The sequence below is a fragment of the Nicotiana tabacum genome, chromosome 17 (genome assembly GCF_000715075.1).
Source record: "Nicotiana tabacum cultivar K326 chromosome 17, ASM71507v2, whole genome shotgun sequence".
NCBI lineage: Eukaryota > Viridiplantae > Streptophyta > Magnoliopsida > Solanales > Solanaceae > Nicotiana > Nicotiana tabacum.
This window is the reverse complement of record NC_134096.1, coordinates 4,239,424-4,527,781: the sequence shown is the minus strand read 5'-3', so window position 1 is coordinate 4,527,781 and position 288,358 is coordinate 4,239,424. Positions and strand designations below refer to the sequence as shown.

General features: G+C 38.1%; 9 protein-coding genes, 3 long non-coding RNA genes, 1 other non-coding gene and 2 pseudogenes across 17 annotated transcripts; 12 read left to right on the top strand and 3 right to left on the bottom strand.

The window, feature by feature from the left end:
• The first annotated feature begins 62,082 nt into the window (after positions 1-62,082).
• Positions 62,083-62,691, top strand: LOC142171663 (putative late blight resistance protein homolog R1A-3). Its single transcript, XM_075235351.1, has one exon. It carries the CDS (start codon positions 62,113-62,115, stop codon positions 62,689-62,691), a length of 579 nt encoding a protein of 192 aa, XP_075091452.1. The 5' UTR covers positions 62,083-62,112.
• Positions 62,692-63,638: 947 nt separating this feature from the next.
• LOC142171494 (sodium/hydrogen exchanger 3-like) lies at positions 63,639-67,652 on the top strand. 3 transcript variants are annotated; one of them, XR_012701031.1, is made up of 5 exons: positions 63,639-63,787; positions 65,722-65,819; positions 66,432-66,491; positions 66,892-66,938; positions 67,037-67,652. XR_012701031.1 is itself a non-coding variant. In XM_075233889.1 (4 exons), the coding sequence occupies exons 1-4, from the start codon at positions 65,678-65,680 to the stop codon at positions 67,097-67,099; spliced, it is 312 nt and encodes a 103-aa protein (XP_075089990.1). In that variant the 5' UTR covers positions 63,794-65,677; the 3' UTR covers positions 67,100-67,652. The 3 variants fall into 3 exon arrangements, 1 of the variants encoding a protein (XP_075089990.1); XR_012701030.1 differs by lacking the exon at positions 63,639-63,787 and having other exon boundaries at positions 63,794-65,819; positions 67,037-67,208; positions 67,358-67,652; XM_075233889.1 differs by lacking the exon at positions 63,639-63,787 and having other exon boundaries at positions 63,794-65,819.
• An 8,609-nt stretch (positions 67,653-76,261) lies between these two features.
• On the bottom strand, positions 76,262-79,605 carry LOC142171492 (uncharacterized). Its single transcript, XR_012701028.1, has 2 exons — positions 77,458-79,605; positions 76,262-76,741 (listed from the first exon to the last, which is right to left on the bottom strand). It is a non-coding gene; the product is annotated as an uncharacterized LOC142171492 (long non-coding RNA).
• Positions 79,606-85,418: 5,813 nt separating this feature from the next.
• On the top strand, positions 85,419-86,027 carry LOC142171662 (putative late blight resistance protein homolog R1A-3). Its single transcript, XM_075235350.1, has one exon. The coding sequence runs from the start codon at positions 85,449-85,451 to the stop codon at positions 86,025-86,027; it is 579 nt and encodes a 192-aa protein (XP_075091451.1). The 5' UTR covers positions 85,419-85,448.
• A 949-nt stretch (positions 86,028-86,976) lies between these two features.
• On the top strand, positions 86,977-261,976 carry LOC107779045 (sodium/hydrogen exchanger 1). 3 transcript variants are annotated; one of them, XM_016599388.2, is made up of 16 exons: positions 249,479-249,501; positions 249,615-249,682; positions 250,967-251,139; positions 251,724-251,842; positions 252,195-252,292; positions 253,073-253,132; positions 253,531-253,577; positions 253,675-253,869; positions 254,559-254,605; positions 258,475-258,541; positions 258,639-258,739; positions 258,869-258,970; positions 259,153-259,291; positions 259,377-259,439; positions 259,595-259,678; positions 261,349-261,976. In XM_016599388.2, exons 2-16 carry the CDS (start codon positions 249,664-249,666, stop codon positions 261,658-261,660), a joined length of 1,626 nt encoding a protein of 541 aa, XP_016454874.2. In that variant the 5' UTR covers positions 249,479-249,501; positions 249,615-249,663; the 3' UTR covers positions 261,661-261,976. The 3 variants fall into 3 exon arrangements, with proteins under 3 accessions (XP_075089989.1, XP_016454874.2, XP_016454876.2); XM_075233888.1 differs by lacking the exons at positions 249,479-249,501; positions 249,615-249,682 and adding an exon at positions 86,977-87,118; XM_016599390.2 differs by lacking the exons at positions 249,479-249,501; positions 249,615-249,682 and adding an exon at positions 249,694-249,825.
• LOC142171457 (sodium/hydrogen exchanger 1-like) lies at positions 87,948-129,737 on the top strand (annotated as a pseudogene).
• LOC142171493 (uncharacterized) lies at positions 99,592-106,369 on the bottom strand. Its single transcript, XR_012701029.1, has 2 exons — positions 100,788-106,369; positions 99,592-100,071 (listed from the first exon to the last, which is right to left on the bottom strand). It is a non-coding gene; the product is annotated as an uncharacterized LOC142171493 (long non-coding RNA).
• On the top strand, positions 160,825-184,055 carry LOC142171491 (putative late blight resistance protein homolog R1A-3; annotated as a pseudogene).
• LOC107767749 (putative late blight resistance protein homolog R1B-17) lies at positions 203,876-207,380 on the top strand. The gene is given in 4 exon segments (XM_016586835.2): positions 203,876-204,382; positions 204,761-204,996; positions 204,998-205,833; positions 205,836-207,380. Coding segments are annotated over 4 exon segments (2,199 nt in total). The 5' UTR covers positions 203,876-204,319; the 3' UTR covers positions 206,900-207,380.
• Positions 212,787-213,756, top strand: LOC142171361 (putative disease resistance protein RXW24L; the record flags this gene model as incomplete). The annotated part of the gene is given in 1 exon segment (XM_075233720.1): positions 212,787-213,756. A coding segment is annotated over 1 exon segment (681 nt), but the record flags the coding sequence as incomplete, so codon positions are not given.
• Positions 220,654-221,508, top strand: LOC142171370 (uncharacterized). Its single transcript, XR_012700933.1, has 2 exons — positions 220,654-221,351; positions 221,414-221,508. It is a non-coding gene; the product is annotated as an uncharacterized LOC142171370 (long non-coding RNA).
• A 2,190-nt stretch (positions 261,977-264,166) lies between the features above and the next one.
• Positions 264,167-264,238, top strand: TRNAP-UGG (transfer RNA proline (anticodon UGG)). Its single transcript has one exon. It is a non-coding gene; the product is annotated as a tRNA-Pro (tRNA).
• Positions 264,239-266,536: 2,298 nt separating this feature from the next.
• Positions 266,537-266,911, top strand: LOC142171661 (uncharacterized). The gene has a single exon (XM_075235349.1). It carries the CDS (start codon positions 266,537-266,539, stop codon positions 266,909-266,911), a length of 375 nt encoding a protein of 124 aa, XP_075091450.1.
• A 7,268-nt stretch (positions 266,912-274,179) lies between these two features.
• Positions 274,180-280,638, top strand: LOC107779042 (U1 small nuclear ribonucleoprotein C). The gene is made up of 5 exons (XM_016599384.2): positions 274,180-274,323; positions 274,425-274,467; positions 277,045-277,086; positions 277,161-277,410; positions 280,183-280,638. The coding sequence occupies exons 1-5, from the start codon at positions 274,316-274,318 to the stop codon at positions 280,428-280,430; spliced, it is 591 nt and encodes a 196-aa protein (XP_016454870.1). The 5' UTR covers positions 274,180-274,315; the 3' UTR covers positions 280,431-280,638.
• A 406-nt stretch (positions 280,639-281,044) lies between these two features.
• On the bottom strand, positions 281,045-286,068 carry LOC107779043 (uncharacterized). The gene is made up of 4 exons (XM_016599385.2): positions 285,931-286,068; positions 282,955-283,976; positions 282,753-282,872; positions 281,045-282,665 (listed from the first exon to the last, which is right to left on the bottom strand). Exons 2-4 carry the CDS (start codon positions 283,966-283,968, stop codon positions 281,718-281,720), a joined length of 2,082 nt encoding a protein of 693 aa, XP_016454871.2. The 5' UTR covers positions 283,969-283,976; positions 285,931-286,068; the 3' UTR covers positions 281,045-281,717.
• Between the last annotated feature and the right edge of the window lie 2,290 nt (positions 286,069-288,358).

The window sequence follows — 288,358 nt, the reverse complement described above, 5'->3', positions numbered from 1 at the left end:
TCTGGCTACTTAATTGGCCTGGATTGTTGATATGACTTACCTATCTTACCTAATTTTATTATTATTATTATTGCATTCATATTAATGTAAGCGACCTTCCTTAACATCGTCACTATTTCGTCGAGGTTAGGCTCGACACTTATAGAGTATATGAGGTAGGTTGTACTCATACTACACTCTGCACTTATTATAAAGATACCGGAGTTGGTCCCAACAATGTACTATAGTTTTTCTCGGATTCAGCTATCAGAGGAGACTTGAGGTATAGCTGCATGGTGTTCACAACCCTGAAGTCCCCTTCTACTTTATCTTATCTGTGCGCTTTATTTCACATAGCTTTATTTTTATTCAGACCCTTGTTTGTATTATTCTAGAACCTCGTGCACTTGTGAAACCAGTTCTGGGATGGTATTTTGACATCGTTATTATTTTGGTTTGTTCACATTAATTCAGACTTTATTCCATTTATTTGATTTTTTTATTATTAATTAAAATAAATTGTTAAAAATGCCTAAAATTATTCTAATTTTGGTTTGTCTAGCAAGTGAAATGTTAGGCGCCGGCACGATCCCGAAAGTGAAAATTTTGAATCATGACACATTTAGTTTTAAATTTCTCGTTTATCCTTTATAATATGCATGAATGCTTAATGCTAGAAGTTCCAAAGATATTTCTTTTCTTTCTCAAACTGAGTGCCTGATCAAATTCTACCACATAAAATAAAACAGAGGAGGTAATAAATCTATGTATCTATCTATCTATCTATTCTCACATATATTTCCATGTAAGAACCCTCTAGAATCAAGCCAAATAAGGACTTACAGTTTGTCATTTTCTAGGAAAATACTAGAAACTAAAACGTCAATGACTGCATCAGACACTAGAATAACAACAACAACAACAACAACAATATACCCAGTATAATTCCATGGGTAGGGTATAGAGAAGGTAGTGAGTATGCAAATCTTATCCCTACCTAGAGAGGTAAAAAGGCTATTTTCGATAGAGCCTCGGCTCAAGAAAAGGTGGAAATGAAGAGTAGGGAAGAAGAAAAGGAGGGAAGAGGGGGGAGAAAGACGATAAGCAAAGAGGAGAAAAAGTAGCATCAAATAGTAGCTATCAGTGAGCAACAATATCCAATAAAAGGGAAAAAAAGTAGCATCAAATAGTAATAATCAAAGAGCAACAATCCCACTAGCAATTTACAAAAATAAAGGACGTGGTTGCAAAGTACCATATACAATAACAAACTAGAAGGAAGTAACTTTCAACCCACAACAAGAATATTACTAGTACTACTGGTGAAAAACTCGCAACTACTTGTCAACCCACCACCTTAATCCTCGACCTTCATACCTTCTTATCGCTAGTCATGTCCCCGGTTAGGTGAAGCACTGGCATGTCCTGCCTAATCACCTCTCCCCAATACTTCTTAGGCGTACCTCTGCCCTTCCTCAAGCCCGCCATGGTCAACCTCTCACACCTCCTGACCGGGACATCTATATCTCTCCTCTTCACATGCCCAAACCATTGAAGCCTCGATTCTCGTAACTTGGCTTCTACGGGTGCCACTCCCACCTTGTCCCTAATAACTTCATTCCTGATCTTGTCTTTCCTGGTATGATCACACATCTATTTCAACATCTTCATTTCTTCTACGCTCATCTTTTGGAGATAAGACTTCTTGACGGGCCAACACTCAGCTCCATACAACATAGCTGGTCTAACCACCATCCTGTAGAATTTTCTCTTAAGTCTAGGTGGTACATTCTTATCACATAAAAACCCCTAAGGTAGCCTCCATCTTATCCAACCTGCTCCAATGCGGTGAGTAACATCCTCATCAATTTTCCCGTTGCCTTGGATTACAGACCCAAGATACTTGAAACTATCTCTTGCATCAGACATTAGAAATAGGGCAAAAATATCATATATACTCCCTACAAGAAATAGACAAAAAATTATAGAAATTGTCGAAACATTACTTTCAAATATGAGTTTCCTTTAAATATTTTTTAATTCATAATTCCCGTTAAATCTAACGATCAAAATTTATCAAATATATAAAAACAATGCTCACTTTTAATAGCTTCTTTGGATGATTGTTACCTATTGTATTGTATCGTATTATTGCTTTAAATACAATCTTATTTTGATTGTTACTTAAATTTTATTGTATCGTATCTTTAAATTAATCATTACTTAACACAAAAAGTGCCACTTTATGTAACAACCGATTTGGTGTGGCCGCATCATTACCATGTATTTTTCTCTCATGTCGCCTGCCATTATTATTAAATAATTTTATATTATCCTTTGCCCTGCCTTTTCATATAATAATTCTACCTTGTATCATAATTGTTCTTTATAATATTATAAGTTTATTCTTTATATTGTTGGTATATATGTGTCACGATCCCAATTTTCTCCCGTCGGATGTCGTGATGCCACCTAGTCTCTAAGACTGGGTAAGCCTAACAAACATGCAGAAATAACTGCAATAATAATTAAAATCTCAAAACTCAACAACTAATATAACAAAAATCTCCACAACTAAGTATATATGCAATAGTCCAAAACCTAGTGAAATACAAGTCACAAGCTCTATGAAGCGAAACTAAATATCTCTATACATCAGTGTCTAAATTCGGATAAGAAAATAAAATAATTCAGGTGGAGGGGGACTCCGAGGCCTGCGGACGCCGACAGTTATACCTTGAAGTCTCCACATCTGAACCCTAGCTAATGCCTGGGTTGATAGGAAGTACCTGGATCTGCACAAAAAGATGTGCAAAACAGTAGCATGAGTACACCACAATGGTACACAGTAAGTGCCAAGCCTAACCTCGGTAGAGTAGTGACGAGGTCAGGTCAGGACCCTACTGAAAATAAATAAGAAAACATATTCCAATAATTTAAAGGTGCAATAATATTAATAACGGAAATGAAACAAGTAAGGGACATGCCAAAATTAACTACATAGAATCAAGGAAACTAATGCATCACGGAAGAAAGCAAGGGAATGTTAAGGCAAGGAAAAAAACATCCAAACACGAATGAAGTAACAGAGAAATAACAAGGGTTACTACCGAGGTGCCGCTTCTCAATCACAAGAATAACTCACAATCTTTTCTTATATCACCGCGGGATCCTTGCATTCGGTTTTGAAAATTATTTTTTTCCAAAATATCATCTCGTGTTAGATTGTCCACCTTATCACACCGCATGGCTTATAATAGTTCTCTTACTACCCACACGTATCAATCCCACATTATATCACCGCATGCATTTCAACCCTAAAAACCTTATACCATCGCATGCATTTTAATATCACAACGTATCACAAATCGCACCTCAAGTGCCCAATACTACAACTTGTCAAGGAAATCAACAATAATAGTATTTTCACAGTAAAGAGCCCGTGGCTCAACCACAATATACACAAGAGTATCAACAGTAACAACCGAAAATGAATAACTCAACAGAATAGTATTTCACAACTTAACACTTTGCCTCAATGTGAACCACGATCTTTATAACTTAATACCAATTTCAATAACAAGATATACCAAGAATGACAACCTCAAGTAAAGAGTTAAATAGTTAAATAGTGAATACGGAATAAGGAAATAAGAATTTTAACTAAACATGTAGAGAAATTAGCAAGTAAGAGATAAGACAAGTAAAGCATGTGAAAATGGACTAGAATTGATGGTTATAACATGTTAAGATAACTCAGTTAAGGCATTAAAGGAAATCTATATAGCTAAAACCGATAATTTCCACATTTATTCCCTGCACACACTCGTCACCTTGCGTACACGATATTCACACATTACAGTTATCACAAACAACACAAATCCTAGGGGTAATGTTTTCACACAAGGTTAGAAAAGTCACTAACCTCAAATCGTGCTAACTCAATTCACTAGTTGGTTTTTCTCTCGATTATCCTACTCCGAACGGCTCGAATCTAGCCAAAAGAACTTCATACTATAAATATAAACTATAGGAAACTAATTCGAACAATAAAATTACTATCTTTGAAAAGAAATAAAAAGTCAACTCAAAAGGTCAACAGGGGCCTACGTGTCGGAACCCGACCAAAATTATAAAATTCGAATACTCATTCGATAATGAGTCCAACCATACAAGAATTACTCAAATTCGACCTCAAATCACCTTTCAGATCTATAACGTTTAGCCTAAGAAGCTTCTACCATTTTTCCCCAATTTTCCAACTCAAACAAATAATTAAATGATGAAATTACCAAAAGATTCGTATAATTTGACCAAAATCGAGTTAGGAATTCTTACCCCAATGTTTTCTTTGAAAATCTCCCAAAACAGCACCTCATACTGAGTTCTCTAAGTCCAAAAGTGGATTATGAAACAAACCCTCGAAATTTCCCATTTTCTACCCAGGGAACTCGCACCTGCGGCTCCACACCTGCGGAATTTCCATCATAGGTGCGGTCATGACTTATCCCAGCACCCTCCGCTTCTGCGAGAACCAGGCCACATCTGCGCATGCGCACCTGCGACGAATAAGTCTCACCTACGATATAGCCTGCACTTGCGCTTCCTCTCATCGCAGAAGTGAAGCCATTTCTGCAAAGACCATCTCGCTTCTGTGACTCTAGCTGGGCAAGGCCATCTTCGCTTCTGTGATCCACAACTCACTTTTGCGAGTCAGCACCTGCGACCAGTCCCTTCGCAGGTACAATGACACTAGAAGCTAGAAACTTCAACAATCTAACAAGTCAATTTTGATCTGGTTTCAATCCGAATCACACCCGGGGTCACCGAGACCCCGTACGAATATACCAACAAGTTCCAAAACACATAACAGACCTACTTGAGGCCAAAAATCACGTAAAACAACATCGATTCTATAAATAGCAATCCCAATTCAAGCCTATGAAACTATGAACTTTCGAATTCTGAAACTAATGCCGATTCATACCAAATCAACTCCGATTGACTTCAAATTTTTTACACAGGTCATAAATAACATTACAGACCTATTCCAACTTCAGGAATCAGGATCCGACCCTGATATAAATAAATTAATCTCTACGTTAAACTTCCCAAATCTTCCAACCCTTTAACTTTCCAACTTTCACCAATTCACGTTGAAACGACCCACAGACCTCCAACTAAACATCTAGACATGCTTCTAAGTTTAAAATCACCATACAAATCTATTGGAACCATCAAAACTCCATTCCTGAGTCGTCTACATAAAATTCAAACTACGGTCAACTCTTACAACTTAAACCTCCGACTTAGGGGCTATGTGTCCCATTTCATTAAGAAACTTCCCCGAAACAAAAACCAAACACCTCGGCAAGTCAAAAAACCACAATATAACACAGAGGTGGTAATAAATAGGGGATTGAGGCTAAAATACTCAAAACGACCGGCCGAGTCATTACATCCTTTCCCTTTTAAAATAAACGTTTGTCCTCGAACGAGTATAGAGACATACCTGAAGTAGTGAAAAGATGAGGACAACGGCTATGTGTATCATGATCGGTCTCCCATGTCGCCTCCTCGAGTGGTTGTCCCTTCCACTAAAGCAATGTTCTTCGACCTCAACTTTCAAACCTACCTGTCCAAATTAGCCACCGGCTCCTCAACATAAGACAAATCTTTGTCCAACTGGACTGAGCTAAAATCCAACACATGAGACAGATCATCGTGATACTTTCGGAGCATAGAAACATGAAATACTGGATGAACTGCAGTTAGACTAGGTGGTAGTGCAAGAGTGTAGGCCACCTTTCCAATCCTCTCGATAATCTCAAAAGGTCTGATATACTTAGGGCTCAACTTGCCCTTCTTTCCGAACCTCATAACACCCTTCATGGGAGAACCCCAGAGCAAGACTCACTCCCCACCCATGAATGAAATGTCGCGAACCTTCAAATCCGCATAACTCTTCTATCTAGATTGGGCTGCGTGAAGCCGATCTTGAATTAATTTAATTTTTTCCAAAATATCCTGAACCAAGTCTCTACCCAATAGCCTAGCCTCTCCCCGCTCAAACCAACCCATCGGAGACTGTCACCGCCTCCCATACAAGGCCTCATATGGAGCCATCTGAATGCTTGACTGGTAGTTATTGTTGGCAAACTTCACAAGTGGCAAGAAAAGATCCCAAGAACCCCCCAAACTCCATCACACATGCACGAAGCATATCCTTCAATATATGAATAGTGCATTTGGACTGTCCGCCTGTATGAGGGTGAAATGATGTACTCAACTCAACCCGCGTGCCTAAATCACAATGTACGACCCTTTAGAACTATAATGTAAACTGCGTACCCCTGTCAGAGATGATGGATATCAGCATGCCATGAAGTCTGACAATCTCTTAGGCAATCACCCTGCCGTCTTGCATCAACACCGCGTCGAGGCTAATGTGCTACGCATCACAGTACACAATGTAAGACCTCTAACCCGTAAGCAACACCAACACTAGGACTGTAGTCCAAGCAGTCTTGAGCTTTTGGAAGCTCTCCTCACACTCCTCGGTACACCTGAACAGAGCACCCTTCTAGGTCAATCTGGTCTTAGTGGCAACAATATATGAGAAACCCTATATGAATCGACGATAATACCATGTCAAACCAAGAAAACTCCGTATCTCAGAAGCTGAAGACGGTCTGGGCCAGCTCTGCACGACTTTGATAATCTTTGGATCTACCTTGATCCCCTAACTCGACATTACATGACCCAAAAACGACACCGAATCAATCCACAATTCACACTTTGAAAGTTTTGCATATAACTGCTTTTTCTCTCAAGGTCTGAATCACGGTCCTCAAGTGCCGCTCATGATCCTCCCGACTTTGTGAGTACACCAAGATGTCGTCAATAAACAAAATGATGAATGAGTCAAGATAGGGCTTAGAATACAATGTTCATCAAGTGCATGAATGTTGTTGGGGTGTTGGTCTGTCCAAATAACATCAGAAGGAACTCGTAATGACCATACTGATTCCTGAAGGCAGTCTTCGGAATATCCGACTCCCAAATTTTCAAGTGATGATAACCTGACAGTAAATCAATCTTTGAGAACACTCTGACATCCTGTAACTGATCAAATAGGTCATCAATATATGGAAATGGATACATATGCTTCACTATAACCTTGTTCAACTTTCGATAATCAATACACATATGCAGAGAACCATCTTTCTTCTTTACAAACAAGACCGGAGCATCCGAATGTGACATACTGGGACGAATGAAGCACTTATCAAGCAACTCTTGCAACTGCTCCTTTAACTCCTTCAACTCTGCTGGGGCCATACGATATGGTGGAATAAAACTGGGCTGAGTATCCAGTAACAAATCGATACCAAAATTGACATCCATGTGGGACGGCATGCTTGGAAGATCCGCTGGAAATACATTTGGATAATCCCTCACTACCGGAACTGACTCCACAGTAGGAGTATCAACACTGACATCCCGCACGAAGTCTATATAAGCATTACACCCCTTCTCATCCATCCGCTGAGCCTTTAGAAATAAGATAACCCTGCTAGGAATATAATCTAATGCACCCCTCCACTCTAACCGTGGTAAACCTGGCATAGCCAGCGTCACGGTCTTGGTGTGATAGTCAAGAATAGCATGATAGGGCGACAACCAGTCAATGCCCAAAATGACATCAAATTCTACCATACTGAGAAATAATAGATCGGCTCTGGTTTTAAAACCACCAAGAATAACTAAACACGACCAATACACACGGTCAACAACAATGGAATCTCCCACAAGTGTGGACACATAGACAAGAGAACTCATGAAATCACGGGATATACCCAAATATGGATCAAAGTAAGATGATATATAGGAATAAGTGGAGCCTAGATCAATTAAAATCGATGCATCTCTATGAAAAACGAAACAATATCTATGATAACGGAGTCAGATACAACTGCCTCCGTCCTAGCAGCGAGATCATAATATCTAGCTTGTCCTTACCCTATAGGGAGGCCTCTACCTGCCCGACCTCCACCTCTAGCTGGTTGTGCAGGTAGAGTGGCAACTGGTGCGGTAACCACGGTCGGAGAAGCCTGAAAACCCTGTGGAATATGTGGGGCCTGAGTAGACTATGGATGTGCACCCCTCCTGAGTTTAGGGCAGTCTCTCACCATATGATGAGTGTCACCACATTCTAAACAAGCTCTTAGAGGATGTGGCTGTTAGAACTGGATCAGGCCTGATCGGTGGGACTGACCACTAAAAATACTCCGTGAAGGAGGTGCACTAGACAGTGGCGGTGTGTAATGGGCAACTTGTGGCCTGGGAGTAGCTGGAATACCGCTGGAAGCTAGAAATTCTTAATGAACATGGGGGATCACATAGGCCATACGATGATGCGCTATAACAGGGGAACGTGCACCACTATATGTGCCAGAATCTCGAGACATCTTGGCCTCCCTCTTCACTCTGTCCCAGGCCCACATACCCTCCAATCTGCTAGCGATATCCACTACTTGCTGGTATGCGATGTCCATCTCCAACTCTTGAGCCATGCTGAATCTGATACCGGGGTTGAGACCCTCGATAAATCGACAGACTCATTCTTTGACAGTGGAGACTAAAGCTGGTACATGCTTGAACAAATCATTGAATGGACTGTGTACTCTGATACGGTCATAGCACCCTAGCACAATTGCTCAAATTCTGTGCACCATGCATCCCGAAGACTCTATTGAACAAACTTTCTCATGAACATCTTTGATAATTGAGCCCGGGTGAGTGAAGTTGCCTCTGCCGGACTAGACAACTCATACACTCTCCATGACTGATAAGACGCTCCCTTAAGCTGGAACATAGTGAAAGCAACCCCACTCGACTCCACAACACCCATAGTACTGAGGATACAGTGGCACTTCTCAAGAAAACCTTGGGCATCCTCTGAAGACAAACCACTAAAAGTAGGAGGGTGGAACTTCTTGTACCTCTCAATCCTATGTCGCTCCCCCTCAAAAGCTGATGTCCTAATCTTGGGCTGAACTGGGATGACCGACTACACTAGTATGACCTCTGGGACCTAATCAATGTGGAACCGCTTCTCTGGGGTATGGGTAGAGGGATTATGTGCTCCTCCCCCAACTTAAGATGTGGCAATAGCAAGTGGTATCAAAAATGCCTCATCTAGACTGCCAAACATGCTTAGAAACTGGGCGAGGGTCTATTGAAGTGCTGGGGCAGTAACAGGCGAATCAGATGCATGTCCCCCAACTAGAGCTACTGGTGGCTTCTCGATAGTATCTCGGGCTAGTGCTCTGGCTGCACCACATGCCCGTCCTCGGCCTCTACCTTGGCCCCGGCCTCTACCTCGGCCCCGGCCTCTCGTGGCTCTAGCAGGGGCTGCGGGTGTCTGGTCATCCGATCTGGCTGTGTGTGTCCTCACCATTTGTGAGAGAATAGAAATACCGAGATTTAGAATTTCGAAGTCAACAATTTTGCACGTTAAGGAATCAAAGAAGTGAAGCTTTTCCTAACAGTTCAATAGCCTCACGAAGATAAGTACAGACGTCTCCGTACCAATCCGCGACACTCTACTAAATTTTCTTGTGACTCGTAACACCTATGAACCTAGATTTCTGATACCAACTTATCACAACCCCAATTTCTCTCTGTAGGATGTCGAGATGATACCTAGTCTCTAAGACTAGGTAAACATGAAGAAATAACTAAAATAATAGTTAAAGTCTCAAAACTCAACAACTAATATAAAGAAAAATCTCCACAACTCAGTATATATATAATAGCCTAAAATCCGGCGAAATACAAGTCACAAGCTATATGATGCGATATTGAATATCTCTATACATCCGTGTCTATATATGGATAACGAATTAAAATAATTCAGGCAGAGGGGGAATCTGATGCCTATGGATGCCGACAGTTATACCTTGAAGTCTCCGCCGCTGAACCCTAGCTAAGGCCTGGGCTGATAGAAAGTCCCTGGATCTGCACAAAACGATGTGCAGAAGAGTAGCATGAGTACACTACAACGGTACACAGTAAGTGCCAAGCCTAACCTCGATAGAGTAGTGACGAGGTCAGGTCAGGACCCTACTGAAAATAAATAAGAAAACCTATTCCAATAATTTAAAGGTGCAATAATATTAATAACGGAAATGAAACAAGTAAGGGACATGCCAAAATTAACTACATAGAATCAAGGAAACTAATGCATCACGGAAGAAAGCAAGGGAATGTTAAGGCAAGGAAACAAACATCCAAACACGAATGAAGTAACAGAGAAATAACAAGAGTCACTACCGTGGTACCGCCTCGTAGTCTCAAATCACAAGAATAAATCACAATATTTCCTTATATCACCGCGGGACCGTTGCATCTAGTTTTAAAAATTATTTTCCCGAAATAGCATCTCGTGTTTTAGCCCACCATATCACATCGCATGACTTCTAGTAGTTCCCTTACTAGTCACGCGTATCAAGCCCACCTTATCTCACTGCATGCGTTTCAACCCCAAAATCTTATACCATCGCATGCATATCAATATTACAACGTATCACAAATCACACCTCAAGTGCCAAATAGCATAACTTGCCAAAGAAATCAACAATAACAGTATTTTCATAGTAAAGAGCCTATGGCTCAACCACAATGTACACAAGAGTCTCAACAGTAACAACCGATAATGAATAACTCAATAGAATGGTATTTCACAACTTAACACTTTGCCTCAATGTGAACAATAATCTTTATAACTCAATACCAATTTCAACAACAAGATATACCAAGAATGACGAACCTCATGTAAAGAGTTCAATAGTTAAATAGTGAATACGGAATAAGGAAACAAGACTTTCAACTAAACATGTAAAGTAATTAGCAAGTAAGAAATAAGACAAGTAAAGCATGTGAAAATAGACTAGAAATTATGTTTATAACATGTTAAGGTAATTCACTTAAGGCATGAAAGGAAATATACATAGCTAAAACCGATAATTTCCATTTTTAGCCCGTGCAATCACTCATCACCTTGCATACACGACTTTCACACATCACAATTATCACAAACAATACCAATCCTAGAGGGTAATTCCCTCACACAAGGTTAAGCAAGTCACTTACCTCAAATCACGCTAACTCAATCCACTAGTAGGCCTTTCTCTCGATTATCCAACTCCAAATAGCTCGAATCTAGCCAAAATAACTTCATACTATAAATATAAACAATAGAAAACTAATTCGAATAATAAAATTACGATCTTTGAAAATAAATAAAAAGTCAACTCAAGCCCGCATCTCGAAACGCGACCAAAATTACAAAATTCAAACACTCATTCGATAACTAGTCCAGCCATACTAGAATTACTCAAATCCGACCTCAATTTGCCTTTTAAATCCCAAAATATTAGCCTAAGAAGCTTCTATCATTTCCCCCCAATTTTCTAACTCAAACCACTAATTAATTGATTAAATTAATAATAGATTCATATAATTTAACCAAAACCAAGTTAGGAATTCTTACCCCAATGTTCTCTCTAAAACATCTCCTGAAACATTGCCTCACACCGATCTCTCTAAGTCCAAAAGTGGATTATGAAACAAACCCTCGAAACTTTCACAGTTTTTTCACAGGGAACTAGCACCTACGAGCCAACTGCCGTATTTGCGGCTCCGTGCCTACAGAATTTTCATTGCAGGTGCGGTCATGACTTAACTCAGCACTCTCTGCTTCTGTGAGAACTAGGCCGCATCTGCGCATGCGCACCTGCGGCAAATAAGTCGCACCTGCGATCGAGCCCGCGCCTGTGCTTCCTCCCATTGCAGAAGCGACTTCACTTATGCGGATACCATCCTGCTTATGTGACCCTAGCTGGGCAAGGCCAGCTTTGCTTCTGCGATCCACAGCTTGCTTTTGCTGGCCCACACCTGTTGCCAGTCCCTCAGCAAGAGTGATGACACCAGAAGCTTGAAATTTCAACAATCCAACAAGTCCAATTTTGATCCGGTTTCAATCTGAATCTCACCCGCCTCGGGACCCCGTACGAATATACCAACAAGTTCCAAAATACATAACGGACCTACTCGTGGCCAAAAATCACGTACATAATATTTATTCTACAAATCGTAACCCTAATTCAAGCCTATGAAACTATGAACTTCTAAATTCCGAAACTAATGCCGATTCACACCAAATCAACTCCGATTGACTTCAAATTTTGCACAAAAGTCATGAATGACATTACAAAACTATTTCAACTTCTGAAATTGGAATCCGACTCTGATATCAATAAAGTCAACTCCCGGTCAAACTTTTCAAATCTTCCAACCTTTTAACTTTCCAACTTTCGCCAATTCACGCCGAAATGACCCACGGAGCTCCAACTCAACATCCGGACACGCTCTTAAGTCTAAAATTACCATATGGATTTATTCGAACCATTAAAACTCCATTCCGAAGTCGTATACATAAAAGTCAAACTACGGTCAACTCTTACAACTTAAACCTCCAACTTAGGGGCTATGTATCCCATTTCACTCTGAAACTCCCCCGAAACCAAAACCAAACACCCTGGCAAGTCACGTAACCACAATATAACACGGAGGAGACAATAAATAGGGGATTGAGGCTAAAATACTCAAAACATTCGTCTGGGTCATTACAATATGTGATATTATGAAACGACGACAAACAGTATAATTTATTTTAATATTTATTTATTAAATAATACAGTATAATATAATACAATACGATACGGTACATTATTAAACGATATGTAATACCTTATGTGTTTAATTTTGGTACTCAAATGGGAAAAATATTCTTCAAAAACACCTTATGCGTGGCTATATCTGCAAAAAAGTTTTCTACTATGACACGTTTTATGCTTCTTTCTTCAGTTTCTTGTATTCTTACATCTTCCTATTATTTCTCCTAATAACGTTTTATGTACATTTTATGCATCAGATCCTGGTTACTACAATCTTTGAAAAGAGGAAAAGAAATTGAAGGAGAAAGAGAGAAAGGGGAATTAGCAAACAACTTTGAGGTAAGTTGTTCAATATATTTTCAGACGTATTAAAACTAATGCTGACTACAATAATGTTATACAAATGTTCTAAAGATCTTCTTACATTATTAGTGAATTTTAATTATTCACGTGCAGGTAGTTGAGTGAATTTATATAATTAAATTAATGGATTAATTAAAAGATTTGTTGAATTAAATAACTAAAGAATTGAATATAGTTCCTATGGTTGAAATGTAACCTAGGGCCTAAACTTCTCCTTTTATGTCACTAACCCTAGAATATCGTGATGGTACCTAATCTTTAAAATTATTACATGCATGTGCTGATTATTAATGTAATTTAACTAACTTAACTGCAACATATTAAATAATATATGGAACAACATAGCCGAACCAACATCAGTTACATAACCCCAAAACCGATAGTGCAAGTCATAAGCTTTTCTAAGAGATAACTAGAAATAATAAGTACATCATTGTCCCGAAATAATAGGGAACAATGAAAATAATGTCACGACCCAAAATTACATATGTCGTGATGGCGCCTATCACAATACTAGGCAAACCGACAATTCACAAACAACCACACATCTTTAATTTAAAACATACTGAAATAAGCTTAAATAATAAAAGTCTCATAATTTACTGATAAGAAAATACCGCGACTCTATACAAATCCCCCAAAATTCAGGTGTCACTGAGTACATGAGCATCTAAATGACAACATAGTTTGACTGCTAAAATCACTATCTAGTAAACTAGAACAATATAAATAGCTGAAAAAGGAGAGTCAAGGTCTGCGGACGCCAAGGCAGCTACCTCGATAGTGTCCAACAGATAAAACTCTAACGCTAGTAGCCACCGTAACCGGAAGTACCTGGATCTTCCCATGAAGTGTAGAGTATATTATGAGTATAACCGACCCAATGTACTCAATAAGTAACAAGCCTAACCGTGGGCTAAAAGTAGTGACGAGCTCAATAGGTACAGTCCAAATACATAATCTAATAGTACAAAAGTGTGGACATGCTTTCAAGTTTAACAATATAAGTTCAATACGGATAAAATATGCGAAGTGTGACTGAAATGAGGAATGATACATCACTATATCTACATGTCAATTATGCATGCCAACAATAATGCAACACAATGATAAAGACATATGCACACTCTCTGAGTATCAATTCACTTAGTCCTCCCAGTCACTTAGTCCTCCCAATCACTCAGTCCTCCTAGTCGCTCTAGGGGTGGGCATAATACCGATCGAACCGTAAAAACTGGCTGAACCGTAAATTTTGGTTGTTCGGTTTCAGTTTAATCGTTTATTCGGTTGATGTGCGGTCTACAAATTATTAAATTTCGGTGTTCGGCGCTGGTTCGGTGTTCAGCGCGGTTTATGTTTTTGGTACCTCAGTTGTTCAGTTAACCGAAAAAATGAATTATGCTATATATTCCGAAAACTATGCTTTATGAGTGGAACTTATGGACTCCTGAAAGCCCAATTTGGACACCTGGTCAACTGGAAACAGTGATAACTAAGAGGACAAAACTTCAATTTTTTGTTGAGTGTCAAAATGTTAATTGTCTCTGCTATTCTTTAAAATAGCGTGTAAAAGCAAAGCTTGAAAAGCTGAAATGTTTCTGCCCAGATGTTCACTGAAGAATCAAGCAAACAAATTAGAAAAATATTTCTCCATCTAAGCTTTCCTATTCTTGTTAGTCAACTTGCAAACTCACCACAATTGGAAATTTCTTGTGCTTTCCCATTCCCAACAATCATAAGCACACTCCACTTGAAATCATATAGGGCTTTTGCGGGAATGTAATAAAGGCTTTTTGATCAAGGTAGGACTTATCGGCATATGATGGTTTCATCTTTCCTTAAGCACTCCATTTCCTCTTTTTGGCTCAAGGTAGGACTGGTAGTGGCATGTTAGGTTTTCCTCTACCCCGACCTCGGGAGAATTCTGCCCTCCCTTTGGAAGTATCACCTCGACCACGAGAACGCACCATTGTCTGCAACACATAAGTAGTGAAAGTCAGTTAGAATTGGGGTTCAACATGTATTATTGAATTACAGTTGAAAAGAAAGGCACTGCTTCTCAGAATAGGGCAGCGCGGACCGCACAAAAGTGAGTGCGTCCGCGTATTGCTGATCGCGGACCGCACAAAATTGAGTGCGGTCGCGGAGATCCCATGTTCAGACTACTGGTTCTCTGAAGTTACCTCAGTGCAAACCGCATACTTTTGAGTACGTCCGCGAAAACCCATCGCGGACCGCACAAAATTGAGTGCGACCGCATAATCGATTTGTTGGGTCTCTAAAGGTTAATTTTGCGGACCTCACAAAATTGAGTGCGGCCGCAAAATCCAATCGCGGACCGCACAAAATTGAGTGCGGCCGCACAAAATTGAGTGCGTCCGCACAAACTTAGGAATGACAAGTGCCTTCAACCTAGGGTACCGCAGACCACACAATTTTGTATATGGCCGCATACCCTAGCACGGACCGCACAAATATGTGTGCGGCCGCAAAATTAAAATCAGAGCGGCACTGAAGTACGATTGATACTAGGGTTTTCACTAATTATACATGATTTGTAAAAATTAAACAATAAAAGCTACTAACCCCAGCTCCCATTATGCATCCAAACACTACCCACATGCTTCTAAGCAAGAATTAAGCATCAATTTGACATTTTTGGCATGAATCTAACCCTAGATAAAAAGAAAACTAAAACAAAGAGAAAAGAAAATAAAAAGATGAAATTAATTCATTGAAATCAACATACCAGTAATGAAATGTTGTAGAAAATCAACACTTCATGAATATGGGATGAGATTGAAAACAAAAAAGAGTGTATTGTGCTTTAGTCTAGCTTACCTGAGTGCGGACGCACAATGTGTAAAGTGTGAATAGTCTCAAAAGGTCCTATTTATACTCTGACCATGTTGGCCCGCCAACTTACCTAAGTGCGGACGCACAATTTTGGTGCGGTCTACACTCTAAAAAATCTTTGCGGTCCGCAAAAGTTTGATCTTGGCCACGAATCCTTAAGGGATTTTTTTAGGCCAAACTTCATAGAGATGGCATTTTCCATCTTTCAGTTGTGCGACCGCACACAGAATTATGCGGTCGCGAAGGGCTTGTGCAGTCCGCACAATTTCACCACTTGGCCAATTTTTGTCTTTTCTATTTTCTGCACTGCACACCCAATTTATGCGTACACTTCACAACCAGTTAGTACAAAACAATGCCTAATCTAACAAGAAAATCAAAAGAAAGAAAAACACATGGGTTGCCTCTCAAGAAGCGCCTGATTTAACGCCGCGGCACGACGCATGTTACCATCATTCATTTGAAATGGATCAATGCCACAACATGGCCATCATCAACCTTACCAAGGTAGTGCTTCACCCGGTGCCCATTGACTCAAGATCACCAAAAGGAGTCACATGTACCACTTCAAAAGGACCACTCCACTTTGATTTAAGCTTTTTCGGAAACATCCGTAACCGAGAGTTGAATAAAAGAACAAGGTTGATCTTTGAATTCAATTGTTCCAAATATACTTATCATGTAGGTACTTCATATTATCCTTATACAAGGACGAACTGGAGTAAGCATTGAACCGGAACTTATTAAGTGCATTCAATTGCTCCACCCGAAGATTGGTAGCTACATCTCACTCAAGGTTCAATTTCTTCAACGCCCACATGGCCTTGTGCTCTAATTCCACCGGAAGGTGACATGCTTTCCCAAATACCAACTGATACGGAGACATACCAACTGGAATCTTGTAAGTTATTCTATAGGCCTAAAGAGCATCGTCAAGGTTCCTTGACCAATCAGTCCGATTTGCATCGACAGTCTTACATAGAATACTCTTGATCTCCCTGTTGAAAACTTCAACATGTCCACTTCCCTGGGGTTGATAGGGGGTTGACACCTTGTGAGTGACACCATACTTGGAGAGTAAAGTGTCAAAGGCTTTGTTGCAAAAATGTGAACCCCCATCACTAATGATGGCCCTTGGGGTGCTGAACCTTGTGAATATGTTTTTCTTCAAGAAAGCCACCACACTTTTTGCTTCATTGTTTGGCAAAGCCACAACTTCAACCCATTTAAAAATGTAATCCAAAACAACAAGAATATAGGTGTTCCCAGACGAGCTCACAAATGGAACCATAAAGTCGATGTCCCCACACATCGAAAATATCAATCTCGAGTATGGTGGTAAGAGGCATCTTATTTTTCTTGGAGATCCCACCGGCCCATTCTCAATCATCACAATGCTTAACGAGCTTTCTAGCATCTTTGTACAAGGTAGGCCAATAAAATCCACAGCTTAGGACCTTTGTAGCAGTTCTCACCCCACCATGGTGATCACCATAGGGCGAAGAATGGAAAGCTTCAAGAATACGCAATTGCTCTTCTTCTGGAACTCATCTCCAGATAACACCATCAGTGCAAATTTTGAAGAGATATGGCTCATCCCAATCATAGTCCAGGCAGTCCCATTTGAGCTTCTTCCTTTGGTTTGAGGAGAACTTATTCGGAATAATGTCACTCACAAGATAGTTGGCCACATCGGCAAACCATGGCATCCCAGTCATAGAAATGGAAAGGAGTTGTTCTTCAGGAAATGAATTATTGATCTCAAGGCCTACCCACCTGGATATCCATACATTGCCACTGCCTTTTGTCCCACAACACTATAATTCCCCCCTTTGTGCCACAAGACTTTAGTTCAGCCCAACCAATCCACCTGTTTCCCCATATCTAGTGCAAGAGACTAGCTGACCATTCTTCTATTTTGGTTTCCTGTAGACATACTAAGTCTGCCTGGCCATATGTGTAAAAGAGATTTGAGTGTACTCCTTTTATTGTTGTCATTCAGACCCCCGACATTCCAACTCAAAATTTTTACTTTCATCTGGAAAAGGATTTGTAGTACCTGCCCCTACTTCCACTTGCCTGTTTTCCTTTTCCGTCATAATTGATCCCACATATTAATCTTTTTCGTTCTACCTCCCCTTTGCTTTTGATATCTTTTCCTGACTTATGGCATGGCTTCTGCTGCTGCAGTTGTTGTTGCCTTCTCTGCTCCATTCGCAAAATTATGTCTAGCAATTCATGCTCAAACCCAGCCACATTAACCCCAAAAACCTTGCATGCTTTGACCATAGTGAACTTTGACCACTTGGATTGTTCACGATTGATGTCCATCTTGCCTCTATCGAGAGTCCTGGCGGGATATATAGACTTCGAAGGTGCCCTGAGTTGATCATATTTGTCACGACCCGGAATTCCCACCGTCTGGACCATGATGGCACCTAACATTTCACTTGCTAGGCAAGCCAACGTTAGAAAATCATTAAAACAATCCTTATTTCATTCGGTAATTAACAGCAAATTTAGCTAAGATGAAATATAGTGAATGCGGAATAACATCAAGATCGTATTAACTACTACCACCCGGATCTGGAGTCATAATTCACGAGCATTCTAGAATTCACTACAAGTAATAGTCTGAAAGAAATACAAATGTCTGACTGAAAGAAATAGTAGAACATAAAAGATAGACGGGGACTTCAAGGTCTGTGAACGTCGATAGATCTACCTTGAGTCTCCGAATAGAGGTCCAATAGCAAATTCTCGATCAAACCGAGCCAGTACCAAAATCTGCACAGAGTGCAGCATCAGTTCAACCGACCCCATGTACTGGTAAGTGTCGAGCCTAACCTCGACGAAGTAGTGACGAGGCTAAGGCAAGGCACCTACAAATCAACCTATATAATTTAACAATGTATATACAAATAACAGTATTGAAGAGTTAGACAGGAAATATCGGGAGGGGAAAACATTATGGGGGAAATAGGAGATAAGGAATTACAGCAGAATGATAACTGGAACAACCAATATACTATGAATCGACAGAAAAAATGAATACAGTAAAGGAAAAATGCACGGCATCACCCTTCGTACTTTTACTCTAATCTCACCATAAAAACAATAGAAATGACACGGCATCACCCTTCGTGCATTAACTCTCATATCATGGCATGGTATCACCCTTCATGCATTAACACTCACAATATGGCACAGCATCACCCTTTGTGCTTTAACTCTCATATCATGGCGCGACATCACCCTTCGTGCATTAAATCTTATATCATGGCACGACATCACCCTTCGTGCATTAACACTCACAATGTGGCACAGTATCACCCTTCGTGCTTTTACACTCACAATATGACACAACATCACCCTTCGTACATTAACTCTCATATCATGGTACAGCATCACCCTTCGTGCATTAACATTCTCCCTTACCATAATGCAATGAATAAATAACAATAGGGAGATAGAATAAGAAGTACAAGCTTCACTTCAACATTTGATGCCATAATATCAACAACTTCGAAATAAATACGCAATTATCACCAGAATATCCGTAAATATGATAAGAACGATTAATTTAACAACATTAGACTAAACCTGTAGCAATTTGGCATGAGAAAGAGACAATATAAGAAAAATGGGAGAAACATGGGAAACAGGTAAATTGGCCGCGCATAAGTACTCGTCGCCTCACGTATACGCCTCTTATATGAATTTCACATAACAAATAGTCTGAGGTTCCTAATTCCCTCAAGTCAAAGTTGGACACAACACTTACCTTGCTCCGAAGGCCACTTAATTCTCAATCACAACTTTTTCTCTAGAATTCACCTCCAAACCACTCGTATCTATTCAGAAATGACTCAATAATATCAAATATTGCTAAAGAAATCAATTATATTGCATAAATTAAATTTCCCAAATTTTCCTCCAAAAGGTCGAAAATTGACCCCAAGCCCGCTTGGTCAAAACTCGAGGTTCGGACCAAAATCCATTTACCCCCGAGCCCGGATATATAATTGGTTTTGAAATCTGACCTCAAATTGAGGTCTAAATCCCCAAATTTTCGAAATCCCTAGTTTCTATCCAAACTCCTAATTCTACCATGAAAACCTTAGATTTTAGGTTGAAATCATGTAAAATGTAGTGAAAGATTGAAAGAAATCAGTTTAGAATTACTTACCTATGATTTCGGGAAGAAATGGTCTTTGGAAAATAGCCTATTGTGTTTTAGGTCTTGAAATTTTGGGAAATGAATGAAAATTCCCGTCCAAAAGTCATTTGGCGAGCTGCAGATGTCGCATTTGCGACCTGAGCTTCGCAGATGCGAAGTTCGCAAATGTGAAAGAGTCATCGCAAATGCGAAGACCTTCACACTTCTCCTGCCTTCACAAATATGAAGATAAGTTCGCAAATGCGACCTTGAACCTTCGCAAATGCGACTAAATGATCGCGTTTGCGATCACTGCCCTTCCCTGACTCCCTTCGCAAATGCGAAAACTATTGGCCCAGCTTCTCTTCACATTTGCGATGAGAAGCTAGCAAATGCAAATCTCTCATAGGTCACAATTACGATGCCTGATCTCGCAAATGCGAGATCAGAGCCCTGCAATAATATCATATGCACTAGTAGTGTTTTCCACTCCAAATATCACTCTGTAGCCTATTCGAAACTCACCCGAGCCCTCAGGGCTCTAAACCAAAGGTGTGCACAAGTCTAAAAATATCATACGAACTCGCTTGCGTGATCAAATCGCCATAATAACACCTAGAATGGCGAATTTAGCACCAAACCAAATGAAATTCTCAAGAACACTTTAAAATATTTATTTTCTCAACTGGACGTCTGAATAACGTCAAACCAACTCCGTTTCTCACCAAATTTCACAAAAAAGTTTTAAATATTATAATAAACTTGTACCGGGCTCCGGAACCAAAATACGGACCCGGTACTAACAATGCTAAATATCAATCAATTCTTAAAAATATTAGATTTCATACTTTTAATTTTCATCAAAAATTCATAATTCGAGCTAGGGACCTCCGAATTCAATTCCGGACATACGCCCAAGTCCAATAACTCGATACGAACCCATCGGGACCGTGAAAATACGGATCCGGGCCCGTTTACCAAATATGTTGACCGAAGTCAACAAAAATCAACTTTTAAGGCAAACATTCTTATTTTCATCAATTTTCAACATAAAAGTTTTCCGAAAATACGCCCGGCCTATGCACGTAAATCGAGGAGGGTAAAAATGAGATTTTTAAGGCTTAAGAGCATAGATTCGAGTTCTAAAACATAAGATGACCTTTTGGGTCATCATAATCTTCGACTCTGATTTTCGATTGATACCAATTGTGTACATTGTTCACATCCAATTTTGTCGACCTTTCTTCTAATTAATTTTCTGGCGGTTACTATTAATACCATAATTATTATTAGTACTAATATTGTCATTAGTATTAAAAATATTATATTTTATTTATCTAAACTAACTACTTATTTTGAATAATAGTAGCAGTAGCAGTAGCAGTAGTAGTAGTAGTAGTAGTAGTAGTCAACTCAACTGAAGTTTTTAGGCAAATATTCTTATTTTCTTCAATTTTCAACATAAAACCTTTCCGAAAACACACCCGGAATGCGCACGCAAATCAAGGAGGGAGAAAATGAGATTTTTAAGGCTAAAGAGCGCAAAATCGAGTTCTAAAACATAAGATGACCTTTTGGTTCATCACATTCTCCACCTCTAAAATAACTGTTTGTCCTCAAGCGGACATAGAAAAGTACCTGAGCTGGTGAAAAGGAGGGGATATCTACTCCGCATATCGAACTCGGACTCCCAAGTAGCTGCATCAACAGGCTGACTTCTCCACTGCACTCGAACTGAAGGGTAACTCTTTGATTTCAACTGGCGAACGTGCCGGGCTAGAATAGCCATCGACTCCTCCTCATAAGTCAAATCCTTGTCCAACTAGACAGATCTGAAATCTAACACATGGGACGGATCGCCATGATACTTTTGAAGCATGGACACATAGAACATTGGATGATCTGATGATAACCCCGGTGGCAATTCAAGCTTGTAAGCCACCTCTCCTACCCTTTCTATAATCTCAAAAGGTCCGATATACCTAGGGCTCAACTTGCCCTTCTTTCCGAATCTCATTACACCCTTCATGGGTGATACCCGAAGCAATACTCAGTCTCCGACCATGAATACAACATCACGAACTCTGCGGTCGGCATAACTCTTCTTCCTGGACTGAGCTGTGCGAAGTCGATCCTGAATAATCTTGACCTTATCCAAGGCATCCTGTACTAAGTCTGTGCCCAACAACCTAGCCTCTCTCGGCTCGAACCACCCAACTGGTGATCGGCACCGCCTACCATATAATGCCTCATAGGGAGCCATCTGAATGCTCGACTGGTAGATTTTGTTGTAGGCGAACTCCGCAAGGGGCAAAAACTAATCCCACGATCCTCCTAAGTCTATAACACATGCGCAAAGCATATCCTCCAAGATCTGAATAGTGCGCTCGGACTGCCCGTCCGTCTGAGGATATAATGTTGTGCTCAACTCAACCCGCATACCCAACTCACGATGTACTGCCCTCCAGAAGTGCGAGGTAAACTATGTACCTCGATCAGAAATGATAGACATGGGCACACCGTGAAGACGGACGATCTCACAAATGTAAATCTCTGCCAACCGCTCTGAATAATAGGTAATTGCCACAGGAATGAAGTGCGCTGACTTGGTCAGCCTGTCCACAATGACCCAAACTGCATCGAACATCCTCTGAGTCCATGGGAGTCCAACAACAAAATTCATTGTGATACACTCCCACTTCCACTCAAGAATCTCTATCTTCTGAAGTAAACCACCAGGCCTATGATGCTCACACTTTACCTGCTGGCAATTTAGACACCGATCTACATATGAAATTATGTCTTTCGTCATTCGCCTTCACCAATAATGTTTCCGCAAGTCCTGATACATCTTGGCGGCGCCCAGATGAATAGAGTACAGGAAACTATGGGCCTCCTCAAGAATCAACTCACGAAGTCCATCCATATTAGGTGCGCAAATACGACCCTGCATCCTCAAAACTCCGTCATCTCCAATAGTGACCTGCTTGGCATCACCGTGCCGCACTGTGTCTCTAAGGAAAAGCAAATGAGGATCGTCATACTACCGATCTCTGATACGCTCAAACAAAGAAGACCGAACAATTGTATAAGCTAGAACACGACTGGGCTCAGAAACATCTAACCTCACGAACTGATTGGACAATGCTTGAACATCCAATGCAAGCGGTCTCTCACCAGCTGGAATATATGCAAGGCTACCCATACTAGAGGACTTTCTATTCAAAGCATCGGCCATCACATTGGCCTTCCCGGGATGATACAATATAGTGATATCATAGTCTTTCAATAGATCCAACCACCTCCTTTGCCTCAAATTGAGCTCCTTTTACTTGAACAAATACTGCTAGCTCCGATGTTCCATGAATACCTCACATGGCACGCCATAAAGATAGTGCCTCCAAATCTTTAGCGTGTGAACAATAGCTGCCAACTCTAGATCATGAACATGGTAATTCTTATCGTGAACCTTCAGTTGCCGCGGAGCATATGCAATAACATTTCCACCCTGCATTAATACCGCACCCAGACCAATACGAGATGCGTCATAATATACTGTATAAGATCATAAACCTGTGAGAAACACCAATACCGGTGTCGTAGTCAAAGCTGTCTTGAGCTTCTGAAAGCTCGCCTTACACTCGTCTGACCACCTGAACGGGGCACCCTTCTGGGCCAACCTAGTCAACGGGGCTGCTATGGATGAAAACCCCTCCGTAAATTGACAGTAATAACTTGCCAATCCCAAGAAACTACATATCTCTGTAGCTGATGTGGGTCTAGACCAGTTCTGAACTGTCTCAATCTTCCTAGGATCCACCTGAATACCCTCTGCTGATACAACGAGACCCAAGAAAGCAACTGAACTCAACCAAAACTCGCATTTTGAGAACTTAGCATATAACTGGGTGTCTCTCAAAGTCTGAAGAGCGATCTGAAGGTGGTGCTCATGCTCCTTTCGGCTGTGGGAGTAGATGAAGATATCATCAATAAACACAATCACAAAGGAATCCAAGTAGGTCTTGAACAACCGGTTCATCAAATCCATGAATGTTGTTGGGGAATTTGTCAGCCCAAATGACATCACTAGAAACTCATAATGTCCACACCGAGTCCGAAAAGTTGTCTTAGGGACATCGAATGCCCTAATCCTCAACTAATGGTATCCAGAACTCAAATCAATCTTCGAAAACACCTGGGCACCATGAAGCTGATCAAATAAATCATCAATCCTCGGAAATGGATACTTGTTCTTGATGGTAACTTTGTTCAACTGCTGGTAATCTATACACATCCTCATCGATCCATTTTTCTTCTTCACAAACAACACAGGTACACCCCAGGGTGAGACACTAGGCCTAATGAAGCCCTTATCAAGCAAATCTTGCAATTGTTCCTTCAATTCTTTCAACTTTGGCGGGGTCATGTGGTATGGTGGAATGGAAATGGGTTGAGTGCCCGGAGCCAAATCAATGCAGAAATCAATATCCCTGTCGGGTGGCATCCCGAGCAGATCTGCAGGAAATACCTCTGGAAAATCACAAACAACTAGCACTGACTCCATGGAAGGAACCTGCACACTAGAATCGCGGACATAAGCCATGTAAGCTAGACTACCCTTCTCGACCATATGTCGAGCCTTCACATAAGCGATAACCTTGCTGGTAAAATGGCCAAGAGTCCCTCTCCACTCTAATCAAGGAAACCCCTACAAGGATAAGGTCACCGTCTTGGCGTGATAATCTAATAGAGCATGATAAGGTGACAGCCAATCCATACCCAATATGACATCAAAATCAACCATATCGAGAAGTAGAAGGTCCATACAAATCTCAAGACTCCCAATAGTAACCGCACACGAATGATAAACACGATCTACAACAATAGCATCTCCCTCTGGTGTGGACACATACACAGGAGCACTCAAAGAATCACGGGGCACAACCAAATATGAAGCAAAATAGGATGACACATAGGAGTAAGTAGACCCCAGATCAAATAGAACTGAAGCATCACTACTGCAAAATGAAACAGTACATGTGATAACAGCGTTAGATGACTCATCCTCAGGCCTGGCTGGAAAAGCATAACATCGGGGCTGGGGCCCACCACCCTGAACTACGTCCCTGGGATTCTCTCTAACTGGCTGATCTCCACCTCTAATGGCCTGACTTTAACCTCTAACAGTCTGACCTCTACCTCTACCTGTCTGACCCCTGCCTCTGGCTGGTTGAGCAGGTGGTGCAACAACTAGTGTCGAAACCATGGCACGAGAACTCTGATACTGTGAGTTGCCCGTTGCCCGAGGGAAAAATCTAGCAATGTGCCTCGGATCACCACAACTATATCATGACATCGACTGTTGTGACTGCTGACCCTGTCGACCTGAGTAACCACCCTGATAACCCTGGAGCAGAGGTGCACTAATAGGAGCTGGTGGTACACTGTAAGCTAGCTGGTCAGAAGAAGGCATATGAGGACCACGACCACCTAAGGCACCGTGAGATGCCTGGAGTGCTGAATGAAATGGCCTGAGAGGATGGCCTCTACCAAATGTACCCTTACCTCTAAATGAGGCACCGCTGAACTCACCGGAATGACGAGGTCTATTGTCAGACCCTTGACCTCCCTGAGGAAGAACCAGTTCGACTCGTCTAGCGACATTAGCAGCCGCCTGAAAAGAAATCTCACTCCCAGTCTCCTTAGCCATCTGCAATCTGATAAGCTGAGCAAGTCCATCAATAAACCTCATCACCCTCTCTCTCTCGGTGGGAAGCAGAAGAATAGCATGACGGGCCAAATCCACAAAACGGGTCTCATACTAAGTAACAGTCATACCACCCTGTTGGAGATGCTCAAACTGACGGCGACGCTCCCCTCTCAATGTGATAGGCAGAAACCTCTCTAGGAAGAGCTGAGAGAACTAGTCCCAAGTAAGAGCAGGCGACCCAGCTGGTTTGGTCAACAAATAATCTCTCCACCATTTTTTGGCGGAACCAGTCATCTGAAATTCAGCAAAATCGACCCCATTGGTCTCCGCTACACCCATGTTCCGTAGAACCTCGTGACAGCTATCGAGATACTCCTGGGGATCCTCTGAAGGAGCACCACTGAAGTGAACTGGGAAGAGCTTGGTAAACCTGTCCAATTTTCACAAAGCCTCAGAAGACATAGATGACCCGTCACCGGTCTGTGGCGTAACAACCGGATGAACTACTCTGACTGGATGAGCTGCTGGAACCTGATACTGGGGAGCTATTTGCTCCAGAGCGGGAGTAGTGGAAGTCTGGTCTCCTCCTCCATCTTAAGAGACGGCCGGTGCCATGGGAAATGAGCCAGTCTGGGCCACACTCTCCATAGGACCCACCAAACGGACCAAAGTTTCCTGAAGTAATGGGGTGGCAATGAATCCCTATGGAACCTGGGCTGGTCCGGTAGGAACAGTCTGGGCTGGAACCTCCTCGTCAAGATCTATCTGAGGCTTCACTGTTGGGGCTACTGCTCGGGCTCTAGGCTGAGCCCTGCCCCTTCCTCGACCTCTGCCCCTTGTAGGAGCTGCCACTGGAGGCTCTGGCTGCTGCTCAGCTGAGGAAGTGGTACGTTTTCTCGCCATCTGCTAGAGAATAAGAGTAGAAGGGTTCAATCAGTATTGAGAAAACAACATCGCACGACAAAGAAGAATAGAAGTAAAATTTGTTCCTAAACTTCATAGCTTCTAGAAGATAAGCACAGACGTCTCCGTACTGATCCTCCAGACTTTACTAATCTTGCTCGTGAATCGTGTGGCCTAGGCAACCTAGTGCTCTGATACCAACTTGTCACGACCCAGAATTCCCACTGTGGGGAGCGTGATGGTGACAAATATTTCACTTGCTAGGCAAGCCAATGTTAGAGAATCACTAAATCAATCCTTATTTCATTCAGTAATTAACAACAAATTTAGCTCAGATGAAATATAGTGAGTGCGGAATAACATCAAGATTGTATTAACTACTACCACCCGGATCTGGAGTCATAATTCACGAGCATTCTAGAATTCACTACAAGTAATAGTCTGAAATAAATATAAATGTCTGACTAAAAGAAATAGTAGAACAGAAAATATAGACGGGGACTTCAAGGTCTGTGAACGTCGATAGATCTACCTTGAGTCTCCGGATAGTGGTCCAATAGCAAAATCTTGATTAGCCCGAGCCGGTACCAAAATTTGCACAGAATGTGCAGAATACAGTATCAGTACAACCGACCCCATATACTGGTAAGTGTCGAGCCTAACCTTCGTGCATTAACACTCACATTATGGCACGACATCACCCTTCGTGCTTTAACTCACATATCATGGCACGACGTCACCCTTCGTGAATTTACTCTCATATCATGGCGCGGCATCACCCTTCGTGCATTAACACTCACATTATGGCACGACATCACCCTTCGTACATAAAATTAATAGAAACGGCACGGCATCACCCTTCGTGCATTAACTCTCATATCATGGCACGGCATCACCCTTCGTGCATTAACACTCACAATATGGCACGGCATCACCCTTCGTGCATTAACACTCATAATATGGCACGACATCACCCTTCGTGCATTAACACTCTCCCTTACCATAATGCAATGAATAAATAACAATAGGGAGAAAGTATAACAAGTACAAGCTTCACTTCAACATTTGATTCCACAATATCAATCTCAATTTCGAAAGAAATACTCAATTATCACCAGAAGATCCGTAAACATGATAAGAATAATTAATTTAACAACATTAGAATAAACTTGTAGCAATTTGGCGTGGCAAAGAGACAATATAAGAAAAACGGGAGAAACAGGGAAAACAGGTAAATTGGCGGCGCATAAGTACTCTTTACCTCACATATACACAACTCACATGAATTTCACATAACAAATAATCTGAGGTTCCTAATTCCCTCAAGCCAAAGTTAGACACAATTCTTGCCTTACTCCGAAGGCCACTTAATTTTTAATCACAGTTTTTCCTCAGAATTCACCTCCAAACCACTCGTATCTATTAAAAATGACTCAATAATATGAAATATTTCTAAAGGAATCAATTATATTGCATAAATTAAATTTTCCAAATTTTCCTCCAACAGGTCGAAAATCGACCCCGAGCCCGCTTGGTCAAAACCCGAGGTTCGAATCAAAATTTATTTACCCATTCACCCTCGAGCCCGGATATATAATTTATTTTGAAATCAGACCTCAAATTGAGGTCTAAATCCCCAAATTTCCGAAATCTCTAGTTTCTACCCAAACCCCTAATTCTACCATGAAAACCTTAGATTTTAGGTTTAAATCTTGTAAAATATAGTGAAAGATTGAAAGAAACTAGTTTAGAATCACTTACCTATGATTTGGAAAAGAAATGGTCTTTGAAAAATCGCCTCTTGTGTTTTAGGTCTTGAAAATTTAGGAAATGAATGAAAATTCCCGTCCAAAAGTCATTTTGATCAGCTGGAGATGTCGCATTTGTAACCTGAGCTTCGCAAATGCGAAGCCCTTCACACTTTTGCTGCCTTCGAAAATGCGACCTTGAACCTTCGCAAATGCGACTAAATGATCGCATTTGCGATCACTACCCTTCCCTGACTCCCTTCGCAAATGCGAAAGAAAACTCGCAAATGCGAAAACTGTTGGCCCAACTTCTCTTTGCATTTGCGATTAGAAGCTCGCAAATGCAAACCTCTCAGAGGTCGCAATCGTGATGCCTGATCTCGCAAATGCGAGATCAGAGGCCTGCAATAATATCAGATGCACCAGCAGTGTTTTCCAAGCTAAATCTCACTCCGTAGCCTATCTGAAACTCACCCGAGCCCTTGGGGCTCTAAACCAAAGGTGCACACAAGTCTAAAAATATCATACGAACTAGCTCGCGCGATCAAATCGCCACAATAACACCTAGAACGACGAATGTAGCAACCAAACCAAATGCAATTCTCAAAAATACTTTAACATTTCTATTTTCTCAGCTGGACGTCTGAATCACGTCAAACCAACTCCGTTTCTCACTAAATTTCACAGACAAGTCTTAAATATTATAATGAACATGTACCGGGCTCCGAAATTAAAATACGGACCCGGTACAAATAATGCCAAACATCAATCAATTCTTAAAAATATTAGATTTTCAGACTTTTAATTTTCATCAAAAATTTATAACTCGAGCTAGGGACCTCCGAATTTGATTCCGGGCATAGGTCTAAGTCCCATAATTTGATACGGACCCACTAGGACCGTCAAAATACGGATCCGGGTCCATTTATCAAAAATGTTGACCGAAGTCAACAAAAATCAACTTTTAAGGCAAAAACTCTTATTTTCATCAATTTTCAACATAAATCGAGGAGGGTAAAAATGAGATTTTTAAGATTTAAGAGCGCAAATTCGAGTTCTAAAATATAAGTTGACCTTTTGGGTCATCACAGTGTTCGACTATGATTTTCGATTGATACCGATTGTGTACATTGTTGACATCCAATTTTGTCTACTTTTCTTCTAATTAATTTTCTTGTAGTTATTATTAATACCATAATAATAATTATTATTATTAATATTGTCATCAGTATTAAAAATATTAGATTTTATTTATATAAACTAACTACTTATTTTGAATAATAGTAGTAGTAGTAGTAGTAGTAGTAGTAGTAGTAGTAGTAGTAGTAGTAGTAGTAGTAGTAACTATAAATACCATAATTATTATTATTAATATTGTCATTAGTAGTAAAAATATTATATTTTATTTATATAGTAGTAGTAGTAGTAGTAGTAGTAGTAGTAGTAGTAGTAGTAACTATAAATACCATAATTATTATTATTAATATTGTCATTAGTATTAAAAATATTATATTTTATTTATATAAACTAACTACTTATTTTGAATAATCTATATGTCTTAGTAGTAGTAGTAGTAGTAGTTACTATTAATACCATAATTATTATTATTAATATTGTCATTAGTATTAAAAATATTATATTTTATTTATATAAACTAACTACTTATTTTGAATAATCTATATGTCTATCATATTATTATATTGTGTCCAAATTATCAAGACAAAGGAAGCTTCAAAGAAATTAATAAGAAGAAAGAAAATGCCATCAAATTAGGCTCAAAGGATAACCCATTTTCATAGACCAGCCCAAGTCTGCCAAAATGATTAGCCCATGACTGTATTAATTATTATTATTAATATTGTCATTAGTATTAAAAATATTATATTTTATTTATATAAACTAACTACTTATTTTGAATAATCTATATGTCTATCATATTATTATATTTTGTCCAAATTAGCAAGACAAAGGAAGCTTCAAAGAAATTAATAAGAAGAAAGAAAATGCCATCAAATTAGGCTCAAAGGATAACCCATTTTCATAGACCAGCCCAAGTCTGCCAAAATGATTAGCCCATGCAGTCAAAATCCGTTTGAAAACTAATGAGCCCAAATATAACTTATCAAATTTTCTTTTAAGCCCAACCAACGCCCAACCCACCTCCCCTTAATTTAATTTGAACCCTTATCTTAGAATCTCTTATGTTTAGTAGACCTTACAGAGTTAACAATAGATAATTTAGATGCCCTATCTCACCTTTTAATATAGTTAGCTGGTGACTCTTTAGTTAATAATTAATTTAGGAATCACCAATATATTGTACTCTATTTGACCTGGTTGAAATGGGGTATAACATACATCGATCTAGGTAACGGCAGGATATTATATCAGGCTTTGCTTTAATTGCTGCGAAGCCACTGAGCTTCAAATATTGAGTCGCTGAGTGAAAGCCCGAACTATCCAATCATCAGCGACCGGTGGTAGATCTATTCGTTCCATTTAAAAATGGGACACGAACTCCCTGAGCATCTTGTTCTCCTTCTGTTTGACTTTGAAAAGGTCTGATTTCCTGGTTTCGACCTTGATGGCACCGGCATATGCTTTTACGAAAGACTCTGCAAGCATAGAAAATGAGTCAATAGAATTAGGAGGTAAGTTGTGATACCATATCATGGCTTCTTTTGACAGCGTCTCCCCACATTTTTTCAGCAAAACAGACTATATTTCGTCATCTTCTAAATCGTTCCCTTTGATGGCACATGTATAAGAGGTTATATGCTCGTTCGGATCGGCTGTTCCGTTGTACTTAGGTATTTCGGGCATACGAAATTTCATGGGAATCGGTTTTGGGGTCGCACTTGGAGGAAAAGGTTTTTGCACAAACTTCTTGGAATCCAATCCCTTCAATATCGAGGGTGCTTCTGGGATTTGATCTACCCTGGAATTATAGGTTTCAACCTTTTTATCGTTTTCTTCGATCTTCTTTTCCCCCGACTCCATCCGCTTTGTCAGCTACTCGATAATATTTATAATTTCGGGGTTAGTTCCCAACTCTTGTTCATTCGACCTTACCACAGTCGGTTTTGTTCTGCGGGTGACTTCTTGGGGTGGATCGGGTTCAACCCTGCTCGTTGTCTGGGTTTGGCTCTGCAACTGCGCTATCGCCACCTGTTAAGCTTGCAGCATTTCGAAAATCATGCGTAGGCTAATCCCGTCTTCTTCAATGTTTTGTGTGTTTCGAGCTACGGATTAGGCTCCACCACGGACGTTGTTTTCAGGGCCGGTACACAAGTTTTCGTCGACGGCCACATGTGAATTTACATCAATTGGATCCGCAGTTTGAATTCCAACGATGTCAGCGGGTGGCCCCGTATTAGGGGGAGCCATGTTGTTATTCTCTCCTTGATGATTGGATTCGTTGTTGATATGTAGAGGCGCTAATAGAGAATTTGTCATTGTTGCCTGAAATCAAAGATACTTCCAAGAGCAAGTGTAAAGTAGTGTATGTTATGAAGATTTGTATCAAATAACAACTATTATCCTTAGCCCCACGGTGGGTGCCAAACTGGTTACCCTCAAAATCGGATAACAATTGAATTTGTTAGGGGTTTAAAGGATATGCGGATTAACTCGATACAAATTGATAAATTAGATTGAGATTGAAATAAATAGCAATAAAATAACTGCAAACCATACTAGTTGGATGGTTTCAGTTAAGGAAAGTGAACCACCCTTGAATTGAATGCACTTTTATTGACACAAAGATACTCATGAATAAGAACTTAGGGAATGTATTTCTTATCAGTATATCTTACCGTCCTTCTCATGGATTGTCAAGTCCCCTTTATATATTGAGCGAGGCCTACCCTTTAGGGTATTATTTAATTATAATATAAAAAACATAGGTCCTTGATTTTGAAGGCCGTTGGTTTCCTTTTTGACTAATTTTGTGATTTCCGCCACAATGATCGGTTACTGGCAAGAATTACGGACCCTTTTTGTGAGAGTGGGTAAATCTTTGTTCGATACTATTAGAAGCGGGGTCGGTCGTGCCTCCGATAAACTCGAGGGCAAATCTAATGGTCTTATTCGAACATCACCCTTCGATATCGAGCTCGGCTACATCTGTAACTTCGATTTCATATGTAGGTGCCGAGCCTTATCCTATTGTTCCAGATGACTCGATGAAGCATAGAGCTCGGTTCTACCCGTATACACATACCACAAAGTTTATCTACAATAGCTGTTTATTTATTCCTGGCAATTATCAGAATCAGCATAACAAATAAGTTAGGATTATTGTTCTTTCAGAAATATTTGCTTTCATAACTAGACAACATGCTCAGAAGGTATTAGGATGATAACCATGATTTATTTATCTACAATTTTACACCGTCAGAAAGCATAAAGACATACACCTTCAGTTCTCATCTTCGGATGTTTAACGCCATTCTACTGCTATACAACATTTACACCTTTCAATAATTCAAATTCATTAAACTACTTATAATGTTAAACTTTGATTGGACTAATTTTTCAACCATTAGTTTATACTTCGCTTTCACTATCACCAATATAATACACAGGTTAATTATAATTTTGGTTAATTGCAGTTTCTGCTTTAATTTCTAAAGTCGGGCTGGAATTTGTGCCCTCTGAAATGGCTAAGCAATCATGAGAAGATGAACCAAAGGAAAATACGTGCATCTCATCAACTGTTGAAAATGTCGATTAGAATTTTGCGTTTTAATTTTGTAAGAGATTTTTGCCAGTTGGTGTCAATGTTACGTTGTTATCTTAGTTTGTTAGTTACTTTGACTATTTGCTTTCTTAGTTTGTATCTACAGTTTTTTTTTCCTAGAATGGGGTTAAAGATTTTTGCCAATTGGTGTGAATATTGTTACGTTGTTATCAATATGTCATTCATTTTCTTTATTTTTTTTCCTACTGTTTTCTTTGTATTCACGCTGATAATTATTTTCAGCATTCTCACCACCGACAATTTCGTTTTCCTCTTTAATATGAGGCCAACGCTCTTTCTTGCTAAGCGTTACACTCGAATAGGCAGTGCCCTTAATGTTGCTCAATAGAGACAGAGACGGGATTTCAACCATATGAATTTTAGAATTTTAAAACGATGACTTCAAACGCTAATGACTGGAATTCTACATTTAAAATATGTACATATCCCATAGCTCGGCTTGTGCCTCCATCCCTATTGCTTAACCACCCGACTCAATTGTTGCACTAAATCAAAATGAGGTGAGACTAGTTTTGATATCACTTCATCACGAATTTGTCTGACGTTGATCACAAAAACTAACACAGGAGGTGAAGAGTTGTGAACTTGGTATAAGTTTATATTCCATAATAGTTTCGCAACTTTAGGTATGCCAAAATTGAGCATGTTTGGTCTCTGTCAAGATATTTAACAAACTCTGTTAAATTTAGCCAACATTGGGAAAAGAAAATTTAGGTAGAAACACTAGGAAAGTCCGGTCAAATTCCAGAAATTGCACCACTAAAAGCTACACCACACATCAGAAGTAGGGCAAAATAGTAGAAAATGCACCGCAAAATACAACACTAGCCACAAGAAATAGACTAAAATAACAGAAACTGTAAATATTGCACCTCCAACTATTATTCCCTTTAGTTCTTTTTTATTTATTTATTGTTCCCATTAAATTTTACGACCAGAGTTTGTTAGATATATCAAAAGTACTTACTTTTAACAAACTTAAGGAAACTACACGGAAGTATATTTAAAAGACTATTTCAAATTTGGTGTCCAACCATATTTTTGTCATTCTCTCACTAACATAAATGATCTGGTGCCCTTGTCCCCTTATCTCTTCTCCTTCTCTTCACCCCAACACGAATTTTCATACATTATACATACACAACAACTGAAAGAAGCAACCTTTCCATACTCTCTGTTGCCTCATTCTAAAGCCATCAAGTAAAAAGGTTAGTCAATCATGATCTTAGTCTCTGTTAACTAAACAAAGTTTATTTGATTGAATATTTATGTATGGCTATATCTGCCAAAATGTTTTCTGCAATGACTTTTCATGCTTCTTTCTTCAGTTTCATTGTATTCTTACTTCTTTCTCCTGATAAAGTTTTGTGTATTTTTTATACATCAGATCGTGAGAACTTGAAAGGAAGAGAAGGAAAAGTTACTTAGGCACTGATCAGTGAATTACAATCATGAAAAGTGGAAAACAAATTGAAGGAGAAAGAGAGAAAGGGAAAGTGTCACGACCCAAAAATTTCACCCGTCGTGATGGCACCTATCTCGATACTAGGCAAGCCGACAACATCAATAACCCACAATTTCTTTTAAATACGGAAAACATCATAATTAAATTTAAGTGAAAATCCCACAAATACTGGATATAAATACACTCCCAAAATCCGATGTCACTGAGTACATGAGCATTTATACATTATAAATCTGGAAAATACGGTCTATAATAGTCTAAGACCAATTACGATAAACAAAGAGATAGGGAAGGAGAGACAAGGTCTGCGAAACATGGCAGCTACCTCTGAATCTTCAGAAAATCAACTGTGTGAAAGAATCAACACTCACTATGTCCGGGATCACCTGGATCTACACACGAAGTGCAAGGTATAGTCTGAGTACAACCAACTCAGTAAGTAACAATAATAAATAAAGAACTGAAAGGAGTGACGAGCTGCTAAGCTAAGTCCAAATATAGTACTTTCCAACATAAAATGGTAGGCATGCTCTCAAGTTCAACATTTTAAATTTCACAGAAATTTCATATCAAATTTGACTGATATAGAAAATAATGTTTTTCCGAAATTTCCAAAATAATGATATATGACAGCTGAAATGTAGGAAATAATACAATCAATGCATTCTCTCAGAGTAACAGTCACTTAGTCCTCCCATTCACTCCAACCTCACAGTCACTCTTTCCTCACAGTCACTCGGCACTCGCACTCAGTAGGTACCTGCGCTCACTGGGGATGTGTACAGACTCTGGAGGGGCTCCTTCAGCCCAAGCGCTATATCAAGCCAATCATGGCATAAATTAATAAAACATGCTGTGGCATGCAGCCCGATCCATAAATATCCTCATAATTAGGCCAACGGCCTCACTCAGTCATCAACCTCTCCAGTCACTTGGGCTCTCAAAAATCATGATAATCAGCCCAAAATTGATAATATGATATTTTAATAAATAGTAACAGAGACTGAGATATGATATGAAATGAATAAACATGACTGAGTATGATATGACAATTTGAACATATAATTCAACCACAGAAATGACCCCAGTGGGTACCAATAATAACAGCATATGTCTAAGCATGATTATTTTTAATACGAGTCTCAGCTTAATTTTTCTCTAACACATAGAGAATATACTGGTATCAACAGATTATTCAACTACACAGTTCCATGGAATTTGACCAAGTCACAATTCCTACAGTGCACGCCCACACGCCCATCACCTAGCATGTGCGTCACCTCAAAACCAATCACATAACACATAATCCGAGGTTTTATACCCTCAGGACCAAATTTAGAACTGTTATTTACCTCAAACCATGTAATTTTTTATTCCGCTATGCCTTTGCCACGAGAATTGGTCTCCGAAAGACTCGTATCTAGCCACAATTAATTTGATTCCGTCAATACCAATTATTGTAATTAATTTCATAAGAAAATACTAATTTTGCTATAAAAATCCGAAATTAACTCAAAAGTATTGAACGCCCATCCAACCATGAGTCCAACCATACATATTTTACCAAATTTCGATATCAACTCGACCCTCAAATCTTCAATTAAAATCTTTGAAGATTTTTATCATTTTCAACCCAATCTTTACCCATTTGAACTCAACAATCTTTCCATAAACCTTATTAATACATATAAATAATACTCTTACGCCCAAGAATCATACTCTTAATCACCCATCTTTACCCAAACTCGAAATTGAAGACTAGGGGTTAGAACCTTACCTCTTAGGTGAGGATCTTGTGATATTTCCTTGTTAGATTTCAACACTTGAATAAGATCTTGATGAACAAAGCACTTGAGTTTCTTCCTCTCTCTAGAACACTCTCCCTTGTCTCTAAAAATATCAGATATTTACTCCAAAATGAGTTTCAACGGCTATAAATTGAAGTTGGGTTGGGTCAAAAATTAGAAAGAATGGATGCCCCGACATAGTTATGCGATCGCATAACACGTATGCGGTCCGCAAACTAACCGCATAATTGAAGCTCCAAAACAAGGGTCGCTTGGATAGGTCTGCGGTGATTATGCGGCCCACATACCTTCTCTGCGGGCGTATAATGCACCGCAGATTTTCCTCAAATCTTGCCTCACATTTGCTTCACTCTGCGGCCATTATGCAGTCCGCAGAGTGATTCTGCGATCGCATAGTAGGCCGCAGAAATGTCCTCTTCTGCCGAAAATTTTCCTTTACTCCTCAGTGCATTATTCAACCCAAAAAGTCCGAGCCGTGGCGAGAAATTTACTTTTGTACTAATTGATCTACCTTGGCACCACAGCACCTTAATTTCCTTAGCAACAATTCTCCGGAGTCGATACACATAAGATAATATCCGGTCAATCTTTTCAACTTATGTTTTAAACCTTGGAACTAAGTGTTCCAAATCATTCCAAAACCTCATCGGACCCGAACCAATTACCCCCGGCAAGTCACATAACCAATGTAAAGAATAAATTGAGCAGTCAAATGGGGGAACAGGGTTATAATATTCAAAATGACTGATCGGGTCGTTACAGAAAGTAATCAAATTATCGATATGTCATACAATATGTTACAACTAATATTAACTTGAAGGATCATCCAATTAATCCTCAAAATACAAAATGTATGTATTAAGTGAGTAAGCAGAATTTCATACTCGATCTCATAGATACATATAGAATTATGCGGAAAGCGGTATTTGATAAAAGTCGTATGTACAACTTGGAGGGAGATCTTTCATATCTTTCGAGATCCACCCTACAATATGGGGTAAAAAAGCCAAAATAAGTGATTTTAGCCCTTATAAAAGAAATCTGATTCTTGAACCCCTTTATTATTTTAATATATATAAAAGGGAAGGGACATAATTCTTATGACTCTTCCATAAGAGTTGTTTCTGTTCGAAATTACAAATAGGTTTCTGCCAGAAGAAACCAAAGGGTGTTTTTTCTCCACTCGTTTGGAAATGAGAAACTCTCTTCAATTAGTGTAGCAGAATCCTAAGAAGAAGTAAAGCCTTGAAACTTAACAGTTACACTGTTGACAACAAGTGTAACAAATAAATGGATCTTTTGTTGTATATATTTTGCTAACAGTAATTTCAGTTAAAAGCTACAATTTATGTACAATTTGAATATAATTTTTTGTTGCACATAAATGCGGTAATAAACTATATTTACATACAGCTTATATACAACTTATATACAATTAGTCGTATATATTGTATGTCGTTTGTACATCCGGCACACAAAATACACATAATTTATTTATGTCTTCTTCTTCGAGTTTCACCCTAAAATTCCAACCAAAATCAATTCGAATCTTCACCAAACTCCCTCAAAATCCAGATATAAACTCCAAAAGATATTCCCAATCGTTTGCAACAACAACAAATCTAAACAAATAACAAAACTATAAAATTTAGTTTTCAAATTTAAAGCTTCAATGCTTTTTAATGATTGTTGCCAAAATATGTACCGAGTTTCTGTCAGAGAGAAAGAGAAAAGCCTTATCTTCTTCTATTGAATAACAAGAATATATATACAAATAATAAATCCTAGTCCTAACAAAGATGAAAAAATTTAGTCCCAAACATATATGGAGAACAACTAGGTACACTATGGACCATCAGTGCTTCACCACTAGTTACACTGTGGACCACCATGCTTCGCCTTCATGAAATGTATACAATATATACATGCCCAAGATGGTACATGCGGATTACAAATGTCCAACTTGCATAAAAGAGAAACATTATTGAGATTTTTCCAATGCCTTCGTAAAGAATCTGCCAATTTCTCATGTGAAGACACAAAGCTGGCACAAATATTTTCATTTACTATGTCGTCACGAATAAAATAACAATCCACTTCAATACGTTTGGTTCTTTCATGAAAGACTGGATTCTTGGTTGAGTGCAATGCTCCTTGACTTTCACAAATAAGACGAATAGGAGAATTACAAGTCACTCCTTGACTAGACAAAGTTTCATTTAGCCATTTCAGCTCACAAATTGGCATTGCCATAGAAATATATTCGACTTCTACCGATGATCGACACACATTATGTTGCTTCTTATTCTTCCAAGACATCGGTGAGTCACCTAAAGAGACAAATCAAACTGTGAGTGAGCATTGAGTCAAAGGACAACCTGTCTAATTAGAGTCGCACCATCCATAGAGACACAAATCACATTTACTTCTCAACAAAATACCTTGTCCTGGATTCCCCTTCAAGTAGAGTACAACCGGAAATGCTGCTTGGCGATGCTTTTCTTTCGGTTGTTGTATGAACTGGGATAAAACATAAATGCAATAGGATAACTCTAGTTGTGTGAAGCGAAGATAGATGAGTCATCCTACCAAACGACGATAATGTTCTAAATCATCAAAAACTCGTCCTTCTGCCGATGATTCTGCTCTAAAGGCACTCCCACATACTTAGAACCCAATAATCCAACTTCTGAGATAATATCCAAGGCATATTTATGTTAGCTCAAGAAAATTCCATTGGAGTTTCTGGAAAACCCGAAAAATATTTAAATCTACCTAAATACTTTATGTGAAAACATTCACCAAGATATATCTTAAAATCGTGGACAATTGTAGGTTCATTGCTAGAAATAATAAAATCGTCGACATACACAAGGATATTTATTCGCATTTCACTCCTTTGCAGAGTAAAAAGGGAGTAATCAGAATATGAGTGTTCTAATCCATAATCTCTCAAAGTGGTTGATAACTTAACAAACTAACACATTGGCGCTTGTTTCAACCCATAAAGAGATTTCTTAAGTTTGCATATCTTTCCTAGACTCGCAACCTGAAACCCAGGAGGTAGTTTCATGTATACTTCCTCGTGAAAATCCCCGTGCAAGATGGCATTATGCACGTGCAACTTCCAGTTTTTCACTGCTGCAACTACCAAGAATGCTCGGACAGTCACCATCTTTGCCACCGGAGTAAATGTTTTCGTATGGTCAATCCTTTCTACTTGATGATTCCAAACAATAACTATACGAGCTTTGTGTCATTCAACCGTTCCATCTGAGTTGTACTTTATTCGGTAAACCTACCTACAACCAAAAGATTTTTATTAAGAGGTAGATCTTCTATCACCCATGTCCCATTATTCACGAACGCTTGTATTTCTTGGTTCATTGCCTCTCTCCATTTTTCATACTTTATACTTTCTTGGTTTATACGTCGTAGTAATCGCTACAAGAAATTTTTTGTCACGACCCGGAATCACACCATCGGGACCGTAATGTCACCTAATGTCCACTTGCTAGGAAAACCAACATTATTTAACTAATGTAATAATTAAACAGTTCAAAACAGAGTAATAACAATTATTAACGATGATTAAAGGCGAAATACATGAAATAAACTCATAACATAACACGGTCTAACTCAATCCCAGAAGTCCGGTGTCACTAGTATATGAGAAACTAGAAGTCTACAAGTATAGTTTGAAATAAATACAATTGTTCGAAGGAGATAAACAACAATGATAGAAAATGGAAGGGGGTCTTCAAGGTCAGCAAACGCCATCAGCTCTACCTCAAGTCTCCAAAGCAAATATGATTTGAGCAGACACACCTCTAAATAATAATGGGACCAATACTAGTGTCTACAAAAGAAGTGCAGAAGTGTAGTACGTGTACAACTAATATTATAAAGAGCGTGATGTGAGGAAAAGTGACAAGCCCCTTTTCGCTTAAAGCGAGAAGCGAAGCGCTCGCTTGTTTGAAGTGAAGTGAAAATTTTAAAAAAAATATTAAAATAAATACTGCATTGACAACACATGTAAATGTAAGCAAATGTTCAATACTTCAATGTAAAAACTAAAGAGTAGCGTCAATTAAAGCACAAAATGAGCATCTTATTCTTCTACAAAATTTTCAAATTCTTGTATTCCACTATCATCGTTATATTTCTCGTCCTCATCTTCTTCTTCTTCATCAACTAGGGACAAAATAGCTACTTCTTTTCCCTTCCTCTGTGATCTTGAAGTTGAAGTACTCCCCCTCAAACCATAAATCCTCTGCCCAATTCCACGTGCCTCCGCAACATCACTCCAAGTGAAATTAGAAGTTTCCTCAAATACTTCTTCATATACATGATCTTTCGGGACTCCAATTTGCCATTCATTAGCATCATCAATGTTTTCCAAACTAATTGGATCAATTATATTGCGAGCATTGTAACGACGCCTCAATGTTCTATTATACTTAATGAAGACTAGATCATTGAGACGCTTCAAGGTTAGTTTGTTCCTCTTTTTGGTATGAATCTGCAAATAATAAGTAATTAGTAAGATTAGGACAATTGAGATTTAATTTAATCATCTCAATATATAAATCACTCTTCTTAGTTCTTACATGTTAAAACACACTCCAATTCCTTTCACACCCGGATGAGCTACACGTTAGACTTAGAACTTTGATGGCTAACTTTTGTAATTCTGGAGTGGAATGGCCATATTGCTTCCACCATTCAACTTTAGAAGTAGAGCAAATACTAAAAATATAATATTTATAAATAAATAACTTTTTAACTATAAAGCAACATATAAGCACTCGCTCACCTGGTGACTTTGTCTTTCTTTGTCTAATAGCCATGTTTGTTTTCCAAAACATTGCTCAGCATTCCATAAGTACTAAATTGCTCTGTTATTTTATCTTGCTCGAATTATTCAGGTATCAACTTCTCAATATATTCAATGTATCCATTCCACAATTCTGCATATCCTATAATCCTCTCTTCATTGTCATAAAATAGTTCCGGGTTCAAAACAAGTCTAGCTGCTTGCAAAGGGTCTCAAAGACTCTTTATATTTTTTATCACTAAAAGAGTCTCGAATATCCTCCTTTGACATATCCATTGCTTTGTAAAGGTAGCTCATTGGTGGTCTTTGCTCCCCATCCACCAAACGAAGCACTTTAACTAAATGACCACCAATCTTCAATGCATGAACCATACTATTCCAGAATGCATTAGAAAGCATAATATCTGCAGATTCTCTGCCTCGAGCTTCCCTTTCATAGGCACTGTTAGTGTACTCATCTGAAACAAACAACTTCTTCAAATTGCTTTTTGGTCATACATACTATTCAAAGTCAAGAAAGCGATAGCAAATCTTTTCTTTGCATATTTCACCAAGCTTCTTTGTTTAGTAAATCTCTTCATCATATTCAATAACAAAGGCCTTTGAACAATTGTAACGACACGGTTGGTCGTTTTGAGTATTTCATCTCAATTTCCCCATTTACGGCTCAATTCATGCTTTACAATTGTTATGTGACTTGTCGGGGTGATTGGTTCGGGTCCGGTGAGGTTTTATTTTGAATGAATTGGAACACTTAATTCCATGGTTTAAAGTTTAAGTTTAAATAGTGACCAGATGTCTACTTATGTGTAAACTATCCCAAAATATAGTTTTGATAATTCCAATAGCTCCATATAGTTATTTTGGACTTAGGAGCGTGTCCGAAAAATTATTTTGAGGTCCGTAGCTAAATTAGGCTTGAAATGGTTAAAATTATAAATCTAAGTTTGGAAGTTTGATCGGGGAGTTGAATTTTTGATATAGGTATCAAAATCCGGTTCTGGAAATTTGAATATCTCTATTATGTTATTTATGACTTGTGTGCAAGTTTTGATGTCGATCGGACTTGATTTGCTAGGTGTCGGCATCGAATGTAGAATGTCCCGACATCATTTCTTCAAGAATAAGTGGTATACTATTATACAAATAACCTCCAAATTCAGTTTTTATTGAATCATTATATGCGTATTGAAATTTCGGAGTCATAGCAAAAAGAATCGTCGAATTCGGACATCATATGAGAGAGTTATGCCCATTTCTGTGCCGGGAAAGATTTCTTGTCGCCGCCAGCGTCCAGGGTAGCGTGGGGCACTAACCCTGGCGCTGAGAATTGTTCGGATTCTGGAAACTGCACCACAGGCAGCGCCCCACGCTACCTGTGGCACTCGAAAACAGCAGAGGCTCTATAATCTGGGAGTTTTCCCATTTTTGACGAAAATAGAGTTGGGGAGCTCGGTTTGAGCGATTTTCAAACGCAAACTTCACAAATTGGACCGGGGTAAGTAATATTAACTTAATTTTTTCTGTTATTCATGAATCTAACACTATTTCCAGCACCTATTTTGTGATTTGGAGGATTAGAATAGAAATTTTTTAAAAATTGATTTGAGGGTTTGAAGGCCGAATCGGAGTCAGAATTTAGTAATTTTTGTATGATTGGACTCGTGGTTGAATGGGCGTTCATATTCTATAAATTTTCTCGAATTGTGATACGTGGGCCCCACTGTTGACTTTTGAGTTAATTTCGGATTTTTATTGTGAAATTTAGCATTTTCATATGGAATTGACTCCTATAACTCGTGTTGATTATATATAATTATTTTGACTAAGATTCGAGGCGTTCAGAGGCCGAATAGGAAAAGGTTTATTGGAATAAATAATTTCTCGGATTGAGGTAAGTAACACTTCTAAACTTGGTTCTGAGGGTATGAATTCCTGAATTACGTGTTGTATGAATTGTTTGGAGATGGCGCACATGCTAGGTGACGGACGTGTGGGCGTGAATCATAGGAATTATGATTTAATTGATTTTGTGGAGGTGCATAATTAAATAAATGTCATTATCCGCATAACCTCCACGTGTAAGAGAAATTGAGCTGAGACTCGTGTTAAAGATCATGTTTAGGCTACACGCCGATATATTTTGGGACCCACATGGGTCGTATTGCTGTTGAACTATTTGTTAAAAATAAAATTTTGTACTCAGTCACATCTGTCACTTTCATATCATATCTCAATCTCTGTTGTCATTTATTGATACATCATATCATTATGTCGGGTTGATTTTCGTGTCATTGAGAGCCCGGGAGATTAGAAATTCTGAGTGATATTTATGTTTATTTATTTATGCCTGGATTTGGCTATTATAGCACTTGGGCTGAAGGAGCTCTTCTAGAGTCTGCACCCCCCACAGTGAGCGCAATTAATATATATCTGGGGTGAATCTTCCCTGGGCATGGATCTTGCCATAGATATATATATTGACCGATGGATCTTGCCCGAACAATTTAAATTGAGGGATGAATTTTCCCTGGGCATGGATCTTGCCCGAAGCATTTATAATAAGGGATGGATTTTTTCTGGATATGAATCTTGTCCGAATCATTGATATTTGGGGATGGATCTTCCCCTGGGATCGATTGGCCTTATATAGTACTGGGCGATTGATTATCAGTTGATGTGTACATATATATAAGGGATGGATCTTTCCTGGACTGGATTGGCCATATACGTGATTGAGTATTTTTATATTGTGAGTACACGAAGTTTTCACTAAGGTGTATCACATACAGTATGTACATTGGCATGAGAGATGGATCTTCCCTGGGCTGGATTGGCCATATACAGTACTGAGTGATTGAGTATTTTTAGATTGTTAGTACACAAATTTTTCACTAAGGTGCATCACATACAGTATGTACATTGGCATGTAGATACAGAGATGTAATATTCCGCATATTGTTCAGAATTGATATATTTTTACCTGTGCTGAGTTTAACTGTTGAACTTGAACGCATGCCTACATTTCTGTACCGTTATTTCTATACTGGACTGTACCTGCTAAGCTCGTCACCACTTTTAGCCTAGAGGTTAGTCTAGTTACTTATTGAGTTGGTTCTACTCATACTACACTCTGCACCTGGTGTGCAAATCCAGGTGCTCCCGGATACGGCGGTTGCTACGACCTCAATAAAAGTAGATAAAGTGTCCGTATAATTAATACAATTAAAAGGAATACCTGCATCATATATCCACCGCGCCAACATTGCAACTGCTCGATCCCTCAAAATTGCTTTGGCATCAATTTGACTACCATTTTTGCCTCCCATATTTCCTGGTTTTTGCGGGAAATAACAATCCATAGGACCTTTAGTCTTACCAGTAGATCCACAACTTAAATATATTGTTTGTATCCTTCGACGAACCATCGTCACCTTCTTCTATTTCATCATTGTCGTCATCAAGATTATGCACTTGTTCTTGTTCAGGATGCATTTGAGGCTTTAACTCTATTTGTTTTTGACAGCATGCTTTCATTTCTTCCTTCACATGCGGCGAAACTTTAGAACAAGATGCGACGTTTGGATCACCATTGATTAGATGAATTTATTGATGATAGATTCCCTCATTCGAAATCTTCTCATAAAAAAGACATCTAATTACCATCTTGTTGGTCTTGCTAACTCTTACAGAATAAGCCTAAGCCGGGTCTTTCCTTTTTTCTTTTGGTGCCATTCAAAAAATAACTTAATAACACATAAAAATGAAGTAAGAACTAAGAATAAATGAAATGAAAAAAATGGCAGTAAGTATACGAAAAGAATAGCAGTAACTTAAACGAAAAATATTTGGCAGTATTTCATTGCAATTTAAGACTAAAACACTCAAATAAGGAGAAAAATAAGAACTTAAGGGAGGAAAAAATTTGCCAGCATTTTGCTCTATTTTGAGACTGAAACAGGGAAAGAAAAAGAGGAGGAGGAGGAGGAAGAAGAAATCACATAATGGGCTTGAACTTGAAGTTGAAAAGTGCAGAAAATGGGAACCCTATTCACCTATTGTTCTCTGTTGCTCGATGGTCTTTTAAAAAAAGAGAGTTTTTTTTAAACTTTGGCAGCCTTAATACGTAGAAGCGCTCGCTTATGTCGCTTCTAACGCTTCTTGCTTAACAGATGAAGTGCTTGATTTACTGAACCTGCTACGCTTCACATCATAAAAGCGCCCAAGGCCCCTCTTCGCGCTTTAAGAACTGAAGCGAGGGCTTTTCATAACACTGAGTACAACTAACCCAATGTACTCCTTAAGTGTCGAGCCTAACCTCGACGAGGTAGTGATGAGGCTATGACAAGACACCTATGTAAAATCTTATATATATATATAATAACAAGTAAAATGATAAAATATTAACTGGGAGGGGACATGCGAAAGGGAAAATATCATAAAAACGGCAAGTACGAAATCACCAAATAAAATCTTCCTAAATAAGCAACAACGTAACCAAGTAAATCACCAATCCGGAAATCAAAAAAGGCAATGAAATAAAGATGGAACAGCATCACCCATCGTGCATTTACTCTCGTCCTCACCATGTGATATCATAAATAAAATGGCACGACATCACCCTTCGTGCTTTTACTCTCTGGCACGGCATCACCCTTCGTGCTTTAAATCCTCACAACCTTTTAATATGTGATAATGAATGCAAATAAGGTACGGAAACACCCTTCGTGGTTTTCACTCTTCCTCACCAAGCAACAACACAAATCTGAATGACAAATGAAAGGCGAAAAGCAATTTCACTTCAATTATTGTGCCAATTTAACAAACTCAACTTTCAAAAATTCCAACATATTCAAAATAGACAATAGATATGAGGCAAATAATTAAAGAGTAATATTCTAACCTAAGCATGGAGAACATAGTCAATGAAACAATTTTCACCCGCATGCTTTAACCCAATGATAACGCATATATACTCGTCACCTCACATATATGTCGTCCCCGCACATAATACACGCACCAAATAGATCAATAAGTCATAATCCCATAAGTCAAGGTTAATCAAAACACTTACCTCGCTCTGCAACCAAATCAAGGCACAATCGCGGCTTTTCCTCTAGAATTAGCCTCCAAACCAATCAAATCTAGCAAAATATAGTTCAAATAATTTAAAATAGGCTTTAGTGAAAAAAATGCAATCTTTAATGATTTTGAAAAAAGTCGAAAAAACCTAACCCCGAGCCTGCTTGGTCAAAACACAAAATTCAGACCAAAACTCAATTACCCATTCACCCCCGAGCCAGTTATGTAATTAGTTTCGAAATCTGACCTCAATTTGAGGTCTTAATTTCAATTTATCAAAATCCCCAATTTCTACCTAAATCCCTAATTTCTACCATGAAAAAGCTTAGATTAAAGGTTAAAATCAATGGGTGTTTATGAAAATATAATGAAACGGGTTAAAATTTACTAATCAATAAAGTTGGGATGAAAAAGCTCTTCAAAATCGCCTCTAGGCCGAGCTCAAACTTGAAAATGGTGAATAATGACTCAAAGATCTTCATTGGGCGTCTGGTGCTCTTTGTGTTCGCGAAGCACCTGACGTGATCGCGATGCACAACGGCCAAAACAGCCGATGCGTTCGCGATGTACCTTCCGCGTTCACGAAGGCTACACCCCCTGGACTTCTTGTTCGCGTAGAGTACTAGACTGCCTCCCCCTAGAGTCCCATAACTCATCGCATTCGCAAGAAGAGGGCCGCGTTCGCGGAGGGTAAGCCCTCCACTGCTACATGTTTGTGACCAATTCCTCATGTTAGCGAAGAGGAAATCTGCCCCAGCCCCAGGTTCTGTCACAACCCAAAATCTCACCCATCATTATGGCACCTATCTTAATACTAGGCAAGCCGACAATCTCAATAAACCACCATATCTTTAAAGTTTGAAAACATAATATCTAAATTTAGCGGAAGAAAAATTCACAAATACATATATAAACACTCCCAAAACTCGGTGTCATTGAGTACATGAGCATCTAATATGAATACAAGTCTGGAAAATACGATCTATAATAATCTAAGACCAAATACAGTAAATAAGAAGATAGGGAAGGAGAGGCAAGGTTTGCGGAATACGGCAGCTACCTCTGAATCTCCGAAAAGTCAACTGTGCGAGAGAATTAACACCCGCTATGTCCGAAAATACCTGGATCTGCACACGAAGTGCAGGGTGTAGTATGAGTACAACCAACTCAGCAAGTAACAATAATAACTAAGGAGCTGAAGATAATGACGAGCTACACAGTTATAGTTCATTTTCAGTAATTCCAGCAGAGAGTAGACATACTATCAATTCCAGCAGTTTATGTCAAATCAGGTTTTGTACAGTTCAAGTTCATGTAATCCAGATATAAAATCTTTCAGAGAATTTCACAACAATGACAGATAGCAACTAAGTGCAACAACAAATGAAAAGAAAGTACAACCTCTTAGGGCAATAGTCACTAAACTCGTCACAACAACTTAAGCACTCGGCTCTCATCCCTCAGCACTCACACTCAATGGGTACCCGCGCTCACTAGGGGTGTACAGACTCCGGAGGGGCTCCTACAGCCCAAACGCCATAATCCGCACGAACAACTCACGTGCTATAATATACTGCACGGACAACTCGCGTGCCATAATATCCTTACCTCACCGACAGGCCCTCGACCTTACTCAGTCCTCAACCTCTCTAGTCTCTCGGGCTCTCGAAAATCACAAAGATCAGCCCAAACGAAGATAACATAGTAAATTAACAAATATCAAGAATGAGTGAGGTATGATGCACAAGTAAAATCATAACTGAGTACAATACAACAATTAGCAAATAATTTAACAAGTACGCGACCTTTGTGGGTCCCAACAGTACTATCACATAGTCTAAGCATGATTTTTAACATGATTTACAGTCAAATTTCTTCAACACAAAGAGAGCATATAGCTAACAACAAGTTATTCAACTTTACAGTTTCACGGGACGGACCAAGTCACAATCCCTTCGGTGCACGCCCACACACCCATCACCTAGCATATGCGTCTCCTCCACTCTTTGTCTCCGGGGATTCATACCCTTAAGACTAGATTTATAACTGTTACTTACCTCAAAACGTGAAATTCTTTACTCTGCTATGCCTTTGCCTCGCAAATCGGACTCCAAATGCCTTGAATCTAGTCACAAATAATTTGTGTCAGTCAATAAAATTTATTGGAATTAATTCCATATAAAAATATAATTTTTCCATAAAAATCTGAAATTTAGCTCAAACATCTTCCGTGGGGCCCACGTCTCGGGTCTCGACAAAAGTTACACAATCCGAAAGCCCATTCAACCACGAGTCTACCCATACCAAAATTACTAAATTCCGATAACAATTCCGCCCTCAAATCCTCAAATTTATCCAAGAGGGTTTTCAAACTTTTCCAATTTAATTCACCAAGTAAATGATAAAAACAACCATGGATTCGGGTAATTTAACCAATAATGAGTTAAGAACACTTACCCCGATGTTTTTCTTGAAAATCTCCCAAACATCGCCTCTTCCCGAAATCCAATTCGTCAAAAATAGAAAATGAGACGAAGTCCCATTTTCAGAACTTAAACTTTCTGTCCACACCTCTCTTCTTCGTGAGCGCGGCAGATCCCTCGTGTTCGCGAAGAACAAAATCGTGCTGCCCAACATTTGCTCTTCGCGAACGCAAGACACTACTCGCGAACGCGATGTTTTACGGAGCTCTTCTTCGCGAACGAGAAGGCAAAAATCCATGCCAACTATTTTTGCCTTCGCGAACGCGAGGGCCCACTCGCGAATGCGAAGGGAAAATATTTCCTGCCTCAAATTCCCCTTCGCGAACGTGAGGGCCCACTCGCGAACGCGAAGAAGGAAAATAAAAAAACACACCAGCAGTATTCAACCAACATGCCAAGTCCAAAAATGATCCGTTAACCTCTCGGAACTCACCCGAGCCCCTCGGGACCTCAACTAAACATACCATCAAGTTCTAAAACATCATACGATCTTAGTTGAACCCTCAAATCAACTCAAATAACGCTAAAACCATGAATTACACCCCAATTCAAGCCTAATGAACTTTGAAATTTCCAATTTCTATAAACGACTCTGGAACCTATCAAATCACGTCCGTTTGACCTCAAATTTTCCACACAAGTCATAATTGACATAATGGAGGTATTCAATTTTTTAAATTGGATTTCTACCCCGATATCAAAAATTCAATCCCCCGGTCAAACTTTCCAAAAATTCGACTTTCGGCATTTCAAGCCTAATTCCACCATGGACCTCCAAACAAAAATTTCGAACACGCTCCTAAGTCCAAAATTACCATACTGAGATATTGGAATTATCAAAATTCACATCTGACAACTTTTCTAATTTGACAAATCCACATCTGACAACTCCACATCTGACAACTTTTCTAACTTAAAATTTTTAATTATGAGATTAAGTGTCTCATTTCATTCTGAATTCCTTCCGGACCCGAACCAACTAACTCGATAAGTCATAAATCAATTTTAAGGCATAAATTGAGCAGTACATGGGGGAACAGGGTTATAATTTTAAAAATGACTGGTCGGGCCATTACATTCTCCCCCTCTTAAATAAACGTTCGTCCTCGAACAGATTTAGAATAATATCTGGAGTCTCAAATAAGTGTGGATATTGGCTCCGCATATCCTGCTCAATCACCCAAGTAGCTTCTCCAACTGGCTGGTCTCCCCACTACACCTCCACTGCTGCTATGCTCTTTGATCTCAGCTTTCGAACCTGCCGGTCTAAAATAGCCACCGACTCTACATCATAAGTCAAATTACCATCCAGTTGTAATGTACTTAAATCTAGAATATGAGAAGGATCCTCGATATACTTTCGGAGCATGGATACATGGAACACTGGATGAACACCTGATATATTAGGTAGAAAATAAAGTTCATAAGCCACTTCTCCAATCTTCTTAAGTATCTCAAAAGGCCCAATATACCGAGGGCTCAACTTGCCCTTCTTCCCGAACCTCAACAAACCTTTCATGGGTGAGATCTTGAGAAAAACCTTCTCCCCAACCATGTAAACAACATCACGAACCTTCCTGTCGGCATAACTCTTCTGTCTAGACTGTGCCTTGCGAAGCCATTCCTGAATCACTTTGACCTTTTCTAAAGCATCCTGAACCAATTCAGTACCCAATAGTCTAGCCTCACCCAACTCAAACCAACCCACCGGAGACCGGCACTGTTTCCCATACAAAGCCTCATACGGAGCCATCTGAATACTCGACTGGTAGCTGTTATTGTAAGCAAACTCCGCGAGTGGCAGAAATTGATCCCAAGAACCCCCAAAATCAATGACACAAGCACAACATATCCTCCAATATCTGAATAGTGGGCTCGGACTGTCCGTCCGTATGAGGGTGAAATGTTATACTCAACTGAACCTGTGTGCCCAATTCTCGCTGCACTACCTTTCAAAAATGTGATGTAAACTACGTGCCCCGATATGATATGATGGACACCGGTACACCGTGTAGGCGAACAATCTCACGAATATAAATCCTAGCCAACCGCTCTGAAGAATAATTTGTACCAGCTGGAATGAAATGCGCAGATTTGGTCAACCGATATACTATCACCCAAATAACATCAAACTTTCTCAAAGTCCATGGGAGCCCAACTACGAAGTATATGGTAATACGCTCCCACTTCCGCTCCAAAATTTCAAGTATCTATAGTAATCGGCCCGGTCTCTGATGCTCGTACTTTACCTGTTGACAATTTAAACACCGAGCTACAAACCCAAGTATATCTTTATTCATTCGCCTTCACCAATAGTGCTGCCTCAAATCCTGATACATCTTCGCGGCACCTGGATGAATGGAGTACCGCGAACTGTGAGCTTCATGGAGAATAAACTCATGCAAACCATCTACATTAGGCACACATAGCATGCCCTGCATCCATAATACACTATCAGCTCCAATAGTGACTTCCTTGGCATCACCGTGCTGAACCGTGTCCTTAAGGACAAGCAGATGTGGATCATCACATTAGTGCTCTCTGATGTGATCATACAAAGAAGACCGAGAAACTACACAAGCAAAAACTCGATTCGGCTCGGAAACATCCAATCTAACAAATTGGTTGGCCATGGCCTGAACATCCAATGCTAAAGACCTCTCTGCTTCCGGTAAGTATGCTAAGCTGCCCAAACTCTCCGCCTTACGACTCAAGGCATTGGCCACTACATTGGCATTTCCGGGATGATAGAGAATGGTGATATCATAATCCTTAAGCAACTCTAACCACCTACGCTATCGCAAATTAAGATCTTTCTGTTTGAACAGATGTTGTAGACTCTAGTGATCGGTATAAACCTCACAATGGACCATGCAAATAATGTTGCCAAATCTTCAAGGCATGAATAATAGCTTCTAACTCAAGATCGTGGACCGGGTAATTCTTCTCATGTACCTTTAACTATCTGGACGCATAGGCAATCATCTTACTATCTTCCATAAGCATTGCGCCGAGACCAATACGTGACACATCACACTACACAGTATAAGACTCTGAACCTGTAGGCAATACCAATATTAGAGTTGTAGTCAAAGCTGTTTTGAGCTTCAGAAAGCTCTCTTCGCATTCATCCGACCACCTGAACGGAGCACCTTTCTGAGTCAATTTAGTCATAGGCGATCCAATAAACGAGAAACCCTCCACAAAGTGACGATAATAACCTGCCAAGCCGAAAAACTCCGAATCTCAGTAACTGAAGATGGTCTGGGCCAACTCTGAACTGCCTCTATTTTCTTCGGATCCACCTTAATCTCTTCACTAGATACTATATGTCCCAAGAATGCCACCGAACTAAGCCAAAACTCACACTTAGAAAATTTGGCATAATGTCTCTCCTCTTTCAGCCTTTGTAATACAATACCTAAGTGTTTTGCATGCTCCTCCTGGCTACGTGAGTACACCAGAATATCATCATTAAATACTATGACAAAAGAATCAAGATATAGCTGGAATACACTATTTATCAAATATATAAATGTTGTTGGGGCATTGGTTAGCCCAAAAGACATCACAAAAAATTCGTAGTGGTCATAACAAGTTCTGAATATCGTCTTTAGAATATCCGAATCGAGAATTTTTAACTAGTGATACCCAGATCTCAAATCAATTTTGGAGAACACCCTCGCTCCCTGAAGCTGGTCAAATAAGTCATCAATATGTGACAAAGGATATTTATTCTTGATTGTAACTTTGTTCAACTGCCTATAATCAATGCACATCCTCATAGTACCATCTTTCTTTTTCACAAATAGAACCGGTGCACCACAAGGTGACACAGTAGGCCTAATAAACCCCTTTTCAAGGAGTTCTTGAAGTTGCTCTTTTAATTCTTTTAACTCAGCTGGTGCCATACGATACAGAGGAATAAAAATGGGTTGAGTGCCCTGCACCAAGTCAATACCGAAATCAATATCCCTGTCGGGTGGCATACCCGGCAGGTCTGCAGGAAATACATCCGGAAAGTCTCACACGACCGGCACTGAATCAATAATATGAGTATATGCATCAACATATCTCACAAAGGCCAAATATGACAAACATCCCTTTCCAACCATACGTTAGGCCTTCATATAAGAAACTACACTACTAGGAACAAAATCTAGAGAACCTCTCCATTCAACCTTTGGCAACCCCTGCATTGTCAACGTCACGGTTTTTGCGTGATAGTCCAGAATGGCATGACATGGAGACAACCAATCCATACCCAGGATTACATCGAAATCAACCATACTGAGTAATAATAGATCAATCCTAGTCTTTAGTTCTCCAATGGTTACCACACATAATCGATACACATGGTCCACAGTAATAATATCGCCCACCGGTGTAGATACACAAACAGGTGAAACTAAGGACTAGCAGGGCATATCTAGATAATGAGAAAAATACAATGATACATATGAGTAAGTGGAACCAGGGTCAAATATTATAGAAGCCTCCCTGTGGCTCACTGAAACGATACCTGTGATCACTGCATCTGAGGCAACAACATCTGGCCTGGCAGGAAAAGCATAGAATCGGTCCTGACCACCACCATACCGGCCTCACCCTCTGGGGCAACCCCTAGCTGACTGATCCCTACCCCGAGCTGGCTAGGCGGGTGGTGTAACTGCTGGTGCTGGAGCCATCGGTCGAGAACTCTACTATAGAGCCCCACTCAACAGCCTAGGACAATCTCTCTTGAACCCCTTCTATGATGGAACCACTGCTCCTGATAACCCGAGGAATTACCTGTAGAAGCCTGAGCGGATGAGGCATGATGAGAACTCTACGCTGGTAGTGCACTGAATGAAGACCGGCCTGAATGAGCATTGTAAGAACCGTGGCTAGCTGATGCACCATGATGAGAGGGACGACCCGTCTAAGCATGTCTGTAAAAACGACCCTTACCGAGGTAAAACTGACCACCTGAAGGAACATCACTGAAATCACCTGAACCACGAGGCCTCTTAGCCTCCTTATCAACCCATTCCTGACTGTGAACCATCTCAATCTGACGAGTAATGTCGACCTCCTCATCGAAAGTATCACCAGACACTCTCTCCCTAGACATGAGTAATCGCAGCTAAAAAATGAGGCCATTTATGAACCTCCTGATCCTTTCCCTGTCTGTGGGAATCAACCAGATAGCATGACGGGCCAACTTTGAAAATCTCATCTCATACTGAGTTACGGATATATCACCCTGACAAAGCTTCTCGAATTGCCTGCGCAGCTCCTCTTTGCATGACTGAGGCACGAACTTCTCCAGGAATAGACCGGAGAACTGCTGCCAGGTAAGGGGTGCTGCGCCGACCGGCCTACACCTCTCTTATGCCTCCCACCATCTGAAGGCAACCCCATAAAACTGAAAAGTAGTGAACGAGACCCCACTGGTCTCCAGAATACCCATTTTCCGAAGCATCCATATACACTTATCCAGAAAACCCTGAGCATCCTCTAACTCAGCATCGCTAAATGGTGAAGGTCGAAACCTCTCAAATCTCTCAAGTCTCCTCTGCTCATCATCTGTCTTAACATGGTGCATGAAGAAAATGTACTACCTGGTCTGGAGTACGGGCAACAGGGGTATAAGTACCTCCCTCGGCCTGAGAAGTGGCAGGCGCGGCCTGAGCCGAAACAACCTGAGCAAGACCAGTGCAAGCTGTCAATATCTGGGCCAAAGTCTCTTGAAGGCCTGGAATCTCAAAAGGAATAGCTGATGCTTGAGCTGGTCTTGTCGGCTCAGCTATATCTGGAATCTTCTCCTGAGTTCGAGCAACTTGTAGTACTACAGGTGCTGGTCCAACTGTGGTACGAGCTATACCTCGACCTCTACCACGGCCCCAGCCTCTACCACGGACTCTCGCGGCCCTCACTGGTGGAACTGGTGGCTGACCGTCCGATCCGGTAGTACCTGTTCTCACCATCTATGAGAGAATAGAATAACAGAAATTTAGTTTTTTGGAATCAACAAATTCGCACGACAGAATACAAGAACGTAAAATTTTGCTAAAGGTTTTACAGCCTCTCGAAGATAAATACAGATGTCTCTGTACTGATCCACAAGACTCTACTAAACCTGCTCATGACTCGTGAGACCTATGTAACCTAGGGCTATGATACCAACTTCTTAGGACCCAAAATCTCACCCGTCGTGATGACACCTATCTCAATACTATGCAAGCCGGCAATCTCAATAAACAACCATATCTTTAAAGTTTGAAAACATAATATCTAAATTAAGCGGAAGAAAAACTCACCATACATATATAAACACTCCCAAAATCCGGTGTCACTGAGTACATGAGCATCTAATATGAATACAAGTCTGGAAAATACGGTCTATAATAATCTAAGACCAAATACAATAAACAAGGAGATAGGGAAGGAGAGGCAAGGTCTGAGGAACACGTCATCTACCTCTAAATCTCTGGAAAATTGCGAGGGAATTAGCACCTGATATGTCCGAAAATACCTGGATCTGCATACGAAGTGCATGGTGTAGTATGAGTATAACCAACTCAGCAAGTAACAATAATAACTAAGGAACTGAAGATAATGACGAGCTACACAGTTATAGTTCATTTTAAGTAATTCCAGCATAGAGTAGACATACTATCAATTCCAACAGTTTATGACAAATCAGTTTTTGTAGAATTCAAGTTAATGTAATCCGGATATAAAATCTTTCAGAGAATTTCACAACAATGATATATAGCAACTAAGTGCAACAACAAATGAAAAGCAAGTACAGCCTCTCAGGTCAACAGTCACTCAACTCGTCACAACAGCTCAACCACTTGGCTCTTAGCCCTCAGCACTCACACTCAATGGGTACTCGTGCTCACTAGGGGTGTACAGACTCCGGAGGGGCTCCTACAGCCCAAGCGCCATAATCCGCACGGACAACTCACGTGCTGCACAAACAACTCACGTGCTATAATATCCTTCACGAACAACTCACGTGCCATAATATCCCTACCTCACCGACAGGGCCCCGGCCTTACTCAGTCCTCAACCTCGCTAGTCTCTCGGGCTCTCAGAAATCACAACGATCAACCCAAACAAAGATAACATAGTGAATTAACAAAAATCAATAAAGACTGAGGTATGATGCACAAGTAAAATCATGACTGAGTACAATACAGCAATTAACAAATAATTCAACAAGTACGCGACCTCTGTGGGTCCCAACAGTACTATCACATAGCATAAGCATGATTTTTAACATGACTTACAGTCAAATTTCTTCAACACAAAGAGAGCATATAGCTAACAACAAGTTATTCAACTTTACAGTTTCACGGGATGGACCAAGTCACATTCCCTTCGATGCACGCCCATATGCTTGTCACCTAGCATGTGCGTCACTTCAAAAATAATCACAAGACAAAAATATCCGGGGTTTCATACCCTCAGGACCAGATTTAAAACTGTTACTTACCTCAAAACGTAAAATTATTTACACTGCTATGCCTTTGCCTCGCAAATCGGCCTCCGAATGCCTCGTCTAGTCACAAATAATTCGATTGAGTCAATAAAATTTAAAGGAATTAATTCCATATGAAAATAGAATTTTTCCATAAAAATCCGAATTTTAGCTCAAACATCGCTCGTGTAGCCCACATCTCAGAACCCGACAAAAGTTACAAAATCCGAAAGCCCATTCAACCACGAGTCTACCCATACCAAAATTACTAAATTCCGATAACAATTCGGCCCTGAAATCCTCAAATTTATCCAAGAGGGATTTCAAACTTTTCCAACTTAATTCAAAAATTAAATGATAAAAACAACCATGGATTCGGGTAATTTAACCAATAATGAGTTAAGAACACTTACCTCGTTGTTTTCCTTGAAAATCTTTCAAAAATCGCCTCTTACCCGAGCTCCAATCCGTCAAAACTGAAAAATGGAACGAAGTCCCATTTTCATAACTTAAACTTTCTGTCCAGACCTCTCTTCTTCGCGAACGCGACAGGTCCCTCGCGTTCGCGAAGAACAAAATTGTGCTGCCCAACATTTGCTCTTCGCGAACGCGAGACACTGCTCGCGAACGCAATGCTTTACGGAGCTCTTCTTCGCGAACGTGAGTTCCCTTTCGCGAACGTGAAGGCAAAAATTCATGCCAACTATTTTTTCCTTCGCGAACGCGATGAACAACTCAGTTCCTCTTAACGAACACGAGAGCCCACTCGCGGACGCGAAGAAGGAAACCAGAAAAACACACCAGAAGTCTTCAGCCAACATGCCAAGTCCAAAAATGATCCGGTAACCTCTCGGAACTCACCCGAGCCCCCTGGGACCTCAACCAAACATACCATCAAGTCCTAAAACATCATACAAACTTAGTTTAACACTTAAATCACCTCAAACAATGCTAAAACTATGAATTACACCCCAATTCAAGCCTAATGAACTTTGAAATTTCTAATTTCTACAAACGACTCTGGAACCTATCAAATCACGTCCGTTTGACCTCAAATTTTGCACACAAGTCATAATTGACATAACAGAGGTATTCAAATTTTCAGAATTAGATTTTGACCTCGATATCAAAAAGTCCCCCCCCCGGTAAAACTTTTCAAAAATTCGACTTTCGGCATGTCAAGCCTAATTCCACCATGGACCTCCAAAACTAAATTTCGAACACGCTCCTAAGTCCAAAATAAGTATCTCATTTCACTCTGATTTCCTTCTCGACGCGAACCAACTAACCTGATAAGTCATAAATCAATTGTAAGGCATAAATTGAACAGTAAATAGGGGAACAAGGTTAGAATATTCAAAACGACTGGCCGGGTCGTTACACGTTTTCCCTCGCGATAGCGAGAGTAGCTTCGCGATCGTGAAGCACAAAGCATCAGACACCAGCAATACTTGAAAATCAGCAATTTTCAAAGTTCAAAATGGTCCGTAGCCTATCCGAAACTCACCTGAGCCTCTCGGCTCCAGACCAAACATGCACACAAGTGTAATAACATCATACAAACTCACTCGCGTGATCAAAATACTAAAATAACACCTAGAACTATGAATCAGACATCAAAATGCATGAAATTTTCAAAGAAACTCAAGAATTTCAAAAATCACAATCGAGCATCTGAATCCTATCAAACCAACTCCGATTTGCACCAAATTTTGCAGACAAGTTTCAAATAACAAAATGAACCTATACCAAGTCCCGGAATAAAATTTTGAACTCGATAACCAAAAATTCAACTTACGGTCAAACCTAGGAATTTTCTAAACCTTCAAATTACTAGCTTTCGACAAAACAAGTCAAATCAAGTTAGGGACTTCCGAATTCAATTTCGGGCTTACGTCAAAGTCCAAAATTATGATTCAGACCCACCGGGATCTTCAAAATACCGATCCGGAGTCATTTACATAAAATGTTGACCGTAGTCTACTCAAGTTATTTTTAAAGCCAAAAATTATATTTTCTTCGAATTCTCACATAAAATCTTTTCTGAAAAAGACACGAATTGAGCACGTAAATCAAGAAATACTATATAAAGCTAATAGAGGTCTCGGAATACGTAAATAAAATCTAGTATTAAAATAACCTATCGGGTCGCCACAATTTCTTTGTTGTGCAGAAAATTTATCGTAATTTACATAGTGTTCTAAGGGATAGGGCGTACCTGATATGATATCGTGAAGTGGATGAAGGCCAAAATAGAGTCATTTTTGGATCATATTAGTGACATAATCATACAAACGGGTTGGTGTGTGTTTCTAGCGATGTCTGCATCCCAATTGCTCCCCCTTCATTGTTTCAACTTGCCGAGCTTCCCTACTTCCTCGTTCCTCCTTTGCTTAATCACCCCTACTTCCTTTACTTCACCTCATACATACACACAAGCACAGATATCTTTCTTAAAACTAATAACTTATGTTACTCTTCTAAAACCTTATATAGAATGAATAACTTTAAATAGAATGATCATAAGAAATATTAAGAGAAAAGGATTGAAACAAAATCAAAGAAAATCGCCAACAATGGTACTTTGCCTTCTCTTCTTTTACATGACTATGCCTATATTTATTTTGTTTTTCTTTTCACTTCAAAATAATACAAACAATATAGGGATAAAAGTTGATAATGGAGCCATTGATTTGTTATCTATGTGAAGGGAAATAAAGTGAGTTACAATCAAGCGGACTCAATATTAGTGGAGCCATGTGGATACACTGGTGGATCAGAATGAAATTACACGTTTAAAAGTCCCATTAAAGAAATATTGATTGCTCATGGAGATGTTATAAGCTCCATTATGTTCAAAACCATTACTGAACAAGGTACTACCATCGACTCACCAAAGTTTGGTGGAAATAGAGGTCGAAGAGACAAGGTAAGTCCAAAAATATTGTGGTCGAACAAACAACATTCTTCTCAAGTTAAATTTGCTTCATGTCATAACAAAGATCTTAAATTATGTAAAAAAAATTAATATTAAGACAATTAAACCAGTTATAGCAGGTTATTTATTTATCTTACAGCCTTCATGTTACCTTATCAGGCTATTGATATGAAAAATCACGTTATAGGTCAATGTAATATGATAGTGTTGCCTTTTGCATTTTTAGTGTACACAACGTAAAACCTATAGTTATATAAGCATATTTCAAGCCAAAGATGTGAATGAGCGTGTTGCTTCATGTTTAAGGTTGTCGCTTCCTTTTCATTGAGAGGATTCAACTATGTGTCCAAATTTGCTTTAGGTCACAGATTTTGAATCCTAATATGACATTCTTGCACTTTTCTGAATACTTCTTAAAATTCCCAACCCTGCTGCTTATTTATGTGATTTGGAATAATCTCAGGTTGTTATTGAGGCACCTCCATTGGAATATTTAACAGGCATCAAGGGGACATTTGGATGTTATTATAGCCATATTGTTATAAATTAAAATCTCTATGTTTTATAACTAATGCAAAGAATTATGGACTATTTGTGTCTGAGACTGGTGGAACCCCATTTTCACTTGTAATGAGAGAAGGTGTAGCTATTGTGGAATTTCACGAGCTTTCTCGGTCGTACATTAATGCTATTGGTATTAATTTGCAGAAACTTGCTCCTCCCACTTCAGCAAAGGAACCTATGGTTGAAGACATTGAAATCAGAGGCGTATGTTGTGATAATTCCCTCATTCGCTTAATCACCTCTGCTTCCGTTTCTTCACCTCATACTTCAGGAAATGAACCTATGGTTGAAGAAATTGAAATCCATGACATGCTTACTATTATTTCTCTTAATATCATATATTGGATAAATTTTGTTTCTTGTGTGTCTTATTTTATTTCTTTTCAATTAATTGTGACTTTATTTACTAAACCAACAGATGCATGCCATGTGTCTGCACATAAATTTCTTTCACTTAATATATATTCTTACATTATTAAATCGCTTAACCATTATAAGTTACTATAATTTTGTATAAATACCGAGTACGAGCAAGTTTTTGCTATCAGAGACATGTGCATTCACTATTTTATGACAAAGAATAGGAACTTATTGATAGAATTATAAACTTCTTGTTGTAAGAATAAATAAAAAAAAACTAAACATTATGAAGCTTATTAATCCTGGCTAGTTATGATTTTTAAGAGGTTGTGTTCATATGTTTAACAGTTACCTCTATTCATCTCTTCGTCAGAATGGTTAGAAAAAATCTACACTAAGTCGTCCATGCATCCCCTTTTTAGTGCATAATATAGTAAGTTGAACATATGCATAATAAACCATTTTTTTGACATGCTTATTTTGGACATAACCAGTTGCTCAAACTCTAAGAACATAATATATAGAGAATTAACTCTCTTTCTTTGTAATAATTTGATATAATGTTTGGTCTTTTAGCAGGTGTCATTTTCTACTCTTCGTGAGGACACTCTCAATGTTCTGGATTTCATAGAGAGCTTAAAGAATGAAGAAATTCAAAAAGTTGTTGACGTGGATCTAATTGAAAAGCTGATATTGGAGCTCGACTTCCTCCTTCTGAATCTCCATCATCGTTCCAAGTATCATGTTGAACAACTTTCTCCATTCATGATCGAATATGAGATTCTTCAGAATGTATGTGGCAACATAAGAGATTTCCACGAGTTGATAGTGAATGGTTGCTTTGGGCATGAGATTGTTGAATATGTCTTACCTCAGTTTCAACTAATGGCTGAGAGAGTAGGACGCTTCCTATGGCCTAATCAAATTGGTGGGCACTCTCGACTCTTCAAGCTAGAACATCTATTCTTTGAGATTATTCCAACTCAGTTGGAGGTTATGCACATATGTTTTACAAATTTGAAAGCTTCAGCATCAGCAGAAGTTGGACACTTTATTAAGAAGCTCCTAGAAACCTTTTTGGACATTCTTAGAGAATACCTGATTCATCTACAAGAGCACATGATAAATGTTATTACCGCTAGCACTCCAGGGGCTTATCATGATAGAGTTCCTATTAATCATTCTCACTGATGTGCCTAAGGACTTTATTAATAATGGCAAGTTGATTGATTTCCTAGCACGTGTTGGAGCACTTACCAAGGACGTATCAGTTATTGCTCGCGACTTAGAAGAGAAATCAAAGAATGGAGAGAGTACCAATGAAACAAATAGTGCAACTCTAGGCTTGCTCGATAATATTGAACTCATGAAGAGATATCTCAATGATGTTTGCTTCAAAGCCCCGAACTCATCTCAACTCAGTTTCCCCATGAGTGATGGACCCCTCTTCATGCATCTTCTACTCAGACACTTAAATGATTTGCTCAATTTCAATGCTTATTCAGTTGCATTGATAAATGAAGAAATTAAGCTGGTGAAAGAAGATCTAGAATTCATAAGATTTTTTTTGATAAATGTTGAGCAATAATTGTATATAAAGATCTCTGGGCACGTGTTCTAGATTTGGCATATGAGGCAAAAGATGTCATTGATTCAATTATTGTAAGAGATAATGGTCTCTTACATCTTATTTTCTCACTTCCCTTTGTCATAAAAAAAATCAAGCTTACCAAAGAAGAGGTCCCTAATTTACTTGAGAAGATTCCAAAGAACAAGCGACTCATTGTTGTGAAGTCCCCCACCAAGTATGTTGAAAAGGAGTCTTTAGGTTTTAAATAGGAGACTGATTTGATTATTAGTAAGCTCACCGGTGGACCGAAAATGCTAGATGTCATTTCGATCAATTCGGGTAAAACTACTTTGGCATACAAAGTGTATAATGATAAGTCAGTTTCTAGTCATTTCGACATTCGTTCATGGTGTACAGTTGATCAAAAATATGACAAGAAGAAGTTGTTGGAGGACATTTTTAATCAAGTTACTGGCTCAGCTTCGAAATACAGAGATAATATTGATGTTGCTACTGAGCTACGGAAGCATCTGTTTGGAAAAAGGTTCCTTATCGTCTTAGATGACTTGTGGGATACTGCAGCATGGGATGAGTTAACAAGATCTTTTCCTGAAGCTAAGAAAGGAAATAGAATTATTTTGACAACTCAAGATAAGAAAGTGGCTTTGCATGCACAATGCCAAAGTGATCCTCTTGACCTTCGATTGCTAAGACCAGAAGAAAGTTGGGAGTTAATAGAGAAAAGGGTCTTTGAAAATGGAATTTGCCTTGATGAACTACTGGATGCTGGAAAAGAAATAGTCCAAAATTGTAAAGGGCTTCCTTTGGTGGTTAATCTGATGGCTGTAGTCATTGCTGAGAAGGATAAGAAAAAGACAGTTTGGCTTTAAGTTCTAAATAATTTGCATTCGTTCATTTTCCAGAATGAAGTGGTCGTGATGAAGGTTATAGCATTAAGTTATGACCTTTTACCAGATCACCTAAAGCCGTGCTTGATTCACCTTGCAAGTTTTACGAAGGACCATGTAATTTCGCCAATTCAAGTCTAATTCCACTAGGGACCTCCAAATCATATTTCGGGCGCGCTCCTAAGTCCAAAATCACCTAACGGAGCTAATGGAATCATCAAAATCAAAATCCGAGATCGTTTAGATATAAGTCTAACATCCGATTGACTTTTCCAACTTAAGCTTATCTCAAAGAGACTAAGTGTCTCAATTCACTCCGAAACCATTCCAGACCCGAACCAACTAACCCGGTATAACACAATATAGCTGAATTATACAAAAAGAAGCAGAAATGGGGAAAACGGGGCTATAACTCTTGAAACGACCGCCTGGGTCGTTACATTCACGCTCCAAACACGACGTAGAATTATTAACTTTGTGTTTAATCGATACACTTCTATTGAAGTTGAAGTGTTCAATAGGTATTGAGCTTAGTTGAGGTGTCAAAATAGAAACTGGAGCCAACTTTAAGGGTCCGCCTAAGTATTTGGCCTAAAATCTATTAAGTGCATGTAATATCCATCTTACTATAGGAACTATCAAATTGAGAAAGTAAAAACTGATATTTATGATGGGTTATGATAATTGTTTGGATGGTGGAGTTGGGCGTAGCAAAGAGACATAATGAAAAAGATAAGGTGGGTTAGCGAATGTTTTGTTGTAGCCAATGCAATAAATTTTTGACTATAACTTGCAATCAAATATAATAGGCTAGCGGTTGTCTTAAGTTTGTACCAAACGGCCAATTATGTCAGAACCTCTAAAGTTGACACATTTTTTCAGTTACTTGCTTCCGAGGTAAGTATTGCAAAAACATCCTTTTCCAAATTTGCTTCTTAATTCTATCAGATTACGACATTACTTCTTCGTACCTTCCTCGTTAAGCAAAACATTTTTTCGACAAGTTTCAGGTTCAGTTCTCATGTCTTTCACACAGTTGAACTATTCTCTGCACTGCATATGCTCAGCAACTTAAAAGGTAAAGTATGATCACTTCAATTTGGTTATAGAAAAGAAAAACATTTATCGTTCTGTTCTCATTTCATTCATACAGTTTAAATCTTGCTAGCAGTTGCTCAGGGGAATTGAATGTAAAATATGAGTATTTGAGTTCAATTATAGGTTTAAAAAAAAAAGGATTTTTTACTGCGAATCATCATCGTTAATTTCATATGTATGGTCACCATAAACTGAGTTTTTGTGGTGATATCAGGAATGTACACTTATTCGTATTAATTATGTGATTAGTCCGCTAGATTTAACTTATATATACGCACCCAAAAGTATGGCCTAGCGGTCAATGAAGTGGATCGAGAACCATGAGCTCTCAAGTTCAAATTTCAACCAATGCAAAAACACTAGGTTATTTCTTCTCATCTATCCCAGTATTGATGGACAGAGTTATCCATTATCTGTGTTGGTGCCCGGATACCAAGGTTATCAAAGAAAGAAAAAAAGATATTTATGTATTTTAGCCTGTTGTAGCAGGTAACTTGCCATATTTTTCAAGTTGCTAATAATTAGCTCTTAGGTAATGTAAAAGTTTTGTTACAATGTTAGTGTTTAGAAGTTAAACTCTTTATTTTAGCACACTTGGAACTTCTTTGGCACGGAGTAATGTTGTAACCACTGAACTGCAATTTTAGCCCATGCGGATATACTTGCATAATATTACCTCTTGTACGAGCTACAAAAGGGAATGCCCTTAGTAAGATTTGAACTCTGCACCTAAGCGGTGCAGAGTTAAAGTTATAACCACTAGGCTGCATCTTTTGTCTGTGCACACACATCACACTTATACATGCATAATGTTGCCTCATCTTCGACCTAGAAGAGGGAATGCCCTTGTAAGATTTGAACTCTACACCTATGTGGTGCAGAGTAAAGTTGTAACAATTAGACTGCAACTTTAGTCTGTGCAGATACATATGCGTGCATGAATCATGATATTTATTGGGAATTTTCTTCACAACATTTTTGTTGTGAATTATGCTTTTGGTTTTTGCTGCAATGGATGACATTTGGTTACGTTTTGGTGGCAGTGATTATGTACTGGAGGCATCATTTTGTTAACTACTAATGGAAAGAGCTCTCATCTCTTAGAATTTGATGAGCAGCTCTTCTTAATTTATGTTCTACCACCCATCATATTTAGGGTCAATTGGTTTTTTTGGCTCTTTACAGACTTGTTTTTAGTTTTATGACCCTACCTCTTTTTTACCCATGAGAGATTTATTTTTACACGTAAGAGATCTGTCTTTTATACAAAAGAGATCTAAAAAGATCATTTTCTTAAATTCAAAATTGTAAAGGGGCATGATGTACAAATATCACTCATATTTAATGCTGGGTAAGTTGTTTTTGTCATGCCCATGGATGGTTTTTGCATACTACAAGTTCTGTTCGCCCCGGTCTGAACATGTCAGAGAAAGACAACAACAACATCAATAACCCAGTATAATCCCACTAGTGGGGTCTGAGGAGTATAATTTGTAATGAGACCTTACCCCTACCCTAGTATAATCCCACTAGTGGGGTCTGGGGTGACTCGAACTCACAAACTCTTGGTTGGAAGTGGAGCGTGCTCACCACTAGAGTAACCCACTCTTGTCTAATTGTGGAGAGCGCTCAGAGAAAGAAAACTTGTTTATTCTTTCCCTGCTTTGATTGTGTGATATGTGGTCTAATTTCAGAATTAATCTCGCATGTTCTTTTGGCATCTTTCCTTTTAAAGTGTCGATGCATTAGACTCGGGGTGTTCACCTCTTATTGCCTGCTGCTGTTATTGGATTACTGACAAATAGACAGAAGAGAAAAAAGAAAAGAAAAAAGAAGTGTGCCATTTGTATATTCTACCAAGTTACATCTAATGTGCTTGATGAGACTGACACATAAGTATTTTCACTTTATCAGTTTCAAGGTGAAAAAGAAGCAGTTTTTCAGGAATTTTATGACCATTATGTTGTTTGGTGCTGTTGGCACGTTGATAGCTTTCAGCATCATATCATTTGGTATGCCCTGCTTTCTCAGTCTTGCTCTTCAATCAACTTAAGAAAGATAATGTTTTGCATGAAGTGAGCTGAATTTGAATTCTCATATTAAATTTTTATGGCCTTTTTTGTTATGGCGGTAGCAATCAGGGACGAGGAGTTGGTCTTAGGTTAGAGTTAGTTGAGATGAGTTAGCATTGGAATGACAGGTCAATGTGTTAGCACGTGGTCGAGCAACCTAAAACAGTAGTTAAGGATTTCGAAGTTTACTTTAATCAGATTACTTCACCAAGATATTGTTCTTTCCCTACAATAATTTCATGTTCTTTGATCTAAAGGTGCATTCAAGTCGGGTGCTTACTTGTAGCTGTTGTGATTAACGTTATTGTATTTGTATATTCCAAATGTCTCGTCCTTTTTGCCACTGTGTAAAGCAAATCGGTTTCCCACAGCTTCTTAACATAGTTGAATTTTCACTGTGTAGAAGCCAAAAAGACTTTACTAGGTAGTAGTTACAGGTTCTACCCATGCTTCATTTAGTCACTCCTTTTAAGTTGTTCACCGTTTGTTATGCTTATTTGTTATATCGTATCACTCTCGCAATCGGGCTAACTAATTTTTTTTTTGATTAAGGCGCAAAGGAGTTATTTGGGAAGCTTGATATTGGTTTTCTGGAGCTACCAGATTATCTCCGTACTAGTCTTTCCTCTTCTTCATATTGTAGTTGATGTTTCAGGTTACCAATTGTAGATGTTGTAACTTTGGTTGTTAAGACCTTATATGTTTAAGAGTAAGCAAAGGAGAAAAATCACTAATAGGAGGATAAGCCTCAAAAATATGGAAAGAGTGCAATTTCCTTTCTGTGCTTTCTATCTGATTGACCTGAATTTCAAAATAAATTCCATCGTCGTGCCATAACCTTGTAAAAATTATTTTCTTGATCCGAATTTGAGGGTCAAAGAACCAATCCTTATATAATCATTTCATTTTATGAAATGCATAAAGTGTTGACCTCTATCTTTTTCATGGTTGGCATTTTTCTTTAAATTGATTGACTCTCATCTTCTGATGATTTCAAATTCTTATTCTGTAGCGATTGGAGCTATTTTTTCAGCAACAGACTCTGTTTGCACATTGCAGGTACGGATTTCCGCCAAAAGTTGCAGATGGATTATGCGAGTAAAAGAGATATGAGGTAGCAACTTGTGTGAACTGAATGTTGTGAGTTTAATTCTCAGGTGCTTAATCAGGATGAGAAACCTCTACTCTACAGTCTAGTCTTTGGGGAAGGATCTTTTTAATGCAATCCAGAAATTGGATCTCTCCAACATCGTCAACTAAAGGATTGCCTTATTGTTCAGATGAAGTTTTCTATATCTGTTTCTTGCAAGCACTTTGCTGGGAGTTTTGGTAAGTAGCTTTCTTGGTATATGTTTTACACGCATTAGCCACTCCTTCCTACGTTTGTCCCTTAAGAGTTTGGGCCGTGTCGTAGTGTGGTTGACCAGCTATTGATTATCACCAACTATTTTTTCACTTTTTGGCTCATCAAACACAAGACCCTCCTTTGGGAAGATTTCTCCTTTTGCTCCTCACACTATGGGGTGTTAATAGTCAGTTTCCTGCTGCTCTTCCCCTCCAAGACCATGTATTTACACGTTACTGTGTGCGCCACTGGAAACACCACTTACCTGCAGATATGCATGTGTTAAGCACACCTCCAGCATTTATCCTGAGCCAAGATCAAACTGTTATAAGATTTATACATAGTTGCAGTACTTATAGCTGCCTTGTTCTTGGACAAAGCGGATTTGGATTTGTCTTCCATTGCAAGTATATATAAAAAATTTCAATCTCCTTAAGTAATGTTGTTTGAACTTGGTCATTTTTTTCTAGTTTTTCATACTTCCTCATTTGATCAGATTATGCTAACTATCTTCAAGTACCACTCAGTTAAAATGAATCATTTTCTTCATTTAGTAGGAGAAAATTAAACGAAAAGGCACCTAGTAAGTTCTAATCTACACGGTGAATCAATAATTGAAACGTTTTCTTCATTTAGTAGGAGAAAATGAAAGCCACGTAATAAGTTTTAGACAATGAACAGTTATTGATCTAAAAACTGAAGCTAAACATTTTTAGATTCTTAAAAGTAAGTTAAAACATGAAAATTTGGAGGAAAAAAGCAAAAATCCAGAACAAATATAAATATGAATATAGATATCCTGTACCTTCCGCCTAGTCAAAATGGAGAGAAAAATAGTGGAATTAAAAGTTCTATTCTTTAGGAGAAATTTTAATATTACATCTAATGACATTTATTAAGCAAAACATTCACAGCTGCAGCATGCAATAACTGATGGTAGATGAAACAAATTCTCCCAAATTGCTCCATCGATGCATTTTGTAGAAGGTTTTGTTTTCATCTTTATTTTTTGGAAGGGTAAGATGGTCATTCAGTTTTTAATGGAAATTTGCGTAATTCAACTTTAGACTTAGGGCCTCTTACTTATAATATAATAAGTAGTTGCGTTGTACATGTATCCTAAATTATTTAGTTCAGAATTTTTTATAACTATACAAGATTATTAAAAAGAAAATTGAGTAACAAAAATAAAAATTAAAGAATAAAATTTAAAGAATTAAAAAAAATATTCGGTAATCTTATATGGTCCACATTTTATTAGTATTTTTATCTCTTTTTTCCTTCATTGAAAAAGCAACTTCAGCTACCAATAAAAATGATCATATTAAATAATATTTAAAAATAATCTAACTTCAAATGTGCAGAAGTTCTACCAATTTCATGAAACATTAGCCTAGGTAAACTGTTAGAAGAATTGTAACTCAAACTGAAACTTAATAGCAAATGATCAGGTTGACACTTAAATCGAACAGAATAAAATCCAAATCATTTTGAAATATAACTTGTACATCAATATCCATTAATTTGAATTTACTGGACGAAGAAAATCAAATCATATACTAATATCGTAATTTTTTACATTTAATGGACCTTAATCTTCTAATTTTCAAGTTATGTTGTCAATGCATAAATAAGAGTTGTGTTGACCATTAAACTCATCAATGATTGATATTGACTTTATCATATAACATTTCAATAATGCGCTGATCTAGATTTCAAATTTGTACTTAAAGTAATACTCTAGAAGAAATATGACATAAAAAAGTAACAATTTTCAGGGAGGAAAAATATTTACACACATAATTAAAATAAAATACAAGTGAAATCCTCTCATTTGAAGGTCAATTGGTACAACTTCATATGTACATTCATGTGACAAGATTCAGTAGTTGTCTATTCAAAATGTTGAGGGTGTGATCCTCCATATACTTTCTTAGATCTATCATTAATTCCCTTAAATTTATTTGCTATACATGATAGAGTTCATCATGAGGCAAATATGCTTTTCCTCTTATTTATTTTCATACAAGGTTGTAATAGTTTGAAAAATGCACATATTCAACATTTAAAAGTAATTTAACACATAAGTAGTACGAAAAATCAATACTAAAGAAGGAACACCTTAGTTTTTCTATTCTTCGATATTGACTCATCAATAGTCAAAGCAGTTAAGCAAAGTTAAGATCGTACAATTTAAGGTACTTTTACAAGAATAAAAAACTGATCCTAAGTGTCACAACTAAAGAACTCACTATTCTCAAGGCATAACAAAATTAAGAGATATTGCTTCAATTCAATTCATAGTACACGTTTTCCTATTTCAAAAAAAAAACTAACTATACCCGGTTCAAATAAAACCCTTAGAAAAGAACCGCGGCACAAAGAAAAATCAAGGGGTAATTATCACACTACCTACAAAAGAAGATCTTTTTGTCCTTTTTATTTCTACTTAAATCCCTCAAGAAAACTGTCTAGGAGATCCATCGTCGGGAAAAGTCTAATTTACTCTTCTTTTTTTTTAAGTTAGCACAGAAAATCACCCGGACAATCTCCTCACCCCATACTTAAAATTATGCAATGTCCTCAATGCACACTACAAATAATAAGAGGGTAAAAGAGACTCCCTAGCAGGCCAAAGGCCGAAGAATTAGCAGCTCACGGGATACTCAGACTTCTCTCGATTGTTATCCTTTGTGCGGGCACCCCATACTTAGTTCTCACCATTTATCTTGCTTTTGCGCTCTTTCAATGGCCTTGCTTCCTATGCTTATAATCCTACAAAAGAAAAACAAACACTACACAAATATTATAATACAAATAAAAATAAAAATAAATAGTAAAGCAGGGTTGCCTCCCAACAAGCGCCTGATTTAACGTCGCGGCACGACGCAGGGCCCCGCTTACTCATCATCGAGTACAAATTTGGTCTTCTCACGATCAATTATTCTTCCCCAATAGTGCTTGACTATGTGTCTATTCACTAAAAATTCCCTTTCACCATTTAAAGTACGCAGCTCAATTGCACCATAAGGAGTGACTCTTACCACCTCAAACGGGCCTAACCATCTCGATTTTAACTTTCTAGGAAACAGCTTGAGCCTAGAATTGAACAATAATACATGTTGTCCTGGCTCAAAGTGATGTGGCTTAATACGTTTGTCATGCCATTTTTTCGTTTTCTCTTTGTACAACTTAGCATTTTCATAAGAGTGCAGCCTAAACTCATCTAACTCATTCAACTGCAAGAGTCTCTTCTCACCTGCGATTTCAAGGTCCATATTCAACTTTTTAATGGCCCAGTATGCTTTGTGTTCAAGTTCAACAGGCAAGTGACATGCCTTCCCATAAACAAGCTTATACGGCGACGTCCTAATTGGCGTTTTGTATGCAGTTCTATATTCCCACAAGGCATCATCTAACTTTCCAACCCAATCTTTCCTATTCACACTCACCGTTTTCTCTAAGATTTGCTTTATTTCTCTATTAGACACCTCAACTTGTCCACTTGTTTGCGGATGATATGTCGTAGCAACGCTATGGTGGACTCCATATTTAGCTAGAAGGTTATTCAACAACCGATTGTAAAAATGTGTTCCTCCATCACTAATTAAGGCACGAGGAGTTCCAAACCTCGAGAATATGTTCTTTTTCACAAACACATCTACCACCATGGCATCATTCAGAGGCATCTCATGCCTCCTTATGATTGTTCCTATTCTCGACCTCTAGGATGTTATTCAGAGGTATCTCATGCCTCTTTGTGATTGTTCCTATTCTCCGACACTGGTCACACTTCTTAACAAATGCACGGGCATCCTTGAATAATGTTGGCCAAAAAAAACCAGATTGTAATACTTTTGGAGTTGTTATATCACCTCCATGATGGCCCCATAAGGTGATGCATGACAACCATATAACACTAATTCCACCTCCTTTTTTGGAATACATCTCCTCATCAACTGATCAGCACGCTGCTTGTACAAGTATGGCTCATCCCAGTAGTAGAAGTTCACATCATGTATAAACCTTTTTCTAGCTTCAGATTTAATTTCAGTAGGAAATACATCAGTTACAAGATAATTCAGATAGTCTGCGTACCATGGAGGCTAGTCTTGGGTGATAGCCAAAAGTTTCTGATCAGGAAAGGCCTCTTTATTTTGCCCACCCTCCTCTACGTGGTCATGATTTTCCAGCCTTGATAGATGGTCAGGTACTTGGTTCTTTGTGCCCTTTCGATCTCGTATTTCTACATCAAATTACTGCAACAAGAAAACCCAGAGCATCAATCTAGCCTTAGATTCTTTTTTTTGTAAATAGATACCTGATTGCTGCATGATCGATATGGACTATGACTTTTGTTCCCACCAAATATGCCCGAAATTTCTCAATGGCCCACACAACAGCTAACAACTCTTTTTCAGTGGTGGTGTAAGTCAGTTGTGCATCATCAAGAGTTTTACTCGCATAGTAAATGAAATAAAACACTTTGTCTTTACCCTGGCCTAACACTGCCCCAATAGCATGGTCACTTGCATCACACATAAGTTCAAATGGTAAGGACCAATCTGGTGCCGCAATAATGGGGGCATCCACCAATTTCTTTTTTAGCTCTTCAAATGCCTTCAGGAAGGCGTCATCAAAATTTAAAGTTACATCCTTTTCAAGAAACCTGCACAAAGGAGTAGCAATTTTTGAAAAATCCTTTATAAAGTGCCGATAGGACCCCGCGTTTCCCAAGAAACTCCGGACACCCTTCACAGAAATGCATGGAGGTAATTTTTCAACCACCTCCACCTTCGTGTTATCAAATTCAATGCCTTTTCTAGACACTCTGTGACCTAACACGATGCCTTCCTGCACCATAAAATGACACTTTTTCCAATTCCACACTAGATTTTTTTCTTCACAACGGGCTAACACCTTGCTCAAATTCTTCAAACAGCCATCATAAGAAGAACCAATGACTGAAAAATCATCCATAAAGACTTCCACAAATTTTTCCACCATATCGGTGAAAATAGTCATCATACATCTCTGGAAAGTGGTTGGTGCATTACAAAGACCAAACGTCATACGCTTGAAGGCGAAAGTGCCATAAGGAAAAGTAAAAGTGGTCTTCTCCTGATCCTCTACGCATATGACAATCTGGTTGTACCCCGAATAACCATCAAGAAAGCAATAATACTCATGCCCCGCCAATCTGTCCAACATTTGGTCGATGAATGGGAGTGGGAAGTGGTCCTTGAGGGTTGCTTTGTTGAGCCTTCTGTAATCAATGCAAACTCTCCACCCCATCACAGTGCGAGTAGGAATTAGCTCATTTTTCTCGTTCTCTACCAGAGTCATCCCCCCTTTTTGGGAACACATTGCACTGAGCTTACCCAGTTGCTGTCAGAGATAGGAAAGATGATACTCGCATCGAGCTACTTAATTACTTCCTTCTTTTCGACCTCTTTCATAATGGGATTTAATCTCCTTTGCTTCTCAACACTAGGGCGGTGCCCATCTTCTAGAAAGATTTTATGCATGCAAAATGATGGACTGATTCCCTTGATGTAAGCAATTATCCATCCAATAGCCTTTTTATGCTCACGAAGTACTCTGAGCAATTTTTTTTATTATACATTAGTCAAGCTGGATGAGATAATCACTGACAATGTCTCAGACTTTCCTAAATAAGTATAGCGCAGATGCACTGGAAGAGGCTTAAGTACTAGCTTTGGAGCTTCTTAAATAGATGGCTTAGGAGGGGTCAGAGTGACATGCCTGTCCAATTCCTCAAATCTCCCAAGCCCATGGATATAGCTGCAAGACATGTTAAGTACTTGCTCAATTTCTCCCATCATTTCATCTTCACTGTCTTCTTCATCCCCAATTAAAGCTCGTTCAAGAAGATATATGGGGCTCATATAAGGCACAAATGACGTAGCATCGCTTTCCACCACATGAATCATGAATAGCTCTTCATAATGGGCTAGCAATCTGAGTGCTTTATACAGACTGAATACTTTCACTCGATCACCGACTATCATCATCACCTTTCCTCCGCATACATCATTAATAGCTCGCCCCGTGGCTAAAAATGGACGCCCCAAAATAAATAGGACTTCCTGATCAGGCTCGTAGTCCAAGATAATGAAATCAGTAGGGAATATGAAAGAACCCACTTGAACTAACACATATTCAATCACTCCTTCAGGATGAGCAAGGGAGCGATCAGCCAACTGTAAGATTATCGTGGTTGGGCGCGGCTTGCCCAAACCCAACTGGCTGAACACAGATAGTGACATAAAATTGATGCTCGCTCTAAGATCACATAAAGCTCGCCCAACTGCATGCTTACCAATCGTAATTTTGCTAGTGAAACAACCCGGATCCTTCAATTTCCGATGTAGATTCCTTTGGATTCTAGAGTTACATTCCTCAGTGAGTGCCACAGCTTCGAACTCGGTCAACCTTCTTTTATTTGACACTATATCCTTGATGTATTTAGCATACTTGGGCACTTCTTGCAAGATGTCTACCAGTGGAATATTGATTTGCACATGCTTAAAAATATTAAGAAATTTTTTATGCGCGACATTATCCTTCACTTTCTGTAATCCTTTAGGGAACAGATGTGGTGGCCTCGCAACTAATGGTGGGGGCTGCTTAGCCACCGCCTCTTCAGTTGGCTTCTCTGACTCCTTTGATTTTTCTAATCCTGCCTCTATAGTGGTCGACTTATTCTAGTTGTTTCCCATTCCTCGATGACACAATATTAATATATGCCTTGGTATTAGCCTCAGTGTCGCTTGGAAGGGATCCAACTGGTCGAGTATTTTGGGCACTGGCAAGTTGTCCCATTTGTCGCTCCAAATTTCTCATTGTTGTGCTTGGGCCTGCTGATCAGCCATTACTTTCTTCATTATCTCTGCTATTTGGTCCTGCTGGTCAACCATAAATTTCTTCATCATTTTCTCAAGGTGACTCGTTGAGTTTGCATGTTGTTCAGCCTAAGGTGGTTTATATTGTTGTTGAGGTGCTTGTTGCATGTATTGATTATAAGCACCTTGGTTTCCACCCCAAGAGATGTTTGGGTGGTTTCTCTAGTTTGGATTGTAAGGGTTCCCATACTGGTTTGTCTGGGCCCTATTTGCATTACCAACAAAATAGATAGACTCAGGATTAACTGGGCATAAGTTGCTTGTATGACCCTCTCCACATACTTCACAAAACAATTGAACATGTTGCACTTACTGAGCTTGTTGCTTGTTAATAACCAATGTCATCCGATTGACTTGGTTAGTCAATGTGGAAATTTGCGCTGATAATGCAGAGACGTCATCTAACTCGAGAACCCTTGCAGATTTTTGCACTATGTGTCTGCCATTTCTCCTTGCCAATCAGGATTGCTTTTGGAGAATTTGTTCAATAACACATATATCTCATTAAAGATTTTCTCCAATACTTGACCTCCAGCTACAACATCTACCACAATCTTTGTCTCAGGATGTAGCCATTCTATGAAAGTGTGAGCTAACACTTTGTTCGCCTGATTGTGATTAGGACAGTCTCTAAGTATCCCTTTGAACCTCTCCCAAGTTGAGTATAAAGACTCCCCCGCTTTCTGTTTGAAGGCGACTATTTCACTTTTGATCTTTGCAGTCTTACCTGAAGGGAAAAACCTTACCAAATATTTCCTTGCCAGATCATTCCATGATGTAATAGAATTAGTTGGTCCTGCCTTTAGTCAACGCTTTGCTTCGCCCAATAGAGATAACGGGAAAAGTGTGAGCCTCACATAGTCTGGAGTGACTCTGTTAGCGATATAAGTATCACTAATCTCCAAGAAATTCAGGATATATTATTTTGGATCCTCATGTGGAAGACCCATAAACTGCCCATTCGCATGTAGTAGCTAGATCATGCTCTGTTTCAGCTCAAAATGCCTAGTGATTCTGAGCTTCACAATGATGGAGGTGACATTAGAAATGCTGGGCATTTCCACCTCCTGAACAACCATATGTTTCTCCTCTGCCATGTTCACAGGAAATTGAACAAGTGCCTGAAGATTATTTGTATCCCTTGCTTCCCTCAACCTCCTGTGAAATGTTCTCTCAGGTTTGGGGTCAAAGCCTTGAAGTCTGTCCTGGCTTCTGACCCTGCGCATTCAGTCAAAGTTCCCGAGATCAGAGAAATAATCAAGTAACGTTAGACTTGACGAAATAAACAATGAAAGCAAAAACTAGAAAGTAGTCAATATTCAAGTCCCCGACAACGGCGCCAAAAACCTGTTGCTCCCAAACACGAACGCAAGTATACGTTGTCGTACAAGAAATAAAATAATAAGTCGAGTGTCGAACTCACAAAGACTTGTATTAACTACCCACTAAACTCACCAATATCGTTATTCAGTCGAGCGTATTAGAGTTCAAATATGTGATTATACTAAACAATAATTCTAACTAGTCACTAAATTATCAAGTAGTAAAATAATTATTGTGTATTCAGTAGAGACAAATATTTCAGGGTTGTGATCGATACACCAATCCTATTGTCTTCTAGTTAACTCTCCCTTTCATACAATTCATTCATGGTTGCTAATTAATCGAACAATTATTCTCGCAACCTTCTCCCGAAGTACTACTCGCCTATTCAAAATAGATTAGCGCCTATATTCCTATGAAATCAATCAATTAAGAACGCATTAAGATTACGATATTTAATTAAGCACAATGACTAGGTATATTCGTATCCTAACCACAACCCCCCCCCCCCCCCCCAAGAGTTAAGATCATGCTCTGTTCAATTTTTCTCTAATCTAAACATGATTTTCCCAAGCATAACATAGATAGTAAATAGAACATAATTGCTGGCCAGATAATTAAGCAATTAATCACATAATTTAAGAAACAACCATATATTAGTGAATTATAATCTAGGTTAAGTCAATATTAAACAACAATATTCATGGCTAAATCATAACCCCAAAACTATGGGTTTTAGCCACTCATGGTAGTATCAAACAAATTCATAAGTGTTAGATAATTGAAAATACTAAGAAAAGATGAAAAAATCTGAGATATCCTTGCTCACGACATCTTATCCTCTCCAAAATAGTCTCATTAGGTCTAAGGTGTGTCAATAAGTTCTCCTAATAACGTTTTTACATGTATTTATATCAAGTAGGGTCGGCCCAGACAAAAATAACTTTTCCTATGCGAAATAGGATTCCGACTCTGTAAATATTGCACAGGCACACCGCATGGGGCGATGCGCCATGCGGTGTGGTAGTGGAGTTTATCAGGGAGCATGCAAAATTGAGGCAACAACATTTTTGGGCAGCCGCGGTGCGTCACGCGCCGTAGCTACGGGTTTTTCTTAAAGCCATCTTTTTCCTTGCTTTTTGATATCCAAACGTGGTTCTCGACCCCCGAACGCGATTCCGGCTTAATTCTTTGGGCTTTTACTCAGACTTAGAAGCTCCAAATAGCTCGAATTCATTCTGTAATATTTACATAGCTCGAAATCACTCCTACAAGGCATAAAACACGCAATTAGTGCAAAACACTAGCGATTAAAGCTCAAGCACAATTAAATTACAATAAATTAGAGTACAATAAGCGACTAAAATACGTAATTATAGCCTACCATCAGCTGTCATACGAGTCTTACTATGACCATAATTCTATATACACAAGTTGGTGCGTAATTACACAAATTTGGTAATTTCCTTTAAAATTCCTAAGATTCCTATTCAGAGAATGCGCATCTACATCTACGTCGCTAATTTGCAATAACAATCTTAATAGACACTTAAGAAATTGGCAACAATTTGCACATATATAGAGGTTTTTTCAAATATTTGACCGTTGCACCAAAATATGCAAAGTTCAGTGCTACAACGATTAAAAATCAAACAAAAAGCAAGAATAGTGTATACGGAGATAATTGAATACCAACCAAACATGAACAAACTACAATTTCCAAAACCAGAAAGAGGAGAAAGAAGAGGAAGTCGACCTTAAAGACTAAAGTCAAGTAATAATTAGTAATTCAATACAAAGATACAGTACGAAAACAAAATATGAGAGATAAAAAAATTAATAAAATCAGAAAGAGGGTTACCTCTGGCGAGTAGGAGAAAGAAACGAAGCAGGAATCAAATTAAAAAATACTGAAGAGGAAAAGAAGAATTTTACCTTTGTGATGGGAAGGGAGAAGAGGAAAAGCAAGGCGTTGGAAACTTACCTCGAAAGGAAAAAGTGGAAGAGAAGAAGCCCTAAATCGTACTCCAATTATTAGGATTAATGAAGTTTCACGTTAAAATCTGTCACGAGCTGAGCTATAAACAAGCTCAGTCGTGAAGAAGCAGAATAGGGAAGGAGAGGGAAAGAAGAATAAGATAGAGAGAAAATTGGATAATATTTCTGATATATGTAAAATGTGTACATATGCCAGCTAAATAGGAATCCAACATTGAATTCTAATGTAACAACCTATTACACCATTGACTACCACGTGTCCCTACTGGGAGGAATTTAATGGAACTTAATTGTAAAAACAAGAAAATAAAGATAGGGACTAAACTGAACATAGTAAGACTTATGGACCTCTACTACTAAGCTTAATTCAAAACAATCCATCTTCCTTTAAGGAACCTTGTCCTCAAGGTTCATTAAAATTTAGAAATTGCGACTGAATGAAACTATAATCTTCCCAAGTGGCCTCTTCAGGAAGTAAATTTGCCTATTGTATCAAGACATGCACAACTGTATCATTTCCTTTTTTTATCATTCTTCTATCCAAGATTGCTATTGGCTCTACTAAAGGCTGGCCATCTGCAGCAGAGACTGGAGGATCAATGGATGGAATAACATGAGACCCTATTTTCTTCTTCAGCTGAGATGTGAGAAATATGGTGAATTTTAGCAGAAGCACGCAATTGAAGCTCATATGCAACAGGACTGATTTTCTTAATCACTTGATAAGTGCCATAATACTTGGATGTTAGATTCACGAAATACCTTATAGCCACAATAGTCTGTCTATAAGGTTGAAGCTTGAGGAAAAACCAATCTCCAACTTCTAGCTCCCTTTCAGTCCTTTTCTTGTTAGCATAAAACTTCATTCTTTGTTGTGCCTTCTCTATATTTACCTTCAGAATCTTGGTCATTATATTCCTTTCCTACAACCATTGATCAGCTTCAGCTACTTTCGACTGTGTCACCAGCTCAAAAGAGAGTTGAGGAGGGTCATATCCATATAAAATCTTGAAAAGGGTTGATTGAGTAGCTGCATGGTAATTGGAATTATACCAATACTCAGTTAGAGACAACCATTTGTGCCAATATTTGGGTTTGTGCCCACTCATGCATCTCAGATAGTTCTCCACACATTGATTCACCCTCTCAGATTGCCCATCTGATTGAGGGTGATAGGCAAGACTGAATTTCAACTTTGTCTTCAACCCCTTAAACAACTCCTTCCAAAACAAGCTCAAGAATATTTTGTCCCTGTCACTCACAATACTAGTAGGCAACCCATACAACTTATAGATATTGTCCATGAATAATCTAGCAACTTTTACAATAGTAAAAGGATGAGAAAGAGATAAGAAATGTGCATATTTGCTGAACCTGTCCACAATAACGAAGATTGTATTCTTCCCTTCAGACTTAGGGAGACCTTCAATGAAATTCATGATTATATGCTCCCATGGTCTAGAAGTAAGTGGCGATGGTTGTAGTAGCCTCGGATAAGCTACATGCTCTCACTTACACCTTTGACAAACATCACATTCTAGAACCACCCTTTTTACGTCAGCTAGCAGAGAAGGCCAATAGAAAATGACCTTAATCCTTTGCATAGTAGCAGTGACTCCAAAATGACCTCTTGGACCTGTGGAGTGAATGTGTTGCACCAATTATTATCTCAGTTGAGTACCATTTCCTACCCATACCTTGCCTTTATACTTCAACAATCCATTTTTTAGGATCACATTGGCTACTGCAGCAGGATCCACAAGCACCTGAGTCATGATTTGGGTTACTTTCTGGTCTCCATAATAACTATTGATGAACTCTTCCACCCATTTTGGCTGAATTTGAGAGATGACACAACACTCAGCACCAACATTATGCATCCTAGAGAGTGCATCGGCCATAGTGTTCTCAGTACCCTTCTTGTAATGTATCTCATAGCTAAGGCCCATCAGATTTGTCAGTCCTTTGTGCTGAAGAGAGGTCGTGATCTTTTGGTCTTTAAGGAACTTGAGACTGAAGTGATCAGTTCTAATGATGAAGTGGTTTGGATGTAGGTAGTGTCTCCATTTATCGACTGCCATTAATAAGGCTATCAACTCTTTTTCATAAGTTGATAGGCCTTGATGCTTCTTGCTCAAAAACCTGACTTAAGTAAGCCACTGGTTGCTTATTTTGCAAAAGTACAACACCCACTCCAGTACCACATGCATCTACTTCAACTATGAAAGGTTTGCTGAAGTCCGGTAGTGCTAGTAGAGGAGTAGAAGTCACTACTTTCTTCAATTTTTGGAATGCCTCAGTTGCTTCTTCACTCCATTCAAATGCTCCTTTCTTATGTAGGGAAGTAAGAGGTTTACTGAGCTGAGCATAATTTCTTATAAACTTTATGTAGTAACCTTTAAGACCAAGGAATCCTCTCAATTCCTTAATAGTTTTTGGCTGAGGCCACTCTAACATTACAGCTACCTTGCCAGAATCAGTAACAACCCCATTACCAGTAATCACATGTCCTAAATACTCGATTCTATCCTGAACAAAGGTACATTTTGATCTTTTTGCAAAGAGCTAGTTTTTCCTTAATAGCTGCAGCACAACTTGCAAGTGTTTCAGATGATCCTCCACAGACAAACTATATATTAGAATGTCATCGAAGAATACCAGTATGAACTTTCTGAGATAAGGTAAAGACTCGATGCATAAGGGATTGAAATATTGCAGGGGCATTAGTGAGGCCAAAAGTCATCACCCTAAATTGCCAGAGACCATGGTGAGTCCGGAATGTAGTTTTATGCTCATCATCAAATCTCATTATGACTTGATGATATCCAGATTTAAGATCCACCTTTGAGAATATCTTTGATCCATTGAGCTCATACAAGAGGTATTCTACCATGGGGATAGGGTATTTTTTCTGCACATTTAGAGAATTTAATCTTCTATACTCCATACAAAGCCTCCAAGTATTATCTTTCTTCCTCACAAGTAATGCTAGAGAAGCAAAACAGGAGTGGTTGGGAACCACTGTTTAAGATTTCACTATCTCTCCAACTATGTTTTCAATGGCATTCTTTTGATCAAATGAATACATATAGGGCCTTAAATTAAAGGGTTGAGTCCCAGGTACCAATAGTATAGAATGATCACAAGGCCTAGAAGGTGGCAATCACCTCAAACAATGCTAAAACTATGAATTACACCCCAATTCAAGCCTAATGAACTTTGAAATTTCTAATTTCTACAAACGACTCTGGAACCTATCAAATCACGTCCGTTTGACCTCAAATTTTGCACACAAGTCATAATTGACATAACAGAGGTATTCAAATTTTCAGAATTAGATTTTGACCTCGATATCAAAAAGTCACCCCCCCCCCCCCCGGTAAAACTTTTCAAAAATTCGACTTTCGGCATGTCAAGCCTAATTCCACCATGGACCTCCAAAACTAAATTTCGAACACGCTCCTAAGTCCAAAATAAGTATCTCATTTCACTCTGATTTCCTTCTCGACGCGAACCAACTAACCTGATAAGTCATAAATCAATTGTAAGGCATAAATTGAACAGTAAATAGGGGAACAAGGTTAGAATATTCAAAATGACTGGCCGGGTCGTTACACGTTTTCCCTCGCGATAGCGAGAGTAGCTTCGCGATCGTGAAGCACAAAGCATCAGACACCAGCAATACTTGAAAATCAGCAATTTTCAAAGTTCAAAATGGTCCGTAGCCTATCCGAAACTCACCTGAGCCTCTCGGCTCCAGACCAAACATGCACACAAGTGTAATAACATCATACAAACTCACTCGCGTGATCAAAATACTAAAATAACACCTAGAACTATGAATCAGACATCAAAATGCATGAAATTTTCAAAGAAACTCAAGAATTTCAAAAATCACAATCGAGCATCTGAATCCTATCAAACCAACTCCGATTTGCACCAAATTTTGCAGACAAGTTTCAAATAACAAAATGAACCTATACCAAGTCCCGGAATAAAATTTTGAACTCGATAACCAAAAATTCAACTTACGGTCAAACCTAGGAATTTTCTAAACCTTCAAATTACTAGCTTTCGACAAAACAAGTCAAATCAAGTTAGGGACTTCCGAATTCAATTTCGGGCTTACGTCAAAGTCCAAAATTATGATTCAGACCCACCGGGATCTTCAAAATACCGATCCGGAGTCATTTACATAAAATGTTGACCGTAGTCTACTCAAGTTATTTTTAAAGCCAAAAATTATATTTTCTTCGAATTCTCACATAAAATCTTTTCTGAAAAAGACACGAATTGAGCACGTAAATCAAGAAATACTATATAAAGCTAATAGAGGTCTCGGAATACGTAAATAAAATCTAGTATTAAAATAACCTATCGGGTCGCCACAATTTCTTTGTTGTGCAGAAAATTTATCGTAATTTACATAGTGTTCTAAGGGATAGGGCGTACCTGATATGATATCGTGAAGTGGATGAAGGCCAAAATAGAGTCATTTTTGGATCATATTAGTGACATAATCATACAAACGGGTTGGTGTGTGTTTCTAGCGATGTCTGCATCCCAATTGCTCCCCCTTCATTGTTTCAACTTGCCGAGCTTCCCTACTTCCTCGTTCCTCCTTTGCTTAATCACCCCTACTTCCTTTACTTCACCTCATACATACACACAAGCACAGATATCTTTCTTAAAACTAATAACTTATGTTACTCTTCTAAAACCTTATATAGAATGAATAACTTTAAATAGAATGATCATAAGAAATATTAAGAGAAAAGGATTGAAACAAAATCAAAGAAAATCGCCAACAATGGTACTTTGCCTTCTCTTCTTTTACATGACTATGCCTATATTTATTTTGTTTTTCTTTTCACTTCAAAATAATACAAACAATATAGGGATAAAAGTTGATAATGGAGCCATTGATTTGTTATCTATGTGAAGGGAAATAAAGTGAGTTACAATCAAGCGGACTCAATATTAGTGGAGCCATGTGGATACACTGGTGGATCAGAATGAAATTACACGTTTAAAAGTCCCATTAAAGAAATATTGATTGCTCATGGAGATGTTATAAGCTCCATTATGTTCAAAACCATTACTGAACAAGGTACTACCATCGACTCACCAAAGTTTGGTGGAAATAGAGGTCGAAGAGACAAGGTAAGTCCAAAAATATTGTGGTCGAACAAACAACATTCTTCTCAAGTTAAATTTGCTTCATGTCATAACAAAGATCTTAAATTATGTAAAAAAAATTAATATTAAGACAATTAAACCAGTTATAGCAGGTTATTTATTTATCTTACAGCCTTCATGTTACCTTATCAGGCTATTGATATGAAAAATCACGTTATAGGTCAATGTAATATGATAGTGTTGCCTTTTGCATTTTTAGTGTACACAACGTAAAACCTATAGTTATATAAGCATATTTCAAGCCAAAGATGTGAATGAGCGTGTTGCTTCATGTTTAAGGTTGTCGCTTCCTTTTCATTGAGAGGATTCAACTATGTGTCCAAATTTGCTTTAGGTCACAGATTTTGAATCCTAATATGACATTCTTGCACTTTTCTGAATACTTCTTAAAATTCCCAACCCTGCTGCTTATTTATGTGATTTGGAATAATCTCAGGTTGTTATTGAGGCACCTCCATTGGAATATTTAACAGGCATCAAGGGGACATTTGGATGTTATTATAGCCATATTGTTATAAATTAAAATCTCTATGTTTTATAACTAATGCAAAGAATTATGGACTATTTGTGTCTGAGACTGGTGGAACCCCATTTTCACTTGTAATGAGAGAAGGTGTAGCTATTGTGGAATTTCACGAGCTTTCTCGGTCGTACATTAATGCTATTGGTATTAATTTGCAGAAACTTGCTCCTCCCACTTCAGCAAAGGAACCTATGGTTGAAGACATTGAAATCAGAGGCGTATGTTGTGATAATTCCCTCATTCGCTTAATCACCTCTGCTTCCGTTTCTTCACCTCATACTTCAGGAAATGAACCTATGGTTGAAGAAATTGAAATCCATGACATGCTTACTATTATTTCTCTTAATATCATATATTGGATAAATTTTGTTTCTTGTGTGTCTTATTTTATTTCTTTTCAATTAATTGTGACTTTATTTACTAAACCAACAGATGCATGCCATGTGTCTGCACATAAATTTCTTTCACTTAATATATATTCTTACATTATTAAATCGCTTAACCATTATAAGTTACTATAATTTTGTATAAATACCGAGTACGAGCAAGTTTTTGCTATCAGAGACATGTGCATTCACTATTTTATGACAAAGAATAGGAACTTATTGATAGAATTATAAACTTCTTGTTGTAAGAATAAATAAAAAAAAACTAAACATTATGAAGCTTATTAATCCTGGCTAGTTATGATTTTTAAGAGGTTGTGTTCATATGTTTAACAGTTACCTCTATTCATCTCTTCGTCAGAATGGTTAGAAAAAATCTACACTAAGTCGTCCATGCATCCCCTTTTTAGTGCATAATATAGTAAGTTGAACATATGCATAATAAACCATTTTTTTGACATGCTTATTTTGGACATAACCAGTTGCTCAAACTCTAAGAACATAATATATAGAGAATTAACTCTCTTTCTTTGTAATAATTTGATATAATGTTTGGTCTTTTAGCAGGTGTCATTTTCTACTCTTCGTGAGGACACTCTCAATGTTCTGGATTTCATAGAGAGCTTAAAGAATGAAGAAATTCAAAAAGTTGTTGACGTGGATCTAATTGAAAAGCTGATATTGGAGCTCGACTTCCTCCTTCTGAATCTCCATCATCGTTCCAAGTATCATGTTGAACAACTTTCTCCATTCATGATCGAATATGAGATTCTTCAGAATGTATGTGGCAACATAAGAGATTTCCACGAGTTGATAGTGAATGGTTGCTTTGGGCATGAGATTGTTGAATATGTCTTACCTCAGTTTCAACTAATGGCTGAGAGAGTAGGACGCTTCCTATGGCCTAATCAAATTGGTGGGCACTCTCGACTCTTCAAGCTAGAACATCTATTCTTTGAGATTATTCCAACTCAGTTGGAGGTTATGCACATATGTTTTACAAATTTGAAAGCTTCAGCATCAGCAGAAGTTGGACACTTTATTAAGAAGCTCCTAGAAACCTTTTTGGACATTCTTAGAGAATACCTGATTCATCTACAAGAGCACATGATAAATGTTATTACCGCTAGCACTCCAGGGGCTTATCATGATAGAGTTCCTATTAATCATTCTCACTGATGTGCCTAAGGACTTTATTAATAATGGCAAGTTGATTGATTTCCTAGCACGTGTTGGAGCACTTACCAAGGACGTATCAGTTATTGCTCGCGACTTAGAAGAGAAATCAAAGAATGGAGAGAGTACCAATGAAACAAATAGTGCAACTCTAGGCTTGCTCGATAATATTGAACTCATGAAGAGATATCTCAATGATGTTTGCTTCAAAGCCCCGAACTCATCTCAACTCAGTTTCCCCATGAGTGATGGACCCCTCTTCATGCATCTTCTACTCAGACACTTAAATGATTTGCTCAATTTCAATGCTTATTCAGTTGCATTGATAAATGAAGAAATTAAGCTGGTGAAAGAAGATCTAGAATTCATAAGATTTTTTTTGATAAATGTTGAGCAATAATTGTATATAAAGATCTCTGGGCACGTGTTCTAGATTTGGCATATGAGGCAAAAGATGTCATTGATTCAATTATTGTAAGAGATAATGGTCTCTTACATCTTATTTTCTCACTTCCCTTTGTCATAAAAAAAATCAAGCTTACCAAAGAAGAGGTCCCTAATTTACTTGAGAAGATTCCAAAGAACAAGCGACTCATTGTTGTGAAGTCCCCCACCAAGTATGTTGAAAAGGAGTCTTTAGGTTTTAAATAGGAGACTGATTTGATTATTAGTAAGCTCACCGGTGGACCGAAAATGCTAGATGTCATTTCGATCAATTCGGGTAAAACTACTTTGGCATACAAAGTGTATAATGATAAGTCAGTTTCTAGTCATTTCGACATTCGTTCATGGTGTACAGTTGATCAAAAATATGACAAGAAGAAGTTGTTGGAGGACATTTTTAATCAAGTTACTGGCTCAGCTTCGAAATACAGAGATAATATTGATGTTGCTACTGAGCTACGGAAGCATCTGTTTGGAAAAAGGTTCCTTATCGTCTTAGATGACTTGTGGGATACTGCAGCATGGGATGAGTTAACAAGATCTTTTCCTGAAGCTAAGAAAGGAAATAGAATTATTTTGACAACTCAAGATAAGAAAGTGGCTTTGCATGCACAATGCCAAAGTGATCCTCTTGACCTTCGATTGCTAAGACCAGAAGAAAGTTGGGAGTTAATAGAGAAAAGGGTCTTTGAAAATGGAATTTGCCTTGATGAACTACTGGATGCTGGAAAAGAAATAGTCCAAAATTGTAAAGGGCTTCCTTTGGTGGTTAATCTGATGGCTGTAGTCATTGCTGAGAAGGATAAGAAAAAGACAGTTTGGCTTTAAGTTCTAAATAATTTGCATTCGTTCATTTTCCAGAATGAAGTGGTCGTGATGAAGGTTATAGCATTAAGTTATGACCTTTTACCAGATCACCTAAAGCCGTGCTTGATTCACCTTGCAAGTTTTACGAAGGACCATGTAATTTCGCCAATTCAAGTCTAATTCCACTAGGGACCTCCAAATCATATTTCGGGCGCGCTCCTAAGTCCAAAATCACCTAACGGAGCTAATGGAATCATCAAAATCAAAATCCGAGATCGTTTAGATATAAGTCTAACATCCGATTGACTTTTCCAACTTAAGCTTATCTCAAAGAGACTAAGTGTCTCAATTCACTCCGAAACCATTCCAGACCCGAACCAACTAACCCGGTATAACACAATATAGCTGAATTATACAAAAAGAAGCAGAAATGGGGAAAACGGGGCTATAACTCTTGAAACGACCGCCTGGGTCGTTACATTCACGCTCCAAACACGACGTAGAATTATTAACTTTGTGTTTAATCGATACACTTCTATTGAAGTTGAAGTGTTCAATAGGTATTGAGCTTAGTTGAGGTGTCAAAATAGAAACTGGAGCCAACTTTAAGGGTCCGCCTAAGTATTTGGCCTAAAATCTATTAAGTGCATGTAATATCCATCTTACTATAGGAACTATCAAATTGAGAAAGTAAAAACTGATATTTATGATGGGTTATGATAATTGTTTGGATGGTGGAGTTGGGCGTAGCAAAGAGACATAATGAAAAAGATAAGGTGGGTTAGCGAATGTTTTGTTGTAGCCAATGCAATAAATTTTTGACTATAACTTGCAATCAAATATAATAGGCTAGCGGTTGTCTTAAGTTTGTACCAAACGGCCAATTATGTCAGAACCTCTAAAGTTGACACATTTTTTCAGTTACTTGCTTCCGAGGTAAGTATTGCAAAAACATCCTTTTCCAAATTTGCTTCTTAATTCTATCAGATTACGACATTACTTCTTCGTACCTTCCTCGTTAAGCAAAACATTTTTTCGACAAGTTTCAGGTTCAGTTCTCATGTCTTTCACACAATTGAACTATTCTCTGCATATGCTCAGCAACTTAAAAGGTAAAGTATGATCACTTCAATTTGGTTATAGAAAAGAAAAACATTTATCGTTCTGTTCTCATTTCATTCATACAGTTTAAATCTTGCTAGCAGTTGCTCAGGGGAATTGAATGTAAAATATGAGTATTTGAGTTCAATTATAGGTTTAAAAAAAAAAGGATTTTTTACTGCGAATCATCATCGTTAATTTCATATGTATGGTCACCATAAACTGAGTTTTTGTGGTGATATCAGGAATGTACACTTATTCGTATTAATTATGTGATTAGTCCGCTAGATTTAACTTATATATACGCACCCAAAAGTATGGCCTAGCGGTCAATGAAGTGGATCGAGAACCATGAGCTCTCAAGTTCAAATTTCAACCAATGCAAAAACACTAGGTTATTTCTTCTCATCTATCCCAGTATTGATGGACAGAGTTATCCATTATCTGTGTTGGTGCCCGGATACCAAGGTTATCAAAGAAAGAAAAAAAGATATTTATGTATTTTAGCCTGTTGTAGCAGGTAACTTGCCATATTTTTCAAGTTGCTAATAATTAGCTCTTAGGTAATGTAAAAGTTTTGTTACAATGTTAGTGTTTAGAAGTTAAACTCTTTATTTTAGCACACTTGGAACTTCTTTGGCACGGAGTAATGTTGTAACCACTGAACTGCAATTTTAGCCCATGCGGATATACTTGCATAATATTACCTCTTGTACGAGCTACAAAAGGGAATGCCCTTAGTAAGATTTGAACTCTGCACCTAAGCGGTGCAGAGTTAAAGTTATAACCACTAGGCTGCATCTTTTGTCTGTGCACACACATCACACTTATACATGCATAATGTTGCCTCATCTTCGACCTAGAAGAGGGAATGCCCTTGTAAGATTTGAACTCTACACCTATGTGGTGCAGAGTAAAGTTGTAACAATTAGACTGCAACTTTAGTCTGTGCAGATACATATGCGTGCATGAATCATGATATTTATTGGGAATTTTCTTCACAACATTTTTGTTGTGAATTATGCTTTTGGTTTTTGCTGCAATGGATGACATTTGGTTACGTTTTGGTGGCAGTGATTATGTACTGGAGGCATCATTTTGTTAACTACTAATGGAAAGAGCTCTCATCTCTTAGAATTTGATGAGCAGCTCTTCTTAATTTATGTTCTACCACCCATCATATTTAGGGTCAATTGGTTTTTTTGGCTCTTTACAGACTTGTTTTTAGTTTTATGACCCTACCTCTTTTTTACCCATGAGAGATTTATTTTTACACGTAAGAGATCTGTCTTTTATACAAAAGAGATCTAAAAAGATCATTTTCTTAAATTCAAAATTGTAAAGGGGCATGATGTACAAATATCACTCATATTTAATGCTGGGTAAGTTGTTTTTGTCATGCCCATGGATGGTTTTTGCATACTACAAGTTCTGTTCGCCCCGGTCTGAACATGTCAGAGAAAGACAACAACAACATCAATAACCCAGTATAATCCCACTAGTGGGGTCTGAGGAGTATAATTTGTAATGAGACCTTACCCCTACCCTAGTATAATCCCACTAGTGGGGTCTGGGGTGACTCGAACTCACAAACTCTTGGTTGGAAGTGGAGCGTGCTCACCACTAGAGTAACCCACTCTTGTCTAATTGTGGAGAGCGCTCAGAGAAAGAAAACTTGTTTATTCTTTCCCTGCTTTGATTGTGTGATATGTGGTCTAATTTCAGAATTAATCTCGCATGTTCTTTTGGCATCTTTCCTTTTAAAGTGTCGATGCATTAGACTCGGGGTGTTCACCTCTTATTGCCTGCTGCTGTTATTGGATTACTGACAAATAGACAGAAGAGAAAAAAGAAAAGAAAAAAGAAGTGTGCCATTTGTATATTCTACCAAGTTACATCTAATGTGCTTGATGAGACTGACACATAAGTATTTTCACTTTATCAGTTTCAAGGTGAAAAAGAAGCAGTTTTTCAGGAATTTTATGACCATTATGTTGTTTGGTGCTGTTGGCACGTTGATAGCTTTCAGCATCATATCATTTGGTATGCCCTGCTTTCTCAGTCTTGCTCTTCAATCAACTTAAGAAAGATAATGTTTTGCATGAAGTGAGCTGAATTTGAATTCTCATATTAAATTTTTATGGCCTTTTTTGTTATGGCGGTAGCAATCAGGGACGAGGAGTTGGTCTTAGGTTAGAGTTAGTTGAGATGAGTTAGCATTGGAATGACAGGTCAATGTGTTAGCACGTGGTCGAGCAACCTAAAACAGTAGTTAAGGATTTCGAAGTTTACTTTAATCAGATTACTTCACCAAGATATTGTTCTTTCCCTACAATAATTTCATGTTCTTTGATCTAAAGGTGCATTCAAGTCGGGTGCTTACTTGTAGCTGTTGTGATTAACGTTATTGTATTTGTATATTCCAAATGTCTCGTCCTTTTTGCCACTGTGTAAAGCAAATCGGTTTCCCACAGCTTCTTAACATAGTTGAATTTTCACTGTGTAGAAGCCAAAAAGACTTTACTAGGTAGTAGTTACAGGTTCTACCCATGCTTCATTTAGTCACTCCTTTTAAGTTGTTCACCGTTTGTTATGCTTATTTGTTATATCGTATCACTCTCGCAATCGGGCTAACTAATTTTTTTTTTGATTAAGGCGCAAAGGAGTTATTTGGGAAGCTTGATATTGGTTTTCTGGAGCTACCAGATTATCTCCGTACTAGTCTTTCCTCTTCTTCATATTGTAGTTGATGTTTCAGGTTACCAATTGTAGATGTTGTAACTTTGGTTGTTAAGACCTTATATGTTTAAGAGTAAGCAAAGGAGAAAAATCACTAATAGGAGGATAAGCCTCAAAAATATGGAAAGAGTGCAATTTCCTTTCTGTGCTTTCTATCTGATTGACCTGAATTTCAAAATAAATTCCATCGTCGTGCCATAACCTTGTAAAAATTATTTTCTTGATCCGAATTTGAGGGTCAAAGAACCAATCCTTATATAATCATTTCATTTTATGAAATGCATAAAGTGTTGACCTCTATCTTTTTCATGGTTGGCATTTTTCTTTAAATTGATTGACTCTCATCTTCTGATGATTTCAAATTCTTATTCTGTAGCGATTGGAGCTATTTTTTCAGCAACAGACTCTGTTTGCACATTGCAGGTACGGATTTCCGCCAAAAGTTGCAGATGGATTATGCGAGTAAAAGAGATATGAGGTAGCAACTTGTGTGAACTGAATGTTGTGAGTTTAATTCTCAGGTGCTTAATCAGGATGAGAAACCTCTACTCTACAGTCTAGTCTTTGGGGAAGGATCTTTTTAATGCAATCCAGAAATTGGATCTCTCCAACATCGTCAACTAAAGGATTGCCTTATTGTTCAGATGAAGTTTTCTATATCTGTTTCTTGCAAGCACTTTGCTGGGAGTTTTGGTAAGTAGCTTTCTTGGTATATGTTTTACACGCATTAGCCACTCCTTCCTACGTTTGTCCCTTAAGAGTTTGGGCCGTGTCGTAGTGTGGTTGACCAGCTATTGATTATCACCAACTATTTTTTCACTTTTTGGCTCATCAAACACAAGACCCTCCTTTGGGAAGATTTCTCCTTTTGCTCCTCACACTATGGGGTGTTAATAGTCAGTTTCCTGCTGCTCTTCCCCTCCAAGACCATGTATTTACACGTTACTGTGTGCGCCACTGGAAACACCACTTACCTGCAGATATGCATGTGTTAAGCACACCTCCAGCATTTATCCTGAGCCAAGATCAAACTGTTATAAGATTTATACATAGTTGCAGTACTTATAGCTGCCTTGTTCTTGGACAAAGCGGATTTGGATTTGTCTTCCATTGCAAGTATATATAAAAAATTTCAATCTCCTTAAGTAATGTTGTTTGAACTTGGTCATTTTTTTCTAGTTTTTCATACTTCCTCATTTGATCAGATTATGCTAACTATCTTCAAGTACCACTCAGTTAAAATGAATCATTTTCTTCATTTAGTAGGAGAAAATTAAACGAAAAGGCACCTAGTAAGTTCTAATCTACACGGTGAATCAATAATTGAAACGTTTTCTTCATTTAGTAGGAGAAAATGAAAGCCACGTAATAAGTTTTAGACAATGAACAGTTATTGATCTAAAAACTGAAGCTAAACATTTTTAGATTCTTAAAAGTAAGTTAAAACATGAAAATTTGGAGGAAAAAAGCAAAAATCCAGAACAAATATAAATATGAATATAGATATCCTGTACCTTCCGCCTAGTCAAAATGGAGAGAAAAATAGTGGAATTAAAAGTTCTATTCTTTAGGAGAAATTTTAATATTACATCTAATGACATTTATTAAGCAAAACATTCACAGCTGCAGCATGCAATAACTGATGGTAGATGAAACAAATTCTCCCAAATTGCTCCATCGATGCATTTTGTAGAAGGTTTTGTTTTCATCTTTATTTTTTGGAAGGGTAAGATGGTCATTCAGTTTTTAATGGAAATTTGCGTAATTCAACTTTAGACTTAGGGCCTCTTACTTATAATATAATAAGTAGTTGCGTTGTACATGTATCCTAAATTATTTAGTTCAGAATTTTTTATAACTATACAAGATTATTAAAAAGAAAATTGAGTAACAAAAATAAAAATTAAAGAATAAAATTTAAAGAATTAAAAAAAATATTCGGTAATCTTATATGGTCCACATTTTATTAGTATTTTTATCTCTTTTTTCCTTCATTGAAAAAGCAACTTCAGCTACCAATAAAAATGATCATATTAAATAATATTTAAAAATAATCTAACTTCAAATGTGCAGAAGTTCTACCAATTTCATGAAACATTAGCCTAGGTAAACTGTTAGAAGAATTGTAACTCAAACTGAAACTTAATAGCAAATGATCAGGTTGACACTTAAATCGAACAGAATAAAATCCAAATCATTTTGAAATATAACTTGTACATCAATATCCATTAATTTGAATTTACTGGACGAAGAAAATCAAATCATATACTAATATCGTAATTTTTTACATTTAATGGACCTTAATCTTCTAATTTTCAAGTTATGTTGTCAATGCATAAATAAGAGTTGTGTTGACCATTAAACTCATCAATGATTGATATTGACTTTATCATATAACATTTCAATAATGCGCTGATCTAGATTTCAAATTTGTACTTAAAGTAATACTCTAGAAGAAATATGACATAAAAAAGTAACAATTTTCAGAGAGGAAAAATATTTACACACATAATTAAAATAAAATACAAGTGAAATCCTCTCATTTGAAGGTCAATTGGTACAACTTCATATGTACATTCATGTGACAAGATTCAGTAGTTGTCTATTCAAAATGTTGAGGGTGTGATCCTCCATATACTTTCTTAGATCTATCATTAATTCCCTTAAATTTATTTGCTATACATGATAGAGTTCATCATGAGGCAAATATGCTTTTCCTCTTATTTATTTTCATACAAGGTTGTAATAGTTTGAAAAATGCACATATTCAACATTTAAAAGTAATTTAACACATAAGTAGTACGAAAAATCAATACTAAAGAAGGAACACCTTAGTTTTTCTATTCTTCGATATTGACTCATCAATAGTCAAAGCAGTTAAGCAAAGTTAAGATCGTACAATTTAAGGTACTTTTACAAGAATAAAAAACTGATCCTAAGTGTCACAACTAAAGAACTCACTATTCTCAAGGCATAACAAAATTAAGAGATATTGCTTCAATTCAATTCATAGTACACGTTTTCCTATTTCAAAAAAAAAACTAACTATACCCGGTTCAAATAAAACCCTTAGAAAAGAACCGCGGCACAAAGAAAAATCAAGGGGTAATTATCACACTACCTACAAAAGAAGATCTTTTTGTCCTTTTTATTTCTACTTAAATCCCTCAAGAAAACTGTCTAGGAGATCCATCGTCGGGAAAAGTCTAATTTACTCTTCTTTTTTTTTAAGTTAGCACAGAAAATCACCCAGACAATCTCCTCACCCCATACTTAAAATTATGCAATGTCCTCAATGCACACTACAAATAATAAGAGGGTAAAAGAGACTCCCTAGCAGGCCAAAGGCCGAAGAATTAGCAGCTCACGGGATACTCAGACTTCTCTCGATTGTTATCCTTTGTGCGGGCACCCCATACTTAGTTCTCACCATTTATCTTGCTTTTGCGCTCTTTCAATGGCCTTGCTTCCTATGCTTATAATCCTACAAAAGAAAAACAAACACTACACAAATATTATAATACAAATAAAAATAAAAATAAATAGTAAAGCAGGGTTGCCTCCCAACAAGCGCCTGATTTAACGTCGCGGCACGACGCAGGGCCCCGCTTACTCATCATCGAGTACAAATTTGGTCTTCTCACGATCAATTATTCTTCCCCAATAGTGCTTGACTATGTGTCTATTCACTAAAAATTCCCTTTCACCATTTAAAGTACGCAGCTCAATTGCACCATAAGGAGTGACTCTTACCACCTCAAACGGGCCTAACCATCTCGATTTTAACTTTCTAGGAAACAGCTTGAGCCTAGAATTGAACAATAATACATGTTGTCCTGGCTCAAAGTGATGTGGCTTAATACGTTTGTCATGCCATTTTTTCGTTTTCTCTTTGTACAACTTAGCATTTTCATAAGAGTGCAGCCTAAACTCATCTAACTCATTCAACTGCAAGAGTCTCTTCTCACCTGCGATTTCAAGGTCCATATTCAACTTTTTAATGGCCCAGTATGCTTTGTGTTCAAGTTCAACAGGCAAGTGACATGCCTTCCCATAAACAAGCTTATACGGCGACGTCCTAATTGGCGTTTTGTATGCAGTTCTATATTCCCACAAGGCATCATCTAACTTTCCAACCCAATCTTTCCTATTCACACTCACCGTTTTCTCTAAGATTTGCTTTATTTCTCTATTAGACACCTCAACTTGTCCACTTGTTTGCGGATGATATGTCGTAGCAACGCTATGGTGGACTCCATATTTAGCTAGAAGGTTATTCAACAACCGATTGTAAAAATGTGTTCCTCCATCACTAATTAAGGCACGAGGAGTTCCAAACCTCGAGAATATGTTCTTTTTCACAAACACATCTACCACCATGGCATCATTCAGAGGCATCTCATGCCTCCTTATGATTGTTCCTATTCTCGACCTCTAGGATGTTATTCAGAGGTATCTCATGCCTCTTTGTGATTGTTCCTATTCTCCGACACTGGTCACACTTCTTAACAAATGCACGGGCATCCTTGAATAATGTTGGCCAAAAAAAACCAGATTGTAATACTTTTGGAGTTGTTATATCACCTCCATGATGGCCCCATAAGGTGATGCATGACAACCATATAACACTAATTCCACCTCCTTTTTTGGAATACATCTCCTCATCAACTGATCAGCACGCTGCTTGTACAAGTATGGCTCATCCCAGTAGTAGAAGTTCACATCATGTATAAACCTTTTTCTAGCTTCAGATTTAATTTCAGTAGGAAATACATCAGTTACAAGATAATTCAGATAGTCTGCGTACCATGGAGGCTAGTCTTGGGTGATAGCCAAAAGTTTCTGATCAGGAAAGGCCTCTTTATTTTGCCCACCCTCCTCTACGTGGTCATGATTTTCCAGCCTTGATAGATGGTCAGGTACTTGGTTCTTTGTGCCCTTTCGATCTCGTATTTCTACATCAAATTACTGCAACAAGAAAACCCAGAGCATCAATCTAGCCTTAGATTCTTTTTTTTGTAAATAGATACCTGATTGCTGCATGATCGATATGGACTATGACTTTTGTTCCCACCAAATATGCCCGAAATTTCTCAATGGCCCACACAACAGCTAACAACTCTTTTTCAGTGGTGGTGTAAGTCAGTTGTGCATCATCAAGAGTTTTACTCGCATAGTAAATGAAATAAAACACTTTGTCTTTACCCTGGCCTAACACTGCCCCAATAGCATGGTCACTTGCATCACACATAAGTTCAAATGGTAAGGACCAATCTGGTGCCGCAATAATGGGGGCATCCACCAATTTCTTTTTTAGCTCTTCAAATGCCTTCAGGAAGGCGTCATCAAAATTTAAAGTTACATCCTTTTCAAGAAACCTGCACAAAGGAGTAGCAATTTTTGAAAAATCCTTTATAAAGTGCCGATAGGACCCCGCGTTTCCCAAGAAACTCCGGACACCCTTCACAGAAATGCATGGAGGTAATTTTTCAACCACCTCCACCTTCGTGTTATCAAATTCAATGCCTTTTCTAGACACTCTGTGACCTAACACGATGCCTTCCTGCACCATAAAATGACACTTTTTCCAATTCCACACTAGATTTTTTTCTTCACAACGGGCTAACACCTTGCTCAAATTCTTCAAACAGCCATCATAAGAAGAACCAATGACTGAAAAATCATCCATAAAGACTTCCACAAATTTTTCCACCATATCGGTGAAAATAGTCATCATACATCTCTGGAAAGTGGTTGGTGCATTACAAAGACCAAACGTCATACGCTTGAAGGCGAAAGTGCCATAAGGAAAAGTAAAAGTGGTCTTCTCCTGATCCTCTACGCATATGACAATCTGGTTGTACCCCGAATAACCATCAAGAAAGCAATAATACTCATGCCCCGCCAATCTGTCCAACATTTGGTCGATGAATGGGAGTGGGAAGTGGTCCTTGAGGGTTGCTTTGTTGAGCCTTCTGTAATCAATGCAAACTCTCCACCCCATCACAGTGCGAGTAGGAATTAGCTCATTTTTCTCGTTCTCTACCAGAGTCATCCCCCCTTTTTGGGAACACATTGCACTGAGCTTACCCAGTTGCTGTCAGAGATAGGAAAGATGATACTCGCATCGAGCTACTTAATTACTTCCTTCTTTTCGACCTCTTTCATAATGGGATTTAATCTCCTTTGCTTCTCAACACTAGGGCGGTGCCCATCTTCTAGAAAGATTTTATGCATGCAAAATGATGGACTGATTCCCTTGATGTAAGCAATTATCCATCCAATAGCCTTTTTATGCTCACGAAGTACTCTGAGCAATTTTTTTTATTATACATTAGTCAAGCTGGATGAGATAATCACTGACAATGTCTCAGACTTTCCTAAATAAGTATAGCGCAGATGCACTGGAAGAGGCTTAAGTACTAGCTTTGGAGCTTCTTAAATAGATGGCTTAGGAGGGGTCAGAGTGACATGCCTGTCCAATTCCTCAAATCTCCCAAGCCCATGGATATAGCTGCAAGACATGTTAAGTACTTGCTCAATTTCTCCCATCATTTCATCTTCACTGTCTTCTTCATCCCCAATTAAAGCTCGTTCAAGAAGATATATGGGGCTCATATAAGGCACAAATGACGTAGCATCGCTTTCCACCACATGAATCATGAATAGCTCTTCATAATGGGCTAGCAATCTGAGTGCTTTATACAGACTGAATACTTTCACTCGATCACCGACTATCATCATCACCTTTCCTCCGCATACATCATTAATAGCTCGCCCCGTGGCTAAAAATGGACGCCCCAAAATAAATAGGACTTCCTGATCAGGCTCGTAGTCCAAGATAATGAAATCAGTAGGGAATATGAAAGAACCCACTTGAACTAACACATATTCAATCACTCCTTCAGGATGAGCAAGGGAGCGATCAGCCAACTGTAAGATTATCGTGGTTGGGCGCGGCTTGCCCAAACCCAACTGGCTGAACACAGATAGTGACATAAAATTGATGCTCGCTCTAAGATCACATAAAGCTCGCCCAACTGCATGCTTACCAATCGTAATTTTGCTAGTGAAACAACCCGGATCCTTCAATTTCCGATGTAGATTCCTTTGGATTCTAGAGTTACATTCCTCAGTGAGTGCCACAGCTTCGAACTCGGTCAACCTTCTTTTATTTGACACTATATCCTTGATGTATTTAGCATACTTGGGCACTTCTTGCAAGATGTCTACCAGTGGAATATTGATTTGCACATGCTTAAAAATATTAAGAAATTTTTTATGCGCGACATTATCCTTCACTTTCTGTAATCCTTTAGGGAACAGATGTGGTGGCCTCGCAACTAATGGTGGGGGCTGCTTAGCCACCGCCTCTTCAGTTGGCTTCTCTGACTCCTTTGATTTTTCTAATCCTGCCTCTATAGTGGTCGACTTATTCTAGTTGTTTCCCATTCCTCGATGACACAATATTAATATATGCCTTGGTATTAGCCTCAGTGTCGCTTGGAAGGGATCCAACTGGTCGAGTATTTTGGGCACTGGCAAGTTGTCCCATTTGTCGCTCCAAATTTCTCATTGTTGTGCTTGGGCCTGCTGATCAGCCATTACTTTCTTCATTATCTCTGCTATTTGGTCCTGCTGGTCAACCATAAATTTCTTCATCATTTTCTCAAGGTGACTCGTTGAGTTTGCATGTTGTTCAGCCTAAGGTGGTTTATATTGTTGTTGAGGTGCTTGTTGCATGTATTGATTATAAGCACCTTGGTTTCCACCCCAAGAGATGTTTGGGTGGTTTCTCTAGTTTGGATTGTAAGGGTTCCCATACTGGTTTGTCTGGGCCCTATTTGCATTACCAACAAAATAGATAGACTCAGGATTAACTGGGCATAAGTTGCTTGTATGACCCTCTCCACATACTTCACAAAACAATTGAACATGTTGCACTTACTGAGCTTGTTGCTTGTTAATAACCAATGTCATCCGATTGACTTGGTTAGTCAATGTGGAAATTTGCGCTGATAATGCAGAGACGTCATCTAACTCGAGAACCCTTGCAGATTTTTGCACTATGTGTCTGCCCATTTCTCCTTGCCAATCAGGATTGCTTTTGGAGAATTTGTTCAATAACACATATATCTCATTAAAGATTTTCTCCAATACTTGACCTCCAGCTACAACATCTACCACAATCTTTGTCTCAGGATGTAGCCATTCTATGAAAGTGTGAGCTAACACTTTGTTCGCCTGATTGTGATTAGGACAGTCTCTAAGTATCCCTTTGAACCTCTCCCAAGTTGAGTATAAAGACTCCCCCGCTTTCTGTTTGAAGGCGACTATTTCACTTTTGATCTTTGCAGTCTTACCTGAAGGGAAAAACCTTACCAAATATTTCCTTGCCAGATCATTCCATGATGTAATAGAATTAGTTGGTCCTGCCTTTAGTCAACGCTTTGCTTCGCCCAATAGAGATAACGGGAAAAGTGTGAGCCTCACATAGTCTGGAGTGACTCTGTTAGCGATATAAGTATCACTAATCTCCAAGAAATTCAGGATATATTATTTTGGATCCTCATGTGGAAGACCCATAAACTGCCCATTCGCATGTAGTAGCTAGATCATGCTCTGTTTCAGCTCAAAATGCCTAGTGATTCTGAGCTTCACAATGATGGAGGTGACATTAGAAATGCTGGGCATTTCCACCTCCTGAACAACCATATGTTTCTCCTCTGCCATGTTCACAGGAAATTGAACAAGTGCCTGAAGATTATTTGTATCCCTTGCTTCCCTCAACCTCCTGTGAAATGTTCTCTCAGGTTTGGGGTCAAAGCCTTGAAGTCTGTCCTGGCTTCTGACCCTGCGCATTCAGTCAAAGTTCCCGAGATCAGAGAAATAATCAAGTAACGTTAGACTTGACGAAATAAACAATGAAAGCAAAAACTAGAAAGTAGTCAATATTCAAGTCCCCGACAACGGCGCCAAAAACCTGTTGCTCCCAAACACGAACGCAAGTATACGTTGTCGTACAAGAAATAAAATAATAAGTCGAGTGTCGAACTCACAAAGACTTGTATTAACTACCCACTAAACTCACCAATATCGTTATTCAGTCGAGCGTATTAGAGTTCAAATATGTGATTATACTAAACAATAATTCTAACTAGTCACTAAATTATCAAGTAGTAAAATAATTATTGTGTATTCAGTAGAGACAAATATTTCAGGGTTGTGATCGATACACCAATCCTATTGTCTTCTAGTTAACTCTCCCTTTCATACAATTCATTCATGGTTGCTAATTAATCGAACAATTATTCTCGCAACCTTCTCCCGAAGTACTACTCGCCTATTCAAAATAGATTAGCGCCTATATTCCTATGAAATCAATCAATTAAGAACGCATTAAGATTACGATATTTAATTAAGCACAATGACTAGGTATATTCGTATCCTAACCACAACCCCCCCCCCCCCCCAAGAGTTAAGATCATGCTCTGTTCAATTTTTCTCTAATCTAAACATGATTTTCCCAAGCATAACATAGATAGTAAATAGAACATAATTGCTGGCCAGATAATTAAGCAATTAATCACATAATTTAAGAAACAACCATATATTAGTGAATTATAATCTAGGTTAAGTCAATATTAAACAACAATATTCATGGCTAAATCATAACCCCAAAACTATGGGTTTTAGCCACTCATGGTAGTATCAAACAAATTCATAAGTGTTAGATAATTGAAAATACTAAGAAAAGATGAAAAAATCTGAGATATCCTTGCTCACGACATCTTATCCTCTCCAAAATAGTCTCATTAGGTCTAAGGTGTGTCAATAAGTTCTCCTAATAACGTTTTTACATGTATTTATATCAAGTAGGGTCGGCCCAGACAAAAATAACTTTTCCTATGCGAAATAGGATTCCGACTCTGTAAATATTGCACAGGCACACCGCATGGGGCGATGCGCCATGCGGTGTGGTAGTGGAGTTTATCAGGGAGCATGCAAAATTGAGGCAACAACATTTTTGGGCAGCCGCGGTGCGTCACGCGCCGTAGCTACGGGTTTTTCTTAAAGCCATCTTTTTCCTTGCTTTTTGATATCCAAACGTGGTTCTCGACCCCCGAACGCGATTCCGGCTTAATTCTTTGGGCTTTTACTCAGACTTAGAAGCTCCAAATAGCTCGAATTCATTCTGTAATATTTACATAGCTCGAAATCACTCCTACAAGGCATAAAACACGCAATTAGTGCAAAACACTAGCGATTAAAGCTCAAGCACAATTAAATTACAATAAATTAGAGTACAATAAGCGACTAAAATACGTAATTATAGCCTACCATCAGCTGTCATACGAGTCTTACTATGACCATAATTCTATATACACAAGTTGGTGCGTAATTACACAAATTTGGTAATTTCCTTTAAAATTCCTAAGATTCCTATTCAGAGAATGCGCATCTACATCTACGTCGCTAATTTGCAATAACAATCTTAATAGACACTTAAGAAATTGGCAACAATTTGCACATATATAGAGGTTTTTTCAAATATTTGACCGTTGCACCAAAATATGCAAAGTTCAGTGCTACAACGATTAAAAATCAAACAAAAAGCAAGAATAGTGTATACGGAGATAATTGAATACCAACCAAACATGAACAAACTACAATTTCCAAAACCAGAAAGAGGAGAAAGAAGAGGAAGTCGACCTTAAAGACTAAAGTCAAGTAATAATTAGTAATTCAATACAAAGATACAGTACGAAAACAAAATATGAGAGATAAAAAAATTAATAAAATCAGAAAGAGGGTTACCTCTGGCGAGTAGGAGAAAGAAACGAAGCAGGAATCAAATTAAAAAATACTGAAGAGGAAAAGAAGAATTTTACCTTTGTGATGGGAAGGGAGAAGAGGAAAAGCAAGGCGTTGGAAACTTACCTCGAAAGGAAAAAGTGGAAGAGAAGAAGCCCTAAATCGTACTCCAATTATTAGGATTAATGAAGTTTCACGTTAAAATCTGTCACGAGCTGAGCTATAAACAAGCTCAGTCGTGAAGAAGCAGAATAGGGAAGGAGAGGGAAAGAAGAATAAGATAGAGAGAAAATTGGATAATATTTCTGATATATGTAAAATGTGTACATATGCCAGCTAAATAGGAATCCAACATTGAATTCTAATGTAACAACCTATTACACCATTGACTACCACGTGTCCCTACTGGGAGGAATTTAATGGAACTTAATTGTAAAAACAAGAAAATAAAGATAGGGACTAAACTGAACATAGTAAGACTTATGGACCTCTACTACTAAGCTTAATTCAAAACAATCCATCTTCCTTTAAGGAACCTTGTCCTCAAGGTTCATTAAAATTTAGAAATTGCGACTGAATGAAACTATAATCTTCCCAAGTGGCCTCTTCAGGAAGTAAATTTGCCTATTGTATCAAGACATGCACAACTGTATCATTTCCTTTTTTTATCATTCTTCTATCCAAGATTGCTATTGGCTCTACTAAAGGCTGGCCATCTGCAGCAGAGACTGGAGGATCAATGGATGGAATAACATGAGACCCTATTTTCTTCTTCAGCTGAGATGTGAGAAATATGGTGAATTTTAGCAGAAGCACGCAATTGAAGCTCATATGCAACAGGACTGATTTTCTTAATCACTTGATAAGTGCCATAATACTTGGATGTTAGATTCACGAAATACCTTATAGCCACAATAGTCTGTCTATAAGGTTGAAGCTTGAGGAAAAACCAATCTCCAACTTCTAGCTCCCTTTCAGTCCTTTTCTTGTTAGCATAAAACTTCATTCTTTGTTGTGCCTTCTCTATATTTACCTTCAGAATCTTGGTCATTATATTCCTTTCCTACAACCATTGATCAGCTTCAGCTACTTTCGACTGTGTCACCAGCTCAAAAGAGAGTTGAGGAGGGTCATATCCATATAAAATCTTGAAAAGGGTTGATTGAGTAGCTGCATGGTAATTGGAATTATACCAATACTCAGTTAGAGACAACCATTTGTGCCAATATTTGGGTTTGTGCCCACTCATGCATCTCAGATAGTTCTCCACACATTGATTCACCCTCTCAGATTGCCCATCTGATTGAGGGTGATAGGCAAGACTGAATTTCAACTTTGTCTTCAACCCCTTAAACAACTCCTTCCAAAACAAGCTCAAGAATATTTTGTCCCTGTCACTCACAATACTAGTAGGCAACCCATACAACTTATAGATATTGTCCATGAATAATCTAGCAACTTTTACAATAGTAAAAGGATGAGAAAGAGATAAGAAATGTGCATATTTGCTGAACCTGTCCACAATAACGAAGATTGTATTCTTCCCTTCAGACTTAGGGAGACCTTCAATGAAATTCATGATTATATGCTCCCATGGTCTAGAAGTAAGTGGCGATGGTTGTAGTAGCCTCGGATAAGCTACATGCTCTCACTTACACCTTTGACAAACATCACATTCTAGAACCACCCTTTTTACGTCAGCTAGCAGAGAAGGCCAATAGAAAATGACCTTAATCCTTTGCATAGTAGCAGTGACTCCAAAATGACCTCTTGGACCTGTGGAGTGAATGTGTTGCACCAATTATTATCTCAGTTGAGTACCATTTCCTACCCATACCTTGCCTTTATACTTCAACAATCCATTTTTTAGGATCACATTGGCTACTGCAGCAGGATCCACAAGCACCTGAGTCATGATTTGGGTTACTTTCTGGTCTCCATAATAACTATTGATGAACTCTTCCACCCATTTTGGCTGAATTTGAGAGATGACACAACACTCAGCACCAACATTATGCATCCTAGAGAGTGCATCGGCCATAGTGTTCTCAGTACCCTTCTTGTAATGTATCTCATAGCTAAGGCCCATCAGATTTGTCAGTCCTTTGTGCTGAAGAGAGGTCGTGATCTTTTGGTCTTTAAGGAACTTGAGACTGAAGTGATCAGTTCTAATGATGAAGTGGTTTGGATGTAGGTAGTGTCTCCATTTATCGACTGCCATTAATAAGGCTATCAACTCTTTTTCATAAGTTGATAGGCCTTGATGCTTCTTGCTCAAAACCTGACTTAAGTAAGCCACTGGTTGCTTATTTTGCAAAAGTACAACACCCACTCCAGTACCACATGCATCTACTTCAACTATGAAAGGTTTGCTGAAGTCCGGTAGTGCTAGTAGAGGAGTAGAAGTCACTACTTTCTTCAATTTTTGGAATGCCTCAGTTGCTTCTTCACTCCATTCAAATGCTCCTTTCTTATGTAGGGAAGTAAGAGGTTTACTGAGCTGAGCATAATTTCTTATAAACTTTATGTAGTAACCTTTAAGACCAAGGAATCCTCTCAATTCCTTAATAGTTTTTGGCTGAGGCCACTCTAACATTACAGCTACCTTGCCAGAATCAGTAACAACCCCATTACCAGTAATCACATGTCCTAAATACTCGATTCTATCCTGAACAAAGGTACATTTTGATCTTTTTGCAAAGAGCTAGTTTTTCCTTAATAGCTGCAGCACAACTTGCAAGTGTTTCAGATGATCCTCCACAGACAAACTATATATTAGAATGTCATCGAAGAATACCAGTATGAACTTTCTGAGATAAGGTAAAGACTCGATGCATAAGGGATTGAAATATTGCAGGGGCATTAGTGAGGCCAAAAGTCATCACCCTAAATTGCCAGAGACCATGGTGAGTCCGGAATGTAGTTTTATGCTCATCATCAAATCTCATTATGACTTGATGATATCCAGATTTAAGATCCACCTTTGAGAATATCTTTGATCCATTGAGCTCATACAAGAGGTATTCTACCATGGGGATAGGGTATTTTTTCTGCACATTTAGAGAATTTAATCTTCTATACTCCATACAAAGCCTCCAAGTATTATCTTTCTTCCTCACAAGTAATGCTAGAGAAGCAAAACAGGAGTGGTTGGGAACCACTGTTTAAGATTTCACTATCTCTCCAACTATGTTTTCAATGGCATTCTTTTGATCAAATGAATACATATAGGGCCTTAAATTAAAGGGTTGAGTCCCAGGTACCAATAGTATAGAATGATCACAAGGCCTAGAAGGTGGCAATCCTTTAGGCTCTTCGAAGATGTCCTGATATAGCTGCAACAACTTAGTGACTTCTTTAGAAAGTCCTGCTTCATTAGTGGACACATGGGCAGTATTGAGGATGCAGATAACAACCACAGTGCCCCCAGAATTCTTGAGAAACACTTTCTCCAATTCGTCCCCTTCTGTTGTGACCAGTTTAGGATCTTCTTGATGACTCAGCGGTGTAACCCAATTGTCACCTCTAAAAAACGATATACTGAGGGGTCTAGTATGCAGCAACACAGGGGAAACCAAGTCTAACCAATCCATGACCAAAACTAGGTCACACCCTCCTACTTGTAGTAGCCGTACATCAAAACAGAAGGGTTCCTCTTGCATCTTCCAACAAAAGTTACGGCAGATGGCCCTACTGTACATATATTCTACATTAGCTAATTTCACTTTCATTGAAGCATAACTAGGTATTGCTTCTAATCTAAGGACCTTGACTATTTTTGGATTCACAAAACTGTGAGTAGAACCAATGTCAATCAAAATTATAGTTTTAGAGGAAGAACTTGTCACTCCCATAGAAACACATAATTATATCTCACCCTGCTCCTCTTCAGGAATCTCCTCTGTTTCCACCTCATTTTTACTTCCACTGCCTTCCCCTTCTTCCTGAATAGCTTGCACCTGTCTATCTGGTTCTACCCCTTCCCAAGCAATAACATTCAATGTTTTAGGTTTACACTGGTAGTCAGGGTGGTATTTCACTAGACATCTATAACAAAGGCCTTTACCTCTTGCTATATCAGAAAGTTGGTTTGGTTTGAAGGGAACTCTGGGTTTGGGAACTAAGTCTCTATTATTTGGGTTCTGGGTAGTGGTTCCTTGATAGGGTATAATGGCTTTGGAAGTAGGTTGGGGATTTTTTGGAATATAGGTTATTCTGGGAGTGGTGGATCTAAGGAGGGCTTTAAAAGAGGCTTCATTAGACTTAGCTAAGTCAAATGCATCCATTAGGCAAATGGGATTTGCTAGTCCTACTAGAGGTTTTAATTCGGGTTTAAGGCCACTGATATAGCTAGAAATAAAATGAATATCATTCAAGAGGGGATTTACCAACAACGTGTATAATTTCTTCTCTTCGAACTTCTCCCGATATCTTTCCACACTACCTCTTTGATTAAGATTGTTAAATTCGTCCACAATATCAATGGACCTCACACTCCCAAACCTCATACAAAATTCTGCGCAAAACAAGGGCCAGTTAGTCCCCTTCTTCTCTAGGATATAGCTATCAAATCATATATCTGCCTTGTCTTTCACGTGCACAACCACATATCTCATTTTACTCTGTTCAGGGATATGATAAATTTAAAAAAAATGCTCATATTTACGAATCCATCCCCTGGGGTTAACACCATTGAACTCCGAAAAGTTTATCTTGGCTTTAAAGGGTTGTGACTGAGGGTCTGTGTTTATGGCTGGTGCAGTGTTTGGTAAAGGAAGTAAAGGAGGGATAGTTGTTGGTACATTTGTAGTTGTCAATTGAATGGTGTTTGTAGTTGTGTTGGGACTGGAAATGATAAGGATGTGAAAATAGTAGTAGGTATTTGAGGTGTGTTTGGGGTGGCCCTTAATGAAGGAAAAGTGAAACCCCTGCCTACAGGATAGCTAGTTGGAGTTGAAATCGGTGTTACCTAAGCTTGAGTATTCTAAGTTTGCCCAGATTCTCGCATTATCAGTGGTCCTTGAGTTGAAGACGCCATGGATTTGGGAGAAGCAACAATTTTTGTTCTCTTCAAGGCATCGAGCTGAGAAATAATTAGTTCTAGCCTCCGATTCGTCTCTTGTGTTTCCCTTAGCTTAGAGGAAAACTGATTTTGACTAGATTCCAGTGATTCAAAATGCCTCGCATTCTCCGTAGCCATGGATTCCAGCTGGGTTTCGAGTTTTTTCATACCTTCTTCGAGGCCCTTGAATTTTTCAGTGTCAGCCATCGTTATCTGTGATAATCGAATGGCTCTGATACCAATGTCACGAGCTGGGCTATAAACAAGCTCAGTCGTGAAGAAGTAGAATATGGAAGGAGAGGGAAAGAAGAAGAAGAAGATAGAGAGAAAATTGGATAATATTTCTGATATATATAAAATGCGTACATATGCCAGGTAAATAGGAATCCAGCATTGAATTCTAATGTAACAACCTATTACACCATTGACTACCACGTATCCCTACTGGGAGGAATTTAATGGAACTTAATTGTAAAAATAAAAAAATAAAGATAGGGACTAAACTGAACATAGTAGGACATATGTACCTCTACTACTAAGCTTAATTCAAGACATAATCGTGGCAAGCGAAAGAAAGGAAGAAGAAAGGGGCAGTTATGGTTAGGAGACTAAAGAGCCGACTGTTGGTGAGGAAACATTAAAGAAGCGTCTGTTGAGTTTTATTTTTAATGAAGAGAAATAGGAAGAAAAATAGGAAAATATGTCAGGAAAAAAAGGAGAGAAGAGATAAATACAAATGCTGGGCATAGGAAGGTGTCACATCACCTTTCCTATTCCCAGCTTTATATATATATATATATATATATATAGATAGATAGTAAAAAGTATCCTACTAAAAGAGGCAGTCTGATGCACTAAGCTTCTACTATGCGTGGGAGTTCGGGAAAGGGCGGGACCAAAAAGGTCTATTGTACACAGTCTTACCCTGTATTTTTTACAAAAGATTTTCACGACTTGAATGATATATATATATTTCATAACATTTTTGTTTTTATGAGGACAATTATATAACCATTGGATAATTAGTGATCTAACCTTATACACTTTACAAAATGATAGAAAGGATATACAAAGGATATGGTGGAAGATAAAAGGAGAAAAAGTTAAAGCTAAGATGTAAAGAACTTTTCAATTAACGTGTAGTTGTAATTTATCATTTAATAGAGTTTTCAATTAATCACATTCACGTACCTATTAAGTATTTAGTATTTAATAAATTTACTTTTAATGGTGAAGGTCAAAGGGCTTCCATGTTTGAGTTTATTTCTATTAAATAAATATTTTCTGTTTTATTAATTTTGGTAGAATGTATATTGACATTTTTATACAAAATTGCATTTGAAGTAATATTATATTGAAGGGTATTATATTCACTCAGCTTTATAGGGTTATTTTACTCTTTCAGTTTTTAGTTTGAGTATTTATACCTATAATATAGCATGATATAGTATGATTAAGTATTTAGTTTATTAGAAGAGGAGCTTTTGGAAGTCACGGGTTCGAGCCATGCAAATAACCTCTTGTAAAAATGTAGGGTAAGACTGTGTATAATAAACTCTTGTGATCCGACCCTTCTCCGGACCTCGCACATAGCGGAAGATTAGTGCACCGGGCTGCCCTTAATTATTTAGTTTATTACTGTATGTCTTTTGGCGAGTTATTAATTAATCTGATTTTGTTCAACCCATATCACCGTTCAAGTCTTTTGCTTACGTGTCAAAACAGAAAAAAAATGAAGTGATTGGAAAGCTTGGACAATTTTTCCTTCGTAATAAAGTCAAATATCTTTATAACATCCTCGTTTGTTCTAAATATTTTTGAATGTTATAGCGAAGTGTTGTCATATAGGGATATTGTTATAGAGATATTTGACTGTAAATTTATTTCAAGGACGGACTTCTTGAATGTCATAAGCTAATATAAGAGTTTTCTCTTTGACTTATTGGCTCTTAACAGCAATCCTTTTTCTTATTTATGGTTTATTCCTACTATGATAAACTCAGTGTAATCAGTGCTATCCTTGAAGTTTACCTGCCTTAGTAATCTGTAGTCCCTGTGAAATATTTGGTTCCCCCAGTTATTGCCGTCCTTTATCTCATGAGGGTTAAGTGTCCCACGTAGTCCCTGTGAAATATTTGGCTTCTTAAAATGTTTTCGTCAGATATCAATATGGGTATTTATAAGTGTTCTGTATTTGTGACTCTAGAAGCCGCCCTTTCCACTTGCAGGCACTCAACGGATCGTGAAGTTGCTCTCATGATTCTCATGGCTTACCTTTCATATGTGATGGCAGAAGTAAGTTTCTGTACGATGGGAACACCTTAATACTTATTATCTCCACTCTTCGTAGTTTGTGTGATTATTGATCATGCAATTATTCTTACTTTTCAGCTGTTTGACTTGAATGGTATCCTTACAGTATTTTTCTGTGGTATTGTCATGTCACACTATACCTGGCATAATGTGATCGACAATTCTAAAGTGACAACAAGGTAAGTTTACTCGGGTTAATCACTTATTCAGAGTCTCTCTATAACTTGGATTCAAATGTTATCCTTCTTTAGGAACTTGTCAAAGCAGCTATATATGTGTTTCTTACTTAATGTTTTTAACATCAATATTACACAGAAGGGGTGATTTGTGTGGTACCTAATTTTTGCCTAAACTGATTATAGAAGGATCGGGTTCTTCTATGTGTTCCTTAACCTACTATTACTGAAACAGTAAATACAGAAAGTAAAAAATATAAGTATTTTACGTAAAAAAAAACCTAGCGCAAAAGGTGAAAAAATCACGACCTACTTTCTAGTAGGATTTTTCCAAACTTTTTCACTAAATCACTGAGCGAAAAACTGCATTTACAAAACACTTTTGTAAACCTAGGATTAACTTTAATCCCGTTGTGGCAAACAACCTTTAACTGTTGCGGCAACTTCAAGTTAACTCTAACTTGAATACTCTAAGTACTTATTACAATTGCCTCTAGATAAAGCTGAAAGGTACAATATGAAAACACCTACTACAATTGAATTAGAATAAAAGGTAGACACTTGGAGCTGGTTCTTCTATCTGGTTCATGTAGCTTCAGGTTTACACACTTGAATCACACACGAATTGCTTGCAAAATGCCTTGCTATTTTGCTTTCAATTCACGTTTAACTTCTGCTTTTGTGCATGCCTGTAGAATGAGAACATCTTGCGATTTATAGAGTTAGTAGAGTAGAAAATAACTAGAGTTCTAATGCTACTCTTCCTTGGTGGAAGAGTTCTAGTCGATCTCAACTTCTAACTCCTCCATTATCTTGGATAGTGTTCTCTTTGATTAAGGAGTCCTTCTCCTTATCAATTATTCAACCTTTTCGATCAGGAGATATCAATTATACCAAGTTAAGCTTATCTCCTTCACGTGCATCCCACATGCTCAAATATGCCCGTGTCTATGTATACAAGGGATGAACCCGGTACATGCCTGAGCTTCCTTTGTCAATCTTCAAAACTAACCTTCACTTGGGCCAACAAATTTGCCCTTTTTGATGATGACAAACTCAGTTCTTTTTCATAAGCTTAGTTCCTGTTTCAACTTAGCTCAACATCGACACAATGTTAGAAATATTTTCCCTTTTTATCACTTATCATCAAGGACCAGGTACATTAGGTTATAAACATCACTGTTCAAAGTGTAAAGCACGACCTTTTTCCCCCTTTTAGCACCATCAAAAATTTGCATAAATATGTAAGATAACTAGATATTAAACTTACTCATGGACACTAGGCTACTTCAAATGCGATCGTGGATTAATCAGCATAGGTCAAGCTAAGGATATTAACCATCAAAGAAATATAAACAAACAGTTAGAGCAAAAGACAGTGAATTTCTTTGATGATTGATAAGATTCTAACCACAAAGCATAAAAAGAAATAAAAACACTGGAAACATGCTTTGAATCATCTTCTTCCTCTCCACTCCATTCCTTTTCTTCAACATTTTTCACTTGTTTTGACTTCACAGCAGACCTTATTCTTTTTGCCATGGTGGATGGTTCAGCAGACTTTGACTCTGAAACAGACTTCTTAGTGGAAGTCTTGGCTTTCTTGGCTTTGGGATTCAGAACCTCCACTTCTTCAGTGTCTTCTTCACCTCGAAGGACCAGGTCCATCTCATCAATATCAACAGCCTCAACAGGCTCATCCATCTTCTTCTTTCCCTTAGCAACTGCTTTTCTTCTACTTTCTTCTAAGGCTTTCTGCAGTTTTGCCTCATTCTGCTTTAGCTAACTTCTTATGGCTCTTCCTCTTATGGGAGGAATTTCAAGAGTAACAGAAGGGGCAACCTTTCTTTTCTTGTTTGCCCTAGCAGTGCCAGGGGTTTTAGACTTTTGAACTTCCTTTCTTCTTTGGATTATATCTCTCACTCACTTTCTTCAGTAGGTCTGCGAGGGTTTTCTCTACAGATGAACCAGGTTCATCTCTATTTTTTCCAAGTTGAACAAGCCCTTTAGCAGCTTCGCCAGACCCACTTTCCCCTATTTTCTGTACACTCTCGTCTACTCCACCAGATTTTTCTTCCCAAACAAATATTGCACATGTGTCTTTGGTTAAACTTACAGGAGTGGGTGAAGGATCAACCACTCTTTTACCCTTTCCACTCACAACACTCCTAACTCCCTTGATCTCTTTTGTTTTTCTTTTTATTTTTACCACCAACTTCTGCAGACTCAGTAGTTTTAACACCTGGTATAGACCTTACCAGCACAAACCTATTCTTCAAATTTGTATCAACTTCAGAAATTGTCTCAGGAGTAACTTTAGGGCCAGAAGATACCTGTTCAGTTTAAGAAGAAACCGTTTCTTCCCCCTCAGTAGCAGATTTAAATAAGTCTTCAGATTTCTGAGGTTCCTGGACCTGGCTATCCTTCAATTATTTATCTAATTTCTTGGATAATGCGCTCTTTGCCACAGTTTTGCGAGCAAACATCTTATTTCCTCCTTTCTTAGACAGAGGTATGGCTGAAGGTGTGATAGATGGTGTGGGTGTCATTTCCTTGGGTGAGAATGAAGGGTTTTCAAGAGTGTTGGCCATTTTTGTGCTTCGTTCTGGAAGAAAAGAGAAGTAGATTGTGTTTGGAAGATTAGAAAAGCTGAAGAGAGTTTGACGGCTTGAAAAAGTAATTACGTGAAGAAAGCAATAATGTTGATCAATATAAAGAGAGGTAATTAATGGGTAAAAGTAGTTTTTCAGACTTTTAGAAGTCTAATCAAACTGAATTTCAGGTTTGAACAGACATTGGAGTCTATCCCTAGAATCTAGGTAATTCAATTCAGTTAGGAGTCTTTTAAACGGAACTGGTTCACTTGTAACGGATAAGTCCAAAAGAGTTTGGAATTAAGTAGGACTCTGCTCATGATCCAAATATTCTCATTTTAAATTATGGAGAGTGTAGAAAATATACCGAGTGATCTTGATGAACTAGGTTCTTCACTGAGAATTCTCTTGTGTAAGTCTAAATTTGCCAAAATAGAGAAAATATCATTAGAGATTAATGAGTCATTTTAGCATATGTTACAAGAGTATACCATTGAAAGTATGCGAATGAGCAAAATTTAATCTAATTATATACATAATTTACAGATTTTCTAACCAATTGTTTTTCCATTTGTTTTTAAATTGTGAATTTTGAGCTGGTCATTTTAGGTGATCTTAATCATCCCTAATTCTAACCTGTTTCATTCAAAGTGATCTCTACTTAGGGATTTTGTGAAGATGCCAGTTATTTGCTTGTCAGTAGCACAAAACTCTACAATTATCAAACCCTTTTCATAGTTATCCCTCAAAAAGTGATGCCTAACATCTATGTGCTTAGTTCTCTTATGAAGAACTGGGCTCCTGGTCATACTAATTGCACTAGTGTTATCACAAAAAATGGGGATACAACTAATATTAATTCCAAAGTCCATTAATTGCTGTTTGATCCACAATAATTGGGCACAACATGAAGCAGCAGCAACATACACAACTTCAACAGTAGATAAGGCCACTGAATTTTACTTTTTGGTAGCCCAAGACACAAGACATGAGCCAAGAAAGTGTTCCATACCTGAGGTGCTCTTTCTATCCACTAGAAAACGTGCATAATCAACATCAACATAGCCTACTAGATTGAAATTACTACCTTTTGAATACCATAGACAGAGATCAGTGGTGCCTTTTAGATATCTCAATATTCTCTTGACATCAGTCAAGTGAGACTCCTTTGGATTTGCCTGAAATCTTGCACAAAGGCCTACACTGAAAATAATGTCAGGTCTACTAGCAGTGAGATACAGCAATAAGCCTATCATTCCCCTATACAACTTCTGATCAACAGATGAACCAGGTTCATCTATATCCAACTTTGTAGCTGTCGCAATAGAGTGTCAATTTCTTTGGACTCTTCCATTTTAAACCTTTTAAGCAACTCTTTTACATACTTCTGTTAATGGATCATAGTTCCATTTGAATTTTGTTTAATTTGTAAGCCTAAAAAGAAATTAAGCTCAACCATCATGCTCATTTCAAATTCACTCCCCATTAGTTTAGTAAATTCTTTACTTAACTTATGAGTAGTTGCTCCAAAGATTATATCATCAACATATATCTGAACTACCAAGAGATCTTTACCTTTTTTCTTTCAAGAACAAATTATTGTCAATTTTACCTCTCTTGTAGTCATGCTCAAGCAAAAACTTTGATAATCTTTCATACTATGCTCTTGGAGCCTGCTTGAGCCCATAAAGTGCTTTGTCAAGTTTGTACACATGATCAGGGCTTTCCTTGCTTTCAAACCCCAGAGGTTGCTTGACAAACACTTCTTCCTTTAGATAGCCATTGAGGAAGGCACTCTTGACATCCATCTGGTAAAGGGTTAATTTCATGTAAGTAGCAAAGGCTATGAGGAGTCTTATTACTTCCAAACTTGCAACTAGAGTAAATGTTTCATCATAGTCTATGCCCTCCTCTTGGCTATATCCTTGAACCTTGTAACTGTTCCTTGTAACTGTTCCATCTTCATCAAGTTTGTTTTAGAAGACCCATTTTATGCCAATTACTGATCTGTCCTTGGGTCTTGGTACCAAATGCCAAACTTGACTCCTTTCAAATTGGTTGAGTTCATCTTGCATTGCATTTACCCAGTCTGCATCCTGCAAAGCCTCAGCAACATGTTTAGGTTCAATAAGAGATAAGAAGGCATCAAAAGCACAAAGATTTTTTAGTGAAGATCTGGTTTTGATTCCAAAGGTTAGATCATTGATTATGTTCTCAATGGAATGAGAACTTTGATACTTGTAAGATTTTACAACCAACTGGTTTCCCCTTGATGTTCCTTCAATGCTTTGTTGTTGTGGAATATGTAATGACCCAACCGGACATTTTAACTTTTAGAACCCCGTTCCCTAAAATAAAACTTCCCGTATGTGCTTTTAATGATTTATGACTTGCGAGGATGGTTGGTTCGGGATTTGGAAGTGTTTGGGTTAAAATCGGAACACTTGGTTCCTTAAGTTGGCTTCAAAAGATCAAGTTTGACTTCGGTTAATATTTTGAGAAAACTACCCCGAAATAGAATTTTGACGATTCCAACAGCTCCATATGGTGATTTTGGACTTAGGAGCATGTTTGAAATTTTATTTGAAATTTTATTTTGGTGGTTCAAGGATATAGCCAAGAGGAGGGCATAGACTATGATGAAACATTTACTCTAGTTGCAAGTTTGGAAGTAATAAGACTCCTCATAGCCTTTGCTACTTACATGAAATTAACCCTTTACCAGATGGATGTCAAGAGTGCCTTCCTCAATGGCTATCTAAAGGAAGAAGTGTTTGTCAAGCAACCTCTGGGGTTTGAAAGCAAGGAAAGCCCTGATCATGTGTATACTTCCCTTGGCTATACTTCCCGGAGCATGTTTGATCGGGAAGTTGACTTTTTGATATCGGAGTCAGAATCCAGTTCCGAAAATTTTCATAGCTCTGTTATGTCATTTATGACTTGTGTGCAAAATTTGAGGTCTATCGGACTTGATTTGATAGGTTTTGATATCGAATGTAGAAGTTAGAAATTCTAAGTTTCATTAAGCTTGAATTGGAGGAAGATTCATGGTTTTAGCGTTGTTTGGTGTGATTTGAGGGTTTGACTAAGTTCGTATGATATTTTTGTACTTATTGGTATAATTGGTTGAGGTCCCGAGGGGCTCGGGTGAGTGTTGGACGGCTAACAGATCACTTTTGGCCTTTGGGAGACAGCTGATAACTGCTTGTATTTTTCTTTTGATTTCCTTATACGTGATCGCGTAAGTTGGTCTGCGATCGCGTAGGGCAATTTTGGCAGAGGTGAATTGTTCTACGCGATCGCGTGAATAGGGTTGCGATCGCATAGGCTTAACTTGGGCAGTTGGAAATATTGTTCTATGCGATCGCGTGGGAACGTCCGCGATCGCGTAGGTTGGGCCAGCCTGTGCATCGCGATTGCGTGGAATTGTTTGCGATCGCGTAGGGGAAACTGGAGAGGAAGTTGTTCACACGTTTGCTCTATGCGATCGCATGAAGATGGATGAGATCGCGTAGAGTTGGAACCTTGTGCACCGTGATCGCGTGAGACTTTATGCGATCGCGTAGAGTTATTTTCTAGGCAGAAGAATTTGTGCTACGCGATCGCGTGAGAAAGTTCACAATCGAGTAGAAGAAATTACTGGGCAGAGAGTTTAAGTTATGAAATGGGACATTTTTAACGATTTGGAGCTCGAATTTGGACGATTTTTGGGAGATTTTCAGAGAAAACAATGGGGTAAGTGTTCTTAACTCAATATTGGTTAAATTACCCGAATCCATCACTATTTTTGTCATTTAATTGGTGAATTGAGTTGGAAAAGTTTGAAAACCCTCTTGGATAGATTTGAGGATTTGAGGGCCGAATTGTTATCGGAATTTAGTGATTTTGGTATGGGTAGACCCGTGATTGAGTGGGCGTTCATATTTCGTAATTTTTGCCAGATTCCGAGATGTGGGCCCCACGGGCTATTTTTGAGTTAATTTCGGATTTTTATTGAAAAATGTAGTATTTTCTTATGAAATTGATTCCAATAATTTTTAGTGATTGTATCGAATTATTCTTGGCTAGATTCGAGCTAGACGGAGTTAGAAAATCGTGGAAAAGGCCTTGTATTGGATTAAATTGGAGCAAATTGAGCTAAGTCTCTTGTCGAATCTTGTGAGGGGGAATTTACCTCATAGGTGATTAAATTAATAATTGTTGTTAATTGTGAGGGCTACGTATGTACGAGGTTACGAGAGTCCGTGCGTAGCTACTATTAATGCTAAAGTCCGGGTAGTTTAGGACTCAAAGCATGCATTACTTGTGTAAATTATATACTTTGGTTAATTAGTATTATATATATTTATATATATTGTGAATTTCTAGATAAAAATATTAAAAGATGAAAATCTCATATGCTTAATTTTCTGTTTAAATTAATTAACTGTTAAAAAAAATTATTCATCCTCCCGAATTTATCTTATAATGAATAAACTCTCTTTCAGGAAGTACATGAGAAAAATGTCCACCTTTCTTGTAGAGCGGGCTGAATGTATCGGCAGGATAGATGCATCTATGGATCGTGTCGAACGTCCCTCGGCAATGTACACGACACTCTGGATAGGGCCGTATGACCTCGACAGAAATCGTGCCTAATAATAATAATTGCACGATACTTTGATGGTTTGTTGCAACTTGTGAAGCTAATTGATAAATTGGAAATCTTTGGAATTTAAAGAATTATTATCCCAGCTTGTTAAGGAATTATTGTTATTCCTGTAAATGAGACTAATTGATAAATTGGAAATTTATTGAAATTGAAGGAATTTAACTAATATATTGGGAATTGTTGCATTTGAAGAAATTTATTTATGCCTGCTGGTTAAATAAATTATTATTAATTCTGTGAATCATGTTGATCTAGATATTCTAGTTTTATTTCAAATATTATTATTGACCGATAGAGAGTGTCAAAGTCGGTCATCTCATATCTACCACTTCGAGATTAGGCTTGATACTTACTGGGAACACGTTGTTTACGTACTCATACTACACTTGCTGCACTTTTGGTGCAGGACCTGAGGCAAGTACTAGTGGAGGACCTATCGTCTCACACCCATATTATCCAGGGGCGTAGTGGTGAGCCGCTTTTCTGAGCCGTTCTGCGGCTGCCAGTGTCTCTTCTTATATTTACATTCTATCTATTATATTTCAGACAGTATTTGGAGTTTTGTATAATCTAATAGATTCTCATACAGTTGTGACACCAGGTCTTGGCACACACATTGGTAGTATTGGGAGTTGATTATTTATCTTGGATTTAATTAATCGGTATCTTTTCTATTTTCATTAATATTGCTAGGAAAATGACAGAATTACTTGGAAATGTTTTTAAAGAATGATTGATATACGTTTAATTTATTAGTTGGCTTGCCTAGCTGTAATGTTAGGCGCCATCACGACCTATAGGTAAAATTGGGTCTTGACAACATGGTATCAGAGCACTAGGTTCACGTAGGTCTCACAAGTTATGAGCAGACCTAATAGAGTCTTGTGGATCAGTACGGAGACGTCTGTACTTATATTCGAAAGGCTATAGGGTGTTATGAAACTACCTTTCTTCATATTCTATCGTGCAATTAATGTAGTACTAAATATCCTTCTCTTATTCTCTCACATATGGTGAGAATGCGCTCTAATGAGGTTCCAGACCAGGGAAGAGCTACTCTCCCTGTTGCTAAAGGCCGAGGGAGGGCTCCAGCCCGTGGTAGGGGGCGAGGACGTCCCAGGACTGCTCCAGTTAGGCCGTCAGTGGGTCCAGCAGAGAATCCCATTATTGTGGAACAGGGTGAGGTGCCTGTGGCAGAGACAACTCCGATGGATTTCGCATCTGCACCGGGATTCCAGGATGTTATGGGTCGTATGTTGCGGTTCATGGACAATATGACTCAGGCCGATTTATTTCCGGCACACCCAGCCACATCTCAGGCGGGCGGGGGAGCATAGACACCTACCGCACAGGCTCATGGATAGGCAGTTGTTGTATATCAGACCCAGGGTGCACTACCCGTGGGTAGAACCCAGCCAGTGGCAGCAGCTATACCTGAGCCTAGGCCAGCTGCCGCCGCTAATCCTCAGAAACTATTGGACAAATGGACTAGACAACATCCTCTTGTCTTTGGGGGTGAGCGACATGAGGATCCCCAGGATTTCATTGATCGGTGCAAGGATAGACTGTACAACATGTCTCATGGGGTAGACTTTGCTACTTTTCAGCTAGAGGGCAGAGCCCGTAGATGGTGACAGTCTTATGTTCTTGGCAAACCACAAGATTCTCCTCCCATGACTTGAGATAGGTTCACCCATATCTTCCTGGACATGTATATTCCACCCTCCTAGAGGGAAGAGTTGTGGTTTCAGTTTGAGTAGCTCCAGCAGGGTCAGATGTCAGTGACCAATTATGAGGCGATGTTCTCTGAGTTATCTCGCCAAGCACTTATGATACTCCCTACTGAGGTGGAGAGAGTGCGGAGGTTTGTTGCGGGTTTACATACTGGCATTCAGGCCACTATGGCTAGAGAGGTTGAGATGGGTACTTCTTATGAGCTAGTCGTGGAGATAGCCCGTAGGATTGAGGGTGTACGTCAGCGGAGCCGAGAGCAGGTTATGAGAGATAAGCGGTTCAGGTGTTCTGGAGAGTTCAGAGGTGCTCCATCTGGGGGCAGAGGTCAGTTCGTGAGAGGGCAGTCCAGCAGACACCCATATCCAACACCAACGCCTACTCGAGGTGCTCTAGTGCGACCCTATCTCAGTGCTATACCAGAGAGTTCTTATCGCTCACAGCTATTCAGGGTCCTCCCAGTGGGTATTCAGTTCCCTAGGGCCAGACTCTTAGTCAGCAGCCCATTGCACCAAGGAGTTGTTACGAGTATGGGGATCCCAGTCACATATGGAGATTTTGCCCCAGGCTTCAGATTAAACTAGTGAAACAAGGTCAGCAGCCTATGATTACTGGACCAGTTGCAACACCAGTTGTCCGACAACCAAGAGGTGGAGGACAGGTGGGTAGAGGCCATCCTAAAGGTGGAGGTCAGCCAGGCGGAGGCTAGCCAGTTGGCGGCCTAGCTTGGTTCTATGCTTTTTCGGCCCGACCAGATGCAAAGGCCTTAGATGTTGTAATTACAGGTATTATTTATGTTTGCGGCAAAGATGCCTCAGTATTATTGATCCAGGATCTACGTATTCATATGTGTCATATCTATTTGCTCTATTCCTAGGTGTTTCTCGTGAGTCCTTGAGTACTCCTGTTTATGTGTCCACTCCTGTGGGCGATTTTGTTATTGTGCACTCGATCTACCGTCCTGTATTATTACATTTTGTGGTTATAAAACTAGAGGAGATCTCCTATTGCTTGAGATGACCAATTTTGAAATTATTCTGGGCATGGACTGGTTATCTCTATATCATGTTATTCTAAATTATCATGCCATGACTGTTACCTTGGCTATTCCAGCATTTCCTAAGCTGGAGTGGATGGGTTTGTCTGTTAGTTCATTTAATCGAGTTATTCTTTTATAAAGGCTCAACACATGGTTGAGAAGGGTTGTTTAGCCTATCTAGATTATGTTCGGGATACTACTGTAGAGACTCATGTTATTGATTCAGTGCCTGTAGTTTGGGAGTTCTCCGATGTATTTCCTTCAAATTTCCAGGTATGCCACCTGATCGTGATATTGATTTCTATATTGACTTGGCTCCAGATAGTCAGCCTATATCTATCCCACCGTATCGCATGGCTCCGAAAGAATTGAAAGAATAGCTTGGAGAGTTACTAGCCAAAGGGTTCATTAGACCGAGTGTATCGCCTTGGGGTGCACCGGTATTATTTGTGAAAAATAAGGATGGAACAATGCGGATATGTATTGATTATCGCTAATTGAACAAAGTCACTATTAAGAACAAGTACTCGTTGCTGCGTATTGATGATCTATTTGACCAGTTGTAGGGTGCTAGGGTATTTCTAAGATCGACTTGAGGTCGGGGTACCATTAGTTGAAGATTCGGGATTCGGATGTTCCGAAGACTGCTTTTCGGACTAGATGTGGTCATTATGAGTTTCTAGTGATGTCATTCAGTTTAACTAATGCCCCGACAACGTTTATGGATCTAATGAACCGGGTATTCAGGCCATATATTGATATGCTTGTCATTGTCTTCATTGATGACATTTTGATCTACTCGTACAGTATGGAGGAGCATGAGCAGCATATGAGAGTAGTGCTTCAGACGCTACGGGAACAAAAACTATATGTTAAGTTCTCTAAATGTGATCTCTGGCTTGAGTCTGTAGCATTTTTGGGGAATATTTTATCGAGTGAGGGCATTAAGGTTGATCCCAAAAAGATTGAGGCAGTTCAGAATTGGCATCGTCCCACTTCGGCGGCTGAGATCAGGAGTTTTCTAGGATTAGCAGGTTATTATCGTCGATTCGTGGAAGGTTTTTCATCTATTGCAGCACTTTTGACCAAATTAACACATAAGGGTGCTCCATTCCGATGATTATGAGGTGAGCTTTCAGAAGCTCAAGATAGCATTGACTATAGCACCAGTGTTAGTGTTGCCTTCCAGTTCAAGAATGTATACAATGTATTGTGACGCTCCACACATTGGCTTGGGTTGTGTATTGATGCAGGAAGGGTGAGTTATTGCATATGCTTAACGCCAGTTGAAGTCCCACGAGAAGAATTATCCAGTACATGATTTGGAGTTAGCTGCGATTGTTCACGCTCTTACGATTTGGAGGCATTATCTTTGTGGGGTGTCTTGTGAAGTTTACACGGATCATCACAGTTTGCAGCATTTGTTCAAGCAGAGGGACCTAAATTTGAGGCAGCGTAGATGACTGGAGTTACTGAAATATTATGATATTACTATCCTATATCATCCGGGCAAAGCAAATGTGGTTACAGACGCCTTGAGTAGAAAGACAGAGACTATGGGTAGTTTGGCTTTCATTTCAGCAGAAGAGAGGCCATTAGCTTTGGATATTCAGTCCTTGGCCAATAGACTCGTGCGACTGGATATTTCAAAGCCCAGCCGAGTTATTGCATGTGTTGTAGCTCAGTCTTCATTATTTGAACATATCAAGGCTTGACAGTATGATGATCCACACTTAATGGTTCTTCGAGAAATGATACTACGGGGTGGTGCCAAGGAAGTTACTATTGGCGCGGATGGTGTTCTGTGATTCCAGGATCGTCTATGTGTTCCTAATATGGATGGATTGAGGAAAAAGATCCTAGAGGAAGCACACAGTTCTCGGTATTCTATTCATCCAGGTGCTACGAAGATGTATCATGATTTGAGGCACATTATTGGTGGAGAAGAATGAAAAATGACATAGTTGAGTATGTACCTAGGTGTCTAAATTGTCAGCAAGTTAAATATGAGCACTAGAGGCCAGGTGGCCTACTTTAACAGATGACTATACCCGAGTGAAAATGGGAACGCATCACTATAGACTTTATAGTTGGGTTGCCGCGGACCTTGCGGAAGTTCGATGCAGTTTGGGTCATTGTTGACAGGTTGACCAAGTCGGCACATTTCATTCCGGTTGTGACTACGTATACTTCAGAGAAGTTGGCCCAGATTTATATTCAGGAGATAGTTCGGTTGCACGGTGTGCCAATTTCTATCATATCAGATAGAGGCCCTCATTATACTCCACAATTTTTTGGAGAGCAGTACAGAGTGAGTTGGGGACCCGTGTAGAGCTCAGCACAACCTTTTATCCGTAGACTGACGGACAGTCAGAGCGGACAATTCAGATTTTGGAGGATATGCTCAGGGCATGTGTGATTTATTTTGGAGGTCAGTGGGATCGTTTCTTGCCTTTGGCCAAGTTTGCTTATAGTAACAGTTACCAATCCAGCTTCGAGATGGCTCCATTTGAGGCTTTATATGGCCGGCGATGTCGTTCGCCCATCGGATGGTTTGAGCCTGGTGAGGCTAAGTTATATGAAACTGATTTGGTGAAGGATTCCTTGGAAAAGGTAAAGTTGATTCAGGAGCGACTTCGTACAGTGCAGTCCAGATAGAAGAGTTACGCAGATCAGAAAGCGCGTGATTTATCCTTTATGATGGGCGAAAAAGTTCTCTTAAAAGTTTTGCCGATGAAGGGAATCGTGAGATTCGGGAAGAAGGGCAAGTTGAGCCCAAGGTTGATGGGCCCATTTGAGGTGTTGAGACGAGTTGGGGAGGTTGATTATGAGCTTGAATTGCCTCCCAGTCTATCGGGAGTTCATTCGGTTTTCCGTGTATCTATGCTCTGGAAGTATCATGCCGACCTATCACATGTGTTAGACTTCAGCATAGTTCAGCTAGATAATAGCTTGGGTTATGAAGAGGAGCCAGTTGCCATTGTTGATAGACAGGTTCGCTAGTTGAGGTCCAAGAGGATTTCTGCAGTAAAAGTCTAGTGGAGGGCCAACCAGTCGAGGAAGCAACTTGGGAGGCCGAGGAAGACATGCAGAGCAGATATCCACACTTATTCAACACTCCAGGTACAATTCTAAACCCGTTCGAGGACGAACGTTTGTTTAAGAGGTGGAGAATGTAATGACCCAACCGGTCATTTTGACTTTTAGAACCCCGTTCCCTAAAATAAAACTTTCCGTATGTGCTTTTAATGATTTATGACTTGCGGGGATGGCTGGTTCGGGATTTGGAAGTGTTTGGGTTGAAATCGGAACACTTGATTACTTAAGTTGGCTTTAAAAGGCCAAATTTGACTTCGGTCAACATTTTGAGAAAACGATCCCGAAATAAAATTTTGACGATTCCTACAGCTCCATATGGTGATTTTGGATTTAGGAGCGTGTTCGGAATTTTATTTGGAAGTCCGTAGTTAAATTAGGCTTGAAATGACTAAAATAGGAATTTAAGTTTGGAAGTTTGACCGGGGAGTTGACCTTTTGATATCGGAGTCGGAATCCAGTTCCGAAATTTTTCATAGCTCTGTTATGTCATTTATGACTTGTGTGCAAGATTTGAGGTCAATCGGACTTGATTTGATAGGTTTCGACATCGAATGTAGAAGTTGGAAATTCTAAGTTTCATTAAGCTTGAATTCGAGGATGATTCATGGTTTTAGAATTTGTTTGGTGTGATTTGAGGGTTCGACTAAGTTTGTATGATATTTTGGGACTTGTTGGTATAATTGGTTGAGGTCCCGAGGGGCTCGGGTAAGTTTCGGATGACTAACATATCACTTTTGGCCTTTGAAACACTGCTGATAACTGTTGGTATTTTCTTCTGGTATCCTTTTACGCGATCGCGTAAGTTGGTCTGCGATCGCGTAGAGTAATTTAGGCAGAGGTGGATTTGTTTTACGCGATCGCATGAATGGGGTTGCGATCGCGTAGGGTTAATTTGGGCAGCTGGGAATTTGTTTATGCGATCGCGTGGGAACGTCCGCGATCGAGTAGGTTGGACAAACCTGTGCATCGTGATCGCGTGGCATTGTTTGTGATCGTGTAGGGGAAACTGGAGTGGAAGTTGGCCACGCGTTTGCTCTACGCGATCGCGTGAAGAGGGATGCGATCGCGTAGAGTTGGAACCTTGTGCACCGCGATCGCGTAGAGTTATTTTCTGGGCAGAAGAATTTGTGCTACGCGATCGCATGAGAAAGTTCGCGATCGCATAGAAGAAATTACTGGACAGAGAGTTTAAGTTATGAAAATGGGACATTTTTAACGATTTGGAGCTCGGATTTGGACGATATTTGGGAGATTTTCAGAGAAAATAATGGGGTAAGTGTTCTTAAATCAATATTGGTTAAATTACCCGAATCTATCATTGTTTTTATCATTTAATTGGTGAATTGAGTTGAAAATGTTTGAAAACCGTCTTTGATAGATTTGAGTTAATTTCGGATTTTTATTGAAAAATGTAGTATTTTCTTATGGAATTGATTCCTATAAATTTTAGTGATTGTATCGAATTATTCTTGGCTAGATTCGAGCTAGACGGAGTTGGATAATCGTGAAAAAGGCCTTCTATTGGATTAAATTGGAGCAAATTGAGGTAAGTCTCGTGGAGCGGGACGAACGCCTCTGGATCAAATTGAGCAAATTGGATTAAAAAGGCCTTCTCCTTTCTTGTGGAGCGGGACGAACGCCTCGGCAGGATAGATGCATCTATGGATCGTGCCGCACGTCCCTCGGCAGTGTACACGACACTCTGGATCGGATTGTAGGACCTCAGCAGAAATCGTACCTAATAATAATAATTACACGATACTTTGATGATTTATTGCAGCTTGTGAAGCTAATTGATAAATTTGAAATCTTTGGAATTTAAAGAATTATTATCCCTACTTGTTAAGGAAATATTATTATTCCTTTAAAATAAGACTAATTGATAAATTGAAAATTTATTGAAATTGAAGGAATTTAACTGATATATTGGGAATTGCTGCATTTGAAGGAATTTAATTATGTTTGTTGGTTAAATAGATTATTGTTAATTCTGTGAATCATGCTGATTTAGATATTCTAATTTTATTTCAAATATTATTATTGACCTATAGTGAGCGTCAAAGTCGGCCATCTCGTCTCTACCGCTTCAAAATTAAGCTTGATACTTACTGGGAACACATTGTTTACGTACTCATACTACACTTGCTGTACTTTTTATGCAGGACCTGAGGCAAGTACTAGTGGAGGACCTATCGTCTCACACCCACATTATCCAGGGGCGTAGCGGTGAGCTTGAGCTGTTCTGCGGCTGCAGTGTATCTTCTTGTATTTACATTCTGTCTATTATATTTCAGACAGTATTTGGAGTTTTGTATAATCTAATAGATGCTCATACACTTGTAACACCAGGTCTTGGCATACACATTAGTAGTATTGGGAGTTGATTATTTATCTTGGATTTAATTAATCGGTATCTTTTCTATTTTTATTAATATTGCTAGGAAAATGAACAGAATTACTTAGAAATGTTTTTAAAGAATGATTGATATACGTTTAATTTATTAGTTGGCTTGCCTAGCTATAATGTTGGGATCCATCACGACCTATAGGTGAAATTAGGTCTTGACAGAACAGGTTCATGGACAGGTTCCCTTGAGGTTTGAGAATCATTTCCTCTTTGTTCTATTCCCCCTGTCATGTTGCCCTGGGTGGAAGAACTTGTTCCATCACTTGTTCCTTCCTCTAGTGCAGCTTAAGTCTGGGCTGTCATTTCATTTGAGTTTCTTACCAGCCCAATTGCTTCATCAACATGTTCCTGCCTCTCAGAAAGAATGTTAGCTTCATCAAAAACCACATAAACACTTTCTTATACACACATAGTTCTTTTGTTATACACCTTATAAGCTTTCCTATGTGAAGAATATTCCAAGAATACTCCCTCATCACTTATGGGATCAAACTTACCTAGGGAGTCTTTACCATTATTGTGCACAAATCACTTGTATCCAAATGCCCTAAGATAGAATATGTTTGGTTTTCTCCCTTTAAGTAACTCATAGGGAGTCTTCTCTACAATAGGTCTAGTCATGCACATATTTATGATGTAGCATGCAGTATTTATAGCTTCTTCCCAGAAGCTATGAGGCAGTTTACTAGAAAGAAGCATAGTCCTAGCCATATCTTCAAGTGTCCTATTCTTTCTTTCAACTACTTCATTTTCTTGTGGAGTCCTAGTAGAAGAAAAATTATGATCTATGCCATGCTCATCACAAAATTCAGCAAATTTAGCATTTTCAAATTCAGTGCCATGATCAGACCTAATTGATGCAAGTTGATTACCTAGTTGTTTCTGAGTTTTTCTAACAAAAGAAGTGAACATGTCAAATGCTTCATCTTTAGATGTTAAAAACAATGTCCAAGTAAACCTAGAGTAATCATCAACAAGCACCATTACATATCTTTTACCACCTCTGCTTAATGTTCTCATTGGACCACAGAGATCCATATGGACCAGTTCCATCATCTTGGTGTTGCTTACCACTTTCTTGCATTTAAAAGAGGATCTTACCTGCTTCCCCCTTGCACAAGCCTCAAAATATTTGTCTTCCTTGAACTTGATGTTGGGCAACCCTATCACCAGGTCCTTGGAAACTAATTTGTTGAGTTGACTCAGACTTGCATGTCCATGTCTCTTGTGCCAAAGGATGGGATCATTGTACAACACACTTAAGCAAGTGAGTTCATTTTCTGAAAGTGTGGACAGATCTACAATATATATATATATATATTAATATTGTTAACTCTTTTTCCCTGTAAAACAATCTTGTCAGTGGTAAGATTAATCACAAAATATTTGGTAGAGATGAATGCTACCAAGTTACCTCTATCACACAATTGTGATTGTCTTATTAGACTGTATTTTAAGCCGTCTATCAAGTAGACATTCTCAATAGAGTGAGAATCAATCTTACCTACTTTTCCAACCCCAATGATCTCATATTTCTTCCCATTTCCAAATGAGACACTACCTCATTTGAGGTCCTCAAGTGAAAAGAATTGGTTCTTGCTTCCTGTCATGTGCTTTGAGAAGCCACTATCCATGTACCATATTTGGCTGCTCCTCTTCACTTGGGCCTGCAAAGGAAATCAGGGGTTAGTCTTAGGAACCCAAACTAGTTTGGGTCCCTTTCTATAGGCAAAAGGATGAATCAAATTCTTTTTATCCCAACTTGGTACCCTATTCTTCCCTTGAACAAATTCTTTGTTCTTTTGACTTGCCTTTTCTTTTGCAGTGCATCACTTTTATAGTGACATGTTTTACCACAGTGTGTGCAAATCTTGTTCTCAAGAAGTGTGAGGTACTTGCTTTTGGGGTCCCATTTAGGTGGCAGATTCCCAAAGCCAAGTCCTCTTATGTTGCTACTATGATGTTCCTGTAGCCATGAAAGTACATCGGAGGACCTGTTCCATTTATAAGTTCTGTCTAGTTCATGCTTGACTTTGCCTAGATCCTCTCTCAAAATTCTAACTTGCTCATCCTTCTTATACAACTCATCTTTTAGTTTACCTACATTTTCTTCTAGAGTGAGTTGTGTGCAATCAGTTGTCTTCTTACTTGTTCCTAATTTCAGTTTTAGGTTTTCAGATCTAAGTTCTAGGACATTTGATTCAAATGCATGAACCTGGTTCTTTAATCCAGTATTTTCACTTATAGTCTCATTAACCCTAAGTTCCAGGTTCTTACACTTTACATTCAAAATCATCCATTCCTTAGACAACTGTTCGTTTTCATTGTTTACATCCTTAGATTCATTAATGAAATCTAGAAGTATTTCAGATAGCCTTTCTTTAGACAAAAATTTATTCTTGTATTTGAGATGAATTACACTTACCTCAGATTCCACATCAGATTCTCCAATGGCCATAAGTGCTTGTTCATCTCCATCTTCATCATCTAAGCTTTCATTTGAGCTTTCTCCCCAAGCAGCAACCATAGCCTTTGTTGATCCTTTGTTCTTCATGGCCTGAACCTGTTCCTTCTTCCTGTTTCTTCGTTCAGCTCTTTCCTCCTTCCAATCAATTTCCAATTTAGGGCAGTTCTTGATGTGGTGATCAGTCTTACCATACTTGTAGCATCCCTCATTAGTTTGCCTTTCAGGAGCCTTTGGTTTGTTGTACCTTCCACTTCTTGAAGGACCATTTCCTCTCTTTAGGTACTTCTTGAAGTCCTTTGTGTTCATAGCCATTTCGCCATCTTATAGATCAGAACCTTCAGTGATTCTGAGTGCCAGGATCCTTTCCTTTTGGGGTACATCCATCTTCATGGTTTGCCTTCTAAGTCTATAAGCAATGAGATTTACAATTAGCTCATCCAACTTAAGAGTGGCAATGTTCTTTGATTCCTGAATTGTAGTGATTTTGCTCTCCCAAGTAACTGGCAGAACCCTTGTCAAAATCTTCTCAACTCTGTCTTCTTCAAAAATAATCCTTCCAAGAGACTTAAGTTCATTTGTTAGTGTGGTGAACCGTGTATACATCTCTTGGATGGTTTCCCCTTCCTTCATGGTGAAATTCTCATATTGAGAATATAGTAGTGTTCCTCTGGACCTCTTCATTTGAGGTGTTACTTCATGGGCCACTTACAAAGTGTCCTAGATTTCCTTAGCAGTGGTACAACTTTGGATTCTACTGTACTCATTTGGACCGAATGCACAAACAAGCCATTTCTTGGCTTTAGCATTCTTCTCCCATTTCCTCAAGTCGTCATCAGTACAGTCAACTCTTGTCTTTGCCACCTCTGATCTTTCGGCATTTATCTTTATGGTAGATAGTGGGCCATCTGTGACAATATCCCATAGCTCATAGTCTTCTCCTATGATGTGATCTCTCGTCCTGTTTTTCCACCAAGAGTAATGATGGCTGTTGAAAAGTGGTGGTCTAGCAGTGGATTGCGCTTCCCAGTTTTCAAGTGGTGCACTCATCTTGATCTTCTCCTAAGGTGTTAGCCTCTTCAAGGATAACCTGCTTTCATACCAATTGATGTTTTTAACTTCAATACCACACGAGAGGGGGTGATTTGTATGGTACCCAATTTTTGCCTAAACTGATTATAGAAGAATCTATGTGTTCCTTAACCTACTATTATTGAAACAGTAAATGTGGAAAGTAAAGAATACAAGTATTTTACGTGAAAAACACCTGGCTCAAAAGGTGAAAAAACCACGACCTACTTCCCGTTGTGGCAAACAACCTCTAACTGTTCGACAACTTCAAGTTAACTCTAACTTGAATACTGTGAGTACCTATTACAATTGCCTCTAGATAAAGCTGAAAGGTACAATATGAAAACACCTACTACAATTGAACTAGAATAAATGACAGACACTTGGAGCTGGTTCTTCTATCTGGTTCATGTAGCTTCAGGTTTGCACACTTGAATCACACACGAATTGTTTGCAAAATGCCTTGCTATTTTGCTCTCAATTCACATTTAACTTCTGCTTTTGTGCATACCTGTAGAATGAGAACATCCTGCGATTTATAGAGTTAGTAGAGTAGAAAATAACTAGAGTTCTAATGCTACTCTTCCTTGGTGGAAGAGTTCTAGATGATCTCAACTTTTAACTCCTCCTTTATCTTGGATAGTATTCTCTTTGATTAAGGAGTCCTTCTCCTTATTAATTATGCAACCTTTTCAATCAGGAGATATCAATTATACCAAGTTAAGCTTATCTCCTTCACGTGCATCCACATGCTCAAATCTGCCCATTTCTATGTACACAAGAGTTGGACATGGTTCATGCCTGAGCTTCCTTTGTCAATTTTTAAAACTAACCTTCAATTGGGCCAACATTAGTTATAACTAATTTTCAAAGTCATGCTTTTGCAACACTGTCATTTATTGCGGAGATTTGCATTTTCCTTTATGTTGGTATGGATGCTTTAGATATTGAGAAATGGAGATTCATCAAAAACAGGTACGATCTCATATCCATTTTTCTTTTATTCCTAAAAGTAAGACATGCATGTGAGGGATTTCTATTTATTTGGGAATTTTAATTTATATTAATTCTTGTTTTGCGGATTCTTCATTCCATAGTCCTGGAAAATCTGTTGGAGTGAGTGTCGCACTACTTGGCCTGGTTCTCGTTGGAAGGGCGTGCTTTGTGTTCCCGTTGTCTTTGTTATGCAATTGCTTGAAGCGATCTAAACATGACAAGATTGGCTTCAAACAGCAAGCTATATCTCAACTTTCGCCTCGTTTCGTGCTGCTGTATTGCTGAATCTTAGTATTGGAAACCTAATAATTGTATGAATTTACAGGTTATAATATGGTGGGCTCAGGGCTGGTTTAATGCGAGGATATGTCTGTCTCTATGGCATTGGCATATAATCAGGTGTATATATGAACTTATCAGCTTTTCTTCTAAATCTTATTAGCTATTTAAAGCTTTTTACCCCTTTCTAGGGAATGTTTCGAGAAAAGTGTTTTTTGGTATTTTAAAAGTGATGTTGATTTATTGAGGCATAATTTCTGGTGTGCAGTTTACTAGGTTTGGCCGCACTCAACAACCAGAAAATACAGTTACTATAAGTACATCATACTAGTTATCATATACTCCCTCCGTTCAAATTTATGTGAACTTGTTTGACTGAGCACGAAGTTTAAGAAAAAATAAAAACTTTTGAAATTTGTGGTCCTAAACAATTCAAAAAGGGGCCCAGAGTATTTGTGTGGTTATAAAAGCTTCTCATTAAGGATAAAATTGTAAGTTTAAGCAAAATTATTTTCAAATTTAGAAAGAAGTCATTCTTTTTGGAACAGACCAAAAAGAAAATAGATTCACATAAACTGGAACGGAGGTAGCAGTAAACAAACTCTCTAAAATGCTCCATATTTGTATTCATTCATTGGAAGGCAAAATGTCCTCAAGTCTGCATTATTTGTTTTATAACTATAACAACAACTACGTCTCAGTCTCAAATAATTTAGGATCAGCTATATGAATTATCACCAACCATGTTATTCCTAAAACTTATCTCAGGCCAATATTATACAAGATAAGAATAAAAATTAAAATTAAAAGTTCTAGAAGTTCTTTGTTATATTGACACTTAATTTTTATTTAGCTAAATCTAATTTTTTTGAACCCTTTGAGGTGTTTGGATTGGTAACAAAGCCTCTTGTAAGGTTCTTGTTGCCTTCATCACAAGGTTTCAGCAGCATGATTTCTTCTAAACAGTCGTTCGTATGCCCACTTCTCACCAACAAACAAGAACCTGAAGCTGAGATGGGAAATATTGATTTTCGTCGACCAGCCAGTTTGAGCATGCTACTGAAGAAACCTTCTCACACCATTCATTATTATTGGAGAAAGTTTGATGATGCTTTTATGCGGCCCTTATTCGGAGGCAGGGGATTTGTGGCAAATGCGCCGGAGTTATCTAAAGGCGGATGTGATCAATATTGACAGTTTAAAAGCAGCAGAGTTTCTTGAATTGCTGGTATATATGATGTCAAGTACCTTACTAACTTCAGTGTCCAGATTGTTTACCCTAAAAATTGACTATTAATTAAACTTATATTGAGGTATTAAGGATATGTGATTTAAGCCAGCACCAATTTATAAATAAGGAATTAAATAAATGACTTGAATAATAAAATAAATCAAACCGGTCTGAAATGATGCCTCGACCTCGATTCGAGATAGTCTCGAGGTTCGTGAACAAGAATAATATTGGTTAGAACAAACAACGATAAAACAGTGATGAACAAAGAGAACAATGTATATGTATATTCTTATTCGTGAGTCATCTCCTTACAAAGGAATGTGGTCCCTCTTTTTATAGTAGAGGAATCCTAAATAAGGTACAATTCTAATAACGGAAACAAATACCATGATTGGCGTCAATAACCGCTTGATTCGATATGTTCTGGGATTTTCGTCGAGATCTTCGGTCGGTTGCTAATATCTTTCCATTCTGTTGTTATGCCTTACTCGAAGTCGGTCATGCTCGGTCTCGATCTTTAGCGAGCACTTCGATCTTCATACTCCATACTCTGCCATTGGACTCGAGCCAGGTCTATTATGAGCTTACTCTCGAGGCACCTCCTCGTGCCTATGAAATCGTACATGCACGATTTCGACCGTACACAGATAGTCCCCGCGTTTCTTGGAATAAAATGATAAGAAACGGTTTGAGCCTTGTTTTTCTGAAACCTCGATCATGACGTCGTCCTCATGACGTAAGTGACGGATGTAATCAAAACGTCCCGTCGGTTCAGTTCCTCAAATCATTAATGCTTGTCAGTTAGCGGCCGGCCACTAGTACCACCAAACCATCACCGTGAGTCTATAAATACCCGCTCTTTCAGTGAATCAAATTTTACTTTACCCTAATCAAACCTCTAAGTCTTCTCACTCTTTTTGTCCCCTCCTTTTTGCCGCTTGTAGAGCCACCTTGGTTAGCACTGAAACCACCAGTTTTTCACCTTCCTTCGCTCTTCCTTACTTATACAAATGGAGAAAACCTCAAAGACCGTACCGCAGAAGGAGAAAGCTTCTTTCTTCTCCTCTCGGTTGTCCGACGGCAAGGTCCTGGTGGAGCCGCTTCCCCACGAGTATGTTCCCGGCCCGTGTACCTTAAAATCCGACTTCAAGGTCGAAAACCCTTCATCGATCCCAAGCTGATGTGAGCATGTGTCGATGTACATGTGCTCGATAACAAAGGGCTATCTCGAGGCCATGAAGAAGGACTGCAACTGGGGTCCCGAGGTCGTGGTGCAAATTCCTACTCCCGAAGAGGGCATCACCGCTTATGTGGAGGGGTTCCTAAGTGTTTACACTTACCCCTTCACATTGGGTCCCCTCGACCCAGTGATTATTTATCTTTGTAAAAGATATGAGGCCACTCTCGGCCAAATCCACCCCTCCCTATGGCGCATAGTAACCATACTGCGCTTCTTCTCTAGCAAGGCCGAGGGACTAGAGTTTACTCTAAATCACCTCATACGATTATACCGGCCTCGAATCTATCGAGGACTAATCAGACTCCAACGCCGGACAATGAAGGCCTTGATCTCGAGCATCGACGAGGACAAGGATCGGGGTTGGATGAGCCATTTTGTATGGGTTAGGACCCGCGATATTATACCGGAAGAGAAGATGACGTTCCCTGAGGAGTGGAACTTCAACCGTAACTGATCTCTTAAACTTTGTTCAAATTACCTTCTTTGACTTCGCATGATTTCCTCCTTCGACATGCAGCTATTCCTTGGATTCCTCAAGCGGTATCTGACCTTGAAGATTGGGTTCAGAAGTTAGCCTCAACTTCTATTTATGCCGAATGCGCATGGCGTGATTTGGCAAAGGGCAGATAGGAGGCCAATAACCATGGTAAGGATCTCCTTTTTCACGTTCTAAACACTTTTTATACTTCATTCATCACTAATTTTCTTTCATGCAGGACTGACCAAGGATGCCATTTTGAGGCCTTCAAGTGGCGAGGAAGAATCTAAGTCCCCGGTTTCGAAGTCGGGGGAAGACAATAAGAGGAAAACTGTCTCGCAGTTCGAGGACCCCAAGCCCAAACCTCGAAAGGTGAGGAGGAAAATAATAGCTCTCACGATGGACTCGGTCCAAAAACTGAGAGACGAAGAAGAGGAAAATTCTTCGGCACTAATGGTTCGACCTATGAAAGCCGTCGAGGTCACCAAACCTTCTGAGCCGACGGCTGCTGCTAAAATAAAGTCTCCCGTCGAGGAGGCTTCCAAAAAGAAATTGGGTGAGGATCCCGAATTACCAGAGGTCGAGACCATTTTTCGGCCATCTGCATCTACACTGTATGGGGCCGGTTCTGAGACCCCGAAGATCGATCAGGGCATCCCCGAGCGACTTGCTCGGGACCATGGCATCAGGTTACTTGCCTTCTCTTCCAAGCTAGATAAGCAGGTGAGCATCCTTTTAATAAAGTATGAACTCGACCTAACTATGGAGGCTAATACTTCATTATCTCAGCTGCAGCAAAAGATTGAAAGGATCGAGCTGCTTTGGGGAGAAGTCGATCAGGTCAAGGCCGATTGTGGTCGGTGGAAGGAGAATATGGACTGCCTGGCTGCGGAAAAAGAAACTACTTTGGCCAAACTGTCATCGGCCGAGGTTCAGCTTCGGGGCATCAAAGAGAAAAGTTGGGCCCAAGCCAAGAGAATCGAGGAGCTTGAAACTGTGCTTACTGAGGCCAAGGCGGAGATTGAGAAGACAGAGGTCATGGCGACAAAGTCCATTGCCATGTACCGGGCCGATGCTGAGGCTGCTCAAATGTAGCTAAGAGAGGCTTCTGACCGAGAGCAATGGAACATTGACTCGACAAAGTGTCAATCCCGGAGGGAAACCCTCGAGGAAATCCATACTTGAGGTTTTGATCTCTCCAAGGAGATAGCCCTAGCCAAGGTGCTTGAAGCTGAAGCCAGGCAACTTGCCTCCTTCGATGACGAAGTCGATGGTGACGAAGAAGGCAATCGAGGCGGATCCGATGAGGGGCCTGAAGGAGAAGTTTCTCCTGGAGAAGAGGTCGAAACCAACCGCCGTTAGGACTTAGTTTCTCTTTTTGTAAGATCTTGATCGGTATCTTATACATAACCAATATATAATAGAAAAATTTCTTTTGAATGTCTTCTCAGTTTTATGTTCAGACATGTTTTGTGCTTTTGCCTTGTGTGAAAATTTTGTTGTTGCAGCCTCTGTAATCGAGTGGACACTAATTCAAACTTTAGAACAAACCCGAGCTCAATAATATGTTCGAGATTTCGGATGGCTTGATCGATGCCATGACTACACTATTTTTATAACTAAGTTCGAGTATGTTTCGAAGTTAGAATAGAACAGACCCTTAGGCTTTTTACCAAATAATGGGTAATTTTTGTACTTATAGTGACATACCCCTTAAGGTTTTATGGAAGACCCTTAAGCTGAATTCAAGTCAACTTTATTTGTACTCGGAATAGTGGAACCCTTAGGTCCAAATTGAGTGAGACCAAAGTCTCGAACTCTAAATGTATTGGCCCCTAGGCTCTTTTAAGTTGGGCTCATATGGCCTCTAAAAGACGGCTATTATTTCCCCCTTTCGGCTTAAAAGACTTTTTAAAAATTTCTTTATGCCTTAGCATGTATTTGTTTTACCCATTGGGTATTTTGAGGGCCCGATGTCGGTTGAAACCCCTTGGATTTTTGGGCCTTAGAACGTTTGCGTTAAATATAATTTGATACCTCTTAAGGTTTTTCGAGGGCTGATTTTATCGAAGCCCTTTTGATTATTTACCGAGGGTAGCCTTTCTTAACCGGGTTTTCAGAGAATTTGAAGGCCTATCATTATTGCGTAATTAGGACATCTCCAAGCCGCGTTATTTAGGCTGAGGCCTTTAGTTTGGCCGTAGCCTTCGGGTGTGTATTTTGGGCTTATTTCCCAATTACATTTCGAACTTGTTTGAAATGTCAGTCCCCGAGAATGGTGGCCTTGGACTATAGATCGAGGGGTGCCTCCTTGAGGTCTTATGAATTTGAATTTAGATAACTCGAATATGCCTATCATCGATGGTAGTCCCAGAGTGTATATTTGCACTTTCGCTCTTAAGCCGTTTCTCACAATATTACAAGCATGAGGTTTGTATAGTAGAGGATTTTCTTCGAGACACAAAATGTTTAAATGAAGAGAGAATGCTTCTTTGAATAGTTTACACACACACACACACACATGTTTTTCCATCGGGGCTCGACTAATTTATATGGACACAGTTCACTTGACCGTTTGGCCCATTACAAAGTTTCTCTATCGAGACCCTTTAACACGAAGTAATTTCCTCGACAGTGTAACATACGAGGGTGATGCCCCCCAGTATTCGAGGTTGATTATAAAGAAGCCTTGGATACACATAATTGTTGCCTTGTTAAAAACCTCGCCGGGAAAACCCACTTGGGACAAAAATTGATCTAAGGAAAAAAGAGTGCAGCGCGTGCTTTAAAACCTGAGGTCTTGATGTCTTCAATCGAACGCCTACAGTGAGTTAGTGTCGAATATATAAATGAAAAGGGAATAAAGGCATACCTTTAGCAATAATACCGTTTGAGAAGCGATATGTTCCAATTATTTGGTAGTTGTTCTCCGTCCATCATGCCGAGCTTATAAGATCCCTTTCTGACGATGTCGAGGACTCGGTAGGGTCCCTCTCAATTTGGGCCTAGCTTCCCTTCATTAGGATCTCGAGTATTGATGGTAACTTTACTCAGGACTAAGTCCCTAACTCTGAAGTGGCGAAGGTTGGTTCTCCTATTGTAGTATCTTTCGATTTGTTGCTTTTGTACAGCCATACGAACGAGAGCGGCTTCTCGTTTTTCATCCAATAATTCGAGGCTCGTATTCGTAGCCTCGTGATTTGACTCTTCTATTGTATGTTGAAACCTGGCACTGGGTTCTCCGATTTCGACTGGAATCAAAGCTTTGGAGCTATATACAAAGGAAAATGGAGTTGCCCATGTACTAGACTTCGATGTTGTTCGATATGCCCAAAGGACTTCGGGTAAAATTTCTCTCCACTTTCCTTTAGCTTCATTCAACCTTTTCTTCAGGTTTTGGATGATAGTTTTGTTCGTCGATTCAGCCTGTCCGTTTCCACTAGGGTGATACGGTGTTGACAATATCCTTTTTATTTTATGGTCTTCGAGAAATTTCGTCACTTTACTGCCGATAAATTGTTTACCATTGTCGCATACTATTTCTGTGGGTAACCCAAACCGACACACGATGTGATCCCAAATGAAGTCTATAACTTCTTTTTCTCTCACTTTCTCGAATGCCTATGCTTCAACCCATTTAGATAAATAGTCAGTCATAAATAAAATGATTTTAGCTTTACCTGGGACCGATGGAAGAGGGTTGACAGTGTCCATTCCCCATTTCATGAACGACCATGGGGATAGGACTGAATGAACTTGTTCTCCGAGCTGATGGATCATCGCGTCAAACCTTTGACATTTATCATATTTTCTAACAAACTCCTTAGTGTCTTTTTCCGTGCTATCCAGTAGTATCCTGCTCTGATGATTTTGTGAATCAATGATTCGACGCCAGAATGGTCCCACAAGTGCCTTCATGTACTTCTCGTAGAATATAATCGGTGTCTCCTGGTCTTAAGCATATTGCCAATGGTCCCTCGAATTTCCTTCTGTATAATGTTCCATATTTATCCAATGTGAATCGAGCAGCTTTGGTTCGTAGGGCCCTCGACTCTTTAGTGCCCGATGGGAGATTTCCATTCTTCAAGTATTCAATTTATTTATTCATCCAATCACAGGTTAAGCTTGTAGGGTTTATCTCAACATGACCTTCCTCGATCACGAATCTTGAGAGCTGAACGACAGTCCCCGAGCTGATCTTATCTTCCTCGATCGATGACCCTAAACTTGCAAGTGCATCGTCCATATTGCTTTGTTCTCGAGGTACATGCTGTAAAATCCATTCCTTGAAACGGTGCAAGGTTACCTGTAGCTTGTCCAAATACCTTTGCATTCTATCCTCTCGAACTTCGAAGGTTTTGTTTACTTGGTTCACTACCAGTAAAGAGTCACATTTGGCTTCAATGACTGTAGCTCCCAAACTTTTAGCTAGCTCGAGACCTGCAATCATAGCCTCGTACTCGGCCTCATTGTTAGTCAACCTAGAAGTTTTGATAGATTGCCTAATAGTGCTACTCGTGGGCGGCTTCAAAACGATGCCTAGCCCGGACAACACCGTCTGTGAAAAGGGTCCATACCCCCGTTGATGTACCCGATTTTAACAAGAGTTCTTTTTCTACTTCGGGTACAAGGGTTGGCGTGAAGTCGGCCATAAAGTCCACTAAAATTTGAGACTTAATGGCAGTCCGGGGTTTATATTCGATATCGTACTCACTGAGTTCGACGACCCATTTGGCCAATCATCCTGATAATTCGGGCTTGTGCAAAATATTACGAAGTGGGTAAGTGGTTAATACGCATACGTGGTGACATTGAAAGTATGGTCTTACCTTTCTAGAGGCGTTTATTAGCGCAAGTGCTAATTTCTCCAAATCTAGATATCTGGTATTTGTTTCTCCTAAGGTTCGACTTACAAATTAAATGGAAAATTGTGTACCTTGCTCTTCTCGAACTAGGACACCACTTACTGCGATTTCTGATACTGCCAAGTACAAGTAAAGTTTCTCATCTGCCTTTGGCGTGTGAAATAGTGGTGGGCTCGATAGGTATCGCTTCAATACCTCTAATGCTTATTGGCATTCCGGGGTCCAGGAGAAATCAGCCTTCTTTTTTAGCAGAGAAAACAATTTGTTGCTTCGATCCGACAACCTCGAAATGAATCGGCATAAGGTAGCTATCCGTCCAATTAGCCTCTACACGGCTTTTACACTGTCCACGACGGTGATGTCTTCGATGGCCTTGATTTTTTCGGGGTTGATCTCAATCCCCTAATTCGATACCATGAAGCTAAGGAACTTGCCCCAACCGACCCCGAAAGCATATTTCTCAGGGTTGAGCTTCATGTTGTATTTCCTTAAAATCTCGAACTTTTCCTGCAAATGAGCCAAATGGTCCTCTGTGCGTAGGGACTTAACTAGCATGTCATCAATATAAACTTTCATTGATTTATCTATTTGTTCTTCGAACATTTTATTTACTATGCATTGGTAAGTAGCTCTTGCATTTTTAGCCCGAAGGGCATTACATTATAACAATATGTTCCATACTTGGTGATAAATGAAGTCTTTTCTTGGTCTTCCGGGTTCATTTGGATTTGATTGTACAATGAATAGGCATCGAGAAAACTAAGGATCTCGTGGCCGGCCGTGGCATCGATCATGCGATCGATGTTAGGCAGTGGAAAAGAATCTTTGGGGCACGCCTTGTTTAAATCCTTATAATCTACACACATTCTAAGTTTATCCCCTTTTTAGGGACTAAAACTACATTGGCTAACCATTCGGGATATTTTACCTCCCGAATGGATCCTATTTTGAGAATTTTAGTTTTCTCGTCCTTTATGAATGCGTGCTTTACTTCGGACTGGGGTCTTCCCTTTTGCTTCACCGGTTTGAATCTAGGGTCCAGGCTTAGCCAATGCATCATTACCTCCGGTGGAATCCCTGTCATGTCTAAATGGGACCAAGCAAAACAATCTATGTTATTAGCAAGAAATTGAATAAGTTTTTTCCTGAGTTCGGGGGTTAATCCCGTTCCCAAGTATACCTTTTGCTCGGGCAAGTATTCTATCAATACAACCTGTTCCAGCTCTTCGACCGTTGATTTGGCGGCATCAGTATCTTCGGGGACAACCAAAGTTTAGGGGGTCAGAAAATCCTCCCCTTCTTCTTGTATCTCCCACTTCCCCGATTCGGTCGAGGCTGGTGGTTGTGATTGCTATTTGACTTCCAGTTTATCTTTGATGTTTGACCTTTTCGAGGTTGATAGGGTTGATATCGGTGTTACCTCATCGACCGCAAACATTTTCTTTGCAGCATCCTGCTCCCCGTATATTGTTTTACACCATCCGATGCCAGAAATTTTATCATTTAGTGGAGAGTCTAATGGACTGATCTCATATTGTGGATCCAAGGCCTCCCGAGTAAGGCATTGTACCACATGTTGCCCTCGATCACGTGGAACTTAGTATCTTGAATGGTTTCAGCCACGTTCACCAGTAGAATAATCTCCCATTTAGTTGTTTCACTAGCCATATTGAAGCCGTTTAGGACCCGAGCCGCGGGCACGATTTGATTTTGTAGGACGAGCTGCTCCACGAACCTCGATCGGATGATATTCGCCGAGCTACCTGGATCCACTAAAACACGCTTAACTTGAACTTTATTTAATAAGATAGAAATTACCAGAGCATCGTTGTGAGGCTGAGAAATGCCTTCTGCCTCTTCATCGTTGAATGATTAAGTTCCTTCGGGCACATGATCTCGAGCCCGTTTTTCCCTAGTGATTGATACCTTAGTGCGTTTGAATATGGGGCCTCGTGGGATGTCAATCCCACCAACGATTATATGAATGACATGTTGGGGTTCCTTCTGTTCATTTTTCCTATTGGCGTCCCTTTCTCTGAAATGATTCTTGGATCGATCATTGAGGAACTCTCAAAGGTGGCCCTCATTGAATAGATGGGCTACCTCCTCCCTTAATTGCCTGCAATCCTCGGTCTTGTGACCATGCGTGCCATGATACTTGCACATTAAATTTGGGTTCCTTTGGGAAGGACCGGTTTGTATGGGTTTGGGCCACCTAGTATCTCTGATCCTTCCGATTGCCGACACAATGCCAATGCATCAATGCTAAAGTTATATTCTGATAATCTAGGTGCCTCTATGGGGTCGACATACTTGTCAAAACCACTTTTTCTCATATGTCCCCGAGAATTTTGTACTCGATCACTTCTTCGATCGTTCCGGGCAGAATTGCATCCTGAACCATTGTTCCTACGATCTACGACATATGGTTGATATCGGTCTCTGTTCGACCTTGGATCCCTGTCGATGTCCCTCCGGTTTTTAACTGCCTATCTATTCGGATATACTGAACCGGAAGGGGCTGCTAATTGGTCATCCTCGACCCTGATCTTCGATTGATATCGATTGTGCACATCTGCCCAGGTTACAGTTGGATACTCGATCAAGTTTTGTTTCAACTGATATGATGCTATCGAACTTCGCTCGTTCAATCCTTGGGTGAAAGCTTGAACGGCCCAATCATTCGTGACCGGTGACAACTCCTTGTGTTCCATTTGAAATCGGGACACGATTTCCCTCAGTATTTCATTATCTCTTTGTCTTACCTTGAAAAGGTCCGATTTTCTCGTTGCGACTTTTATGGCCCCGGCTTGTGCCTTTACGAACGAATCTGCTAACATGAAAAATGAGTCGATGGAATTTGGTGGCAATTGTGATACCAAATAATTGCTCCCTTCGAAAGGGTCTCTATGAACCTTTTCAACAACACAGATTCGATTTCATCATCTTCTAAATCGTTACCCTTGATGGCGCATGTATATAAAGTAACATGCTCGTTGAGATCAGTGGTCCCGTTATACTTGGGTATGTCTGACATACGAAATTTCTTTAGAATAGGCTTCGGAGCCGCACTTGGAGGAAACGACTTTTGTACAAACTTCTTCGAATCTATCCCTTTCAAGATTAGCGGTGCCCCCGGTATCTGATCAACTCGAGAGTTGTATGTCTCCACTTTTTTATCGTTGGCTTCGATTCTCTTCTCCCCTGATTCAATTCTTTTGGTGAGCTCCTCGAGCATTTTTATTCCTGCAGGATCAGTCCCTGATTCGTTACCATTCGATCTTTTCGATACTGGCTCGGTACGGCGAGTAGTCTCCGGCTCGACCCTATTCGGAGCTCTATGCTGATTTTGTAACTGAGCAATAGCGGCTTGCTGAGCCTGAAGTATCTCGAATATCACTTGGAGACTGACTCCTCAGTCTCCTTTGCCCTATGTTCCTTGGCCATTAGATCGGCCTTCTCTGCGCACACTTCCGTCGAGATATGCGCCTAGGTCCGCGTTCATAGCAGCGCGCGAACTGACATCGATTGGATTGACAACCAGTGCTTCCCCTAGATTAGCCTGTGGCATTTCGACCCCCAAAGCAATCACATTTTCGCTTTCACCGTAGAATTTGAGACCATCGTCACCGTGTGTGGGTGCGTTTCGTGAGTTTGACATGTTTTAACCTGGAAAAAAAAAGATACTAGACAGGAACAAGGGTAAAATAGTGTGTTTTACCAGAATCAGTACTGAACAATCACTATTATCCTTAGCCCCACGGTGAACGCCAAACTGTTTACCCTAAAAATTGAGTAATAATTAAACTTATATTGTGGTTTTAAGTATATATGATTTAAGCCAATACCAATTGATAAACAACGAATTAAACAAATGACTTGAACAATAAAATAAATCAAACCGGTCTGCAAACGATGCCTCGACCTCGATTCAAGATAGTCTCAAGGTTAGTGAACAAGAACAATATTGGTTAGAACAAACAGCGATGAACAATGATGAACAAAGAGAACAATGTATAAGTATATTCTTATTCGTGAATCATCTCCTTATAAATGAATGGGGTCCCTCTTTTATAGTAGAGAAATCCTAAATAAGGTACAATTCTAATAACGAAAATAAATCCCATGATTGGCGTCAATAACCGCTTGATTCGATATGTTCCGGGATTTTCGCCGAGATCTTCGGTCGGTTGCTAATATCTTGCCATTATGTTGTTATGCCTTACTCGAAGTCGGTCATGCTCGGTCTTGATCTTCAGCGAGTACTTCGATCTTCATACTCCATATTCTGTCATTGGGCTCAAGCCTGGTCTATTATGAGCTTACTCTCGAGGCAGCTCCCCGTGCCTATGAAATCGGACATGCCCGATTTCGATCGTACACAAAGTTCTTTAACATGGTTGTATATAGTACAATAGTTAAATGTGTAGTTATGATTTAACAGGGCATTGTGCATATATCTTTACTGTTTTACGTTTGTGGATGAAGTTTTACTTGTGAATAGTTCAAAAGCGATTAGCATTTATCAATGAGCTATTGTGGCTTGTATTTTGATGTTAGTCCGTGTTTGATGCTTACACTGTTGCCCTATGATCTAAATCTACTTAATAATGTTAAAGGTATGATAGATATAGAGAAAGTGCCGAATCTAACAGAACTTTTCAAAATATGGGTTAAAAATTACGTGTACATGTTAGGGTTTGAAAATTCGGAGTCGTGCCTTACCTCGGTGCAGTAACCGGTTTTGTAAGAGCGATTTACTACCAAGTCGTATTATTGGCAATAACAATAATATTGAAATATTGTTGAGCATCTCTTAATACTCATTGACATATTAACAATAATAACAATATTATTGAGCATCTCTTAATACTCATTGAAATATTGTAAGGTCAAAGAAAGCTAATGCAATTTATTTCAGTGTGCCTAAAGACGTGTGAAAGAATGAACTATGCAAAGCACATCAAGTCCAAGCCCAAATAAAGGAAGAGAATAGTAAATAGTAATAACCAAATCTTGATGAATACTGTCAATGAACTCAAAGAATCATATAACTAACAATTACGACTCAACCTCAAGCAAGTCAAGATCCACTATATGAATCCTCACTAATATGTCGTTCAATTAAAGTTCATCTAGTATCAATATAATACCAGAGAATCATATAACCAACCACCATATTTAGGATGTGATTTGATTGATGGGCATTTGCTGCACTCTGCTTCAATAAACTGGATCTGATGCCCCATTGCAAGTATACTTGGTAATGTTTCAAAATGTTGATTAAATATGTAAAACATGCCCAAGAATTCTAAAATGTAATGGATCCCATGTTGCCTTCAAATTTGTAGTTTAAAGCAATATTATCAATAGACATAAAAAATAGTCAACACTAAAAATAACATCTTGACAAGAGCATATAAGTAGCAGATACTATAAAAGTTCAGCAAATGGAATTCCATTTGCATCATTTTACAAGCCATGACACAAATTAATGACATGGTACATATGAATTTCCAGAGAGAATTACAACTAATATTTAACCATACATGACATAATTAATTAGTTGCAAGGAAATACATTCATCAGAAGAACATGTTACTAGAAAGAGAAGAAAAAATAAGCGCTACATAATGATAAAAATGTCTGCAAATAGCATATACACAGTAGATTAACTAACAAATGAATAGAACTTTTTTCTTCTGGAGTAAATAAAGTTGGTTCCATCACATCCACGAAGTATAGCAAAAAAAGGGAAGAATAAATATTTTGTTTAGAAAAGGGAGGATTCACAGAATGCGGAATGTTTTGAGCACCGGACTGCCCTTTATTTTATCCATCTTCGAACATCATAAGATGTAAAACACCACTCTAGTGCTATACAATATTTACAGCTTACAATAATTCAAATTCATTAAACTACTTATAATATTTAACTTTGATTTAATATTTCTCTATTGGACTAATTTTTCAACTATTAGTTTAAACTTTGCTTGCACTATCACCAATATAATACACAAGTTAATTATAATTTTAATTAAACGCAGTTTCTGCTTTAATTTCTTAAGTCAGGCTGGAATTTGTGCCCTCTGGAATGGTTAAGCAATAATGAAGATGAACCAAAGGAAAATGCATGCAGCTGATCATCAACTGCTAAAAATGTCATTTGGAATTTTGCATTTTAATTTTGTAAGCCTTTGTACTATTTCTACTTTGACTTTTTGCTTTCTTAGTTTGTTAGTTTTTACAATATTGTTTCTTGGAATGGGGTAATATTTTTGCCGGTTGGTGTTAATGTTACATTGTTATCAATCTGTCATTCTTTTTCTTTGTTTTTCCTACTGTTTTTCTTTGTATTCACACTGATAATCTTCAGCATTCTCACCACCAATAATTTCTTTTCCTCTTTAATATGAGGCCAACACTATTTCTTGCTAAGCGTTACACCCAAATCGGCAGCACACTTAATGTTGCTCAATTGCCCGACTCAATTATCGCACTGAGGTGAGGTGAGACTAGTTCTGATACATTTGATCACGAACTCGTCGGACTTTGATCACAAAAACTAATTCATGAGGTGAAGAATTATGAACTAGTTATAAGCTTATATTCCTGAATTGTTTTTGCTGCTTTAGGTTTGCCAAAGTTGAGCATGTTGGGTTAGAGTCGTCAATATTGGCTTCGCCCGTTGGGCCAGCCCAGTCCAACACGTGATTTAGTAGGATTGGACTAGAATTTTTGGAGCTCATTTAAAAATAAGGCTTTTAAGCCCGGTCCAAGTAAGTTTGTGTCCCGTGAGGCTTGACTGAGGTGGGGCTGGGCCAGCCTGTTGGCCTAATAAAAAGAATTATTTAAAATATATAAAATATAAAAAGTCTATTGGCTCTAGTGATGGAAAGTCAAAATTGGATCTTTACTTAGAGGAACTAAAGCTTGATCGTGAGAAGTTTCAAGACAAGGATGTTGTCATGTATTGGAAGGACTATTTTAGAAAATATCCCGATCTTTCAGTGATGACGCGTGATGTACTTAGTATTCCCATTACATCTGTAGCATCGGAATCAATATTTTAGCATTGGGGGGCGTGTTCTGACAAAGTACAGAAATTACATCCGTCATGAAAATGTCCAAACACTTGTTACTACTCGAAATTGGCTGTACGGCTTTTCTAAACTCAAACTGGTAATATTATTTTATTTGAATTTGAATATTATTAGTATTTAAAATTTTATCATTCTTAATATTTAACTAATTAATATTACATATGAGTTGTAGATGTAGATAAAAGTGAAGATATTAAGATAACCTTGTCACAAACGGATTCAAATGTGTTTGATGAAGATGATGTGTTGGATATCCCAAAAGCGTCATGGACGTTCTCTTGAATTGTTTTGTCACAACCCAAAATCTCACCATAGGGGTCGTGATGGCACTTAGTCTCTAAGACTAGGTAAGCCGATTACAATAGCAACTCAAGCCATTTTTTTTTTTTTTTTAAGATTGATTTAATACAAGTGCCGAAACAAAACGGAAATAAGCCTTCGCGGCAATAATTATAACAACCTCCCAAAACTTGTAATACAAAGTCAGAGACTCTAAATGAATACTTAGAATGACCTCAAATTGAAATACAATACTCCTCATATACAATTGACAATACAAAAAAGAAAATAACTCCATGGGACTGCGACTACCAAGCAGATCTGCCTTGAATCCTTGCGATCAACAATCTAACTCTGCCCGAGTCCGATAGCTCCAATACCTGGCTCTGCACAAAAATATGCAGGAATGTAGTATGTGTACACCACAATCGGTACATATTAAGTATCAAGACTAATCTCGGTGGAGTAGTGACGAGTACAGTCAAGACACTCACTAGTCAAATAACCTGTGCAGTATAGGAATATAACGATAATAATGGAAAGCATATCATTGTAAGGCCAATAGCAAAGAGAATTCAAATTACAACCAAGAGTGAAGATAATAGGAATACGAATGGCAATGAGAAATAACAAAATAATTAAGCATTAACATAGTCGGGGTACAGATGAAGTATGAATGTATTCAAGTAGGGAAATAATAATAACTCAACCAATCAAATCATTCCTATAACACGAACTTCAACAATTCCACTTCTCGTAATCGCATATCATAAATCACAACTTCCAAACGCTACACACCCGGCACCTTCTGCCCACATTTTCCATATCACTTTCTCACGGCAAAATCCACATGCTACCAGGTACACAGTCTTCCTATCAAATGTTGATAAATAATATTCGAGGGATCTATCCATGTACAATAAAGTAACATTGTAGTTAACGAAGTTAGGCCGATACTCTAAAATGGCCTTCTCGCATGAAACGACCTCGGGACGGCTCAAATCTAGCCAAAATAATTTCATAAAATGATTAAAACTCATAGGAAACAATTCTGGATAATAAAACGTCAATTTTTAATCTTATACTAAAAAGTCAACCCCAGGGCCGTACCTCGGAACCCGACAAAAATTCACAAAATCTGAACACTCATTCCGATATGAGTCCAACCACACCAAAATTATCAAATTCCGATAATGAATTGTCCTTCAAATCATATTTTTTTTATTTTTGAAAGTTTTTACAAAAGAATCATTTTCTTCCAATCAATTCACTAATTAATGATGAAAATAATGATGAAATCATGAAATACAACTAATTTCGGATGTAGAACACTTACCCAAATCAAACTCGTGAAGAACTCCTCCAGAATTGCCCTAAATCGAGCTCCAAAATCCAAAAATGAACAAAAACGCTAAACCCCCGAATATATGTGATTATGCCCAGTTTTCTCGCATTTGTGGTTCCAACTAGCCAACTCAGTGGCCGCATGTCACGATCCAAAATTCTAACATGTCGTGATAGCGCCTATCCATGATACTAGGCAAGCCGACCTTTCAAAATACTTCAATATTTCATAAAAAGGATAATTCAAAGCTTTTTCATACAAGAAATTTTACAAAAATCGGAGTTGAATTAAAAATAAAATGCGGGAAGATAGCCCCAAACATTGGGGTGTCACCAAGTAATGAGCATCTAGATATCCAGTCTAATAAAAATAGTGTTTAAGTATCAATACAGAAAAGAAAGAAAACATAGAAGGAGAGATAAGGTTTGCGGACGCCAGCAGCTACCTCGTAGTCTCCGGTACTCGATCACGCACGAACTCAATGACCTCCGTGATCAAACACACCTGGATCTACACATGAAGTGCAAGGTATAGGATGAGTATAACCAACACAGCAAGTAACGTAAATAAATAAGGAACTGAGAAGCTGTGACGAACTATACAATTACAGTTCATTTTCAATAATTCCAGCAAAGAATAGATATGCTTTCACATCCGGCAGTTTAAGTCCAATCAGTATTATACAGTAAAAGTTCAGGAAACCCAGATATAGAATCCTTCAGGAATTTCACAACAATGACAGATAGCAACTAAGTGCATCAACAAATAAAAAAGCCAAGTACAACCTCTCAGGGTAACAGTCACGCAACTCGTCACAACAACTCAAATCACTCGGCTCTCAGCCTTCAGTACTCACACTCAATAGGTATCTGCTCTCACTAGGGGTATGCAGACTCCGGAGGGGATCCTTTCAGTCCAAGCGCTATATTCGCACGAAAAACTCACGTGCTGCACAGACAACTCATGTGCTATAGTATCAATATGTGAATCCGCACAGACAACTCAGGTGCTGCACGGACAACTCACGTACCATAATAACAATACCTCACAGATAGGCCCTCGACCTCACTCAGTCATCAATCTCTCAAGTCTCTTGGGCTCTCGAAAATCACAAAGATCGGCCCAAACAAAGAAAACATAGTGTATCAACAAGAATCAAGAAGAGGCTGAGATATGATACACAAGTAAAACCATGACTGAGTACAAGACAACAATTAGCAGGAAATTCAATAAGTACACGACCTCTGCGGGTCCTAACAGTACCATCATATAACCTAAGCATGATTTCTAACATGATTTGCAGTCAAATTTCTATAACACAGGGAGAGCCTATAGCTAGCAACAAGTTATTTAACTTTACAGTTTCACGGAATGGACCAAGTCCCAATTCCTACGGTGCACGTCCGTCACCTAGCATGTGCGTTACCTCCAAAATACTCACATAATCCGATAATCTGGAGTTTCATACCCTTGGGATCAGATTTAAAACTATTACTTACCTCAAAACCGCGCAAAAATTTTATTCACAAAATTGTAAGCCAAAATCCGAAATAGAATCAAACCGTCCCCCGGGCCCACGTCTCGAAATCCAACAAAAGTCACAAAACCCGAAAGCCCATTCACTCACGAGTCTAACCATATTAAATTTACCCCAATCCGCTGAAAAAATCTCATTCAAAACCTCAAAAATCTAACTCAAGAATTCTTCTTCTTTTTTTGCAAACTTTTCACCCCAAATCATAAATTAGATGGTGGAATTAAAGGCATAATCATGGGATTTGACCAAAATTGGATAGGAATCACTTACCCCAAACACCCACGCAAGAATCTCTCCAAAGATCGCCTTCTACCGAGCTCCCACTTTAATTTTATGATATGAACTCGAAACCCTCGTTTATAATCTTTTAAATCTGCCCAGAGGCACCTTCATTACGAACGCGACCACCCTCACGCGTTCGCGTGGACCAATCTGCCTGCCCCTCAACTTAACTCTACGCAAACACGACCATAGCTTCGCGAATGCAAAGCTTTACCAACATCACCCTTCGCGAACGCGACCCCTGCCCCACAAATATGTAGATCAAGGGCATGGGGTCCCCAGCTACTTCTCTCCTCTTTGCGAACTCGACACCACTCTTGCATTCACGATGAACACACAGACCACACCTTCGTGAACACGTCCCATCTTCACGAACGCAAAGAACAACTCCAGCTGGCCTCTCAAATGCCTTACGCGATAGCGAGACATCTCTCGCGAACGCGATGAAGAAAAGTGTGCAACAAAAATACCAGAAAATTTGTTATCTCTCCTAAGTCCAAAATGATGCGTTAAGCACCCGAAATCAACCCGAGGCCCCCGGGACCTCAACCAAACATACCTACAAGTCCAAAAATACCATACGAACTTAGTCGAGCCTTCAAATCACATCAAACAACAACAAAAATACGAATCACTCTCCAATCCAAACTTAATGAACTTGAAACTTCAAATTTCTGCAACTGATGTCGAAACCTATCAAACCACGTCCGATTGACCTCAAATTTTGCACACAAGTCATATTCAACATTATGGACCAACTCCAACTTCCGGAATTAGAATCTGACCCTGATATCAAAAAATCCACTTCCAGTCAAAATCTTCAAAAAAATGACTTTCGCCATTTCAAGCCTAATTCTACTACATGCCTCCAAATCACATTTCAGACGCGCTACTAAGTCCAAAATTACCCAATGGAACTGAAGGAACTCCATTCCGGATTCGTCTTCACACAGTTCCGACTACAGTCAATAAGGGATCGGGGCTAATACACTCAAAATAACTGGCTGGGTCTTTACATCCTCCCCCTCTTAAAGAAATCATGTGTCCTCGAACGAGCATAGAGACATAACTGAAGTGGTGAAAAGATGAGGATAATGGCTGCGCATATCATGCTCGGTCTCCCAAGTCGCCTCCTCGACTGGCTGACCCCTCCACTGAACCTTCACGGAAGAAATGCTCTTTGACCTTAGCTTTCGAACATGCCTATCCACGATCTCCACCAGCTCCTCAACATAAGATAAATCCTTGTCCAACTAGACTAAGCTGAAATCCAACACGTGAGACGGATCGCCGTGATACTTTCGGAGCATAGAAACATGGAATACTGGGTGAACTCCTGCTAGATTGGGAGGTAAAGCAAGCTCATAAGCAACCTCCCCAACTCGCCGCAACACCTCAAAGTGACCAATGAACCTTGGGCCCATCTTGCCCTTCTTCTCGAACCTCATAACGCCCTTCATAGGCGAAACCCGGAGCAAGACCCACTCTCCAACCATGAATGCAACATCGCAAATCTTCTGATACACATAACTCTTCTTCCTGGACTGGGCTGTGCGTAATCTATCCTGAATCACCATAACCTTATCCAGAGCATCCTAAACCAAGTTATCTAGCCTCGCCCGGCTCGAACCAACCCATCGTAGACCTACACCGCCTACCATACAGAGCCTCAAACGGTGCCATCTGGATGCTCAACTGATAATTGTTATTGTAGGCAAACTCTGCTAGTGGAAAGAACTAATCCCACGAACCCCCAAACTCCATCACACATGCACGGAGCATATCCTCTAATATCTAAATAGTGCGCTCAGACTGTCCATCCGTCTAAGGGTGAAATGATGTGCTAACTTCACTCGAGTCACCAACTCATGCTGCACGGCCCTCCAGAATCGTGATGTAAACTGCGTACCCCGGTCAGATATGATAGATACCGGTACGCCATAAAGCTTGATGATTTCGTAGATATACACTCGAACCAGCGGCTCAGAAGAATAGGTAGTCATCACAAAGATGAAATAAGCTGACTTGGTTATCCTATCCACAACCACCCAAACTGCATCAAACTTCCACTGAGTCCGTGGAAGCCCAACAACGAAATCCATAGTGATCCACTCCCATTTCCACTTCTGAAATAACCGACATGGTTGCTGATGCTCATACTTCACCTGCTGAAAATTTAAGCACTGAGTTACATACTCCACTATGTCCTTCTTCATTCTCCTCCACCAGTAATGTTGTCTCAAGTCATGATACATCTTTGCGGCACCCGGATGAATAGAATACCACGAACTGTGAGCCTCTTTGAGAATCAGCTCATGCAAAACCATCTACATTGGGCACACATAGCATGCCCTGCATCCTCAATGCACCATCATCCCCAATAGTGACCTTCTTAGCATCACCGTGTTGGACCGTGTCCTTAAGGACAAGCAGATAAAGGTCATCATACTGATACTCCCTGATACGATCATAAAGAGAAGACGGAGAGACCACACAAGCCAATACTCGTCTCGGCTCAGAAACATCTAATCTAACAAACTGGATGGCTAAGGCCTGAACATTCAATGTCAATGGCCTCTCTACTGCTGGAAGATATGCAAAACTCCCCAAACTCTCCGCCCGGCGACTCAAGGCATCGGTCACCACATTGACCTTCCCGGGATGGTACAAAATGGTGATATCATAGTCCTTAAGAAGCTCCAACCACCTCCGCTGACGCAAGTTAAGATCCTTATATTTGAACAAATGCTGCAAACTCCGATGATCAGTGTAAATCTCACAATGGACCCCGTACAAATAGTGCCACCAAATCTTCAAGGCATGAACAATAGCTGCTAACTCAAGGTCACGGACATGATAGTTCTTCCCATGAGGCTTCAACTGGCACGAAGCATAAGCAATCACTCTACCCTCCTACATCAGAACATAGCCAATACCGATCCACGAGGCATCACAATACACTGTGTAAGAACCAGGACCTGATGGTAGAACTAGAACAGGAGTCGTGGTCAAAGCAGTTCTGAGCTTCTGAAAGCTCTCCTCGCACTCATCCGACCACCTGAATGGAGTACCCTTTTGGGTTAATTTGGTCAAGGGCGACGCAATATATGAGAAACCCTCCACAAAATGACGGTAATATCCAGCCAACCCAAGAAAGCTCCGAATCTTTGTGGCTGAGGACGGTCTAGGCCAACTCTGCACCGCTTCTATCTTCTTGGGATCCACCTGAGTACCCTCCCTAGACACCACGTGCCCCAAGAACGCCACTGAACTGAGCCAAAACTCACACTTGGAGAACTTTGCATAAAGATTCTCCTCTCTCAATCACTATAACACAATCCTCGGATGCTGAACATGCTCCTCCTAGCTACGAGAGTACACCAAGATGCCATCAATGAATACAATAACGAACGAGTCAAGATAAGGCTGAAACACACTATTCATCAAATGCATGAACGATGTTGGGGAGTTGGTCAGCCCAAAAGACATCACAAGGAACTCATAATAGCCATATCGGGTCCTGGAAGTCGTCTTAAGAATATCGGAATTTCAAATCTTCAGCTGGTGATACCCTGACCTCAAATCAATCTTGGAGAATAACCTCGCTCCCTGAAGGTGGTCAAATAGATCATCAATATGTGGCAAAAGATACTTGTTCTTGACTCTGACCTTGTACAACTGCATGTAATTAATGCACATCCTCATAGTACCATCCTTCTTCTTTACAAATAGAACCGGTGCACCCCAAGGTGACATGCTAGGCCGAATAAACCCCTTATTAAGGAGTTCCTGAAGTTGTTCCTTCAACTCCTTGAACACCGCCGGTGCCATACGATACGGTGGAATAGAAATGGGTTGAGTGCCCGACACCAAATCAATATCGAAATCAATATCCCTGTTGGGCGGCATGCCCGACAGGTCTATAGGAAACACATCGGGCAAATCTCACACCACCGGAACAGAATCAATAGTAGGGGTCTCTGCACTAACATCCCTCACAAAGGCCAAATAAGATAGACAACCCTTCTCAACCATCCGCTGAGCCTTCAAGTATGAAATCACTCTACGGGAAACATAGTCTATAGAACCACTCCACTCAACCCTCGGTAACCTCGGCATCACCAACGTCACAGTCTTAGTGTGACAATCTAGAATAGAGTGACATGGTGACAACCAATCCATACCCAAAATCATGTCAAAATCGCCCATACTAAGCAACAAAAGATATACTCTGGTCTCCATACTCCCAATAGTCACCACACATGATTGATATACACGGTCCACAATAATAGTATCGCCCAGCTGAGTAGACACATGAACATGTGAAACTAGAGACTCACGGGGCATATCCAGAAAATGAGCTAACTACGAAGACACATATGAATAAGTGGAACCAGGGTCAAATAATACAGAAGCATCTCTGTGGAAAAATAAGACAATACCTGTAATCACAGAATCTTAAGCAATGGCATCTGGTCTGATAGGAAAAGCATAGAAACGGGCCTGAGCGACCCCTAACTGACTGAGCCCCACCTCGAGCTGACTGGATGGGTGGTGGAGCTGCTGGTGTTGGCACCATCGGCCGAGTAATCTATTGTTGAGCCCCACTCAATAACCTAGGGCAAGCTCTCTTAATGTGACCAAAATCTCCATACTTGAAACAACCCTTCCTCTGATGGAACTGTTGCTCCTGATGCCCAGAGAAACTACCCATGGAAACTTGAGCTGACGAGGCATAGTGAGAACTCTGCACCGGTAGTGCACTGAATGACCATTGGCCCTACTGATGGCTGTGTGACCCGTGGGTCAAAGGTAGCACCAGACACTCTCTCTCTAGCCACAAGCAAGCGCAACTGAAAAGTGAGGCCATCTATGAACCTCTTGATCCTCTCCCTGCCTGTGTGGACCAACTAGGTAGCATGATGGGCCAACTCTGAAAATCTCATCTCGTACTGCGTCAAGGACATATCACCTTGTCGAAGCTGCTCAAACTACCTGCGGATCTCCTCTCTGCGGGACTGAGGCACAAACATCTCTAGGAATAGACCGGAGAATGCTTCCAGGTACGGGGTGTTGCGTCGACCGGCCTACGCCTCTCGTAAGCCTCCCACCAACTGAAGGGAGCCCCAGAGAACTGAAAAGTGGTGAACGAGACCCCACTAGTCTCTAGAATACCTGTTGTACGAAGTATCCTTTTACACCTGTCCAAAAAGCCTTGTGCATCCTCTCCCTCAGTACCACTGAAAGAAAGAGAATGGAGTCTCCCAAACCTCTCCAATCTATGCTGCTCATCATCAGGCATGACTGAAACTACATAGTCCTGAGCAGCTGCAATCGGCTGGGCTGGTGGTGCCCCCGGTGTATGGAGTCCCTATACCACCTGCTCTGGTGTACGGGCGGTGGGAGTCTGGGCATCTCCCCTGGCCTGAGAAGTGGTTGTTGCGGGCAGAACATAGACCGCCTAAGCAAGACTGGTACACGCGGTCAGAATCTGAGCTAAGGCCTCCTGAAGGCCTGGAATCACAATGAGCACGGGTGGTGCCTGAGATGGTACCACAGGCTCATCCACAACTGGAGCCTACTCCTGAACTAGGGCAACTAGTGGATCTGGAGGTGTTGCCCTAGCTGCGGTGCGAGCTGCACCTCTGCCCCTACCGCGGCCTCTACCGCGACCTCGGCCTCTGGTACCGGTTCCTGTCCATCCTGCCCCGTAGTACGCATCCTCACCATCTGTGAGAGAATTATAACAACAGAAATTTAGTTACCAGAATCAAAAGATTCGCACGACAAGAATTCAAGAATGTGAAATTTTCTAAGGGTTCGGTAGCCTCTCGAAGATAAGTACAGATGTCTCTGTACCGATCCACAAGACTCTACTAAACCTGTTCATGACTCGTGAGACCTATGTAACCTAGGCTCTGATACCAACTTGTCACGATCCAAAACTCTAACTTATCGTGATGGCGCCTATCGATGATACTAGGAAAGATGACATTTCAAAATACTTCAATATTTCATAAAAAGGATAATTCACAACTTTTCCATACCATAAAGTTTTACAAAAACCGGAGTTGAATTCAACAATGTCTAAGTATCAATACAGAAAAGAAAGAAAACATAGAAGGAGAGACAAGGTTTACGGATGCCGGCAGCTACCTCGTAGTCTCCAATACTCGATCGTGCACGAAGTCAATGACATCCGTGATCAAACACACCTAGAACTGCACATGAAGTACAAGATGTAGCTTGAGTACAACCAACTTAGCAAGTAACAAAAATAAATAAGGAACTGAGAAGCAGTGACGAGCTATACAATTACAATTCATTTTCAATAATTCCAACAAAGAATAGACATGCTTTCACATCCAGCAGTTTAAGTCCAATCCGTTTTATACAGTAAAAGTTCAGGAAACCCAGATATAGAATCCTTCAGGAATTTCACAACAAAGACAGATAGCAAATAAGTGCATCAACAAATGAAAAAAAAGCAAGTACAGCCTCTCAGGGCAACAATCACTCAACTCGTCACAACAGCTCAAATCACTCGGCTCTCAGCCCTTAGTACTCACACTCAATAGGTACCTGCGCTCACTGGGGGTGTGCAGACTCCGGAGGGGCTTCTTTAAGCCCAAGCGTTATATCCGCACGAACAACTCACGTGCTGCACGGACAACTCATATGTTGCACGGATATCTCACGTGATATAGTATCAATATGGGGATCCGCACGGACAACTCACGTGCCATAGTAATAATACCTCACAGACGGGCCCTCGGCCTCAGTCATCAACCTCTCCGGTCTCTCGGTCTCTCGAAAATCACAAAGATCGCCCCAAATAAATATAACATAGTGTATCAACAAGAATCAAGAAGAGGCTGAGATATGATCCGCAAGTAAAACCATGACTAAGTACAAGATAACATTTAGAAGGAAATTCAACAAGTACACGACTTCTGCGGGTCCCAATAGTACCATCACATAGCCTAAGCATGATTTCTAACATGATTTGCAGTCAAATTTCTGTAACACAAGGAGAACCTATAGCTAGCTCAAACCGGCCACCGAGCCCACGTCTCGAAATCTGACAAAAGTCTAAAAACCCGAAAGCCCATTCACTCACTAGTCTAACCATATCAAATTTACCCAAATCCGCTAACAAAATCCCATTCAAAATCTCAAAAATCTAACTCAAGAATTCTTCCTCTTTTTCCCAAACTTTTCACCCCAAATCACAAATTAGATGGTGGAGTTAAAGGCATAATCATGGGATTTGACCAATATTGGATAGGAATCACTTACCCCAAACACCCATGCAAGAATCTCTCCAAAAACCGCCTATTACCGAGCTCCCAGTTCAATTTTATGATATGAATTCCAAACCCTTGTTTCTAATCTTTTTAAATCTGCCCAGATGAACCTTTATCGCGAATGCGACCACCCTCTCGCGTTCGCGTGGACCAATCTGCATGCCTCTCAACTTAACTCTGCGTGAATGTGACCATAGCTTCGCGAACGCGAAGCTTTACCAACATCACCCTTTGTGAATGCGATCCGTGCCCCGCGAACGCGTAGACCAAGGGTCTGGGGTCCCCAGCTACCTCACTCTACACCACTCCCGCGTTCACGATGCACACTCATACAACACCTTCGCGAACGCGTCCCCATTTTTGTGAATGCAAAGATCAACTCCAGTTGGCCTCTCAAATGCCTTACGCGATCGCGAGACATCTCTCGCGAACGCGATGAAGAAATGTCTGCAACAAAAATATCAGGAAATCTGCTATCGCTCCTAAGTCCAAAATGATCTGTTAAGCACCCAAAATCAACCTGAGGCCCCCAGGACCTCAACCAAACATACCTACAAGTCCTAAAACACCATACGAACTTAGTCGAGCCTTCAAATCACATCAAACAACAACAAAAACATGAATCACCCTCCAATCCAAACTTAATGAACTTGAAACTTCAAATTTCTACAACTGATGCCGAAACCTATCAAACCACGTCTGATTGACCTCTAATTTTGCTCGCAGGTCATATTCAATATTACGGACCTACTCCAACTTTCGGAATCGGAATCCGACCTCGATATCAAAAAGTCCACTTCCAGTCAAAATCTCCAAAAATTCAACTTTCGCCATTTCAAGCCTAATTCTACTACGGACCTCCAAATCACATTTCGGATGCGCTCCTAAGTCCAAAATCACCCAACGGAGATAACGAAACCGATGAAACTCCATTCCGGTATCGTCTTCACACAGTTCCGATTGCGGTCAAAATCCTAAGATTTAAACTTCCGCCCAAAATACTCCAAAATCAAAAACAAGACCTCCCGGCAAGTCACATAAGCAGAAACAGATACGGGGAAAGCAGTAAATAGGGGATCGGGGATAATACACTCAAAACGACCGGTCGGTTCGTTACACCCACCTGCGCAAGAATGAGTCTCACCTGCGACTCAGCAAATGTACACAAACAGCCGCAAAAATGATCCTCTGCCAAGGCCCCTATCGTCGCAGAAGCGACCAGATTTTCGCACAAGCGACTCCGAATTGTGATCAACCCTCCACAGATGCGGATACACCAGAACATTGGCCAACATCCTTAACCAAAATTTTCTGAAACGATCCAACCTAGTCCAAAACTCACCCGAGCCACTCGATATCCCGTCCGAATATACCAGTAAGTCTTATAACATAACACGGACCTACTCGAGGTCTCAAATCACATCAAATAATGTCAAAACCATGAATCGCACTTCGATTCGAACTTATGAATTTTCAAATCTTCCAACTTTCAAAACTTGTGCCGAAACATATCAAATCAATTCCGATTTACCTCAAATTTTGCACACAAGTCATAAATAAAATAACAGACCTATTCCAATTTCCAAAATCGCAATCTGATCCCAATATACACAAAGTCAACTCCCGATCAAACCTCTCAACCTTCCAACTTCCATTTTCTAATTTTTGCCGAAATGCATCAAATTTACCTACGGACCTCCAAATTCAAATCCAGGCATACGCCTAAGTCCAAAATCACCATAAAAAGCTATTGAAATCATCGAAATACCATTCCGGGGTCGTTTACACAAAACTCAAACTACGGTCAACTTTTACCGCTTAAGTTTCAAAAAACAAGAATCCTTCTTCCAAATTGATTCCGAATTGTCCGAAACCCGAGTTCGACAACACACGCAAGTCATAATACCTCAAACAGAGCTACTTATGACCTAAAACTACTGAGTAGAGTACAATTACTCAAAATGACCGATCGGATACTTACAAGTTTGTTTTGACTTTTGACTTTTTAGTGAATGAAATATAGTCTTGTCTTTTACCTTTTAAATTTTTATTGTGAAATATTAGAAGAATATAAAAAGTTATTAAGTTTTGCAAAAATTTTACAATAAGATATTTTTTAACTTTTAAATATTTAGTTTTTTTAGGTTAGAAGTTAAAGATAAAATATAAAATTATATTTTAAAAAATAATGGGCCGGCTCGTGGGAGCCCGCGGCCCACATAGGACTGGGATGGGTTGACCATTATAAGGCCCATCAAAATGGTGGGCTAGTCCAGCTCAGCCCGTCAATTGCTAAAGCCTACATGGGTTGGGCTGGACTAACTCGGCCCGGCCCAATGCTGACAGCTCTATGTTGGGTCGCTGTCAAATATTTAAAAAAACTCTACTTTTTAGATTTAGCAGGAAATATGATAAAAGAAGATTTAAGCAAAAACACTTGGAAGTCCTGTCAAATTCCAAAAATTGGAGCACCAAAGACTGCACCACACACAGAAATAGGACAAAATAGTCGAAATTACATCGCAAAATACAACACTAGCCACAAGAAATAGACCAAAATAGTAGAAACTCTAAAAATTGCACTTCGAACTATGAATAGTTTCCGTTAAATTTTACAACTAGTGGTGGTTACTCTCTCTGTCCTATTTTATGTGAGACTCTTTATTTTTTAATCTGTCCCAAAAAGAATGTCATCTTTTCTAATTTAGAAATAATCTATCTTTAATATTTCTACTTGAACCTTAATGAATTGATTTAAAGTCACACAAATATTGTCACGGCCCTAATTTCCCTTTGTAGGATGTCGTGACGGCACCTAATCTCTAAGACTAGGTAAGCCTAACACTTACTAAATTAATAGAAGAATTCAACCATTAATGATAAATATGAAATAGAAATCTTTATACATAACTTATAATTCCCAAAATCGGTAGTACAAGTCAAAAGCTCTATTGAGTTTCCTAAAAAATCCCTAAATGCAACTGTTCGGATGGAATTAAAGTACAATGAAAATATCAGAAGGTGACTCTGAGGCCTGCGAATGCGACAACAGGTTTACCTTGAGTTTCCACGGCTCGACCAACCAGCTAATAATCAACAAAAACTGAGGTACCTAGATCTGCACTAAAATACGCAGAAACGTAGTATGAGTACACCACATCGGTACCTAGTAAGTATCAAGACTAACCTCGGTGGAGTAGTAAGAGGAACTGTGTTTTCACAATAATCACAGTTCACGGGTCCCAATTCATGAACCCTAATCATTTGGAATCTTGTGTCCACATTACAACTCATAACCACACTGATGACTCACGTGCCAATAGAACATTCCTCACATAGAAGGCAAGTAAACAAGAGTACATATAATGGTTAGTGACGTCAGGATTCACCTTTTAAAACCGATATGAGTGATTTAGCTACGTGTATGCTTGTGCAAGTGTTCTAACATAATTTCAGTCAACAAATAAGAGTAAAGGATAATAAATGGCACATAAGAAACGAACACCACGAAATGTACAGTGTAATAAAAGCAGTAATAAATTTTGAAACAACGACCAGCATAACAAGATTAGCTATATAGAACTGAGCAAATAGTGCAACATGGAGGAAAACAATTAATAGTATGCTAAGGAAAACAACAATCAAAGACAAGTATACAGAAAAGGGGAAATAACAACAACAACCCTCCTGAGGTACTTCCTCGTAGTCTCAGATCGTAAAATAAATCATAACTTTTCTTATATCATCGCGGCAGCCTTTATATTTAGTTTTGAAAATTATTTTTCCGAAATAGCATCCCACGTTTTAGCCCACCTTATCACACCGCATGGCTTCTAGTAGTTCCTCTACTAGCCACACGTTTCAAGCCCACCTTATCTCACTGCATGCATTTCAATACCCAGACCTTATACCACCACATATGTATCAATAATAACAACAGCACGACAGAAACCTTGTGCAACACAAAAACACCGCATGAAGAAACCTCGTGCAAACATAATAACAACCGCATGGAAGAAACCTCGTGCAAACACAATAACAATCGCACGTCAGAAACCTAGTGCAAACAACATAACAATTCTCTCAGCAAAACACGTATGCCAAAAGCATAACAACTCAAATAAATGACTTTCACAATATGTTCCCATATGCCATAATATTTCTTAAAAACAGTTTCAATATCACAACCATGCATAGCCCTCGTCTCAACGACACTGAATACAATAACAACAACAACAACAACAACACGAGAAACGACAAGTAAATCAACACAAGAATTTCAAAACACAAAGAAAGGAAGAACGAACTCACAAAAAAAGGCACAACAGGAAAATAGTGGTCTGAACAAGAATAGTTCAACAAGGATAAGATATTTTGTAGTAATGATTCCACATAAGTATAATTCAATGATAAGAGGGATAACATGAATCAATGACTCCAATTAAGGGTAAGTCAACAATGAGAAGGGATAACCAAACTTCATTTAGGGTTGAGCAATTTTGGAAGAGATGCAACAAATTCGATTAAGGAAAAAGTAGATTGTGGAAAAGATAATAATAACTTCAATCAAGTATAAACAATTACGGAAAGGATAGCATAGAAATAAAAGAGGCAACAACTTTAGTTAAATCACATAAGAGTTTAATCGGCAATAAGGGTAAGACATGAAGCAATTAATTCCAAATAAGACACGTAAGGGTGGATTTAGTAAAGGGGGGAATTTAACATGACAACACAACTTCATATTTAATAGACATAAGAACCTAAGAGCCTGAACGATCAAATTTCTACAAATAAGCCTGAGTATGTACTCGTCACCTCGCGCACTCGACCTTCACATGACATAATTAGCACCAAGACTTAAATCCTAAGGAGTAGTTCCTCCACACAAAGTTAAGCAAGATAATTACTTCAAAAAAGCTAGACCGATACTCTAAAATGACCTTCTCGTATGAAACAACCTCCGGACTACTCAAATCTAACCAAAATAACTTCAATTCATAAATAAAACTCATAGAAAATAATTCCGGATAATAAAGCTTCGATTTTTTATTAAAATTAAAAAGTCAAGCCAAAAGTCAAACATTGGGCCCGCACCTCGAAACCTGATAAAATTTATGAAACACGAACACTAATTCTGATACGAGATCAACCATACCAAAACTAACAAATTCCGATAACAATTCAACCTCCAAATCTTTATTTTACATTTTCGGAAGATTTCAGAATTTTTCTCAATTTCTTCAATTAAATTCAAAATAAATGATGAATATAACCATGGATTTATGAAATATAATCACTTTCGGATATAGAACACTTACCCAAGACGAACTCGTGAAGAACTCCTCCAAAATCGCCCAAAACCGAGATCCAAAAATCCAAAACAAAAATGGAGAAATGACCAAATTTGATCCTTATGTTTCTGCCCAGTTTCGCACATGCGGACAAATTATCGCGCCTACGAGCTCGTTTCTGCAAGAAAAATCTCGCACCTGCGGTGACCACGCAACAACCCTCTCTCGCACCTGCGCCATTTCTTCTGCTCCTGCGCAATCGCAGCTGCAAGCCTCATTTGCGCATCTAAGATGCCAGCCACTTCTGCGCCCCAAATTTTCGCACATGTGGAGCCTCTCTAGCCAGCCTTTCCAGGTCGCTTATGCGATGAATTCCACGCTTTCGCAAGCACACACATGTGGTCCTTCATGCGCAGGTGCAAAGGCACTAGCAACCAGAATTTCCTGCAGCTTCAACAAGGCTCCAAACGATCCGAACCCCGTCCGAAACTTATTCGAGCCACTCGGAAGTTCGTCCGAATATACCAATAAGTTCCGCAACATAACACGGACCTGCTCGAGGTCTCAAATCATATTAAACAACGCCGAAATTACAAATTGCACCTCGAATTGGACTTGTGAATTTTCAAATTTTCAAATTCTATATCTTGTGCCGAAACGTATCAAATCAATATGGAATGACTTCAAATTTTGCACACGAGTCATAATTGACTTAATGGAGTTGTTCCAATTTTTGGAATCGAAATTCGAACCCTATATCAATCAAGTCAACCTTCTATCAAACTTATAAATATTTCAAATCTCCAACTCTTCCAACTTTCGCCAAAATGCGCCGAATTTCCCTTTGGAAGTTACGGACTTCCAAATTCAAATCCGGACATACGCCTAAGTCTGAAAATCACCATACAAAGCTATTGAAACCATAAAAATTTTATTCCGGAGTCGTTTGCTCAAAGGTCAAACTCCGGTCAACTGTTTTCATTTAAACTTCAAAAATAAAAATTGTTCTTTCAATTAAATCCCGAATCATCTGAAAATCAATCTCGACCACACACACAAGTCATAATATACATTACGAAACTTCTCGAGACCTTAAGCTACCGAATGAAACGCTAATTCCAAAACAACCGATCAAATCGTTACAAATATTTATAGTTTATTTTAGGCGGCAAATTTCAAAGGTCTTACCTTGTTTCTTGAACTTATAGAAGTCAAACACCGTCATATATAAACGGTGCTCACTTCTAACAAAGTTAAAGAAACTAAGATTATTTCAAAATTGGCGTCCAACCTTATTTTTGTCATTTTCTACCTAACATCAATGATTTGGTGCCTTTGTCCCCTTGACTCGACCGAATTTTCAACCTCTTATCTCAAGTAGTTGGTTTGTTGAAAAGGGTAGAATTCATACATTATACATACACAAAAACAGAGAGGAGCAACCATTCCATATCTCAGATTTTTCATCTTCAACATCAATTAAAAAGGCTAGTCAACCATGATCTTAGCCAATCATGTTTAGCTAAACAAAGTTTATTTAACTTAATTTTTATATCTGCAATCATGTTTTCTGCTATGTCTTTTTTATGCTTCTTTTCTTCAGTTTCATTCTATTCTTTCTCCTGATTAGGTTTTATGTATATTTTATACATCAGATCTTGAAAACTTGAACGGAAGGGAAGGGATAATTACGATGATGGATAGAGGAAAAGAAATTGAAGGACAAAGAGAGAAAGTGGAAAAATTCAACTTTGAGGTATGCCATTCAATATATTGATTATCTTTTATTGCTTATACTTGGTTAGTCAACCATGATCTTAGCCTCGATTAGCTAAACAAAGCTTATTGAACTGAATTTTTATATCTGCTATGGCTTTTTTATGCTTCTTTTCTTCAGTTTCATTGTATTCTTTCTCCTGATTAGGTTTTATGTATTCGGGGGTAATAGGATCCCACAAAGATAAAATATGTAGTTGAAAATCCGACTATAGGTCAGGTCTGGTTTGTACATTTTCTCACTCAAAATAATCACCCAATTTCTCAAATATAACAAAAATAATATTCACTTCCATGCAAGAAAAATAATTGCACGTGGTACCTATAGCATAACAATGTTTAGGATGAATCTCAGAATTGTTAGTCCCGCCAATATGACTGTATTTGTAAATAATAATTCTGGAAAATATAAGTTATCGCAATGAAACAGTAATTAATTCGAGCCCACTGAATTCACAGTGTTTCCTTAAGGAATTTAATCCCTCCTAGTACCCAAGGTTATGGATTATTTTCTCTCATGATAGAACGAATCACACACTGGTGTAGCGGTACTTCAAACCCCAGTGTACTTACAGTTACTTTGTTTGAAGTTAAAATAATGCAGAATATTTACTATTAACAAATAAATTTGGTCCAAGAAATTAATCAATCAATCGATCATTTGACCAAATCCAAATCCGAAGCCGAAGCCGAGCGAGCGACAACGGCGACAGCGCGAGGCTTGCTTTCTTCTTAAATCTTTAAGAGCTACAAGAAGAGCAATTATATATATACCCACCAAAAATCTTTTCCTCTTCCAATATGGGACAATGTCTCATTGTCAAGAGGGGGAACTTAAAATTTTTCTCAAAATTTTATTTTCCCTCCATTTCCCATTCACCCTCATTTTAAGACTATTTCATCTTAAATAACAAAAACCTCAACAATCCCCCACATGAATGGGGAATGGCTATATCACGGAAGTATGCATGGAAAAACTGTGTGATTTGCAAGCAAGGATTAATCGCATCTGGATAAGTAGGTTTCCCTTTGAACTTTCCGTAGTGAACTTATGTCGGATATACTCGGTCAATCGGTAGATTTGATATCTTTGAACCGTCGATCTTTGGTGTATACCTAGAAAAACATAAGTCACACAATCAACCCTTAACCGTCTTTGGTTCTCATTGTTGTGTTCATTTCTGCTATGAATACCGCCTGGTTTCATAAGTGCGTAGAGAACTGTCCTTACAAAGTTCTCTTTGAAGAGGCTAACACTTCACACTTACATAGGTGATTCCTAAACGTGTCATCCTGTAGACACACTATTTGATATACCCCGTATCAAATTTAGAAATCATTAAAAAGCCTTAATACTTTATCCTTGGTACTGAACATTGTCTCATCACGAGAACGAACTAAAATTTTATTTGACAATGTTGAACCGTCATTAATGACTTTGTTTGATCTCCTTGAACCTAGATCTTGAGATCTCCAATCTTTTAGGTAGAGTTACCGCCACAATGACGGCCATAGCCCCATTCCCCTTGATGATTTCTACACTACCTCTCTAGTTAGGTCTTTTGTAAGTGGATCCGACACATTATCACTTGATTTTACATAGTCAATCGTGATAATTCCTCTAGAGAGTAATTGCCTAACGGTTTTATGTCTTCGTCGTATATGACGAGATTTACCATTATACATAACGCTCCCAGCCCTTCCAATTGCCGCTTGACTATCACGATGTATGCATATTGGTGCCAATGGTTTGGGCCAAAATGGAATGTCTTCCAAGAAATTCCGGAGCCATTCAGCTTCTTCACCGGCTTTATCTAAGGCTATGAATTCAGCCTCCATTGTAGAGCGGAAAATACATGTTTGTTTGGACGACTTCCAAGATCCCGCTCCTCCACCAATAGTAAATGCATATCCACTCGTGGACTTAGAATCAGTTGAACCGGTGATCCAATTTGCATCACAGTATCCCTCAATCACCGCAGAAAATTTACTGTAGTACAAGTCAAAGTTCTAGGTATGTTCTACATATCCCAAAACTCGTTCCATTGCCATCCAATGAGATTGGCCTGGATTGCTCGTATATCGACTCAGTTTACTTATAGCACAAGCTATATCTGGTCGTGTACAATTTATGATATACATTAAGCATCCCAACACACGAGCATAATCCAATTATGATATGCTTTGGCCTTTATTCTTTGCTAATGCAAGATTCACGTCAATTGGAGTCTTTGCAACTTTAAAGCCCAAGTGCTTGAAATTTTCAAGTACTGTCTTAATATAATGAGATTGTGACAATGCCAGACCTTGAGGACTCTTATGGATCTTAATTCCCAGAATTAAATCAGCAACTCCCAAGTCTTTCATATCAAACTTGCTATTGAGCATACGCTTAGTAGCATTTATGTTGGCAATGTCATTACTCATTATCAGCATATCATCCACATATAGGCAAACAATGACTATGTGATTTGGAACATTTTTAATGTACACACATTTATCACATTTATTTATTTTAAAACCATTTGACAACATTGTTTGGTCAAATTTCGCATGCCATTGTTTGGGTGCTTGTTTTAGTCCGTAAAGAGACTTAACAAGTCTACATACCTTCTTTTCTTTACCTGGAACCATAAACCCTTCAGGTTGTTCCATGTAAATTTCTTCCTCCAACTCTCCATTTAAGAAGGCCGTCTTAACATCCATTTGATGAATTTCAAGACCATACACTGCAGCTAATGCTACTAACATCCGTATGAACGTAATTCTTGTAACTGGAGAGTATGTATCAAAGTAGTCTAGACCTTCTCGTTGTCTATACCCTTTGACTACGGGTCTTGCCTTGAATTTATCAATAGTGCCATCATTTTTGATTTTTTCTCTTAAAATTCCATTTAGAACCCAAAGGTTTATTTCCAGGAGGAAAATCAACCAATTCCCATGTATGGTTGTTCAATATGGATTCTATTTCACTATTGACTACCTCTTTCCAAAACAATGATTCCGAAGAAGTCATAACTTCTTTAAATGTTTGAGGCTCATTCTCCAATAAGAAAGTCACAAAATCTGGTCCAAATGAAGTAGACGTTCTTTGACGTTTACTACGTCTTGGATCCTCCTGATTACATGTACTTTCTTTTGTTTCTTCCCGAGGTCGTTTAGATCCTTCACCAAACGACTCACATTCCTTTTTATACAAATATATATTTTCAAAGAACTCAGCATTATCTGATTCTATAACCGTATTATTATGAATGTCGGTATTTTCTGATTTATGAACCAGAAATCGATATGCTTTACTATTTGTCACATATCCTATGAAAATACAATCAACGGTTTTTGGTCCTATCTTTACCCTTTTGGGTTTAGGAACTTGCACTTTTGCCAAACACCCCCACACTTTAAAATAATTCAAGTTGGGCTTCCTTTCTTTCCATTTTTCATATGGAATGGATTGTGTTTTTCTATGGGGCACTCGATTTAATATTCAATTAGCCGTAAGAATGGCTTTCCCCCACAAGTTCTGTGGCAAACCAGAACTTATCAACAACGCGTTCATCATCTCCTTAAATGTGCGATTCTTTTTTTCCGCAATCCCATTAGATTGTGGCCTGTAAGGGGCTGTTGTTTGATGAATAATTCCATATTCTAAACATATTTCTTCAAAAGGAGATTCATATTCACCACCCCTATCACTTCTTATCATTTTTACTTTCTTGTTAAGTTGTGTTTCAACTTCATTTTTGTATTGCCTGAATACGTCTATTGCTTCATCTTTACTATTCAGTAAGTAAACATAGTAATATTGAGTACCATCGTCAATAAAAGTTATGAAATACTTCTTTCCACCGCGAGATGGTATTGACTTCATGTCACAAATATCTGTGTGAATTAAGTCTAAAGGATTTGAATTCCCTTCAACTGACTTATAAGGATGTTTAACATACTTAGATTCCACACATGTTTGACAATTTGATTTTTCGCATTCAAACTTAAGCAGTATTTCCAAGTTAATCATTTTCCGCAAGATTTATAATTGACATGACCCAAACGTACATGCCATAAATCATTTGACTCAAGTAAGTAAGAAGAAGCTGAAATATTATTATTGTTTTCCACAACCATTACATTCAGATTGAAAAGGCCCTCGGTGAGGTAACCTTTTCCTACAAATATTTCATTCTTACTTATGACAACCTTGTCGGACACAAAAACGCACTTAAAACCGTACTTAACAAGAAGTCCAGTAAAGACTAAATTCTTTCTCATTTCGGGAATATGAAGGACATTGTTCAAAGTCATGACCTTGCCAGAAGTCATTTTTAGAAATATCTTCCCATATCCTTCAACTTTTGCTGTTGAAGCATTTCCCATATAAACTGTCTCTCCGGGTCCAGCAGGAGCATAAGTAGCAAAAGCTTCTCTAACTGCACAAACATGGCGAGTGGCTCCAGAATCAAACCACCACTGTTTAGGATTTTCCACCAAGTTACATTCAGAAAGCATGGCACACAAGTTATCAACATCATCATGCTTTACTACCATGTTTGCTTGACCCATTTTCTTGTCTTTCTTCGGAGCACGATACTCCGTAGATTTGTGTCCGATTTTCCCACAGTTGTAGCAGTTTTCACTGAACCGCTTCTTGCTTGGGTTGTATTTCGGAACAGAAGCTTTCTTCCTCTTTTTGTTATTTTCAACAATATTTGCTCCCATTATTGTTGAATTTCCACGGCCTCTCCTTTCAGCAGCTTTATTGTCCTCTTCGATTCTCAACCGAACAATGAGATCTTCAAGGGACATTTCTTTTAGTTTGTGTTTCAAATAATTTTTGAAGTCCTTCCACAACGGAGGCAACTTCTCAATCATTGCTGCTACTTGGAATGCTTCATTGATGACAAGACCTTCAGCAAGTAGATCATGAATAATCACTTACAATTCCTGGACTTGGGTAATAACAGACTTGCTATCTACCATTTTGTAGTCCAAAAATTTTGCGGCAACGAATTTCTTCATCCCGACATCTTCAGTTTTATATTTCTTTTCAAGCGCATTCCACAATTCTTTTGACGTCTCCACGCCACTGTATACATTATACAGATTATCATCCAGTCCGCTAAGAATATAATTCTTGCATAAAAAATCAGAATGCTTTCACGCTTCAATCACGACAAAGCGTTCATTCTCTGGAGTTTTATCTGGCAGATTAGGAACATCTTCCTTGATGAACTTCTGTAGACATAACGTAGTTAAGTAGAAGAACATCTTCTGCTTCCAGCGCTTGAAATCAATCCCGAAAAAAATTTTGGATTTTTCTGTCGGTGCCAACGCCGGTGTTCGGCTTATCGATGCATTGGCAGTCACCGTCGGAATAGCTTGGTTTTCGCTTTCAGTCGTCATTTTTTCTGTAAAAGAATGACACAAACAAACGTTTTCAAACTGGAGTAAAAATCACGTAGATTTTAATCTCCAATAAAATGCCACGAAAGCTTTACTCTCCAAAACGGGAGTACACAAAACCACAAAGGTTTTATTTTGCAGAATAATAAGAATAACATAAATACAGAAATAAATAAATTAAATTCCTTAAGATTGTTAGTCCCGCCAATATTGTTATATTTGTAAATAATAATTCTGGGAAATATAAGTTATCGCAATGAAACAGTAATTAATTCGAGCCCACTGAATTCACAGTGTTTCCTTAAGGAATTTAATCCCTTCCTAGTACCCAAGGTTATAAATTATTTTCTCCCAGGATAGAACGAATCACACACTGGTGTAGCAGTACTTCAAACCCCAGTGTTTCAGCGAACACAAAGTTCGGTAGCAAATCACACTTACAGTTGCTTTGTTTGAAGTTAAAACAATGCAGAACAAAGGAGTAGAAACTCAGAAAATCGTATAAAAATGTTGAGAGGAAGGAGTGCAATGTATAGCCAAAGTTGAGCGTTTTCAGTTTTGTTGTTGTTGTCTTTCTTCAACAGTTGCTGCACATATTTATAACAGTCAGCTTTGAAGATGAACGACCCTCCACTCTCCATGGTGAAGCATGCACTAGCTTGTTTGTGGAGCAAGCACTTGGCCATGATGGGAAGAGCATTAGGCGGCTGCTATTGCAGCTGGTGGTCAATACACGGATTGGATCATATCTGTTATAAATGCGGATAATCTTACGTTAATATTTACTATTAACAAATAAATTTGGTCCAAAAAATTAATCAATCAATCATTTGACCGAATCCGAACCGAGCGAGCGACGACGACGACAGCGTGAGGCTTGCTTTCTTCTTAACTCTTTAAGAGCTACAAGAAGAGCAATTATATATATACCCACCAAAAATCTTTTTCTCTTCCAATATGGGACAATGTCTCATTGTCAAGAGGGGGAAACTTAAAATTTTACTCAAAATTTCATTTTCCCTCCATTTTCCATTCACCCTCATTTTAAGATTATTTCATTTTAAATAACAAAAATCTCAACAAGAATTGTTTGAACATATGTAAGAGTAGTAAAATACACGGTAATCACATGAATCATTATTCTCATTTTTTAACGTAGCAGTGTTGTGAAGATTCTAATAATTGTTTGAACAATTATTGGAGTAATAAATACACGATAGTCACATGAATCATCATAGCCATCTTTTTCCTCGAAGTATAAGAATTTAGCAAATATTAACCAATTTTATTTCCTCCATTTACCTATGCAATTTTTTTCACACCTAGCATATCCAACACAATAGAATCAGCAAAGAGAACCCATAAATGTCACCTACCAATAAAAATATTAAATTAAAAAAATAAAAATTTATGGTAATTGTATATACCATAAAGCAAAATAATTGTGTTGAGCTCACACCATTTTATTTGAAAATATTACTGAAAATTACGAAGAAGCATATTTTGTTTGGATAATTTTGAAATTCATTTCACGTCATTTGAGTCAAAATAATTTTAAAACTTTTAGATAAATCTTTATTATTTAAAGGTAAAAGGGTCAAAAATAATCTTCTACTATGAGAAAATGATCATTTATAACCTTCGTTATACTTTTGGTTCACCTTTACCCCCGAGTTACAAAAGTGATGCAAAAATACTCCTCCTCTGTTAAGGCCCTCCACCATGGCCACAATCATCCCACGCGGACTGATATTTCGCTGAGGTGGACGCCACATGGCATGCCACGTCACCATACCAATCCCATTTTACCCTCTCCCCCTACTTCTTCTTCTTCTTCCACCACCATCTCCTCCCTCACCCAACCACCACTGCCACATTTTTCTTTTTCTCTTTTTGAATTCAAAAAGAAATCACAAAAGACCACTACCTTATTTTCATAGTTCCATTACTGCTGCCACATCTCCTTTCTAAATTGTCGCATCTCACATTAATTTTGAACTTTTGGCGTCTATTATATTGAAGAAAAACAAAAAAAAAATGCCAGCCACCGTTCTCTTACTTTATTAGGCGAAATCTATTAGCTATTAGCAAATTATCCATTGGAATACCACATTAAGAACCATTAAACTAGAACAAGATCCGACTATTACAAACAGTTCCATATACTAACATATAATAATTGAATTCAAATCCTAAATAGTAAAAAGCTAAAACCTTTCATATCTGGCTATAGTCACAGCCAAACCATGGATAAAAAGTAAAATCATAGTACCAGTGTACCCACGACTTCGGCATACTGAAAAATTATGAATCACATGCATATTGGAAAATTAAATCCGTCCTAGAAAACAAGAAGAATTTCTGCACAAATTAGTATAAGTTGACATGAAAAATCAAATGCCTCTAAGAATCAGCAGAAATTAGTACTCAATAAATCTTACTTTTTATTTAAATATTTATTTTTGGGTGATGGTTGGGTGAAGGGGGAGATAGTGGTGGAAGAAGAGAACGTGGAGGGAGGGGTAAAATGGAGTTGGAACTGTGAGATGGCATGCCATGTGGTGTCCACCTCAGCTAAATATCAATCCACGTGGGATGATGGTGGCCATGGTGGAGGGCCCTAATGGAGGAGGGGTATTTTTGCACCACTTTTGTAACGTCAGGGGTAAGGGTGGACCAAAAGTATAACAGAGGGTATAAATGATTCTTATAGCATAGTAGAGGGGTATTTTTGACCCTTTTCCCTTATTTAAATATATACTATCGAGAACTATCAAGAATGGTGTGAACACGAATAATAGATACATTTAAGAGAATTCTATTACTTTAGTGCTCTAAAAATAACATACGTATCCCTCAACAAACCAATAGCTTAAACAATACAAATATTTATTTTATAAATAATGAATATTTATTATCTAGAATAAGGTAAATATGAAAAAGATAGGTAGTTTGTAAAAAAGACTTACATTCATAAAGTCAATATTTTTAAAACGATACACAGGATAAAATAAATAACTTTTATTATGTAAATATCCTATTTGATGGAAAGTTTCAATTAATTTTCATATTCAATATGAACATCTTAATGTATTTTTGTTTCTATCACAGATCCAATCCAATATTTGTTTTAATTATTTTTGGTGCAAATTATGTTTAACCAATCATCACACATAATATAATGATAATTATATTTTACAGCATTTTGCTTTCCATTTGAATATAATTAATTGTAAATCTTGAATTTGGGGACAATTCAGGGCACAAGAGCATCTAATTGTGAAAATAAACCAATCAAAAAAAAACATTATTGTTAAACTTCGATGTATAGGAGTCTTGGACAAACTCGTCCTAAAAACCTAACGTAACATGCATTGGTTTGGTTTGAGAAATTGTAAAGAAACTAATTATTCATAATGAAATTAAAAAAAAAATTGAAAAGCACAATTTCATCCGTCTTCTTATCAGATAAAAGAAAGATATTCATATAAATTCGCCCATGTATTTTTTTATTCTTTAAAATTAGATTGCATCTTTAAAAATCATTATTTATTTAATATATATTATTTAAAATTTTAAAACTAACTCAGTTTATTTGATTTATGTAGTAATCTTAATATTATAAACTTCAATGTATAGGAGACTTGGACGAACTCGTTCTAAAAACCTAATGTAAGATACATTGGTTTGATTTGAGAAATTTGTAAAGAAATTAATTATTTGTAATGAAGTAAAAATAAATAAAATAAAGAGCACAATTCCATCCGTCTTATTAGAACCACTTGAACAATATTCCTACAAACTCACCCAGGTACTTTTTTATTCTTTAAAATTAGATTGCATCTTTAAAAATTATCAGTTAGTTATTTTATTATTATTTAACATTTTAAAAATTAAATCAATTTATTTGAATTATGTAGTAATCCTAATAGTAAGGAACATAAAACATATCACAAAAGATATCTAACTTAATGTAGTTTTAATTTTATATGAATTAATATCAGTTAAGACTTTAAAGGGTATAAGGACCGTTCCACTTCGTTTAAAATAATATAAATATTTGTAGAGCTTAGTACTAAATTTCCTTTTATATTAGATTTGTAAATATTTAAAATTCCAAAATCAATTAACTTTTTTTTAATCCCTTTTCCAAATATAAATTCGTTGTTGCCGCACATAACGGAAAGGTAAGTATATTGACTCCTAGAGTTATTTGACTTTTAAGACGAATTTGTTGAGATTACGTTTTTGTACACCGTACTGAAGAGATACTTTATTTTTTAAAGGATATTTTTGTATACCAACATTATATGCATGCTTTTATAATAATAATAAATATAGAATATAGATTAAGAATTGTCGAAAGATGAAACCTTTGAATTGATGATAATGGGACTCTCAATAGTAATTTCAGTCAAAAGCTACAATTATATACAATTTGAATATAACCTTTTGTTGTACAAAATGCAGTAAAAATTATATGTACATACTACTTATATACAACTAGTATAAAATTATGCTAATTGTATATATTGTATGTCGTTTGTACATTCGACATACAAAATATATACAATTTATTTAAGTCTTCTTTTTCGAGTTTCAACCTTAAATTTCCACCAAATCAATTCAAATCTTCGCCAAATTCCTTCAAAATTCAAATATAAACTCTAAAATATATTTCCAATCGTTTGCAATAACAACAAATCTTAGCAAATAACAATATTGTAAAATTTACTTTTCAAATTTAAAGCTTCAAAATGATTTTTAATGATTGTTGCCAAAATATGGATTGAGTTTCGATAAGAGAGGAAGAGAAAAGTCTTGCCTTCTTCTATTTAGTAACAAGAATATATATACAAATAGTAAATCCTAGTTCTAAGAAATATAAAAAATATTAGTCCCAAACATATATGGAGAATAACTAGGTACAATTTAGACCACTGGTGCTTCACCTCTAGTTATATTGTGGACCACCGATTCACCTTCATAAAATGTACAATATATACACGCCTAATAACCTCCCTCAAGTTGGCACATGTGGATTACAAATGTCCAACTTGCATAAGAGAGAAACATATTGAGATTTTTCCAATGCCTTTGTAAAGAATCTGCCAATTGCTCATGTGATGACATAAAGCTGGTACAAATATTTCATTTACTATCTCGTCACTAATAAAATAATAATCTACTTCAATATGTTTGGTTCTTTCATGAAAGACTGGATTCTTGGATGTGTGCAATGTTGTTTGACTGTCACAAAGAAGACGAATAGGAGAATTGCAAGTCACTCCTTGACTAGACAAAATTTTATTTAGCCATTTCAGCTCACAAATCGTCATTGTCCTAGAATGATATTCGGCTTCTACTGATGATCGAGACACGTTATGATGCTTCTTAGTACTCCAAGATATCGGTGAGCTTAGTACTCCAAGATATCGGTGAGTCACCTAAAGAGACAAACCAACCTGTGAGTGAGGATTAAGTCAAAGGACAATCTGTCCAATCAGAGTCGCACCATCCATAGAGACGCAAATCACATTTGCTACTCAACAAAATGCCTTGTCTTGGATTCCCCTTCAAGTAGAGTACAACCCACAATGCTTTTTGTTGCATGAAGTAGGATAAAACGCAAATGCAATAGGACAACTGTAGCCGTGTGAAGCAAAGATAGATGAGACGTCCTACCAAACGACGATAACGTTTTGAGTCATCAAAAACTCGTCCTTCTGCCTACGCTAGCCAATGATTTTGCTCTAAAAGCACTCCCACATGATTAGAACCCAATAATCCAACCTCCACCCCTAACGATTTGACCCCTGCCTCTAGCTGGCTTTATGGGCGGTAGATCAATCGGTACCGGCATGATGGCACGGGAACCCTGCTAAGGCAAAAGCTGAGATTGACCCTGGCAGGCCGGATAGCCTTTGTGGTAACTTTGAAGCGATGATGCACTGAATGTTAGCTGCTCAGGACGAGACCCATAAGAACCACGGCCGGCCGAAGCACTATGGGTTACCTGAAGAGCTGACTGAATCTACCTAGGAGGATGGCTTCTACCAAAAGAACCACTGCCTCCAGTTGAGGCACCACTGAAACCACCGAAATGACGAAGCCTCTTCTCAGATGTGGACCCTTTATCTTGACCACGAACCATATCGATTCGTCTAGCAATCTCAACGACCCTCTGGAAAGAAATATCATCCCCCGTCTCCTTGTCCATATGAAGCCTGATGCCGAAGGTAAAACCGTCAATAAACCTCCTCGCTCTCTCTCTCTCTCTCTCTCTCTATTTGTAGGAATCAACATAGCTGCATGGCGAGCCAGGTCCACAAATCTAGTCTCATACTGGGTTAAGGTCATACCACCTTGCTGAAGGCGCTCAAACTGCCTACGGTACTCCTCTCTTAGAGTGAAAGGAATAAACTTCACCATAAATAGTTGTGAAAACTGATCCCAGGTAATTGAAGGTGAACCGACTGGTCTGCTCCGCTCAAAATCCTGGCACCACATCTTGTAAGAGTCGATCATTTAGAACACTGCAAATTCGACCCCATTGGTCTCAATGATACCCATGTTGCGCAACACTTCATGGCAACAGTCCAAGTAATCTTGTGAGTCCTCGGAGGGTGCACTGCTATATTGAACAGGAAAGATCTTGGTAAACTTGTCCAACCTCATTAATCCCTCAGAAGACATCGCGGGCCTCTCCCTGGGCTGTGTAGCAACTACAAGCTGAACCACTCCAACTGCTGGAGCTGCTAGAGTTTGGTACAGGGGATCCACCTACTCCGAAGTATGAGTAGCGGGAGTCTGTGCTCCTCCCCTGGCCTGAGAGACGGCTGGTGCCACCGAAAATACACCGGTCTGGAGTGACTATGAATCCTTCCGAGACATGAGTTGTCCGACGGGTACAGTCTGAGCTGGGACCTCCTCCTCGTGATCAATATAAGGCTCCATTGTGGGTGTTGCTGCTGGAGCTCTAGGCTGAGCTCTGCCTCACCTCAGCCAATGGATCGACCTCGGCCTAGGCCTCTGCCCCTAGTAGTTGCTGCCACAAGGGGCTCCGGCTTCTGCCCGGCTACATATGTTGTATGTGTTCTCACCATCTGTGAGAGAACAAGAATATAATGGTTCAATTATCAATGATAGAATGAAATCGCACGATAGAGAAAGAAAGAAGTGAAAATTTTCCTAAACTCCATAGCCTCTGGAAGATAAGTATAGACGTATTTGTACCGATCCTGCAGACTCTACTAAGCTTGCTCGTGACTCGGGAGACCTAATCAACCTAGTGCTCTGATACCACCTTGGCACGACCCGAAATTTCCACCCTCGGGACCGTGATGGTGTCTAATATTTTACTTGCTATGCAAGCCAATATTAGCAATATCTATTAATCTGTTTAACAATTTTCAAATTAAATGACAATAATAAAACGGAATAGTCTGAAATAAGGTAATAAACTAATAAATAGCAATATCTAAATACAAATCCTGGAACTGGTGTCATAAATACATAAGCTTCTAAAGTACTACAGATAATGATCTAAAGTAAACATAATTGTATGAATCAAAATAAATAGCTAAGTGATGTAGAAGGGGACATCAGGATTGTGGACGCAGTGTAGCAATACCTCAAGTCTCCACTGATAGCTAGATCCGAGCAACTTCACTCAGCGCAGCTGGGACCAACTCTGGTATCTATACAAGAAGTGTAGAGTGTAGTATGAGTACAACCAACCACATGTACTCTGTAAGTTCCAAGCCTAACCTCGACAAAGTAGTGACGAGACTAAGGCGTGTCACTTACAATAACATGTACGCAATAATAATTGCAAAAAAGATAGAAATGGAAATAAAGCAGGTAGTTCATCACAACAAACTCAAAAACGAACTACTAGAGAGTCCAGAACAACAAGTCATATAAACGCATCTCAAATACCAAGGCCAATCCAACAATCACAAACAAATATAACCTTATGCAATCTGTTGCGGGGCGCAACCTGATCCCACCATATCATAATCCGGCAATATCATAATCCGGCAATATCATAATCCGTCCTTGTTCCACCATTTCAACTCATTACCTTTCAATTTCTGTTGCAGTGTGCAACCCAACCCGCTCCCCAAACAATTTCAAATAACAACAGCAATTCAAAAATCAAAATTTACAAGAAGTTCCACCTCAAGAGAGAAAATGTACGAAGTGACGGAGAATAACATGATAATCAAGAATCTCTAACAACTCGAATGTCTAAACTCTACCAACTCAACGGTATCTACCAATTAACAACTTATACAACTAAAACTACATTATTGTTGGCAACAAATGCTATGAAACTATAAGACAAGCACGGCATAGGACAACTTAGATATGCAAGAAAAGGAAATAGAGACAATTAGCAAATAAGCATGGGATTATGGAAGGAATGGACAATTTAATACAAGGAATACTAAATGGCATAGCAAATATGGCATGGAAGTCAAATAAGCATGTAGCTATTAAGGCATGGAATAATATATACTATGAAGTAACAAAGACAGGGAAGCAATTAACGTAACAATGCATATACACTCGCCACCTTGCATATATGTCGTTTACACGTAATTCACATAACATGTAATTCAAGTGTCCGTAATTCCCTCAAATCATGGTTAGAGCCAATACTTACCTCACTCCTAAACTCAACAATCAATCAATACGGCTTTGCCTTTTGAACAAGCCTCCAAACCAACCAAAATCAAATTATTGATCAAATGATTCAAAATAAGCTTTAGAAAGTATCCACAAACAAAAGAGGTTCAATTTAGATCATTTTTTAAAAAAGTCAACAAAAGTTAACACCGGACCCGCTTGGTCAAAATAGAGATTCGAACCAACACCTAATAATCCATTCACCCCCGAGCCCGATTATATGATTTGTTTCAAAATCCGACCTCAATTCGAGGTCTAAATCCCAATTTTACAAAAATCCCTAGTTCTACCAAAAACCCTAATTTCTAAGGTGAAAATCCCAAATTTGATTTAGAGATCACATGAAATATAACGGGTAATTGAAAGAGATAGATTAAAGTCACTTACCAATGATTTTGGGAAGAAAAGTCTCTTATAAAATCGCCTCTAGGTTGTTTAAGGTTGAGAAATTGCGAGAAATGGGCTAAGTCTTGCCCCCCCCCCCCCTTTACCAGTTGTGGATGTCGCAAATGCGAGACAAGGGTCACAAATGAGAAACCTGTCTCAGGGCCACATAAGTCGCAAATGCCACATTTGGTTCGAAAATGTGAACACCCAACCTTCGCAAATGCGAAGACAACTAAAAGACCACCGAGTCGCAAATGCGACTCTGAGATCGCAATTGTGATCACTAACAATTCACAAATGCGAAGGCACCCAATTCAGTCCATGATCGCAAATGCAAACACTTGTTCACAAAAGTGAGGCTCGCAATTGCGAGCTAGTCCACGCAAATGTGAGATCTGGAGTAGAGCACCAGCACCAGAAGTGCACCAGCTATCTCCAAAGTCCAAATACCAATCCTTAGCCTATCAGAAACTCACTCGAGCCCCTCAGGCTCCAAACCAAATATGCACACAAGTGTAATAACATCACACGAACTTGATCGCGCAATCAAATCACCAGCATAACATCTAAATCTATGAATCAATCCTCAAAACGAATGAAGTTTACAAAGTGGAACTCAAGAATACTAGAATCATATTTAAGCGTCCGAATCATGTCAAATCAATTCTAAATTGAACCAACTTTTGTAGACAAGTTTCAAATAGCAATATGGAGCTATTCCAAGTTTTAACATCAAAATTTGAACCCATTAGCTAAGAAATCAATTTACGATCAAACTTAGTAATTTTCAACTTTCAAAAATGCTAGTTTTCAGCAAAATGAGTCAAAACAAATTAGGGACTTCCGAATTCAATGTTGGGCATACGCCCAAGTCCCAAATCACGATACGGATCCACCGGGATCGTCAATATACTGATCCGGGTCCGTTTATACAAAAGTATTGACCTAGTCAACTCAAACCATTTTTAAGGCAAAAATTTATATTTTCTTCAATTTTTCACATAAAGACTTTTCGGAATGAGACACAGACTGCGTACGCAAATTGAAAAATACTAAACGGAGCTAATCAAGGTCTCCAATCATAGAAATAAAGGCTAAATCTCTAATGACCTATCGGGTCATCACAAACTCACTAGTAATTGTTTGTGACCATATCATAAAATTAACTAGTTCTCACATATGTTGTGATTATTTCCTCCTTTGCTTAATCATCTCTACTTCGTTTACTTTACCTCATACTTACACACAAGCATGGATCCCTTTATTAAAACTAATGACATATGTTACTATTCTAACACCTTATATAGAATGAATAACTTTAAATAGAATGATCATAAGAAATATTAAGAGACATGGATTGAAAAAAAATCAAAGCAAATTGCCAACAATGGTACCTTGCCTTCTCGTCTTTTACATGACTGTGCCTATATTCATTCTATTTTTTAAATCCACTGCAAAATAATACTACCAATATAGGGATAAAATTTGATAGTGGACCATTGATTTGTTATGAATCTAAAGGGAAATCAAGCAGGTTACGATCAAGCAGACTCAAAATTTGTGGAGCCATGGGGAGGCACTGGTGGATCGGAATGGAATTACAAGCTGAAAAGTCGCATTAAAGAAATATTGATTGCTCATGGAGATTGTATAGACTCAATCATGTTTAGAACAGTTACTGAACAAGGTACTACCATCGACTCACCAAAGTTTGGTGGGGATGGAGGTCGAAGAGACAAGGTAAGTCCAAAAACATTGTGGCCGAAGAAACAATGTTCTTCTCAAAGCAAAATTATGTCATGTCATAGCAATGAGATTAAATTATGTAAAAAGAATGAATTATTAAGACAATTAAACCAGTTATAGCAGGTTATTCATTTATCTTACAGCCTTCAAGTTTCCTTATCAGACTATTGATATGGAAAATCACATTATAGGTCAACTGAATATGATGGTGTAGCAACGTTTTGCATTTCTAGTGTACACAGCGTAAAATCTATAGTTATATAAGTATCTTACAAGTCAAAGATATGAATGCAATTGTTGCTTCATATTTAAGTTTGCCTTGCATTGAGAGTATTCAACTAAGTGCCCAAATTTGCTTTAGGTCACATATTTCGAATCCTAATATGACATTCTTGCACTTTTCTGAATTCTTGTCAAAATTTTCAACTCTGTTACTTATTTAACCGATATGTGATTTTCAATAATCTCATGTTGTTAATGAGGCAACCCATTGGAATATTTAACATGCATCAAGGGGACATTTGGATGTTTTTATGGCCATTGAGTTATAAAATCTCTATGTTTTATAACTAATGCAAAGAATTATGGACCATTTGGGTATGAGGCTGGTGGAACCCCATTTTCACTTGCGACGAAAGAAGGTGTAGCTATTGTAGGATTTCACGGGCGTTCTGGGTTGTACGTTGATGCTATTGGTGTTTAATTGTAGAAACTTACTCCTCCCACTTTAGCAAAGGAACATATGGTTGAAGTATGTTGTGATTATTCCCTCCTTCGCTTAAGCACCTCTACTTCCGTTTCTTCACTCATACTTCAGTGAATGAACTTGAAGCTAAAACAATTGAGGCAAATGAATGTATGGTTGAAGAAATTAAATCCATGACGTCTATACTACTTTTTCTATTAATATTATGAATCAGATAAATTTTGTTTCTTATTTATTTTATTTTATTTCTTTTCGATTAATTGTGACTTTATATACTAAACCAACACATGCATGCCATGTGTCTGCACATAAATTTCTTTTACTTAATATATATTCTTACGTTATTAAATCACTTAACCATTATACATTAATATTTCTTGGTAAATATACCGAGTACGAGAAAGTTTTGCTATCAGAGACATGTGCATTCACTATTTTATAACAAATAATAGGAATTTATTGATAGAGTTTTAAACATCTTTTTGTAAGAATAAAGAAAAAAACAACTAAACATTATAAAGCTTATCAATCCTGGCTAGTTATGATTTTGGGAAAATGCATAAGTACCCCCGACTTATAGTAGGATTTTTAACTACACACTTAAACCTTGCGGGGGTCCTATTACCTCTTGAATTATTTGTAAAGTAGAATAAATATCCCTTTGAGAGATGACATGGCACAGAAATTGTGTTCACTTTCTTGGAGGCATGTGAGAGCATAAAACTGCCTTAGAATTTTATTAAATGTCTACATATGTCTTTTTACTAGTGGATACTTTACAATTACTATATTTTATTAATAAAATAATATCTAACACATTTAATTATTTTCGATCACTGTAAGGGATTCCCACAAGAACTCTGGCGAACTCCTCGCAGGAAAAAATAGAGTCCAGCTCACCATTTTCGTCTTCTTTCACTTTTATTTTACCTGTACATCCTTAGAGCAACAATAAAGATCCAGTAAAAACTAACAACTATTGAATTTTGCATGACTGTGCCTATATTCATTCTATTTTTTAAATCCACTGCAAAATAATACTACCAATATAGGGATAAAATTTTATAGTGGACCATTGATTTGTTATGTATCTAAAGGAAAATCAAGTGGGTTATGATCAAGCGCACTCAATATTGGTGGAGCCATGGGGAGGCACTAGTGGATCGGAATGAAATTACAAGCTGAAAAGTCACATTAAATAAATATTGATTGCTCATGGAGATTATATAGACTCAATCATGTTCAGAACCGTTACTGAACAAGGTATTACCATCGACTCACCAAAGTTTGGTGGGGATGGAGGTCGAAGAGACAAGGTAAGTCCAAAAACATTGTGGCCGAAGAGACAATGTTCTTCTCAAAGAAAAATTGTGTCATGTCATAGCAATGAGATTAAATTATGTAAAAAGAATGAATTATTAAGACAATTAAACCAGTTATAGCAGGTCATTCATTTATCTTACAGCCTTCAAGTTTCCTTATCAGGCTATTGATATGGAAAATCACATTATAGGTCAGCGTAAGATCTATAGTTATATAAGTATCTTACAAGTCAAAGATATGAATGCAATTGTTGCTTCATATTTAAGTTTGCCTTGCATTGAGAGTATTCAACTAAGTGCCCAAATTTGCTTTTGGTCACATATTTCGAATCCTAATATGACATTCTTGTACTTTTCTGAATTCTTGTCAAAATTCCCGACTCTGCTACTTATTTAACTGATATGTGATTTGCAATAATCTCATGTTGTTAATGAGGCAACTCCATTGAAATATTTAACATGCATCAAGGGGACATTTAACATGTACCACCAGAACATATTCTTTTAATGCAGTTGAACATATGCATAGTAAACCATTTTCTTAAAATGCTTATTTTGAATACATAACCAGTTTCTCAAACTCTAAGAACATAATATATAGAGAATTAACTGTCTTTCTTAGTGAGGATTTGATATGATGTTTGGTCTTTTGGCAGGTATCATTTTCTCCTCTTCGCAAGGACACTCTCAATGTTCTGGATTTCATAGAGAGCTTAAAGACTGAAGAAAATCAAAAAACTGTTGACGTGGATCTAACTGAAAAGCTGATATTTGAGCTGGACTTCCTCCTCCTGAATCTCCATCATCTTTCCAAGTATCGTGCGGAACAACTTTCTCCATTCATGACCGAATATGAGATTCTTAAGAATGTATGTGGCAACATAAGAGATTTCCATGAGTTGATAGTGAATGGTTGCGTTGGGCATGAGAATGTTGAATATGTCTTACCTCAGTTTCAACTAATGGCTGAGAGAGTAGGACGCTTCCTTAGGGATGATCAGATTGCTGGAAATTCTCGACTCTTCACACTAGCACATCTACTCTTGAAGATTATTCCAACTCAGTTGGAGGTTACGCACATAGGTTTTACATATTTTAAAGCTTCAACATCAATAGAAATTGGACACTTTATTAAGCAGCTCCTAGAAACCTCTCCGGACAATCTTAGAGAATATTTGATTCATCTACAAGAGCACATGGTAAATGTTATTACCGCTAGCACTCCAGGGGCTCGAAATATTCATATTATGATAGAGTTCCTATTAATCATTCTCACCGATGTGCCTAAGGACTTTATTCATAATGGCAAGTTGTTTGAATTCCTAGCACGTGTTGGAGAACTTACCAGGGACGTATCAGCTATTGCTCGCGACTTAGAAGAGAAATCAAAGAATGGAGAGAGTACCAATGTAACAAACAGTGCAACTCTAGGCTTGCTCGAAAATATTGGACTCCTGAAGAGAGAACTCAAAAATGTTTACTTGAAAGCCCCAGACTCATCTTAACTCCATTTTCCCATGAGTGATGGACCCATGTTCATGCATCTTCTACTTAGACACTTAAATGATTTGCTCAATTCCAATACTTATTTAGTTGCTTTGATAAAGGAAGAAATCAAGGTGGTGAAGGAAGATCTAGAATTCATAAGTTCTTTCTTCGGAAATGTTGAGCAAGAATTGTATAAAGATCTCTGCGCACGTGTTTTAGATATGGCATACGAGACAAATGATGTCATTGATTCAATTATTGTAAGAGATAATGGTCTCTTACATCTTATTTTCTCACTTCCCTTTGCCATAGAAAAGATCAAGCTTATCAAAGAAGAAGTCTCAAATTTATTTGAGAAGGTTCCCAAGAACATGGGCGTCATTGTTGTGAACTCTCCCAACAAGCCAGTTGAGCGCAAGTCATCAATAGCTGGTAAAATAATCGTAGGTTTTAAAGAGGAGACATACTTGATAATTAGGAAGCTCACCAGTGAACCAAAAACACTAGATGTCATTTCAATCACTGGTATGCCGGGTTCAGGTAAAACTACTTTGGCGTACAAAGTGTATAATGATAAGTCAGTTTCTAGTCATTTTGACATCCGTGCATGGTGTACAGTCGATCAAAAGTATGACGAGATAGAGTTGCTGGAAAAACTTTTTAATCAAGTTACTGGCTCAGCTTCGAAATACAGAGATAATATTGATGTTGCTAATGAGCTACGGAAACATCTGTTTGGAAAGAGGTACCTTATAGTCTTAGATGATTTGTGGGATACTGCAACATGGGAAGATTTGATAAGACTTTTTCCTGAAGCTGAGAAAGGAAGTCGAATTATTCTGACAACTCGAGAAAAGAAGGTGGCTTTGCATGCACAACGCCAAAGTGATCCACTTGATCTTCGATTGCTAAGATTAGAAGAAAGTATGGAGTTATTAGAGAAAAGGGTCTTTGGAAAAGAAAGTTTCCCTGAAGAACTACTGGATGTTGGGAAAGAAATTGTCCAAAATTGTAAAGGGCTTCCTTTGGTGGTTGATCTGATCGCTGGAGTTATTGCAGGGAAGGAAAAGAAAAAGTCTGTTTGGATTGAAGTTCGAAATAATTTGCATTCCTTTATTTTCAAGAATGAAGTGGACGTGACGAAGGTTATAAAATTAAGTTATGACCATTTACCTGATCACCTAAAGCCATGCTTGATTCACCTTGCAAGTTATCCGAAGGATCAAGAAGTTCTAGTCCAACTTTTGAAAATTTTATGGCATGCCGAAGGACTTGTGGAATTGACAGAGATGAGGATTGTGGAAGAAGTGATGGAGGTTTATTTAGATACTTTAATTTCTAGTAGCTTGGTTATTTCTTTCAGTGATATAGGTAACGACTGGACTTGCCAAATTCATGATCTTGTGCATGACTTTTGTTTGATCAAAGCAAGAGAGGAAAAGTTGTTTGACCGGATAAGTTCAAGTGCTCCATCATCATCTTCTTCTTCTTCTTCAGATCTGATGCCACGTCACATGACCATTGATTATGATAAGGAGCACCTTGGGCATAACAACTTTGTGTTGTTCGATTCAAAAAAGAGGCATTCTGTTAAACACCTCTATTCTTTGGATATATTTGGACAGAAGCTGGACAATAGTCTTTATGATATATGTCACCTAAGACACTTGAGGCTTCTTAGAGTGTTGGAACTTAATAGCTCTTTTATCAAAGTGAAATATTCTTTGCTGAATGAAATATGCACATTGTTTCATTTGAGGTTCTTAAACATTAAGACGGAAATTAAATCTCTGCCTTCGTCTTTTTCAAATCTATGGAATCTGGAAACTCTGTGGGTGAATAACGATGGACCAGACTTGGTACTTCTACCGACAATTTGGAATCTTGTAAAGTTGAAAAGGACGGACATAATTTATTGTTCTTTTTTTGATTTGGATACAGATGAACCAGTACTGATTGCAGAGGACTCAAAGTTAGAGAACTTGAGAGTATTATGGGGACTCAAGCTTTCCTATTCGAAAGACACAGAGGATATTTTCAAAAGGTTTCCCAATCTTCAAGAGCTTAGATTTAATCTCAAGGAATCATGGGATTGTTCAACAGAGCAATATTGGTTTCCGAAATTGGACTTCCTAAATGAACTAAAACTCCTTAGAGTAACTTTTGAAAGCTCAAATTCAAATTACAGTGAACCCTCTGTAGCGACAAATCGGCTGTGGAATTTTCACTTTCCTTCTAGTTTGAAACTACTGTATTTGATGGAGTTTCCTCTGACATCCGATTCACTATCAACAATAGCAAGACTGCCCAACCTTGAAGAGTTGTACCTTGTATACGCAATCATCGAGGGGGAAGAATGGAACATGGGGGAGGAAGACACCTTCCAGAAACTCAAATGTTTGACGTTGAGAGTGACTCTTGCTAAGTGGGAGGTTAGAGAGGAATCCTTTCCCCTGCTTGAGAAATTACAACTGTTGGAATGCCGTAAGCTTAAGGAGATTCCGCCTAGTTTCGGGGATATTGGTTCATTAAAAATTATCCGACTTGCAAGGAACTCTCATCTTGAAGATTCTGCTAAGGAGATTAAGCAATATGTTGAAGATATGATGGGAGAAGACAGGATTCAGGTCCTTGTTTGGAATGAGTCTTGAGCACTTTTACCCTGGGAAAATATGTGAACTTATTACCTCTTTCATTTCATTTTATGTGGCGGAGTTTGACCAGTGTAATTTTCTTTGCAGAGCGCATGTAAGGATACAATTCTCTTTGCCAGCTCATCAGCTTTAGAGGCTAAAGATGAATCCCCAGACATCTAATGTTCTCCCTGCTATTTCACTCCTTTTCTTTTACTCTTTTCTGTGGTGAATAAGTGATGGATTCGTATTGATATCAATTATTTCTCTTTGACTTTTGTCTAATTTCCCCACTTTTTCTTCAGTTTGTATGCAAAAAACAGGTACACTAGTTATGTATTTCAAGATTTGTTCTTTCAAATTGTTGTTTTTGTGTACTCTCTTCTTTTTTTTGGCATGGCTTGAATTGTTTGCATATCATATGTTACTCCTCAATGATGGGATAATATTCACTCGGCATGAGAATAATGCTTTAGGAAGTGGATTTGGAGGATTGCAAGAAGTTAAACAAAAGGTGGGCAACCTCTGCACTATATGAAAGTTATCTTATATCTCAGCTTTTTTATATATCTTTCAAGAAATACCGTCACAATCAGCTCATCGACGCATAGAGTTTTAATTGTGATGCAGGCTGGTGGAATTCACGCGCACCAAGAATCAGCCCATCCATTGATATTCAGGTCAAGATGTTTCAATAGGTGCTGCAACGGTAAGTGTTATTAAATATCCTCCAGTGCCTATTAATACATCAATGGATGATATCCCATCGCAAACAAGAAGCTCACACTTTCATCCCTCCCAAATCGACAATGCCTTGATTGTTGTTCAACAGCCCGGCTCAACTACCGCGCTAGTTTTGGTGATGCTAAGCTTCAATAGCACTCTGTCACAGACTCACCAACTTTGGCTGCAAAAGCAAACTCCTGATGTGAAAAGTTGCAAACTGCCCAGAAATCTCCCTCCAATGTAGGCTATTTAGGCATTCAACTTGGGTTGAACTTTGAAGCCATGCTTTCTTGTTGGAAGTCACTTTATGCAGTCGTGCAATACGATTATCTAAAGTCTTATGCCATCCTTTTTCATATTTCCTGTTCCTTTCTTTTTCCTGTTCAAAGATAATCCAAGATTTTAAGGCAGCGAGTGTAAAATAGTACCAACACTACGCTTTTGATGTGTGCTAATGAGTTCAAGTCATTGTATAACCTGCAAATGACATGCATCTATCAATGCCACTGGTCATCATGTGCTTGAAAGCAATACAATGCCATTCTCCTCACTAACATGTCGCTCAATTCAATATAATACCAGAGAACAATACAACCAACCACCATATTTACGATTGTGGCATAGGTGATTTCATTGATTGGCATTTGCTGCACTCTGCTTCAATAAACTGGATCTGATGCCACATTGCAAGTATTACTTAGTCATGTTTCAAAATGTCGATTAAATATGTAAAACATGCCTAAGAATTCTAAAATGTAATGTTGCCTTCAAATTTATTGTTTAAAGCAATATATCTTCAAATAGCATCCTGACTTGGTACACATAAATTTTCAGAGAGAATTACAACTAATGTTTAACCATACATTACATAATTAATTAGTAGGAAAGAAGTACATAACCGCACCATTTCATCACTAGAAAGAGAAGAAGAAGAAGGAAAAAAAAAAGTGCACATAATGATACAAAAGTCTGCGAGGAGTTAAATCCACTAGGAAGAGATCAAAATGCAAAAGTTTAACAAGAGAAATTGGTGGAAATTCACTGCTCATCCTTTTTCCAATTCTAGGCATTTTAAGGGATACGACCAAACACAATAGAAAAGCTAACAAAGTGAATAAAACTTTTTCACTTCTATTGGTTCCATCACATCCACCAAGTATAGCAACAAAAGGGAGGATTAAACATTTTGTTTAGAAAAGGGAGGATTATAACCACACGATGCGGGATGCTTTGTGCATCGGGCTGCCCTTTATTTTATTCATCTTCAGACGTCACAAAATGTTAAGCATCACTCTATTGCTATACAACATTTACAGCTTTCAATAATTCAAATTCATTAAACTAGTTATAATATTAAACTTTCATTTGATAGTTTTCTCTATTGGACTAATTTTTCAACTATTAGTTTAAATTTGCTTGCACTATCACCAATATAATACACAGGTGTAACGACCCGACCAGTCGTTTTGAGCTTTAGGTTCCGTTCATTGGTCTGAAGTCTTGAGTAGTTTCATATTGTGTATTTTGACTTGTGTGCAAGGTCGGATTTGATTTTTGGATGATTCGGAATGAATTCGGATGAATGATTCTCACTTTAGAAGCTTAAGTTGAAAATATTGACCAAGGTTTAACTTTTGTGGAAATGACCTCGGAACGGTATTTTGATGGCACTAATAAGTTCGTATCGTGATTTTGAACTTGGGCGTATGTCCGGAATCGAATTCGGAAGTATGTAGGTTTATTTGTGTTATTTTGCCGAAAGTTGGCAATTTTAAGGCTTTGAGTTTTCATAAGTTTGACCGTAGGTTGACTTCATAGCTATCATATTTGAATTTCTGTTTCGGGAATTAGAATAGGTCTGTTTTGTCATTTGGAACTTATCCGCAAAGTTTGGCGTCATTTCGAGTTGATTTGATAGGAATCGGACGCACGTTGTGTTTTTTAAAAGTTCTTGAGTTTCATGTTGAATCCTTGTTTTTTGAGGTTCGATTCGTGGTTTCGTATGTTATTTTGATGATTTGATCGCATGAGCGGGTTTTTTGTTATGTTTTTGTTCTTGTGTTGATGTTTAGTTTGGAACCCCGAGGGCTCGGTGAGTTTCGGACGCGTTGCAGAGTATTTTGATAGAGTTTAAGCGTTGCTAGTTTTGTGCAGAAGCTTCAGGTCTCAAAATTGTGAGAAATGAGTCGCAATTGCGATGATAGTGTAAGTCTTCTAGGTTCGCATTTACGAACCATGAGTTCGCAATTGCGATTGAGGGGGGCCGGGTGTGTAAATTGGCCAATTTTTGTAATAAGCTACTTATAAATGGACGTATCTAGTAGTTTCCTATAATGATCTAGCTGATCGTTTTGAGTGATATAGCCATGTTCTCCCATTTACTAATTATATTATTCTTAATAGTTCCTATGTGACTTGCCGGGGTAGTCGGTTCGGTTCTGGGGAGGTTTCAAATGAGTTGAGACATTTAGTCTCAAGGTTGGAAGCTTAAGTAGAAAAGGTTGACCGGAGGTTGATTTATGGGTAAATGACTCTGGAATAGAGTTTTGATGGTTCTAATAGCTCCGTTTGTTAATTTTAGACTTAGGAGTGTGTCCGGATAGTGAATTGGAGGTACGTAGTTGATTTAGGCTTGAAATGGTGAAAGTTGAAAAATTAGAAGTTTTAGAAATTAAGAAGTTTGACAGAGAGTTGACTTTGTGGCTATTGGGCTCAGATTGGGGTTCCGGGAGTTGGAGTAGGTTCGTTGTGTCATTTATGACTTGTATGCCAAATTTGAGGTCAATCAGATGTGGTTTGATAGGTTTCAGCATCTAATGTAGAAGTTAGAAGTTTAAAAGTTCATTAGGCTTGAATCGATGCCCGATTCGTGATTTTAGTGTTGTTTGATGTAATTTGAGGGCTCGACTAAGTTTGTATCATGTTTTAGGACTTGTTAGTAAGTTTGGTTGAGGTCCCGGGGACCTCGGGCGAGTTTCAGATGGATAACGGAGCAAATTTTGGACTTAGTACAATTGGAACTTGTTGATTGGATTTTGGGTGGTTAGCGGATCAAATTTGGACTTGGTGATTGCTAAAAAATTTCTAGTGCACAAATCTGGTTTCCTTATACGCGATCGCGTGGACAGGTCCGCGATCGCGTAGGCTATTATTTTGGGCAGTGGAACTAGTTCTATGCGATCGCATATTTTTGGCTGCGATCGCATAGCTAGAGAAGTTCATGATAGCGAACGCATGGGCTAAGCCGCGTTCGCGTAGAGGAAATGAGGCAGCTAGGTTCACACGCGTTTGCTCTTCGCGATCGCGTGAAAATGGAAGTGATCGCGTAGGTTGAGGAAAGCATTTCTTTGCGTTCACGTGAGGATTGTTCTCGTAGGGTTAAATATCTGGGAAATTGAGTTGTGCTTCGTGATCGCAAAGCAATGTCCGTGATCGCGATTAAGAATATCTGGGCAGACTTAAATATTTTAAAAATTAGAGTTTGAGTTTATTTCACAAATTTGATTTTGGGAGCTCGGTTGGAGGCAATTCTTGGAGAGATTTTCAAGGAAGTGATTGAGGTAAGTGATTCTTACTTAGTTTTGGCTAAATTCCTTGTTTATATCTTTGATTTCATCATTTAATTAGTGATTTAAGTTGAAAAATTGGGGGGGAATGGAGGAAAGTCCTTAGGCCGAATTTTGGGTATTTGATCGGGATTTTGGTGTCGGATTTGAGTAATTTGGATATGGATGGACTCGTGGTTGAATGGGTGTTCGGATTTTGTGACTTTTATTGGATTTCGAGACGTAAGCCCGGGGTTGACTTTTTGACTTTTGATTAAGAACTTAGCATTTTTATATGGAATTGATTCATATAGCTTGAATTGATCATATCGAATTGTTTGTGGCTAGATTTATCACGATCCGAATTCACCCTCAGTAGGATGCCGTGATGGTACCTAGTCCCTAAGACTAGGTACGCCTAACAATTTGCAGAATAACATAATAGAAATCTGAAATAAATGAAACTGCAATTCAAATGATTACAACTCCCAAAATCCGGTAGAAAAAAGTCATAAGCTTCTAAGAATTTATTCTAAATGTCTCTATGCATCAAAGTTAAAAAGGGAATAAGAAGAACAACATAATAAGGATAGAGGGAGACTTCGGAGTCTGCAGACATTGGCAGATATACCTTGAAGTCTCCGCGTACGGCTAGTTCACTGATGCCTGGTCTGATAGAAAGTACCTGGATCTGCACAAAAAGATGTGCAGAAGCGTTGTATGAGTACACCACAGCTGTACCCAGTAATTGCCAAGCCTAACCTCGGTAGAGTAGTGACGAGGTTAGGTCAGACCCTACTGGAATAATAAAAGACAAGGAGAAAATTTTAACAATATAATAATAAAAATGGCAATGGGGATAAATCAAGTAGTATGTTACAATTTAACTACACAGAATAAGGGCAAATAATACCTCGCGGAAGGAAAGCAGAAATTTACAACTATAAGGAAAACATAAAATAACCAAAGGCAAATGCAGCCATAAAGAAATATCAACAAGGGCACTCCCGAGGTACCGCCTCGTAGTCCCAAATCATAAATAAATTCACAATATCTCATTTTCTTATATCACCGCGGGAGCCTTCACACATAGTTTTAAAGAAATCATTTTTTTCGAAATAGCATCCCGTGTTTTAGCCACCCTTATCACACCGCATGACTTCTAGTAGTTCCCCTACTAGCCATGCGTATCAAGCCACCCTTATCTCACCGCATGTGTTTCAACACCCAAACCTTATACCACTGCATGCGTATCAATATATATCACAATTTGCACCTCAAGTTCTCAAATATTGCAACTTGTCAAAATAAATCAAGAACAACATTATTTCCACAATAAGGAGCTCGCAGCTCAATCACAATGAATATAAAATCTCACAAAATATTCGTAAGTGAATAAATCAACAAAACTAATATTTCACAAATTTAACACATTGCCTTAATACCAAATGTTTTTTATGTAAAATACTTCATATTAATAATAATTCAATTTTGAAATTTAAACCTTCAAATAATGAGCACAGAATAAAAGAAACAAAGCTTCAACTAAATAGGTAAAGCAACTAGCCAAGAAAAGGTCACGCAAATTTAAAATATAAAAATAGATCAATGATGATGAATATAACATGATAAAATAATTTAATTAATATGGAATAGAGATCTACACAATTAAAAAATATAATCTTTCACATTTAGCCCGTGTACACACTCGTCATCTCGCGTACACGACTTTCAACACATCATAATTTCCATATCAATACCAATCCTAAGGGGAATTTTCCCCACACAAGGTTAGACAAGTCACTTACCTCGAACAGGGTAATTCTTTACTCTGCTATGCCTTTGCCTCGCGAATTGGACTCTGAAAGCCTCGTATCTAGTCACAATTAATTCAATTCAATCAATACAAATTATTGAAATTAATTCCATATGAAAATACTAATTTACCAACAAAATCTAAAATTTAACTCAAAAATCGCCCGTGGGGCCCACATGTCGGAGTTATTTCACCTCAAAAATATATAATCTAGTCGAAATACTCGATGATAATCCAATATTATTGATTTACAATAATCACAAGTGACTTACCTCAAGTTTTTCCGTGAATTCTCTCTGAAACATCGCCCAAAACCGTGTTGATAATGTCCAAAATAACAAAAATGTCGGAACCTTCGAATATATTCTGTCCAGGGCTTTTCGTACTTGCGAATCACTTGCTCGATTTTGCGACCTCGGCCTCACTCCTGTCCTGGTCACTTCTGCGGACCATCTGCTCGCTTATGCGACCTCGGCCTCAACCCACGCATGGTTGCTTATGCAAGACATCTGCTCGCCTCTACGACCTCGGCCTCAAACCATGCTTGGTCGCTTCTGCAAGCCATCTCCTCACCTCTGCAACATCGGTCTCAAACCGCTCCTGGTCGCTTCTGCGAGCCATCTACTCGCCTCTGCGACCTCGGCCTCAAACCACGCTTGGTCACTTTTGCTAGCTCGCAATTGCAAGCTGAATTTCTCATGTGTGATTTCACGAGAAGGCCAAAATTTTCAGCAGCTATTTAAGTCATAATTTCGATCTTTTAGCCATCTGAAACTCACGCGAGGCCCCCGAGACCTCAACAAAATAGAGAAACAAGTCCTAAAATAACATACGAACTTAGTTGAAACCTAGAATCACATCAAACAACGTTAAAACCACGAATCATACCCCAATTCAAGCTTAATGAAACTAAGAATTTCCAACTTCTACATTCGATGTCGAAACCTATCAAATCAAGTCCGATTGATCTCAAATTTTGCACACATGTTATAAATGACATTACGGAACTGTTCTAATTTCCAAAATCGGACTCCGACCCCAATATCAAAAAGTCAACTCCCCGATCAAACTTCCAAGCATAAATTTCTATTTTAGCCATTTCAAGCCTAATTTAACTACGGACTTCCAATTAACAATCCGGACATGCTCCTAAGTACAAAATCACCATATGAAACTATTTTAATCATCAAAAATATATTCTGGGCTCGTTTACACATAAGTCAATATCCAGTCAATCATTTCAAGTTAAGCTTTCAACCTTGAGACTAAGTGCCTCAATTCATTCTGAAATCTCTCCGGACCCGAGCTGACTACCTCGGCAAGTCACATAACAACTATAAATTATAGAATGAGCAGTAAATGGAGGAATGGGGCTACAACTCTCAAAACGACTGGTCGGGTCGTTACAAGATTCGAGACATTTAGAGGTCGTTTCGCGGGGAAGGGGGAGTAGAGTTTTGCACAGTTTGAAGTAAGTAACACTTCTAAACTTGGTTTTGAAGGTATGAAACCCCGAATTATGTATTATGTGATTATTGTTGAGGTGATGCACATGCTAGGTGGGGGCGTGTGGGCGTGCACCGTAAGAATTTTGACTTGGTCGATTATGTGGAACTGTATAGTTGAATAATCTTGTTGTTACCCGTATTTTCACCATGTATTAGAGCAATTGCGTTTCGGGTCATATTAGAAATACTGCTTATTCTATGTGTTGGTACTGTTGTGCAACGACCCGACCAGTCGTTCTGAATATTATAATCCCATTTCCCCATTTACTGCTCAATTTATACCTTTATATTGATTTATGACTTATCGTGTTAGTTGTTTCGGGTCCGGAAGGAATTCGGAGTGAAATGAGACACTTAGTCTCATAATTGAAAATATATTAAGTAAAAAAGTGGACCGGATATGGATCTATGTGTAAACAACCTCGGATTTGAATTATGATAACTCCAATAGCTCTGTATGGTGATTTCGAACTTAGGAGCGTGATTGGAAGAATTTTTGGAGGTCCGTAGAGGAATTAGACTTGAAATGCCGAAAGTTGAATTTTTGGAAAGTTTGACCGAGGGGTTGACTTTTTGATATCGGAGTCAAAATCCGATTCTAAAAATTTTAATAGGTATGTTATATCATTTATGACTTGTGTGCAAAATGTGAGGTCAATCGGACGTGATTTGATAGGTTTCGATGTTATTTGTAGAAATTAGAAATTTCAAAGTTCAATAGGCTTGAATTGGGGCGTAATTCACGATTTTAGCATTGTTTGAGGTGATTTGAGGATTCGACTAAGTTCGTATGATATTTTAGGACTTGTTAGTATATTTGGTTAAGGTCCCGAGGGCCTCGGGTGAGTTTCGTATGGTTAACGGATAAAAAATTAAACTACAACAGCTACTGCAATTTTCTTCCGTTGGAAATTTCTTCTGCCAGATTCGAGCCCAGAAATCTCTAAGAATCAAGCCCAGAAATAGATCCCAGATGTGAGTCCAAAAATCGAGCCCAGGGTCGAGGTCCACGATCGAAGCCATGATCGAGCCCAGGGTCGAGGGCCACGATCAAAACCAAGATCGAGCCCAGGGTCGAGGGCCATGATCGAAGCCATGATCAAGCCCAGGGTCAAGGGTCACGGTCGAAGGCAGGATCAAAGACATGATCGAAGGCCAGGGTCGAGGATCAGGATCGAAGCCACGATCGAGGCCTAGGATCGAGGGCCAGGATCGAGGCCTAGGATAGAGGGCCAGGATCGAGGCCCAAGATCGAGGCCTAGGATCGAGGACTTCGATCGAAGGCCAAGATCGAGGCACAACCGAAGTTGTCTAGGCGGAATTATAAAAATAGGAACTTCGTCCCATTCGCCATTTTTGACAAATTAGAGCTTGAGGAGAGGCGATTTTTGATATATTTTCAAGGAAAACTTGAGGTAAGTCCCTTGTGATCATTTCTACTCCATAATATTGAATTATCATCGAATAATCCGACTAGATTACATGATTTTGAGGTATAAACCGGAGATTGGAACTTAGAAATTTGGGAATAAGATTTGTAGATTTGAGGGTCGAGTTGAGGTCGGATGTTGGTAAAATTGATATGGGTAGACTCGTGATTGAATGGACTTTTCGGATTTTGTAACTTTTATCGGGTTCTGAGATGTGGGCCCCACGGGGTAATGTTTTAGCTAAATTTCAGATTTTTATGAAAAAATTAGTATTTTCTTATGGAATTAATTCCAATAAATTTTATTGACTGAAATGAATTATTTGTGACTAGATTCGAGGCATTCAGAGGCCGATTTGCGAGGCAAAGGCATAGCAGGGTAAAGAGTTTCACGTTTTGAGGTAAGTAACAGTTTTAAATCTTGTCCTGAAGGTATTAAATCCCGAATTTTGCTATCATGTGATTATTTTGGAGGTGACGCACATGCTAGGTGACGGGTGTGTGGGCATACACCGAGGGGACTGTGACTTGGCCTGTCCCGAAAAACTGTAAAGTTGAATAATTTGTTGTTAGCCATATGCTCTCTATGTGTTGATAAAATTTGACTGTAAATCATGTTAGAAATCATGTTTAGGCTATGTGATAGTACTGTTGGGACCCACAGAGGTTGCGTACTTGTTGAATTGCCTGTTAAATCCTATATGTACTCAGTCTCAGCTTTTACTTGCACATTTTATCTCAGTCTCTGTTATTATTATTGATACATCATATCATTGTTGTTTGGGTTGATTTCATGATTATTAAGAGCCCGAGAGATTGGAGAGATTTATGACTGAGTGAGGCTGAGGGCCTGATTGTGAGATATTGATACTATAGCATGTGAGTTATCCGTACAGCATGTGAGTTGGCCGTGCAAATCCTTAAATTATACTATAGCACGTGAGTTGGCCGTGCAGCACATGAGTTGGCCGTGCGGATTCTTATATTATACTATAGCACGTAAGTTGGCCGTGCGAATCCAGATATTTATATTATGGCACGTGAGTTGTCTGTGCAACATGTGAGTTGTCCGTGCAGTTTATAGTGCTGGGGTTGTAGGAGCCCCTCCGGAGTCTGTACACCCCCAGTGAGCGCGGGTACCCATTGAGAGTGAGTGATGAGGGCTGGGAGCCCGGGGAGTGATGAGGGTTGGGAGCCCAGTGAGTGATTGTTGTCCTAAGAGGTTGTACTTAATTTTCATTTGTTGTTGCACTTAGTTGCTATCTGTCATTGTTGTGAAATCTCTGAAAGATTGTTGATATACGGATTACATGAACAGGAACTGTATAAAAAATTAATTTGACATTAAACTGCCAGATTTGATAGCATGTCTATTCTTTGATGGAATTACTGGAAATGAACCATAACTGTGTAGCTTGTTACTATCTTCAGTTCCTTATTTATTATTGTTACTTGCTGAGTTGGTTGTACTCATACTACACCCTGCACTTCGTGTGCAGATCCAGGTATTTCCGGACATAGCGAGTGTTGATCCTTTCGCGCGGTTGATTTTCAAGAGATTTTGAGGAAGTTGTCGTGTTCCGCAGACCTTGTCTCTCCTTCTCTATCTCCTTGTTTGTTGTATTTAGTCTCAGACTATTATAGACTATATTTTCCAGACTTGTATTCATATTAGATGCTCATGTACTCAGTGACACCGGGTTTTGGGGAGTGTTTGTATTATATTTAAATATTATATTTTTAACCTTAAAGAGAAGTTTTGGTTTATTGAGATTATCGGCTTGCCTAGTATCGAGATAGGCGCCATCACGACATGTTGGGATTTTGGGTCGTGACATGTTGGGACCCACAGAGGTCGTGTTACATGTTGAATTATTTGCTTAATTTACCATTTTGTACTCACTCATAGCTATTATTTGCATATTATATCTCAGTTTCCGTTGTCCTTTATTGATACAGTATACCATCATTGTTTGGGTTGATTATCATGATTATCGTGAGCCCGAGAGACTGGAGAGATTAATGACTGAGTGAGGCTGAGGGTCTATTGTGAGTGATATTCATGGGAACGGATTGCATGCCACAACAAGCTTTATTGATTCATGCCATGATTTGGCGTATTATAGCATTTGGGATGGATCTGCCCCTCCGGAGTTCGCACATCCACTGTGGGCGCAATTGCTAGTGATTATTTATATTTTGGGCTGGATCTGCCCTATTTTATTTACATTTGAGCAGGATCTGCCCTGGGCTGGATATGCCCTTTTATGTGTTGAGTTTTATTGCAAGACCTGAAAGCATGCCTAAATTCTTGTACCATTACCTGTAGATTTTGAATTTCTGAGATATCACTGTCATATGTTTTTGTAACTTTTCGTACTGTTAATGCTATAATTGGATTGTAATTGTTACATCTCATACTTTGATATTAGGATGAGTCATAGTAATACATATGAGCTTGATGGGATTAAGGTCATTCATGAGGTTATAGAGGATTTGTGACTACGTTATTGTAAGACCCCGTAAGTTTAACAACATTGATACCATTATATACATTTGATATGGTATTTTGAGTGGAACATTTTTGTAAAAGAAGGTTTGAAAAATATGATTTTATAGTTATTAGTATTACTACTTTCGAATATGCTTTAAATTATACACATAATATGAGAAAGTTTATGAGATTTTCTTTATTGTAAAGATAGAAATTATTTTTTCACAAAAAAAGAAAGTTATCTTTTTACCATTTTAAGAATTAAGCGTACGAAAATTTGTACTCTTTATATGAGATTAGGAAAATTAGAAGTTGAGAAAATATATGTATTTTTACACGGATGCTTTAATGAAATAATAGTGTATGTATTGATTTTATATGGTACCAAATGACCATGATAGTAAGGTATATAAAGTGTGTTAAAAGTGAATAGTATTTTAAGTATTTTGAGATAATTCTTAATTATGTGGATAATTGGATAATTATGAATTTTTAGTGGGAAATTAATTAAGTAGTTAAGATCCTTGGATAAGTTTGATGGAAACATAACGTGACAGCAAGTGGAAATGGATCAAGACTAAATGATAACTCTTTAGTTTATATAATAGGTGGCATATTTAGAGCAAATTGTGGTTACTCTACAGTGCTTGGTTTGTTATAAATGTCAAAGCATGTGCCAAATATTTGCTCCTATCCCACCCTCTGTTTGCGAATCTAGTGGTGAAAAATTTATCCATACTATGTCAGTTGAAATTAGTTTTGGTTCAATATCCATTGGGGCTATTTGTACACGAATGACACCTCTCTTCTTGAATACAATTTCAATGAGACATCCGTCATTTACTTGGGCAGCTTTTGCCTTGAGTTTACTTTTGAATTGTGAAATACTCTATTGACTGTGGGTCAAATGAAAATAAAGAGTGCTTAGAGGACCAAATGTGATTTCTGAGGACCATAGTGGGATTAAAAGAAAGGGGTGGTGTATGGATAGTTGTATACCGTTATGCCACAACGGTACAATCTTTTTCAAGAATATCATACGCATTTTTCCCTACTCCGATATTGCCGTCACGTATTTTGTCGCGATTGTCGTGTGTTAGAAGGATTGTCAAGAGAATCGACTCAGGTATGTTAAGGCTAATCCTTTATTATTTTGGTATGATCCAGATAACGAAACGTAAACATAATGTTGTTCTATAAGTGGTTCTACTCTTAGTAGTTAAGGATGTCTACGTTATTCATTTCAGTAAAATGATATTTAAGTATGTCTAAGTATGTTCCTAAGTCTCTATTGAGGTATATGATAAATATATTAATGTTTATAAAATAGTGATACATGCATCTTCATGCATTTACCACCATGCTACGGCCGGTTGGGCAGACATGCATCTTTATTTACCACCGTGCTAAGGTCGGTTGGACAGATATACATCTTCATTTACCACCGTGCTACGGCCGGTTGGACAGACATGCATCTTCATTTACCACTGTGCTACGGCCGGTTGGGAAGACATGCATCTTCATTTACCACCTTGCTACGACCAGTTGGGAAGACATGCATCTTTATTTACCATTGTGATATGGCTGGTTGGGCAGTTACACATTTACCACTGAGCTACGACCGGTTGGGCAGTCATACATTTACCACCGAGCTACGGCCGGTTGGGCAGTTACACATTTACCACCAAGCTACGGCCGGTCGGACAGTCATGCATTTACCACCACGCTACGACAGGTCGGGAGTTACCACTGATTAGTTGGGAAGTCATGTATCATACGAGATAGATAAGAGTCTCAAAGAGAAGCATTATATATATAATTATACTAAGTATGTATATACGGTGGCACTTTAGAGATTCAAGTTGATTCTTATATCTTTTTAATTAATGTTGACTTATTGTTATGTTTCAGTTCTGCCTTACATACTCAGTACATTATTCGTACTGACGTCCTTTTGTTGGGGACGCTGCATTCATGCATGCAGGTGTAGATAATCAATTTGACGAGCCCTCATAGTAGACGAGATTGGCATTCAGCGAAGGATCGGTAAGACTCCACCTCATTCGGAGTGCATCCGATTCTATGAGTCATCGTGTCAGAGTTTTGCTACAAACTTATGGGTAGGCTGGTACCCTGTCATATTTGATGTCAAATAATCTTAGAGGCTTTGTAGACAAAGGTTCATTTTGTACAGTATGTCAGAGGCCTTGACGGCCCATATGTATTCATGTTTTAAAAAAGATGGTACATTGATAAAATATTTTCCTACTTACAGTTGTACATTATGAGTTGTGGTCATATGGGCCCAAGATAGTTTCAAAAGGAATGAGTTCAGCTAACTCGACCTATGTATGTTCTACTTTTGGTCGAACGATCATGAGTTACAGAGTGGTTCGCTCGGGCCAGCACGACACCGGGTTCCAGCCACGTCTCCCCAGGTTTGGGGCGTGACAGTAATACTCGAACTCATCACTATTTTCAGTCCAAAGGTTAGATTTGTTACTTATTGAGTTGGTTGTACTCACGCTATACCATGAACTTCGTGTGCAGATCCATGTGTTTCCGGTCACGTCGGTTGCTGATTCTTAGAGTTCAGTCATTAGGAGATATTCGAGGTAGCTGCCCTGGCGTCTGCAGACCTTGACTCTCCTCCCCTATCCCTCGGTCTTATTTATTCAGTTTCAATTTTTCTTAGACATAATTTTAGATTTGTATTGTATAGATGCTCATGTACTTAGTGACACCCGAGTTTTGGGTGAAATTTCTGTATGGAGTTATGTCAGTTTATCCAGTTGTGTGAGAATTTCACTTATTAAAAAAACCTACTTTAGTATATTTTAAATTTGAAAGTGTTGGTAATTTTTGAAGTGCCAGCTTGCCTAGTACCATGATAGGCACAATCACGACAGGTTGAGTTTTGGGTCGTGACATAATATGTTGCATTTGCGACTGTAGCAGTGGTGTGAAGAGATTCGCAATTGCGATGGTTTCTTCCCGTGGTAAAATCAGAAATTTCATTTAGGGTGTTCAAACTTGAAATAAGTAAAAAAAAGTCCCCGATAAAGGGTGTTCAATATATATATTATACTCCCTCCGTTCCAATTTATGTGAACCTGTTTGACTGGGCACGAAGTTTAAGAAAAAATGAAGACTTTTAAAATTTGTGGTCCTAAACAATTCAAAAAGAGGCCGAGAGTATTTGTGTGGTTATAAAAGCTTCTCATTAAGGGTAGAATTGTAAGTTTAAGCAAAATTATTTCCAAATTTAGAAATGGGTCATTCTTTTTAAAACGAACCAAAAAAGAAAGCAGGATATAATACTACAAAGAACTTTAAATTAAAATATATATATATATATATATATATATATATATATATATATATATATATATATATATATATATATGTATATATATATATATATAATTTTTCGATGAAGTATGGCCAATTGACCACCCTTAAGGCTATGTACCTTCGCCCCTGGTTTCTTCGCATTTGCGGGGTTCGCATTTGCGAACCTTAGGTCGCTATTGCAACACTTGTGACTGGACATAAGAGCTGAGGGACGGGATTTTGGTCTCATTTTCATATTTTGGAACCCTGGACTCGATAGGAGGCGATTTTGAAGAGGGATTTTCATCTACAAACTTTGGGTAAGTGATTCTAATCTATTTCTAATCATATTCCATCATATTATATCTTGGATTTTAACATCAAAATCATGTGAATCAAAGTAAAAATTTGTGAAACTTTGTCAAGTTTTTGAAAAATAAGAATTTGAGTTTTTGAGAGTTGATTTGGTCTTGGATTTTGAAACTAATCACATATATGAACTTGTGGGGTCGTGGGTAATCAAAATCCACCATTGGACTCGAGTTTTGACCGGGGTGAGCCCGGGGTTGACTTTTCAGCAATTGTGTAAAGATCGTAGCTTTAATTATTAGAATCCATTTCTCTTGCATTATTTGATGTTATTAAGTTAATTTTGGTTAGATTTGTGCCGATCGGAGGTGAATTGTAAAGGAAAAGCTATTTTTGAGAGTGAATTGAGGGCTTTTGAGGTAAGTATCTTACCTAACGTTGTGGGGGGGGAGAGGGGGAACTACCCCGTAGGAATTAGTTTGTTGTACTGTTTGAACTACGTGAAAGACGTGTACACAAGGTAAAGAGTGTGTATACGACTTATATGTGGAAATTTGACCGGCCTAGACTCTTAGGTTCTTATGTTCATTAAAATGAAGTTGTCTTATTATATTTAATTCTTTGTTGCTAAATTTACCCTTACGTGTCTTATTTGAAATTGATTGATTCATGTTTTACCGTTGTTGCCAAATACACTCTTATATGCCTTAATTGAAGTTGTTACCTCTTTTTATTGTCATGTTTTCTCTTCCGTAATTGCTTAACCTTAATTGAAGTTATTATTGTCCCTTCCATTGTCGACTTATCCTTATTTGGAATTATTGCTACATGTTATCTCTTTTATCATTGACTTGTACCTACTTGGAATCACTGTTATATGTTATCTTTCTTATCGTCGGGTTATACTTATTCGGAATCATTGTTACATGTTATCCCTTCAATTGTTGAGTTACTCTTATTGGATAGCGTTATTACACATTATCTCTCCCATTGTTGAGTTATTCTTGTTTGAAACCATTATTACTTGTTATTTCTTTCATTGTGAGCTCGTTCTTCTGTTTCTTTGTATTTTGAAATTCTTGTGTTGATTTACTTGCCGTACTCTCGTGTTATTGTTGTTGTTATTGATGTAATTAGTGTTGTTGAGCTGAGGGCTATTTGTGGTTATGGTATTTGAATTATTTTGAGGAAATGTTGTGGCATATGGAAACATGTGGTGCGAGTAATTATATTGTATTGTTATATTTTTTTGGCACATGTGATATTATTGAAAGGATTATCGGGGTGTTCGCACGTGAGTTGTCTGTGCTATTGTTGTTATCGTTGATATTTGTACATGCGGTATGATAAGGTGGACTATATATATGTGGGTTTGCGCATGTGGAGAGACAAGGTGGGAATATTATTATGCGCGTGTGGCGAGACAAGACATGCATTTATTTTATTATTGTGCACGTGGCGAAACAAGGGGGCTATGTCAGGGATGATTTATGATGACTTGTAATGGCATGAGGGCATTGTTGTTGATGATATTTGTATAGTGGTGTGCCTACCTGGTGTGAGTTATGCAGCTTACATTTTGTTGTATTGTTTCCTATGTACCATTCATTGTCTCTGCTCTTACTTGTTGACTCGAGTTGTGATAGAACACTTGCACAAGCATATACGTAATTAATCACTCATATCAGTTTAAGAAGATGAATCCTGATATTTATTGACCATGTACATGTAGTCTCGTTTACTTGCCTCCTATATAAGAGTTGTATTATTGGCACGTGAGTTGTCCATGCGGTTATGAGTTATTGTTATTTTTGGCATGTGAGTTGTCCGTGCAGATATGATATATTGTCACTCTTTAGCACGTGAGTTGTTCGTGCATATATAAGGTATTAATGGTATTGGCACGTGATGAGTTGTCTGTGCAGCACGTGAGTTATCCGTGCAACACGTGAGTTGTCTGTGCGGCTATGATTTATAATGTGGGCACAAGATGCCAGGTAATTAGGGTTCCTGAATTGGGACCCGTGATTTGTGATTATGAGGTGTGGTACCTCGGAATAATTCTTGAATAAACCTTGTGCGAAAGCGGTTGTTCTTATTGAGTTGTTACTTGTTTTCCTTAGTTGGTTTCACCGGACTTAACTGTATTCATCTTACTCTACGACGATATTACTTGTTGTGCCTTGTTGCTAATTGTTGCTTCTAGTTTTCTATTGTAAGTATTGATTTGTTATTTTTACCATGCATAGCTTTATATTGATATTGTTCGTTGTTAGTTTACATTCATACTTGTACAGATTATTAAGACTAGTAGGTATATTGACTGTCCCTCGTCAATACTCCACCGAGGTTAGTCATGATACTTACTCGGTACCGTTGTGGTGTACTCATGTTACGCATTCTGCACATTCTTTTGTAGATCCAGGTACTTCACAATTTGTTGATCATTAGCTAGTTGATCGGGCATTGCTGTGGAGACTCAAGGTATACACGTTGCCGCGTTCGCAGGCCTCGGAGTTACCTTCTGATATTTTACTTTGTACTGTTTATTTCTATTCCTGAACAGTTGTACTTAAAAATTTCCTAGAGAGCTTATGACTTGTACTGTCGATTTTGAGATATTGTATCATGTTGGGATTGTTGGCTTTATATAGGAATATATAGTTTGTGTTTAATAGTTGTTTGGGTTAAATCTGTTATTAGATCAGTAAGTGCTAGGCTTACGTAGTGTTAGAGACTAGGTGTTATCACGACATCCTACAGAGAGAAATTGGGATCGTGACAACAGGTTAATTATAATTTTAATTAGTCACAGTTTCTGCTTTAATTTCTAAAGTCATGCAGGAATTTTCCCTCTGGAATGGCTAAGCAATCACGAAGATGAACCAAAGCATAATACATGCATCCTATCATCAATTGTTGAAAATGTCATTTGGAATTTTGCATTTTTATTTTGTAAGAGATTTTTGCCACTTGGTGTCAATGTTACGTTGCTATCTTAATTTGTTAGTTATTTGACTCTTTGCTTTCTTCGTTTGTTACTTTCTACAGCTTTTTTCCTGGAATGGGGTCAGAGATTTTTGCCAGTTGGTGTCAATATTGTTGGGCTGTTATCAATCTGTCATTCATTTTCTTTATTTTTTTCGTATTGTTTTCGTCGTATTCACACTGATAATTATTTTCAGCACTCTCACCACCGACAATTTCTTTTTCTTCTTTAATATGAGGCCAACGCTCTTTCTCGCTAAGCTTTACACTCGAATAGGCAGCGCCCATAATATTGCTTAACAAAGTCGGAGCCAGGATTTCAAACCTTATACGTTTTAAAATTTTAGAACGATGACTTCAAGTGTTAATAATTAGATTCTACATTTAAAATTTGTACATATCCCGTAGCTCGGCTTTTGTCTCCGCCCCTATTGCTCAACCGCCCGACTTAATTGTCGCACTAAGTCAAAATGAGGTGAGACTAGTTTTGATATCACTTCATCACAAACTTGTCTGACGTTGTTCACAAAAGTTAACTTATGAGGTGAAGAGTTGTGAATTTATTATAAGTTTATATTCCATAATAGTTTCGCTACTTTAGGTATGCCAAAATTGAGCGTGTTTGGTCTATGTCAAGATATTTAACACACACTATTTGTTAAATTTAGCGAACTTAGAGAAAAGAAGACTTAGGTAGAAACACTAGGAAAGTCTTGTCAAATTCCAGAAAAGCTAACACTAAAAACTACACCACATATCAGAAGTAGGGCAAAATGGTAGAAAATGCACCGCAAAATACAATACTAGCCACAAGAAATAGAGCAAAATAATAGAAACTGTAAAAATTGCACCTCCAACTATGATTTCCCTTTAGTTCTTTTTTATTTATTTATTGTTCCCGTTAAATTTTACGATCAGAGTTTATTAGATATATCAACAATAGTCAATTTTAACAAACTTAAGATAACTACCCGGAAGTATATATAAAAGACAGTGTCCAACCATATTTTTGTTATTTCCTCCCTAACATAAATGATCTGTTGCCTTTGTCCCCTTGCTCTTATCCTTCTTAATTATTCAGTATTCAAATCTAAATACATTTTCATATTTAAATGTGTATTCAGAATCGGATATCTTAATTTCAATGAATCCAAAAAGGCCCTTAAAAACAAGCTTAAATTGAGCTACATGGTTCTAGATAATATATATATAATCGACCTTAACTTGCATGGAATTTAGATGCCATATTGGTTAGAAGTTAGGTGATTCTCTTAATCTATTGAGAGAATTCATTACAGCTTGGTCATCTGCGTGTTTCTTCTTAATCTTAATGATTTGTTTGATTGACTATTGCAATAGTATTGTATTGCTTTTGATTTGTACTGTATTCCTTAGGTCCACTCTAAAAAGAAAATTATGTAGCATTCGTTTTTAGTATGTTTAATACAAAATTACATTTTTATGTTATGAAATCATTTATTTTAAACTTCGCATTTATCCTTAACAGCATGCATGACATGCTTAAGACTAGAAATTCAAAAAATCATGATTGGTGCCCTACTGTTACGTTGTTATCGATCAATCTGCCATTCTTTGTCTTTATTTTTATTTACTGATAAGTTTCAGCATTCTCACCACCGACAATTTCTTTTTCCTCTTTAATTTGATCTCTCCAGCTTAGTGTCACATACCCACCTAAATTTAGATCCGAAAATTTATATATTCAGTGAAGATTGTGAACTACTTTATCACGAACTTGCGCGCAAAAGTTAACTCATGAGGTGAAGAGTTGTGAAGTGGTTATAAGCTTATATTCCTGAATAGTTTTGCACTTTTGCTACCTTAGGTTTGCCAAAATTGAGCATGTTCGGTCTCTGTAAAAATATTAAAGAAACTCAGTTCGTTAGATTTAGCAGAAACTTTGATAAAAGAAGATTTAAATAGAAACAGTAGGAAGTCTTGTAACATTCCAGTAATTATAACGCCAAAAACTGCATCACACATAAAAAAAATAGGACAAATAGTAGAAACTGCACCGCAAAATACAGTACTAGCCACAAGAAATAGATCAAAATAGCAGAAACTCTAAAAATTGCACCTCAAACTATGAGTTCTCCTTAAATCTTCCTAGTTCATGTTAAATTTTACAGCAAGAGTTTATTACTTCCTCCCTCCCATTTTATGCGGCACCCTTTCTTTTTTAGTTAGTCTAAAAAAATATTAACTTTTCCTATTTAGAAACAATGAATTGATTACATCTACACAAATATCTATGATTTATTTTAGATTATAAATTTCAAAAATTCTTACTATTTTCTTTCCTAAACTTCATGACGAATCAAATACTACCAAATAAAATGGGACAGTGGGAGTAAATATATCAATACTGCTCATCCTAACAAATTAAAGAAACTAAGAGAGTATTTCTTCGGTTTCTTGTATTCTTGCTCCTCCTTTCTTCTGATGAATTTTTTTGTATATTTTATACATCAGATCTTGAGAACTTGATCATATGGAAAGAGGAAATGAAATTGAAGGAGAAAGAGAGAAAGGGGAATTAGCAAACAAATTTGAGGTATGTCATTCAATATATATTTATACGTATTAAAACTAATGTTGACTACAATAATATTATACAAATGTTCGAAAGATCTTCTTACATTATTAGTGAATTTTAATTATTCACGTGCAGTTAGTTGAAAGAATTATATAATTAAATTAATGGATAAAAATCGATTAAATTTAAATAACTAAAAGAATAATGGAATATAGTTCCTATGGTTGAAATGTAACCTAGGGCCTAAACTTCTCCTTTTATTAAATTGATTAGGAGTAACTTTTATTGCTTATACTTGGTTTCTTGCTATTCCCTACCGAGTTCAATTCAAGTAATGGGAAAGAATTTAACAGTGAAATTAAAGAAATAGCAAATAACGTTTGGTCTTTTCGGCAGGTGTCATTTTCTGCTCTTCGCAAGGAGGACATTGTCAATGTTCTGGATTTCATAGCTCTTGACTTGGATATAATTGAAATGCTGAAATTGGAGCTGGCATATATTTGTATATATGTCCAGCTTTCTTATTCCGATTTAAAGCAGTTTGAAGATGTAATGACTCGCAAAGGACACAGGCTAAGAGCTCTGCTTCGATCAGTCCTTCCCTGCTTCATGGATAGTATGGATGATTGTATCAGCTGAACAGGTTTTTCCATCAGTGACTGAATATGAAATTCTTCAGAATGTATGTGGCAACATAAGATATTTCCATGGGTTGAAAGTGAGTGGTTGCGTTGAGCATGAGATTATTGAATATTTCTTACCTCAGCTTCAACTTATGGCGGAGAGAATAGGACTTTTCCTTTGGGATAGTCGGATTCATGGAGATTCTCGACACTTCGAGCTAGCACAACTAATCTTGAAGATTGTTCCAATTGAACTGCATGTTATGCACATATGTTATACAAATTTGAGGGCTTCAGCGTCAAGAGAAGTTGGATGCTTCATTAAGCAGCTCCTAGAAACCTATCCAGACATTCTTAGGGGATATTTGATTCATCTACAAGAGCACATGGTGAATGTAATTACCGCTAACACTTCAGGGGCTCGAAACATTCATGTCATGATAGAGTTCCTATTAATCGTTCTTACTAATATGCCCAAGGAGTTTATTCACCATGACAAATTGTTTGATCTCTTGGCACATGTTGGAGAACTTATCAGGGAGGTATTAACTCTTGTTCGCAACTTAGAAGAAAATTCAAGAAATGAAGAGAGTACCAATGGAAAAAATCATGCAACTTTGGACTTGATGGAAAATATTGAACTCATGAAAGGAGATCTCAAACATATTTACTTAAAAGCCCCAGACTCGTCTCAACTCTGCTTCCCAATGAATGATGGATTCCTCTTTATGCATCTTCTACTCAGACACTTGAATGATTTGCTCAATTCCAATACTTATTCAGCTGCATTGATAAAGGAAGAAATTAAGCTGGTGAAAGAAGATATAGAATTCATAAGATCTTTTTTTTGATAAATGTTGAGCAAGAATTGTATAAAGATCTCTGGGCACGTGTTCTAGATTTAGCATATGAAGCAAAAGATCTCATTGATTCAATTATTGTACGAGATAATGGTCTCTTAAATCTTATTTTCTCACTTTCTTTTGTCGTAAAACAAATCAAGCTTTCCAAAGAAGAGGTCCCTAATTTACTTGAGAAGATTCCAAAGAACAAGGGCCTCATTGTTGTGAAGTCTCCCACCAAGTATGTTGAAAGGAAATCTTTGACAACTGCTCAAACAATCGTAGGTTTTAAAGAGGAGACAAATTTGATTATTAGTAAGCTCACCAGTGGAACGAAAATGCTAGATGTCATTTCGATCACTGGTACACCGGGTTCGGGTAAAACTACTTTGGCGTACAAAGTGTATAATGATAAGTCAGTTTCTAGTCATTTCGACATTCGTTCATGGTGTACAGTTGATCAAAAATATGACGAGAAGAAGTTGTTGGCAGACATTTTTAATCAAGTTACTGGCTCAGCTTCAAAATACAGAGATAATATTGATGTTGCTACTGAGCTACGGAAACATCTGTTTGGAAAGAGGTTCCTTATCGTCTTAGATGACTTGTGGGATACTGCAGCATGGGATGAGTTAACAAGACCTTTTCCTGAAGCTAAGAAAGGAAGTAGAATTACTTTGACAACTCGAGATAAGAAAGTGGCTTTGCATGCACAACGCCACAGTGATCCTCTTGACCTTCGATTGCTAAGACCAGAAGAAAGTTAGGAGTTAATAGAGAAAAGGGTCTTTGAAAATGGAAGTTGCCCTGATGAACTACGGGATGTTGGAAAAGAAATAGTCCAAAATTGTAAAGGGCTTCCTTTGTTGGTTAATCTGATTGCTAGAGTCATTGCTGAGAAGGAAAAGAAAAAGACTGTTTCGCTTGAAGTTCTAAATAATTTGCATTCCTTCATTTTCCAGAATGAAGTGGACGTGATGAAGGTAATAACATTAAGTTATGACCATTTACCTGATCCCTTAAAGTCGTGCTTACTTTATGTATACGGTCGAAATAGATTTCGGCCTTAGCACATCCGATCGAGTTCGAAGGATGATCTATCGAAGTAAGACCCCTAAGGTGGAACAAACTGACCTCGAACCCGGGAAGGCTAATCCTGTCGAGTTCGATATCATCATCAAGCTCGAATCGAAATCGAACCATAATGCAGAGTAGATCTATCATACTGATGATCCAGAGACCAACCAACATTGACCTCGAATCAATTTGAGGGCTCGAGCCAGGATCGGGCTCGAACCAAGATCACGAGTTCGAGCCGAAATCAAGCTCAAACCAAAATCGAGGGTTCTAAGCAAGATCGAGCTCGCAGACAAAAGCCGTTGCAATCCCACTAGAGAGAATCTTAGAAGAAATTATGGAAAAGCTGACTTATCATGGGTCTCCCATTGAATGTTTATTTTATTATGCTTAGAGCCAAATCCCTCCACTATAAAAGGGTCTGGTTACCATTTCTGAAGAACAAGTTTTTCTGAGGCTTACATTGTAATAAAAGTGCTATATTCTTCTACAGTAAAGAATCTGTTAGGATCGAAAACTCGGGTAGTGCGAAATTTAGCCAAACAACGGTATAATGACAATAACAAAGACAATGGAAGGTGATAATAACGGCAATTAAAGAATATAAAGAAGACACAAATTTAACGTGGTTCGGTCCACAAGCAGAGAGAAGTAATTTCACTATACCAACAAGAGTACAAAAGAGAGTACAAAATTAGAGTAAATACTCTAATTAATCCCAAATACCCCAAGAGAATAACCTCACAAGATCACTCCAAAGAAAGGGTTCACACAAGTGTTTCCCAACACTCACTCTCTTATAAAATACTCTATAATGATATAAAGGAGGAGAAAGAAAGACAAGAGTGAAAAGCTCTTGAATTGGTGTGTTTGCAAATGAGGAGAAACTCCTCTATTTATAGCAAGAAATCCTTGGCCTAATAATGGATATTATGTCATGGCAAATGTCATGATCCACAAATTTGTTATAATGGATATTATGTCATGGCAAATGTCATGAACCACAAATTTGTTATAATGGATATTATGTCATGGCAAATGTCATGAAAATTTGGCCATATTACAAATCTCCACCTTGGCCTAATTTTGGTTGATATAGTAAATTTGCTCCACCTTCTCGGATACTGGAAGAGGTTTTGTGAACATGTCAGCAGGATTGTCTCTAGTGTTGATCTTCTGAACAGAGACTTTTCTTTCAGCAATGGTTTCTCGGATGAAATGATACTTTATATCAATGTGCTTCGTCCTCTCATGATACATTTGATCTTTAGTCAAGTGAATGGCACTTTGACTATCACAGAAAATGGTAATACCACCTTGGTGTAAACTGAGTTCCGCAAATAGACCCTTCAACCATAAAGCTTCTTTGATCGCCTCGGTCACTGCCATATATTCTGCTTCGGTAGTAGATAAAGCTACTACATGTTGTAATGTAGCTTTCCAACTAATAGCGCAACCCCCGATGCAAAATACATAGCCTGTCAGTGATCTTCTTTTGTCAAGATCACCTGCATAATCTGAGTCTACAAAACCAACCAAAGTGTTAGTATTTCTCCCAAACTCCAAACATGTGTTTGAAGTACCTCACAAGTATCTGAGAATCCATTTCACAGCATGCCAATATGATTTACCAGGGCAAGCCATATACCGGCTTACCACGCTCACTGCTTGTGAAATGTCTGGACGTATACAAACCATTGCATATATAATACTGCCGACTGCACTGGAATAAGGAACATGTGCCATGTACCTCTCTTCTTTCTCTGACTGCGGGAACTGAGCAGTTGATAACTTAAAATGAGCAGCAAGAGGGGTACTAACTGGTTTAGCATCTTTCATGCCAAACCTCTCCAAGACTTTCTCCAAGTACTTCTTCTGGGGCAGAAATAGCCTGTTGGCTTTTCGATCTCTTTTGATCTTCCATGCCAAGGATTTTCTTAGCTGCTCCCAAATCTTTCATCTCAAATTCACTTTTCAGCTGACTTTTCAAATTGTGAATTTTTGTTAAATCCTTAGCAACAATGAGTATATCATCAACATATAATAATAGGTACACAAATGAACCATCATTTAACTTCCGGAAGTAAATACAACTATCATACATGCTCCTCGAATAACCATGACCCAACATAAAGGAATCAAACCTTTTATACCATTGCCTTGGAGACTGCTTTAATCCGTACAAGGATTTCTTCAACAAGCAAATATGATCTTCTTTTCCTTCAATTTCAAATCCTTCGGGTTGATGCATGTATATTTGTTCCTCAAGTTCGCCATGTAAGAAAGTTGTCTTAACATCAAGTTGTTCTAATTCCAAATCATACATGGCAACGAAGGCAAGCAAGACACGAATAGAGCTATGTTTAACAACAGGTGAGAAAATATCATTAAAATCAACTCCGTGTACCTGACTATAGCCCTTTGTAACTAATCGTGCCTTATACCTCGCATCTTCAACCCCTGGAATGCCATCCTTTTTCTTGAAAACCCATTTGCAACCAACAATTCTTTTTCCTGATGGCAACTTCACAAGAGACCAAGTACCATTCTTGTGGAGAGACTCAATTTCTTCATTCATTGCAATCAGCCACTTGGCTGAGTCAGCACCAGAAACTGCTTCTGAATATTTTGATGGTTCTCCAATTTCTTCAGTTTCATGTGCAACTGAAAAAGCAAATGCAACATAATCTCCAAACCTTAATGGTTGTTTACCTTCTCTTATTGGTCTATGTTTGGCTATAGAATACTCCTCTTCTTCTGGTTCAACTTCAGGAGTCTCAACTTTAGGAATTTCAGCTTCTGTCTCAACTTCAGGAGTTTCAACTGTATTTTGCTCCAAAGTTGATGAGCTTGGCTCAGAAGGAATGTCAATCTCAATCTCCACCTAGTTCTGTGTACTCTTTCCTTTATCTGTATTACAAGAACTAGAAGACTCTTTTCTAGAATGTAACATAGAGGATTCATCAAAGGTTACATCTCTGCTAATTATAAATTTTGGTGTCGTGGGATCAGGATACCATAGTCAGTATCCTTTCACCCCAGATGCATACCCAACGAAAATGCACTTTTTAGCCCTTGGCTCTAATTTTTCATCATTTACATGCATATATGCAGGGCAACCAAATATCTTTAAATCAGAATAATTAGCAGGAGTACCTGACCACATTTCCTCTGGAGTTTTAAAGTTCAAAGGTGCAGAAGGAGCTCGGTTGACAATATAACAAGTTGTAAAGATAGCTTCTGCCCAAAAGGCGTTTGTCAACCCAGCATTTAAAATCATACAACGAGCCCTTTCCAAAAGAGTTCTATTCATCCTTTCTGCCACACCATTTTGATGAGGTGTCATTCTCACAGTACGATGTCGAGCAATTCCTTCATTCTTGCAAAATTCATTGAATTCATCATTACAAAATTCTAAGCCATTATCTGTTCTAAGCCGCTTAACCTGTTTTCCTGTTTGCTTCTCAATCAAAAAATTTCGTTGTTTGAAATTTAAGAAAACATCACTTTTATTTTTCAGGAAATAAACTCAAATTTTCCTTGAATAATCATCAATGAAAGTTAACATATACCTGGCACCACCTTTTGATGGGGTACGTGAAGGACCCTAAAGATCTGAATGAATGTAATCCAAAGTACCTTTTGTTCTATGAATCGCTGGAGATTTGAAGCTGACTCTTTTCTGCTTCCCGAACACACAATGTTCACAGAACTCCATATTTCTGATACTTTGGCCACATAAGAGGCCTCTTTTACTGAGGATGGAAATACCTTTTTCACTCATATGCCCTAATCGCATATGCCACAATTTGGTGATGTCAGAATCTGATTTATCTGATATTGAAACTGCAGCAGCACCTGTAACAGTAGATCCCAAAAGAGTATACAATGTACCAGATCTGCGTGCTTTCATGATCACAAGAGCACCATGAGAAATTTTTAGAACTCCACCTTCACCTGTGTACTTGCGCCCAAGAGATTCTAGAGTACCCAAAGAGATGAGATTTTTCTTCAAGTCAGGAACATGTCTAATATCGGTGAGAGTTCTCACCACACCATCGTGCATTTTGATTTGGACTGTACCTTTTCCAATAACTTTGCAGGTAACATTGTTACCCATCAAGACAACTCCACCTCCAATAGATTCATATGTGGTAAATAAATCCCGACTGGGACACATATGATATGAACAACCCGAATTTAAAATCCACTCATTGTTAGATTTGAAACTATTATTAGTTGCTAAAAAAATAGTTCCCTCAGTCTCATCAGCAGCTACACTTGCTTCGGCAATGTTAATATTTTTGTGCTCATTTTTCTTTTCTGTATGCTTTTCTTTGTTTTTCAATTTAAAACATTCAGAAATAATGTGACCTTTCTTATGACAATATTTGCACATGACATTTTTGTATCTGGATTTTGACCTTGATTTAGGTTTCTCACTACTTGAATCTTTCTTATTGGATCTACCTCTTATGAATAAGCCTTCCCCTTGGTTCCCACTAGTTTCCCCAGTAATATCTCTATCTATTTGTTCTTTTGATTTCAAAATAGATGTGATATCTTTATAAGAGATATTATCCTTTCCATAAAGCATAGTATCTCTTATATGTTTAAACGACTGGGTAATAAAACAAGCAATAACACAGCTTGATCCTAATCTTTGATTTCAGCATCTATGTTACTTAAATCCATAAGAAGAGAATCAAAAGTATCAAGATGAGTAAGTATAGAGGTACCTTCAGCCATACGAAAAGTGTAGAGTTTTTGCTTTAGGTAAAGTCTGTTTTCTACTGTTCTTTTCATATATAGGGTTTTAAGTTTTTCCCATATGCCTTTGGCTAAGCTTTCTGTTGCAACTTCACACAAAACCTCATTTGAAAGATTTAAAATAATACCTGCTTTTGCTTTTTTGTCTATGACGGCAAACTCCTCGTCCGTCATGGTGTCCGGCATCTTTTCCTTTCCTTGCAGTGCCAAATCTAAGCCATCCCGAATTAGGATAGCTTCCATCTTTAATTGCCACATTCCAAAGTTTGCACTTCGGTCAAATTTCTCAACATAAAACCTTGTTAGAGTCATTTTGGCCAGTTAGATCTGGCTCTGATACCAATTTGTTAGGATCGGAAACTCGGGTAGTGCGAAATTTAGCCAAACAACGGTATAATGACAATAACAAAGACAATGGAAGGTGATAATAACGGCAATTAAAGAATATAAAGAAGACACAAATTTAACGTGGTTCGGTCAAGGTGACCTACGTCCACAAGCGGAGAGGAGCAATTTCACTATACCAACAAGAGTACAAAAGAGAGTACAAAATTAGAGTAAATACTCTAATTAATCCCAAATACCCCAAGAGAATAACCTCACAAGATCACTCCAAAGAAAGGGTTCACACAAGTGTTTTTCAACACTCACTTTCTTACAAAATACTCTATAATAAAATAAAGGAGGAGAAAGAAAGACAAGAGTGAAAAGCTCTTGAATTGGTGTGTTTGCAAATGAGGAGAAACTCCTCTATTTATAGCAAGAAATCCTTGGCCTAATAATGGATATTATGTCATGGCAAATGTCATGATCCACAAATTTGTTATAATGGATATTATGTCATGGCAAATGTCATGAACCACAAATTTGTTATAATGGATATTATGTCATGGCAAATGTCATGAAAATTTGGCCATATTACAAATCTCCACCTTGCTTAGATTGATTCTATTTGTTGAATCCTAAGATTCATTGTTTCCTGGTAACTTTATCTATTTCGCAATCTCTGCAATCTATATTTACATTTCTATTTATCCTTACATTTTGTGTTAAGTTACGCCACATATCCGAAACTGCGTATAAATTTAACTCTATCCATTTTTCGGGTAAACGCTTTACTTTGCAAGTTATCGGAAGGACCAAGAAATTTTAGTCGAAGTTTTGAAAAGATTCTGGCATGCCGAAGGATTTGCGGAACACACAGAGATGAACAGTGTGGAAGAAGTGATGGATGTTTATTTGGAAAATTTATTTTCCAGTAGCTTGGTTATTTCTTTCAGTGAGATGGGTTACCTTCAGACTTGCCAAATTCATGATCTTGTGCATGACTTTTGTTTAATAAAAGCAAGAGAGGAAAAGTTGTTTGACGAGATAAGTTCAAGTGCTCCATCATCTTCTTCTTCAGATCTGATGCCACGTGAAATGACCATTGGATATGATAAGGAGCACTTTGGGCATAACAATTTTGTGTTGTTCCATTCAAAAAATAAAAGGCATTCTGGTAAACACCTCTATTCTTTGCTGATACGTGGACAGAAACTGGGCACAACTCCTTATGATATATGTCACCTAAGACACTTAAGACTTCTTAGAGTGTTGGTATTGGATGACTCTTTTATCAAGATGAATGATTCTTTGCTGAATGAAATATGCACATTGGTCCATTAGAGGTTCTTAAAAATCTGAACAGAAGTTAAATCTCTGCCTTCATGTTTTTCAAGTCTCTGGAATCTAGAAGCTCTGTGGGTGAAATTCGATTGGTACAGTTATTCGATTCACTATCAACAATAGGAAGACTGCCCAAGCTGGAAGATCTGTACCTTGTAGACACAATCATCGAGGGGCAAGAATGGAAGATCTGTACCTTGTACATCAGCTTTTGGGGCTAAAGATGCATTTCTCCATGCTATTTCACTCCTTTTCTTTCTCTGTTGTAATTTTCTTTGCAGAGGGATGTGCTGTATTTTTACCCACTATTGTGATGAGTACTCTCAAGTTTTCTTTTTTTTTTAACTCTCTGCTGTGATGGGCAAGAAGGAAGTGAAGCAAAAGGAGGGAAACCTCTAGCATGGGTTGAATTGTTTGCCAATCAGTTTTTTAAGTTTTGTAAATTTTTCAAGAAATACTATTACTAACATGTGAAAACTCTTCATATAATCAAGAAACTCCAATGCAACAAGATTTATCTTGTTTGTGAGGTATTATTATTAGAATTCACACTATTGTATTAGGTAAAAATCGCCTTATTTCTGTCTCATAATATTGTCGGTCTAAGGAGAGAAACGGAGGTAGTCGTCTTGCTTCTTTTCTTTGGATCTATTTATATCTCTACTTCGCTTGATTTGTGATCTTTAGTGGCTGTATCTAATGATCAAGATGTTTCAATAGGTGCTGCTTTCAACATTAGGCCTCATCATGTGCTGTAAGCATTATTAATGCAGGATATGCCATCTCAAAAATTATACAAATTGGTGCAAGAAAAATGTACTAGTTGCGTCTAAGTCCTGAGCAATAGTATACTAAGCATATGAATCTATCCAAATTTGGAAAAGAATAACCTTTCAAGAAGTGGAAGTTGACATTTTTAATGCTACCAGATTTTAAGGAAACTCATATTTGGAGGTGCAGTTCCAGTAAGTTTGATCTATTTCTTGTGGCTTATACAGTATTTTGAGGTGCTATTTTGTGTTATCTCTGGTATTTGGTGCAATTGTTGGTGTTGCAGTTTCTGGGATTTGAGAGAAATTTTCTAGTGTTTTTGCTTAAATCTACTTTTTTCACTGTTCACGCTAATTCTAACTACCAGATTTTCTTAAATATTTTGACAAATTTGAAACACCAAAACTGCATAAGAATATAATTAAGGAACTATCTTGAGATGTACTCAAATTAATAGCTCGGTACATATTAATTTCACTTTTCAAAGAGAATTACATGACTGCACCATTTCATCCGAAGAACAAGTCACTACACAAAGACAGAGAAAACTACTACGTAGTGCAATACACAGGTTGAAACCCCCCCCCCCCCCCTCGCTAGTCAAAATATATATATAAAATATGTATATAATACACATATTTATATACAAAAAAAAATACATTATGTCAGCTATTATTTTTGGGTATAGGTTAAAAATATATATTTTAAAAAAATATAATAGTAATCATTAGTGATTCATCAAATTACATTATCCGTTTGAAATCTAACTTATGATGGCACACCATTTAATATTTAGTTTATAATTTTCACTTGATCTATGTTTTTACCTCAAATACTATTTTAATTTTATTTAAACACAATATTAACAGATAATAGTTATCTACTAACCATATTATTTTCTATAATAATGTCCTAGCATAGGAGTCCATTACCCATATGGTCACTCAACTTTTTAAAATTATCTATCAAAGTCATCTTTCTTTCGTTTGTAACAACAAAGTCACTTAATTATGCCTATAACACTCAGAAGGTCACTCAACCAGATTTATCAAATATTTGATAGCCAAATACCTATTTTACCCTCTAAATCATCAACTTTTATCTTTTTCTTTTTTTTTCTTTTTTAATATTATAATATTTTCTCTTTTTAATCAACATTTAGACTTACCTATAGAACAAAATATTTTATTTAAAAATAAAAAATAAAAAAATATTTTTCTAGCATATATAATATCGAAATAATAATATAATTGGGAATAATATTCAAGAATATGAATGTATATTACGAAAATACCTTTTATTTTCTTTCATTCTCTATTGTGTAAATAAATTTTTGAGTTTTTTTGTTAATATCAAAATTATTATTATGAATAAATTGTTCTAATTAACTTTCTACTATGCTCAATATTTTATTATTCTAACATTATATAAGCTTAAATACTATTTTAATTTTTTTAATTTATAAACAAAATTTATTTATTCTAAGGTAAGTCCATAATATAAATTAAAAAGAGAAAAAATTATTATATTAAAAAGCTAAAGAAAAGAAAAGAAGATAAAAGTTGATAATTTTATAGGGTAAAATAGGTATTTGGCGATCAAAAATTTGAGAAATCTAATTGAGTGACCTTTTGAGTGTGCTATTGGCATAGTTAAGTGACTTTGTTGTTACAAACAAAAGAAAGATGATTTTGGTAGATAATTTCGGACAGTTGAGTGACCATCTGAGTAATGGACTCTCTAGCATAGGATTTCAGGAATTTACTTATATGATTAAAAATATAATTTATTCATAAATTTGTATTATTGAGACTATAAGCATGTGCAACGCACGTACACTAAAGCTAGTAGTAGGTAAAAGAGTCTGCTTCGGCCATAAAGTTTTTCTTTTTAAAAATTGCAACCATCTTTATATAGAATAAAAAAGTAAAAGAAATTTTCTAAAAACCAAAAATAAAGTTTTTCTCTTTTAAAAGTTTAAAACCTGAACTGGACCACCCAGTTAGACTGTAACCCAGCAAAGAAACAAGCTTTTTTTCTTTTGCGGGACTTTTTCGTATATATACGAGCTAAATTTCAAAGCTACAAACTTAAATACAATTTTTTTGTATAGAAAATCCAGTTAGAAACCACAATTTATATACAATTTATATACAACTTATATATAATTATATTATTTATATATATTTTGTATACCGGTTCTACATTCGACATATAAAATATATACAATTTATTATGTCCTTTTATTCGAGTTTCAGTATGAAATTCTAACCAAAACCAACTCGAATCTTCACCAAATTCTCTCAGAATTGAGACATAAAATTATTTACCCGAAAAACGGATAGAGTTGAATTTATACGTAGTTCTAATACTTGGTACAAATCGGAAAAGTAAGTAGAAATATATCGAATATTCACTGTATAAAGGAATGAAATACAAACCAAATTGAGGAGAGAATGATTTATAAACAAGCAAGATGAATCGATATCCAAAGCCCAAAAAAGGATAATCTTTAATACATGTGTGTAAATCTCAATAATTTTTGAATATGAGCGTGTATTAATGTATGTCTCTCTGGATCTCGAGCTCGATATTGATTCGTTGATCGGTCTCTGGCTCTTGAGCTCGATAACACTACTTCATATCCTAGCTCAATATTGATTTGAGCTCGATATTGACTCGAGCTCGATATTGATCGGTCCCTGAATCTTGAGCTCGATAACCTGGCTTTACTTCTTATCTCGAAGTTACATGACGATCTTCGGTTCATCATGTTCCAACCTCGATTAATTACACGAAGGGAAAACTCGTATTTGACCGTATACAGATAGTCCCCTCATTTCTCAGAAAGAATGTGGCGAGAAACGATGTGATTTTTCAATGATATGACTAGATATACACTGACGTCTGCATTGAGCCTCGTTATGGCGTATGTGCCAAATGTCCCGTCAGTTCAGTTACCAAGGCATTAAATGTGCGTCAGACGATGGTTGGCCACTGCAAATTTTGAACCGTCATTGCCAAATCTATAAATAGCCCCCTTTCGTCATCATTTTAAACTTTTACTTTCAACTCTTCTCATTCTATCCTTCACAGTTCTTCGTCTTCTCCAAAATTATTTATTTCCAGGTTCTGAAAAGTTCTTTGTTTGTTCTTCATCAAACACCGAAATATTTCAATTTCCCGTCTTCTTTGTTTTTTGAAAATCTAGATGGACAAGATATCTAAAACCGTTCCTCAGAAAGAGGCTGCTTCCTCATCTCGGCCGGCCGGTGAGAAAACGATGGTGGAGCCACGCCTTGAAGAACTCGTTCCCGGGGGGTGTGTTATTGATTCTGATTTTAAAGTTGACAAACCTTCTTCGGTTGTCGGTCGATGCGAGCCGGTATCGAGATACATATGCTCGATACCAGTAAGTTTCCTTGATATGGTGAAGAAAGATTGTAATTGGGTAAACAAAGAGGTCGTGATACCGGCACCAGAGGAATCGATCACTACCCACGTGGAAGGGTATCTGAGTGTTTATACTTACCCTTTCACGCTGGGTCCCCTCGATCCAGTCATCATTGATTTTTGCAAGAAATATCAGGTGACCCTCGGCCAAATTCATCCTTCTTTCATGAGGATCGTGATCTTGATCCGTTTATTTATGAGCAAAATCAATGGGTTTTCCTTCACCCTCGACCACCTTATAAGATTGTATAGTCCTCGACTTTACCGAGGCGGGCTGATAAAACTTCAACGTCGTGCCGCCAAGTTGTTCACGTCGAGCATAGATGAAGATAAGGATCGGGGCTGGATGGGCCGGTTCGTTCGAGTGAGGACCTCGGATCTGATCCCGGCCGAGAGCATGCCATTTCCTGAGAAGTGGAATATGAAACGTAAGTATGAGCCCATTTTAAATTTCTGTTTGTCTTACTTCTTCATCCTTTCTTATTAGTATCTTTCTCAATGCAGTCGTTGCTTGGATGCCGGGTGTGATTCCCCACCTCAATAACTTGGTCAAAAACCTAGTCTCGACGTCATCATTTGCCGAGCGCTCATGGCCTGATTTGTCGAAAGGTCGATGGGAAGCTCGTACTCATGGTAAGCTTTCATCTTGTTCTACCGATTCATTTGTCGTTCGAGGTGACATGTTTATTCGAAGCATGCTTATATTCTCCCTTCGCAGGTCTCAAAAAAGATGCGGTCATGAGGCCATCGTCTGGTGGTGAAGGAGCTTCACCGCCTGTTTCGAAGACGTTGAAGGAAAGTAAGAGAAAAAGGACCTCGGATTTCGAGGGTCTAAAGCCTAAGAAGAGGACAGTCCGTAAGCCCACGGGAACCACAATCTTGTTGACTATGGAATCGGTCCAGCGTCTTAGGGATGAAGAAGAAGAAAAAGAAGAAAATAACTCTGGACTGGTGGCCCGTGCTCGGGCTGGCACCGATATTTATAAAGCTTTGGGACCGGTGGGGATTGATTCTGCTTCACCCAGGTCCGACAAAACTGAGGAGAAGACTTCGAACCGAGTTCCCGAGCAAAGGGAGACAGAGGATGTTTTACCTCGGGGCAACGAATCCGTCGAAGAGACGGTTGATGATGATGCAGGAACCGAGTTTGAGGTTCCCCGAGATGGAGGCGGCACCTCGAAAGACATAATCGGGGCAATAGAGATCGGCGATTACCCTTCTTTTCCTTCGTTTTCACAGTCCATGATACATGACGCCCAAGTTGTGGAGGTTTATCATGGGGAGGGAGCCCATGGAGAGAAAGATCCTTTCCGTGGTTATTTTGTTGGAGTAGAAGATGCTACCGGTCCGAGCGATTTGGAGGCTTCGAAGAAGAGCTCGGGCAAGGCGGAGATTCCTCGTATATTCAACGAAGCTCAGCAAGCCCTGAATCGGGTAAGTTCGCTTTCTCTTTGTCAACTTTTATACTTGTATTTGTCTTCTTTTGTATAACTCCCTTTTATTTTTTGTAGGCTTATGCGCTCTATCACGAGGTGTTTTTCCGATCCCGGGGGGAGTTGAGCTGGTTCGAAGCCGAAATTCGAGGGCTTACTGAGGAGAGAGATACCTTCAAGCTTCTCAGTGAGCAGCGGGAAGGAAAAGCAAGAGGACTTCGAGATTAGCTAGAATCATCTCGGAAAGAAAAAACCAATTTGTCTGAGCAGGTAAACAGAGCCTTTGAAGTTAATGACATTGATTTGGGCCTGAAGGCTAATAGTTCGGTCCCGCAGGTTCAGCAAAAGCTCAATATGGTTGGGAAGCTTCGCGTCGAGGTGGATGCAGTGAAAGCGGGGGCCGAGGAGTGGAAAAAGAGCATGGACCGCCTTGCTTCTGAAAAAGAGGTTGCCCGGGCTCAACTGTCCTCGGTCTAGGCCCAACTCCGAAGCTCGAAAAAGAGAGCCTTGGTGCAAGCCAAGGATATCGAGGAGTTCCAGTCTCGGTTGGGCTCAGTGACTTCTGATCGAGAGAGATTGGCCTCGGAACTGTGAGCGGCCAAATCGGAAGCCGAAATAGCCATGGCTAATGCTGATGAAATGGTGGTTGTTTACCGATCCGATGCTAAAGCCGCTCAGGTTCGAGCAAAAGAGGTTGCTGAGTCTGCTCAAGTTCGAGCAAATTGGGTTGCCGAGTATGCTAAATGCCAATCTCGGAGGGAGACTCTAGAGGAGATCCATGCGCGTGGCTTCAATCTTTCAGCTGAGATTGTCACACCTCTTTTTTTCCGGGGGAATAGGGGAGTTTTTTCAATTAAAGTGACATTAATCGAAATGAGATTATTTATTTAATTTCAGAGTCGCCATTTGGAATAATTTATGGTGTCTCAAGTCATCGATTTATTTTAAATCCCAAATCGAGGAAATTGGACTATGTTCTAAAGTCTGCGAAACCAGAAGACCGGGTAAGAAATTTTGTTAACCCGTGAGAAGGTGTTAGGCATTCTCGGATTCTGTGGTTTTAGCATGGTCGCTTTAATCATACCTGGCTTGATTAAATTATTTTAATTACGTATTTTAGAACCTATGTGCATTTTATCTTCTACCGCTTTTAAATTGCTTGATTATTCATAATTATAGAATTATCTTAGAAACAAGTCATGCGTACGTTTACTCATTTCGTTTGGCGCGTCAAGAATCATATCATACGTACGTGTACACAATTAATCATACTTTATTATTATTAAGAATGTTTCGCCCAAAGATGCGCGAACGCATACCTTGATTTTAATTTGGAATCCTGATTATAACACGCGAACGTGTACACAATCACGATAATAGATTTAAAACACGCCCAAAGCATTCTAACGGTATTCATTATTCTTCCTAAAATTTGAAATTATTGTAGGCCATGACTTATGGAAATTATTGTAAAAATAGGGCAGTGTTTAGTTATTGGAATTATCTATTATGGAACAATCTTTATTAATTAAGAAGATATACTAGCTGGAATATTATTGATGTTGGGTTAACTATAATTAAATTTGTTAGCCCAATGTAAGCAGTTCAGCAAGTTAAAACCAACGAAACAGCCAGCTTTCCCAAACAATTTTGTCTATAACCGAAATTGCCTGTTTTTCAGTTATCATTCTTGAAGCAGAAAAAATAGTAGCACAACATAACCTATGATACAAGAAATTACATGTAAAGCTAAATGAAGATAAATTACAGGCTACTCGGATCAACAGAACAAAGAACCCAATTGCTAGCAAGAGAAAGAGGAAAAACATAATTTCAATGATTATGATTTAAAATCTAATTATTTTTTAAAACGTGATTTATATCTATCCATTCGCACAATTAACAAGAGATACAATGAGGATATGAACATAGAAACACTCGAAATCAAACAATCCAAACATCAATAATATAAAAAACTACCTCGTATCACCCAATAATTACACTAACAAATAACAATGTAAATGGATAAAATAATCAGTCGAGAAGACGCGAGAACAGACATTTGGTATAAATCAACCAAATTGGAATTACAAGAGGTTAAACAACTCGACGACTCTTGTCCGGAGCTTTCGCCTCAGAATCCGGACGAAACTAGCAACTCAAACCTCAACGGCAACCTTGATCTGAGTTAGATCTAGTCTGAAACTTATCCTCAATGTTTAATCCATCTCTGTTTTGTAATTTATTGATAGCTTTTGGCAAAGAAATTGATAGAGGACGGTGATGGTAGGACTTTGTGATTGAATCTGCTTCTATAGCTTATGAATATTCCTGGGTAGCTCTCAAACGGGTCACTTCACATTCTAAAGGTGATGGACATGAGCCATGACTAAAAGGCCACGCAGGTTTCAGAATGAAATTGAAGCTCTCTTCGCTAAAGTCGGGGGGGGGGGGGGGAGTGATTTTGTGAAGGGAGGCTGCTCTTCTTTTTGGGGATTAGGTCCTTCTCTTTGTGTGTTGTGTGGGGAAGATATATAAGTGTAGGTATAGGGATTAATTGGTGGTCAAGAAAAAAGAATGTGTTCACGTGAGTTTTGAGGGAGAGTATGTGAGTTTGTTACAAAAGATAAGGAAGAATCTTATAACATGGAAATGACTCATTGGCTCTTGCTTTAATTAATTTTTTTTTCTTTTAAGAATGTAAAATAAAAATACTAGCTAAATTTTTTAAAATTAAGAACATATAATTTTTTTGTGATTTTTAATTTTCTTAAATAAAACCTACTAAAAATGAAATAAAGGTTAAAATATGTAGATTAAACTTAAAATTATTTACATACTAAAAAGTGTTGAAAAATCCCAAGTATGGTCAAAAATTAGGTGCTCACAGCTGCCCCTCTTTATTTGGGAACATGAAGAGTTTTCAGGCAAAGACAAAGTGAGCCGTGTGACTAAATTTTGACCAAATCTTTATTCAAAAGGAAAAATAAACAAAGGAAATGGTGCAACCGAGTCCTGGTTTTGGACAGCCTACATATCCCGGGTCATAAGAGAATCAGGTTGCGTGTAGTTCAAGGAGAGTGATGAAATGATGAGTTGAGGAGTCGAGTGAGGTTCCGTCGAGGCTCCGGTTCGTGGTCTTGTTATTACATCAAAATCAAAATCTAAATGAAATTGAAGCTCTCTTCGCTAAAGTTGGGCGGGTGATTTTGTGAAGGGAGGCTGCTCTTCTTTTTGGAGATTAGGTCCTTCTCTTTGTGTGTTGTGTGGGGAAGATATATAGGTGTAGGTATAGGGATTAATTGGTGGCCAAGAAAAAAGAGTGTGTATGGGCATGTGAGTTTGTTACAAAAGATAAGGAAGAATCTTGGCACATGAAAATGACTCATTGGCTCTTGCTTTAATAAAAATAAAAAAAAAACTTTTAAGAGTGTAAAATAAAAATACTAGCTAATTTTTTTTTGTGATTTTTAATTTTCTTAAATAAAACCTACTAAAATGAAATAAATGTTAAAATATGTAGATTAAACTTAAAATTATTTACGTACTAAAAAGTGTTGAAAAATCTCAAGTATTGTCAAAAATTAGGTGCTTACACAAATCGAAAATGCAAAAGAGCTCGAAGCTGAAGCCAGAGTGTTGGCCTTTCCCGATGATGATGATACCGGGAGTACGAGCGGTTCTGAGAGCGAAGGAGGCCTTGAGGGTGAAGATGCTGCTCCTGGAGAGGACTAAGTCCTTTTAGTATTTTTTGTGTTTGTTATAAGACCGTTTCGATCTTTCGTAAAGAAATTTTGATCGGGCCGTCTTGCTTTGTAAATGATTTTGACATGAATATAAAAACTTTCTTCTTTTCATAGCTTCTGAATCTTTCGCCTTTTGTAAACTTGTTCAAAAGTGCCTTAGCATTGAATATTTATTCGAAGGTCCAAGATTGAGATAGTAAGGACCGATAGTAGGTATTGCGCTCGACCGTTTCTTATAGGTAGTCCCCGAGTGAATCCTCGAACTTGAACTGAGGTGGCCCTTAGGCTTGATAGATAGATGCCAAATGAAAATGATTTGCTCAATCTTGAGGCACAGTAGCCTTTTTAAGCTTGATGCGTAGATCCCGGTTCGGGGTAGTAGTTCGAACTTGAATCAATGTGGTCCTTGGGCTTTGTGGTTGGGTGAGAATGACTTAGGTTTACTGGTCGAGTGAGTGTTTGGTCGAACTCGAAATAAGAGTAGCCCTAGGTTTAATGGTCGGGTGAGTGTTTGCTCGAATTCGAAAAAAGAGTAGCCCTTAGGCTTAATGGTCGAGTGAGTGTTTGCTCGAACTCAAAATAAGAGTAGCACTTAGGATTAATGGTCGAGTGAATGTTTGCTCGAACTCAAAATAAGAGTAGCTCTTAGGCTTAATGGCCGAGTGAGTGTTTGCTCGACCTCGAAATAAGAGTAGCCCTTAGGCTTAACAGTCGAGTGAGCGTTTGCTCGAACTCGAAATAAGAGTAGCCCTTAGGCTTAATGGTCGAGTGAGTGTTTGCTCGAACTCGAAGTAAGAGTATCCCTTAGGCTTAATGGTCGAGTGAGTGTTTGCTCGAACTCGAAATAAGAGTAGCCCTTAGGCTTAACGGGCGAGTGGGTATTTACTCGAACTCGAAATAAGAGTAGCCCTTAGGCTCAATGGTCAAGTGAGTGTTTGCTCGAACTCGAAATAAGAGTAGCCCTTAGGCTTAATGGTTGAGTGGGTGTTTGCTCGAACTCGAAGTAAGAGTAGCCCTTAGGCTTAATGGTCGAGTGAGTGTTCGCTCGAACTCGAACTAATGTAGGAGCTTGGTCTCGTTGATTTTTCGGTTGGCAGTCCCCGATTTATGGGGTAATTTTTCAAACTCCGGTGATGGTCGGCCTTAAGCCTGTTTGCATAATAGATCACGAAATAGAAAAATCTTTCCGAGATATGAGATGTCGGTAAAGACGAAATTTCTCTTTATAAGTCATTATACATGTGTTCACGTTTTGTGTCGGGGCTCGAGCAAACTACATGGGCATGGTTCGTTTGACCATTTGGCCCTTATATTTTTTCCTATCGAGACCATGTTGCCATGAAGTAACTTTCTTGGATAGAACTTGATAATCGAACTTGATATATATTCGAGGGGAGGGCAATGCCCCCCAGTATTCGAGGTTGATTGTAAAGAGGCCTGCGGCCTCGGATACTGTTGAATTGTTCTAAGTTAGCACGATCAATGGTTGCCTCATTAAAAATCTCGCCGGAAAACCCATTTGGGACAAAACCGGTCTAAGGGAAAAATGTGCAACGCGTGCTTTCAGACCTAAAGGCTTCGAGTTGAATAATCCATCCTTGTTCCTGATCGAACACCTACAAGGGTTAATTCCGAAATACAGATGAACATGGTAGGGTCATACTTTAGCAGTAGTATCATTTTAGGTGTGACACGTTCCAATTGCTCGGTAGTTATTTGTCGTTTATCACCCCGAGCTTGTAGGAACCTTTTCCGACGATTTTGAGAACCTGATATGGTCCTTCCCAGTTCGGACCTAGTTTCCCTTCATTCGGATTTTGAGTGTTGAGGGTGACTTTCCTTAGCACCAAGTCCCCGACTTTAAAATGTCAAAGATTGGTTCTTCGATTGTAATATCTTTCGATCCGTTATTTTTGGGCAGCCAATCGGTCGAGAGCGGCCTCTCATTTTTCGTCCAATAATTCTAGGTTCGTGTTCATGGTTTCATTATTCGACTCCTTTGTTGCATATCAAAATCTGATGCTAGGTTCTCCGACCTCCACTGGGATCAGAGATTCGGTGCCATATACCAACGAGAATGGTGTTGCTCCGGTACTGGATTTCGATGTTGTGCGATATGCCCATAGGACCTCGGGTAGTATTTCTCTCCATTCTACTTTGGCATCGGTCAATCTCTTTTTAAGATTTAGGATGATGGTTTTGTTGGTCTATTCGGCTTGTCCATTCCCGCTTGGGTGATACGGTGTTGATAGGATCCTTTTGATCTTGTGATCCTCGAGAAATTTAGTTACTTTGCTGCCAATGAATTATTTTCCATTATTACATACAATCTCGGTTGGCACCCCGAATCGACATATGACGTGGTCCCAAATGAAGTCTATCACTTTTTTTTCACTGACTTTCTCGAAAGCATGTGCTTCAACCCATTTAGAGAAATAATCAGTCATGAACAAAATAAACTGAGCTTTACCTGGGGCCGATGGAAGGGGGCCGACGATGTCCATCCCCCATTTCATGAAAGGCCATGGAGATAGGACCGAGTGGAGTAGCTCCCCGAGTTGATGAATCATGGGCGCATGTCTTTGGCATTTGTCACATTTTCGAACGAACTCCTTCGCATCTTTGCCATATCAGTCCAATAATACCCTGCTCTGATCGCTTTGTGGACCAGCGAATCGGCACCAGAATGGTTTCCACAAGTGCCCTCGTGAATTTCTCGTAGTATGTAATCGGTATCTCCTGGTCCCAAACATATTACCAATAGTCCATCGAAAGTCCTTCTAAATAGCGTTCCGTCTTCGGATAGGGTGAACCGTTATGCTTTTGTGCGCAAGGCTCTCGATTCTTTTGGATCTGATGGAAGCTTCCCGTTCTTAATGTACTCTATATATTTGTTTCTCCAATCCCAGGTTAGACTTGTGGAATTTATCTCGGTGTGACCTTCTTCGATCACCGATTTTATGAGTTGTACGACACTCCCCGAGTTGAGTTCGTCATCTTCGACTGATGAACCTAAGTTCGCAAGAACGTCAGCCTTGTTGTTCTGTTCTCGGGGTACATGTTGCAAAGTCCATTCTTTAAATTGATGTAGAGTCACATGTAATTTATCCAAGTACCTTTGCATTCGATTTTCTCGGACTTCAAAAGTTCTTTTAAATTGGTTTACCACGAGGAGGGAATCACACTTAGCCTCTATGATCTCCGCTCCCAAGCTTCTAGCTAGTTCGAGTCCTGCAATCATGGCCTCATACTCGGCCTCATTGTTAGTCAATTTTGTAGTTCTGATAGACTGTCTAATTACATTACCTGTGTGTGATTTTAGTACAATGCCTAATCCGGACCCCTACGCGTTCGAGGCAACGTCCGTGAAAAGGGTCCAGGCTCCCGAAGAGGTACCCGATTTTATAAGTATCTCTCTTTCAATTTCTGGCACGAGGGCTGGCGAAAAGTCAGCCACGAAGTCCGCCAAGATTTGAGATTTGATAGCGGTTCGGGGTCGATACTCAATATCATACCCACCGATTTCTATGGCCCATTTGGCCAATCGACCCGAAAGCTCGGGTTTGCACAAAAGGTTTCATAGAGGATAAGTTGTTATAACATGTATCAGATGAGATTGGAAATATGGTTTTAATTTCCTAGAGGCGCTTATTAAAGCAAGTGCTAATTTTTCTAAGTGTGGATATCTAGTTTCAGCCTCGCCTAAGGTCCGACTAACATAATAAACAGGGAATTGCGTACCTCGTTCTTCTCGAACCAGAAATCCACTTACCGCTATCTCCGATACAGCTAAGAACAGGTAAAGCTGCTCGTCCACTTTTGGGGTAGGAAGCAGCGGAGGGCTCGATAAATACCGCTTCAGTTCTTCCAAAGCCTGCTGGCATTCTGGAGTCCATGCAAGGTTGTTTTTCTTCTTAAGCAGTGAGAAACATCTGTGGCTTCTATCTGATGATCTCGAAATGAATCATCCTAAGGTGGCTATTATCCCCGTTAACCTTTGCACGACCTTTACATTATCGACTACTGTGATGTCCTCGATAGCTTTGATTTTATCGGGGTTGGTCTCGATTCCTCGATTGGACACCATGAAATCAAGAAATTTGCCCGAGCCAACCCCGAATGCACATTTCTCGGGGTTGAACTTCAAATTATACTTTTTTAGTACGTCGAAAGTTTCCTGTAAATGCTTTTAATGGTCCTCTACTCGCAGGGACTTAACTAGCATGTAATCAATATAAACTTCCATTGATTTACCTATTTGTTTTTCGAACATTCGGTTTAAAAATTTGGTTGATAAGTTGCACTAGCAATTTTTAGACCGAATGGCATTACGTTATAACAGTAGGTACCGTACTTAGTGATGAACAAGGTCTTTTCCTGATCTTCCGGGTTCATCTGTATCTGGTTGAACCCGGAGTAGGCATTGAGAAAACTGAGAATCTCGTGGCCGGTCGTGGCATCGATCATACGATCGATGCTAGGCAAAGGAAAGGAATCCTTAGGGCATGCTTTGTTCAGGTCTTTATAATCTATACACATTCTAAGTTTGTTTTCCCTTTTAGGGACCATCACCACATTTTCTAGCCATTCGGGGTATTTTACTTCTCGAATGGATCTTATTTTAAGAAGTTTGGTTACCTCGTTCTTGATGAAGGCATGTTTGACCTCGGACTGGGGCCTTCTTTTTTTGCTTTACCGGATGAAATTTCGGATCCAAGCTCAGTTTATGAGTGGTTATTTCCAGTAGGATTCCTGTCATGTCAAGATGGGACCAAGCGAAACAGTTCATGTTAGCTATAAGAAATTGAATAAGTTTTTCCCTGAGCTCGGGATCTAACCTCGTGCCCAGGTATACCTTTTGCTCGGGAAGATGTTTGATTAATGTGATTTGCTCCAGATCTTCGACCGTTGATTGGGTAGCGTCAAAATCATCGGGGACCACGAAGGATCGAGGAATCCCATAATCATCATCTTCGTCAGTCTCCTATTTTTCTAGTTGGGTCGAGGCTGACGTTTGTGATTGCTATTTGGTGTTCTGTTCCTCCTTCGAATTCGATCCCTTTGTCGATGATAGTGAGGATATCGGAATCACTTCATCAACGACAAACATTTCTTTTACGGCTGGTTGCTCCCCATAGACCATTTTGATTCACTCCGGTGTTGGGAGTTTTAGAACCTTGTGAAGGGTCAAGGGTACTTCTCTCATGTTATGGATCCATGGCCTCCCGAACTGGGTGCTATATCTCATATCGCCCTCGATTACATGGAACTTTGTTTCCTGGATGGTCCCGACCATGTTTACTGGCAAGATTATTTTTCCCTTAGTAGTTTCACATACCATATTAAATCCGTTCAGTACCAGGGTAGCGGGTACGACCTAGTCCTGTAGACCGAGTTGCTCTACGACCCTTGATCGAATGATGTTGGCCGAACTACCTGGATCAATTAACACATGTTTAACTTGAGTTTTATTCATAAGTACAGATATTACCGGTGCATCGTTATGGGGTTGCATGATTCCTTCCACGTCTTATTCACTAAAGGACAAGGTTCCTTTAGGTGTGTAATCCTGAGACCGAGATCGCTTTTTCGTTACAATAGACATCTTAGTGTGTTTAAGCACCGGTCCCTGGGGGACGTCGATCCCTCCGATGATCATGTGAATGATGTGCTATGGCTCTTCTTGTTCGTTTTGTCTATTGAAATCTCTGTTTTTGAAATAGTTTTTGGCCCGGTCACTTAAAAATTCTCGAAGATGCCCTTCATTGAATAACCGGGCTACCTCCTCTCTCAATTGCATGTAGTCTTCGGTTTTGTGGCCATGGGTGCCATGATACTTGCACATTTGATTGGGATTTCTCTGAGCTGGATCGGACTGTAGAGGTCGAGCCCACTTAGTATCTTTGATGCGTCCGATAGCCGACACGATGGCGGATGCATCAATGTTGAAGTTATATTCTGATAATCGTGGTGCTTCCTTAGGTACGGTGTGCCTGTCAAACCTATTTCTGTTCATCAGCCCTCGGGACCCTTGGCCTCGATCACTTCTCCTTTCACCTCGTATAGAGTTTCATGCAGGTTCGCTACCCCTACAATCTTCGTTATACGGCCGATATCGATCCTTGTTTGACCTAGACCCCAACTAATCGTCTTCAACTCTGATCTTCGATTGATATCGATTGTGCACATCGGCCCAATTAATAGCCGGGTACTCGAACAAATTCTGCTTCAACTGTCGTGAAGCCATCGAGCTCCGCTCGTTCAATCCTTAAGTGAAAGTTTGTACAGCCCAATCGTCAGTGACCGGTGGTAGATCTATTCGTTCCGTTTAGAAATGAGATACGAACTCTCTTAGCATCTCGTTGTCCATTTGCCTTACCTTGAAAAGGTTCGACTTCCTGGTCTCGACTCTTATGGCTCCGACGTGTGCTTTTATGAAAGAATCTGCAAGCATAGAAAAAGAATCGATAGAGTTAGACGGTAAATTATGATACCATATCATTGCCCCCTTTGACAGGGTTTCCCCGAACTTCTTCAATAGTACGGATTCGATCTCATTGTCTTCTAGATCGTTGCCTTTAATGGCACATGTATAAGAGGTGACATGTTCGTTGGGGTCGGTCGTTCCATTATATTTAGGAATTTCGGGCATGCGAAACTTCTTTGGGATCGGTTTAGGAGCCACGCTTGGGGGGAAAGGCTTTTGTACGAATTTTTTGGAATCCAAGCCCTTTAATATTCGTGGTGCCCCCGGGATTTGATCAACCCTAGAGTTATAAATTTCTACTTTCTTGTCGTTTGCTTCAATCCTCTTTTCTCTGACTCAATTCATTTTGTCAGTTCCTGTAACACCTTAATAATTTCGGGATTAGTCCCCGATTCTTGTTCATTCGATCTTACTACAGCTGGCCTCGTTTCGTGGGTGACTTCGCAGGGTGGACCGGGCTCGGCCCTGCTCGGTGTCTGGGTTTGGCTCTGCAACTGAGCTATCGCTACCTGCTGAGCTTGCAATATTTTGAAAACCATACGCAGGTTGATCCCGTCTTCTCCAACATTTTGGGTATTTCGAACTGCAGATCGAGTTGCACCATGAATGTTGTTTTTGGGGTCGGAACGCTGGTTCGCCTTGATGGCCATATGCAAATTATCGTCAATTGGATCTATGGCTCGAACTCCAACGGGATCGACTGGTGGCCTTTCATCCCCTGTCGTTAGGTTGTTGTTCTTATCTTGAAGACCATCTTCGTTGTCGATAAGTAGGGTCATTAATTGAGAGTGTCATTTTTAACCTGTAATCAAAGATACTTCCAAGAGCAAGTGTAAAATGGTGTGTTTTGCAGGGATTCGTACCAAACAACCATTGTTATCCTTAGCCTCACGGTGGGTGCCAAACTGTTTACCCGAAAAATAGATAGAGTTGAATTTATACGTAGTTCTAAGGATATGTGGTATTACTTGGTACAAATCGGAAAAGTAAATAGAAATATATCGAATATTGACTGTATAAAGGAATGAAATACAAACCAAATTGAGTAGAGAATGATTTATAAACAAGCAAGATGAATCGATGTCCAAAGCCCAAAAAAGGATAATCTTTACTATATGTGTGTAAATCTCAATAATTTCTGAATATGAGCGTGTATCAATGTACGCCTCTCTGGATCTCGAGCTCGATATTGACTCGCGCTCGATATTGATTCGGGCTCGGTATTGATCGGTCTTTGGCTCTTGAGCTCGATAACACTACTTCATATCCTAGCTCGATATTGACTTGAGCTCGATATTAACTCGAGCTCGATATTGATCGGTCCCTGAATCTTGAGCTCGATAACCTGGATTTACTTCTTATCTCGAAGTTACATGACGACCCTCGGTTCATCATGTTCCAATCTCGATTAATTACACGAAGGGCAAACTCGGATTTGACCATATACAAAAATCCAAAGGATATTCTCGATCATTTGAAATAACACTCAATCCAAATAAATAACAATTTCACATGGGTTAATCTAGGATATGCCTAGTTAATTTAAAGGTGATGTTTCTTTTCATCTGATTCACATTTTGATGGCTTTGTCTCTATTTCTTAGTCAAGCACACTGAATTGATGAAGTATTCCATACGCAATCTGATACAAACTCGGGGAAGGAAGAAGAGGGAGAAAAAATGGGTGAAGTCTAATACATTATTTTGTATATAAATGATAAATTGTATATGCTAATGTAATTGAGTGATAGCCTCTTTAGGAAGGGTAAATAAGTTTACAATGTAGTATAGATAGGTAAAAATCTCTATTTTTGCCCCATAATAGGCACAGTTTTTATTTCAGTTCCTCTTCTTCTGTTTGTTATGGTTTTAGTTCTCCTTTTTGTTTTAATTAATTAACCTAAATAACGCGTTATCCATCCGCTCAAACAAAAAATAACAGGTAAGTATATATTATATATATAATTTATGTGTATAACAATGTATAATTTATGTATATCCGCGGTGTATTCAAGGTGAATTCTCCACAACAGACCTGGTCTTCTCTTGATCCATCTGAATCACACCCTTATTGATCCAATGGCCAAGAAATAGCACTTTCGTCTGAGTACTCTTTCACGTACGATCTCTTTTCCTGCTACACCCGGAACACTGTACTCAGGGTTCCAAGTCTTTCATAGAACAAAAGGCGGAAATTTTATTACACCAAGTTGAAAAAATCAAAAACTTTAGTCGAGTTATTGTTTTTTCAAAAGAAACCGAAAATGCACATCTTTATTGTGTTTGTATATCTTAAACATGAGTTGGCAGTCATTTGCAAAATAAGATAAATAGCATCCTATAATTAGTTAAACTATTTCAAAAGTATAAAAAAATCTTGTGACATTGCACAAAAGCGTTTCTTTTTTTCTTTCGACTTCCCACCATACTTGGAAAGATTAATAAATAGTAGTAAAGTAATAAAAGTTTATGCAAAAGATAAAAATAAAGTGTTTCTTGATTTGCTGCTAATACTAGGGTGCGGCCCTTCCCCGAACATGCGTGAATACAAAATAATTCGTCAATCGGGCTCAAGAGAAAGTATTCGTACGCTATCAAATCACCTTAAAGATAAGTAAGTGGTTTGGTTATAAGAAAAATAAGAAAATTTTTATACTATAACATGTTAAAATACTGATAATCAAAAAGTTCTTCATATTATTGTGCATATGAGTTATTAAATCATTTTAAAATTCGCATTAAAGTTCTATGCAGTAACTATGAAGATGTACTTAAGTAACTTATAAGATAATTACAAGTAAATTTTTATAATAAATATTCTTTACTAATCTCACACAAATAATAATTATTATATTTTAATAGGTTAAACTATATTGAAAGAGTAAGATAATTCTTACATTATCCCTGCATATATAATACTCCCTTTATTCCAATTTATGTGATATTTTTTGCTTTTCGAGATTGTCACAACTCCTTTTTCCCGAAGAGATAGGGGATAAGGGAGTTTTTCCAATTTAAGTGACAATAATCGAAATGGATTATTTATTTATTTTAGAGTCACCACTTGGAATAATTATATGGTGTCCCAAGTCACCGGTTTATTTTAGAATCCCAAATCGAGAAAATTTGACTCAGTTTAAAGTTTGCGAAAACCATAAGACCAGGTAAGGAATTTTATTAATTCGGGAGAAGGTGTTAGGAATTTTCGGGTTCCGTGGTTTTAGCACGGACTGCACGGTCGCTCAATTATTAATAATTGGCCTAATTATCTGATTTATACGTATTTGAAACCTATTGTGCATCTATACTTTTAAACCGCTTTTAGTATTTATGAAATTTGTTTGAACAAGTCGCGATGTCGCACACTCGTTTATTTTTTGTACACATTGCGAATCACGCCACGTGAAACGCACCCGCGATTTATAACATGTTTATTTTTATTATTATTCGAAGTTGTGGTCGAGTCGCGTGAAACGCGCACTCGAATTAGAATTTATGTTTCGCAATTATGCCACGGGAACCGTACCCATAGTCACGATGATTTATTTATTGCGCGCCTAAAGCAGGCTACGATATTTATAAGTTGTTTGTGTTTTCCACTGCCAATTTGAATTTACTGTAAGATCCTAATGATGGGTAAATTGACTGGGAATGAATAATGTTTGTAAGGTTTAGGACAAATTTCCTAACCAAGTATACATAAGACGAGAAGATTTTAAAACAATTAACTCTCAAAATATGTATGCACAAGATATGATTCATACGGGATTATGCTGTTGGAGAAAAATTGCATTATGCAAAGGATAGTTTTAGCAATTAGTTGCTTTCTTTCTTTTATGGATTGGAGCCAAGTTACGGAATTGTATTAACATGTGGCGTATGAAAATGCCATTTGGGCTTGAAGTGGGAGCACAGGACGACATGTTCTTTTTGAAAGGGCAGCCTGCCCACATGTGATACTACAGCTCTTGTTAGGTCAAGTGTTAGGCCAAATTCAACCCTAGTAATGATTAAATTGAAACAAAAATTGATACAGATTACATTCACGATTTACAGAAATGATGATTTAAGAATAACAACTCGAATTACACTAGTCGATTGATAATTACAAAATTCCACCATTCAATCGCCATTAATTTGGTCAATCCATAACCAAACACATCCACTCGAAGTTATTTGCCCCAGAAAAACTGTTTGAATGTTGAAAGTTGTAAATCAAAACAAGGACTACTTCCAGTATGTTTATTTCGATCAATACATATCCAGCCGCTATTTTATGCTTTAAGATTCATGATTTAGAGGATGAATTCTACATGTTTAAGGATACTGAATACAAAACAGCACAAAACACTTTCAATTCCACACATAACAGCAGACAACTACAATTATGTCATGTATTTCATTAATTCCAAAACAGTATCACACTATTGAGGGATCGAACACTACCTCGGAGAGCCGAAATAGGAAGAATACAATGATATAGAAGAAGGAAGCACAGCTACAGTTCCAGCGAATAAACAGCAACAAAATAATCCCTTAAGAGCTTGATTTGACTTTGAAAAAAAACAAGGAATTGAATGGCCAAATCAGTAGAAATCAACAACTCTTTGAAATCGGTGTCTCGAGCTATTTTCTTCTGGGTTTTTTTTCGTTTTTCTTTTGGCTCTTGAAATTTGTTTTAAGATCTAGAATCCGATTTTGGGAATAGTTTTCAACTTGCTTTTGAAGGGGAGATGTGTGTATATGTGCGCGATGAGAGAAAGAGTGATCGTTTGGATGAGAAAATGCGTGTATGGATGCTGATGAGAGAGTGAGGAGGGAGAAGGCGACGACTAGGTTTTTTTTTCTCTAAGGGGGAGGGTGGTCTGATTCTGTTCTCTGGTGTTGATGGAGAGGGGAACTAGTATGTATTTTAGAGATGAAGAGGGGATATTGGGCCGACGGGTAGTGGGTTGGGCGAATGGAAGGAAAATGGGCCACTAGAAGTACCTAGCCCAAAGCTGTAATGAGACCCCATAGCCTTCTCTTTTCTTTCTTTGTATTTTGCAAGACTAATCAATTTATTTAACACTCCTAATTCCAACTAATTTACAAAATTAACCTAATGACCTATTTTTCTATAATTAACTAATTCATTTAGCTAACAAATGCATGTAGAGTTACTAATGTATTTTTTGGTATTTTATTGTTTTACAAATGCAATTAATTATGCAATTAAAATCTAAAAATGTAAAGATTCAAAATATTTTTGTATTTTCTTTAGGATTTAAAATGCAACTTAAAAATGCATCAAACATGAGTACGTGCAAAGCAAACTAAGTAAAAAATATAGAAAAATAATTTAAAGCTAATTTTGGAATCTTTTAGGAGTAATTTTATATTAGGGCAAAAATTAGGTGCTCAGAACTGCCCCTCTTTGCTCGAGAACATGAAGAGTTTTCGGGCAAAGATAAAGTGAGCAATTATGAGCAATGTTTGCCCGTTTGACACTCCATGAGAAGCATTTTGAAAAGGTTTGACCGAACCTTGCTTCGGAGGTTGCCTACATATCCTTGGATATAAAGGAATCAGGTCAGTGTAGTTCGGGAGTTTTGGTAGCTGGGACTACCGAGAAGATGTGATTTCACTGTTGTTGCTGTTGTTTACTGCTTGCTGAGCTCCTTATTACATCAAAGTCAAAATGAAAATGACTAATTAAGCCTATCAGCTACGAGTTACAAGATTCCTATCTATGAGTCTTTTGAAGCTTGATCTTGAGTCTTGACTGGTTCTTTATGCAGACTCTTATCTGAACCTCGATGCTTGCTAGCTGCAGGTACTAGTTCATTCTTCTTTGGCTTTTCTGATCAAGACGGGACATGCAAAGCTTGTGACTTCAGTCATGTCTTGAGCAGCCCATATCTTTTCATCTGCTTATGTATTTTGAATTCACTTCTTTTTTTTCTTTTCTTTTATTATGGATTGATACTTCTTCTTTTGGTCATCTCGGACTCTCGACTTGCATTCTTGAGGCGAGCTTCTACTACTTCTAACTTGAATTGAATTCTAACTGACTTGAATTGACTTGAAACTTGAAATGAATTCCCTCGTTCTCCGGGTGGGCGCCTGCCAATGACTTGAAAATTGAAATAAATTCTGTCATTCTCCAGGTGGGCGCCTGCCACTGAATTACTTGCAATAAATTTCCTCATTCTCCGGGTGGGCGCCTGCTACTACAGCAAAACGAAAACAATAAAAGAAACTTTTTATGCCCCAGTTTACACTAGGAAGATTTGTGAGTTATTAGCAGAACTATAAATCACATATGCTATTGATGAAGGATGCAATGGTGAGAGTAAAATTGAAGACTCGACTAGGATGTGCGTCTCCTGTGAATAAAATCAAGAAAATTTCGACTAGCAAATACGTCTGCTAACAAAAAAACCTGAATGACCCAGACTAGGAAGTGCATCTCCTAGGGGTAAAACTTGAATGAACCAAATTAGGAAGTGCGTCTTCTAGAGGTGAAATCTCAATTTAGGAAGTACGTCTCCTAAAAGTATATCTTGAAAGACCAAGACTAGGAAGTGCGTCTCCTAGGGGTGAAACCTTTAACCTAAAATTAGGAAGTGCGTCTCTTAAAGAAATAAAAATCTGAAAAACCCAAACTAGGAAGTGTGTCTCCTAGATTTGAGATTGAGCTTGCAGAAAACTATATACTAAGCTTGACTAAACTAAAAACTGACCCTATTCTCCAGGCGGGACCCCTAATTTCAAGAAAACTAAAGATTGATAACTTAAGAAAACTAAAAATTGACCCTTTTTTAAAAAATCCAGACCTCTTTTTTTTTTTTTTTAAATATTATCCTAGGAGAAAATTCATCAGACTAGGTTTTAATCTTATGAGAAAGATTAATCAGACTAAGACGTCTATCCTAGGAGAAAGTTCATCAGACTAAAACTTCGATCCTAGGAGAAAATTCATCAGACTAAGACTTTGTATCCTAGGAGAAAATTCATCGGACTAGGTCCTTTATCTTAGGAGAAAATTTATCAGACTAAGTCTTTTTTTTTTTGTTATCTTAGGATAAAGATTCATCAGGCTAAGACGTTTATCCTAGAAGAAAGATTCATCAGACTAGTTTTTTTTTTTTTTTTGCTATCTTAGGAGAAAGCTTCGTCACACTAAGATTTCTATCCTAGGAGAAAATTCATCAGACTAGGTTTTCTTATCTTAGGAGAAAGATTCATCAGACTAAGACATTTATCCTATGAGAAAGATTCATCAGACTAGGTTTTTTATTATTATTATTATCTTAGGAGAAAGATTCATCCGACTAAGATTTCTATCCTAGGAGAAAATTCATCATACTAGGTTTTCTTATCATTATCTTAGGAGAAAGATTCATCAGACTAAGACGTTTATTCTAGGAGAAAATTCATCAAACTAGGTTTTCTATCTTAGGAGAAAGATTCATCAGACTAAGATTTTGATTCTAGGAGAAAGTTCATCAGACTAGGTCCTTTTTTTTTGTTATCTTAGGAGAAAGATTCATCAGACTAAGATTTCTATCCTAGGAGAAAATTCATCAGACTAGGTTTTCTAATCTTAGGAGAAAGATTCATCAGACTAAGATTTTTATCCTAGGAGAAAGTACATCAGACTAGGTCCTTTTTTCTGGTTATCTTAGGAGAAAGATTCATCAGACTAAGATTTCTATCATAGGAGAAAATTCATCAGATTAGGTTTTCTATCTTAGGAGAAAATTTCATCAAACTAAGATTTTTATTGGGAGAAAATCCATCAGACTAGGACTTTTTATCATAGGAGGAAAAGTGTGAAGAGCAATGGCAACATTTTATGCACACTAGCAAGACAAATAAAGGCAAAGATTTGAGAAACTTCCCTTTGTCGGCTCTTCTCTTCTTTTTTATTTTTCTTTCTTTTCTTCTCTTTTTTTTTTGTTTTTGAACCAACTTACTTGCACTACTTTGTTCCTGTTTCAAACAAAGAAAATTTTGTCAGTTTTAAAAGTGGCGATCGGTTTGCTGCCTTGAGTCTTGGGCAGCTTGGCTTTTGCTCAATCAGCTTGAGTCAGTTTCAAGAGACTTTTTGCTCTGCATCAACCCTGATTGTTTCACACCTAGTACCATTTGTATTTGTGGCTCAATCAGCCTTATCGCAAAAAAGAGATTTCTTTTCTTGGATAACCTTTTTTAATATCTTGAATGGCTTTGCTTTTGGAGCAATTTGTCTGTCAGAGAGAATCACAACCGGTAAGTGCCTTTTGCACGATGTGCACACCTCATAGTCCTTGTTTGGTACTACAAAGAATCCCTGATTAACCTTGAGGCTATCTTCGTTTGCTTTAGCCAAATGGGTTGACAAGAGTCTTTTAGGGAGGAACCTTCGCATGAATTCTCAAGGCATGCAGACTGTAATAACTGAGTGTGCGAACCAAATTAACTTTGTACAACTGAAAAGCTAGTAGCAGATTTTGAAATCTTTTCTTGCTTATTTTGATAAGGACTAACTCAGAGTGAAGGACATAATGATGCAAAGAAACAATATTAACAAGAAGTGCCCCTGTCGGGAAGGACAGAAGGAAGTTTTTTTTTTTTTCAATAGCTAGCCTTAATGATCATGACAAGCATTTTGGACTCAATGGCCTGATTTATCAAATTGGTCTAATATTTCCTTTTACCATTCCTATGACCTTTGAAGTCAGGCTTGTTTATGCCAATTCTTTGCATCAGCTTCACAACTCACTATCGACTAATGCTGCCCCGAGGGGTTTTCACCAACAAGTCTTTCTCATTTATTTATCTCTGCTTACCGTCGTCTTACAGTGCCCGTGAGGGTTTTCACTAGCAAGACTCTCATTTTTTTCTTCTTTATTTCTCTTCTTCTTTTGCTTTCTAGTGTGAGCAACTAATAGTGTTCTATGTTACGTGACAGTCGTTGCTCATTGCATGCTTCTCTTGGCATTCCTGAAGGCATATCGTGGGGTCTTTATTCGGACGGTTTTTGGATATGGTTGGAAAGAAAGGACGGCATAAGGCTCAAAGTATACTCAAAATGAGGGGTTGTAGACTTACAACTCTTGGAATCGACTCTTTCAAAAGTGGAATAAAATCTTTGTCCCAGTTGTTGTTACTGGGATTTTTGGGATTTTTAATTTTTTTTTTTTGAATTCTTATTTGGTTGGACCGAACCGTGTAAGGCTGCCTACATATCCTTTTTTAAAGGAATCAAGTCTAACGTAGTTCAAGCATCTGACCTAACTATTTTTTTTCTTTCTTTTTCATTGTCTTTTTATTTTCTTTTTTTCAAAACAAGTGGCCCGAGCTTCTATTTTCTAGGGGCATGGACCTTTGACTATTCATTGAAACTTTCTAAGAGTTTTCCCAGTTTGTACTCTTGGGGCATGGAATTTTATATTCATTTTTTTTAATTCCATTTTTGTTTTTGGACTTTTAACTCGAAACTTGATTCCAAAAGAGGGTGGTCAAAGAAAATAACACAGGATAGAAAGGGGTAATGAAAGGTATAAAGTATTTGGGTAGCAGAAAAAAGGCCTCCCAGCCTCGAGAATGCCAATCATGTTAGCCCTTCACAATCACAACATTGATGGACATGTTGCTTTCTGGGTCTTTTTTCAGTGTAAAGTTGTATGAGCAATACTTTCCTCGCAGTGTATGGCCCTTGTCAATTTGGGTGACTTTTCTTGGATTTTGTCTTGATGTAGAAGATGCATTTTGCCAGTAAATTGAACTATTTTATGTTGTATGGAATACACCTTCTTTTGAAAAACACGTTCTATCTCTTAGTGCTAAACAGACTTCAACCCGTCCGATCATCCTTAAGCCCGATCTTCTCAAATGATTCAAAAGGTAGAGATCCTTAACTTCCATGAGCATGACTGCTTTGGTTCCATGTAAACTTGGCTCATGCTTATTTTTCAAATGTCTCATGTCTTTATTCATCTTCAAAAGTGTCTATTTCTCACTTATCCAATTCGAGACTAAATCAGTCTTCTAAGATCTGGCCAAAAGTTTCGCATGCATGTCATGTCATTAGAACTAGGGAAAAAGAACTAAGCATAGAATGACACAAAAAGACAAACTGTATTTTATTGAATAACGGATGAAAGTATTTGACGATAAGACAAACAAACTGAAATCTGGGTTACAACCCTGGATAACCTAGATAACAGAAAAGATGATAAAATAAGCTACTAAGACTCCTCCCTAGCTAAAAGAGGAGTGACTTTCTAGTTGCTAAGCGACATCTTAGCCATAAATTTGCACATCAGCACTACTACAACATTCAATTCTCATGTCTCCCCATCATCAAATCATCCTGAGCAGGCAATGTTCTATTACTCAAATCTGGTAAAGTCAACCCCACATTTGCCTCCATTTTTGATTTTTCACTGCCAACTTGCCTACTTGACTTTTTGTGACCTTAGTTGGATCAACAATAGTGGTTCTTATTCCTTCGGTTGAAAAGGTGCTTTTATTTCTGAGGGATCCTGAATTATTTTCGTGACTCGCCATTACAAACCAACAAACCGACCACCTTTAATGAGCTTTTATTTCAAAACAAGAAGCATGCTAGTATGAATACTCTCTTTTATCCTTTTCTTTTTATTCTTTTTCATTTGTCACTCTATTTTTTTCATTTTTCAAAATCATTCGATCGAACCAGATGTGGGTTGCCTACGTATCATGTGGGAACATGAATCAGATCTCGCGTAGTTCGGAAAGTTCAGGAATAAAGGAAATAAACTAACTCTCTTTTTTTTTGGATTTTAATTTATTTATTTATTAAATTTCCAAATGAAAGACTTATAAAGAAGAAATAATTTTTTTTTTTTGAATTTCGACTTTTTATTTTTGGAATTTCGAAAGAAAAACTTCTAAAGAAGAAAGGAAATATTTTTGGATTTTTGGACTTTTATTTTGAATTTATGAAAACATTCTTCTAAAAAAAATATTTTTGAATCTTGAATTTTCTTTTCAATTTTCTAAAGAAGAATGAAAATATTTTTGAATTTTGAGAAGAAATTAAAAAAAATGTTTTTGTATTTTTTTAAAAAAAATTGGGGTATAAAGGAAAGATTTTCTAAAGAATAAGTAAAGGAAAATATTTTTGAATTTTTTTTAAAAATTGTGGTCGAAAGACTTTTTAAAGAAGGAAGTAAAGGAAAATATTTTTTTAGATTTTGTTTTTGAAAATTGTGGGCCGAAATCGATGAGGTTTGCCTACGTATCTCACATTCGGTGAGAATCAGAACCGCGTAGTTCGATCAGTTTTTCAGGACCGGGGGAAAATGTAATATTTTGAAATTTTGGACTCATTTGTGACAACCTTCTAAAAATTCGGTAGAGTTTAAGGATTTTTTTTTTTTAAATACCGAGATTTTCAGGAACCGGGTCAATTTTCTCTCTCCTTTTTTTCTTGATTTTCTTTTCATATTCTATAAGCTAGTCAACATGCAAGCCGAAGCAAATAAATGCACAAGTAGCACGTAAAAATATATAGGATGGTCTTTAATTTGGGTGCACCTGTCCTAGACGGACCCAACCTCTGTGTTGAGTCCCCAAAGTCAAATGCACGTGATGCAAACAAACGTATCTACTAGGGATCCGACATGAGGCTATGTTATTCTAGGTTTAAAACCCGGGTGTATTGTTCTAGACCTGGCTTACCCGAGCAGACAACTCGAGCCGGGGGGAGGGGCAACGTACCGAGAAAAAACGAAACCAACAACGAAAATAATTATAACAACCTCCCAATACTGGTAGTACTGAGTCACGAACTCTAACATAATACATGAAATGATCTCAATGATCGAATACTCAATACTGTTTGATTAAAAATTAACAGTACAATGAAATGAACAGACTCCAAGGGACTGCGACGACCAAGCAGCTCTACCTTGAATCCTTGCGATCACACTCTAACTATGTCCAGGTCTGATACCTTCAATACCTGGCTCTGCACAAAAATGTGCAAAAGTGTAGTATGAGTACACCACGGTCGGTACCCATTAAGTATCAAGACTAACCTCAGTGGAGTAGAGACGAGGTACAGTCAAGACATTCACTAGTCTAAATAACCAGTGCAATATAACAGTATATAATAGTACTGGAAAACAACTAGCAATGATAACAACAAACTCAACCAGTGATATAACAACAAGACCATAAGAACATCATAATTATTACTCAGGCGAATAAGGAACACAAGTACAATCAACAAGTCAAGTCCTTCAAATATAAATCCCTCACGTATTATTCTTTAAGATAAATATCTTTCGAATATACTTTTTTTGAATAATTATCTTTCAAATATAATTCTTTCCAATAAATATATTTTCAAGTAAAAGTCACCGCGTGACACCTCATTTCATAATCATAAAAATTACGGGTCTCAACCCACTTTTATATTTTCTACGACACCTCGTGCCCACATTTCTATCACCATCACACCGACAACTCACGTGTCAATAATAAAATTATCATATTTTTTTCCGGCACCTCATGCCCATATTATTTTCATAACTGCACGGACAACTCACGTACCAAAATATCAATGTATATAAGATCCGCATGATCAATTTATTTTCAATAAAGTAAGGTTAAAAATCTTTAAATCAAATAAGAAATCAACAAAAAGATAAGTTTATTTTAGAAATCGTTTGAGTGGGGGAAAATGACATTTTCATTAAAATAAAATATCAGCTAAACTACTGATTTGGATATAGAATTTATTAAATTAAACATACTAGAAATTTTTCTTTTATTTAAAATAACTCAATCATCAAAAATAAGTACAACCCAAAAATACAAATCCTCAAAGTTTCGTACGAAAAAGTCAAGGTCAACACAATATATCAAGAAATACAAAACACTTAATATTAAGTCAAATAATAAATCACGAAAAACACAAGAATTTACAAATTACGGAAAAACAAAATAACCAAAGGCAAGTGCATCCATAGAAATATATCAACAAAAGGGCACTCCCGAAGCACCGCCTCGTAGTCCCAAAAGTAAATATGCAAGACAGGGGGAATCTCCCGAGGTACCACCTCGTAGTCCCAAAAGTAAATATGCAAGACATGGGGATCTCCCGGAATACCGTTCGGTAGTCCTAAAGTAAATATGCATGGCAGAGAGATCTCCCGGAATACCGTTCCGTAATCCCAAAGTAAATATGATTTCAACAACTCCACATCAAGTGCTCACATATCACAAATGGCTCATCAAGTGCTCAAATATTACAACATATCACAAATTACACATCGAGTGCTCAAATATTTCAACTTGCCACAGAAATCAACAATACATCATTTTTTACAATAGGGAGCCCATGGCTCGACCATAATGTGCACAAAATCTTAACAAAATATATTTCACATAAATTCAAGGTGGCAATCACACCAAATCATCATATAAAAATAATTTCAACAAACAATGATCTAGGCATGACAAATAGAGAATTTAATAAGTGCCAATAATTTCCAATTTAATACATAAGGGCATCTAAGGATTTTTAATCAATGAAATTCGCACATATAAACCAAGTACGTACTCATCACCTCGCGTACATGGTTTCAATTACACAATTTGCACATAAGACTCAATACCTAAGGAAAAATTCTCACACTCGAGGTTAAGCAAGACACTTACTTTTTTGAAGTTAGGCTGATATTCCAAAATCGTCTTCTTGTTTGGACGACTCCAATCTTTCTTGAGCCTTCCTTACATTACTACGATGTTCCGAAAATTCTATCAACTTCAATCTATTTAGAAGCATAACAAAAGTGAACCATAATTAGGAAGATTTTCATGGTTTCAGCTCATTTGAGCATTTTATCAAACACTAAGTGTGCAAATTTGGTTACAAGGTTCTTCTACAAGATTTTCTTCATTCCACAACCCAATCTTTACTTATTTGATCTCAACAATCTTCCTAAAAACCTTATTGGTACAAGCATATATACATAATACTCTTACACCCAAGAATCATACTCCCAATGACCAATCTTTTACCCCAAACTCGAAATTGAAGACTAGGGGTTGAATCTTATCTCTTAAATGAAGATCTTGTAATTAGCTTCCTTGATTCTTAAAGATTGGATGATTAGAATATAAGGTTCCCTCCCTCTCTCTCTAAAATGCTCTTACCTCTCTCTAAAACCCTCAGGAAAATACCCCAAAATAAGCCCCAAAGCCTATTTATCAAAATGGAGTCGGGTTATGAAAATAGAAAAATTAACCCTCCGAAAGCAGGTCTACGGTCATATAATGGACTGTAGAATGGGTATGCGGGCCGCACAATTGATCGCAAAATCGGTGCCCAAAACTGGGCTGTTCTGGTCCATTCTGCGACCAGTTTTGCAGTCGCAGAAGCAGTTTCGCGATCGCATAACGATTTTGCGATCGCAGAATTGGTCGCAGAATCGTATTTTTCCAGCTTTTGGTAATTTGGGCATAACTTCTTGTAGGAGTGTCCAAATGACAAATGGTTTGAAGTGTTGGAAATTAGACACATAGACCTTTCTTTTGATAGGTAACACACCATATAACTCTTCATATCAAGAGAGGTATGCTTATTTGAAATTAAGTCTTGTGCGAACTCACTTGAAACTTTAGTCTATTATGAAATTTCCAACTTCAACATTCGATGCCGAAACCTATCGAATCAAGTCCGATTGACCTCAAATTTTGCACACAAGTCATAAGTGACATAACGGACCTATTCCGATTTCCAGAATCGGATTTTGACCTCGTTATAAAAAATTCAACCTTCGATCGAACTTTCCGAAAATAGTCTATTTTCCAACTTTTGCCAAAATGCGTTGAATTGTCCTACGGACTTCCAAATCCAAATCCGAACACGCGCCTAAATCCAAAATCACCATACGAAGCTATTGACATCATCAAAATTCTATTCCGAGGTTGTTTGCTCAAAAGTCAACTCTTTGGTCAACTATTTCCATTTAAGCTTCAAAATGAGAATTTCTCTCTCAATTAAATTCTAAATCTTCCGAAAATCAAACTCGACCACACACGCGGGTCATAATACATATTATGAAGTTACCCTGGACCTTAAGTCATTGAGCGAAATGTTAATTCTTAAAACGACAAGTCGGGTCGTTACAGAAAAGAAATCATGCCAGTGTGCACTTCCGAGAAGATTTAGAAGACTTAGAGATAAGAAGGGTTTCGTAATAGTTTTATATATAGTTCAAACAATATCAAAGCGGTAAAAACGACATTTATTACATTAGGCCCAAACATGTAATATCAGACAATTACAAGAAAGCCAAGTATAACAGTTATTCTAAGCTCGAATTCTGAATCTTGAACCAAAAGTTCTAGGTTCGTTTCCCCAGCAGAATCGCCAGAGCTGTCACAACTCCTTTTTTCTGAAGGGATAGGGGATATGGGAGTTTTTCCAATTTAAGTGACAATAATCGAAATGGGATTATTTATTCATTTCAGAGTCGCCACTTGGAATAATTATATGGTGTCCCAAGTCACCAGTTTATTTTAGAATCTCAAATTGAGAAAATTTAACTATGTTTAAAGTCTGCGAAAAACAAAAGACCAGGTAAGGAATTCTGTTAACCCGGGAGAAGGTGTTAGGCATTCTCGAGTTTCGTGATTTTAGCACGGTCTCTCAACTGTTAACAATTGGCCTAATTATCTGATTTATACGTATTTGAAACTTATTGTGCATCTTTACTTTTAAACCGCTTTTAGTATTTATAGAATTTGTTTGAACAAGTCGCGATGTTGCGCACTCGTTTGTTTTTTGTACACATTGCGAATCGCGCCACGTGAAACACACCCGCAATTTACAACATGTTTATTTTTATTATTATTCGAAGTTGTGGTTGAGTCGCGTGAAACACGCACTCGAATTGGGAATTATATCATGACTATGCCACGAAAATCGTACCCATAGTCACGATGATTTATTTATTGCGCGCCTAAAGCACGCTACGATATTTATAAGTTGTTTGTGTTTTCCACTGCCACATTGAATTTACTGTAAGATCCTAATGATGGGTAAATTGACTGGGAATGAATAATATTTGTAAGGTTTAGGACAAATTTCCTAACCAAGTATACATGAGACGAAAAGATTTTAAAACAATTAACTCTCAAAAGATGTATGCACAAAAGATGATTCATACGGGATTGTGCTGTTGGAGAAAAATTGCATTATGCAAAGGATAGTTTTAATAATTATGTTGAAACAAAAATTGATACAGATTACATCCACGATTTGCAGAAATGATGAATTAAGAATAACAACTGGAATTACACTATTCGATTGATAATTACAAAATTCCACCATTCAAGCGCCATTAATTTGGTTAATCCATAACCAAACACATCCACTCGGAGTTATTTGCCCCAGAGAAACTGTTTGAATGTTGAAAGCTGTAAATCAAAATAAGGACTACTTCCAATATGTTTATTTCGATCAATAAATATTCAGCCGCCATTTTATGCTTTAAGATTCATGATTTAGAGGATAAATTCTACATGTTTAAGGATACTGAATACAAAACAGCACAAAACACTTTCAATTCCACACACAACAACAGACAACTACAATTATGTCATGTATTTCATTAATTCCAAAACAGTATCACACTATTGAGGGATCGAACACTACCTCGGAGAGCCGAAATAGGAAGAATACAATGATATAGAAGAAGGAAGCACAGCTACAGTTCCAGCGAATAAACAGCAACAAAATAATCCCTTAAGAGCTTGATTTGACTTTGAAAAAAAACAAGGAATTGAATGGCCAAATCAGTAGAAATCAACAACTCTTTGAAATCGGTGTCTCGAGCTATTTTCTTCTGGGTTTTTTTTCGTTTTTCTTTTGGCTCTTGAAATTTGTTTTAAGATCTAGAATCCGATTTTGGGAATAGTTTTCAACTTGCTTTTGAAGGGGAGATGTGTGTATATGTGCGCGATGAGAGAAAGAGTGATCGTTTGGATGAGAAAATGCGTGTATGGATGCTGATGAGAGAGTGAGGAGGGAGAAGGCGACGACTAGGTTTTTTTTTCTCTAAGGGGGAGGGTGGTCTGATTCTGTTCTCTGGTGTTGATGGAGAGGGGAACTAGTATGTATTTTAGAGATGAAGAGGGGATATTGGGCCGACGGGTAGTGGGTTGGGCGAATGGAAGGAAAATGGGCCACTAGAAGTACCTAGCCCAAAGCTGTAATGAGACCCCATAGCCTTCTCTTTTCTTTCTTTGTATTTTGCAAGACTAATCAATTTATTTAACACTCCTAATTCCAACTAATTTACAAAATTAACCTAATGACCTATTTTTCTACAATCAACTAATTTATTTAGCTAACAAATGCATGTAGAGTTACTAATATATTTTTTGGTATTTTAGTGTTTTACAAATGCAATTAATTATGCAATTAAAATCTAAAAATGTAAAGATTCAAATTATTTTTGTATATTCTTTAGGATTTAAAATGCAACTTAAAAATGCATCAAACATGAGTACGTACAAAGCAAACTAAGTAAAAAATATAGAAAAATAATTAAAAGCTATTTTTAGAATCTTTTAGGAGTAATTTTATATTAGGGCAAAAATTAGGTGCTCACAAAGATTCAAATTTTTTAACTTTGACCGTGTATTTTATCATTGAATATTTAAGTTTTTTTAAATAAAATACATATATTTAAAAACTATATAAAATATAATATAAGTCAAAATTATTTAATAATTTCTAATATTTAAAAGGTATATATAAAAAGTTATGGTCATAGAATAATTTGTTTGACTCTCGAAATCTAAACACATTCACGTAAACTGAGACAGGGAGTAGTAATTAATTAATTAAAACTCAAGTAAGACTTTGCTTAGATTGAATAGTATTAATTGTACATAGAGAAAATAAGTTGTATGGCCACTCAAAGATTTTATTAGCCCATGTTTTCATTAGTGACCCGAAATGGCCTTTCGACCCAATTTACTTGCAACTTGTAGCCATTGTCTATTTCCAATGCATTTATCTTCCCAATACCACATTTATTCCCAACATTCTTATCTTTTTTCATTCTATCCAATTCCAATGCACATATTTTTCTTCCAATTACCACTTTCATTCATATCCTCTTTCTTTCTCACCCTTTTTCTCACTCTTTCTTTCTTTGTGTCTTCTTCGTCTTCCTTTTTTCTTTCTTTGATTATTTTTTTCCATTTTCCTCCCCTTCTCTATCTCCCATTTCTGATCTATATTTTTTTCTCTTTATTTTTTACTTCACACTGAAAAAGCTTGTTTGAGTACCTACAAAGATTACAAATTTTTTAATTCAATTCTTAAAAAGATTTACTCAATTACGATGCATGATACAAGAATGGCAACAAAAGTTGTGGGGTTTTCTAGTCAAGCTTCTTCTTCTTCTTCTTCTTCTTCTTCTTCTTTTTCTTTGAGTCATAATAGTGTTTAGTGAGTGAAAATATTTTACAGTGAGTATCCGATGGGGAAAAATGACACTGTAAAAATAATAGCCAAAAAATATATAAAAACTGTATATTTTTTGTATATATATACATTCTGTATGTTATATACAAATATTATACAGTTTTATACACTTTTCGACTACCTGATGTAATTAGTTTTTTGGCGCGGGTTAAAAGTGATAACACCCCGATAGTGGGTCTGGATTTAATGGGGTAGTTGGATTATATATATATATATATATATATATATATATATATATATATATATATAGAGAGAGAGAGAGAGAGAGAGAGAGAGAGAGAGAGTTGTACATATATACGATAATTTGTATTATAGTTTTATATAAAAGTTATATGTATATTATTATGCTATGTATAACAGTTGTATATACATTGTATCCTAAGTTTGACAATGTACTTTGTGTATATTGAGTGTATTCCGAACGTGTTTGTGTATCCAAAGCATATATTAGATTTTTTTATACATGATTATATAGTGTATATATACTATATAATAGTTATATATAGTATATACAAATTATATACATAATTTATACATGATTGATAAATATTATGCAATTATATTTTTGTATAAAAATTGTATATAAACTGTTATATGTGTATAGAATATGTATATTTACAGTTAAAAGTTTTATATGCAGTATTTTTCGAGTTTGATAATGTATTCGTAGTGTATTTCGAGTGTATTGTATATTTTAAGTGTATAAAAAATATATATATTGTTCAACAATGTATAAAAAGTGTCTATACACACTACACTAGTGTATAATATGTATAGTACGTGTGCAATCTATACATCACCTTCTTCCTCTTCTTCTTATATCATGAATATTTTTGCTTGTGCAATATTATATTTTTCTAGATTGTATCACTAAAAATTTAGTTCTTTTTTGTAAAAGATAAAAAAGAGATTGTAATTTATGTATAATAGGAAAAAGTTTGGTGGTTGTGGAGAAGACAGTTGTGTTTCTTCTTCTTTTATGTAATAATTTTTTTGTATGAATTCTCAGTCTTTCACTTTTTTCTATTTTAATTAACTCTTAAAAGTTATAGTTTGGCATAAAAATTGTATATACACTCATATAAAGTTGTATATACATGGTACTTGTATATTAATTTTATATGAAAATTGTAAAGACACTGTTATACAATGTTAAAACTATATATGCAATGTATACTAAGTTTGGTAGTGTGTCATTTGTGTATATTGAGTGTATCCGAGTGTGTGTGTATCTAAAGTATATCTTGTATACATTGTGAAATGTATATATCTCTCTCTCACACACACAATCTCGTTATCTGTGTGTATTTTTTCTTTTTGAGTTGAGTTTTTAAGTAAGTTTTTCTCTGTTGAAAAATATTTTATTTTTTTGAATTCACTAGCTTTTTGGACTTTTGACCGAATTATTCTGTTTGTGTAATTAAAAACTTATTTGACTGAAATAGTTTTATTTTACATTGCTTTGGACTGAAGATATATATTTTTATTACTGTAAATGAGATTTCTAAGATAAAAAATTACTGGGATTTTTATTTTACTGGCTAGCTATTATAATTAGTTTTTAGTTTCAAATTATAAAATAGATTTGTGGGCTAGAACTTGTCAAAAGTTTCAGCCGAGTGGCTAAAAGTGAAATTGCCTCTTGTACAGAGGCACCCAATCCAAATGGCCCACTTTAGAAGTCCAAAAATTTATCGCATCTGCCAAAGTTGACACATTTTTTCAGTTACTTTGCTTCCAAGGTAAGTATTGCAAAAACATCCTTTTCCAAATTTGCTTCTTAATTCTATCAGATTACGACATTACTTCTTCGTACCTTCCTCGTTAAGCAAAACATTTTTTCGACAAGTTTCAGGTTCAGTTCTCATGTCTTTCACACAGTTGAACTATTCTCTGCACTGCATATGCTCAGCAACTTAAAAGGTAAAGTATGATCACTTCAATTTGGTTATAGAAAAGAAAAACATTTATCGTTCTGTTCTCATTTCATTCATACAGTTTAAATCTTGCCAGCAGTTGCTCAGGGGAATTGAATGTAAAATATGAGTATTTGAGTTCAATTATAGGTAAAAAAAAAAGGATTTTTTACTGCGAGTCATCATCGTTAATTTCATATGTATGGTCACCATAAACTGAGTTTTTGTGGTGATATCAGGAATGTACACTTATTTGTATCAATTATGTGATTAGTCCGCTAGATTTAACTTATATATACGCACCCAAGAGTATGGCCTAGCGGTCAATGAAGTGGATTGAGAAACATGAGCTCTCAAGTTCAAATTCCAACCGATGCAAAAACACTAGGTTATTTCTTTAAATCTGTCCCAGTCTTGATGGACAGAGCTATCCGTTATCTGTGTACCAAGGTTATCAAAAAAAGGAAAAAAGATATTTGTGTATTTTGGCCTGTTGTAGTAGGTAACTTGCCAGATTTTTCAGGTTGCTAATAATTAACTTTTAGGTAATGTAAAAGTTTTGTTACAATGTTAGTGTTTAGAAGTTAAACTCTTTATTTTAGCACACTTGGAACTTCTTTTAGGAAAAGAAAAGAATTTTTTCTAATAGTTTGACTGATCCAGATAAGTTGCCAAATGTGATTTGGATACTTTCTGATGTATTGGTTTTGATACAAGATTTATCTTGTTTTTCCGTTTTCTGTTTATTCTTGATGGATTTTTGCCAATAGTGCCATCCTCCTTGCTGGTTGTATAAAGGGGTCGTCCCCCGCTGCTGTGTTCTTTTAAGCTACAGAGTAAAGGAACTAATGTAGTCGAATGAAATAGCCGGGGGATTACATGTTTATTGTGCCAAAATATGAGGTGCAGGGGGTGATTATCACCCCAGGGTATGCCTAGCGCCTTTGACAAGCACTCTACAATCCACCAGCGCTGGTGAAAAGTAAAACTCCAAAAGTGACCTTCTTGTTCGAAACTTGGCATAAATATTTGCTTTTGGAAGAAGTATGTAGATATTTGCGTATGGGTTTAATTTTTATCCATTGGTGATGTAAAATCATTTACACAATCAAGTGATTAAACTACACCAATTGTGTATTTGAACGGGTATACTCTGATTAGGAGTCTTGATTAACTCTTGGTTAAAAGTCATATAAACTCCTTCAATTCTTCAATTTGGTGGTTATACGATGTCTTTTATCTTTGGTATAGTATTTAAGTACCGACAAAGTTGCTTTGTGGCTAATTGTAGTTATGGGGTTGGATGTTGTGGCAAGATTTGGGGTAAGCATGTTGTCAGATGATGATCAAGTCTCTGTGGATTCCATAACTCTGTTTGTGGCTCTTCTTTGTGGATGCATTGTGATTGGACATCTTCTTGAAGAGAACCGTTGGATAAACGAGTCCGTCACTGCTCTTGCTATCGTGAGTCTTTTTTCTTTACTAAGTGAATGTTGTATCTATGCACGTATATAAAAGGCTTACCTCCTGTACGAGCTAGAAGAGGGAATGCAATTAGTCGGATTGAACTCTGCACCTAAGTGGCACAGAGTAATGTTGTAACCACTGAACTGCAATTTTAGCCCGTGCGGACATACTTGCATAATATTACCTCAAATATGAGCTACAAGAGGGAATGTCGTTAGTAAGATTTGAACTCTGCACCTAAGTGGTGCAGAGTTAAAGTTAGAACCACTAGGCTGCATCTTTAGTCTGTGCACAAACATCACACATATACATGCATAATATTGCCTCATCTTCGACCTAGAAGAGGGAATGCCCTTGTAAGATTTAAACTCTACACCTAAGTGGTGCGGTGTAAAGTTGTAACCACACCTAAGTGGTGCAGAGTAAAGTTGGAACCATTCGACTGCAACTTTAGTCTGTGCAGATACATATGCGTGCATGAATCATGATATTTATTGGGAATTTTCTTCACTACCTTTTTGTTGTGAACTATGCTTTTGGCTTTTGCTGCAACGGATGACCTTTGGTCGTTTTGGTGGCAGGGTTTAGGTACCGGAGGCATCATTTTGTTAACTACTAATGGAAAGAGCTCTCATCTCTTAGAATTTGATGAACAGCTCTTCTTTATTTATGTTCTACCACCCATCATATTTAATGCTGGGTAAGTTGTTTTTGTCATGCCCATGTTTTTTGCATACTATAAGCTCTGTTCTCCCCAATTTGAACATGTCAGAGAAAGAAGACTTGTTTATTCTTTCCCCGCTTTGATTGTGTGATATATGGTATAGCTTCAGAATTAATCTCACCAGTTCTTTTTGGCATCTTTCTTTGTAACATGTCAATGCATTAGACTCAGGATGTTCACCTTATTGCCTGCTGCTGTTATTGGATAACTGACAAATAGACAGAAGAGAAAAAAGAAAAGAAAAAAGAAGTGTACCATTTCTATATTCTAGCAAGTTATATCTAATGTACTTGATGAGACTGACACATAAGTATTTTCACTTTATCAGTTTCCAGGTGAAAAAGAAGCAGTTTTTCAGGAATTTTATGACCATTATGTTGTTTGGTGCTGTTGGCACATTGATATCTTTCAGCATCATATCATTTGGTATGCCCTGCTTTCTCAGTCTTGCTCTTCAATCAACTTAAAAAAGATAATGCCTTGCGTGAAGTGAGCTTAAGCGAGGCTTTTTTCCACATATTCCAATGTTTAGTGAGCTGAATTTGAATTCTCATATTAAATTTTTGTGGCCTTTTTTGTTATGGCGGTAGCAATCAGGGACGGGGAGTTGGTCTTAGGTTAGAGTTAGTTGAGATCCTGAATTGGTATCGAAAGCTGTGAGTTAGCATAGAATGACAGGTCACTGTGTTAGCATGTAGTAGAGCAACCTAAAAAAGTAGTTAAGGATTTCGAAGTTTACTTTAATCAGATTGCTTCACCAAGACATTGTTCTTTCCCTACAATAATTTCATGTTCTTTGAGATGCTTTTAGACAATGTTAGAATGCAATTTTGCACATTTACGGATTCACGTGATCTTGAATGTGTTTGGCGCAACTTGTAAAATGTATCGTGTTCTGTGATCTAAAGGTGCATTCATGTCGGGTGCTTACTTGCAGATGTTGTGATTAACGTTATTGTATTTGTATATTCCAAATGTCTCATCCTTTTTGCCACTGTGTAAAGCAAATCGGTTTCCCGCAGCTTCTTCAACATGGTTGAATTTTTCACTGTATAGAAGCCAAAAAGACTTTACTAGTTAGTAGTTACAGGTTCCGTCCATGCTTCATTTAGTCACTCCTTTTTAAGTTGTTCACTGTTTGTTATGTTTATTTGTTATATCATATCACTCTTGCGATCGGGCTAACTAGAAATATTTTTGATTAAGGAGCAAAGGAGTTATTTGGGAAGCTTGATATTGGTTTTCTGGAGCTACGAGATTATCTCGGTACTAATCTTTCCTCTTCTTCATATTGTAGTTGATGTTTCAGGTTATCAATTGTAGATGTTGTAACTTTGGTTGTTAAGACCTTATTTGTTTAAGAGTAAGCAAAGGAGAAAATCACTAATAGGAGGGTAAGCCACAAAAATATGGAAAGAGTGCAATTTCCTTTCTGTGCTTTCTATCTGATTGACCTGAATTTCAAAATAAATTCCATCGTCGTGCCATAACCTTGTAAAAATTATTTTCTTGATCCGAATTTGAGGGTCAAAGAACCAATCCTTATATAATCATTTCATTTTATGAAATGCGTAAAGTGTTGACCTCTATCTTTTTCATGGTTGGCGTCTTTCTTTAAATTGATTGACTCTCACTTCTGATGATTTCAAATTCTTATTCTGTAGCGATTGGAGCTATTTTTTCTGCAACAGACTCTGTTTGCACACTGCAGGTACGGATTTCCGCCAAAAGTTGCAGATGAATTATGCGAGTAAAAGAGATATGAGATAGCAACTTATGTGAACTGAATGGTTTAAGTATAATCACAGGTGCTTAATCAGGATGAGACACCTCTACTCTACAGTCTAGTCTTTGGCGAAGGAGTGGTAAATGATGCAACATCTGTGGTGCTTTTTAATGCAATCCAGAAGTTGGACCTCTCCAACATCAACTCAAGGGTTGCCTTATCGTTCACCGGAAATTTTTTCTACCTGTTTCTTGCAAGCACTTTGCTGGGAGTTTCGGTAAGTAGCATTCTTTCTTGGTTTATGTTTTACGCACATTGGCCACTCCTTCACACCTTTGTCCCATAAGAGTTTAGGCTATGTCTCAATCCTAGTGTGGCTAATCATCCTCTCGGTCCAGCCACTAATTATCGCTTTCTTAAACTATTTCCTTATCAATGCGGATCTCCTTTTGCTCCTCATCCTACAGGGTATTAACAGCCTTCTCCCGTTGTTGTTTCCCTCTCAAGAACAGGTTCTTACACGTTACTCACCCGTCCTCCATTGGAAATACCACTTACCGTTCGACTTGCATGTGTTAAGCATGCTTCCAGCGTTCATCTTGAGCCAGGATCGAACTTTCGATGAGATTTATAGTTGCATTACTTATAGCTTCCTTGTTCGTAGACAAAGCAGATTCAGAATTGTCTTTCCTTCCAAGACGTAACTTGTATCCATGCTCTTCATATTCGACTTGCTTCACGACTTTGTTCTGAGAGATGGATTCCATTTCTTTTATCAGAGATGGCCAAACAGCTGACACTATTTGACGGTTTTAACATTGTTTTGGTCCTAGAAGAGTTTGTGTTCATTGCAAGACATCAACCATTTCCTATTTAATATTTTTGTTGTTTTCTGTTTGAGAAAGTCTGAGTATTTTCGATCTCCTAATGGAAACTAGTTGTATGAAATCTTGCTCTTAAATGCAGGTAGGGTTGCTAAGTGCATACCTAATAAAAAAGATATATCTTGGCAGGTATGCTTATCTTTCTTCCATGTTCTTTCTTTTAATTTAATTAATTACTGTAATGTTTTATTATTATATGCCTTTTGGTTTCCATCCAGTTATTGTTCAACCCACATCACCCTTCAGTCTGTGGCTTACCTGTCAAAACAGCAAAAAATGAAGTGATTAAAAAGCTAGGAAAGTCCCCCCTTCATAGTAGATTTATTCTAAGAGCGGAGTTTTTTCACAAGCTACTATAGGAGTTTTTTCTTTGACTTATTGGCTCTTAACAGCAAAGCCTTTTTCTTATTTATGGTTGCTTTTCCTACTATAGTAGACTCAGTGTAATCGGTGATATACATGAAGATTAAATGCCTGAAAAACTTCACTTTTCCTCAGAGAATTTAAGCAGAATTTTCAAATAACTCCAGAATAATTTGTAGTCCTTGTGAAATAATTGGTTTCCTAGGCCTTATTAATTATTGAGTTAGACGTTACCATTATGATATTGTCACGACCCTAATTTCCCTCCGTAGGATGTCGTGATGACACCTAGTTTCTAAGACTATGTAAGCTTATCATTGCGGAATAATAATAAATATATGAAATAAATAAACTACAATTCAAACAATTTCAACTCCCAAAACCCGGTAGAAATAAGTCACAAGCTTCTAAGAATTTATTCTCAATGTCTCTATATATCAAGGTCTAAAGAAAAATAAGGAAGCAACATAAAAATGATAGAAGGGGACTCCGGAGTCTGCGGACACTGACAGATATACCTCGAAGTCTCCGTGAGCAGGTAACTCACTGACGTCTAGGCTGGTAAGATGTACCTGGATCTGCACAAAAAGATGTGCAGAAGCGTAGTATGAGTACACCACAGCGGTACCCAGTAAGTGCCAAGCCTAACCTCGGTAGAGTAGTGACGAGGTCAGGTGAGGCCCTACTGGAATATAATAATGGCATGTTAAATGTTTAACAATATAGTAAAATAAAATGACATTGGAAATGAATCAAGTAGTGTGTCACCATTTAATTAAGCAAAATAATGGCAAATAATATCTCGTGGAAACAAAACAGAATTTCAAATAATATCTCGTGGAAACAAAACCGAATTTTCTTTCAACTTTAAGAAAATCACAACAAATAATCAAGGCAACTGCAGTCATAAATCAATATCAACAAGGGCACTCTCGAGGTACCGCCTCGTAGTCCCAAATCATAAACAAATTCACAATATCTCATTTCCTTATCTCACCGCGGGAGCCTTCACAATTTATTTGAAAGAAAATATTTTTTCCGAAATAGCATCCCGCGTTTTAGCCATCCTTATCACACCGCATGACTTCTAGTAGTCCCCCCTACTAGCCACGCGTATCAAGTCACCCTTGTCTCACCGCATGCGTTTCAATACTCGGACCTTATACCACCGCATGCGTATCAATATCACAACATATCACAATTTGCACCTCAAGTGCCCAAATATTTCAATTTGCCAAAGTAAATCAACAACAATATTTTTCCACAATAAAGAGCTCACGGCTCATGCCAACATAAATCATCAATAATATTTTTTCACAATAAAGAGCTCACGGCTCCATCAAAATGAGTACAAAAATCTTACAAAAATATTCGAAAATAAATAATTTAGCAAAATAATATTTCAAAATCTTTAATACGTTGCTTCAATACCAAATTTAAAAATGCCCAAACCTTCATATTAATAATATTTAATTTAAAGAAAATCAATTTCAAATAATGCACAGAATAAAAGAAACCAAGTTTCAACTAAACAGGTAAAACAATTAGCAGTAAAAGGTCAAACAAATTTAAGGTATATATCTCAGATCAATGATGAAGAATATAACAAGATAAAATAATTTAATAAATGCGCAACAATGATCTACACAATTTAAAAATATAATCTTTCACATTTAGCCCGTGTACACACTCGTCACCTCGTGTACACGACTTTCAACACATTTCAATAATCACATTAATATCAATTCTAGGGGAAATTTCCACCACACAAGGTTAGACAAGTCACTTACCTCGACTTGCTCCAATTTAACCAAGTAGTATGCTTTTTCCTCGATTTTCCGATTCCGATCGACTCGTATCTAGTCATAATTAATTCGATACAGTCAACAAAAATTATAGAATCAATTCCATAAGAAAATACTATATTTTTCAATAAAATTCGAAATTAACTCAAAAATGGCCCGTGGGGCCCACGTCTCGGAATCCGGCGAAAGTTACGAAATATGAACGCCCATTCAACTACGAGTCCAACCATACCATTTTTACAAAAAACCGACATCAACTTGACCTCCAAATCTCAAATTCTCATTTTGAAATCCCTAGGTCCAAATCCTCTAATTTCACCTCAAAAACATGTAATCTATTCGAAATATTCAATGATAATCCAATATAATTGACTAACAATGATCACATGTGACTTACCTCAAGTTTCTCCGTGAATTCTCTCTGAAAAATCGTCCAAAACCGTGTTGAAAATGTCCAAATGACAAAAATATCGGAACCCCTCTGTTTTTGTAATCTGGTCAGTGCTTTCGCACCTGCGGACAAAATTCTCGCATCTGCGGAAATTGCTCAGCCCAGCTGCCTTCGCTTCTCCGAGCTTGGACCGCATCTGCGCCTTCGCAGGTGCGGAAAATTCCATCGCACCTGCGGACCTGCCCGCACCTGCGCCCTTCCTCTCGCTTGTGTGGCTCCAACTGGGCAGCCCTTCGTCCGCTTCTGCGAGCCACAGCTCGCTTGTGCGAGTCCGCACCTGCGGTCAGTCCCTCCGCAGGTGCGATGACACCAGAAGCTGCAAATTTCAGAATTTGCCTAAGTCCAAAAATTGATCCGATTTCGATCCGGATCGCACTCGGGGTACTCGGGACCCCGTCCGAAAATACCAACAAGTCCTAAATCATCATACGAACTTAGTCGAGTTCAACAACACTAAAAACACGAATCACACATAGATTCAAGCCTAATAAATCTTAAGAATTTCCAACTTCTACATTCGATGTCGAAACCTATCAAATCAAGTCCGATTGACCTCAAATTTTGTACACAAGTCATAAAATGACATAACGGAGCTGTTAAAATTTTCAGAACTGGATTCCGACCCCGATATCAAAAAGTCAACTCCCCGGTCAAACTTCCAAAACTTAAATTCCTATTTTAGCCATTTCAAGCCTAATTTCACTACGGACTTCCAAATAAAAATACGATCACGCTCCTAAGTCCAAAATCACCATACGGAGCTGTTGGAATCATCAAAATTGTATTCCGGGGTCGTTTGCACATAATTCGACATCCAGTCACTATTTGAATTTAAACTTTTAATTTTTCTTCAAAATTCCATATCTCGGGCTAGGGACCTCGGAATTTGATTCCGGGCATACGCCCAATTCCCAAATCACGATACGGATCTACCGAAACTGTCAAAACACTGAACCGAGTCTGTTTGCTAAAAATGTTGACCAAGGTCAACTCAGTTGAGTTTTAAAGCTCTAATTCACATTTTAATTCATTTTTCGCATAAAAACTTTCCGGAAAATTTTACGGACTGCGCACGCAAGTCGAGTAATGATAAATAGTTTTTTCGAGGTTTTAGAACACATAATTAATTATTAAATTTAAAGATGACATTTTGGGTCATCACAGATATATCACGAACTATTCAAGGTAGCCAGAGTCCTCGTGGGATCTGATTTTTATGTAGTCATACTGATTTTGAACCTAGTGTATAGATCATTCAGTAAAAGATTTAACGACATGGGATGACTAAAGCTTCTTAAAATGTTTTCGTCAGATATCAATATGGGTATTTATAAGTGTTCTGTATTTGTGACTCTAGAAGCCGCCCTTTCCACTTGCAGGCACTCAACGGATCGTGAAGTTGCTCTCATGATTCTCATGGCTTACCTTTCATATGTGATGGCAGAAGTAAGTTTCTGTACGATGGGAACACCTTAATACTTATTATCTCCACTCTTCGTAGTTTGTGTGATTATTGATCATGATAATTATCCCTACTTTTCAGCTGTTTGACTTAAGTGGAATACTTACAGTATTTTTCTGTGGGATTGTCATGTCACACTATACCTGGCATAATGTTACCGATAATTCTAAAGTGACAACTAGGTAAGTGTACTCATGTTAATCACTTACTCAGAGTCTCTTTATAACTTGGATTCAAATTTTATCCTTGTTTAGGAACTTGTGAAAGAACTGTATCTGTGTGTGTTTCTTAGTTTAACTAATTTTTCACAGGCATGCTTTTGCAACACTGTCATTTATTGCGGAGATTTTCATCTTCCTTTATGTTGGTATGGATGCTTTAGATATTGAGAAATGGAGATTCGTCAAAAACAGGTACAATCTCATATCCATTTTTCTTTTATTCCTAAAAGTAAGATATGCATTGGTCTTCTCCTGAAACTTTTGTACCAATTATTCTGTAAAAACTATTTAACGTAAAATGGGTGTGGGATTTCCATTTATTTGGGAATTTTAATTTATATTAGTTCTTGTTTTGCGGATTATTCATTCCATAGTCCTGGAAAATCTGTTGGAGTGAGTGCCGCGCTGCTTGGTCTGGTTCTGGTTGGAAGGGCGTGCTTTGTGTTCCCGTTGTCTTTGTTATGCAATTGCTTGAAGCGATCTAAACATGACAAGATTGGCTTCAAACAGCAGGTTATATCTCAACTTTCTCCTAGTTTCTTGCTGTTGTATTGCCAAACCTTAGTATTGGAAACCTAATAAATGTTTGACTTCACAGGTTACAATATGGTGGGCTGGTTTAATGCGAGGATCTGTCTCTATGGCATTGGCTTATAATCAGGTGTATATTTGAATTTATCAGCTTTTCTTCTAAATCTTATTAGCTATTTTAAGCTTGTTTACCCCTTTCTCCTGAAGGGAATATTTCGAGAAAAGTATTTTTTTTGTATTTTAAATGTGATGTTGCTTTATTGAGGAATGATTTCTGGTGTGCAGTTTACTAGGTTTGGCCACACTCAACAACCAGGAAATGCAGTTATGATCACCAGCACAATTACAATTGTCCTCTTCAGTACAGTGGTAAACATCATCTTTCTTTTGACCAGAGCTTGAATTATCTTTCATAAATTTAGAAAGAAAAAAAAACTTCACTTAATTTCACTTTATATATATATAGATCACCATGTGACCTATAGGTCACGGGTTCGAGCCGTAGAAGCAGCTATTAATGTTTGCATTAAGGTAGGCTGTCGACGTCACATCCCTAAAGGTGCGGCCCTTCCCCGGACCAGTGGCGGATTCAGGATTTTAATGTAATGGGTGCTCGACTGGTTTTAATTATGGTAAACACATAATATACGTATAATTGATACCGGATATCTGTATAAGCTTTGATGGATAGAGTTATCTGATATCCTATTGCTAATGAGAGAGAATACATATCCCATGAAATTAGTTAAGTGCGTGCACAAGAAAAAAAAAAAAAAATCTTTTAAAAAAGGGAAAAGGTAACAAGAATAAAAGGAAATAAGGAAAACCGCAAAAGCCGGACGGTTCGGGCTCAACTCTGTTGGGGGCGCGACTTTGGTTCTGGAGTTGCACTATCGTCGCATGTTGAGCTTGTAACATTTTAAAGATCACCCGCAAATAAAAGACGTAATGAATGGCCAAACCAATGATAAGAGTGAGTCTGAGCTCGGTTAATGGCTTAACGAGGAACCCACCTTCGGTTCCGAGCTTGCACTTATGAAGTAAAGAACGGAAATAAAGAGAGGATCTTCTAAAGGTAAAAAAAAATGCTTCAGTCAAGTTTTGATTGTCCGACATAAAGAGCTAAGAGTGACCTTAAACCCTCTCTCAAAACCAAAGCACCCAGCCCCAAGTTTTGCTCGTGGGTGCTTATTGTCATTATATAGCAAATTTCCAAGAATTTCATATAAAATATACCGTCTTGAACTCTTAAACAATGGGTGCTTCAGCACCCACTCTATTGAACGTGGATCCGTCCATGCCCCGGACCCTGCGTGAACACGGGATGCCTTGTGCACCGGGCTGACTCTTTTATATATATAGATCACCCATGTATACTCCTCATTGAGCGTGGCCGTCCCTTCTCCTTTGTTTTGACATATTGTAGCTATTTGGTAGTTGGAAAAAACATATGGCCAACTTCCCTGCTTACTGGTGTTGGCTTCCCCGGTGTTATATTTACTGGATTCCATAAGTATGTTATACTAGCCCTCACCCGGAAATGAGCTAAAAGGCGGTTATCACAGTGGACAAATTCTCTAACATGCTCCATATTTGTATTCATTCATTGGAAGGCAAGAGGTTGTGAGTTCGAGTCACCCCAAGAGCAAGGTGGGGAGTTCTTGGAGGGAGGGAGCCGAGGGTCTATCGGAAACAGTCTCTCTGCCCTAGGGTAGGGGTAAGGTCTGCGTACAAACTACCCTCCCCAGACCCCACTAGTGGGATTATACTGGGTTGTTGTTGTTGTTGTTGTTGTTCATTGGAAGGCAAACTCTGCGTTATTTGTTTTACAACAGCTATAACAACTACGTCCCTGTCTCAAATAAGTCGAGATCGGCTATATGAATTATTACCAACCATGTTACTCCATGTAAAACTCATCTCCGGCCAATATTATACAAGATAAGAATAAAAATTAAAATAAAAAGTTCTAGAAGTTCTTCCTTATATTGACACTTAATTTTTATTTAGCTAAATCTAATTTTTTTGAACCCTTTTAGGTGTTCGGATTGATAACAAAGCCTCTTGTAAGGTTCTTGTTGCCCTCATCACAAGATTTCAGCAGCATGATTTCTTCTAAACAATCGTTCGTATGCCCACTTCTCACCAACAAACAAGAACCTGAAGCTGAGATGGGAAATGTTGATTTTCGTCGACCAGCCAGTTTGAGCATGCTGCTGAAGAAACCTTCTCACACCATTCATTACTATTGGAGAAAGTTCGATGATGCTTTTATGCGGCCCTTATTCGGAGGCAGGGGATTTGTGCCAGATGCGCCGGAGTTATCTAAAGGCGGATGTGATCAATATTGACAGTCTAAAAGCAGCAGAGTTTCTTGAATTTCTGGTATATATGCTGTCAAGTACCTTACTAACTTCAGTGTCCAGTTCTTTAACTACGATATTCTGATATTGTAGATGATCACCCATTTTGCATCGTTAGTTACTTACATGGTTGTATATAGTACAATAGTTAAATGTGTAATTATGATTTAACAGGGCATTGTGCATAGATCTAGACTGTTTTAGGTTTGTGGATGAAGAGTTTTACTTGTGAATAGTTCAAAAGCGAAAACATTATCAATGGTTATTGTGGCTTGCATTTTTATGTTAGTCCGTGTTTGATGCTTACACTGTTGCCCTATGATCTAAATCTACTTGATATGTTAAAGGGATGATAGGTATAGGATAAGGGTTAATTTCACCCATGGTTATCCAACTTATCATTTATTTTACAAAAGTCACTTATCTATTTTTCATCAGTCACTCAACTTTATCTTTGTAACTTGAAAGTTATTCTAGTTCAAAGCCTATAAAATATCCAATAAAAAATATGACATGGCATTACATTTAACTAAAAAATCTAACAATAATGCCATATAAGCTAAAATAGACCATATCTAAGTTAGACCCATTTCTTCCTCAGCCCGATTTCGGTCGGTTTTTTGAATATTAGTTTTAATTTATTTATATGAAAACTGACCGAAATCGGTTAGTTTCTTAAAAAATAAATTTTGCGGGATTCTAAAATAGTTTCTCGCATTTTTGCGCCAAAAAAAAAAAATGACCGAAGTCGGTCGGTTTCGTAAAAAAAAATAATAATAATAATTTTTTTGGAAAACCGACCGATTTCAATCTCACATAACATATAAAGGTATCACTAACATACAAGAACAACAAGCTAATAAGAATATATTTTTCACAAACTACTATTCTATTAAAGTCAAAATATTGGTAAAAACACCCATAATGAAATTGCATAGTAGAAGTTCACTACTAAAAATTCTGCCAAAACCGACCGAAAAACCGACCGAAGTCGGTCGGTTTTCCAAAATATTTTATTTTTTAATTTTTTTTTTACGAAACCAACCGATTTTGGTGCAAAAATGTAGGAAACTATTTTTAGAATCCCGCGAAATTTATTTTTTAAGAAGCCGACCGAAATCGGTCGGTTTTTCATATAAAATAAATTAAAACTAATATTCAAAAAAATGACCGAAATCGGGCTGAGAAAGAAATGAGTTTAACTTATATATGATCTATTTAAGCTTATGTGGCATTATTGTTATATTGTTTTAATTAAATGTAATGCCATGTCATATTTTTTATTGGATATTTTATAGGTTTTGAACTAGAATGACTTTTAAGTTACAAATGTAAAGTTAAGTGACTTTTAAGTGATGAAAAATAGATAAGTGACTTTTGTGAAATAAATGATAAGTTAGATGACGTTCAGTGAAATTAACCCGTATAGAGGAAGCGTCGAATCTAACAGAACTTTCCAAAATGTGAGTAAAAAAATCACTTGTACACGTTAGGATTTGAGAATTGAGAGTCGTGCCTTACCTTGGTGGTTAGGGTGCACTAACCAGTTTTGTAAGAGCGATTTACTACCAAGTTGTATTATTGGGAATAACAAGAGCATCTCGTAATACTCAATGTGATAGTGGTACTATTAGAGTTAGCTTCATCTCATATCGAGCAAGTGTCGTGGTCAAGTGGGGTGACAGACGGCAACGAAAATGCTATTGATTCAAGTGGGTGAGAGTGACGCTCAAGTGTACATCGGACGAGAGAGTGAGGTATGAACATGTTATCTCTCATCAGCCTTGGTATACCGTCCACTAAAACTTGGACATATAAGAAAAACATATTACGAGTATAGTATATTCTTAGAAACTGCGAAGACAGGGGATGTTCATTTATTTATGCTTTGACATTTGTATTTCGAGCGACTCCTAGTATTTCATGAATGGACTTTTAGTACTAATATTTTCGAAAGAACAACATCAATTATATGAAAGTTCTTCGAAAATTAAGAAAACATAACTTGAAGATGAACACATCTCAGTGACACTTTCTTATTTTTATTTTAAACCTTTGTTACTCCTTTTTTTTCATTTTTAACTTGAATTATGAAGGACAATATACCTTTCCATATTATATGGACTCCCAATTTCCTAAAAGAAGAGATATTACACCATATATCTAGAAAACAATGTTACATGCCTAAAGCTCTTGCAATCTGTACACCTACTTCAACTGCAAATTTTTTTGCATGCTTAAAGTAGAGAATGTTTGCACATTAGCATTGGGAAGGCGAGAATAATCAAAAAGTCGAACAACCTCGAATCTCTCACACACATAGAATGGAGAAAAAACTTTATTCATTCTCGATGTTTGCGTTAAACTAATAAATATATGACATACGCCTTTGAAACAAACTTTTATCACTTAAAAATTAATCGATATTTAGATTTTCTTTATTTTTATATATTATTGATTAAAATATATATTTGAACATATCATTAAACGTAATGGGCGTTTGGTCTAGTGGTATGATTCTCGCTTTGGGTGCGAGAGGTCCCGAGTTCGATTCTCGGAACGCCCCTCAATAGTTTTGTTATCATTTTTTCATGCCCTTTTTTCACTTTTATTTGGAGCTAATATGGTCCTTATTTTAATACAAAATAAAAAAATTCAGTTGTATAACTTGTTTCATCATTTTTATAAAAACTTAAAATTTTCAGTTGTATAACTTGTTTCAACAGTTTGGATTTTGTTTCCATTTTTATATTGCTCAAATCAGTCAATCTTTAGTAAAATATAACTAAAATGGAAAATCTAATTCTTCCTTTTCAGGATTAACAATGTAAAGTATAAAATATATGTGCTGAAATTTCATCCAAATATGAAATAATTCTTATCTGAAAAAATGATAAACGAAATTTGCTTTGCTTATTAGAAAATATGAAAATTATCTTAAGAAATATTTAAAAAGATAGAGCGACATAGATTACATTATGATGTTAATGAAAAAGAGAAAAAGTGAATAAACTCGATAGAGGGAAAAAAAAGAGGACTTTAAATGATTAAAAATGTGTTAATTAAACATTTCATGACATTAGTGCAAAACTAGTTTTCTTTCAAATAGAAGTTTTGCAAATTAATTAATGATGAAAATTACAAAGACATAATATATTTTTGCAAAAAAGCGCATAAAAATTATAATGTTTGGTGCATATGCTACTAAGAAAATATTCCAATCATTTCACTACACTCTATTCAACTCTGGGAAATATTCAACACACGAGGGAAACAACACATATCCCGAGAATACTATCGGATCGCCCTGGATAGTGGAACTACTCAACAAAAGAAAGAAAAATATAAGGAAACATAGCAATCAGCAGGGTCGAGGTCCCTACAGGTCGAAGCCAAGGACACCATTACGGATCCGAAAATGGTCGAAGCTGCAGGATCGACCATAAAGGATCTCGATCTCATCCAGCTAGGTCAAAGCGACCCTAGAAAAAAGGCCTACATCGGTTGCAAACTCAAAGACCCAGGTAAATTTAGTCAATTCTTAGTAGCTAACGTAGATTTGTTTGCCTTTAGACATGCAGATATGCCAGGCATCCCCAAAAATATAGCCACACACATGTTAAATGTCGACCCTACCACCCTCAGTAAGGCAAGTTCGGCGAAAGTTCAACCCCACCATCATCGAGGCCGTCCAAGAGGAAGTGTAGAAATTGTTGGCCAATGGCTCTATTAGGGAGTCAAAGTACCCCAAGTGGATTTCTAACGCAGTAATGATAAAAAGAAGAACGGGAAGTGGAGAATGTGCGTGGACTTCACCGATATGAAGAAAGCTTATCCGAAGGATTCATTCACATTATCGCACATCGATCAACTTATCGATGCCACAACTGGACATGAGCTTCTGAGCTTCCTGGACGCTTACTCAGGCTACAACCAAATACTCATGGAAGAAGATGAACAGGAAAAAACTACATTCATCACTCATAGGGGAACGTACTGCTACAAGGTCATGCCATTCAGGTTGAAGAGTGTGGGGGCTACCTATCAAAGGCTGGTAACAAAGATGTTCAAAGATCAGCTCGGCAAAACCATAAAGGTATACATTGATGACATGTTGGTTAAATCCTTAAGGGCTGGGGATCACATCGACCATCAGAAGGAAGCATTCGAGATATTGAGGAAATACGAAATGAAACTGAACCCCATGAAATGCGCATTTGGCGTGACTTGGGGTAAGTTTATGGGTTTCCTCGTATCACAGCGTGTAATCGAGGTCAACCTAGATCATATTAAGGCTATCGACCGGATATCAGAACACCTAACCACCAAGAAACAAATTCAAAGACTGACGGGTCGAATCACTGCCCTGTCCAAATTCATCTCGAGATCGTCCGACAGGTGCCACAGGTTCTTCAACGTACTAAAAAGGATAACGGCCTTGAATGGACGCCCGAATGTATACAAGCGCTAAAGGAACTCAAGGAATACCTGTCATCGCCACTCTTGCTCTCTAAGCCCGAGCCTGGGAAATGTCTCCTCATCTACCTTAGTGTTTCAGAAGTAGCAGTAAGTGCAGTCCTGGTTCGAGAAGAAAAATACACAATCTCCAATTTATTATATCAGTAAAACACTTATCGACACCGAGACGAGGTATCCTTACCTCGAGAAACTGGCCATGACCCTTGTCGTAGCTTCAAGAAAGCTCAGGCCATACTTCCAGTGCCATCCAATCTCGATCGTCACCATGTTTACTTTAAGGAGCATATTGCACAAAGTCGAGCTGTCGGGGAGGCTGGCCAAATGGGAAATTAAATTAAGTAAGCGCGACATCACTTACAAGCCTCTCACAACGATAAAATCACAAATGCTCGCTGACTTTGTTGCGGACTTTAGTGCCAAGGTAATGCACGAGGCTGAGAAGGAAGCCACTAGAGCTTCTCACGTGACTCAAGACCTCTGGGTCCTGCATAATTATGGTGCATCCAATGCATGCGGATATAGACTAGGACTCGTGCTCGAAATCCCCAATGGCGAAGTTGTTCGCCAATCTATAAGGTGCCTAGATATGACTAACAATGAGACCGAGTATGAAGCCGTAATTACAGGATTGAGGCTAGCACTCGAATATGGGGAGAGACACCTAAGGCTACGTTGTGACTCCCAACTCGTCGTCAACCAAGTTATTGGGACTTTCCAGATCAAAGAGCAAAGGTTGCAGAAGTACCTGTCTCAGATATGAAAACTGTTACCCAAGTGTGATGAATGCCAGCTCGATCAGATTCAACAAACTCAAAACGTCGAGACGGACGGCCTCGCAAAACTAGTCATTGTAACAAAAAGCATAACTCCCAGGAAATGAGTGTGGTAAATCTCATCAGCTCATCCCTAGATCACGTCGAGGTAAAATCTGTAAACCTAACCTGGGACTGGCGCAACTGCATTATATTCTATTTGCAAGACGGTGCTCTCCCAAATGATAAAAAGGAAGCCATGGAGTTGAGAATGCAAGCGACAAGGTACAACCTCCTTAGCAACAAGTTGTAAAAGAGAACATACGGTGGCCCCTTAGCAAAGTTCTTGGGACCAAATCAGACTCAATGCATCCTCAAGAAAGTCCACGAAGGCCATTGCGATAGTCACTCCAGTGATCGAGCACTTGTTAGGTGCCTCATACGGGCATGATACTATTCGCCTACCATGAAGAAAGACGCCTTGGAATTCGTAAATAAGTGTGGATAATGCCAAAAGTATGCCCCAATAATCCACCAAGCGGGCGAACACCTTCATTGTGTCATTTTGCCACGGTCGTTTATCAAATGGGAGATGGACATTGTGGGACCGCTTTCGTCGGGACAAGGTAATGTTAAATTCCTTTTAGTTTTGACTGACTACTTCTCTAAATGGGTGAAAACAGGCGCATTCGCCCAAATTCTCGAACAAGAAGTGATCACCTTTATATGGAAGAAGATCATATGCCGATTTGGCCCGCCTAAAGAAATAAGATGTGACAACGACCCAATTCACGGGAAGAAAAACCACCAAGTTTTTTGAAAAATGGAACATTAAAAGGATACTCTCGACCCCTTACCACCCAGCGGGCAACAGGTAAGCAGAATCCTCCAACAAATCAATATTGAACATCATGTAGAAGAGACTCAAAGATGCTAAGGAACTATGGCCGGAGACAATCCTAAGAATGTTGTGGGCACATAGGACGACCCTAAAAACAAGCACAGGAGAAGCACCTTACTCCTTAATCTATGGGACTGAAGCATTCATATCAGTTGAAGCAGGATAACCCATCCTAAGATACACCAACAGGAGCTGCAACAACAATGACAATAATAGAAAACAAGACCTCGATGAAGTCGAAGAGACATAGCGTATATAAGAATGACCGCATAAAAACAAAAAGCAGAATGCTACTACAACAGAAAGGCCAAGGAATGGTTACTCAAGATTGGGGACTATGTGCTGAAAGCCAAAACCCAATCAGGAAGAGATCCTCAAGAAAGGAAATTAGAAGCCAATTGGGACGGACCATACAAAATCATAGGCAAGGCAGACAAGGGTTCATTCCAACTAAAGACATTGGAAGGAAATCTCTTACCAAACAATTGGAACATCCGTCACCTCAAGTACTTCAACTTCTGAAAAATAAGAAATGCCCCGTAAGTTGTACTCTTTTTCCCTCACTCAAGTTTTGTCCCAACAGGATTTTCTCAAGGAGGTTTTTAACGAGGCAACGAACGAGACATTTCGAGTTGAAGTAAGCAAGAACAACCATATTTCATTGCCCGACTTCTTAAGAATCTCCGAGTCGAACAATGAAGGAACTAAATATATCGGGATTGGGACTGGAATGCCAGCTAGCACCCAAAACTTGTAATTTTCTCCAAAAATACCTCAGGGCGAAATGATTTAATTGATATAATGCTGTTGAAATAAATAAGATACTCGTTTATTGAAATTGCTCTCCTAAGTCTCCCAACTAAGAGGTATGATTCGAATAACTCGAACAAAACTCCTCGGCCCTCAACCACATCTCAACTTAGAGATACACTCGACTAGTTCAAACAAAACCCTTTGGCCCCTGGCCACATCTTAACTAAGAGGTAGGTTCGACCAGCTCAAACAAAACCCTTCAGCCCCTAGGTACATATTAAATAAGAGGTAGGTTCGACCAGTTCAAACAAAACCCTTCGGCCCTTGGCCATGTCTTAATTTGAAGGTACATTTGACCAGCTCGAACAAAACCCTTCGGCCCCAGGCCATGTTTAACCAAAGAAGAAGTATTTTCGACCAGCTCAAACAAAATCCCCTCGGCTTATGGCCACATCACTCCTACATAAAAGGCATGCACTTAATCCGCTTGAGTAGAACTCCTCAGCCCCATGACCATCGCAACCCAAAAGGCAATAGCAAAGTAGATATGCACAGAAGTAAATCACACAATCACAAAAAAAATATGCAAAGATAAAATATGTACGTATGAAACAAAAGCTAACTTTTATATTCAGATAAGGGTCTTCAAGAAGGTGCATGAAAATGCCAGCAAAAAAAGGACAAAGTATAAAGTACAAAAGCTAAATGAAAACAAGAACATAATATCTAATGATCATCACCGCCTTGATCTCCATTATCCCCCTCAACCCGGCTGTAAGCAGAGTCGCTCCAGGCACTATCTTCAAGCTGGTTGAAGCCTTCCTCATCATCGTCCTCCGCATCAGGCTGAGGCGTGTCTGGGTTGTAACCGCAGGCTAGCCGAGCTCCACAAGCTTTAGCTCGAGCTTCATCTAAATCTATCTCAAAGACGAAAATCGTCTAACCCAATTCTCAAACCACCTCTACTCGAGCGTCATCAAGGATCCATTCCTCTTACTGCTCCCGTGGAATGGACGAAACTCAGAGGCATGATAAATGGAGGGACGTTTGAGCAGTTTAGCATTCTCGCCCTCCATATCAGAAATCCACTCTTGCAGCTCGGTGTTCTCTTTCTCCAACTTACCAATTCTCTCCTCGAGCCTAGTCTCCTTAGCTTCAGTTGTCGACCGAACATTGTCCCGATCAGCATGAATGCTTTTATTCGCCAACTCTAAAAGAGCAGCCCTTTTTCGAGTTTCCCTTCAGGCGGACTCCGCTTCCTCTATCAGCTGTTGCTTACTAGGACCTCCCCCTTGAGCCCGTACACTTCAAACTGGAGCTCATCTAACTAATCTTGCAGTTGATCAACCCGACTCTAGAGGTCACAGCACTGGGCTTCTACGCCACTACTCAGCTCGAGAGCCTCCTCTTTTTACTTCAACGCCCCCTCGAGAGAGCTGAACCGCTCCACATATGCGAGCAACTCCTCGTCCTTCTTTCTCAGTTCCTCCCTCAGGGCAGGCACATCGCCCCCTCATGGAGCCGCGTCTTAGCCTCCTTATATCGCCTTCTGAACTCCTATTTACTTCGACCGTATTTCTAGTAGACCTCCTTCCGCCTTTTCTCTCTCTGCACGCTCTCAATCTCTAGGATAACTGTCTACAAGTAAGAGGAAAAAGAGTAAGTAAGTAAAAACTCGAAAGCGAGCCAAAGCAAAAAATAAGAAGAAGAGAAAAGAAGTAAATGAAATGATTTACCCTAAGAGCAAGGCCAACGATGCTCTTGGAAAGAGTACTATCACTCAGCTCTTCGAGAGTCCCGTGCTCGACATCAAAGCAGAAAGAGCTAAACGCATGAACCACGTCCTCAGTGTTCTTGAGCAAATCATGATTTTCTACGATCGTGATAGTCTGTGATCCCCCCTCCACTCTGACTTCAATATGAGTTGTCCCACTGTCAATCATCTCGTGATCTTTAGGGTCGAGGTCGGAATCAGATTCATCACCAAAAAGCTCAGCTCGATCCTCGACCTGCTCGGTGTGCATATTGTCTTTCCTCTTGTCATCAGGGGAAGCTTCCCGAGTTGGTCCAAAAGTCGAAGTCTCCCCATATCCGGGACGTGCGGGACATCATCAACAACATTCACAACTGCCTCATCCCCGTCGAGTAGAAGGGAAGCAGCAACATCAAATCCCTCCAACCTAGGCATCTCTGAGGCCATCCCTACACCTCCACCGGCCAATGTCACCACAATATCTTGCACCACGACCTGGGGAGAGACTTCTGATAGTTAACCACCACTGGTACACCAGCTCCCCCATCTACGACCTTCATTTTTGTGGGCCTCAGGTCCACGTCACGTAGAGAAACCTCCTCGTCTTCAACACATAAGGGAGCCAAAGGAAGAATGGGCATATCTGACGAAATGGGGGCAGGAGTACTGGAAGCAACACCCCTACTTCTCCTGAAAGAAGGCGTCGACGCCAAGTTCCTTTTAGTAACTTCCTTGGCGGGGCCTGGAAAGAAATATAAAAGTGAGCATAATAAAATCGGTGATTACAAGCACAACACCATCTAAAAATGATGTTACATTTCGGAGGGGGAGCCAGTTTGTACTTCTGCTAAAAACTCGACAATTCACGGATCCCCGCAGTGCAAGGAAGGACCCGCTTGACCTAGTCAGTGAGGTGCGTCACCATTGGAGGCTCTGAGTAGTAGCTGCAAAAAGATAAAAGTTATTCCACAGAGTTAAAACGCACAATCGTATGAAGAAATGCAGACAAGAAAAAACACTTACGAGCGTGGTTCCAAGCCTCTAGAAAGTCTGTGGTGTCGGCCACAAAGAACTCAGTCTTGACGAAAAAGAAGTCGAACCAAAATTGTCGACTACCCTTTTCATCCGTCTTGACGACCAGGGATTTACTTCCATGGTGGCGAATGTTCAACATCGTCCCACGATAAAAAGTAGGCATGAACAAATGTACGAGATATCGTAGAGTGATCTCGACATTGGTCAACTCTATGAATTTGGATAATGTCTTGACCACCTTGTAAACTAAGGGCGCAAGTTGGAGCGGGCAGACCTGGTAGTGGTGGCAAAACTTCTCCACCAAATGGGGAAAAGGAAAAGAGTAGCTAATGGTGAAGGGGTACGCGTAAAGGGCGCAGTAACTTGGACAGTGGGTGTACATTTCGTCCTTGCCCGCGGGTACGAGCTCTACTTGGTCAGCAATGCAGAACTTAGCCTTTAACTCCGCCAAGCATTTAACCATTAACGAAGATCAGAAACCCTCTTCCATCGCCTTCGGCTGCAAGTCTGGTTTCGCGTCGGGGTTGCGAGGAATAATTTCTTCTACTAAGGGAAGAACATATGCTTCAACAGCAGTGGAGGCGTCTCCTCTGCGAAGGGAGGCCACAACCACCACTGGAGTAGCCTGAATCTCTTCATTCGCGCTAGAAACTTCCCCACCACGAACATCAGAAGGCGAGTTAGACATGATTGTGAAATTCAGGGAATTTATGAAGGGAAAAAGCTAAGAAAATGGAGGAAAACTTTAGGAATGATGAGCATAGAAGGATATTTTGAGAGGGATATGAAGAAAACTTAAGCAATGGAAGTAAAGAAAGAGTTTGAATTGCGGTGATCATCCTTCTTTTTAAAGGAGGGACCTTGGGATTCGAAGCGACTCGTCATGATTACAGCCACATGTGAAATGGCAGAATCAATCCTCAAGCTACACGTGTCCTGACGCGACGCATCGAAAACCGACGTCATCATGACGAATGATATCCCATCCCATCTACGTCAAATTTATTTCTGAAGATCGCCCGGGTAAATCAATGCGACAAGAGTTCGAAATATGCAGACTGCCTCTGATGACGACCACGACCATTGATATCCGCTTATCAAGCCCGTCAAGGAGGACGACCTCGGCAAGTGGAGGGACTAACTGTATGGGCAAAAAACTCCATTTATGTGTTTGACCCGGTCAGCGGTGATAAAAAGCCTTTGAAGGTTGTGATGAGTTAGTCTGACCCCAAAATGTCGAGGTCAGGCGAGAAAGATGAATCATAGTCGATGTCGAAATGGCTTAGTAGAAGACAAGGACAAGGGCGAGCACCCGCTTTCGGTACGAATGACGACCAACTTAGGATTTAGATTCCCTATATAATATTCTAATGAATATTCTTTTCTGTTGTACTGCCTAGGATTTTGTGTCCCGTGTATCCTTATGAATAGGAAGAGATGTAGTTCAAGAAAGGGATCATACCTTTTTTGTAAAGAATATCATTGACATTCTCTATGCAAGATTATCTCTTTATTGAATAGAAATAATGACTAACTTTATACTTCCTTTTTCTACTATCATTCGTTCTCGATCCAAGAAGAATCGGAATATTCAATTGCTTGTCACCATCCATCATTGTCAGAAAATATCTTTGAAGATCTAACCCTTATCGAGTAAAATTTGTCTCATTTATTATTCAAAAGCCATTTATTATCATTTATTGCTATTATTTATATTTATAAGCTTTTATTGCTCATCATTGTTCCTAGATAATCTTTTCGTACTCACCCAAAAAGTGCTAGATTCGCTACTGAATATTGATATTGACTATGATTAACCCTATTTTTCTATAAATCTAATTGTATAAAAACGTAGATCTAATTTTTAGGTCATACACGCCGCGTGCCTCGAACTGGTTTTTTTCATATTGAAAACTCTTATTATATCTTTTATTGTTAATAGTGTGTTTTAAATATTGTTGTTTTTTGTTCTTATGAGTGTTACTATTCTAATATTTTTCCAACAATTTAAGAGTTGATAATTCAAGAATAACTAGTGTAAAACTTTAAAAATTGAGTGGTTTATCTTGAAGGAATGCAATGGTTACTCAGTGGTTGGCAATTATTTTTAAAACATGGTTGGCAAACTCTATATCCAAATTTATGCAGATGGGGAATTTGGATATTCTAGCTCAATTTTATCTCTGCTGGAATTTGAATCATGGTCTCCAAAATTTTTCATCACTTGATTAACCATTATATCACACCCTTAAATGGATAAACAAAAAATATCATAAAAGTGGTAGGACAATTTATCGACTGTACATATTTTAAATTTATAAATTACCCAATTTTTGATTAAATAAATCAAGCATCCAACAAGGAATAAGGATTTTATCATTTTATGCATACTGTACATGTGCAATCCATTTATGAATCTAGTCAAATCTTCTTTTTCTAAAGTTTTCATTAAATCGAAATAGCTAGAGTTTGTCAAATATTTGTCCTAGATCCAAAGGATTTTCAGTACACTTGGACCAAAATTGCTTAGAAGTAAGGGTGTTTACTGTTTGGTACTAGTCGATTTTCCTAACATGAAAGTAAATTAATTAAGTCGGTTTGATTCGAATTTTTCTTATTTTTTTCTCTTTAAACAAAATCAAACTATATCGGTTTTTAAAATTAAAAATCAAAACCAAAACCTTAAGATGTAAGTTTTTTTATTTTTAAATTTTCGGTTTGGTTTAGTTCTTCAATTTTCCCTTCACACCTCGGAGTCGGAGCATATTTCAGGGACTATTTTAAACATATCCCAAACCCAAGGGATGTTTTTGTCATTTCCCTTGAACCTGATATTTCCAGTTTTCCACTTATATGCTGTGACACTTTAACCCCTAAACCAACTTTAGCTGTCTTAGGGCTCAGTTCCGAGCGAAGTTATTCAAGAACCTCACTTTTTCTTGAAGGGATTTTCGCTCTTTTGTATACAAAATGCCTCGGTATTTTTAATTTAAGTCAATAAATGTGATTGTTTTGTATAATTTCTTCACCCCATTTTCCTTAATTTGATGCCCCTTTTTCTCTCTCCTTTTATTCTCAGGTATTACTGTGACTACTGTGATACTTACTTGACCCATGATTCTGTAAGTTTTACTTAATCATATTTTAATAATCTTTGGTGAATTTTTTTAATACTATGTTGAAATACAAGATTCTTTTGTTGGGCACTTGTTCTTAGTTAGGTTTGTAACTCATGATGTGTTCTTGATTTGCTTATTGGGGTCTAAATGCAGTCACCCTTTTTGTATTGAGCTTTCTTAGATCACGCGTAATAACATTAGGGGCAGAACTAGGAATTCATATAAGGGGATTCAAAAAACAAAATCCAGTGTCACACCTAAGATTAATATCTATGGCCTAAAGAAAATCCAAGCCGAGGCAAAAATAGTATTCCCTCTGATTTAATTTATGTGACGTAGTTTGATAGATGAAGATGTTGCCCATAGGATTAAAATCGGATGGTTGAAATGGGAAGTGCTACTGGGGTGTTATATGATAGAAGGATGCCTTCTAAGGTGAAAGGTAAGTTCTATATAGTAACTATACGACCAACAATGTTATATGGCAGTGAATGTTAGGTTGCTAAAGTTCAACATATCCACAAGTAAGTGTTGCAGAGATGTGAATGTTAAGATGAATATGTGGCCATATAAGATTAGATAAGATTAAAATTGATCACATCCGCCAAAAGATGCAAATGCTACACATTGAGGATATAATCAGAGAAGGTCGCTTGAGATGGTCTGGTTATGTCCTACGCCAGCCTACAGATACACCGGTCGTAGGTGTGAAACTATAGTGGGAAAAGGTATTAAAAGAGGATGGTGTAGTCCTAAATTCACATAGAAATAAGTTATCTTGAAAAACTTACAAATCCTTGGAATCAATAAAGACTTAGCTAAAGATAGGGCACAATAAAAGAGAAAAATCCATATAGGTTACACCTACTAGTTTTTTTTTTTTTTAAAGAGGTAACAACGATTATACCTACTAGTTAGGAATAGGTTCTAAAATTGGTAGAGGACTTTTAATATTATTATTATTATTATTATTATTACTACTACTACTACTACTACTACTATTATATATAAATAAACTCTTTTACTCGCACTTTTATTTTATTTTGATAACGAGAATGATATGAGTTGAGCTTAGAAATGAATGAAGATTAATATTGCCGATCCCAACTTGTTTGGAACTAAGGCTTAGTTGCTGTTGTAGTTTGACTCCGATGGAGTTTAAGGGATTTTTTTTTTTTGAAACTTGCCTTAAAAGTTTAAAGGGTAAAGGTTTGGGAGGTCCTATCATTTGTGTGGTTATAAAAGTTTCTATTAAGAGCAAATGGATAAAATGAAAAGCTTAAAGTTATAGACATATGTCATTCTTTTCTTTTTAGATGAAATAGAAATATGTCATTCTTTTTGGAACGAAATAATTAAGAGTGTCGAATAAATTGAAACGGAGGGAGCAGGTTATTTCTTCCTATATGTCCGAGCCTTGGTGGATAGAGTTTAACTAGTGGATGGTATCTATGCTAGTAGGAGGTAGCAGGTATCCCATGAAATTAGTCGAGGTACGAGAAAGCTGGCTCTGATACCTTGGTTATCAACAAAAGAATCTGTGGCCTAAAGAAATTGTTGAACCCCCTTTGCCACAACACTAGAATGTTCCTTTATGTTAAAGGGATTCAAAAATTTATATATCACAAAAAAGAAATATTTTTTTGCCCTAATGGCATAGTATAATTTTAAGGGAATTCAATTGAACCCCTTTGCTTGAACCTGACTCCGCCCTATGTAACATCAACTTGTTCGATCACGTAATCTTTATTGTTCTTTCTGCTTTAAGGGTGTGTAAAGACATAAAGTGTTATTCATGTGAATTCTTTCTTGGAACATGTTAAGCTTGAAATTATTTTGTAGATTGCTCTTTGGTGTTTGGAGTACTAAGGTCATAATAGTATGTTGGAGATGGAGTAAGGGGGTGATCTTTTGGTAATAAATTTCAATATTAAAGTCAAGAGTGCCTAGAAAGATTTGCAATCTCTCGGAAATCATGTAAGCTTAGCGAAAATAGGGCATAATGGAACAAAATATCTTATATAAGCGATATTAATTAGTTGGAAATATGTTTCAGTCATGTAAGTACATTTGCTTCAAGTCCTAGACCTATACTTTCTAGGAGTCTTTAGTCATGACAGATTTATAGTCCGGTAGAAAATATAGAGAACTTCTAGTTCTTTTGGTGTCTTTTTTTGGGCATGAGATGAGGGTAAATGGAGAGACATGGTCAGTGAGGATTCATATAGCCTAAGACAACTTGAATTTGGGATTTAGGTGTAGTTGGTTTTGATGAAATTGTGGTAAGTGAATTGAGGTAAAAAGAAGAGTTAAGATTTTCCTATTTTGGTGAAAAGTATCTTGTAGGAAAATATTTGGAAGCAGCCAAACTTTGGAATAAAAACAGTTTACTAGAGAACGTTCAAATGAGACACAAGCTTATCCTATGCGTAATATTTTTATAGAAGTACATTTGAGTTGATTGCTAGTTTCTTGTGTTACTACTCTTCGTTGGAGTTTTTACAGAAACAAGATTGTGTATTGATACATTTGTTCTGTACCTTCAACTTTTAACACCACCTTTTGTCTTGTTATTTTCAGCCTTCTGTGAGAAAGCAGCATAATGCAGGCTACAAACACAAGGTATTATTTCTATTTTCCTTGGAGGTTAGGCAAATTATCGCATATAACTAAGTCTCACATCATTATACTGTCAGGGAAATGTTCGAACTTACTATCAACAATTTGAGGCACAATTGAACCAGAGTTTAATTGACCAAAAAGTCAAGGAGCATCTAGGTGCCTTTAGACCAGTTGGCCTCCCTTTTCCCCAGCTAAGGCCCGGTCTTCCTGTTCTTCCGACTCCTCAGATGCCCATGGGAGGTAATCCTCAAATGCCAGGCGGTTCCCAATGGGTTCCTGGTATGCGGCCTCCTGTGCTTCCAAGGCCCATGCCTGGTGTTCCAGGTATCAACACGATTATAAAACTCTAACAGGACCTTGTTGTTTTACATACGTCTTGAAGATATTTTGTGTTATATTAGGCACTCCATCAAGCTCTAAATATGGTCGTTGACTGTGCGATGATTTTCAAGCTTACTTTTTGTTGGGGGGTTAACTCCTAGACTGATGTTGTCTATATATGTAGGTTTAAGATTCTACGACAAATAACCCCCCACAATAACGGGGAAATCCCCGTGGTCACACTATTAGCTTTTCAAAAAGGATTGTAGTTCTTTCTTATCTGGTTTGGAAATTTTGTATGTGAACACTTTGGCATTAGTTTCTTCCAAAATATGTAGGTTCAACTCCATCAACTGCACCATCTATTGAACAAGTGGGTTCACTCAATCAATAACATCACGTATCTATATAATATTATTGGAATAAAATGTACCCCAATAGTGCGAAAAAGTATGAGGATTCATATTGCTGTTACTAATCAGTTAATCATTAAGGCTAGTTAAGTTGGCAATGGTTCTTATTAAATAAAGGAAATGAGAAAAAAAACAATTTGACAATAGATCTGTTAGGAACAAGGGTTGCCTGGTCTCAAGTGTTTAAATTGTTCAGGAAATGGGTTGATGGCGCAGTTGGCTAGCTCGTTAGTCTTGTAGCTTCTGAGTTATCCCGCGGTCGGAAGTTCAAGCCTTTCTCACCCCATCAAATTTTCAATAAAATTTTACCTTGTAAAAAAGGTGTTTAAATCATTGAGGATATTGTTTATTCTGTCAAAGCTACACCATAATATTTGGTGTTCCCTTAATCGGGAGTAAAGGAGTTATTTGGGCAAAGAATACAAATTTTATCTTGGGCTGTTATCACTAGTTTTGAACAACTGCAAATGATTCATCACAAAAGGAACAAAAAGGCAGAATGGCCTAAATGGCACCTATACTTGTGCCACTTTGTCATGCCGGTCCTCCTACTTCACTTTTTTCATCCAGACACTTTAACTTGTTCAAAATCTATATTTTAAACCCTCTGACCGTTGACCAAGCACATGTGGCAAAATAATGGTTGAGCTGGACAAAGTGGGGGTAATTCACACGGATAATGAGCGTGAATTTGAACATTTTGAACCAGAAATAATTAAAATAAGAAGAAAAAATTATTAAAATAAGAATGAAAAATAAATAAGTAAAAAAAAAAGAAAAAACCAAAACCCCTTCCCTTTTCGTTCCCCCCGTACGCTTCTCCCCTCCTCCTTTCTGGTTGTGAACATCTCCCCCCCACCCCATCCCCAAATCCAGATAACAGATCCTTCCTATTATCGGCATAGATCACCATAACATTAGCAGATTCTCATATATTTACATCTCAAAAAGCAAAAACAAACTCAATCATTATTCAAGTCAATCTTCAACAAAGATCCAGGTTCAAGATTCAGTTTGATTCTCTTCCGGTTCATCAAAAATTGGATCATTTGCATGAATAGCCACTTTCTTGGCCTGACTAATTTCATCATTTGAGTAAAAAAATATCTAAATGACTATTCATCGGCGGAATAGTGAGACAGAGAAGGGAGATGAGAATGGAGAAGGGATATAAAATGGACAAGGAAGAAGAAATCTGTGAATTTGAGGGAAGAGAGGAGATGAAGGCACTGATTTTTTTTTTCTTTTTCTTTAAGGAAATAGTATATAATAAGTGTTTTTAGTAGATAAAATATAAAAAATGACGTGGAATATGATGTGTCATCCACGTCAAGCAAGTGAGATACACACACGGTCAGAGGGGTTTAAAATATAGATTTTGAACAAGTTAAAGTGTCTGGATGAAAAAAAGTGAAGTAGGAGGACCGTCATGACAAAGTGGTACAAGTATAGGTGCCATTTAGGCTATTCTGCCGGAGCAAAAAAGTATCAACGAAAATATGTTGTTGCATCTAGTTCTGGAGTGCAACCTGAGATATATCAATCAGCTACATTTCAGTCGTTAATTAGTTGGGGTTGCTTTATATTTAGAGGGTTCATCACAGTTTGACTATGTTTTGGCATGCAGTTAATCTACCATAACTGTAACAGCTCAGTCCACTAGTGATATTGTCCGTTTATGGCCTAGGCATGCACGCCTTTAAAACACGTTACTATGGTCTAAGACCTATTTACTTATATACCCAACATCTCTCCCGTATTTTATTGATGTGGGATTCGCTCAGGGTGTTACATACACCTCCCCTTAAGGACTCAGCGTCCTCGCTGAGGTTTGCCCCACCACCGTTCAAGGTTGCATGCGGAGTGGCTCTGATACTATATGTAACAGCCCAACCCACTAGTGTTATTCTCCGTTTTGGGCCTAGGCCCGCACGGTTTTAAAACGCGTCACTAGGGTCTCCGGCCTATTTACTTATATGCCCAACATCTCTCTCGTGTTTTGTCGATGTGGGATTCACCTAGGGTGTTACAATAACCCTCCTCCTTTATCGAGGAATGATGTGATAACTCATGTTCTCCAACGGCTTCATTGTTTTGGGAGGAAATAGCGACTAGATCTTTTTGACATTTTCCTTTAAAGAGCAGAATTGATTAATTCAGTTGAATTTCCTTTGGGTTATTTCAGATTTACTTATATTTGCATGTCCTGTAGATGATATCTTCTACATTATTGTTTATGTAGCCGCTCAGATTCTGATTGTTTTGTTTACTTGCATATTGGTGTTGCCTTGAGAAGTTTCCCCCAATTATTATTCGATCATAGACCTTTACAAATTATAGGATCTTCGTTTGATCTTTCCAGGTTATGCACCTCCACCGATGCCTCAGATGTTGGCACCTCCCGGTGCTCCTATGCCTGGTCAAGTCAATAATATGCAACGGCCTGGCGCACCACCAGGTGCAATTCCAGGAAGTGTGGGAATGCCTGCTTCTACTGGTGGCCCTCCAATGTTTGCACCTCCTGTGTATCAAGGAAGTACCACTGTGCCAGCGAACGGAGGAGGTGATAGTTCCAGTATCAATGCCCAAGCTTTAGACTCTAATCAATAGGCTGGTCTATGTACATAAAAGCCAGATGCTATTCTCCTGAAGCTATTCTTAATCTGGTTTCAGACATGTTTTGATTTTTTCTGTTGTGGTGTTAAGTGCCTAGATCATGATATGTTTAGGTGTAAGGTTCTTAGAAAGACATTTCATTTACTCGGGGAAAGTTTTGCTATCAAAATTGATTCTACCTGCATGGTATTTGTTAGTTCAATATCACTGATTTTAAATGTCATGAACTTGATGATGTTTCTATTTTCTTCTCAAGGAACAAGCATTGAAGGTATTTTAATGGACGACGTAGTTATAAGCAGAAGTAGTTTTTATGCATAGTTGAGGAAAAGATAGTTTCTTGGTCATAGTTTCATTTGCAGAAATACTATTTGTTTGAAGTTACATTAGTCTAGGATTTCTTGGTATTGTTTTCTTACTAGCTCTTAAGCTTGTATGAATAAATTCACAGTAGCTTTTCTTAGGACTTTAGCGAACTGCTGTAACTGTAACTTTAAAATTAAATTCCATCAACGCCTCTTAAAGGGAAAAAAAATAACCATCCAAAAGAATCGCACTAACTGGAGAAAAGTATCAAAGATGAATCCTTCGAGCTGTTCAACAACAGACTTAAATTTTCAAATAAAATTGAAACAGTCGCGCACAGGCAAACGACTATGGTATTACCTTTAAGAATCAGATGCTCTAGAAACAGAGTTTTGTACATAGGAAACAAAAAAAAGAGAGGAAAATTTGAATCCAAGATTGATTTCATGGCCCATCATCTTCAGTTTGAAGAAGAGATGCACCGCATCTTGCAAATTGAGTGCGACCGAGGCACCGTGAAACGAAGCGAGAGAACTGGAGCTATGCCGAGACTCGATTTGAAAGTGGGATTCATATCAGCGACTTGACCTTTCTGGGTAAATCTTTCACAAAATAAGCAGCTGCTGCACTGGCAGTCTGGCACACGCCACTGCCCATAAATATTTACAGAGTTGTATACAAGTTAAAGGAACCTAGTGCATCAAAACTTGCTCCTGTGACAAAAGTTACAGTTTAAAGTGACTCCCATCAGAATCCTGAAATTCTAGTTCAAGCATTGCAAGATTATGAACAAACATCAAATTGTCCGAAGGAAAGCCAATGAATCCAGTCTTCCTTTTTGTCTCACTAACTGAATATAAAAACTAAAGACTGCCCCATCAGCCTGGATATTTTGGAAGCCACCAGGGTTATTTCCCAACTTTACAGGAAGGAAATGTGAAATACATTACGGGATGGATGTTTTGCAGCAGAGTTTCAGCGGCGTGATGCAGAAGGGCCAGCAAAAGGATACTGAGATAAGACTGACGATGATTTTCCAGGTTCATATCTAGGATGCTGATACATATGGCCGTGATTTGATAGCACATGAGGAGCATTTGGTGGATAAGATCTTTCATTTTCAGCAAGCAACCTTCCTGGATGGCCTCTGGTGTCACCCACATAGTTGGAAGCACTAGCAAACGACTGTCGGCCTGTCAACGGCAACCCTCCAGGTGCTATCGTTGCCCTTGGCATAGAAAGATACCGGTTAACAAGTGAGGTGGTACTCTCATCGTAAGGATTGACATTTTTTAGTAAACTATGATCGACAGCTGCGGCCGCTGTATTACTACTTGCTACAGCAGGGGCAACAGTAACAGGTTGCCCATGGAAACTCTTGAGGCCGTAACCACGGTATTCCCTTTCACTTGGAAAGACAGGATCAGCATAGACATGTCCACTCCGCGCAAAAGCTGCATCACTTCTTACACTAGCAGGGTCCCTCAGGAGCTGCGGCATTCCTTGTTCAGATCCATAATGATCCGATTTAGGATTAACATGTATTGCGGAAGTAGAGGGTTGCAGATGTTTTGCCGGTTGAAGACCATAGTGATCCAATTTATGGTTAACATGTACTGCAGAAGTGGAAGGCTGCAAATGTTTTGCCTGTTGAAGACCATAGCTTCTGTAATCTTTCTCAGTAAGAAAATTAGGATGATGGGAAACCTCTCTAGGCATGACAAAGTGGTCTGCAAACTGCTGTCTTTGATGATCATGCGGTGAGAAATTCCGCGCAGGTTTACTACTGTTGTAATGCGCTCCATATAAAGGTGGTGCTGCTCCGCTCTGATTAACTGGCTGAGCCACAGGATCCTGGACTACAGGTATGAGAGCTGGATCCAGCAATGGTGTAGGTCTAAACAGCTCCATCAACTTCTCTACCTGCTCAAGGAAAATTCAGGCCAAAATACTGACATCAAAATTTAGGAAAATAGTGAAGAACTACTAATCAGGGAGGTCGCTCGGTACCTGCATAACTGTCAGCTCAGTCTTAAACTTGTGTGTCCTTTCATCATAATTGTCTTTAATTGCGTTCTTGAACACCTTCTCTGGTAATGGAATGCAGCCCTTGTGAATCTTAAAAGGAACCTGTTGGATGACCTATCATCAATAAAAACACCTGACAGATTGGAAGAAGATGAAATCATAAGATAAGAACAGTATAGTTGACCTGAGCAGGGAAGCCCCCACCGAATGCTGCTGGTTCAAGTCTCATTCCACCAGCAGAAGATGCCTCATAAACACCATACATGAGCTTAAGATCAAAATCAAAGAGAAAAATCTTAAGACCAGGTTTGACTCCCATCACAACGTCTTGCTTGCTTGCTTGAACACCCATCACACGATATCTGAAACAATCTGCTTTGGTTTTTGCATTGCACATGAAAATCATTCCACCAAGACTATTTAATGTTTTTGCATCCTTATTGTTCACCTCTTCGCTTCCTCCATTTAAACCAAGGCTGCTCTTAATTTTTTCATCCTTATTCACCTCTCCACATCTTCCACTTATATTTTCCATTTCTTTGTTCCCCGGATTCTTATTCTGAGACCCATTAGCATCTTTTCCACCAACATGATTTCCTTCGTTGCCATCTTTTGCCTTCTGGTCTTTGTTTCTGGCTTGCACTTGTGGCCTGATCTCAGCTTCTTTGGTTTGTGCAGAGTTTAAGTGGGAGAACTTTTTTACAAGTTTACGTTTAGCCTTCACATCTTTTCCACCGGCATGATTTCCTTCATTGCCATATTTTGCCTTCTTGTCTTTCTTTCTGGCTTGCACTTGCGGACTGATCTCAGCTTCTTCAGTTTGTGCAGAGTCTAAGTGAGAGAACTTTTTCACAAGTTTACGTGTAGCCTTCAGTGCCTTGGGTGTTTTCTCTTCAGCAACTACACTTTTAGAACTAGATTCAGCAGCATTATTGCTCTGCTCAGAGTTTAAGTGAGAGAACTTTTTCACAAGTTTACGTTCAGCATTCAGTGCCTTGGGAGTTTTCTCTTCAGCAGCTACACTTTTAGAACTAGATTCAACAGCATTATTGCTCTGCTCAGAGTTTAAGTGAGAGAACTTTTTCACAAGTTTACGTTTAGCCTTCAGTGCCTTGGGAGTTTTCTTTTCAGTAACTACACTTTTATAACTAGATTCAGCAGCATTATTGCTCTGCTTCTTGTTTTTCGTTGGAGCCATGGAATTTCCTGTCAAAATCGCAAAAACAATCAAATCCTCCCAATCTATCAGAAGCCACAAAGAGGAGTATGGACACAAGGTTTACATGCTGGGTAGTGCATCTGTTTCAGTTATAGAGTTCATCCAAAGTTCATTACCCTTATGCATGAATTACAAGTAGCAGAAAGAAAACACGACTAACAGGAAAGAGCATTCATACACAGCTATGTACACTTGCTTAACTACAAGTTCATGTCAATCAGGATAAACTGTCAAATAACCTAGCCATAAAATTTAAAAAAAGAAAGTCCCTTAAATTTTTTGTTCAACCAATAAGCCTCACATGTCATGATACGTCAATCTACTACTCTTTTGCCCTTCTCCTGCAAAGCTCAGTATAATACCTAATCCTTGCATAATCCATACGTAACTAATTTTTGCATTACAATCCCAGTGTTACTAATCCATGAATAAAATATCTCTAGACCTATGAACCCTAAATGTGAGTGAATAACCACTTCCCATTATTTAGTCATGTCAACTTATACATCTTGCTTACACCTGCAATGCAAGGGAAACAAAAGAATAAATCCCCTCTAACAGAATTTATTCCCCTTGCATTGAAAAGAAAAGGGTTTCATCCCTGCTACAGAGTTGGACATCAACACCTATGCAACAAAAATAATGATTTTTATTTGCAATTTTGTTATAAGCACTATTATTGACGAGAGAGGGGTCGCCTAGTGGTAAGGACCCTCCAACCATTAGATTGGGGATTCAAGCAGTTGATGGAGCAATGTGAGAAAAGACGCCGTTGGGCTACACGATAGGGGACTAGTATGGGGTTTCCCATGCCAAAAGATCCATAAGCACTACTCTCTCTTCCCAATTTATGTGGCACATTTTCCTTTTTAGTATGTCTAAAAAAGAATGTCACCTTTTTATATTTAGGAATAATTTAATTTTAAAATTCCTATTGTACCCTTTGTGAGATGGTTTATAGCCACACAAATGACTGAGGCTAGTTTTAGACCACAAATTGTAAAAGTCTTTCTTTCTTAAACTTCGTACCCAGTCAAATAGTGCCACATAAATTGGGATAGAAAGTATTATTTTCTCAACAAGCTATCTTCCATCTTTATATCAAAACAAAAAGCTATAAGAAATTCAAATAACACGGGTAAAATTAATATCATCTTGCAGAATAAAAAAACTAGTTTTGTAGTGTTGTAGCACAGTCCCCACTAATTACTACTATAATATTTGTTTTGGTCAAGTCCATACTAGTTACTACTCTAGTAGACAATCTATTACTCCCTCTGTCCCAATTTATGTGATGTACTTTCCTTTTTTAGTTTTTTATATTTAAAAACAATTTAATTTTCTTAAACTCCATGCTCAGTCAAACACTATCCCATAAAATGAGGGAATACTAATTACTGAAGATATTAATCATCAAGTTCTCTAACATACCACACTATATGTATATAACGTACTTAAAGCAACTGATTACAATTTGAAACAGTTAGAAACTTTTTTTCCTTTGGTTGATGACAATGGTGTCCAAGCTTCGATTATTCCACCAGGTTCCTGCTACCGCATAAATACGAGGCAGATGAGAATAAATCACCTAGTATTTTTATACTCTCTTTTTTTTTCTCCATACATTCATCAATCAACTACACTTCAATTCGAACCAGTTACAATCTAATATATGAATCATTCGTATCAAATTCCTTCCAATCCAAGCTCATTTATAACAGGGGAAAGAAATTGAACGCTACTTTTTGCGGAGGAAAAATCACAAATTATTATAACAAAATCCAAATAGATACTTTAATTAATGCAGTATGAGCAAATAAGAAGAGAATTGAACATAATTCCAAATTATTATACTATTAAGAAACCATCGAAAAGAGGAATTAGGGTTTTGTTGTCAAATCTGGAAGTTAATTCATAAGTGAGAGAAAAATAGAAACTTACGAGTTTAATTCAGAGTTCGCCGGAGAGTCGCCGGCGAAAGAGAAGGAGAGAAGAATAGTATGTAACCGAGGGAAATGGTGGTTGTTCCAATCGACAAGGCCACTAAATGGACTATGAAAGGATATAAGAGTAAGAACATGGAGCGGGCCGGATCCATAATCGATTGGGCTTGTCAATTTAGAATAGTAAAAAACAGAAATAGCCCGATATATAACTGATAATTGAAAAATAAACATAATTTCAAAAGTAATCGAAATTTAGTCATTTTTTCATGTAAATATAAATTTGAAAAAAACGCCCTTACAAATCCGGAAAAATTCTAGCATAATATGCTAGAGTTCGAATTTTTTACATATAAGATTCCAGCATAATGTGTTGGAATTTCATAATGTGTTGGAGTAAATATGCTGAAAGTTTATATGCAGGAGCTCCATAATCTAGCATATTATGCTGAAACTTTCCATGTTTCAGCTAAAATAGTGACTATTTTTCAATGACTTTGCAAATGCTGACTATTTTTTGATTACCGATCCGATAACTGGCTAGCTCATGCTATTCACTTTTATCAATGGGCTTGTTTTATTTGTATACTACAACCCGTTCCAATTTATGTTCGTTCAAAAAAGAATAATATATTTTTATATTTTAAAAATAGTTTAATTTTAAGTTTTCTATGTTTTTCTTAACAACATAGTTTTATAACCATAAAAATATCATGACAAGTGTAAAATCACAAGTTTCAAATGTTTTTCTTTCTTTCTTAAATTTTATTCGAGTCATATATTACTACATAAATTGGAACAGTGAGAGTGACTTGGCACGTAATTTAAGAAAAAATAACTTTTGAATTTTGTGTTTTTAAATTTTCATGACATTTATGTGGTTGCAGAAACAAGTCATTGAAAGTAAAATGAAAAATTATAATTACATTTTTTTATTTTTTTTGTTTTTGTACAATAGCTCTCATACGGGCTGATTTTTTCCTATTATCTAATTGGTAAATATTTAATTCCACGTATGAGAGTATGTTTGACAATTTCAATTTATTTTTACCAAGTGAAATTTAATGTTGATTGAGAAAGAAATGTCTTGTTTACGCGGGAAGATGTTTTGACTTTGAATTGGGTGAATAATTTAATGGAAATTTTACCTCCTATAGCAAATGTTGATACCTTATTTATTATAAATAAATACCCTTTTAAAAAATTATCTCTTATAGCTACCTTTTAATTTTTATAGCAAAATATCTATTTATTTATGGTCACTTCCTACCTTTAAGCCATTAAATTTGTTGTGTATTATTTCTCTCTCTCCCTCTCTCCTCCTTTCTCTTTCCTCTTTCTTCTCTTTTCCCCCTGGTTTTTTTCTCCCATGCTTTTAGAAACCTAGCAGGGGCTGTGTTCCGCCAACGACAGATCCGGCCGACGACCATTTCCATCCTTCCTTGTTGTGTCACCCCTAACCCCCTCCTCTGACCAGCAATACCTTCTTCTTTTTCTGAAGTGATGATTACATTAAAACATTATTTGGTTTCCAAACGTACCTTTTTTTTTATTCTACGAGATTATCGTCGGCTGTTTTCTTCTTTTTCTGAAGTGATGATTACATTAGAAAACCATTTGCTTTCCAAACGTGACGATCTAAAATAGTTGAAGTTGAAAAATTCTAAGATCCAACATCTTTCACGCCATTTTGAATGGAAAGTAAAGAAGTGATTTTTTTGCTTAACTACTCGTAATTCAAAATTCATGGTCCAACTAATTCAAATTCATTCTACGAGATTATAAGAAGATTTCGACAAGGTAAAGGAATGCGAAAATAAAACAGCAAAAGAAAAAAAAGAAGCAGCTGCTTTGTCTTGAAGATTCTGTTACCTTTTTCTTCATTGTATTTCAATGCATCTCGCTGTATTTTCATGTATTTCATTGTATTCGCTGTTTTTTTTTCTATTGTATTTCAATGTATCTCGCTGTATTCCATGTATTTCATTGTATTCACTGTCTCGCTGTATTCCATGAATGTATTTGTATGTTTTTTTAATTAATTTTATTTATGTATTCAGATGTATATATGTATTCAAATGTATCTACAATATGCATTCATATGTTTTTGCACTATAGATGACCTGCAATACTTCATGTATTCAATGTATTTTTATGTATTTAACTGTATTCAATGTAATTTTATAATTTCAATATATAAATTTATTTGTAAAGATACCACTAAAAAAAGAAAGGATAGATTGAATCTCTTAAGTTTGCTCTGTTTTTGGGGTGTTTTTTGGTTGAGAATCTTTTCTATAACTGAAAATTCAAATTTTGTGTGTTATAATTGAGTTTGTTGAGTTATATTAGGAGTCTATCGCGTTAATTGATTCACTTACCATTTTTAAGCCGAAGACCTTTTTTTCGCAAATTCCGTTACTGTA

Excerpts from the sequence above, each read along its gene's own strand:
- LOC142171663 (XM_075235351.1), top strand. The coding sequence starts at position 62,113 with ATGCTAGATGTCATTTCGATCAATTCGGGTAAAACTACTTTGGCATAC.
- LOC142171494 (XM_075233889.1), top strand. The coding sequence starts at position 65,678 with ATGTGCTTGATGAGACTGACACATAAGTATTTTCACTTTATCAGTTTC. Across the intron at positions 65,820-66,431 it reads TTTCAGCATCATATCATTTG|GCGCAAAGGAGTTATTTGGG; the intron begins GTATGCCCTGCT and ends TTTTTGATTAAG. Across the intron at positions 66,492-66,891 it reads GGAGCTACCAGATTATCTCC|CGATTGGAGCTATTTTTTCA; the intron begins GTACTAGTCTTT and ends CTTATTCTGTAG.
- LOC142171662 (XM_075235350.1), top strand. The coding sequence starts at position 85,449 with ATGCTAGATGTCATTTCGATCAATTCGGGTAAAACTACTTTGGCATAC.
- LOC107779045 (XM_075233888.1), top strand. The coding sequence starts at position 87,067 with ATGTCTTTCACACAATTGAACTATTCTCTGCATATGCTCAGCAACTTA. Across the intron at positions 251,843-252,194 it reads CCCATCATATTTAATGCTGG|TTTCCAGGTGAAAAAGAAGC; the intron begins GTAAGTTGTTTT and ends TCACTTTATCAG. Across the intron at positions 259,292-259,376 it reads AGATTGGCTTCAAACAGCAG|GTTACAATATGGTGGGCTGG; the intron begins GTTATATCTCAA and ends TTGACTTCACAG.
- LOC142171661 (XM_075235349.1), top strand. The coding sequence starts at position 266,537 with ATGCTCGCTGACTTTGTTGCGGACTTTAGTGCCAAGGTAATGCACGAG.
- LOC107779042 (XM_016599384.2), top strand. Across the intron at positions 274,468-277,044 it reads CTTACTTGACCCATGATTCT|CCTTCTGTGAGAAAGCAGCA; the intron begins GTAAGTTTTACT and ends TGTTATTTTCAG. Across the intron at positions 277,087-277,160 it reads ATGCAGGCTACAAACACAAG|GGAAATGTTCGAACTTACTA; the intron begins GTATTATTTCTA and ends TTATACTGTCAG.
- LOC107779043 (XM_016599385.2), bottom strand. The coding sequence starts at position 283,968 with ATGGCTCCAACGAAAAACAAGAAGCAGAGCAATAATGCTGCTGAATCT. Across the intron at positions 282,873-282,954 it reads GTGGGGGCTTCCCTGCTCAG|GTTCCTTTTAAGATTCACAA; the intron begins GTCAACTATACT and ends GTCATCCAACAG. Across the intron at positions 282,666-282,752 it reads CTGAGCTGACAGTTATGCAG|GTAGAGAAGTTGATGGAGCT; the intron begins GTACCGAGCGAC and ends TTCCTTGAGCAG.